Source organism: Phyllostomus hastatus, unplaced genomic scaffold (genome assembly GCF_019186645.2).
Source record: "Phyllostomus hastatus isolate PE091 unplaced genomic scaffold, TTU_PhHast_1.1 phas_contig_17, whole genome shotgun sequence".
NCBI classification, from domain to species: domain Eukaryota; kingdom Metazoa; phylum Chordata; class Mammalia; order Chiroptera; family Phyllostomidae; genus Phyllostomus; species Phyllostomus hastatus.
This window is the reverse complement of record NW_025333664.1, coordinates 46,086,644-46,375,001: the sequence shown is the minus strand read 5'-3', so window position 1 is coordinate 46,375,001 and position 288,358 is coordinate 46,086,644. Positions and strand designations below refer to the sequence as shown.

Sequence of the window (288,358 nt, the reverse complement as noted above, 5' to 3'; positions counted from 1 at the left end):
ATAAAACAGAGGGATACCTCAGAACTGAGGGATCCTAACCCCACACCAGACCACTCAGTCCAGGGTTCCAGTGCCAGGAAAATAAGTCCACATAACTTCTGGCTATAAAAACCAGTAGCACTTGGGTTGGCAGAAGAAACTGCAAGGTTCTCAGTTGTCTCTTCTTGGAGGGCTCCAACATGGACTTTCTCATGCTCATTCCATATGGACTCCAGCACTGGGGCAGCACCTCACCTTGAAGGACACCAGTGGCACATGGGGAGGAACTGAAGTGTCTGGCATTAGGGAAAGAGCTAGGGGACAGCTTCCTTCTGGACAGAACTATAGACAGCAGCCATTGTTCCTTTCCTGAGCCCTTCCCCAAACAGAGCCACAGTGTAGTGGCCCCATATCTGAGTGTCCATCAACCTGGCTCACATAGTTAGCCCTGCCCCATGACTATTACCTAAGGCTCTGCCCCACCCAACTTACAGGCCAACCAAAGCTAGTAACAGTGGCTTTCCCATATGAAAGCCTGGGCTAGGTGCAGGCTTCAGATCTTCCTCAATATGCTCAAATAAGCAACAGCTGAGCCCAGCCACCATACCTCTCACTGAGTGGCCCCAGGCCAGCACTAACAGTATCACTTTATAGCTTATGCCAAGGAACCCCAGGTAGGTGGTGGCTGACCTTGGCCTATACCACCTGAGAAAACCCAGACTCTCTGCATCCAGGACAGTTACAGAACCCATGAGAGCACCACCACCCAACCACCTCCACAAGTCACAGAAGGAGGTGGTTACTGGCAAGGGGTCACAGACAGTCTTACTAGTTGTTTGGCCTTGGTAAATCCCTCCCATTGACCTGCTGACGACAATCAAGAGGCTCAACTGCAAGAGAAGGGAGTACTCAGCCCACATGGAAGGTGCACCCTGAATACTCAGCTTGGGGGATAGGAGAGGATGTGCCACTGGATCCTATAGGATACCTACTACATTAGGCTGTACTACAAGACATGGAGTCAAAGAAGCTCTACCTAACATATAGAAACAAATACAGGGAGGCTAACAAAATGAGAAGATAAAGAAACATAGCCCCACCCCCCAAACAGATCAAAACTCCAGAAAAAGAAGTGAACAAAATGGAGATAACTGATCTATCAGATCGAGAGTTTAAAACAGTGGTTATAAGGATGCTCCAGGAACTCAGTGGGTACTTTGACAGCATAAAAATGATCCAATCAGAAACAAAGGAAACACTAATTGAAGTAAAGAACAATTTACAAGGAATCAACAGTGGAATGGATGAATTCAAGAATCAAATCAGTGATTTGGAACATAAGGAAGAGAAAAACATTCAATTAGTAAAGCAAGCAGAAAAAACGAACACAAAAATTGAGCCTCTGGGACAACTTCAAGCTTTCCAACAATCAAATTATAGGGGTGCTAGAAGGGGAAGAAAAGGAACACAAATATGGAAACTTATTCGAAAAAATAACAAAAGAAAAATTTCCTAATTTGGTGAAGGTAATAGACACACAAATCCAGGAAGCACAGAAAATCCCAAACAAGATAGACTCAAAGAGGCACACTCCAAGACACATCATAATTAAAATGCCAAAGGTTGTTGGGAACCGCCCTGACTGGTATCAGAAGCTGAAACCCCCACCTAGCTAAAGCTAAGGGAACGCCCTTGGAACCGTAAGCCAGCAAGGAGACAAAAGCTTATCTCCCTGGCAGGAATGCTGCTTCTGCTGCTTTATTCATAACTGAACCCCAAAAAGCTTGGTCGGTTAGCCAAAGACGGGTAAGATTCCCCACGGGGGAAAGCGACCTAAGACAGGCATGATCACTTTGGGAGGCCCCCCAAAAGAAGGACTTGGGGAGCTGCAGCAAAAGGGGGGTGATGGACCCTCGCTCCTCGGCTTTGACATAGCCTGAGTTCTCAGCGTCTGGAAGAAAATCTCCTTATCTCTCGGTTGCCTTAGTTCCCTTGCTCCACCTAAGCCTGAAACAATGACAGGGTGGTGCAGCTCGGTACTGAGAAGTGCGGATTCCCCAGGGTGATCTGGCCTAAGAAAGAATATGTAAATTACTGCGAAACCTTCTTTGTTTAGAATGCTCTCAGTTGAATGAGAAGGGTCTTAGGAGGAAGTTATTTTGTTCCTCAGTCTTACAGCTCTTTGACCCCAACTCAATAGACCGGCAGAGTTCTTTGTTTTCTATAGTTCCTTTACTTCCCCTAATGAGTACTGTACTTTACCTGAATTATTATGCAAAATGAGCCTAATAAAAGCAGGTATGGACGGTAAATCAGGGCGCTCCCCACTAGGGGGGGTGGCCATTTCATCCCTACTTCCCCACAGAAACTAGTTTGTCTCTGTGCATGTGTTGTTTTTTCTCGCGTGTTTATCGTCGAGCCATCCACAGTGTTCCGTGGTCACTGCTGGCCGGAGACCCACGCGCAACAAAAGGTTAAAGATAAAGAGAGAATCTTAAAAGTAACAGGAGAAAAGCAGATGGTTACCTACAAAGTAGTTCCCATAAGACTGTCAGCTGATTTCTCAAAAGAAACTTTGCAGGCTAGAAGAGACTGGCAAGAAGTATTCAAAGTGATAAAAAGCAAGGACCAACTTCCAACATTACTCTACCCATTAGAACTATCATTTATAATTGAAAGGCAGATAAAGTGCTTCCCAGACAAGGTAAAGCTAAAGGAGTTCATCACCACCAAACCATTAGTATATAAAATGTTAAACATACTTATTTAAGAAAAAGGAGATCTATACTATGAACATTAAAATGGCAATAAATACACAATTATCAACAATCAAATATAAAAAACAAACTAAGCAAACAAGCAGTAAAAAAAAGAATCATAGATAGGGAGAACATTGAGATGGTGGCCAGTTTGGAGGTGGATATGGGGGAATGGGAAGACATTCCCCCATATAGGTATAGGAAATGGATTTGCCAAAGATCTTAATATGCATGACCCATTGACATGAACACAGGAGTGGCAATTGCTGGAGGGGGTGGGGGTTGCTGGGTGGAGCAGGGCAAAGGGGGAAAATTGTGACAACTATAACAGTATAATCAATTTTTTTAAAAAGAAATCACCATAGCCCCATACATCCTGACAAAGCCCAATGAAGAAAAGAAATGTGAGAAGCCCTTGATAGTGTGGCAGTGCACACAGCCATTGCTGGCAGAGTGTGCAAAGCCATAAGATCATGGATTTGCCTTCCTTTTCTCATCCAACTCAACAGGGCCAGTTATAGAAAACTGACATGCTTAAACAGTACAGTGGGATCTTGAAATTGTGAACTTGCCCCTAAATCCCAGCTCTACCCATCCTGGCAGAGCCTGGTAGAAGAAGTAGATATGCTTCTGGAAAACACAGTGGGGCAACCATTAGTAAAAAGAAGGTAGTGCTGGGATCTCACAAAAGTAGTTCTCCATCACCTGCCACATGCTCCACCACAGTGGTAGTGCTCTGTAACTGAGGTGAGCTAGTCACAGAAGGGACACCCACCATCCCAGCAGGTATGCAGCACTTTCCTTAATAAAAACCATGCTGTTTCATTGTGATCCTAGAGGTTCAAATAGTGCAGGTAAAATAAAACAAAAACTTGTGCTATAAAAACATGTACTGGAAAACAAAAGAAAGTATCTTACCTAGAAGCCTACTGAATCATTGAATATAAGACCATATCTAAACAAGGGAAGTGTTCACTACCTCAAATGTGCAGACAGAGATATAATTCATAACATATTATGAACAATAAAGGAAAAATGGGAGCGCAGAAAGTAAATGAAAAGTCTCCAGAAACCAAACTCAAAATTATGCACAGCTGTGATTTAAATTTAGAGAATTCAAAATCGCAGTTATGAAGAGGCTCAATGAGATACAACAGAATACAGATAGGCAGGTCAGTGAGCTCAAGGAGAAAATTAATGAACAAAAGGAGTACTTTACCCAAGAGGTTGAAATTATAAAAAAAGTACCAAACAGAAACTCTGAAGCTAAAGAACCCAACAAATAAAATGGAATGCATTAGAGAGTACCAGATGAAAGAAAGAATTAGTGAGCTCAAAGAAAGAAACCTAGGAAGGACCCAGGAAGAAAAGAGAGATTTAAGAGTTAAAAAAAGTAAAAGAACTCTATGAGAACTGTGTGATTCCATAGAAAGAGCAATATAAGGAGAAAAGAGAAAGAAAACCAACTTAAAGAAATAATTGATGAGAACTTCCCAAGATTATTGAAATAACTGAACTTTAGAATTGAGGACATTTTAAATGGACCAAATGGGCATAATTGATATTTATAGCACTTTCTATCCCAAAATGACAGAATGTATGTTCTTATTAAGTACATGTGGAACATTTTCAAGGATAGACCATATGTTGTGGCACAAAACTAGTCTCAAAATTAAGATTGAAATCATACCACTTCCAACCAAGATGGAGGCATAGGTGGATGCACTGTACATCCACACATAACCAAGATAGGAACAACAACAACAATTTAGAAATAGAATAACATCCAGAACTGGCAGAAGATTGATCTGAATGGAAGTTGGACAAGCAAGAAGTTGAAATAGACCTGTTCATCCAGATCAGTGGGAGAGGCGGAGACGAGCAGCCAGGCACGGGTGGTGGTGCAGAGAGAGTCAGGTGTGTAAGGCATCCAGGGGCGAGTAAGGCATCTGGGGGGAGCAAGACCACAGTGGGTGGACCCTGAGTGTGCAAGCAGCAGCTGCCAAACCCCAGCCGAGGGGTGGCAACCGGCAGATCCAATGGGGCGGCGACTGTAAAGCAAGGCAGTGCGCACAACCCAGGATCCCAGTGCTGGGAAATAGAGCCTCAGGACACTGATTGAGGACACCTGTGGGAGTCGAGGTGCACGGAGAGACACCCAGCCTCACAGGAGAGGTCCTTGGAAGGTCACACGGCATGCACAAGCCCACCCACGCAGGAATTGGCACCAGAGGAGCCCAGATTGCTTGGGGGAAGGAGCAGAAGGGACTGAGGTCCCACAGAGAACAGAGTACTGCCATTGTTCCCTCTCGGCCCCACCCCCACATACAATGTCACAACCCAGCAGCTGGGGTGCCCCGCCTTGGTGAACACCTAAGGCTCCGCCCCTCACCATAACAGGAATGACCAGATTAAAAAAAAAAGAGAGAGAGAGAGAGAGATGGCTTAAACAGAAGAACAAATCAAAGCCCCAGAACCCATCCTTTTAAGTGACCGAGAGATGGCCAACCTATCAGATGCACAGTTCAAAACACTAGTGATCAGGAAGCTCACAGAATTGGTTGATTTTGGTCTCAAATTAGATGAACAAATGCTATGAACAAAGGTTTTTGTTATTAGATGAACAAAGGCTATGATAAGAGAAATGAAGGAAAATGCACAGGGAACCAATAGTGATGGGAAGGAAACAGGGATTCAAAACAATAGAGTGGACCAAAAGGAAGAAAACAATAACCAAAGAGGAAAGAATGGAGAAATAAGAATTCAAAAAAATGAGGAGAGGCTTAGGAACCTCCAGGACATCTTTAAATGTTCCAACATCCAAATTATAGGGGTACCAGAAGGAGAAGAGGAGCAATAGATTGAAAACTTATTTGAACAAATAATAAAGGAGAACTTCCCCATTCTGGCAAAGGAAATAGACTTCTAGGAAGTCCAGGAAGCTCTGACAGTCCCAAAGAAGTTGGACCCAAGGAGGAACACACCAAGGCACATCATAATTACATCAGCCAAGGTAAAAATGAAGGAGAGAATCCTAGAAGTAGCAAGAGATAAGGGGACAGTCACCTACAAAGGAGTTCCCATCCGACTGCTAGCTGATTTCTCAAAACAGACCTTACAGGCAAGAAGGGGCTGGAAAGAAGTATTCCAAGTCATGAAAGGCAAGGACCTACATCTAAGATTGCTCTATCCAGCAAAGTTTTCATTTAGAATGGAAGGGCAGATAAAGTGCTTCTCAGATAAGGTCAAGTTAAAGGAGTTCATCATCACCTAGCCCTTATTTTATGAAGCGTTAAAGGGACTTATCTAAGAAAAGAAGAGAAAAAATGTATATTAAAATGACAGCAAACTCACAATTATTAACAACCACACCTAAAACAAAACCAAAGGAAACTAAGTAAACAACTAGAAGAGGAACAGAACCACAGTAGTGGAGATCACATGGAGGGTTATCAACAGAGAAGTGGGAGGAAGAGAGGCGGGGAAAAGCTACAGAGAATAGGTAGCATAGATTGTAGGTAGAAAATAGACAGAGGGAGGGTAAGAATAGTATGAGAAATGTAGAAGCTAAAGAACTTATAAGTATGACACATGAACATGAACTAAAGGGGGGGAATGTGGGTGGGAGAGGGTATACAGAGTGGAGGGGAGTGAAGGGGGAATTGGACATCTGTAATAGCATAATCAATAAAATATATAAAAAATATAAAAAGATGGAAATCATACCAAATGTATTTTCTAACTACAATGGTACAAAACTGGAAATTAACTACAACAGAAAATTGGAAAACCACAAATACATGGAAATTAAACAACATGGTACTGAACAACTACTGGGTCAAAGAAGAAACAAAAGAAGAGATAAAAATATACATAAAGATGAATGAAAATAACAACATGACATACCAAAACATTTGAGATGTAGCAAATGTGATACTCAGAGAAAAAGCTATATCATTACAGGCCCCACCTCAAAAAAACAAGAAAATATAAAAAAAAATCCAATATTACACCTTAAGGAATTAGAAAAAAAGAACAAATGAAGGCCCAAATCAATAAATGGAAGGAAATAATAAAAAAATAGAGAATTTCATGGGGAAAGGGGAAGGGTTTACAGAAACAAGTATAAAGGATACATGGACAAAAACTAAGGGGGGTGGAAATGGGAGGGAGGTGGAGAGCACTGGGGGGTAGGCTGGGATGGGGTAAAAGATAGAAAACTGTACATGAACAACAATTAAAATAAATTTAAAAATTAGAGTGGAAATCAATGACATAGAGAACAAAAAGACATTAGAAAAAAGTAATAAAACAAAGAGCTAATTCTTTGAAAGATAAATAAAATGGACAAACCTCTTGAATCTTAGCTAGATTCACTAAGTAAAGAAGGTAAAAGACAAATAAAATATGAAATTAAAGAAGAGGATTGCAAAAGACCACACAGAAAGATAAAGAATATTATGAAAGGCTATATGCTGCCAAGTTTGATAATGTAGAATAAAAGGGCAAATGGAAAATCTGAATAGCTTTTGACAATAGCTTGTCAAAAGTCAAAACTAGTAAGGAAATTGAAATGATAATCAAAACTTCCCCCCAAATAAAAGTCTGGTGAATTCTACCAAACATTCAAAGAAAATTTATTATCTGTTCTACTCCAACTCTTCCAAAAAATTGAACAAAAGGGAGTACTTCCCAATTTATTTTACAATGCCAACATTACCCTGATACCAAACCAGTCAAGGACAACACACACAAAATGAAAATTACAGGCCAATACATCTGATGAACATAGATGCAAAAAATCCTAAACAAAACACTAGCAAATCAAATACAATATATTAAAAAGATAATACAAGTCCTGGCTGGCATAGCTCAGTGGATTGAGTGCGGGCTGTGAACCAAAGTGTCGCAGGTTCGATTCCCAGTCAGGGTACATGCCTGGGTTGCAGGCCATGACCCCCAGCAACTGCACATTGATGTTTTTCTCTCTCTCTCTCCCTCTCTCTCTCCCTCTCTCTCTCTCCCTCTCTCTCTCCCCCTCCCTTCCATCTCTAAAAATAAATAAATAAAATCTAAAAGAAAAGATAATACAGCACCATCAAGTGGAATTCATTTCAAGGAGGCAAGGATGATTCAACATATGAAAATCAACCAATGTGCCACACCATGTTAACAAAATAAAGGATAAAAATTATATGATCACATTAGTAGATTGAGAAAAGCCTTCGGAAAAATACAATATCCACTTATGTTAAAAACACTTAATAAAATGTTTATAGAAAGTACCTCAGTATAATAAAGGCCATATATGACAAAACCTCAGTTAACATTATACTCAGTGGTGAAAAACAGAAAGGTTTTCCTGGAAAGTCAGGAATAAGAAAAGGATACCCACTCTTACTACTTTAATTCAACATAGTACTGAAAGTCATAGCCAGAGCAACCACAAAAGGGAAAAAGTCATCCAATTTGGGAATGAAGAAGTAAAATCATCACTATTGGAGATGACACGATTCTATACATAGAAGCCTAAAAGGCTTCACCAAAAGGCTGTTAGGAACAACAAAAAGTACAATAAAGTTTCAGGATACGAAAACAATATATAATTTCCATTGCATTCCTTTATTCTAACAGCAAAATATTAGAAAGAGTAATAAAGAAATCAATCCCATTTACAATTTCAACAAAAATGATAAAATACCTAGAAATAAATTTAACAAAGGAGGTAAAAGGCCTGTATACTGAAAACTATAACACATTTTTGAAATAATATTGAAGACACAGAAAAAAGATTATTTTGTGTTCATGGATATGAAGAACTAACATTGTTAAAGTGACCAAATTACCTAACACAATAAACATATTTAATGTAATCCCCATCAAAATTCCAATGGCATGTTCTCAGAAAAACAAACAAAAATCCCCAAAATTGGAATGATATGCAAAAGACCTCAAATAGGCAAAACAATCCTGATAAAAAAAAAAGCTGGAGGTATCAAGACTTCCGGCCAAGATGGATGCATAGGTAGATAATGGTTCATTTCCTTGCACAACCAAAAGGATAACAATTAATTTAAAAACAAACAAACAAAAAACCCAACCAGAACTGCCAGAAAACCAAACTGCATGGAAGTCAAGCAACCAAGGAGTTAAAGAAGAAATATTCATTCAGACTGGTATGAGGGACAGAGATGGGGAGCCAGGACAGAGAAGACACTGGGGAAGGTGGTGGCTGGTGGACTGGGCGGTCCCACAGTCAAGTGTGTATAAGCTTGGAGGAACAACTGGGGTGTGAGACAAGCTGCACAATCCATGGTTCCAGCATGGGAAATAAAGCCTCAAAAACCTCTGGCTGTAAAAATCTGTGGGGGTTGAAGCAGCAGGAGAAACTCCTAATCTCAAAGACAAACCAATTGGAGGAGCCCACAGGATCCTTAGAGTGTACACAAGCCCATCCTCCGGGGAATCCAGGACCAGGGCAGCATCTGAAAGGGCAAAAGCCACTTGTGGGCAGTGGAGGAAGTGACTGAAAGTGGGGCAAGAGTCAAGCAAGGGATATTATTCCTTCTCTAACCCCTCCCCTACTTACAGCACTACAAGGCAGCAAAGCAGTTTGCCCTGCCCTGGCAATTACCTAAGGCTCTGTCCATTACAAAGTAACAGGTGTGCCAAGGCAAAGAAATATAGCTCAAATGAAAGAACAGATCAAAACTCTAGAAAAAGAAGGAAGCCATGAGGAAATAGCCAACCTATCAGGTGCAGAGTTCAAAAAACTGATAATCAGGATGCTCACAGAAATGATTGTGTATGGCCCCAAAATAAAGGAAGAAGTGAAGGCAATGGGAAGTGAAATAAAGAAAAATATACAGGGAACCAACAGTGAAGGGAAGGGAAATGGGACTCAAATCAATGAGTTGGAAAAAAAAAAGGAAGAAATAAGCATTCAACCAGAACAGGATGAAGAAACAGGGATTTAAGAAAATGAGGAGAGGTTTAGGATCTTCTGGGACAATTTTAAATGTTCTAACATCTGAATTGTAGGGGTGCCAGAAGGAGAAGAAGAGCAAAATATTGAAACTTATTTGAAAAAATGATGAAGGAAAACTCCCTTGATCTAGCAAAGGAAATAGACTTCCAGGAAACTCAGTGAGTCCCAAAGAAATTGAACCCAAGGAAGCACACACCAAAGAACATCATAATTAAATTATCCAAGATTAAAGATAAGGAGAGAATCTTAAAAGCAGCAAGAGAAAAGGAGACAGATAACTACAAAGGACTTCCCAGAAGCCTATCAGCTGATTTCTCAAAAGAAACCTTGCAGGCAAGAAGCAGTTAGAAAGAAGTATTCCAAGTCATGAAAGGCAAGGACCTACACCCAAGATTGCTCTATCCAGCAAGGCTTTCATTTAGAATGGAAGGGCAGATAAAGTGCTTCCCAGATAAGGTGAAGTTAAAGGAATTCGTCATCATGAAGCCCTTATTATATGAAATGTTAAAGGGACTTATGTAAGAAAAATAAGATAAAAATTATGAACATTAAAATGACAACAAACTCACAACTGTCAAAATTGAACCTAAAAGAAAAAACAAAGTAGGTAAACAACTAGAACAGGAACAGAATCACAGAAATGGAGACAACAAGGAGGCTTATCAGCAAGGAGGAGGCGGGGGAGGATGGGGGATAAAAGTATAGGGAATAAAAAGCATAATTGTTAGGTACAAAATAGACAGGGAGAGGTTAAGAATAGTATAGAAAATGGAGAAGCTGAAGAACTATGTATGACCCATGGACATGAACTAAGAGGGAGGAATGCTAAAGGGAGGTGGAGGGTGCACGTTGGAGGAGGATAAAGGGAAGAAAATGTGGAACAACTCTAATAGCATAATCAATAAAACATTTTTAAAAAGCTGGACATATCATACTCACTGACATCAAACAATACTATAACGCTACAATAATAAAAAATTTTATGGTATTCACTGAAAAACAGACACACAGAACAAAGAAACATAATAGAGAGCTCAGAGACACCCACACATATTTGGATAACTAATTTTCAACAAAGTAAGTTAAAACATGCAATGGAGAAAAGAAAGTCTCAATAAAGGGTGTTCCATGAAAAGTCACATGAAAAAGAATGAAGTTAAACTGCTGTCTGACACCATACATAAAAATTAACTTAAAATGGTTCAAAGACTCGACTCCAAGACCTTAAGCAATAAAATACATAGAAGAAAACAGACACTGAACTTAGTGCCTTGGTCTCAGAGAGGTCTTTGGAACTTGACCCCATGGGCAAGGGAAGAAAATACAAAAATAAATGAATAGAACTACATCAAACTCAAAAGGATCTGCACAGCAAAAGAAATTAATAAAACAAAAATTGAATGAAAGAAAATATTTGCAAATGATGCCTTGGTAATGGGCTAATATCCAAAATATTTTTTTTAAAAACTCATACAAATCAACAACACCCCCCCCCCCGCCCAAACAATTCTATTAAAAAAATGGGCATAGAAGCAGGTGTGTGGCTCAGCTGGGTAGGCATCTTCCCACACACCAAAAAGTCGCAGGTTCAATTCCAGGTCAAGGCACATGCCTCGGTTGTAGGTTTGGTTCCAGTGGAGTTCTTATGAGAAGCAACTGATTGAAATTTCTCTCTTATATTGATGTTTCTCTCCCTCTCTCTCTCTCTCTCCCACCCTTCCCCTTTCTCTAAAATCAATATGTATGTCCTCAGGTGAGGTTAAAAAAAATAGGCAGAGGAAATGAAAAATTTTCCAAGGAAGACCTACAGAAGGCCAACAGATGCATGAAAAGATGCTTGGACAAAACCAAAGGGGGTTAGAATCAAAGGTGGGAAGTGGGGATGGGAGGGGTCAAGGGGAGTGTGGGGGGAAAATGGAGACAACTGTACCTGAATAGCAATTAAAAAATAAAAATAAAAGATGCTTAACATCACTACTTATAAAGGAAATGCAAATCAAAATTACAATTAGATGCCATCTCACACTCATTAGAATGGCTATTATTAATAAGAGAAGAAATAATGAATATTAGAGGGGATATGGAGAAAGAAGAACCCTCATATACATTGGTGGGAATGTAATCTAGTGCAACCACTATGGAAAACAGTATGGATATTCCTAACTATATTACAAATAGAACCACCATATGACTCAACAACCTCTCTTCTGTGTATTTACCCCCAACATTTAAAAATACCATTCATAGAGATATATGTACCCCTATGTTCATTGCAGTATTATTTACAGTAGCTTAGACATAGAAACAAGGTATCAATAGAGAAGTAATACAAAGTACATACAATGGAATGCTACTTAGCCATAAAATGATGAAATCTTGCCATTTGCATCAACATGGGTGGATCTTGAGAGTATTATGCTAAGTCAAATAAATCAGGTAGAAAAGAAAAAGAATATGATTTCACTCAGGTGGGGCATAAAACAAAAATCAATAAATGAAAAAACAACAAATGAACCCACAAAGGAACAAACCCAAAGACATGGACAAAAGAATGGTGGTTATCAGAGGGGAAGAGGGTGGGAGGGAGATGAAGAGATTAAGGGGGCTAAAATACAGGGTGATGGAAGGAAATTAAATTTCACATGGTGAGCACATAGTAGAGTGTACATATGTATTATAAAGTTGTACACTTGAAATTTCTATAATGTTATTAACCAATATTACCCAATACATTTTATGAAAAAACTAAATGAAAAAATAGACATAGGAAGTAATTTACCAATCAGAGGGAATCCCTGAGAAGATGTTGATGCAAGTTCTCCTAGTCCTTGTGTCAAAATGAAACCCTACACAAAATTCAGTACTTTGCAGCAGCTCTGTGAGGTTGATGGGAGTAGAAAATGCCATTTAGTAGGCTGAGAAGCATCAGTTGGGTCTTGAGGGTAAATGTGAAAGGTGAGATGTGTACTATGTGTCATGAATGTGGACATTCAACTTTGGGAGATATAAAATCACTCACTCACAATGTAATCTTCCACAGAAACTTGCTAACATGCAGATTGTGACAGAGTGGTTTGGGTGGGCCTGAAGTTGTGCATGGCTAGCCAGCTTCCAGGGTAGGCTCACACTGCTGGTCCATGGACCTTATTTGAGTACCAAGGACTGAGAATTATGAAAAGCTGGCTGAGCTGTGCTGCAGATCTCTGGTGCTGAGGTGTGAGCTGGGAGGGTTTCATATCTTTTTAAATGTCTGCTCTAGCCCCTTTCATACAGAACTTGTAAAACTATGTCTTATTTTAAAAATCCCATGTAAGGATTTATTAGTTTTCAAACTCAAGTACTCATTTTGCAGGAACCTCACTCTTTACCCCCCACCCTTTTTTTTTTGGTCAAAGATAAGCATATCTTATTCTTTACCCTGAAGTATTATCTCAACTTTCAGGGACTACCTGCCTTCACTTCCCTTTACTGTGGCAGTGTGACAGGACATAGCTGAGCAGTAGCTATTCTTAGGTAGGAGCTGACCAGCAGCCTTCCCAAGCAGCAGCCATTCCCAGATAAGCAGTTATCTTAAGGTTGTACTGTAACTCCCATGATAAGCTCCCATGCTCTGTAACTCCCATGATAAGCTCCTGTGCTCTGTAGCCTCTGCAAATTTCCTCCTGCGTTTTGCTCCTTTGTCTCCCATATAAGGTAGCTAGACCTAACTTCCGCATTTAGCTTCTGTAACCTTGCTTCACCATGTAGGCAGGAAGCCTGGGACTATTTAAACCCCGGGAAAGTAAAGATCGGGGCTCAGAATTTAGAGATTCTCCTTTGAGCCCGCACACGTAATAAAGGATAGTGCTCTGCAATCTCTCCCACGTGTGATTTGCTTTCTGCAACAGCAGGAGCACACTTGTACCCCGGGCTGGAGGACAGGACCAAGTTCTCTCCCCATAGCCCTGCAGGTGGCCCCTAAAATCCAGGGAGAAAGAAGGAGTGAGGTTGCAAAAGACAAATACCATATGATCTCACCTTTAACAAGAACCTAAACAACAAAACAAACAAGCAAAATATAACCAAAGACACTGAAACAGAAAACAGGCTGACAGTGACCAGAGGGAAGAGGGGAGGGAATTTCAGGGGGAAAGGGGATTTATAGGAACAAGTATAAAGGACACACTGCGGGGGGTGCTGGGATGGTTTTCATATTTGAAAAAGTGGGAAGGTATCTTTTGTTTCCAAGGTCCATCTGGCAGGTTGAGCTCCCTTCCATGACAGCAGCAAAAGGCTTCCTAGCCCAGCACATGCAGCCTTCACTGTGTAGTCCCCACTACAGCCCCAAGGGCAGGTAAATGCAGCCCTTCTAGACACCCCTGCAGAGGAAGGAGCTCTGGAGGGGCAGCACCATAAAGTGGCTTCACAAACAGGGCTGCAAATGTCCTAGAGAACATAATTATACTGCCAAAATACTCCAAGCAGCTTGAGGATGGGATGAAGAGCACCACAAAATGGAATGAAGCAGCTGGTTTTATATTTTCAAAAATCTGGAGAATTAAAAATGACTTAAATGTACAGCTATGAACAGCTCCTAAGCTTGGGAAGTTAGAGCTGTTTTATCAATAATATTTCCTATTAGTGAGCTCAACAGCTCTTCTCAATGTGGTGGCACTTGTGTGATTTGGCTTCCTTATCTTCTGTGTTTTGATGGTGAACTTTTCAGCCTGGCTGGGGGAAAGCAGACAGCATAACACTGCTTTCTGAGTGGGTTTTAGAGACCCTTACTGGATTTGAACCCAAAACTCTTCATTCTCTAAATGGTGACATGAGGCAACTAGCTTGGACCCCCTGAACACCCTGGTGTTCTCACTAGTGGGTAAGGACTTGAAGAACTGCTGCTGAGGGTACTGAGTGAGGACTTTGGCGTATGAAGTATCTGAGACTAGGGCAGTGGTGCACAGGTAAGGAATAATTCTGCCCCTTTGCAAAACTGATCAGTTTAAAAACAAATTAATGTTCACAACTTTGAGGTGGACAAAAAAGTGTGACTTCTGTACAAACTACATTAAAATTTTTATGTCTGAGGAGGACCAAGATGGTGGAGAAGTAAGTGGAAGCTAGGCTAACTTTCTCCCAGGATCAATCTGGAGTTACAAGAAAATTGCAGAGAAATCATCCTGAATAACCAACTGAACACTAGCTGGAGGGATGCCTTACAACCACGGAGAGACAGATGGAAACACTTCACCACAATGTAACTAGTAGTGAGTGCAGAGGAGGCACAAGAGTGCTGGCTGGATTCATCCAGGTGGCTGCTGAAGTTCTGGAGGCGTATTTCTGTTCCCTGGAGTTCCCCCTGAGAAGTGTGAGGTTTAAGCCCCAAGCTGGGCTCCCTAGCCTATAACACCAGAGCTGGGAAAGGAAAACAAATAACATTCAGCTGTGAAAAGCAACAGAGTTTCTGTCTGCCAGGGAGAGATGGCTAGAGATGCAGAGAATCTCTTAATGGGCCAACACACAAAATTCTATTTGCAGCCACTTACCTTGGGCTCTGGCAGAGGGAGGGTAGAGTGGAGTAGAGATGCATGAGGAGAACCTGGGACCATCTTTCTCAGGCAGAGCATTCCCCTCCAGATGACAATAGCCAGAGGGAAAGCAATAGCCCCATTCACAAGAAAAACTCTGTCTCACCCTGTGAAGTTTAAGCTCGCTGCTGAGTATAACTTAAGGATATACCATTGATTAAGTCTGACAACTAAGCTGGATCTCTGGAAGCTCTGAGACTTTAGCTGACCCTCCCCCAGGCCCAGTGTTGGTAAAGGCCAGCCTTAATGGGCACCTTGGCTTGTTCTGCATATACCCAGGCTCAGCAGAGGAAGTCACAAGCTGTGGATTGCTGATAGCTCCAAACGGGTTGGTTGCCCAGGGCCAGTCGCAAGCAGCATGTGTAAAGACTTGCTCTAGAGTCTCTGCAGATGTACCAAATACATAGAAATAAATACAAAGAAGCAGCCAAAATGGGAAGGCAAAGAAACAGACCCCACATGAAAGAACAAGAGAATTCTTCAGAAACAGAACTAGATGAAATGGAGGCAAGCAATCTGTCAGAGAGATTAGAGTAACAATTATAAGAATATACAACAGCATGAAAAAAGACATAGAAATAAAAAGGATCAGTCAGAAATAAAGAAAGCAATATCTGAAATAAATAATACTCTGGAAGGAATAAATGGTAGGTTAGATGAAGTAGAAGATTGAATCAGTGATTTGGAAGACAAGGTAGAAAAAACACCCAAGCAGATCAGCAAAGAGAAAAAGAATGTAAAAAATGATGAAGGCTTAACAAACATTTTGGACAACATGAAGTGTAACAACATCTGAGTCATGGGAATAACAGGAGAAGGGAGTAAACAAAGGATCAAGAACCTATCTGAAGAAATAGTAACCAAAAACTTCCCTAACTTCCTCCCAGGATGAAGGAAAAAGGTGCAAAATCCAGCAAGCCCAAAGAGTCCCAGACAAGTTGGACCCAAAGAGGCCTACACCCAAACACATCACAATTAAAATGGCAAGGTTTAAAGACAAGGAGAAAATCATAAAAGTTGCAAAAGAAAAGCAAGTAGTTACCTAAAAGGGAGCACCAATACACTGGCATCTGATTACTCAACAGAAAAATTTCAGGTGAGAAGGGAGTAGCCTGATATATTCAAGGTGATGAAAAGCAAGGACCTGGGCCCTGGCTGGTGGAACTCAGTGGACTGAGTGCTGGCCTTCAAACCAAAGGGTCGCTGGTTCAATTCCAAGTCAGGGGACATACCTGGGTTGCGGGCTGAGTCCCCAGTCAGGGGTGCTCGAGAGGCAACCACACATTGATGTTTTTCTCTTTCTTTCTCCCTCTCTTCCCCTCTCTAAAAATAAATAAATATAATCTTAAAAAAAAAGAAGAAGAAAAGCAAAGACCCAAAACCAAGGCTATTTTACCCAGCAAGGCTATGACTTAAAATTGAAGGAGAAATAAAGAGCTTCCCAGACAAAATATTAACAAACAAACAAACAAAACAAACTTAAAGGAGTTTGTTAACACCAAACCAGTACTGCAACAAATCTTAAAGGACTTGCTTTAAGAGGAAAAATAAAATTTAAAAAACCTCAGGAAAATATGCTAATAATAAAATGGTGTTAATACATATCTATCAATCAGTTTAAATGTAAATGGCTTAAATGCTCCAACCAAAAGACACAGGGTAGCTGAATGTATATGAAAACAAGACCCATTTATATGTTTCCTCCAAAACACTCACTTTAGGTTGAAAGATACGCACAGACTACATATAAAAGGATGGAAAAAGATATTTCATGGAAATGGAAAGGAAAAAAAACTGGAGTAGCAATACTTATATCTGACAAAATAGATTTATAACCACAGGTACAGTAAGAGACAAAGAAACACTACATAATGATAAAGGGAACAATCAACAAGAGGGTATAACCCTAGTAAACAATTTTGCACCCAACATAAGAGCACCTAAATATCTGAAGCAAATCTTGATGGACATAAAGGGAGAGATCAACAGAAATACAGTCATAGTAGGAAGTTTTGACATACCATTGACTTCAATGGTTAGATCTTCCAGACAGAAAGTGAACAAGGACAAAGTGGCCTTAAACTGCACACTAGACTAAATGGATTTAATCGATATCTTTAGAGCATTTCACCTCAGAACAACAATATATATACATCTCAGGTACACATGAAATATTTTCTAGGATAGATGATATGTTAGGACATAAAACAAATCTCTATAAATTTAAGAAGATTGAAATCATATCAAGGATCTTTTCTGACCACAATGCTATGAAACTAGAAATCAATCACAAGAACATGCAAAGACATGGTAGCTAAATAACTTGTAATTAAAAAATAAATGTGTCAATAATGATATCAAGGAAGAAATAAAATGATACCTTGAAACAAATGAATGAGAACACAACAATCCAAAATCTGTGGGACACAGGGAAAGCAAACCTAAGAGGAAATTCCATAGCATTACAGGCATGCATATATTTATATAAAACTCCAATAAACAATCTAATTTTACACTTACTGGGAGCTGAAAAAGAACAACAAAGTCCAAAAGTGAGTAGAAGGAAGGAAATAATAAAGATCAGCACAAAAATAAACAAAATGGAGTCTAAAAAAATGACACAAAAGATCAATGAATCCAAGAGGTTGTTCTTTGAAAAGATAAACAAGATGAAAAAACCTTTAACCAGACTCATCAAGACAAAAAGAGGACTCTAATGAATAAAATAAGAAATGAGAGAGAAGAAATAACAACTGATACCAAAGAAACACAAAGGATTTTAAGATATTATTACCAATAACTTATATCAACAAACTGGACAACCTGGACAAAATGAGTAAATTCCTAGAAACTTACAATCTTCCAAAACCAAATCAGAAGGAATCAGAGAACCTAAATAGACAAATTCTACCTTGTGAAATTGAAGCAATCATAAAAAAAAAACTTCCAACAAATAAAGGCCCTGGACCAGATGGCTTCACAGATAAATTTTACCAAACATTCCAAGAAGAATTGACACCTCTCCTCAAACTATTCCAAAAAAATTAAGAAGTTGGAAGGCTTCCAAACTCATTTATGAGCCCAGCATTATCCTAATTACAAAACCAGATAAAGACACTACAAAGAAATAAAATTATAGGCCAAATCCCTGATGAACATAGATGCTAAAATTCTTAACAAAATATTAGCAAACCAAACAGCAAAGCATCAAAGAGATCATACACCATGATAAAGTGGGATTTATTTTGGAAATGCAAAGTTGGTATGACATTCACAAATCAATAAATTTAATCCACCATATAAACAAAATAAGAATAAAAACCAGATGATCTTATCAATGGATGCAGTAAAAGCATTTGATAAAATGCTGCACCCATTTCTGATAAAAATTCTCAGCACATGATAATAGAGGGAACACACCTAAACATAATAAAGGGTATATATGACAAACCCACTGCCAGCATCATGCTCAGTGAGCAATAAGTAGAACTGTTCCCTTTATCTGGAACAAAACAGGGATGTCCACTTTCACCTATCTTATTCAGCATAGACTGGAAGTCCTAGCTAGAACAATCAGACAAGAAGGAGAAATAAAAGGCATCCAAATTGGAAAGGAAGAAGTAAAACTGTCTTTATTTGCAGATGATGTGATATTGTACATAGAGAACACCAAAGATTCTATCAAGAAACTATTAGAACTGATAAATGAATTCACCAAAGTAGCAGGATACAAAATTAATATCCATAATCAGTTGCATTTTTATATGCCAATAACTAACAGGGAAATTAAGAAAACAATCCCATTCACAATTGTTTCAAAGACAATAAAATGCCCTAGGAATAAATCTAATGAAGGATGTAAAACACCTGTACTTGGAAAGTTATGATGCTGAAGAAAGAAAATGAAGAAGATACAAATAAGTGGAAGCATATATGATGTTCATTGAGGTGATAGGAAGAGTTAACATTATTAATATGTCCACACTACCTAAAGCAATCTATAGATTCAAAAAAATTCTTACCAAGATTTCAAAGCCATATTTCAAAACTAGAACAACTATTTCCAGAATTTATATGGAACCACAAAAGTCCCCACATAGCAGCATGAATACTGAAATGGAACAACAGAGTTGGAGGAATTACACTACCTAACATGAAACTATACTGTAAGGCTATAGTGATCTAAACAACATGGTACTGACATAAAAACCAACACATAGATCAATGGAACAGAATAGAGAGCCCAGAAATAAACCCACACCTTTATAGTCAATTAATATTCAACAGAGGAAGCAGTCTCATACAATGGGTTAATGATTGCTTATTCAATAAATGCTGTTGGCAAAATTGGACAGGTCCATGAAGAAAAATGACACTAGACCACCTTTGTACACCACATACAACAATGAATTCGGAATATTTTAAAAACTTGAATGTTAGACCTGAAACCATAAAAATCATAGACGAAAACGTAGGCAGCAAAATCTCAAACATTGCTCGTAGCAATATTTTATTGGATATATCTCCCCAGACAAAGGAAACAAAGGACAAAATAAATGGGACAACATCAAACTAAAATTTTTTTTTTCACAGAAAAGGAAAACCTTGACAAGACAAAAAGACAACCCATAGAATGGGAGAACATATTTGTTAATACATCTGATAAGTGGTTAATATCCAAAATTTATAAAGAACTTACAAAATTCAACACCAAAAAAACCAAACAACCCAATTAAAAGTGTGCAAAGGGCCTGAATAAACGCTTCTCTGAAGAGAACATACAGATAGCCTATAGACATATGGATAGATGCTCAACATTACTAATCATCAGAGAAATGCAAACTAAAACCACAATAAGATAGCATCTCACACCTGTCAGAATGGCTATCATCAATAAATCAACAAACAGAAAGCGTTGGTGAAGATGAGGAGAAAAGGGGAACCTTTACACACTGTTGGTGGGGATCTAGATTGGTGCAGCCACTGTAGAAAAACTTATGGAGTTACTTTAAAAAATTAAAAAATGGTACTTCCTTATGACCCAGAAATCCCATTTATGGGAAAATATGTGAATGAACCCAAATCACTAATTCAAAAGAACATAAGCACCTCTATGTTATTTACCTTTGGCAAGATACAGAAGCAGCCAAAGTGTCTGTCAGTAGATAAGTGCATAAAAAAACTATGGGACATTTATACAATGGAATACTACTTGGTCATAAAAAATAAAATTTTACCCTTTGTGACAGTATGGATGGACCTGGAGAACATTATGCTAAGTGAAATAAAGCAGTCAGTGAAAGACAAATGCCATATGATTTCACTTACATGTGGGATCTAATGAACAAACTGAACCAACACATGAAATAGAGTCATAGAGAGCAGGATGACAACTAAGGGAAGGTTTGGGAAGTGGAGGGATTGAACAAAAATGAAAAAGGACTCATAGAAATGGACTACAGTATAGTAATTGTGGGGGTAGGGAAAGTGAGATATAAGGCAACTAAATGATAATGGGAAACATACAATAACAACATTAAAAACAAAATTTTATATCTAACATCTTTTGAATTAAATGTGCTCATAAGTTTTTCTGAAGTCCTGCCCAGTTCCTCTTAAAGAGAGACATAGGCAAAGAAACTCAATTCAAGGATCTTAAAAAAAAAGACAAAGGAAAAAGAAACAATGGATGGTTGTTGGCAATGGAAACTGTGAGGAGCTGTGTCCTCATTGCTCATGGCTTTTTTATTGGTCAAATGCCTTGGGAGGCCTAGGACACTTCAGTGCTATCATATTATGCATAGCCACAGGGGGTTGCACTTCCCACTGCCCATAAACTCTGGAGGCAGAGGTTTGGTTAAAAAGGAAGGGAGTTTTATTTAAAGGCTATACAATTTTGGAAGAATATGGGCTTCTTCCTCGAATTCCATTTCCTCTAAAACACCCAAAGAAAAATGCCCCCTCCACCTTTGACCGTATTAGTTTAAGGCTGTGCCTGGAATTTCTTCTCCCACTTAAAATACCATTCTTTGAGAAATGCAGGTGGCTTACATGGTTCCTGGTCACAGTTCAGCTTCAGGCATCTTTCTGGAGTCTGTGCACGCTGGCATCCTACTCACAGCCCACTGCCCTTACTTTTGTCTGCTGCCTGCTGGCCTAGACCTGCACCCTGATACTCCAGCAGTCTGTTTGCCATTGTGTCCAGGCACCTGGTGCAGCAGGACCACACAGGTTGGAGTCCCTGCCATTCACACAGGGCTTGTCTCCTAGCCATGCTGCTTCCACTGCCTGCTGGCCTAGGAATGCTAGGCCCCCAACCGGTCAAGTGAGTTGAAACCAGAAGGCCAAGGCTTCACCTGCCCTTCCTTCTGCACCCAAAATTTTATGTGTGGCAAAAGCAAGTAGGAGGGCTTTTTACCTTGTCCAAACATTTCACTAGCCTGATGCATGCTCTCTGCAGGGGCCTTCTACTGTCACCATGATCCATAAGTATGGAAGGGTTTCTAGCTGTGAGCAGAATTGGCCATCTCATTGTGCAGCTGGTTTGTTTATTCTAACCTGGGTGGTATGGAAATATGTCGTGTGCCAGTTGCAATTTCAATCCTGCCCCCTTAGGCACTTCCAAAACCACTTCAGGGAGTCCCTCCCCTCTGCCTAGCCATCTATCCAGATTCCTCCTGTAACGATCACAGCACCAGCTGTAACTACCACCTTTTTCTTTCTTTCTTTTGTTTTGCATTTCCTACCTTTTGAAATATATGTATATATTTATATATTTTTATACATTGAGAATATCATTATTCTAATTATACCTATATGAATACAGGTGTGGTCTCTATCTGATATAAACATATTCAACTTTAGGTCCAGGACTTGGGTTTCTGTCTCAACGGTGCACAAATGTCTCATTTTGTTTGTGTTATTTGTTGTGTATATATTTCTTCTTTTTGCATGAGAAATATGTTTATTTAGTCCTGAGGCTCTTGGTTTGTCTGGATGACAGATCCACTTCAGTTCCCACTGCAGAACATATTTGCTAAACTGGGATGATTCCTTAATCCTCTTTGTTGCAACTTCTGAAGGACCTAGATTGAATTAAGGTAACAGCAACAGCCATTCAATGGAAATCTGATCATTTACATTGAGTAGTGATTCCAACCTTCCTTGATAAAGTTACACATCATGTTATGATCTCTGGAAGCACTTCTACCAAGGATTTGTCACTGCTGAGAATGATCCTTTTTCCAATGCCTGGGGCAACCTGCACAATTAGGCACTCAAAGGACCTTGAAAAGTGATCAGTTTCTCTGTGTTGCTTTCATCTTTCTATTTCCAACAATATGGGTTGAAGCTGAAAAATATTTTGCCTCTTCATAAAATAAAATGAAGTCCTTGAAATCATTGAGGATGAGGAGTTTTGATATTCATAGAAAATTCAAGATATATCTGAACAAATTATGTTTGAATCAAAAGACTTTGTTGATTCTTGATTCAGAGTATTTGGCAAAGGTGGCCAGGCTGCTGGCCCACATCAATTTGGACTGGTGTATTGGATGTTGTGACTTGTGCTGGAGTAAGAATGCCTTGGCTGTTCAGTGGAGATGCAGGACACGTAGCGATCAGAGGTCTTGGCATATTGGGTCAACTGGCATCTTTGCCTGGAAGGGCCTTCACTATACCTCCAGACTCACAGTTGAAATTCCTACTTCTGCTTAATGGCAGGTAGGTCATAGTATAAAATCTCCATTGAGATTTTATTCCTGCCTGCAAAATAACAAGTAGTCCCCAAAGACCTCTAGTTTCTGTATCCTGGGTGGGGAAACAATAACAGGTGAAACTATTGTGTGAGAATTGGTGCTTCTTGTCCATTGACTTCTGAAAGAAGCAGCAAAGGGTCATGTTTCACTAAAACTACCACCAAGGCATCCATAGGCTCTGAAAGGCAAGGCTGATATAAAGTCTCTTGGAGGAAGAGAGGCCACCGATTTGTCCTGATCCAGACTCTAACACACAGGGTGTGCTTGGGCTCAACCTCAGATTTCACACCAGGCTTGATCTGGCTGTCTTTTGGGAGGATATGAGTGTTCCCCAAAGAGGATGGCTGAAGGCAGGGTGGTGGGAGGGATGTGTAGGGGGGTTGGGAGTGATTCAGAGCCTCAGCATAGCAGTCCTGCAGGGTGGGCAAGCCCAGCTGGGTGCAGATGCCAGTGATGTTGTTGAGTGTGATGATGGAGAGAGTGCCTATGCAGTGGTTGGTATGGGTTTTGGAGAGCTTGGCTGCTGTGATGCACAACTGCACCCTGGTGCCCATCTGCACCCTGGTGCCCAGCAAATTCTTGACGATGACTTTGTTCTCATATGAGGTCACATAGCTCTAGATTTAGTGGTCTGGGTGCCACTGGAAAAATGCCTTGCAGAGGGGGTTGGGCTTCCGTAGCTACTTGGCAGCTGGTGTAGGGGCAGAACTCGGTGCCTGTCTAGTACATGCTGGTCAAGTTCTGCTAGTTGCTGCTCTCTGTTCACTTCTTGCTCCATGACAATGACAAGTGCTACTGGTGATAGGGCTGATTGGATTTAAAGTAGGACTTACTGCTGCCCTTGTTCATGGCTAGCCCAAAAGAGTCCTCCTGCAGCTTGCGCTGGATCTTGTGGCTGTGCATGCAGAAGTACATGCACCTCTCCACAGACATTGTTGAGCAGCCAAAAGAGTGTGTTGGTGCTGAAGACACTTGAAATATAGAGCTTGCAAGGGTCAGTGTGCATGATGGCTTGCTTCTGCACCATAGGCTCAGCTACCTTCTCCCTGAGCTTGCACATGACAGCAGCCAATGTCAGGCTGGCACTGAGCAGCTCCAGGCCCTTGGTGAGGTCGAGCGTGCAGCAGTACAGGGACTCGTTGAGGTAGTGGTTGTGGGAGCTCTGAATGCTGATGAGTGACAACTTTATGAGAAGTTAGGTGCTCTTGGAGCCGGCCTTGGCATAGCAGGAGTGCAGCAAAGGGCTCCTTTGTCCATATGCCAGGCTCTGTGCCTTCTCACTCACAGAAGATGTGCAAGGCATAGCTGGTGTCCAGCCATGTGTTCTCCCTCAGCCAGGCCCACTCAGGGTGCTAAAGCACCTTAGGGTCCGGTTCAGCCCTGGCTCTGAGAGACTCGCCACAGCCTGGGGTACCAACAGTATTGGTGGCACCTCGAGCTCTAGCAGGGCTCTCTGATGCATACTGATCATATGGACGGGCTTGGGCTCCAGCTCCACCCAGACCCAGTTCTCAGGCTTGAGATTCGTCCCAATCCAGCCCCATTTCTTCTTCTTCCTCTTCCTACATTTCCAGGCTCCACCCACTCCATTCTGCTCCTCCACCTCTACAGTGCTGCAGTAGTGTGCACTGCAGTGGTGTAGCCACTGGCCCCCTTCCCCCATCACCTTCCCACACCAAGCTCGTCCAGCTCACCCTTGTTCTCAGGGTTCTGCTAGAGCTGATGTTACAGTACCTGCTGCCAGGCATTTTTGCCATGTTGTTGTCTCTCTAGAATTGTATTTTTAATGCCATTTTTGGATTGTTCATTGATAATGTATAGAAACAGAACTGAATTTTGTGTGTTGACTTTGTATCCTGTTACTTTGCTGAATTCATTTATTTGTTCTAACAGTTTTGCATGTAGAATCTTTGTTTTGTACATGTATGATTATATCATTTGCAAATAATGTAATATCACTCTTTGCAGGTGAAGTGACATTGTCAATTATGGGAGGGGAACAAGATTACTCATGAGATTTTAGATCTTTTCTATTCTTATGCATTGGTATCATGCAAAATAATAATATTAAGAAGGAGCAGGAGAACCTACTCCTCCAAGTTTGATTGGCCAAGAAAGAAACTGTCCTTACTGGTCAGAATGAGTCTCTCTGATTTGTTGGGTGAAGAAGCTGATGGGGATACAGCTATGTAACTCCCAATGGATGGGGAAAGCCTCAGTCTTATTGATTGAAATATGATTTGAGGAACTTCTCTATAAGGGCTGGCTCAGATGGCAAGAACACAGTTCAGGTAGGCAGTTTAGTGTTGACTTCTCCTTGAAGTGCGATTTGTGTGAGAGGCCCTTATGTGGAAATAGGTGGAAGACTCTATTTTTAAAATTTGAGTCCAGTTAGCTACTGCAAGCCCTTCTGAGTAGTCATGTTCTTTCTCAGGGGTCCTCTAAATGATCTAAGCACTTTTTATTGGAGAACTTAATCTATTTACTGTTAAAGGGATTACTGATTAGGAGGGACTTTCTTCTGCCATTTTGTTATTTGTTTTCCTATATACCTTATAGCCTTTTGGTTCCTCATTTCTTCATTTAATTTTCTTTTGTGTTTAGTTGATGTTTTTTTTTGCAGTGAAATATATACATTTCTTTTGTAAATATTCTTTAGCTATTTCCTTTGTTGTTACCATGGGATTGTATTTTATATCATAAAGTTATAACATTTAATTTGAATTTATACCAGATTAATTTGAATAACATGCAAAACTATGCTCCTTTCCCTACTCTTTCAGCTGTTGGTGTCCTCAAATTACATTTTTATACATTGCACATCTAAGGCATAAACTAATGATTTTTAATGAATCCATCTCTCAAATCAGCGGTGTCAAACTCATTTTCACTGGAGTCCACATCAGCCTGGCTGGTTGCCTTCAAAGGGCTGAATGTAATTTCAACTCCTTAACAGTTAAGGAGTAGTTACATTTATACAGCCCTAAATTTATAATGTAACTACTACATTATAAATTATAATTATAAGTATAAGTTATAAGTATATAATTATAAATTATAATGTAATAGTTACATTATAATTTATGTAGAATACCTATAAATTATAATGTAGTAGTTACATTATAATTTATGCTGTAGTAGTTACATTATAATTTTTTTAAGAATTACATAATGTTTTAAAAAAGTTTTTATTGTTGTTCAAATACAGTTTACTGCCTTTCCCTCCCAACCCCTTTCCACCACCCCAGACCTCCCCACCTCCCTCCCCCATTTCTACCGCACCTTGTTATTGTTTATGTGTCCCTTATAATTGTTCCTGTACACCCTTCACTCTTTTCCCCCATTATTCCTTCCCCTCTAACTTCTGATCACTGCCAGCCTATTCTCAATTTCAATGTCTTTGGCTATACTTTGCTTGCTTGTTTGATTTGTTCAATAGGTTCCTGTTAATGGTGAGATAATATGATACTTGTCTTTCATCTCCTGGTTTATTTCACTTAGCATAAAGCTCTCCAATTCCATCCATGCTGTCGCAAAGGAGCTGTAGGAGCTCCTTCATTCTTTCTGCTGCATAGAATTCCATTGTGTAAATATACCATAGTTTTTTGATCCATTCATTTACTGATGAGCACTTGGGTTGCTTCCAGTGCTTGGCTATTGTCAACTGCGCTGCTATGAACATTGGGGTACATAGGTATTGTTGGATTGGTGTTTCAGGGTTCTTAGGATGTAATCCTAGCAGTGGAATTGCTGGGTCAAAAGGCAGTTACATTTTTAGTTCTCTGAAGAAATTCCATACTATTTTTCATAGTGGTTGCACAAGTCTGCAATCCCACCAACAGTGCACTAGGGTTTCCTTTTCTCAACACCCTCTCCTACATTTGTTGTTATTTGCTTTGTTTATGATGGCTGTTTTGACTGGTGTGAAGTGGTATCACTGTGTTTTTTTTTTAATTTAATTGCTAGTATGGCTAGCAATACTGAGCATCCTTTCATATGTCTCTGGACCCTCTGTATGTCCTCCTTGGAGAAGTGTCTGTTCAAGTCCTTTGCCCATTTTTTTAATTGGGTTGCTTGTCTTCATAGAGTGGAGTTGTGTGAGTTCTTTATATATTTTGGAGATCAAACCCTTGTCTGAGTTACCATTGGCAAATGTGTTTTCCCATATGATTGGTTCTCTTTTCATTTTAATGCTGTTTTCCTTAGCCATGCTGAAGCTTTTTATTTTGATGAGATCCCATATATTTATTCTTTCCTTCATGTCCCTTGCGCTAGGGGACATATCAGTGAAAATATTGCTGTGTGGAATATCTGAGATTTTCCTGTCTATGTTCTCCTCTAGGATTTTAATGGTGTCACAGTTTATATTGAAATCTTTTATCCACATTGAATTTATTTTTGTGTATGGTGTAAGTTGGTCTCATTTTTGAGTCTAATTTTTTTTTTTTTGCATATAGCTCTCCAGCTCTCCCAGCACCATTTGTTGAAGAGGCTATTTTTACTCTATTTTATGTTGCTGCCCCCTTCGTCAAATATTAATTGACTGTAGAGACTTGGGTTTATTTCTTGGCTCTCTGTTCTGTTCCATTGGTCTACATGCCTGTTCTTATGCCAGCCAGTACCAGACTGTTTTGATTAGAGTGGCTTGGTAATACAGTTTGATATCAGGTAATGTGATCCTTCCTACTTGTTCTTCTTTCTCAAAATTGCTGCAGCTATTCAGGGTCATTTATGGTTCCATATAAATTTTTGAAGTGTTTGTTCTATATGTGTGAAAATGCCATTGATATTTTAATAGATATTGCATTGAACCTATAAATCTCTTTGGGTAGTATGGCGATTTTGATGATGTTAATTCTTCCAATCCATGAAAATGGTATATGTTTCCATTTGTTTGTGTCTTCCTTGTTTCTTTCTTTAGTGTTGTGTAGTTTTCTACATACAGGTCTTTTACCTCCTTGGTTAGGTTTATTTCTAGGTGGTTTATTTTTCTTGTTGCTATATCAAATGGGATTTCTTCCCTGATGTCTGCTTCTGACGTTTCATTGTTGGTGTACAAAAGTGCCTTTGATTTCTTGATGTTGACTTTGTATCCTGCTCTTTTGCCAAATTTATTTATTAAGTCAAGCAGGTTTTTGGTGGAGTCTATAGGGTTTTCTATGTACACTATCATGTCATCTGCAAACAATGACACTTTTGTTTCCTCTTTTTCAATTTGGGTTCTTTTTATTTCTTTTTCTTTGTCTGATTGCTCTGGCTAGGACTTACAATACTATGTCGAATAGAAGTGGGGAAAGTGGACAAGCTTGTCTTGTTTCTAATCTTAGTGGGAAAGATTTTGGTTTTTGCCTATTGAGTATGATGTTGGCTGCAGGTCTCTCATATATGGCCTTTATTATGTTGAGTAATGCTATTCCCACTTTGCTGAGTGTTTTTTTTTTAATCATAAATGGGTGTTGTACCTTATCAAATGCCTTTCCTGCATCTATTGATATGGTCATGTGACTTTTGTCTTTGCTTTTGTTTATGTATGTATTATGTTTCTTGATTTGCATATATTGTACAATCCTTTCATCCCTGGGATGAATCCCACTTGCCATAGTGTATGATCTTCTTAAAGTATTGCTGGATGTGGTTCGCCAATAATTTGTTGAGGATTTTAGTGTCTATGTTCATCAATGATACTGGCCTGAGGTTTTCTTTCTTTGTTGTGTCTTTACCTGGTTTTGGGATTAATATGATGCTGGCCTCATGAAAAGAGTTTGGGAGTCTTCCATCACCTTGGATTTTTTGGAATAGTCTGTGAAGGATAGGAGTTAGCTCTTCCTGAAATGTTTTGTAGAATTCTCCTGTGAAACCATCTGGTCCAGGGCTTTTATATGTGGGTGGTTTTTTGAATAATGCTTCAGTTTCATCAGGTGTTATTGATCTGTTCAGGCTTTCTGCTTCTTCATCATTGAGTTTTGGAAGATTATATTTTTCTAAAAATCTGTCCATTTCACCTAGGTTTTCAAATTTCTTGGCATATAGTCCTTCATAGTAATTTCTTGCAATCCTTTGTATTTCTGTGGTACCAGTTGTAATCTCTTCCTATCATTTCTGATTGTGTTTATTCAAGTCCTTTCTCTTTTTTTTCTTGATGAGCCTGCTTAAAGGCTTGTCAGTTTGTTTATGTTTTCAAAGAACCAGCTCCTGGATTCATTCATCCTTAGAATTGTGCTTTTAGTCTCTTGTCATTTAATTCTGCTCTAATCTTGGTTATTTTATTCCTTCTACTTGCTCTATGCTTTTTTGTTGTTGTTTTTCAAGTTTTTGTAGGTGTAGGGTTAGGTTGTTTATTTGAAATGCTTCTATTTTTAAAGATTTTTTTATTATTGTTGTACAAGTATAGTTTTCTGCCTTTTCCCACACCCCTTTCCACCAACTCAGCTCTCCCCACCCCCCTCCCCTGTTCGTATTTTTATTTAGTTAGGCCTGTATCATTATGAACTCCCTCTTAGGACTGACTTCACTATATCCCATAAATTTTGTGTTGTGAATTCATTTTCATTTGTTTCCAGAAAGTTTTTAATTTCTTCTCTATTTTCATTCTTGACCCATTCATTGTTTAATAGCATGCTATTCAATTTCCATGAGTTAGAGTGTTTTTCATTTTTTTCCTTGAGGTTAGTTTCTAGTTTAAATGCCTTGTGGTCAGAGAAAATGCTTGATATAATTTTAATTTTCTTGAATTTCTTGAGGCTTGTTTTGTGTCCCATCATGTGGTCTGTCTTTGAAAATGTTCCATGTGCATTTGAAAAGAATGTGTATTTTGCTTCTTTAGGATGAAAGTGTCTACATATATAAAATCAGTTAAGTTCATTTGATCTAGGCATTGTTCAATGCCACAATATCTTTGTTGATATTTTGTTTGGAAGATTTGTCCATTTTTTGAGTCAGGTGTTGAAAGCTTCTACTATAATTGTGTTTCTGTCAATAACTTTCTTGAAGTCCTCTAAGATTTTCCTTATATTTTTGGGTATTCCTATGTTGGGTGCATATATATTTACAATGTTTATGTCTTCTTGGTGGATTCTTCCCTTAAGTATTATGAAGTGACCTTCTGGATCTCTCTTTATGGCCTTTTTTTGGAAGTCTATTTTGTCTGATATGACTATTGCTACCCCAGATTTTTTCCCTGTCCATTTGCTTGGAAAATTTGTTTTCAGTCCTTCACTTTCAGTCTATTTAGGTATTTTGTCCTGAGGTGGGTCTCTTGTAGGCAGCATATGTGTGGGTCATGCTTTCTTATCCATTCAGCTATTCTGTGTCTTTTGATTGGAGCATTTAATCCATTTATGTTTAAGATTATTATTGATAAGTACTTATTCATTTCCTTTTATTTGTGTGTGTTCCTCTCTCTCTTACTCTTTTCCTTCCTGTTCTTAAAGCAGTCCTTTTAGTATATCTTGCAGAGCTGGTTTGCTGGAAGTACATTGTTTTAGACTTCTTTTGTCTGAGAAGCTCCTTCTATTTTAATTGAGAGCATTGCTGGGGAAAGTAGCCTTAGTTGCAGGCCTCTGGTTCTCATTACTTGGAATATTTCTTGACATTCTCTTCTGGCTTGGTGCTTTTCCATTGAAAAGTCACCTTATGGGGCCTCCCTTGAATCTTACTTCCTGTTTCTTCTTTGTTGCCTTTAAGATTCTCTCTTTGTCTTGGAATTTTGCCATGTTAACTATGATGTGTCTTGAAGTGGGCCTCTTGGGTTTCTCTTGATTGGGACTCTCTGTGTTTCCTGGATTTGTGTGGCTTTTTCTCTCATCAAACTAGGGAAGTTTTCCATTATTGCTTTTTCAAACAGGTGTTCTAGCACTTGCTCTTCTTTTTCTCCTTCTGGTATCCCTGTTTTACAGATTTTATTATGTTTCATGTTGTACTGAATTTCCTTTAATTTCTGTTCATTCTTTCTGCACCTCTTTTCTGTTTATTTCTCTTTTTGGGTGTTTTTTTTCTATCTTGTCTTCCAGCTCACTCATCCCATCCTCTGGTCATCTAGCCTTCTTTTGATTCCTTCTACTGTGTTCTTAAGTTCAGAAGTTGTGTTCTTCATTTCTTCTTGGTCCTTGTTGATAGTTTCTATTTTTTTCATGTTGCTAGAGTTTGTAGTGAGTAATGAAAAATAATAAGGAAAAAATAATGTAGGAATAATGAAAAATATTAAGTTTGTATTGAATTCATTGTAGTATCCCTGTAGTTTCTGGTAATTCACTGTGAGCTCATTGAGCTTCCTGATAACCATTGCTTTGAACTCAATATCTGATAGTTGACTTGCCTCTGTCTCATTTAGCATTCCTTCCAAAGCTTTCTCCTTTCCTTTCATTTGGGGATTGTTTCTTTGTCTTCCCATTGTTTGTGAGACTCTTCTTGTTAGCCTCTGCTTCTTAAATTGATCTGTTCTGACTCATGGTTTTTCCATACAAATGGTTTGTCTTGACTCATGCCTCAGATCTTCTACTCTCAAACAAGAAGCAGCTGGCCTCTGTGTGCCTCTTGGTAAGTGTTTACAACCTGGAACTTGATTCACAGCCTCGCCTCACTTGGGCACCTCCATGCCCAGCACAAGTAGCAGCTATCTGAAGATTGCTTTATAGTTATGCCAAGAGGCCTGAAATAGAATACAGGTGGTTTATGGTGCTAACTTCTATGGTGGGAGATCTGTGAGATTCAGTGTTGCAGTCTCCTTGATCTCCTGAGCTCACTGGTCTTGGGCTTTCATTTATGTTGGCTTGCTGGAATCTTTGGGTTTTGATTGTTGTTGGGTCTTTCTTTGGTGTGTCCTTTCCACCAACTGGTTAACTGAGGGTCACTCTCTCCACCACATCTTGTATTTTGTTATGCAGGTGTGGACAGGCTGTGTTGAAGCTGATTCTTCTGTGTGTTCAAGGTTTTGAGGCTTCTTATCTTGCTCTTGTTCATTTGTTTGTTCTGGGTAATTTCTCCACTATTTAGTTGTATTTCCAAATCCGTCCTGGATTGAGGTTAGTGTGGCTTCCACTCACTCGTTCACCTTTTTCTGTTGTTATTTGTTGGTGGTTCCTTTGTTGGTGGGCTTCCTCTTCTAGCAGGTATACTGGTATTCATAGCTCCCACCTACTCATTTTTGTGATCAATTGGAGAGGGAATGCAAAATGGTTTAAATAAAGGGGAGTGTAGTCTATGTTATTTAAAGTACCAACCCATAGAAATGAGATAGGAGATCCTTTTGAATATTTATAGTGTTAATCGTGATATTTCACCCAACTAGACACTTTTTGGAAAGGATAGAAAAAAAGATAAGACTTTTGTTAGGGGTGGGGAAGGATTGTGAGTTGAATCTAGAAAGCAGTGAGGTTGTGGGAGTCCAGATTATGAGGTAAAGTGAGAGTAAAGGGTAGAAAATAGGTGTAGTGTGTGAGAGAATAGAGTTAACCACTACAGTAATAAAGTTCAGGAATCAGTGAAGTGAGCTGATATTCAGGAGGGGTGCTGTGTAGTATTTACAATTGTGTGGAACAGCAATTATTTACAATAGTAATGGAGCAGCAATCATATGACAGAGTCTATGTGATCTGAGTAATTAGAATAGGAAGTACAGGACCTAAAGTAGTGTGCTATTGGAACACAAGTGAAGTAAAAGATGGAAAATTAAAAATACTCTATGAACAAGTGAACAAGGGAATGCAGTCAAACAATGGAATTTCACAAACCAAGTGAAGAAGACTAAACAGAAAGAAGAGAAATACAAAAAATACTAATAAAGTAAAAGATGTAGGAGTAATGAAAAATAATAATACAAATATATAATAACTTGAAAGTTCTCTGGAGTAGCAAAGAGAAATTTGTCTCACTGTCTCAGTTGTTGTGATGAGCCTCTTTGCATCCAACTTTAGTCTAGCTCCAGATTTTATTGTCTCACTTGTGGGAATAAAATCAGCAACCCTTTGGTTCTCATGTTGGTACTAAATCCACTGAGCCACACTAGCTGGGGCCCAAGCAGTTTCTCTTAAGTGGCTTGCACACAAACTTATTCAGACTCAGTGGCTCTGAACTTAGGCACCACAGCAACATATTAAAGGCACTAGTGGCATATGGGGAGAAACTGAATTGTCCAGCATGAGGGCAAGAGCTGGGGGACAGCTTTCTCCAAGACAGAACTGCTAGCAGAGGACAATGTTCCTTTTCTGAGCCCTCTGCCACAGAGCCACAGAGCTCTCAGCACTATATCTGAGACTCTATCAAGCTGGCTCACATGGTTTACCCCACCCTGGTGATTCTCTGTGGCTCTGCCCCACCCAACTTATGGGCCCACGTAAGCTGTTAACATGGTTTTTCCATACAAATGGTTTGTCTTGACTCATGCCTCAGATCTACTCTCAAACAAGAAGCAGCTGGCCTCTGTGTGCCTCTTGGTAAGTGTTTACAACCTGGAACTTGATTCACAGCTTAGCCTCACTTGGGCACCTCCATGCCCAGCACAAGTAGCAGCTATCTGAAGATTGCTTTATAGCTATGCCAAGAGGCCTGAAATAGAATACAGGTGGTGGCTGTCCTTGGCCTGCACATCTCAGGAAACTCCAGAGCCTGCACACTCAGTGGAAAGTAGCAGACCATGAAGGAGCACCAGTAACAACCATCTCCACAAGGGATTCCACAAGGGATTCACTCAAGGGGCAGACTCAGAAGTCACCAGAGCCCTGCTGAAGTAAACTCTGCACTGTGGAGTGGACCCTGGCACAGCCGCTCAGCCATGGAGAGCAGAAGCTAGTAGTCAATGCACAGCCAGTCATTGTAGTTGACTGGCCTGGGGAAATCACTCCCTTTGACCCACCAGCTATAATCAAGTTTCAACCACAAGAGGAGGGTGTACTCAGCTCACCAAAATGGCACACCTAGAGCACCCAGCTTGGATCATAGGGGAGGCTGTGACACTGGACCCTGAAGGAAACCCACTACATTAGGCTACGCTACCAAGGCAGGGAGTCAGAACAGCTCTACATAATACTGTATTTTTCAGAATATAAGATGCACTTGTTTTCTCCCAAGTTTGGGAGGAATTATGGTTGTTAATGATGCTGTTGAGTTCTGTTTACATTTATATTGGTGAAATATTATGTTATTTGTGTTATTAAATATTTTACCACATTTTTTGCTTCAAAATTTTTTTCATATTTTTGTTCTCTAAAACCTAGGTGCATCTTATGGTCTGAAATATATGGGCACATAAAAATAAACACAGGGAGGCTACCAAAATGAGGAGACAAAGAAACTGGTCCAAGTGAAAGAACAGACCAAAACTCCAGAAAAGGAACTAAATGGAAGGGAGATAAGGAATCTATCAAATGCAGAGTTCAAAACACTGGTTATAAGGGGGCTCAAGGAAGTTAGTGAGGACCTCAACAGCATAAAAAGTCCCAGTCAGAAATGTAGGAAACACAAATTGAAATAAAGAACAATTTATAGGGAAACAACAGTAGAGTAGATGAAGCTGAGAGTCAAATCAATGCTATGGAAGATAAGGTTATGAAAACCACCAATAAGCACAGCAAGAACAAATAAAAAAAATAAGGATAGTGTGAAGAGCTTCTGGGAAAACTTCAAGTGTACCAACATTTGCATCATGGTGGTGCTGGAAGGAGAAGAGAGATAGCAAGGAATTAGAAACCTATTTTAAAAAAATAATGAAAGAAAACTTTCCTAATACGGTGAAAAAAATAGACATACAAACCCACAAAGCACAGAGAATCCCAAACAAGATGGATTCAGAGTCCCACCAAGACACCTCATGATTAAAATGACAAAGGTTAGACTTCCGGCCAAGATGGAGGTGAAGGTAGACACACTATGCCTCCTCACACAACCAAAAATGACACAACAAATTTAAGAACAAAATATAGAACCACAAGAAAATCAAACTGTATAGAAGTCTTACAACCAAGGAGTTAAAGAAGAAACATTATCTAGACTGGTAGGAGGGGCAGAGACAGGTAGCCAGGTGGAGAGGACTTGCTGCAAGGTAGTGGTTGGTGGACTGGGGTGGGCAAGGCAGTGGCTGGCAGACAGGGTGGTCCCACATTTGTGTGCAGATAAACTGGGAGAAACAACTAGGGAGTGAGACAGACCACGCAACCCAGGGTCCCAGAATGGGGAAATAAAGCCTCAAAGCCTCTGACTGAAAACACCTGTGGGGGTTGAGGCAGTGGCAGGAGAAATTCCCAGCCTCACAGGAAAGTTCACTGGAGAGACGCACAGGGGCCTAGAATATATACAAACACAACCACCTTGGAATCAATACCAGAAGGGCCTAATTTGATTGCGGGTAACAGGGGAAGTGACTGAAAACTGGCAAAGAGCAGAGCAAGTGGCACTGTTCCCTCTTGGACCCCTCCTCTACATACAGTGTCACAACACAGCAATGTGGGTTGCCCCACCTTGGTGAACACTCAAGGCTCCTCCCCTTACTAGGTAATAGGCATGCCAAGACACACACACACAGAAAAAATGGCCCAAATGAGAGAACAGATCAAAGCTCCAGAAAAATACAACTAAGTGACAAAGAGAGAGCCAACCTATTAGAAGCATGGTTCAAGACACTGGTAATTAGGATGCTCACAGAATTGGTTGAATATGGTCACAAATTAGAGGAAAAAAATGAAGGCTAAGAAAAGTGAAATAAAGGAAAATGAACAGGAAGCCAACAGTGAAGGGAAGGAAACTGGGACTCAAATCAATGATTCATACCAGAATGAAGAAATAAACATTCAACCAGAATGGAATGAAGAAAGAGGAATTAAAAAAGAAAGAAAAGAAGAAAGAAAGAAAGAAAGAAAGAAAGAAAGAAAGAAAGAAAGAAAGAAAGAAAGAAAGAAAGAAAGAAAGAAAAAGAAAGGAGGGAGGGAGGGAAGGGAAGGAAAGGAGGTGGAGGCTTAGGAACCTCCAGGACAACTTTAAACATTCCAACATCTGAATCATAGGGGTGCCAGAAGGAGAAGAGGAAGAGCAAGAAATTGAAAACTTATTTGAACAAATAATGAAGGAGAACTTCCCCAATCTGGCAAAGGAAATAGACCTCCAGGAACTCCAGGAGGCTGAGAGTCCCAAATAAGTAGTACCCAAGGAAGCACACACCAAGGCACATCATAATTACATTGCCCAAGATTAAAGATAATGAGAGAATATTAAAAGCAGCAAGAAGAAAGGAGACAGTTACCTACACAGGAGTTCCCATAAGACTATCAGTTCATTTCTCAAAAGAAACCTTGCAGGCAAGAAGGGGCTGGAAAGGAGTATTTGAAGTCATGAAAGGAAGGGACCTACATCCAGGATTATTCTATCCAGCAAAGCTATCATTTAGACTGGAAAGGCAGATAAAATGCCTCTCAGATAAGATAAAGTTAAAGGAGATCATCATGGCCAAGCCCTTATTATATGAAATGTTAACGGGACTTACCAAAGAAAAAGATGATCAAAACTATGGTTAGTAAAATGACAACAAACTCACAACTATCAACAAGTGAACCTAAAACAAAACAAAAAATGAACTAAGCAAACACCTAGAACAGGAACAGAATCACAGAAATGGCAATAACATGGAGGGTTTTCAGTGGGGAGGGGGAGAAGGAGGAGAGGGGAAAAGGTATAGGGAATCAGAAGCATAACTGGTAGGTATAAAATAGAGAGGGGGATATTAAGAATAGTATAGGAAATGTAGAAGCCAAAGAACTTATATGTACTACTCATGGACATGAACTAAGAGGGTGGAATGCTGGTGGCAGGGGGCTGCAGGGCATAGTGGGATAAAGGGGAGAAAAATATGGGCATACTGTAATAGCATAGTCAATACAATATACTTTTAAAAAAGAAAACACAAAAAATTGTGTATTTATTCTTAAATGTTTAAACTTCAGTCACCTTCAGAGTATTCTCCTTTGAAGAAATACATCTATCAAAACATTCTTTCTACTGCTCAAAGGAGGCTTTTTTTTTAGCAGTTTTTGAACTCCTTGATTTTCATGCCTTTTAGTACATGTGCAATTTTTTTTGTTTCACCTCTTCCACATCAGCAAAATGTTTCCCTTTGAGGACTTTCTTCACAAGGGAAATAAGCAAAAAATTTTGCTCAGGGCAAGATCAGGTGAATAGGGAGGATGGGTCAGCCAAGTTCATGTTTTTGGTTGAAAACTGCTGAACACTCAGTGTGGTGTGGAGAGGTGTACTTTTGTAAATCACCCATCATGAAATGTACAAACACATTGAAAGAGTCTTCAAAAAAAATTCACTGAACCCAAATGCAGCCTCTCACAACAATGCCAGTTGATACACTGATATAGATGTGTTCCTACAAGACACCTTTTGGGGGAAAGCCTGCATTACAAGGGGCCCATCCTCTAGCAGATAATTCTGTTTTTTGGGGGGTCCCCACCCTAATATTTATATAATTAAATAAATTTTGTCTGAATATAATGAAAATGTAGATTATATTTATATAAAATGTGAACCATATGATTAATATATATTTATATATTTAGAAAATATATGCTCTTTCCCAGAGACAATCACATTAGTAGTTTAGTGTATATTACTTCTCTACAACTGTTCTTTTCTTAATAATCTCTGCTTAATAAAGTGGCATGTTTTTGCAGCATCAGGTTTTTTTTGACCCTTATTCTCTGCTTCCCAGAGGCACATATGTACATACTTCAAGTCTTTCAAGGTGTCCCCTATTATAAAGGGATGCATTGTGACTTTTTTTTACAGTGTGGTTAACCACATTTATAGTGTGGTTAATTGGTTCCTGTAGTAAATCTGCTACATTTCATTCTTCACTCTCGCCTACTGTGCTGTTACCTGAGCAAACACACCTGAAATTCAGGAGTCTTTATGGGGACAGTAGGAGATCCCAGGTCCCAGATCCCAGGGCAGCTCTTTGTCTCCCATTCTAGGCTGGTGTCTATGTCCCTCTTCCCCCAGGAAGCAAATCTTGCCTGGAAGAGATTCTGAGGAAACATCACATTTGTGGTGCTTGCTTCCATTATTCACTACAAGCTAGGAACATGCTGTCATTTATTTCTTGTTCAGCACTTTTGCTTTTTTTGCTGGAATTGACCATCAAACTCCCTAAAGTGTCCCAGAGAAAAAGCCCCAGAAACATTAGATTAAGAGGTGTAAAGTAGTAAGAATCACCCTGAGATGAATTACATCTGCCTCCCTTGCCCCCTATTATAATCAACAGAAACTATATTCTCACTCACAAGCCCAGCAAAAATGTTGGAGACACAAACTGTTGTAGTTTCTATGGCTTCAACAAAAATACCCACAAATCTTATCAGATTTATTGACATCAGGGTCTGTGGGTCAGGAATTTGGATGAGTGCAATGTGATGATTTGTCTCTGCTCTACATCGTCTGAGGCTCCAGCTGGATGGTTTGGACCTTGGCTGGATGGAGCCCAGAGCTTCATGTGCTCTCTCCATATGGCACAAAGAACATGGTCTCCATCATTTTAAAGTGTGTCATCAACCCCCACCCAAGGGGGGGGCGTTGTCCAGGGCTGGTAGTCCAGGGCTGTAAAAGGCACATACGCCAGGAGAGAGAAGCAGCTTAACTTCGAAAATCAGCATCCCATTGTGAGAAGAGCATAAGGGAGGCACATCTCTCAGTGTAGCTACCTTTAAAAACTCATCTTTCAGGCTGCTGTTTCACAGAAGTGACTTCAATGGCCATGCAAGCTACATATAAAGGGATATATGTCTCTAGGCTAGAGAGTGAGTTGAAACTAAACTGGCTGAGGCTGTCCCAAGGAGGATAACCTAGTGAGCAGGGTCTTGTGGAGGGGTTTTGGCTCATTCAGGTCCTGTTGATACCCAGAAGTGGAGTGTGCCTACAGCAGGATCTAGGAAGGGGACATAGCAGATTTTGAAAACAGAGGGTTCCATGTTGGTGGGGGTTTATCACTTCATTTAAACCAGGAGCCCAGCCAATGGCAGGCAACAAGGAAATAAGGGAGGGCTGGCCACCCTGCCAATATCCCAGCCAAGGGGCTGGTTATCAGGCTCAATCATGCTGCCAGATCCAGGCAAGGGGATAAGGTTTCCTTTAACAGAGGGACTTCCAAACTGATTCCAGGTCTGCCTTACTGGGTGATGGGCTTGCTGGCCTTTCTGCCTAGTAAGGACAGGCCAGGGACTCCAACAGTCCTGCTGGGTGGGGCCTGTGAGCCAAGACCCGTATCATCTTACAGTGTCTCCAAGAAGCTAGTCATCTCTCAGTCTCAATGGATGAAACATTTTTAAAATTGTTGTTGAAGTACAGATGTCTCCATTTCTCCCCCAAACTCCCACCCCCTGCTGCCCCCCACATCCCCACCTCCCACCCTCAATTCTACCTCCTTTTGGGTTTGTCCATGTGTCAGTTATAAATGTTCCTTGATAATCCTTCCTTTTTTCCCATTATCCCCCCTCGAGTTACTGTCAGTTTGTTCTTTATTTCAATGTTTCTGGTTATACTTTGCTTGCTTGCTTGTTTTGTTGATTAGGTTCCACTTATAGGTGAGATCATATGGTATTTGTCTTTCACCACCTGGCTTATTTCACTTAGCATAATGCTCTCCAGATCCATTCAATGGGTGAAACTTGAAGAGCAGAGGAAGGAGTGTACTGCTGCAGGATTGCAGGGGCTTCCTGAGCCAGTCTGAAATGCATAGCAGCATACCGTCAGTGCTTAAACTCACCCCTTCCTGATTCTTCCCCTCCATATTCACCTTTCTTCTGGAAGCCCTCAGCAACTTCCTAAAAAGAGAGTTCTAGTGTCTACCCTGAACTCCTACCTTTCCCAAGATTTGCATGAGATGGGGCTGGCAACAGGAACTGTGTGGCTGAGTTCTCCAGGTACAAATTCCACTGACTGCCCATTCCACAGCAATGCAGACCACCTTGTAGGGGCTGCGTTGTGAAGGGTATTGTTCCCACCTCCTTGCTCCAAGGAAAAATGGGGTCAGGAGTTTGAGGAGACAGATGGGAGATGGTATCATGTTCGGAGCCTACGTAAATGGTTGGCTCTTAGGCCTGCTGTTTCAGGAGAGCTTTCCTGAGTTATAGCTTACTGTTTTCTCTGGAGCAGGAAATAAAATGGAAAGTGAAACAATGTCATCAGGAAATGGAAAAGCAAGAGGCTGGAGCAATTCCACCCTAGGGTAATGGCAAGGTGGTAGCTCTGTCACCCAGAGTGTAAGAGGGAGGCTATGTGGCTTAGTCCCTGAACAAAATGAACACTGTGGGGAGAAGCTGTGGCCTGGAGCATGGTGGAAGGGTGGTATCTACCCTTCCCGTTGCAGGAGCATGGTCACCTGCACAGGGCACACTTATCTGCTTGGGCCTGCCCTCTGCATTCCCTATCTCCACAAAGAGCTGCCTTGCTGGAGCCAAGGCATCTTCTGATATTAAGGCTGATTCACTGCAGAAAAGAGGTGTCTGGAGCTCCTGCCTGCAAGTCCACGTGCTCCACCAGAGGATCTGCTGAGCCCAAACTCACTGCAGCATTCTTTGGACCATATCCTGGAGCTTGGCTTCTATTCTAATTTCTAGGACATCATATGTCTTCATGTGACTATAAGGGACTCATATATTTGTACAATTTTTGGGAAACAAAATAGTGACTCTTGTTCATGATGTAAAAGAGGAGGTAGCATCAGCAATAGCCTAGCAATGAGTTTTGTGAGAAAAGTGGACAGATGATGTGTTTGGGGTTTGTGGCTCACTTAGACAGCTAGTCAGGGAAGTGGGACAGGGAAGAGTATATTAACCCAGTGGAGTTTCTGAGAACTCCCAGGACCCCAGCACTATGGAGACTGGGAGCAGAAGGAGAATTCTTTGTCCACAGGCCCAGCCTCCAATGACCAGCAGTGTTGCCCAGCACTGAGCCCAAGAAGTTGAAAAGAGGCACATGTAAGTCGTAATCTTGCCTGAACAAGATGTTTGGACTCTTAATTAATGTAAATGTAAATGTTTCTTAATCATCCTCAAATCATCCCAGTGAGGGTTGCCATGGCCACAAGACTCCAGTGAGTGAAAGGTACACTCCCTTGTACCTTCACATCAGTCACTTTCCACCCATATCAGGTTCAGGCAACTCAGGCTCTGAGCCCCATGTGTATGTGGCAGGTAGAAGTTGCCCAGCACTGTTCCTTCTGTGACTTCTGAGAATTCCCATGGTATTCTCTGGCTAAGAATTTGTGTCAGCAGGCTGGCATAGCAGGTTGTAACCAACTTTGGCGTTCCCTGGTGTCCTCACAGCCACATCAATAGGGATGGCCAGACAGAGGCTTGTGCAACACTGGTTGGAAGAGAAATTGGAGGTTCACAGAGGATGAATGACTCACACAAGCTCAGTCATGACTGGTCCAGACATTGTGGTTGGTGAAATGCTGATGATGCTATGCAGTTCTACAGCATCAGGTGCCAAGCAGAGGCACACACTATCTACTTTATACCCCAGGAACATGTCAGTAAGTGCAGACATAATGTCATTCTGCATTTCAGATGAGGAGAAAAGCTTATAGATGCTGTGTAATTTGCCTTAGGTAATAGAGCAAGTGAGTGGCTGAGTTGGGTTGCCAGTGCCCAGGCTCAGGAGGAAGGCAAAGCTCAGGGTTGGCGGTGTTTCCTATCTCTGTGACCATATTGATATATTGCAGGATGCTGAACCACCATGCTCTCCCACCAGCCCTGCAGTGTGCTGTGAGCCTGTGGCCCTGCAGCAGAAAGGAAGGGATAATTGGGCTTACACTGTGCTCTGTGCATGGTGCAGTGGTGCTTCAAGCACAACCTGGAGCATGTTTGTACCAGTTAAACACAGAAGTAAGTTTTGTCCAAAAGGCTGCAATGCTTCCTTCCACAGGGGTTGAGTCTTTCTGACTTGTGCTAGCACTCAGGGACTGTGCCTGAGCCAGACCAGGTGTCCAAAGAGTACCATCCAAGCTGTGGCTATGGTGAGGGCATGCAGGGCATGGCAAGCAGCTGATAATAACCATCAGGAGTGGCACGAACAGCTGGGGCCCAGTTTCATAATTAATGTCTATTGCCCTGCTGTTCCCAGACTCCTAATTAGGGCAAGACATGATTATCTATGTTTACCTGTAGCTTGATCAGATTTTTTCCCTATTAGGCTAAGTAGGGCTGTTTGACCTAATCATATTAGATGATTGTGGACTACAGGTGTCAGACATTCATTCTGGGAATTTAGGTTTTCAAAGTGCGGAACTGTCAACTACCTATCTCTGTGCTTTGGGCTGAAAACAAGTATGGGGCTGCTTCTTTTGCCTGGGGCATATGCTTGACCTCCACTTGACCAGGCCACAGGAATGTAGCCCTCTCTTCCAGACACAGATATCCCAATGATGCTTTCCTCTGTCGTTCTGCAGATAACTTAGGTCTGTCTCAGTTTGTGTTTATAGCTGCTATTGCAAAAGACCCCCAAAGTCCCATCTCTAATATGGAAGCTTACTGTTTACTTACTGAAGAATTCAGAGTATGACTTCCTATAGGGAAGGTGACTCTCCTACATCTGAAGATTTCTCTAGCAATTCATCCTCCCTGGCCTGGATCTAGCCTGCCAAAAGGGAAGGAGTATGCAGAAGGCACAGCCATTTCTTAAATCTGGGACTAGGAATCTTTGGGCCTCCCTTACCCACATCCTGTTGGCAGGAGCTCTGTTGTCACCTGGTTACACCTACCTGCAAGGGAGGCAGTGTGCAGCAGCATTAACTTCATGGTCCCATGACCCCTCAGGCAGAGTTAGAGGGCCAGACAGTGTCAGCACTGTTGGGAACATGTGGCAGAGAGAATATGGGCAGGCTCCATCAATATCCAATACAGTTGACATCAAAAAAATCAACTTGCACTTGGAGAAATCTTAGTATCAGGAAAGGGAAACTGCTCTATATGTTTGTTGTCCAGTTTTCTTATTTTATCTCATCAATATATTTATATGACCCCATCATACATGTAATCAAAAGCACTCTTGAAAGGGGGAGGATGGAAGCAAGGGAGGGAGGTGGGTTTGAAGGGACTGTGGGGGAGTGGTGGGGAGAAAATATAGACAACTGCAATTGAACAACAATAAAATAATTTAAATAATAAAAGAAAAGTACTCTTGCAGTTTAGATGTCCCAAGCACAGAGCAATCAAGCCATTTGCTGAAGCCCACACCTCTGGATAATGCCCTTTAGGGCTCAGACTCAATAACACCTCTTCCTGTGTCCTTATTGGCAAAAAAGTCAAACATGACATTTCCCTCTGGGAACAAACATTGTGGAGAAGTTTATTCATTTTTGCTTTAGTTGCAAAGAGCATAATTTTTCTTGAATGGTAAAGGAAGATGTTTTTTATAGCAATGTCACAAAGCAAAACATCTCCAAGGAGATTTTTCTTTTTAATTTTTAAGCAAACTGTATTCCAAGTTACTGTTTTAGGAAATTCTGAGATCTCAAGTAATGCTGATTGGTCAGCTTGCATGATGCATAGATGACAGTAACTGGACTCCCTTTGTCAAATACTTTGATCCTGTTTCTTTTTAAACTTGTGGTTGAATTCTTAGATGCAGAGAAAATCCACACTTTTTATTTTAAAAAAGTAGATTTCATGTTTCCACATTGTTCCTTTGGAAAGGGAGAACCACCTTTTCTGCTGAGAGAAGCCTCCATCTGTCCTCTCTGGACCTTCATTTCCCTATTTATAAATTGAAGAACTAATGCCCCATCTGCCTGCCCCACAAGGATATTCCTTGGGAGGATCAAATTTAATTAGATTCAAATATGTATGTATAGTATGTACTCAGTTTCCCAAATTACTACTACTGAGAGAGAAAAAAAAACAAATGCACAAAATAAGATATCTGTTCTCAAAAATCATAAGATATAGAGAAAGTTATAGTCCTATCAGCTACAAGAATACAGAGCTGAATTAGTAATCACAATAACAATGACAGCACTGTGTCTACCTTCCCATGCTAGGCTGTGGCTGTGTTGGGCATTACCTGCCTTCACTCTTGTTTCTCACAACAGTTCTGCATAAGTCAGCATGTCCCCTAATTTAATGTGAGCATTTAAGTTACCAGGTTCTAAGCCTATTATGTTCCAGGACTCTGTGTCAATGGCATCTGAGTGGGTTTCAGAGTATCTCAATGTCACCCCCTTGGTTTGACTATCTCTGGTCATCCCCACTTGTCCCCCATCATGCCCATTCTGTCCTCTGCCTTTGTATCTTCCTAACCTTCCCATGCTCTGCAGTTACAGTTACTTTATCAGTGTCTGGTTTGTATGCTCATTGTCTGCTGCCATGGGGTCTGGGCTTTTCTCTTCATGATCCCCTTGAAGCTCAGAGTGGCACTAACACTGAGGTCTGCAATGAAAATGTGCTGGGTAAATGGGTATACAGCTAACCATGCATGTCAATCAAGTGGGAATGAGTCAAGGACTAGGGACTAATGTTTAAATTGGGCAGGGGTCTCAGTGGGCCCAGGTAGGGGTCAAAGAAGGCTTTCTAGAGAAGGTGGACCTCAGCTGGCCTTGACAGATGGGCAGCGTGTAGCCTGTGAGCCTCAGTTAGGCCAGGAAAGCATTGTAGCTGTATCAGAGGGCAGGGCACCTTGACTACTACCAAATACCTTCCAGCTGCTGCCCACATTGTGTGGGCATTGCTCTTAGGAAAATTCTGAGTTGACATTTGACATTCTAGGTCAGTGGTACCAAGCTGTAGAGAAACTTCAATGTTATCAAATTTGAGATAAACTGTGCAATATCTGCTGGAAGTCTGGGTGTGGAAGGCCCCAAATGGCTGCTAAGGACTTGATTACTGGGAAAGCATCTACTTGTGGGCACGGGGTGGGTGAAGACAATGGGAATGATACAAGGCTTCTCTACTTCGGGTTGCTCAATGAAGGTGCAAAAAAGGCTCTCAGACTGCTGAGGAGGTGTGGGAAGCAGATCCTGGGGCAGCCCACTTGCTCAGGTTCCTTTGTTCCACATTGTCTGAGGTCCACCTTCTAGGAGCTATGGCTGGACTGTGGGTGGAATAGGTAGTCTGGTTCATTTTCAAAGGAATCAGATTTACTTATCAAACTTTTAAACTGAAAAACATATTTATTTTCCTCTTTGGCACACAACTTAGAAATGATGAGTTTTCCCAACAAGGTCACCATAATCTGGCTCTGCTCCCAGAGTAACTGAGCTGAGTTTTAGTCCAGCAGGAGATCTCTTTAATGTGTGATAAGCAATGAAAATTGGGAAAGTTTAATTGCACAGATAACACAGAATGAAAAACAGTATAAGCTGTCATGATTATGAAAATTACGATTGTATAAACATTTACACTAAATATTAAGGATACCCTTTCCATTCGGTTCTGCTAACAAGGGCCTGCTGCAAACAAACACAAGCTTATTCTCTTTTGTAGACAGAGAGACAAAGTTTATCCTGAGCTGTGGATCCACAGTGGATTTTCTAAGCCTATCAAGCTTGTATCCATCAGACTGAATCTGTGTGGGCTGATCACCCACCTCAGTGTCAGTGAGCAGTGAACATGCTTTCCCTGCAGCTCCAGTGGGCTCCTGTCAGAGCAGGAGCTGTTCTGTGTGGGGCAGTGGCAGAGGAAATATAGGGAAAATATAGAGAAAAGATGCAGGTCCTGGAGCCCAGGGGAAGGCAGGTATATTCTGGAGTAGGTTACTGCTAGGGCCTCAGTGTCATCTGTGAGAAGGGAACGAGGTTGAGATGTGTGCAGACAAAGTGAATTATGTGAAGAAATTTCACAAACTGCAGTGTGGATTGTTTGTTTGGTGTTGGGAAAGTGGAGGTAGTTGTGGTTTGTCTAAAGTTGCTCATGACTTCTGGACACATCCTTTCACTTTTTTTGAGCTTCAACTTTTTAAAATCTGTGACATCATTTCCCAGATCTCATCAGTGGGAATTGTTATAGGCCAGGTTCTCTAGGATGCAATTTCAGGGTGGAGGATAAAAAAGTTTATTGGGGGGGTAACAGGTGTGAATTTGAAATGGAATAAGCTGGACTGGGCAGGGGGAACTGTCAAAACACAGGGCGGTTTGGCAGCCATAAGCTACCCCAGCAAAGAGTACTGGCAGAGGAGACTTGGCCTTGTAGAAATAGCCAGGCTCTGTGCTACCTCCTGGCTCAGCCATTGGTTAAGGCTGTCTGGGAAGAATGTGGTTATAGTTCTGACACTACAGCATGTCAGCCAACCAAATTCCTTGTATCAGGCACCCAATGCCTAGTAAAGCATTTGTGTTTCAGACACAGGGCCATGTAAAAGCAGCTGAAGGGTCCTTGGGTTCAACACTGAGACAGGTTCACAGGGGACCTCCCTAGCTGAAAATTCCCTGCCAAGTATTCTTGGGGCACCCTGGTGCTTACGAGCACATTGTCCCAACACTAGCAGTTGGACATCCTTTCCAATTCGTCTCTGGTCCCCACTGGGTGTAGCCCTGTGTCCAAGTATCTCCCACCTGTGTCCCAGCAAGCCCCACCACCCCCACCAGAACTGACCTGAGAGGGCCAGTTACCCAGGGTCTCCCCACTGAGATGAGAAGAGCCTGAAGCTGAGCCTTCTGAGTTATACTGGGTGTCCTAGTCTGTCAGTGTTCAGCTATGGATGGCCCAAAGGCAGGCTGAGTGAGAAAAGCATGGCTTCAGCCTCAGAGGCTTTGTAGCTATGGGTAAGCCTGGCTCATTCTGTCTCAGATACTGGAGTGTTGTTTGCCTGAAGGATTTTGGGGGCTTGGCTCAGGTGACTCCAACCTGGTTAGGATCTCACACAGGCACAAGCTAGATTCCCTGCCCTGGATTGAGGGTGATTGGGGTATTGGACCACAAAATGCCGACATGAATTTTTTTGTCCATCAAACACAGGTTTTGTTTAGGGCCCATAGGCATAGGCAGATAGACAGATGGATGGATGTGGCTGAGGCTGAAGACAGGGGTGGAGGGAAAATGTGGTGAGGGGCTCAGGATGACTATGGCAGTATACGTGGAGAGAGGCAGGCAGTCATAGGCATGGAAGATGCATGAGATTGGGTGGTATGATAGGCTGAGTTTTATCCCTTCAAATCAATATATCAAAGCCCTAACTTTATGTGCTGGTACCCACAGTCTTGGCTGCCAGACCTACATTGTCTCCCACAAGGCCGTGAGCATCCCCAGATCTGATCTCTTCCTGTCTTTGTCCCCTAAGGGCCCACCACAGCTTTTGTTCATGGTAGGTGCTCAGCAAGTGCTTGTACTGTACTGACCTGGAATAGGCAGCCTTGCAGCATCATGCCTTCTTTGGTTCTTTTGCAAAGTGATGTTGGAGGACCCAGAATGAATAAATCCTGTGAATAAGACTGAAGCTCTCAAGGCTCCTACTGGACCCCATCCAGCCACAATTTTCAAATTTGGCCCTCCCTTCTTCACTGGAAAGGAGTGACATGCAACCCTTCCCATACACAGTTCTGGGCCTGTGGATCTGATTTCTGATCAGGTGCTGGAAGGGTGGAGTTATGTGGTTCCCTGGTGGCCTCTGGTCCAGCATTGTGGAAATTACTCTACTTACCCACATTACTCTACTTACCCACATTACTCTACTTATCTAGGGCTATTCAGCCCTAGATGCTGAATTCAGATTCATAAACCTGTCTCACTGGTCTGAGACATACTGCTCTGAGCTCACTCTCTAATAGAGGAAAAGGCTTCCAGGTGACAGAGGAGACTGACAGCACTGTTCCACTGTAAGGACAGTCACCTCAATGCCTGAAGGCCAGATCCATTATAACAGCTAAGGAATCATTGGCCAAAATCCAGAGCAGTTACAGCACTGAACTCAATGGAAGCAAAAAGCCTGAGAAATTTCAAACATTCCAGCTCCTCTCCCCATTGCCTGAGTTTGAAAATCCCAGGCTAGTTTCACTTCTAGGAATGTCTCCAGCCCAGTGCTTGCTCCTGGAAGCTCCCACTTTTACCCCATCACCCCAATCACTCCTCCTGATCCTGCTATGCTCTCTTTTACACCTGGTGGATAAGGGCAAATATTTAGAGCCCGCAAGAATCCTCAGCTGACCTGTGATTCACTCAAAACACGCTCCCTACTACAAAGACCCACAGGGCACTCCATGCCTAAGGTCACCATGCCCTCCTCTGTGGGGCAGCTGTACTGGATCTTATCACTGCTCTCATCAACAATCTTCCTGCAATACAGGGCAACTACTGGCCCAGAGAACCATGCTATACCTTAAACACAGGGCCGACAACTCCTGTCTTCCTCAGCCATATGGAGCCCTGACCCCCTCCTGCAGGGCTCAGTGACAAATTTGTTATTTGATTTACATACTTGTTTGGCAGGGAGCCATTGGTCTGTATGCCTTGAGTGCCTGTGGGTCTAGCATCCACCATTGCTTTGTTAAGATGAGCAGTCTTCAGATGAGAATCCCAGGGTAGTGAGGTTCCCCCACCCTAAGCAGAAGCTCAACTCATCCTGAAGACCAGGGAGGGGCTTTCAAGAGGTCTTGGGAGGGGGTACATTACAGCCACAGCTTCACAGAACTTCTGGCTTCCCCTGATGCTCCCAATGGAATCAAGAGCAGAGCACAGATGCAAAGGTGGTTTCTGGATAGGAGATGGGGCAGCTTCATATTCAAAAGGGCCAACTTCAGCTCAGGGTCTGAATTTACACTTAATGGTTTATTGGTAAGTTGGGTCCACAGATGTTAACACCCATTACAACAAATGCAGGTGGTTTTTGAGGGGGAGAGGGTGAAACACAAAACTGGCCTCATAAGGGCTATTGCTGAAGCCAGTCCAGAAGAGGCCTCTCAGAGTCCCTCTAAAACCTCAAAGGCGAGGCCCAGAAACTCGGCCAAGGGGCTCTGAAAAGGCCCTGGTTTGAGCCCTGGTTTTAGTTGTAGTGACCATTTGACATTTATCTATTCAGGAGCAGTAGGAGTTATTGGTAAATGGGAAGCTGCTCTATTAATACATTTTAAACCCAGAGGTTGCTTCAGATGATGAAGGCCTCTAGCATCTTCAGAGGGCCAGGTCAGTGGCTGGGTGTTAGGAATTCTCTGCCCAGTTTTTGAAGAGGCTGGTCCTATTGTCAGGGCCCTGTTCCCACTAAGCTGTTTGGCTCAACTGTCTGTGGCATCTTGGGAAGCTACTGATGACACAATGACCTACAGATGTGGCCTCTCTCACCATGTTCTCCTCAGACTCATTGTAGTTCCTTGGTAAGTGTTGGAATATCTGGAAAAGTTGGTATACTTCGTGAAGTGGGACACCTGGTTAAATTGAAGACACCTGATGAGGCAAGCATGCCTAGTGAAACAGGGATGATAAGAACCTTTCAGAAGATGGAGATAGGTTGGTCATGGATGCCTCTAAGAATGTGGGAAGCATAGCACTGCACAGGTACAAAATATGCCCTAATACCTTTGCTGAGATGTCATTTTCCATTTAAGTTACCCCAACCCTCCCATCTTTCTCCCCATATTATCCTACTAGCCAGTGGCAAAGACAGGCTGTGGACATAAACCAAAAGTGCCTTTCCAGTCCTTAGAGTCTTGATGCACCAACAATGGGATCTTGGCCCAGATGCAATTTTTCTCTTGCAAAGCCACAGCTGAGGCAGTACAGTGTAAGAGGAAGCCAATGAGTCTTAGGATCCAATGGACTAGGGTACACCTTTATTTTGCTGTTTTCCAGGCACATGATTTAGGGGAAAATTACTTATGTGCTCTGGGTCTGTCTGTCAATAAAATGGTCCTAAAAAAGTTTTTAAAAGAATGAAGTGAGCTGCTAAGGAAGTAAAGGCTGTACCACAGTGGGGGATATGGATTGAAGCATGGTTCTACTAGAAGTGTTCTACTAGAAGTTTTTTGCCTGGAGGAGTAGCCAGGCTTGAGGTTACTATAGCTGCCATTTGTGCAGTGATGGGTGAGTTCCCTACTGTGAACCTCAGTTCTGTCACCTTTTTACCTACCTACGGGTGTTCTTGGGACTACATGATAATGTGAGCCTGCCTAGTACAGGGTCTGTGCAGGCCAGTGCCTCATCCATGGTGGCTGCAGTGACAGCTAGGACAATGTAAATTTAGGGATGCATGGCAGCCCCACATACCTAGAAGATTTCAGTGCTGCTCAGCCGTCACTAATGGTCACTGAAGATGACATGCAACCACCTCCCCCACTGTGTCTACCTATCAGGTGAGCTGTGGGGTCACATGTGCTTCATTCAGCTGTCCAGTCAAGTTTGGCCCTAACACTTGCACATACATGTGACCATCCACACCACATGGTACCACGTGTGGTCTTGGTGCTGTTCCTTGACACAGGGGGAGGGGAGCCATTTTAAATGAAAGCTTGCTCACCCAGAAAGGCAGGAGCTGAGAGAAAATGGAAATTCTGGCCTGGGAGGAATCAGGGTATGTGGGCACAAAGAGGCTAGTGTGGACCAACCACGATGTGGAAGTGGAAGTGGAGATGGCAGGATGCAACACACAAGGTTGGTTCTACTTCTTAACCATATCCAAAGACACAGAACTATGGAAACCTCTTGAACTTTAAATGAACTGTTTTAGGGAATATAGAAAGAAGCTCATTTCACACAGTAGCTCCTTATAAATAAACCCTGAGAGATTGGGCTGAAAAGATGAGAGGGCACAAATAAGCCATGGGATGACTACCTGAGCACTGAAAATAACAGTGACCACCCCAGTTCCTTCACATGACCCATGCCAAGCAGATAGGTTCTGTGTTTCTACACATACCAGCAATTCTAGGAAGTGGGTCTCACTTATAATCTTCTTCTAGATATAAAGTTCAGAGAAGTACACCCAGGATCACACAGCTAGAAAGTAGCACAACTAGATTCAAATCCAGATTGGCTGGATCCCAAATCCATGCTATCACTAGGTGACTCTAATTCATACAGGGACATTTGCGTTTCTTCCATGTATTCTTTTTAGAGGACATTTTTGAAGTATCCATTATAACCAAATGGAAATAGATTTTGGATGTGACCCAGAAAGGCAGTGCTAATAACTTTCAGAATATTGTGTATTTAAGGTCAAGGGTGAGGGAAATCAGACCTGAATCCTAATTCCAGGACAGTGGTTCTTAACTCCCGCACCACATTGGAATCACCTGGCTACACCCTAATCAATCAAATCAGAAATCTGGTGCTGGGACCCAGGCAAGCAGGAGTTCTGTAATTTCTGGAGTCCAACCATTATCTATAGAGATGGTCTCAATGTACACTAAGAATATCAGGACAATAATACACATTAACAGTGTTCAAGTGGTCAGAGATAATGTAATTCTCATCTTAGAGACCCTACTACTGTTTCAGCAGCTGAGTCCTGGATGGCTCTGTAGTTATTTGAACAAGTAAAAACACTAAGTGAAACCCAGTAAATAGTATTAATCAGAGAGAAAAGTTTTAAGCAAACGAGCTAAAAGATAATTTTTGCTAAATAATGAACACTCATGAAACAGCAATAAAATGGCATTAAAATGTTTGTGGTTACTTATTTCTCAGCATTCATTTGATAATTTAAGCAGCCTGAAGCAATAGTTGCACTAAAAAATGACAAGAAAATAACTATTCATTTAGTCAACAGAAAATGTTCATCTCCTTTTTAGATCATTAGTGCTGCTGCTTATCACCAAGGTGACTGCCAAAGCGTGTGTCTTTATGCTGAGATGGTGTCCATAGCTCCTTTGTCTTGAGTTCTTGGAGCAAACCTTCAGGTCCTTCTGGGAGAAATATTGGGACAGACTGTGGCCTGCTCCCCCCAAACCTAGATAAATGAGGCCCAAGACTACAAATTTCTGTGTGGTGACTGCTGAGTTTGTACATCTTCCAAGGGATGCCAGATGATCCTAGGTTGGGGAATGGAGGGAATGAAAGACTGGGCCTGGGGACAGGTCCCACACTAGTATGACTTTGAATTCTCAGGACTGGACCCATTGAAAACCAATGACAGTGGTGTTTCTGCCAACAGTTTTGTCTCTTCTTGCTCAGCACTGTTTTCTTTTTGTATGGAAGGTGCATAGACTGGGGGCATGCCAGAGGAGTCAAGCAGGGCAACAGATAGAAGAATGACACATCCCCTGCCTTCTGCTTATTGTGCTATATTCCATAAAAAATAAACACATTTTTACTATTTGTATATTGCTAATGCAATGGCATTCCAGGCACTGGCAGGCTGCAGAGAGAGCTGCACTGTCATTAAACTACCAGAATCCATCCAAAGACAGCATCAAGGGTAAGGATCTCTGAAGCTTCCACTTGCAAAGGTTAGCAATGCTTATCTATCTCATGTTCTACACAGTGCTATGAAAATTAAAGGGTAAAAACAAAAGAAATTTATGGGTAGAAAATTTCAGGGTGTTATGGAGTTTTTGGCAATAATTTATACTACACATCATCACACAGGTGTTTCTCCCTTGCTAGTCCTTCTTGCTCTGCATCTACACACAACTGGCCCCAACTTTTTCCCCTCTGTGCCCAGAAAAAGCTTATAGGTGGTTGTTCTTGGAGAGGTAGGCGATGAGGGCCACAGCCACGCCCACGTAGATGCCTGTTCCGATTGTGATGGAGAGCACAGCCAGGAACAGGGCCCGCCGAGAGCTGGTGCTGGCCTGGTGGAAATCCCCCTTGGCCATGGCTTTATTGGTCTGCAGAGTTGAAAAGGAAGGAGGGAAAAGAAAAAGAAAATCAAGATGAGCAAGTCAAAACAAATGAAGTGAGTATATGGTTCACCTGTCTCCCTTCCAACCTTGGACTTAACTGATTCCAAGGAGAGAGTACTCGCCAAGGGAAACTGTGCTCCCAAATGATAACAACAGTTCTCTCTAACTGGTAAGGATTCAAGAAAATACCCATGGTCAGCAGTAGCCCAGGTGAGCACCACAAATGTGGGGTTTGAGTTCTTGGATACCAGTGTGCCAAAAGTGGGATAGATATTACACCTCTAGTGCCCTGCTTTCTACCCAATATGACATTTCCTTTCTTTTAAATAACACTAAATTTTCTAAAGCATGTTCATACTTACCTTATTTAATCTTTACAGTATAATAAGAGTATGGAGAAGGATATCATGGTTCTCGTTTCCCAGGGAAGACACTGTGGCATGAGATTATTAAAATTGATTGCAGGATACTTGAGACTCTAGTCTTTAGCTAATGGCCTTGGAATTATATTTTCCTTATCATGTCGCTCCCTTACTCATCTAGATTTGTTACGATTCATACATCAATAAAGTGATTTGATGTAAGACCAATATTTAGATTTCTGTCTGCTCAATTACATAATAAGGTGTTGGTTTAAACCATGTTTCTTATTGCCATGAGGTAGCAGGATATGGAGGTTTTGGATGCTGTACATGATTTGATGTTTTGTGATAGACCCAGGTATCAACCCTAAACACTTTCTTCCTTGTTCTGCTCTAAGAGTAAAGATAGAAACAACACCAGGAGTGTGGGTAGTGTTGTGTGATTTAGCTATGACCATCATGGAGGGACCCCTAGTAAAATGGTGCCTCATTTGGCAAATGGAGGTGGAGGCTGCCAGAGGGTATAACTCCCAGGAGGGTCATGGGATACTCAGGGGGGTGACCCCACTTTAGCAGGAGATTCTTTATGGTCAGGGTAAAGGCAGAGCCAACTCCCCTGGTAGAATGTCATAACTCACTGTCTGGCCCATCTCCAGAAACCAGATTTTGGCCAGATCCTATTTCCATGTGTCAGCAGTGGTATTTCTACATTGTGTAGGCAGGTATGGGAGTCAGTATATTTTTTAGTCAAACTAAAAATACCAAGGCCTTTGCAATGGACCACAAAAGGTGAAACTCTGAGAGGACTCACAAAATGAATTTCTGTCCTCTGTGGTCCTGACTCGATCTGATGAGGTCTAGAGCTGTGTTGAGTTGAGAAGGGACTTTGGTCCACTTCATGGCTGCCCTCTCTTTTCCCTAATTTTTGGAACTCAAAGATAAGTTTTTATATCTTCTTCCTCCCTAAAGTTTTTAAATTGGAAGTGAGCTTGGGAACTAACCACCAATAATTTTTAACAAAGCAGGGGTGAGAGAATACAAAATGGGAAACCTCATAAGACAGTAGTAATTAAGTCTTAATTAGCTGAGTTTTATTTTTCTGGCAGTACTCCCACACTCCAAGATCCTAGAATATAATTCACTGTAACTGCCCATCCTCAGCCAAGCAGCCATTCTCCATTAAAATGGAATTTTCTATTATCTCTGCCATTAGCACCCTCCTTGTTGCTATCCATCCTGGGCTCTGCTGTAGGAGAAATACATACGGAGAGGAAGGCAGGGTGCCACTCTGCATTCCTTACCTCTGTACTCAGTCCCCTACAAGGAGTTCCTCTGTCTCAGAGGACTATCCTATCAGAGTTCACATATTTTAGTAATGCTTTTTAATGTTTGCCTTCCATGCTCAATTGTGAGCTCCAGAGACAGGTTCACATCTCCCTTGTCCACCTGTTCTGCTCAAAACCTGGGCTCATGCACTGGGGGAATGGCAGGAACTTACTAAACATTTGATGAGTGACCAGGCAAGCGGTCTCTATAACATCAGCTCTGTTCAAATGATCCCAAGTGGTATTGGTCCCCAGGTGCATGGTCCTAGTTTCTCTGATGGCCTTTCTGAGGGAGGCAATGCCCTGGATAATCTTGATCTAAGTTTTAGTTCAACTTTACAGAACCCCCACCCTCCTTCTGGTTCTGAGCATACACACAGTGCAGGCACTGTCATTCCCATAAACCCCAGTTGTCTGCTTGGGAATCACTCTTGCTTTTTGTTCTCATAGGCCAAGTTGGGGAAACTTGGTATCCATTTTTGTTCACTTCTAGGGTGACTTCTCAACAATAACCCAGGAATTGTGTTGTGTAAGAGACAATTTCTGTTAAAATATGTCAGAAACAGCAAACAGATAAAGCCTCATTGACAAGCAGACTGCTTTTAGCCATGTTATTCAGCATCTTCATATCATAGAGGCTCCATGAGGAGCACTACCATTTACATGCTACATACAGATGGGACATTGTGGTCTAACATGGGAGATCCCTGTCATACTTCCTTTGTTTCACAAAATGATCACAGTGCTAGAAAACAGCTTGTTCATCCCTTTGAGAGGGTATAGACTCAAAAATGTTTCTATCCTGGTAACTTCTAAACTAAAGATCCAGGGTTTGGGGACCAATTTTCTTGCTGTGTAAAATGGTAAGAGCTCTTGTCTTGGGTCCATGTGTTTACAAACTCTTTATGCTGAAGGGAAGACTGTGTGTGCTTGTGCATTTTAATAGCAGGCCCAAGTACCTGTGAGGTGGGAGATAGGAATGAGAAAACTCCAGAGGCACCCCAGGAATAGAGAAAATAATATCAAGAACAGAGGACCTGTTCTAAAATCAGGTTCTCAAGAATGAGGAAACTCCAGGGGTGCCCCAGGACTGGCAAAAGGACATCAATACAGGACAGAGACTGTTCTAAGACCAGTTGTCCCCACTTCCTGGAAAGCACTGAATCATAATGAATCATGGCTGCATCTGCGCAGAAGATCCTGTATGACCCTTCCTTCACTATAATAGCATTATAATAAATTAGCATTGCGGGGCCCCATCCTCCCAGTAGGCAATCAAGGAAAATCATGGGAGATTATATGTGCAGTAGCTTAAAAGTAATATTAACTATTCAGACATGCAAAATAAAAGGCTACTACCAAAACTACCCAGGAAATATCCACCCGATAAGAATAGAATCCCTCTAGTTGCTGAAGGCCAATCTCTGCTTGAAGTTAGTCTACTATAGGAGGCCATTCTGTGTGGTGTGGGAAATGTAGCCCAGCTCCCACTTGGAAAGGCCAGTGGAAAGCAAGATCTGGTACACAGGACCCACGCCCATGGATAGGTTCTCCCATGGGGAATCAGGCCTGCATTGTACCTAGGCCACTTTGAGACTTGCTTTTTGCTAAAACTCCCTCACCCTGAATTGAGGCAGCAAACATTTACTGCATATTTTTAAAGTAACTTCCTAAAATCTATGCTAACCCTCCCAAGGACAGGTGTAACCAGTTCAACCACTTTTCCCTTTACATTTGCAAATACCCTTCTTTTTTGATGTAATTAGAAACACCCTCGCCTTTGTTTTCTGTAAAAGATAACCACCTAAAGCAAACCTATGCATAGTAAATGAGGACCATCCTCAATGTAATGTGCCCAGAAAAGCAATAAAAGCCTGTCCAGGTGAGGGATGGGGCCAACCCTCTCTTTCACTAAGAGAGTGGCTGTGTCATCTCTTTTTCTCCACGGGATTTCTATAGTCCATGTGAATTTGTCTCATCTCATCCCTAACACTGCGGACACTGTGGGCTGGTATCTGCATCAGTCCACTTCCATTTTCTATGGAGTATACTTTCGCTTAATGCTCTCTTTCTCTGTTATAAACTCTGTGTGTTTGGGTCAATTCATTATTCGTGATCACCAAGAAACTGGATATCTGTGACAGTTTTTGGCAATCCATGGCCAGGAGAAGATGCCAGAGTGGCAAGCCCCCTTTGCTGTCCCAGCTCCCAGGTATATTTCCTTTCCATTTCTATCTTCTTGATTGCATGTTTCTATTCCATTTTGGTGAGTCATATTTCCTGCCACAAGTCCACTGCTAAACTGTGGGCATGGTTGGGCAATTAAAAACCACAAGAGTGTCCGCCATTTGAAGACATTCATGAGAAGATAACCTGAATGTCGACTGGGGTTAGCATTTAGTCCCCACCAGGAGGAAGAAAATGTCTGCACACCAGTCAGGAACACTGTAAAAAAGCAGAAGACATTGCCCACTTCACAGTGGCTTCCTCATAGTTTGACCTTCCATACAGGGTATCAGTTGCTGCCTTGCTTCTACTCTGATTTCCTTTTTCAGTCTCCTCGTCAGGCCCACAGACAATCTTTTTTTTTTTTTTTTTAAAGATTTTATTTGTTTATTTTTAGAGAGGGAAGGGAGGGAGATAGAGAGAGAGAGAGAGAGAGAGAGACATCAATGTGCAGTTGCTGGGGGTTCTGGCCTGCAACCCAGGAATGTACCCTGGCTGGGAATCGAACCTGGGACACTTTCGTTCCCAGCCCGTGCTCAATCCACTGAGCTACGCCAGCCAGGGACAATCTTTTACATTGTCCTTCCCAGCAGACTTTTGGCCTTTATACCTATGCCTATACACTGCTTGCCTGTTGTGTAGAAAGGGTTCATGCTGTATTTGTGCCCAGAATATCTATTTTGGGGCCACTAATAGTTCCATCACTGAATATAGTTGTAGGAATAAACCACTCCAATATTTGTCTTGTATCACTATCATTGCACACTATCATTGCAAGCAGCAACATTGGCTAGAGCTGCTTTAACAGGTGCCTGCTGGTCATTTTTTACAAGAAATAGTCATATGGGGCCACTCATGCCCAGTTAATTGAATTTGAAATTCTAAAGTGTTTTACTCACTCCTATAGAAGCATTTTAATTTCTTCTCTAGGGCTGTCATACCTCTATGGGATCCACCTCCAGTGTGAAGGGGGAGCCTTTAGATACCTCTAGAGGTCCCTTCTGCAAAAATTTTGGACTCAGGTACAATTTATTTAAAGCTCTGAAAAAGTCAGGTAGAAGAATACCTGAAAGTCCTATTTGTGATTTGGAAAAGGGTCATTTTATAATATGATCATCTTGCTGTGCCTCTTGGTGCCTTATGGGGCCCAAAATAATTTTGCTAGTTAGATGCCTCCTATTCCTCAGACCTGAAGGCTTACAGGAAGATGAGGGTCTCTGTAGATGGAAAATACTGGAATGGAAATGTACTCAGACTACCTGGATAGAGCAGTGGGTGTAGGGTCATCAGGATTATAGACAATTGCTCAAGGCTGCTGGAGTGATTCCCTCCCGACATTTCTTTGCAGTCTGGACATGGATCATGAATTATGCAGATAATTTTTAGGAAATTTGGAGTCTCCAAATTGAGCATAGAAAAAGACACAAAGCTAGTCCATGATGACTGAGCTCTTAAATCCTTTAGATTTGTTGGCCGACACTTACTACAATCCCTTTTGCCAGAGATGTCTAGTAGGATGGTGGGATTGTAGGGGACATCCTATGGATCACTAGGGAAATCTCCTGAAGCAAACAAAGAGAGATACCTCTAGATTGCAAGGTAGTATCTTTCTGTTTTTTTTTTTTTTGGTTTGTTTGTTTGTTTGTTTTTCTATGTAGGATTGCTGCAGTCAAGATGGAAACCATACCTTCCATCCCTCCCAAATCACCAATGGGTTGCATTCTTAGCAACTGGGATAAATTTGACTCTAAAAACTTAAAAAGAAAGAGATTAGTTTTCTTTTTAATATTGAGTGGCCCCAATATAAATCAGGGGACAGAAAGGTATGGGCTGAAAACAGGAGCAATGATTATAATACCCTACTACAGTTAGATTTATTTTGCTGGAGGGAAGGCAAATGGTCCAAAATTCCTTATGTGCAGGCCTTTATGGCTTTGTACCAAGATCCCTTGTTTTGCTCTGGACCCACACAGGCAGAACCTATGGGCCCAAGTGTTGATCAATTAGAAGATATCTTTAGTTTCTCACCTGTCCTCAAGGGCAATTAAGTGGACCTCAGAATCCAGGAGCCTCTGCACCTCCTTCAGAGGGATCAACCTCTCTGTCGTCTTAGTCTCTGGTCTACCCAAAGCCACCAGCTGAGGAAACACCCAGTCCAGTGGGACATGCTAGGAGTGGGACTTCATATTTCTCTACCACTCCCATACTCCTTCCCTTGAGGCAGGTAGCAGGCACCAAAGGCCCTATAAGAGTACAAGTGACCTTTTCTATAATGGCTCTACAACAGTGCAAGTACAGGTTAGGAAGTTTGTTGGAGGATCCTACATGTTTCACTAGTAATTTCCAAACTCTGCTTTGGCCTTTGATATGTTGTGGAGAGATTTATATATAATTTTAACCACCTGCTATTCCTCAGATGAGAAACAGTGAATCTAGGAAGAGGCCCATTAACATGCAGACCAATTGCATGCTCCAAATCCTGATACTAACCAGCCCACTGCCCAGGCAAACCCAGACCAATTCCCAACCAGGGATACAAAAATTGGGTGGGAATCTGATGTAGGGATGCAATGGTAGATTGTCTACTGTCAGGAATGAGAAGCTGCATCAAGAAACATGTAAATTATGAAAAGATCAGGGGAATCACCCAGGGCAAGGAAGAGAACCAAGTTTGCTTCAGAAACAGATTAGTAGGAGCCTTTTGAAAATATACAAACTTGGATTAATTTTCCTTTGAGCATTGAATCTTGACAGGACAGCATTTTCTAATCCAGTCTGCCCTGGATATTCACAGGAAGCTTCAGAAATTACAAATGGGCACACAGAATACCCCCAAACCAGACCAGCTCACAGATACAGACTTTTCAGTCTTTAACAATAGGAATTTGGAGAAAAGAAAACAGGGAAAGAATAAAAGGGAGAAGCAAACTGAGCAACTTGTGCTAGATTTTTATAGAGCTATTAGTAGAGAAGCCAGCCCCACCAGGAGAGCTTGGGGAGGACTCAAAAGAATCAGGGACAAAAGAATCAGTCCTGATATCCCAGACATTGACAAAGAACTGTACTTGACCACCTCTGGGACTCTGTCTTCTATGAAAGAACAAAAGTTCCACCCCCTAGCACTAGAAGGTAGACTGGCCCCATTTCCAGAGAGGAAAGGGGTCATTACCCAAGGCCATGGCTACTTTTGGTGACTGAGGGTGCCCAGGAAACAGACTGGTCTCAGGGAATACTCATTCACATCTCTACTGAGGAGCTCTGGATAACTCTGGATATGGCAGGTAAGAAAATCAACTTTCTCACTGATACTTGGGCCACTTACTCAGTCCTTAATTCTTACCCTGGATTTCTTTCCCCCAAATCCACTAAGATAATGGGGGTTGAAAGAAATTTTAAGGCCTATTTTTATATATCCCCTATCACTCGTCAATTTGAGAGTCTAATATTCAAAAGCTCCTTTTTTATTGTTCCTCAGTGCCCTATCCCTCTATTAGGTTGGTACCTTTTAGCCTGCATGGGAACCAACTTGTTCTTCCTTGAATAGCCACTTGAGTTAAGCAAGATCATAATAATCAGTAGAAGCCAAAACCAGGAGGAAATCCCAAGCTCAGTTCTGGAAACAGTAAACCCCCTTGTTTGGGAGTTGGGTATTCTGGGGAGAGCAAAGACGGCATTACTGGTTTAAATCCAGTTAAAGCATGGGTCAGGTTATCCTCACAGGAAACAATATCCCATTAAGTAGGAGGTTTTGGAAGTGTTGCAATCTATCATAAATTTATACAATACTAATTCATAGTTCCTTGTCAATCTCCTTGCAACACTCCCATCTTACTGGTAATAAAGCCCACCAAGTAGTATAAGCTAGTCCAGGATCTAAGGTTAGTCAATGAAGCAGTATTTCCCTTACATTCAATAGTAGTTAACCCTTAACCTTACTCCTGCAGATACGTGATGATGCTCAGTTTTATTCAGTGTTAGATTTGAAATATGTCTTCTTTTGCATCACTGTACCTCCTGACTTTCAGTATCTGTTTGCTTTTGAGTGGACAGATCCAAAGACAATGATACACTAGCAATACACTTGGACTGTATTGACACAAGGGTTCAGGGACAGATCCCACCTCTTTGCTAGAGTATTAGAAAAGAAACTTAGAGAGCTATAGTTACAAGAAAGAGCTGTTTTACAATACATAGATGATATATTAATCTGCAGCCCCTCCAAGAAGGCTTCAGATTGAAATACAATATCATCCAAACTCTGAATTTCCTAGCTAAAAAGGGTATTGGGTATCAGAAAAAGAAGGCTCAGATTACCAAAGAAAAAGTAAATTGTTCAGGGTATATTTTGACTCCTGGGACTAGACAATTATCACAGGTGAGAATTAAAGCCATTACTAAGTTAACTCCATTTGCTACTAAACAGAAGTTTCACCTATTAGGGAATGGCAGGATTTGTATCCCCAACTTTAGGCTAATTGCTAAACCTTTGTATGAAGCTGCTAAGACACCAGACACCAAACCCATTACATGGAGAAAGGAACATGATCAGGCCTTTTATAAAATCAAACAAGCCCTAGTTGAGGCCCCAGATTTAGATATCCCTAACTTAAACCTTTCTCTTTATATGGAGTACAGAAGCAATGAATAGCCTTAAGGGTCTTAGTTCAATGACTAGGGTGTGAACCTCAACAAGTTGCATATTTCTCTAAAAAACTGGATACTGTAGCAACCAGGTAGCCTCTGTGTCTACAAGCAGGTGCAGCCACAGCTATGTTAACTGAGGGAATTGCTAAGTTAACTCTTGGGCAGAAGTTAGAGGTCTTAACTTCATATTAGGTACAAGGATGATTAAAAATGAAAGGGCATCTTTGGCTAATAGGCAATAGACTGACCAAATACCAGGCTCTTCTCCTTGACAGTCCTGAAATAGCTGTAAAAACTTGTTAATACCTTAAATCCAGCCTCCCTAATACCTATAGAATCATCCCCAGGTTTGACATATTTGTGCTCAGAGATTGTTGATTTTACTCACTCCAGCAGGACTGGGAGCAGACCAAGAAACACAGAAGGCAACACTAGGGATTACCAAACAAATGGCTTTATTCCCTCTGTAAATGTCTCAGATAGCAAGCCCCAACTACTCATCTGAGGAAATAGTTGGGCTTTGAAGGAAAGGGTTATCCATGAAAGGCCCTGGATATATATTGGTCACAAATTCTTCCTTTCACAGGCCTTCCAGTGGAAATTTTTAAAGGCTTTGCATGACACCTTCCACACTGAAAGGGATGCTATAAGAACAATTAATAAATTATTCATAGACAGAGGAATAGTTACTACTATAAAGAATATTTTCCAGGCTTGTACCCTTTGTGTCTACAACAATGCTGGGCAAAAGCCATTCCTGCCCCTGCTGATAGAACCTATTTTAAAAACTGCAAAAAAAAAAAAAAAGGACCTATCCAGGATAGGACTGGCAGATTAATTTTACAAAAATTCCTCCTTGTACAGGATATAAATACTTACTAGCTCTGATAGATACCTTTACTGACTGGATTTAAGCTTTTCTGACAAGGTTGGAGAAGGCAACAGACATAGCAAAATATCTCCTAAAGAGAATAAACCCTTATTCAGTCTCCCACAATCCCCACAAAGTGGTAACAGGCCATCCTGCACTTCTAAGATCACTCAAGAAGTCTCTGAAGCTCTAGGCATAAAATATTATCTTCACTCTTATCGGCGACTGCAGCCCTCTGGAAAGGTGAATATGAAAAACAAACTTTAAAAAGAATATTAGCAAAACTGTCAGGAGATTTATGGGAACTGGACTAAGTTGCTACCTATAGCTCTTAGGAGAATTAGCGGCTCTCCTGAGGCCAATACTAGCCTCAGCCCATTCAAAATGCTGTATGGCTATCTTTTAAAAACTCTGGATCTAATATTTGATACAGAGACCCATCAAGCAGTTAAGTAAATAATAAACTTAAGGCAAGTACAAAAATCTTTACAGGAATATAAAAACAAAGTTTTCCCAGCTCCAAACGGGGACTTTCAAACTACTATATCTCCAGAAGACTGGATACTCCTTAAAACTTGGAAAGAGGTATCATCAGCATACCAACTCAACCCTAAATGGAAAGGACCCTACCAGGGAGATCTGAGTACCCCTATGGGTCAATGGTTGGGTTCGTATTTCCAGGGTAAGGCCAGCTCCTACTGATCCCTATCTGACCCAGGACTAACTGGAGACCCAAAGCCCAGACTATAACAGCAAGCCACCAGAGGACCTGTTCAAAAGTAATAAACCCTAAAAGATAAGTAATGATTAATGATGATGTACTAAAATTACCATTTCATTGAATACTTGCCCTTTTTGGAATTTTTCTATCAGTACTAGTCTTCTTTTTTTTTTTTGTCTTTTTTTTAAAGATTTTATTTACTTATTTTTAGAGAGGGAAGGGAGGGGGAGAGAGAGAGAGAGAGAGAGGGAGGGAGAGAGAGAGAGAGAGAGAGAGAGAGAGAGAGAGAGAGAGAGAGAGAGAGAGGGACATCAATGTGTGGTTGCTGGGGGTCATGGCCTGCAACCCAGGCATGTACCCTGACTGGGAATCGAACCTGCGACACTTTGGTTCGCAGCCCGCGCTCAATCCACTGAGCTACGCCAGCCAGGGCTAGTACTAGTCTTCTGTAAGGGTGCTTATTTACTTCCTTCTGGGTGGAATCATATCTATGCATGTCCAAATTGAATATCTCTTTGTTGTTTCTATTAATCATTCTCTACTCACCTAGAACCTATATAGGGAAATGGAATGAAAAAAAAATTTATTGTTGTTCAAGTACAGTTGTCTGCCTTCCCCCCATGCCCCCCAACTCCTGACGCCAACCCTCCCCTTGGTTTTGACCATGTGTCCTTTATAGTTGTTCCTGAAAACTCTTCCCCATCCCCCCCCATTATCCCCTCCCACCTCCCTGTTGGTTACTGTCAGATTGTTCTTAATTTCAATGTCTCTGGTTATGTTTTCCTTGTTTCTTTGTTTTGTTGATTAAGTTCCACTTATAGGTGAGATAATATAGTATTTGTCTTTCACCATCTGGCTTATTTCACTTCCCATAATGCTCTCCAGTTCCATCCATGCTGTTGCAAAGGGTAGGAGCTCCTTCTTTCTTTCTGCTGTGTAGAATTACATCGTGTAAGTGTGTCAGTTTTCTGATCCATTCGTTCACTAATGGGCACTTAGGTTGCTTCCAGCACTTGGCTATTATAAATGGTGCTGCTATGAACATTGGAGTGCATAGGTTCTTTTGGATTGGTGTTTCAAAGTTCTTAGGATATAATCCCAGCAGTGGAATTGCCAGTTCAAAAGAAAGTTCCATTTTCAATTTCCTAAGGAAATTTCATACTGTTTTCCATAGTGGTTGCACCAGTCTGCAATCCCACCAACAGAGCACTAGGTTCCCTTTTCTCCACAACCTCTCCAATGTTTGCTTGTTGCTTTGTTTATGATGGCCATTCTGACTGGTGTGAAGTAGATTTGTGGTTTTAATTTGCATTTCTCTGATAGCTAGTGATGCTGAGCATCTTTTCATATGTCTCTGGGCCCTCTGTATGTCCTCCTTGGAGAAGTGTCTGTTCAGGTCTTTTGCCCATTTTTTAATTGGGTTGTTTGTCTTCCTGGAGTGGAGTTGTGTGAGTTTTTAAATATATTTTGGAGATCAAACCCTTGTCTGAGGTATCATTGGCAAACATGTTTTCTCATACAGTTGGTTCTCTTCTATTTTTAATGCTGTTTCCTTTAGCCATGCAGAAGCTTTTAATTTTGATGAAGTCCCCTTTGTTTATTCTTTCCTTTATGTCTCGCTGTAGGGGACATATTAGTGAAAATATTGGTGCATGGAACATCTCAGATTTTCCTGCCTATGTTCTCTAGAACTTTTATGGTGTCACGACTTATATTTAAGTCTTTTATCCACCTTGAATTTATTTTTGTGCATTGTAAGTTGGTGATCAGTTATAGCTTTTTTTGCAAGTAGCTGTTGAGATCTCCCAACACCCTTTGTTGAAGAGGCTATTTTTAATTCAGTTTATGCTTTTGCCCCCTTTGTCAAATATTAATTGACCATAGAGACTTGGGTTTATTTCTGGGCTCTCTATTCTGTTCTGTTGGTCCATGTGTCTGTTCTTATGCCACTAACAGGCTGTTTTGATTACAGTGGGCTTTTAATACAGTTTGATATCAGGTATTGTGATCCCTTCTACTTTGTTCTTTCTTAAAATTGCTGCAGCTATTTGGCATCCTTTATGATTCTATATAAATTTTTAAAATGTTTGTTCTATATCTGTGAAATATGTCACTGGTAATTTAATAGGGATTGCAATGAATCTATAAATTGGTTTGGGTAGTATGGACATTTTTTGAAAATTTTTTTCTTCATTTTTTAAAGGTTAACAATCTAACAATGCCACTAGACCATTACTTTTTTTGTTGTTTTGTATACAAGTTGTCCTTTATTTACTTCCCCCCAAGAACAGCACTTACCTAGCACTGATATAATTTATATTTATTTTATTATTATTTAAAAAATTAATTATAGTTGGTATGTAACATTATATTAGTTACAGGCATACAGTATAGTGATTTGACATTGATAATACCTTACAATGTGATCACCACACTAAATCTAGTAGTCATCTGTCACTGTGAAGGTTTACCACCATATTATTAACTATATTCCCTTTCACCTTTTTTCTTTCTTTTAATTATATTTTATTGATTATGCTATTACAGTTTTCTCAGTCCCCCCTTTATCCCCCCTCCATCCTGCAACCCTCCAGCATCCGCCCCCACTTGGTTCATGTTCGTGGGTTGTACATATAAGTTCTTTGAATTCTCTGTTTTCTATACCATTTTTGACCTCTCCTTGTATATTTAATGCTTACCAATGATGCTTCTTCTTCCCTGTATAACTTTTACTCCCATACCTCTCCTACCACTCCCCACTGAAAACCCTCCAGGTGATGTCCATTTCTCTGATTCTGTTCCTGTTCTAGTTTGTTTAGTTTTTGTTTCTGTTGTTTTCATTTCTTTTATTATTTTTAGGTTCATTTGTTGGTAGTTGTGCATTTGTTGTCATTTTACTGTTCATATTTTTTATCTTCCTTTTCTTAGATATGTCCCTTTAATATTTCATATAATGGCTTGGTGATTATGTCCCATTAACTTGACCTTACATGGGGAGCACTTTGTCTGTCTTTTTATTCTAAATGATAGCTTTGTTGGATAGAGTAATCCTGGATGTAGGTCCTTGTCTTTCATGATTTTGAATACTTCTTCCCAGCCCCTTTGTGACTGTGAGGTTTCTTTTAATTACTGCTTCAATTTCATCTGCTTTTATTGGTCTCTTCAGGCTCTCTGCTTCTTCTTCATGACTTTTGGAAGATTATATTTTTCTAGAAATTTGTCCATTTCACCTAGGTTTTCCAATTTCATGGCATACAGTTATTTGTAGTAACTTCATATAATCCTTTGTACTTCTGTGGTGTCAATTGGAATCTCACCTCAATCATTTCTGATTGTGTTTATTTGGGTCCTCTGTCTTTTTTTCTTGATGAGCCTGTTTAAAGGCTTATCGATTTTGTTTATTTTTTTTCAAAAAACCAGCTCCATGGGGATTCATTGATCCTTAGAATTGTCCTTTTATTCTCTATGTCATTTAATTCTTCTCTGATCTTGATTCTTTCCTTCCTTCTACTTGCTCTGGGCTGTCTTTGTTGTTGTTCCTCGAGTTCTTGTAGACATAGGGTTAGGTTGTTTATTTGAAATGTCTCTATCTTTTTTAGGTAGGCCTGCATCACTATGAACTTCCCTCTCAGGACTGCCTTGGCTGTGTCCCATAAGTTTTGGGTTGCTGTGAGTTTGTTTTCATTTGTTTCCAGAAACCTTTTGATTTCTTCCCTAATTTCATTCTTGACCCATTCATTGTCTAATAGCATGCTATTCAATCTTCATGAGTTTGAGTGTTTTGTTTTTTTTCCTTGGGGTTGGTTTCTAGTTTAAGTCCCTTGTGGTCAGAGAAAATGCTTGGTATGATTTCAATTTTTTGAATTTTTTGAGGCTTGTTTTCTGTCCTATCATGTGGTCTATCTTTGAAAATGTTCCGTGTGCATTTGAAAAGAATGTGTATTTAGCTTCTTTGGGATAATGGATTCTATATATATCTGTTAAGTTCATTTCATCTAGGGTATTGTTCAATGCCACAATATCTTTGTTGACATTTTGGTTGGAAGATCTCTCCATTTTTGACAATGGGGTGTTCAAATCCCCTCCTATAATTGCTGTTAATATCTTTCTTGTAGTCTTCTAAAATTATCGTTATGTATTTGGGTACTCCTAACTTGGGTGCGTATATATTTACAATGTTTATGTCTTCCTGGTGGATTCTTCCCTTGAATATTATGAAGTGACCTTCTTGGTCTCTCTTTAAGGCCCTTTATTTGAAGTCTTCTCTGATATGAGTATTGCAACCCCAGATTTTTTTCCCTGTCTGTTTATTTGGAAAATTTGTTTCCAACCCTTCATTTTCAGTCAGTGTAGGTCTTTTCTCCTTGGGTGGGTCTCTTGTAGGGAGCATATGTGTGGGTCATGCTTTCTTATCCATTCAGCTATTCTACCTCTTTTTTTAAGAAAATTTTAATCTTTGTTCAAGTACAGTTTTCTCCCTTTTACTCCCATTCCAGCCTACACACCCAACCCTCCCCACTTCCCTCCCATTACCACCCTCCCCCTAGTTTTTGTCTATGTGTCCTTTAAATTTGTTCCTGTAAACCCTACCCATTCTCCCCTGAAATTCCCTCTTCTCTCCCCTCTGGTCACTGTCAGACTGTCCTCTATCTCAGTGACTTTGGTTATATTTTGCTTGTTTGTTTTGTTGTTTAGGTTCCTGTTAAAGGTGAGATCATATGGTATTTGTCTTTCACTGCCTAGCTTATTTCCCTTAGCATAATGCTTTCCAGCTCCGTCCAAGCTGTTGCAAAGGGCAGGAGCTCTTACTTTCTTTCTGCTACATAGAATTCCATTGTGTAAATGTACCACAGTTTTTTTTAACCATTCATCTACTGATGGGCATCTAGGTTGCTTCTAGCACCTAGCTATTCTAAATTGTGCTACTATGAACATCGGGGTGCAAAGCTTCTTTTGTATTGGTGTTTTAGTGTTCTTAGGATACAGTTCCAGCAATGGAATTGCAGGGTCAAAAGGCAGATCCATTTTTCGTTTTCTGAGGAAGTTCCATATTGCTTTCCATAGTGGTTGTACCAGTCTGAAGTCCCACCAAGAGTGCATTAGGGTCCCCTCTTCTCCACAACCTCTCCAACACTTGTTGTTTGTCACTTTGTTTATAATGTCCATTCTGACTCGTGTGAAGTGGTATCTCATTGTGGTTTTAATTTGCATCTCTCTGATAGCTAGTGATATTGAACATCATTTCATGTGTCTTTGGATCTTCTGTATGTCCTCCTTGGAGAAGTGTCTGTTCAAAACCTTTGCCCATTTTTTAATTGGGTTGCTTGTCTTCCTAGAGTGGAGTCGTATAAGTTCTTTATATATTTTGGAGATTAAACCCTTGTCTCAGGTATCATTGGCGAATATGTTTTCCCATACAGTTGGTTCTCTTTTAATTTTGATACTGTTTTTTTTTTTTTAGCTGTGCAGAAGCTTTTTATTTTGATGAGGTCCCATTTGTTTATTCTTTCCTTTATGTCCCTTCCTCTAGGAGACATGTCAGTAAAAAAGTTTCTGTGTGAAATATCTGAGATTTTCCTACCTACGTTCTCCTCTAGAACTTTAATGGTGTCACGATTTATATTTAAGTCTTTATCCACCTTGAATTTATTTTTGTATAAGGTGTAAGTTGGTGCTCGAGTTTCATTTTTTTGCACATGCCTGTCCAGTTCTCCTAACACCATTTGTTGAAGAGGTTATTTTCATTCCATTTTATGTTGCTGCTTCCTTTGTAAAATTTTAGTTGACTGTATAGACTTAGGTTTATTTCTGGGCTTTTTGTTCTGTTCCATTGGTCCATGTGCCTGTTTTAATGCCAGTACCAAGCTGTTTTAATTACAGTGACCTTGTAGTATAGTTTAGTGTCAGGTATTGTGATCCCTCCTACTTTACTCTTCTTTCTCAAAATTGCAGCAGCTATTTGGGGTCGTTTATGGTTCCATATAATTTTTTGAAGTGTTTGTTCTATGTCTGTGAAATATGCCATTGGTACTTTAATAGGTATTGCATTGAATGTGTAAACTGCTCTGGGTAGTATGGACATTTTGGTGGTATTAATTCTTCCAGCCCATGAACATGGTATATGTTTCCATTTGTTTGTGTCTTCCTTGATTTCTTTTCAGTGTTATGTCTTTTTCTGAATACAGGTCTTTTACCTCTTTGATTAGGTTTATTCCTAGGTATTTTATTTTGCTTTTTGCTATTTCAAATGGGATTTTTTCTTGATTTCTGCTTCTGCTGTTTCATCGTTTGTGTATAGAAATGCCTTTGATTTCTGGATATTGACTTTGTATCCCACTCTTTTGCCAAATTCATTTATTAGGTCAAGCAGTTTTTGGGTGGAGTCTATAGGATTTTCTATGTACACTATCATGTCATCTGCAAACAGTGACAGATTTGTTTCCTCCTTTCCAATTTGGATGCCTTTTATTTCTTTTTCTTCTCTGATCGCTGTGGCTAAAACTTCCAGTACTATATTGAATAGAAGTGGTGAAAGTGGACAGCCTTGTCTTGTTCCTGATCTTAGTGGAAAGAATTTAATTTTTGCGCATTGAGTATAATGTTGGCTGTAGGTCTTTTATATATGGCCTTTATTATGTTGAGGAATGCTCCCTCTATTCCCACTTTGCTGAGTGTTTTTATCATAAATGGGTGCTGCACATTATCAAATGCTTTTTCTGCATCCATTGACATGATCATGTGGTTTTCGTCTTTGCTTTTGTTTATGTGATGTATTACATTTACTGATTTGCAAATATTGTACCATATTCGCATCCCTGGGATGAATCCCACTTGGTCATGGTGTATGACCTTTTTAAAGTACTGTTGGATTCTGTTTGCCAGTATTTAGTTGAGGATTTTAGCATCACTGTTCATCAGCGATATTGGCATGAAGTTTTCTTTCTTTGTTGTGTCTTTATCTGGTTTCAGAATTAGGATGATGTTGGCTTCATAAAAAGAATTTGGGAGTCTTTCATCCTTTTGGATTTTTTGAAATAGTCTGTGAAGGATAGGGGTTAGCTCTTCCTTAAATGCTTTATAGAATTCTCTTGTGAAACCATCTGGTCCAGGGTTTCTGTGTGTTGGGAGTTTTTTGATTACTGTTTCAATTTCTTTTCCTGTTATTGGTATGTTCAGGCTTTCTGCTTCTTTTTCATTGAGTTTTGGAAGATTTTATTTTTCTAGAAATTTGTCCATTTCACCTAGGTTTTCAAATCTCTTGGCATACAGTTCTTCATAGTAATTTCTTACAATCCTTTGTATCTTTGTGGTATCTGTTGTAATCTCTCCTCTTTCATTTCTGGTTCTGTTTATTTGGGTTTTCTCTCTTTTTTTTCTTGATGAGTCTGCTTAAAGGCTTGTCGATTTTTGTTTATCTTTTCAAAGAACCAGCTCTTGGATTCATTCATCCTTAGAATTGTGCTTTTAGTCTTTATGTCATTTAATTCTGCTCTGATCTTGGTTATTTCCTTCCTTCTGCTTGCTCTGGGCTGTCTTTATTGTTGTTCCTCGAGTTCTTGTAGATGTAGGGTTAGGTTGTTTGTTTGGAATGTTTCTAACTTTTTTAGGTGGACCTGTCTGGCTGTGAACTTCCCTCTCAGGACTGCCTTGGCTGTGTCCGATAAGTTTTGGGTTGTTGTGAGTTAGCTTTCATTTGTCCCCAGAAACCTTTTGATTTCTTCCCTAATATCATTCTTGACCCATTCATTGTTTAATAGCATGCTATTTAATCTCCATGATTTTGAGTGTTTTGGGTTTTTTTCTTGGAGTTCGTTTCTAGCTTCAGTCCCTTGTGATCTGAGAAAATGATTGGTATTATTTCAATTTTTTTGAAATTATTAAGGCTTGTTTTGTGTCCTATCATGTGGTCTATCTTTGAAAATATTCTGTGTACATTTGAAAAGAATGTGTATTTACCTTCTTTGGGATGGAGGGCTCTGTATGTATCAGTAAAGTCCATTTCATCAAGGGTATTGTTCAATGTCACAACATCTTTGTTGATATTTTGTTTAGAAGATCTGTTTATTTTTTATAGTGGGGTGTTAAAATCCCCCACAATAATTGTGTTGCTGTCAATATCTTTGTTGAAGTCCTCTAAGATTTTCCTTATATATTTGGGTGCTCCTGTGTTGGGTGTATATATATTTACAATATTTATGTATTCTTGGTGGATTCTTCCCTTGAGTATTATGAAATGACCTTCTGGGTCTCTCTTTATGGCCCTTTTTTGGAAGTCTATTTTGTCTGATATGAGTATTGCTACCCCGGCTTTTTTTTCCTGTCCATTTACTTGGAAGATTTGTTTCCAGCCCTTCACTTTCAGCCTGTGTAGGTCTTTTATCCTGAGGTAGGTCTCTTGTAGGCAGCATATGTGTGGGTCATGTTTTCTTATCCAATGAGCTATTCTATGTCTTTTGATTGGAGCATTTAATCCATTTACACTTAAGGTTATTATTGATAGGTACTTATTCATTGCTTTTTATGTACGTGTGTTCCTCTCTCTCTCTTTTCCTTTCTTTCCATAAAACAGTCCCTTTAGCATCTCTTGCAGAGCTGGTTTGGTGGAGGTGTATTCTTTTAGACTTCTTTTGTCTGGGAAGCTTCTTATTTGGCCTTCTATCTTGATTGAGAGCCTTGCTGGGTAAAGTAGCCTTGGTTGCAGACCTCTGATTTTCATTACTTGGAATATTTCCTGCCATTCTCTTCTGGCTTGGAGTGTTTCCATTGAGAAGTCAGCTGTTAGCCTTATTGGGGCTCCCTTGTATGTTACTTCCTGTTTTTCTCTTGCTGCCTTTAATATTCTTTCTTTGTCTTGAAAGTTTTCCATTTTAATTATGATGTGTCTTGATGTGGGCCTCTTTGGGTTCCTCTTGATTGGGGTTCTCTGTGTTTCCGGAATTGTTGTTACTATTTCTCTCATCAAGTTAGGGAAGTTTTCCATCATTACTTTTTCAAATAGGTTTTCTATCCCTTGATCTTCTTATTTTCCTTCTGGTATCCCTATTATACGGATATTATTACATTTCACATTGTCTTGCATTTCTCTTAATCCCTCTTCATTGTTTCTGAGCCTCTTTTCCTTTTCTTGCTCTTTCTGGGTGTTGTTTTCTACTTTGTCCTCTAGCTCACTGATCCGATCGTCTGCTTCATCGAACCTGCTTTTCATTCCTTCTACTGTGTTCTTCAGTTCAGAAATTGTATTTTTCATTTCCTCTTGTCCCTTGTTGAGAGTTTCTATTTCCTTTTTTATGTTGATGTACTTTTCAGTGAGTTGATTGTAGCTTCCCTGTAGTTTCTGGTAGCTCATTGTGAGCTCATTGAGCTTCCTGAAGATCATTGCTTTGAATTCAAGATCTGATAGTTGAATTGCCTCTATTTCATTTAGTGCTCTTTCTGAGGCTTTCTCCTTTCCTTTCATTTGGGGAGTGTTTCTTTGTCTTGCCATTGTTTGTGAGACTGTTCTTGTTAGCCTCAGCTTCTTAAATTGATCTGTTCTGGATCCCTGGGTTTGTGGTGTTAACTTCTGTAGTAGAATAGCAGTGAGTTTCAGTGGTGCAGTCTCCTTGATGTCCCAAGCTCACTGGTCTTGGGCTGTCATTTAAATTGGCTTTGTGTTTGCCTTTGCATTGTGATTGTTGTTTGGTCTTTCTTTGGTGGTTCCTTCCCACCAGCTGGTAAATGAGGGTTACTCTGTCCACCACCTCTTGTATTTTGTTGTGCTGGTGAGGGCAGGTTTTGTTGAAGCTGGTTCTTCTCTGTGTAAAAGGTTTTACATATTCTCTCTTTCTTTTGTTCAGTTGTTTGTATTGGGTACTGTCTCTACTGTGTAGTTGTATTTCCAGATAGGTCCTGGATTGAGGTTTGTGTGGTTACCACTCCCTCCTTCACCTTCTTCTGTTGTTTTCTCTTAATGGTTCCTTTGTTGTTGGGTTTCCTCTTCCAGGTGTGGATATCCTGGTGTTCACTGCTTCCACCTACTCTTTTTTGTGGTCAGTTGGAGGGGGAGGCAAAATTGTAAGACAGCAAGATAGTATTCTATGATATTTACAGTAGCAGCCAGTAGAGAAGAGATCAGAGATCCTTTGACTATGTATAGTGTTAACCATGATCTTCCACCCAGCTAGCTGATTTTTGGAAAGGATGTTGGGAAGGAAGGATTGTGAGTTGGATCTAGAAAGCAGTGAGGTTGTGGGAGGTCAGGTTCTAAGGTAAGGTGAGAGTAAGAGACAGTAAATAGGTGTAGTGTGTGAGAGAATATAGTTAACCACTACAGTATTAGAGTTCAGGAAACTTTGAAATGGGCTAAGTTCTGGAAGGGGTGTTGTGAAGTAATTACAATCACTTGGAACAGCAATTATTTACAATAATATTAGGTCAACAATCATATGACAGAATCTATGAGATCTAGGTAACAAGAATAGAGAGTACAGAATCTCAAGTAGTGTGCTAATGGGACACAGTGAGTTAAAGAACAGTAGATTAGCAATACACTATGAAAGAGATATCAGGAGAAAGCTGTCAGGTCATACAATATAACCAGCCTAGCAAAGCAGACTATACAAAAAGAAGAGGGATAGAAAAATACTATTAAAATATGTAAGAATACTGGATAAATAATAATAATAATAATACAAATATGCAATAACTTGCAGGTTTTCTGTAATAGCAGAGTGAAATTTGTCTCAGTGTTCCAGCTGTTGTGATGCCCCTTCTTTGGGTTCAACTTTGGTCTTTTCACAGATCCAGGGTTTTGTCTCACTTGTAAGTATTAAAAAAAAATAAAAATAAAAAAGGCAGACAAAGGAAGGAAGAAGAGATAAAATTGGAGGAAAGAAAGGAGGAAGGAATAAAACGATAAAGCAGGAAAGAGAGGAAAAAGAAATTAAAAGAGAATAAAAATAATAAAAATTGAAAAATTAAGAATTGTTAAAAAAATAGAATCTTAAAAAGTCTCTTGGTTTCAAAGTGGCCAAACCAGTTTTTCTGCTCATACTGGCTGTGGCAGACTGAGGGGTGATTGGTATGCCTTTTCTTCCAGGGTCGGCAGCGCGCACTGTCTGGGAAGCTAACGTGGCTCCTCAGCCCTGCGCCCTGGGTGTAGGAATCAGGCTTTTCCCCAGGGTTACTGCTGTGGACTGGGGTGTGGGGCTTCTCTCCCCGTGTGCCCATGCCTGTGTGCCCTTGGCTGGGTGGCAGGGAGGCTGGAGTGATTGATCACTTTAGGAGAATTCCCCAAACAGTGTCTGTCTATTCACTCCTTCCTCTTGAGAAATTCTTCCTGTTCAAGCCTGCTGCTCCACACAGTGGCCTAGCTTCTCCTGCTGCCAAACTCTCCAGCCAGACTAGTGACTGTGGGGATCAGGGCCTGCTGCACGACCCAGCCCCTCTGATGTCCACAGCCTCCAAAGGTGCTCACAGCCCTTGTGTGTTTGCTAGCGCCTGGATTCCTCCCAGTGCCGCTCAGACCTTGTTTGGCTGGGGAGAGAGTAGTTGTCCCGGCTCTCTCCCAATGACTTTGTGGCAAACCCAGCAATGGGCACTGGGCCTGGGGCTGCAGCCCCCGGACCACACGCTGGTCCCTGGGACCCTAGCTTGTTGCAGCACTCTTCTTAGGGTTCGGTTTTTCCGTTCCGCCACAATCCTTGGTCCCTTATTTTCACATATGCTGAGGTATGTTGGTTGCTTGCTTCTCTACTCCATAGATCGGTCAGGATTTTCTCCCCTGAGCAGAGGGAAGCCGAATCTGCTCCTTCCTACTCTGACGCCATCTTAGATCCTATTCTACCTCTTTTGATTGGAGCATTTAATCCATTTACGTTTAAGGTTATTATTCATACGTACTTATGCTTTCCCATTTTCGTACCTGTGTTCCTCTCTCTCTTTTCCTTCCTTTCCTTAAAGCAGTCCTTTTAGAATCTCTTGCAGAGCTGGTTTGGAGTAGACGTAGTCTTTTAGACTTCTTTTATCTGGAAAGCTCCTTATATGGCTTTCTATTATGATTGAGAGCCTTGCTGGGTAAAGTAGCCTTGGCTTCAGGCCTCTGATTCTCATTACTTGCAATATTTCTTGCCACGCACTTCTGGCTTCAAACATTTCCACGGAGAAATCAGCTGCTAACCTTATTGAGGCTCCCTTGTATGTTACTTCCTGTTTCTCCCTTGCTGCCTTTAAGATTCTCTTTTTGTCTTGAAATTTTGCCATTTTAATTATGATGTGTCTTGAGGTGGGCCTCTTTGTGGTCCTCTTGATTGGGACTCTCTGTGTTTCCTGGATTTGTGTGACTTTTTCTCTCATCAAATTAGGGAAGTTTTCCATTATTACTTTTTCTAACAGGTTTTCTATCTCATGCTCTTCTTCTTCTCCTTCTGGTATCCCTATTATATGGATATTATTATGTTTCATATTGTCCTGCATTTCTCTTAATCCCTCTTCATTCTTTCTGAGACTCTTTTCCTTTTCTTGCTCTTTCTGGGTATGTTTTTCTACTTTGTTCTCCAGCTCACTGATCCAATCCTCTGCTTCTGTTTTCTTCTACTGTGTTCTTCAGTTCAGAAATTGTATTTTTCATTTCCTCTTGGCCCTTGTTGATAGTTTCTTTTTCGTGTTGATATAGTTTGCAGTGAATTCATTGTAGTTTCCCTGTAGTTTCTGGTAATTCATTGTGAGCTCATTGAGTTTCCTGATAACCATTGCTTTGAGCTCAGTATCTGATAGTTGAGTTGCCTCTTTTTCATTTAGCATCCTTTCTGAGGCTTCCTCCTTTCCTTTCATTTGGGGAGTGTTTCTTTGTCTTTTCATTGTGTGTGAGACTCTTCTTGTTAACCTCAGCTTCTTAAATTGATCTGTTCTGTTTCCCTGAGTTTATGGTGTGGACTTCTGTGGTAGAATACCTGTGATATTCAGTGGTGCTGTCTCCTTGATCTCCTGAGCTCACTGGTCTTGAGCTGTCATTTAAATTGTCTCTGTGTTTGTCTTTGGGTTTTGATTGTTGTTTGGTCTTTCTTTGTGGGTCTTTTCCACCAGCTGGTTATCTGAGGGTCACTCTCTCCACCACATCTTGTATTTTGTTGTGCAGGTGTGGACAGGTTGTGTTGAAAGTGATTCTTCTGTGTGTTCACGGTTTTGAGGCTTCTTATCTTGCTCTTGTTCAGTTGTTTGTTCTGGGTAATTTCTCCCCTATTTAGTTGCATTTCCAGATCAGTCCTGGTTTGAGGTTATGTGGCTTCCACTTCCTCCTTCTCCTTCTTCTGTTTTTATCTGTTGGTGGTTCCTGTGTTGTTGTGTTTCCTCCTCCAGTGGGTATCCTGGTGTTCACAGCTTCCACCTACTCTTTTTTGTGATCATTTGGAGGGGAAGGCAAAATGGTTTAAGACAGCAAGAGCGTATTGTATGATATTTATAGTAGCACCCGGTAGAGAAGAGATAGGAGATCCTTTGGCTATGTCTAGTGTTAACCATGATATTCCACCCAACTATCCACTTTTTAGAAAGGGTGGAAAGAAGATAAGACTATTGTTGGGGAGAGAGTGATTGTGAGTTGGATCTAGAAAGCAGTGAGGTTGTGGGAGGTCAGATTCTTAGGTAAGGTGAGAGTAAAGGAGAGTAAATAGGTGTAGTGTGTGAGAGAATAGAGTTAACCAAAACAGTAATAGAGTTTAGGAAACCATGAAGTGGGCTAACATCTAGGAGGGGTGTTGTGAAATATTTACAGTTGTATGGAACAGCTATTACTTACAATAATAATGGAGCAACAACCATATGACAGAATCTATGTGATCTGGGTGACAAGAATAGGGAGTATAGGACCTTGAGTAGTGTGCAAATTGAACACAAGTGAAGTGAAGAATAGTAAATTAGCAATACACTATGAAAGAGGTGTCAGGGGAAACCTGTCAAATGATACAATATAACCAGCCTAGCAAAGCAGACTATACAGAAAGAAGGGGAATAATAATACAGATATGCAATAACTTGCAGGTTCTCTGTAATAGCAAAGTGAAATTTGTCTCACTGTCTCAGCTATTGGGATGACCCCTCTTTTTGCCCAACTGTGGTCTTTTCACAGTTTAAGCTTTTTTTTTGTCTCACTTATGGAAATTAAAAAAAAAAGAAGAGGATGGAAGGAAGGAATGAATAAGAGATAAAATTGGAAAGAAAGGAAGAAGGAATAAAACAAGAAAGAAGAAAAGAAAGGAAAAAGGAGTTGAAAGATAAAAAAATAAAAAATTTAAAAATAAAGAATTACTGGAAAAAACAAAAACAAAAACAAAAACAAAAACAAAAACAAAAACAAAAACAAAAACCCTTGCTGTTTTCAAACTGTCCAGAATCATTTTGCTGGCCTTGCTGGCTGCAGCAGGCTGAGGGGTGATTGGTTCTGCTTTTCTCCCTTTCTGATCCACATTCAGTCAGCCTTGGGTGCTCACTCTCCCCAGAGTTAGTCATGTGCCTCTCCCTGGGGCTTTGGGTGTGGGATCCAGGCCTTCCTCAGAGCGCACTCTCCCCAGGTTGCCAGTGTGCGAGCTTGGCCTGGCTTCCTCTGTTCCCTCAGGTTCAGGTGCACTCTCTTTCCAGGGCTATAGGGGTGTGCAGGGCCTTCTGCTCCATCTCGCTCCACCTCAGGAGTGCTGCCCAGTTGGGTGGGGTGGAGGTCAGAGTGGCTGCTGCAGGAGAATTCCCCAAACAGTGTCTCTTTTTTCACTTTTGTTTTTGAGAGATTCCTCCTACTCAAGCCTGCCTCTCCGTACAGAAGCCTGGCCTCTCACATTGCTCAATTCTCCAACCAGACCAGGGACTATCCTGGTCAGGGTCCATCACAATCCAGCTCTCCACTTTCTCCAACCGGTGTCCACAAACTCTGTGGCTGCTCACAGCCCCTGTGTGTTTGCCACTTAGTCCTTATTCTCCTCTCTGTGACTTCAAGCAACCAGGTGTCTCCCAGTGCTTCTCAAACCTTGTTTGGCAGGGGAAGGAGCTGTTGACCTGGTTCTCTCCCAAGAACCCTATGGCAGATCTGGTGGGCGCAGGGCCTGGGACTGCAGCCACCCTGGTCCCAGGGACCTGATTGTCCTGAAGCATTCTCCTTACCATCTGGTTTTTCAATGTCTGTTATAATTTTTGGTCTCCTATCTTCGTATATGCTGGGGTACTATTGTCTGTTTGCTCTGTTCCTCTGTAGGCTAGGTTAGGTTTCCCTCCCATGTGTAGGAGGAAGTGGAATCCACTCCCTGCTACCTTGCTGCCATCTTCCGTCTATTCCAGTACTCTTTTAAGTGCAACAGTAATATAGGACACACCTCATGTTATAATTATAATACTCATAGTGGGGCCATTAACCCATTTGAAGTCTTGGCTTTTCTTGTAAGTTCCAGCTTTCTACAGGATCTTTCTGAGGCAGAAATTTTCAAACCTTTGAATTAGTCACATATAATATGCTATGCAAATTATGATTCTAACTGCATCCCTAACAGTACCTATTGCTGCTTTGACAAAATTAATAATGCAGATATCAACAATACTATGAAATGTGTTGGTTGGAAATTAAGCTGGCCCATTTGAGAAATATTAGCAAAATTTTTACCACCTCCTGTGTGAGGGGGAGATTGGGAAAATAGGCCCGTTAAGGATTGCCTTTCCCCCTTGCCATAGTCCCTCCTTAACAAATATAACCACACCAATGGAACAGTCATTGCTGCACCCCTGGACCTTGTTTGGCTATGTGGAACTCCCAATAACTGGCTAACCCATCATTCAGAACTCAAGAACCTATTGCTTATACACATCTCAGCAACTCTAAACATGAGGGTCCCTATAGCTTAGGGACCTTGATACCTGAAAACTTTACTGTTATAAACATAACCCAGGGTCCTGGAAGGCAGTCTTTCAGCAGAAAAAAGTGAGCTTTTGGTCCAGTAATAGCCAGAGCTGCTGCCGCTAGCCACTGCAGCCCCCTAGAGAGGCTTTGTCTACCATGAGACCACCCTGTGGGAACTTACTAAGATTATAGAAGTCTCCAAAGGTACTGCTGATGCCCTAGCTTCACTATCAACATCAGTAGACTCACTGGCAAGTGTAGTCATGGACAACTGCTTTGAGTTTGACTATCTTCTAGCAAAAAAAGAAAGGTGAGATATGTGCTGTGATCAATCATACCTGCTGCACCTATGTAAGTAACTCCAGAATGGTTGAAACTAATATAAGAAAAAATTATGGACAGGCAGAGTGGCTATATAAGTACAAGAAATAGGGCCAAGGAATTAGAGATACCCTGACCTCCTAGCTCCCTAGCTTCACATGGCTACTACTTCTCCTAGGTCCCTTAATATCATTGCTGCTCTTATTACTTTTAGGACATTTTTCTTTGTTTAATTTACTTGTTAAATTTGTATCTTCTAGACTTAAGCAGTACCACTTCAAAATTATGATGCTCTGAGTTTTCTCATCAGTCCCTAAGGATGATGTGGAAGTTGACCAACATACAGCAGCCATGACATTCTCAGGAGTTCCTCTTCAGCCTCTAGATAGAATAGGGAGAAAATTCCATGGTTCTCCATAGGCAGGGACTACTGCCTGGTCTATGCCAGAAGATAAAAAAAAAAAATCACCCTTCAACAACTCAAAAAAGATTTTTGGGAAGCATGTCTCTCAGGGTAAAGTTGAGGTAGGAGATAGTCAGGAATGAGGAAACCCCAGAGGTACCCCAGGACTGGGACAGAGGACATTGATATAGGACAGAGACTCTGTTCTAAGACCAATTGTCCCCACTTTCTGCTAAGTCATGATGAATCATGACTGCACCTGCGCAGAAGATGCTGTATGATCTCTGCTTCATCATAATAGCATTGCAATCAATTAATACTGTGGGTCCATACCCTGCCAGTAGGCAATCAAGGAAAATCATGGGAGACCACATGCACAATATCTTAAAAGTAATAGAACTACTTGTACATGTGCAATAAAAGCCCACCAAAACCAGCCAGGAAATATCCATCCTATAAGAATTGAATCCCTCCAACTACTGAGGGCTAATCTCTGTTCAGAGTTAATCCACTGCCATATTCTGTGGAACATACTATTTCTTAATGCTCTCTATCTGCTATAAACTCTCTGTATGTTTTGCTCAATTCATTATTTGTGGTCACCAAGAACCTGGTTACCTGTGTCCCCCCGAGACACCTGTATTCCCAGCTGCTCCACACACTACACAGGGAAGAAAGAGGAGACACTAAGAAATGGAGCCAACCTAGCATCATCTGGCAGGGCCCGAAGAACATCACAGGTGCTTCTTGGATGGAACGAGCAGATGTTACTTGTTTATCCTAATTGGAGATCTAGATTTGTCTATACCCTCTTGTTGTGAGTGTTTAGTAAATACAATGGGAAGCTGGGTCTCAGGGCCAACTGCTCCACATCAACCAGGTTTGCAGAAGGAATTCTCAAACATGGTGCACATTCAAAACGCTGGAGAACTTGGAAAATGTTCAAAACCCTGGCTACACTCCAGGCCAGGTAAGTCATAATATCTGGACCACAACCTGAGCTTCCATGCCTTTGAAGCACTCAGGTGATTCCCATGTGCAGGCAAGAGTGAGACCAAAGTGGCTAGCTGTCCTGGTTTCCCAGGATGTGGTACTTGCTGTGATAGGTCAGGACAGTCCAAACAAACCAGGGTAAGAACCATGACTTTTCAGGGAGGAGGCTGTAGATCACCTGACATGGAAAGAATCCTGGTGACCTGCCTTCCCAACTGAATCACTTTTTCACTTCAGGAGGCCTATGGTGGGTAGGAAAGAAGCTGGGCACATTGGAAGTCTGTAAGTTCAGCCTCCCAGAGGCACCTACTGATCCTGCCTGAGGAAAGCTGGCCCCTCCATCCAGCCTCACCCTGAAGACCATCAGGGTATCTGTGTTCCCTGAGAGCCTGTGTCATAGGCATGAAAAGCCCTGGAGAGGCACCAGTCTGACTCCTCCTACAGATAGCTTGCACTCTCCACATGAAGTTACAGTTTGCAGGAGGGGAAGCAGCTTAGACCCTGAGTTCTTCCAACTTTGTTTTCAGCTCATTGGGTGTTATTCTAAACTGCAATCCTTCTTGACTGATTTATGCCCCCACAGGAGTTTATAACCTCCTGATCACCTCCTTTCTAATGGCAGTATCAAGCTAACACCTGTTTATGTGATGGGTCAACTCCTTGCAGAAGGAAGCCTGGCCTTTGAGCCTAGTCAGTCCTCTTGGGAAAATACCTCCAGCTTTGGAGATGACACCACCTTTGAAAGGAAACCCTCCTTAAATGACCTAATTGGTGCAAGCAAACCATCTGTTCTCTGACTGCAATTACAGTTGTAAACGTTTGCATGAGCTTTGAAAAGGCTCTCCACCTAGAGAGTGCTCTGTGAGGGCTGCTTTTGGACAGCCCAACCTATAGACTCTCTGTGGCTGGTGAGGGGCCCTCCAGCATTCACACTCAGCCTGCTTTCTCCTGAAGGTTGTGTTCATTATCCATCGCTGAGAAACACAGCACCCCCAATTTTGTAGCTTAAAAGAAGAATGAGCACTTACATCTATCCCAGTTTCTGAGATTTAGGAATTTGGGATCCACTCAGTGTGGTGGGGGCTTACCTGGTCTCAGAGAGACCTGGGCTGTAGTCACTTCAACATCCTTACAGGTTGCAGGCTGAGGCAGGAGCAATAGCAACTGCCCCATGACCGGTACTTGCTCAGCACAGTCACCTGGATAGTGGGTGGGGAAGGTCCTACCTGTTCACAGTGCCCCTTTGCCCAAACCTTTCTCTTCTTCCTCATGGCGCTGGTCACCTCCAGTCCACTCAGAGTCCCCTCTTAGATATTTTGCTTGTTCTCACAGCATCTTGGGATCTGCTTCTGGGAGTACCTTTATGGTTTATGGCTCAGGCTGGCACCCACAGGGCCTGCTCCTGCTTGCCAAGGGTAAATGTACACTCCTATGAAGCTATGGTATGCACACATGATGTCATATAGACAGCTCCTCCTTCCAGAGAAGAATCCAGTCAGTGTCAGCCAGGGGGGAAGTGACAAATTTTGGATAGGCTACCATATTTTGCCATTTATAATGTGTACTTTTTGCCCAAATTTTTGAGAGAAAAATTACGATGTGCATTATACATGGGTTGTACCTGCAATATCTTGTATCTGTCCTTATGTTTTCTAATTATTTGTTACATAAAATTTCTTGTACCATAATATGTTCAAAAATAAATACTAAAATCTCTTCATAATATAAAAACGAGTATCTAAATAGAAATAACTAAAGATGGCAGCTTTGCTCCAGGCAGCGTGATTCTCGGCTTCTGTGAAGAGGAGGGAAACTTGCGGATTGATGGAGGAACAGAGCAAGTGGCCTAGGTTACTGAAACATTTTTGAAAACAAGACATCAAAGACTATAGAGATCATTGAAAAACCAGAGGGTAAGGAGACTGCTTCAGGACAAAAGGGACCCAGGGATCAGTGTGGGGACCAGGGGGGTTGCAGTCCCCAGGCCTGGTGCTCCTGGGTCTGCCTCAGGGCACCCAGGAGAGCGGGGCCGCTGCTTTCTCCCTGGACAACGGGGGTTGAGCAACACCAGGGGAGACCTTGTGGCTTGAAGGCACAGAGAGGGCAGTTGGACTGGGAGACAATTGCCCAGGGGCTGCAAGTATCCACCCATAGCCCTGGGAGAAGTGAGTACCTCCAGCTGGCACGACCAGGGGCGGCCTGGAAGTGCAACCGCACCCCCAACCTGGTGGGAGTGTGTATCGGTGGAAAACCCAGACCTCACAGCCCTGATCAAGGAAAGGGCATGGGCGTTTTCAGATTTCTGGAGCCTGTGGTGCTGAACTGTGTAAGCGCACGCCCCCTCGGGAACCCTGACTCTCATGCTGTGAACCTGGAAGGGACATGGCACTTAGTGCGTTCCTAGAGACCAAAACTCAAAAATTTGGTGGATAGGCTCTCTCTTTTATGATCCCTAGAGATTTCACCATGAATCCAGAAAAGTCGAGGGTGCTTCCTGAAAAAATAGTGCCCTTTGCAGTGGAATTTGGGGGAAGGGCACATCTCCCTGTAATCCCTGGAGCTCGCATCGCAAAGCTGAAAAGACGCAGGAGCCCTGCGGGGCCCCAGAGCCCAAGAGACTGTGGCAGTGAGCCCCAGAGAGCTTGCTCAGGAGCGCCCAGGGTCCTGTAGGGGAAAGTCAGATTGGGTCTGGAGAGACCCACTGCTGGCCCTGGGGATAGTACCTGAGAGACTTACTGAGATTTTACTGGGAAGAGTTATTAGCATTTCAAATGCCCCCCAGCCTGCTGAAGCCAGCAAGACCAGAAAAACTGGTCTGGCCAGTTAGAAACCAACAAGAGGTTGGCTGTTGTTGGTTGATTGATTTTATCTTGTGTTTTAAGTGACTTTTTATTTTTCAATTCTTATTATTTTTATATCTTTCAAACCCTTATGTTTCTCTTCCATTCATCCGAGTATTATTCTTTCCACTCCAAATTTATATCTCCTGCACTCCATCTTCTGCGTTTCCCCCCCTTTTCTGAGCTTGCAAGTTACTGCAAATTTGTATTATCTTTTTCTCACTTTTCCAACATTTTTTAAATTTAATAGTATTTTGGTATTCTTTTTCTTTCTGTATAATCTTCTTTGCTTGGCTGGTTATACTGTCATTTGTATATCTCAAACAAATGGTCCCCCCTGTTATCTCAGTCACAGTGTGTTGATAATTTACTGTTCTTCATCTGTGGTCCATTAGTACACCTCTCAAGGTTCTGTACTCCTTATTCTTGTTATCTAGATCTCATAGATTCTGCCACAAGATTGTTGCTTTAATATTACTGTAAATAAGGCCTAGTTCATACAATTCTAAATACTACTCAACACCCGTACCCGATCTCAGCCCACTTTACAGTTTCCTGAACTATATTATTGTGGGGGTGTACCTATTCTTTTACACACTACTCTTATTTACTAATCTTTATTCCAGCCCTACCTATGAATCTGACCTCTTACAGCCTCACAGCTTTCTAAATCTAACTAACAATCCTTTCATCCCCAATAAGAGTCTTACCTTCTTTCCATCTTTTCTAAAACATGGATAGTGGGGTGGAGGATCACGGTTAAACTATAAGTAGACAAAGGATATCCCATCTCTTCTCTACTGGCTGCTAATATAAATATCATGGTATACTGTCCTGCTGTCTTGAACCATTTTGCCTTACTCCTCCAACTGATCACAAAAAATGTAGGGGGAAGTTCTGAACACCAGGATACATGAAGGAGACTGCACCACTGAATCCCACAGGAATTCTACCACAGAAATTCACACCGTAATCACACAGGACCAGAACAGATCAATTTAAGAAACAGAGGCTAACAAGAAGAATCCCATGAACAATGAGAAAACAAAAAACAATCCCCAATTGAAGGGAAAGGAGGAAGCCTCAGAAAAAATGCTAAATGAAATAGAGATAACTGAACTATCAGATACTGAGTTCAAAACAACGATTATCAGGAAGCTCAATGAACTCACAATGAGCTACCAGAAACTAGAGGGAAGCTACAACAATCTCACTGCAACTATATCAACATGAAAAAGGAAATAGAAACTGTCAACAGGGCCAAGAGGAAATGAAGAATGCCATTTTTGAACTGAGGAACACAGTAGAAGGAATGAAAAGCAGGATTGATGAAGCGGAAGATTGGATTAGCAAGCTAGAGGACAAAGTAGAAAACAACACCCAGAAAGAGCAAGAAAAGGAAAAGAGACTCAGAGAGAATGAAGAGGGATTAAGAGAAATGCAAGACAATATAAAATGTAATAATATCCATATAATAGGGATACCAGAAGGAAAAGAAGAAGAGCCAGGGATAGAAAACCTATTTGAAAAAGTAATGAAGGAAAACTTCCCTAATTTGATGAGAGCAAAAGTCACACAAACCCAGGAAACACAGAGAGTCCCAATCAAGAGGAACACAAAGAGGCCCACCTCAAGACACATAATAATTAAAATGGAAAACTTTCAAGACAAAGAAAGAATATTAAAGGCAGCAAGGGAAAAACAGGAAGTAACATACAGGAAGTAGCCCAATAAGGCTAACAACTGACTTCTCAATGGATACTCCAAGCCAGAAGAGAATGGCAAGAAATATTCCAAGTAATGAAAATCAGAGGTCTGCAACCAAGGCTCATTTACCCAGCAAGGTTCTCAATCAAGACAGAAGGCCAAATAAGAAGCTTCCCAGACAAAAGAAGTCTAAAAGAATACACCTCCACCAAACCAGCTCTGCAAGAGATTCTAAAGGGACTGCTCTAAGGGAGGGAAGGAAAAGAGAGAGAGAGGAACACATGTACATAAAAGACAATGAATAAGTACCTATCACTAATAACCTTAAATGTAAATGGATTAAATGCTCCAATCAAAAGACAGAACAGCTGAATATATAAGAAAAAATGATCCACACATATGCTGCCTACAAGAGACCTACCTCAGGATAAAAGACCTACACAGGCTGAAAGTGAAGGGCTGGAAACAAATCTTCCAAGTAAATGGACAGGTAAAAAAAGCCGGGGTAGCAATTTTCATATTAGCCAAAATAGATTTCCAAAAAAGGGCCATAAAGAGAGATCCAGAAGGTCACTTGATAATACTCAAGAATCCACTAAGAAGACATAAATATTGTAATATATATACACCCAACACAGGAGCACCCAAATATATAAGGAAAATCTTAGAGGACTTCAACAAAGATATTGACAGCAACACAATCATAGTGGGGGATTTTAATACTCTACTATCAAAAATGGACATATCTTCCAAACAAAATATCAACAAAGATATTGTGGCATTGAACAATACCCTTGATGAAATGGACTTTACTGATATATACAGATCCCCCCATCCCAAAGAAGGTAAATACACATTCTTTTCAAATGTACACAGAATATTTTCAAAGACTGACTGCATGATAGGACACAAAACAAGCCTCAACAATGTCAAGAACATTGAAATCATACCAAGCATTTTCTCTGATCACAAGGGACTGAAGCTAAAAACCAACCCCAAGGAAAAAAAACCCAAACACTCAAAATCATGGAGATTAAATAACATGCTATTAAACAATGAATGGGTCAAGAATGATATTAGGGAGGAAATCAAAAGGTTTCTGGAAACAAATGAAAGCTAACTCACAACAACCCAAAATTTATGGGACACAGCCAAGGCAGTCCTGAGGGGGAAGTTCATTGTGATACAGGCCCACCTAAAAAAGTTAGAAACATTCCAAACAAACAACCTAACCCTACATCTACAAGAACTCGAGGAACAACAATAAAGACAGCCCAGAGCAAGCAGAAGGAAGGACATAACCAAGATCAGAGCAGAATTAAATGACATAGAGACTAAAAGCACAATTCTAAGGATCAATGAATTTAAGAGCTGGTTCTTTGAAAAGATAAAATCGATAAGCCTTTAAGAAGACTTATCAAGAAAAAAGAGAAGACCCAAATAAACACAATCAGAAATGAAAGAGGAGAGATTACAACAGATACCACAGAAATACAAAGGATTGTAAGAAATTACTACGAGGAACTGTGTGCCAAGAAATTTGAAAACCTAGGTGAAATGGACAACATTCTAGAAAAATATAATATTCCAAAACTCAATGAAAAAGAAGCAGAAAGCCTGAACATACCAATAACAACAACAGAAATTGAAGCAGTAATCAAAAACTCCCAACACACAAAAGCCCTGGGCCAGATGGTTTCACAGGAGAATTCTACAAAGCACTTAAGGAAGAGCTAACCCCTATCCTTCACAGACTATTCCAAAAAATCCAAGAATATGGGAGACTCCCAAACTCTTTCTATGAGGCCAACATCATCCTAATTCCAAAACGAGATAAAGACGCAACAAAGAAAGAAAACTTCATGCCAATATCACTGATGAACATTAACGCTACAATCCTGAACAAAATAGTGCCAAACCGCATCCAACAATACATTAAAAAGATCATACACCATGACCAAGTGGGATTCATTCCAGGGATGCAAGGATGGTACAATATTCACAAATTAGTAAATGTAATACATCACATAAACAAAAGCAAAGACAAAAACCACATGATCATATCAATAGATGCAGAAAAAGCATTTGATAAGGTACAGAACCCATTTATGATAAAAACACTCAGCAAAGTGGGAATAGAGGGAGCATTCCTCAACATAATAAAGGCCATATATGAGAGACCTACAGCCAACATCACTGGGATCCAGAGAGCAATGACTTCCACCCTCATGAAGTCTTCTTTGAGTAAGAGTCTCAGAGGAAGTAGAAAGAGCCTTAACACAGGGCTCAGTATCAGAACACAGGAATCAGGGTCGGAAAACAAGAAACACTTGGCTCTAGGGATCTCATGGTCAGTGGGGCTGAAACACAGCCCAGACAAAAGAGCCACCCTTTAAACTCACACTCAGGATGTGCTGAGCTCACACATAGCTCACTGGAACATTTCACATTGAAATATTGAATGTGCATTGTGTTTTTAAAAAATATACAACTGCCTTCACTCACCTAGTTGCAAAGATACATAGAAAACCCAATTTTTAAATTGAAGATCAAAAGTAAACCAATGCTGTGAAAACAACGGACTTTCTCTCCCCTAGTAATATGCTAGTTTTAATCTAAGGAAATGGAAATTATATAAATAGAGCATGCAACGAGGACAAACACTCTGTTTAAAATATCCACCACCAGAATCATGTTGTGCTGGATAAAAGTATAAAGTCAGACACCATGAGTACCACTGGTCATGCTTCCTGAGGATGGGACAGCCACCAGAACAAACCACCTTCCACAGGAGCATGCCAGCAGAAGGCAGAATACTCTTTATACACACTTAAAGCTCATTTTGTTCAGGTTTGCATGATGAGGAATGATCAGTTTGTAGAGTAATGAAGTCAAATTTATATCCTTCAGGTGGGACTTTTTAATTCTTATGCTGTATTCACCCACAGACACATCTGGTGGTTACAGAACCTGCAATTAGTAATATTTACGGGTGGTTTTATTGCAAGATAAGCTCCTTCTTGTCAACCTTATTTCAGGCCTTGCTTTCTTCTGATGCTTCTTGGCATGTCTTGCCTATAGGATTAGGCAGGCTGTTGTCACCAATTCCCTGTCATGTCTCCCCTTCTCTTCTCCTGAGGTCCTAGGCTTCCCTAAAAAATTTATCTTGGTATTTGTTGGCATGCTGAAGCCCCTGCACAGAGAGAAGATGACCAATTGCTGCTTGGAGAATTTAAAAGGAACAGGTGAGCATACTAGCAAATTCAGGGTCCAAACCAAGAGAGGTACTGCATTGTAGCGACAGGTCAGACCTTCCCCATGATTCAAGGGAAGGAGACCTGGATGTTTCCTGGGATCCAGATGTAGGCTGCCATAGAGACTGTCTTTGATCCTGTCCAATGGAGCCCAACTGAGGGACAGACACAAGTGGACCTCTTCAGAAAATGCTGATGGAGGTTGCAGCCAAGATGGAGGTGTGGGTAGAAACCATTTGCTTTCTCACACAACCAGAAGGAGGATAACAACCAATCTAAAATTAATAAACAACCAGAAGTGCCAGAAAATCAAACTGCATGGAGCTCCGACAACCAAGGAATTAAAGAAACAGTCAAACAGAACAACCAGACTGGTAAGAACCTTCTGTGAGGCAGCAGACCATGTGGATGGGGCTGGCTGAAAGGGAAACAGACTCAGAACTGACTGTGGACTACAGTAGTTGCCACAGTGGGAGAAACTCCCATACTCACACAAGTATTCATTGGAAAGTGGGCTAGAGCCGAGCAGGAAAGTTGCATTGTTCCCTCTCTGGTCCCTTCCCCCCAGCGCAGAGCCAGTTGCCCTGCTCTGGCAAAAACCTAAGGCTCTGCCTCTTTACAACTTAACAGGTGTGCCGAGACAAAGAAATATGGCCCAAATGGAAGAACAGAGCAAAGCTTCAGAAAGAGAGCTAAGTAATGAAAAGATAGCCAACCTATCTGTTGGAGATTTTAAAGCCCTGGCAATCAAAATGCTCACAGAACTGATTAGTTGGGTGGAAAAATGAAAAAGCAAGTGAAAGATACCCAAAATGAAATAAACCAATATATTCAGGGAACCAACAGTGACAGGAAGTAAACCAGGACTCAAAGCAATGATTTGGAACAAAAGGAAGAAATAAACATCCTGCCAGAACAGAATGAAGAAACAAGAATCCAAGAAAATGAAGAGAGGCTGAGGAATCTCTGAGACAACCTGAAATGATCCAATATCTGAATTATAGGGGTGCCAGAAGGAGAAGAACAGCAGCAAGAAATTGAAAACTTATTTGAACAAATAATGAAGGAAAACTTCCCCAATATGGCAAAGGAAATAGACTTTCAAGAAGTCCAGGAAGCCCAGAGAGTCCCAAGGAAGTTGGACCCAAAGAGGAACGCACCAAGGCACATCATCATTAAGTTATCCAAGATTAAAGACAAAGAGACAATCTTAAAAGCAGCAAGAGGAAAGGAGTTACTTACAAAGGAGTGCCCAGGCTATCAGCTGATTTCTCAAAAGAAACCTTGCAGGCAAGAAAGGGCTGGAAAGAAGTATTTGAAATCATGAAAGGTAAGAACCTATATCCAAGATTATTCTATCCAGCAAAGCTATCATTCAGAATGGAAGGGCAGATAAAGTGCTTCCCATATAAGGTCAAGTTAAAGGAGTTCATTCTCACCCAGCCATTATTATATGAAATGTTAAAGAGACTTATCTAAGGAAAAGAAGATAAAAAATATGAACAGTAAAATGACAAACTCACAACTATCAACAAATGAACCTAAAAGAAAAGACAAACAATGAAAACAAAAACTAAACAAACAACTACAACAGAAACAGAATCAGAGAAATGGACATCACATGGAGAGAGTTTTTAGTGGGGAAGGGGAAAAGGTACAGGGAAGAAGAAGCATAGTTGGTAGGCATAAAATAGATGGGGAGAGGTAAAAAATTGTATAGGAGAGAACTAAAAAAACTTAATGTACAGCCCATGGACATGAACTAAGTGGGGGAATGCTGGATGGTGGGGGGTGCAGGGTTGAAAGGGGACAAAGGAGGAGAAATTGAGAAAACCGTAATAGCATAATCAATAAAATATACTTAAAAAAGAATATACTGATGGACAACACTTGGCCTTGTCTCAAGCAAACTAGTTAATGATTCAGAATGTGTTTGAGGGTGGGGTCTGCAAATCATCCACCAAAACTTCTAGATGAGAAATAAAGTTATATATGTTTTGCATGCCCAAAGGTCATGAGACCTCATATGACAATTCAAGTTGGATAAGACTGTCTCTGCTCACCAAGCTCGACTCCAAAATGGGAGACACCATGGTTGTCCAGCTGGGAGGAGGGGTGAGAAGAGACCATAACCCTCCTTCCCAATGTGGAGGCATGCCACTGCCAAAGTGGTATATATGTACCAACTCCCAGAATGGCTCAACTGGAAAAGAAACCTAGTACAGAATGTTCACAATAGAAAAAATTAAAATTGTCATACACTCCTTGTGAAAGTGTAAATTTATCACACCACTTGGAGAAAATTCTTATAGTTGAACTTACAGATACACTATATAACAATTCCCTTCCTGGTAAATATTTAACAGAAGTTATTCATATGTTAACCAAAAGGCATCTACAATAATGTCCATAGCAATATTAATCATAAAAGCCCTCAAATGAAAAACCAGTCAAATGTCTAACAATAAAAAGGAAAAATAATAGTGGATTAATAATAATAAATAATAGTGAAATAATAGAGATTTATTTCATTACCACAATGGTAATGAAATAAATATCATGAACATAATGTTGACCAGAGGATGTATAACACATGATTCTATTCCCATAATGTACAAAATAGGCCAAGATAAGCTATGCTATTTGCTGGTAGAAAAGTCAGCTTAGTGCCTTCCTATGGGGAGGGTCAATAATTGGAAGAAAGCACAGTTTAAAAAATCTACTCTTGCACCCCAAGATACCTTTAGAAATGATTCTATCAAGAGTTACATGAACAGGTAAGAAGTATCAGTAAATAATAAAGAAACTCATTTTATGAAATTGTAAGATAAAAGGAAATGAGATGCTAACTTCCCTATAAACACAGATGTAAATGAGATTCAGCAAATGAGGCATGCTCTAGGCTTCCTTCTCCACACTGCTCTGTGGAGGTCTTTATATTTGCAGTGGTGTTTTTATCACTCATCATTACTTCAACCCCTAACTCATCTACAATATCTTCATGTGAGCTTGATCTTCCCTCTGGTGAGGGAAAGGCCCTGGGGGACTCTTGAGGTCTTCACCCTAGCGCACACCACTCCCTGAACTTGCACTTATCTATCTCCATCCATATTGGGTGCATCACCCAGCAGGGCCTGCATGTTTCACATGCCTAAATGGGCTCAGAGCAGGTTCATTCAATGAACGAACCACAAGAGGACCAAGCAGTGACTGTTGGTCTTTTCTCCCACCATTCTAAGCACAATATGCTTTAGTCAGAAACATTTCCATTCGATACAGGATCCCCTTAGAAACATTCTCTTGGCTGATAATCACTGGTCTTATGCAGAATCTATGAGCTGATAAAGATGACATAATCAGGTGTATCTAGACAGAAAATACTTATGGCCATGGCTGTATATTATGGATGGTAGGCCCGTTTGGCTCTGCTGAGCACCTGGAAGGATTTGGCAATCTCTGTGTGGGCATGATACAATGTTCTGCACGACAGAAAGAGAGATATTTGCTTCTTATCAGGGAATACAAGAAGCAGGATCAGGGAGAAGAGCCAAGAAAACACGTTGGAGAGTGACTGTCCAGATAAATGCTGTGGAGGAAAGTGATTGATGGAGATGTTTTATGTCTTTGTGATCCATCATGGTAGTCACTAGCCACCTGTGGTTATTGAACACAGGTGGCTATAGGTTCATAAAAAAAACACGGCAGAAGATCCCACACGGAGGGGTTATGGACAAGAACCCTAGTGCTGGTGTGAACAACAAAAAAATGCTAATTGCCTAAAACTGAAGTTCAAGGTGTCTGCCAGGCTGTGCATGGCATGTGGGGCGTTCCCCAGGCCCCTGGAAAATTGGCTCCACATATGCCTGCTTTATGTGGATTTATGTGTGAGTTTATTTTACCTTTCACCCCAGCTTGGTTCAATGTCAGGTGAAGAGAGGGAAACAGCTAGATGAAGAAAACTGGTGACCCATGATAACGTTGGGAGGCTTTTGGACTTCCACAGGGCCTGACACAAGCTTATTTGTATCTTGAGGGTACACAGGCCTCCTTTGTATTTGGAATCTCTCACTGACCCCAGACATTGGTGACAGTGAGGCAAGGACCTCTAAACTGAACTCCATCTCCTGGTATGTGACCATTTCCCCTTCTTGAGCCAACTCAAAGATGTTTTAAAGGACCTGGGCTCTGGTCCCTCTCAAATGGCCCAAAAACCTTGGGATAATGTTTCTTTAGCTCTGGATTCAGTTTCCTGTAAGTTTTGCTGAAGTTTTAATTTATGTGTGAGTTCAGAAAAAACCCACTATTGTTTGAGGTTTTGGAAAAATCAAGATTTTCCCTGAAATATATCCCTGCTGCTTTGTTTTTCTTGCACATTTATTATAGGGGTAAGAACAGGTAAGGTTGATGTTTCCACATTCCATGAAAACCAGAGACATATTCTCTTTGCTCTTGAGGATCTGGGTCCAGGCACAACTGAAGATGCCAATGCTGGACACCATATTCTAAGATTTGTGATGGGCTCCTGAAGACACTTGCTGCTGTAAGAACCACCTCTTCAGAAATTTATAGCACCTTGGGGCCTTTATGGCTCATCTTTTCTCCAGTATCAATATCTGGCTACATAACAGTCCTTTTCATTATCACAAAGTTTATTTCTATTATTTATTACTGCCTAACATTTGCTATGCACTCACATGGCACTCAGAGATGTACTTGAAAGGTAGGCAGACTCAGTTTAATATTTTGTATAACAACATAATTTAGACATAATATACCTTGAGGATGGAAAACCTCTCAGAGGCAGTTGGTCTCACACACAAGCCTCAACACACGTTTCTTTCCTTACATTTATCTAATTACAGGTGTATTTTTATTAACCCATTCCCTGCTCTGCCACCACTGCTTTTTTTTAAGCAACTCTTCTATTTTAAGCCATTAAAAAATCTGTTCTTAGGTCTGAATGGCAGAAAGGTTATGAGTTACGAAACAAATGTACCAACTATGTCTGGGTAATACCTGACTCAAACATTGGTTCACCTGTATGAGCTTTCACAGAGCCAACCCTACCTGTCCTTGGCTTGTATCATTGTACTCAGGGGGAGAGAGGACTTCCTACAGGGATGCTTGCAGGTTCCTATTATCAAGGTCACCCCTTTTGTGGATCTTATTTTACAGGGATCACAGTCACAATAACATAAATATCAATGGAACAACATCTGTTGTGTCATGCCTATGCAGGACCCCTGAGCTACTATCATCTCTCCATTCTCCACATGAGACTAGAGAAACCTCAAAGTCTTGAAGACACTCAGCTCAAGAGAAGCCTTCCCAGTAGGCCTTGCTCGCTGCAACTGGGCCTTAAGCAGTTTCATGCTCTTGCATTTTCTTATATGCTGGCCTCTGCCCCCATCCAGAGACAAGCCTGCCTCAGTCTCTTCACATACTCAAGTTTTTCTTTTCTGTAAAAGGGGGACTTGGAGGCTGGGACTCCTTCAGTGAGGATACAGCAAACTTAAGAGTAATCCAAGTAAAATGGGAGGCTCTGGGGCAAGGCAAATGGATGTCTTCCACTCAGCCCTGACTCCTGGTTCCCTCTCACTGCTACCTCCCCCAACTCAGGTTGGTGGCTGGAGCTCAGGCCCACCAACCACATTCTCTAAGCACCCGCTCCGTACTTTCCTACCTATGCTGCCCCATTACACTCCTATTCTCTCCTGGGTGCCACAGGTGCTCAGAGTGCCAGTTGCTGGGAGTAATAATAATAATTTCTATTATTAAATCAAAATTATAGACAAAATCGGAAGGACTGAAAGTTGTCACCACTTCCATTTTTTAAATTTGAACATTGTAACTGGCCATATATTTGTATACAGGCTTTCCCTGTGTTTATCATTCTTTTAAACATTTGTTTACATAAACATACACACATACTAAGTATAAGATTCATAGAGAAAGTGCATAATTTATAAATTCATAAGTGTATTTGACAACAGCTGTTGTATTTCAAGAGCTGTTGAAATTTCACAGTGAACACAGACTCATGTAACCATCATTTGGACCAAGAACAGAACAGTATCATCACCTGAAGCTTTCTACTGCCCCATCCCTGTCACTGGCACTTTCCTATTTACAATAGCCTAGACCAGCAATTTTCAACCAGTGTGCCTACAACAATTTTTAAAACATGCAATACCTGACTTTTTAGTCAAGAACACTGACCTCTTTTCCCTTAGACTGTCAAATAAAATAATTAGAACAGCCAACACAACAATAGCCATCCAGCATGAAGGAATCAAAATTATACCTGCATTTTTATCAAATTGACAAAAAATAAGATTTTTTTGGTGTTCTGCAGAATTTTAGTAATTAGTTTCTGTATGCCATGAGATGAAAGAGGTTAAAAATCACTGGTGTAGATTGGTGTGGCCTGCTTTGTAATTTTCTACAAGAGATTCTATAGTATAAATACTGGCTTCCTGTACTCTGTGAGATTTATCTGTGTTGCATGCAGTTACACATTATTTATCCTCTAGTGTCCTACTGCATGAATATACTGTGATTTATTTAACTATTTTCCTGTGCAAAAGTATTTGGGTAGTTTCTAGTATTTGGTTTTTATAAATAGTGGTTCTATGAACATAAATATTCTAGTATTTTTTGATGACCACATAGACATATTTCTTTTGGTTATGCAGTTAAGAATAGAACTATTAAGAATAAGGTATGTACAAGTATATACTTCATCGTGCTTGGATAAGATTCTACACACTGGCTGCATCTCCATATTTTCACTGACAATACCACTGAACACTATTAAAATTTCTTAGTTAACTCATATTGTTTTTAACATTGAGATGCAATCCATGTGAAGATACTTGTAACTTATTCAGCTGTCTTCCCATCACTGTGCATTCACTATTATCTGGGTTTTAGAGTGAATTATGTTTCAATCAAATGTAGTTGTTGGTGAAAATTTATATCCATATCCACTGCTATATAAGACAGTAGTAGAAATAGAATACTTTTATTATTGTGGAAAATAACTTTCATCATACATATTTTAAAAGCAATTTTATACTAACATTATAGGGGAAACTTATCTTCCCCACCGCCCCACCATCCTTATGACATGTTTATTGATTTTAGAGAGAGGGCAAGGGAGAGAGAAACAGGGAGAGAAAAACATTGATGTGAGAAACACTGATTGGTTGCCTCTTGTACACAACCTGACTGGGAACCAAACCTGCAACCCAGTCATGTACCCTGACTGTGAATCAAGCCCACAACCCTTTGGTTTATAGGATGACTCTCCAACCAACTGAGCCATACCAGCCAGTGTGGAGAAACTTATCTGGGTCATATAAATAAACTTACATTGTGTTTTGGAATGCAGTGGGGAATCTTAAGTTGCTATTGAGGCCTCGGTCACTCCCACAGAGAACTTTCAAAATGCTCTTGAGAAGTTTCTCTTCTACAGTAGCCAGTCATTTGTCTAACCTTTCTTTAGAGGAGAACATTGGACAAAGCAGTTCCCTATAGTTGAAGGCAGTGCCCAGTGAGGGATGCCACTATGAGCCATCAGAACTCATCCTTCATGCAACTGGGGGGAAATGGGACATTGCCTTTGAAGAGGGTGTCTGTGCACAGCACCCAGAGGACCCACTAGGTGCAGTGTAGGTCCCAAATAAAAGCAATAACACACACTATGTGTTGTGTGTGCCTTATATCATACCAGCCATATGGCACCTAGCACCTTATTCCTTTTGCCCAGAGCAACATTTTCTTTCCCTGGCCTCTTTCCCTATACTCTAACAACCTCTGTGAAAAGCAATGATACTGAAGAGGTGGGAAAAGTGGGCCAGCAATGACAATCCACAACTCAGAGTCATATGTCTTCAAGTCCCACCTAGCCCTCAGATCCTCTTCATGAAACCTCTTGCTAACCTAAAAAAGTCTCCATCAAAATATGGACTCCCCTTGCCTTCCGTCACATGGGAGAGCCTTCTAGAATGCTGACATCCCTTGGTACATACCAAGTCATTAAAGTCCTAAATTTCAAATAAAGGAAAGGAGAAGGCTCATGTTCCAGAAACAAAACAAACGATTGTAGAACAGGTGGTTCCCCCATCAGGCACTGTCTGCAGGTCCAGTACTAGAGAGGGCAAGTCTTACCGGGAGAAATGGTGCAGGGACAGGACAGAGCAGGCAGGCTGCCCTCCAAATTATCTTGTGTAGATCACTTCAGGCCCCTTTGAGGCTCCCTGTTCCCCAGAAAACCTCTCAACTTCCTTTAGATTTTCTGTAATCAGTTCTCCCTGGATACAATTCAGGACCATAAAAGAAATATCTTAGAAACTGCTGAGACTCTGAGATATTAAATGCTTTGACCAAGGCCACAGCTGGTTAATGGCCAAGCTGGAATTAACACCTGGTTATCCAGAGTATCAGAGAGAGTGTTCCCTCTAGACATTATATTCTCTAGCCTCACAGGGGTCATAAAAGTGGAAGTGAAAGTGAAAGGGTCTTCTAAAACAAGCTCATTTGGGTATAATCCCAGCAGTGGAATTTCTGGGTCAAAAGGCAGTTCCACTTTCAGTTTCCTAAAGAAATTCCATACTGTTTTCCAGAATGGCTGCACCAGTCTATATCCCTACCAACAGTGCACTAGGCTTCCCTTTTCTCCACATCCTCTCCAACACTTTTTGTTGATTTGTTTATTATGGCAATTCTGATCTGTGTGAAGTGGTATCACTGTGTGGTTTTAATTTGCATCCCTCTGATGGCTAGTGATGCTGAGCATCTTTTCATATGTCTCTAGGCCCTTTGTATGTCCTCCTGGGAGAAGTGTCTGTTTAGACCTTTTGCCCATTTTTTTTAATTGGGTTGTTTGTCTTCCAGGAATGGAGTTGTGTGAATTTTAAATATATTTTGGAGATCAAACCCTTGTCCAAGGTATCATTGGCAAATATGTTTTCCCATACAGTTGGTTGTCTTTTCATTTTAATGCTGTTTTCTTTAGCTGTGCAGAAGCTTTTAATTTTGATGAAGTCCCCTTTGTTTATTCTTTCCTTTATGTCCCTTGCTCTAGGGGACATATCAGTGAAAATATTGCTGTGTGGAATATCTCAGATTTTCCTGCCTATGTTCTCCACTAGGACTTTTATGGTGTCACGACTTATATTTAAGTCTTTATCCACCTTGAATTTATTTTTGTGTATGGTGTAAGTTGGCAATTGTGTTTCATTTTTTTTGCAAGTAGCAAAACCTCTTGAACACCATTTGTTCAAGAGGCTATTTTTAATCCATTTATGCTTCTGCCCACTTTGTAAATAATAATTGACTATAGAGAACTGAAACACCAATCCAAAAGAACCTATGCACTCTGATGTTCATAGCAGCACCATTTACAATAGCCAAGTGCTGGAAGCAACCTAAGTACCCATCAGTAAATGAATGAATTAAAAAACTATGGTATATTTACACAGTGGAATACCATGCAGCAGAGAGAAAGAAGGACCTCCTATGCTTTGTGACAGTATGGATAGAACTGGAGAGCATTATGCTAAGTGAAATAAGCTAAGCAGTGAAAGACAAATACCATGTAATCTCACCTTTAAGTGGAACCTAATCAGCAAAACAAACAAGCAGCAAAATATAACCAGAGACATTGAAATTAAGAACAATCTGACAGTATCCACAGGGGAGGTGGGAGGAGATAATAGGGGAAAAGGGGGGAAGGGGTTTCAGGAACAACTATAAAGGACACATAGACAAAACTGAGGGGTGGGTTGAATCAGGGGAGGGAGGTGGGGATGGCTGGGATAGAAGGGGTGGTGGAGGGAAAATGCAGACAACTGCACTTGAACAACAGTAACATGAAAGAGGAAAGAGAGAAAGAGAGAAAAGAAAGAAAGAAAGAAAGAAAGAAAGAAAGAAAGAGAAATAAAGAAAGAAAGACAGACAAGCTCATTTGCTTTTCTTAGTTGGAGGTCAATGGTCAAGTTCTCAGACCTTGCTCTAAGAAGTCAACCATCTTTGGCCTGGAAAACCACCCTGTTTTCCTCACTCACATCCTCTCATCAGGGGTTGCTGGTACAGGATAATAGACTGGAGACCCCAGTAAATAGAGGTGAAGGAGGTGTGATTCTCACTACAAGACTTACAGAGGCTGCCATGCACATAAGTATAACACAAAGCATCATGTGCTGCAATCTGAAGTATGGAAAGAAGAGAGATTCATATGTGCAGCACAAAATGCATGCTTTGTGAGATGAGTGCTGGCCAAGGACAGTGTAAGCAGGCTCAGAAGAGGATTATCAGGTGGTCAGTGAGGGACTCATTCCCAACATAGCCATGAACCAGGAATGAGGCAGGTGTGGCCTTTAGCTTCAAGATCACTACATTGATCAAGACAGTTTATCAGCCTACAGAAGGCATGTGGACAGTCACTGTGGCTGTGGATCAGAATCTAAGAAAATGATCAGATCAGGGTATGTAATCACCCACACAAAAGCTCTGACAACAGAGCACTGGGCTCTAGGAAGTTTCCCAGTCTCTGCAGTGCTGAAGGAATGATTTGGTATCCCTGTATTTGAGGTTCTTCATATCAAGGACAGGACACTAATGCCTCTCAGGCTGTACATATTTTGAGAGATATAGTGAATCATTAGCTTGATGTTGTCTAGGAAAAATGGCACCTGCAGCATCAATCAGTATTCTTTTTTATTTATTGCCATTGAAATTTTGGACAGTGCATTAAGCTGAAAACACAGGGGGAAATTTCAGAAGCAACTACATTTAGGAGTTTAGCCAGTTCCTTCCAGTTTTTTAAATACATTATTCTATATATAGTTAAAATAAAGTTTTAAAATTTGACTATTTATAACTGATGTCTTGAGCATTTTTCATGTATTTTGTAATGTCTCTTTAGCATAAACTTTTGTGGCCACCTAATATCTCACCATATGGATATAATATAATTATTTAATTATTCACATTTTAAAGCATTTAGATTTTCTCTATCTCTCTAGTGTAATAAATAACAATGTATTTTTAATGTTTACTTAAAACTTTGATAGTTTTTACTCTTCTTAAGAAACAGGCTTTCATTTATATCATTAAAGTAATATAATTCATGGTTATCTAGTGGCTCTGTGGTGAAAACACTTTAAATTTTTTCTTTCCCTAGACTAAGCCCTCTATCTAGATTGAAAAGACTTTTTAAAATAAGAGTATTTTGTTTATTATATAATCAGTTTTCTGTAAAATGGACTGAGGAGAACAAAAGAACTAATATGTCAACAATAATATAACAAACTTGAGAGTTTATTGTTCACAAAAACAAATTCAAGTTCTAGGGGGCTCTTCTGCAGATAACAAAGGGTAGACCCACAAATTCTGTAGAGGCATTGCACTATGACCCTCCTAGATTTTCAGTGGCACAAAACAACCACCACAAAAGGGATGAAACAAACACAGTGGGGTGCCCATTATGCAGGGTAGACATTAGCCATCTTGAACCCACACATTACATGTATCCAACCATACATTTCTTTTCTAAGAATTTTTCTTTTTCCCAAAGGGGAATTTAAAGAAAAAGGACTGAATTTTCTCTCCTGACTCTTAATATGTGTAATCTCCTCTTCATTTATTTCTAGAAAGGAAGTAGGACTTTTGCCTAGTGAATGAGAGCGATGGCAGTAGTTTCCATTCATGAGTAGGTGTCACAGTACAGGAGTCAGAATCTCTGTCCTCTACCAGTTGTGTGTTCTTGGATAAGTTCACCTCACTGAACCTTAATTCCCTGCTCTTTTTTCCTTAATCTACATGAATGGATTCACATACAGACATATTTAATAGGGATTGCCTGCAAGTTACATTGAAAAGCATTTTTAAAAAGATACATTAATGAATAGATGAACAGATACCTAATAATATACATTAAAAAAGAGACTTTTGGCAAAGATGAAGGTGTAGGTAGATATACTTTGCCTCCTTGCACAACCAATAGAAGGACAACAACAGATTTAAAAACAAAAAATAACCAGAGCTGCCAGAAAAATGAACTGCATGGAAGTCTAACAACCAAGGAGTTAAAGAAGAAATATTCATCTAGACTAGTAAGAGAGGCAGAGATAGGCAGCTGGGGAGGAAAGGACTCATGGCAAGGTGGTGGCTGGAGAAATGGGGCAAGCAAGGTGACAGCTGGTGCATTGGGCAAGGCAGCAGCTGGAAGACCTGGAGCTCCCACAGTTGTGTGAGGATAAACTGGGAGGAACAACTGGGGAGCAAGACAGACTATACAACCCAGGGTTCTAGCTTGGAAAAATAAATTCTCAAAACCTCTGACTGTAAAAACCTGTGGGAGTTCTGGTGGTGGGAGAAACTCCCAGTCTCTCAGGAGAGTTTGTTGGAGAAATCCACAGGATCCTAGATGATACATATGCCCACCCACCAGGGAATCAGCACCAGAAGGGCCCAATTTGCTTGTGGGTAGCAGAGGAAGTGACTGAAAGTCAGCTGAGAGCTAAGCAAGAGGCATTGTTTCCTCTTGTACCCCTCCCCTACATACAGAGCCACAACAGAGCAAATTGGGTTGCCCTGCCCTGGTGAATACCTAAGGTTCCACTACTTACTACATAATTGGCATGCCGAGACAAAAAAAATGGCACAAATGAAAGAACAGATCAAAGCTCCAAAAATAGAATGAAGTGATCAAAAGATAACCAACCTATCAGCTGCAGAGTTCAACACTGGTAATCAGGATGCTCACAGAAATGACGGAGTATGGTCACAGAATAGAGGAAAAAGTGAAGGCTGTGCAAAGTGATATAAAGGAAAATATACAGGAAACAAACAGTGACAGGAAGAAAAATTGGACTCAAATCAGTGATTTGGAGGAGAAAGAAGAAATAAACATTCAACCAGAACAGAATGAAGAAACAAGAATTCAAAAAAATGAGGAGAGGTTTAGCATCGTCCAAGATAACTTTAAACATTCCAACATCTGAATCATAGGGGTGCCAGAAGGAGAAGAGAAAAAGCAAGAAATTGAAAACTTATTTGAACAAATAATGAAGGAGAACTTCCCTAATCTGGCAAAGGAAATAGACTTTCAGGAAGTCCAGGAAGCTCAGACAATCCCAAATAAATTGGACCCAAGGAAGCACACACAAGGAAGCAAAATTACATTGCCCAAGACTAAAGATAAAGAGAGAATCCTAAAGGCAGCAAGAGAAAAGGAGACAGTTACCTGCCACGGAGTTCACATTAGGCTATCAGCTGATTTCTCAAAAGAAACCTTACAGGCAAGAAGCTAGAAATAAATATTTGAAGTCAAGAAAGGCAAGAACCTACATCCAAGATTACTCTATCCAGGAGAGCTATCATTTAGAATGGGAGAGCAGATAAAGCACTTCTCAGATAAGGTCAGGTTAAAGGAGTTCATCATCACCCAGCCCTTATTATATGAAATGTTAAAGGGACTTATCTAAGAAAAAGAAGATAGTGAAAAATATGAACAGTAAAATGACAACAAACTCACAACTATCAACTGAACCTAAATACAAAAACAAAACAAACTAAGCAAACAATAGAAAAGGAACAGAATCACAGAAATGAAGATCACTTTGGAGGGTTATCATTGGGGAGGAGGAGGGGGAGAATGAGGGAAAATGTACAGGGACTAAGAGGCAAAAATGGTAGGTACAAAATAGACAGGGGGAGGTTAAGAATAGTATGGGAAATGGAGAAGCCAAAGAACATATTACAACCCATGGACATGAACTAAGAGAGGAGAATGCTGGTGGAAGTGGGGTGTGCAGGGTGGAGGGGAATAAAGGGGAGAAAAAAACTGGGGCAAACTGTAATAGCATAATCAGTAAAATATATTTTGAAAAAGTAAAAAAAATAAAAGAAATGAAAAATGCTGGTTTCTAAACTGACATGGTGAGTATACAAGTGCTCACTAAAAGTTCTTTTGACTTTTCTGTATTTTAAATTTTTTTCATAATACATTATTGGAGAAGGAAGAATTAACAACAATGATTTCATGCAAAGAAGAAAATGACATGCAGGAAGTAAAATGTTGGTATGGTATATGACATAAAGTAGTAGATTAGTGCGCTTATTGTTCCTGATACTTGTCACAACAACCATCAGATAAATATTATAATGCTATCTTATGTGGAAAATGAAAATCAGATACACATAAAAATTATTAGTTCAAAGCCTAAATGGCCATTGAGGACTCCTTTAGGCTGGCTCCTGTGACATGCCCCTATCCTTTTGATTTTGGAGCATATTTCCTTCTTTGCACTAGAAGATGCTGTCCAAGATTCATCCTGTATATTTTGTTTCCAGGTCCTAGGATCAGCCATTTCCCCATGGATTTCTTGTTCTTTCTATTGGAAAATAGTGTTAGAAACCCAGATCTGAGAACTGGATGTTATTGTTGCTACTGGGTGTTATTGATTCTGGGTTTTCTAAGTAACAGAGCTAGGGAATGGGAAATATATATGTATGCATGCATGTTATTTTATGTGTAGAAATCAATATATTTCTATATACTTATATATATATAAATGTTTCTATATGTATAATTATATGTATTTATTTGTATCTATATTAAACTAATTATTAATACTGATTAGTTTCTGGCTGTAATACGTTAAAACAGATCATTTTAGCCTTCTTCCCTTGCTTCTCTGTAACCTTCCATTCCAACAGTGAGAAACCTGGCTCCAACCATCAGCTATTGTATACATTCATAGTAGTTTCATAATTATTTACCTGTTATCTGCATGGGAAGCAACTTTATCAACTAGAGTTCAGTGCTTATGTACAGTTCTTTTTGCCTTTATTATTATAGTCTTCTCATTTCTGAAGTCACTTAGGTTAACAATCTCTTCCCACCTCCTTCAGTTAGGTTGTTTCATATATTTTTAACACAGATTCTTTTGTTACAATCTGCATTCCATTCTGGCAAGCCATGACTTCCTAATCAGTTTTTTTATTAGTATACATTAAGGTTCATTGATCATGGTGTAAAGTTCCATGGGTTTGACAAATGCATAGTGGCATGAATTCACCATGATAGTACTATACAGAGAATAGTGTCATAGATACCCTGACTTTCAACAACAAGGAGCAACACAGCTTTGTGGAAAGAGCCTCAGAAGATGTGGTGTCCAGCCTAGTTGTATGATGCTGAGTTTCTTTCTCTTCTCCCACAACTCTTCCCCAGATTACTCAATAGAAGAATAGATAAGTCATGTAGAAAATTGAGCCCCCATGGATTAGTCCTTGCAGCTTCCTATATCTTGAAATGCAAAGATTAGAACCTCTGTCCCAAAGAAGAAAGGAGTATCATTTACTATAGCTGCATCCAGACACCCATACATCATTCCCAGGGAACTTAGGAGAGAAATCAATAGATTGTTCAGGACTAAGGGTGCTTCAGGTTCTAAACTCTGTTTGAATTAAGGAGATGATTATGGGTAAACTAAGCTACTCTACTCAACTTCCATGTGCCCATCCATCAAGCAAGACCATTGTTATTTACCAGCCCTCTGTTGCTCATATAGGTGAGAAGAAAAAGGTAATTAAAAGGACAGTTAAACCATTTTGCTCTCTGTGGTAAATTTTACTCTTCAAAGATGATTACAGCAATATTTCTGGTCACATGTGCTTCTACAGTATGACCTTACCCTCCCTTTATTAAGAAGTAGAATTTAATTCCTCTCCTTTTGATTCAGGGCTGCACTTAGTGCCTTATTTGTCACCAATAGAATGCAGCAGAAAGGATGGTGTGTGACATCTGAGGCTGGGTCATCAAGGCCATGCCACTTCTGCCTTGTTCACTGAGATACTCACTCTTGGAGTTCTGACCTGCCATGTAAGAAGTCCCTCTCTTGAGACTGTTGTGCTGTGATAAAGCCTAAACCACACAGAGAAGTCACTTTTAAGTGCTCCAGCACAAGTTCTTCACCTCTGAGTCATCCCAGCCCAGGCACCAGATATCTAAGAGAAGTCAGATTAGGTTCTCAGACCAGCCAGTCCATCCTGCAGCTGATACTACTGAGGAGCAAAGACTCCTCCAGCTGAACCCTGCCTGAATTCCTGACTCCAAAATCCATCAGAATTCAAAGGCTGCTGTCTTAACCCACTCAGGTATTTAGCTACAGAGCAATAGATCACTCACTACTGTGTCCTGGGTACTGGTCTAAAGATTTGCATATACAGACTCTTTAACTCTGCTACTCTTGAGGACCTAATGACACAGTAACTTTTATTATCCTCAGTTTACAGGTGAGGAAACTGAAGCACAGGGAGAGAAAGAAACTTGTTGAAAATTATGCTAGTGTTAAAACAATAGATTTGAAATCTCTCAGTCTGACTCGAGAGAAATTCTGTTATGCTAGGCCATGCTGTCTCCCGCAAAAATGCTTGGGGGACACTTTAAGAAAGAAATGTTAGAGGAATTAAGATTATCAACCATGCTGCCTGGGATCAAACTATAGCCAGGTAGATAATGTGTCAGCACTGCTGTCTCCTGGTTGGTGGACTGATCCTCCTGTTAGAACAAGGAAGATGACTGTCTTTGAATACCCTTGTTCATTACAGTTACTGTTATTATTTCAGTGGAAAGTGTCTTCAGTCTGTTGGCTATAGATCATCTGAATAGGGGCATCAGTTCTTTTACCCAAAACACAAGATGAGCAGACTAAATATCCATCATTCCAATCATTAACTGGCTTTCCTGCAATGCCAGGCAGGATGCTGATGGCTAAATCAGCACCTTCTTCTGTTTCTGCAGCTGCAGCTCCCACAGAAACAGCTCAGTAAGAGCTCCAGACAACCGAAAGAGAAAAGGAGATGAAGCAGGGAGAGAGGGAAGTGAGGAGAAAGAGACCTCTTCTGTGGGTGATGCAAACTCTCAGTCTTAAGCAGGCTCTTGGGAGAATCAGCTCTCCGTATTAGCAGAATTCGACTTATAAGCTGCAGGTCTACACCTGGGCTGAGAGAGGCTGGAGGTAGGTGAGGGAGAACTTTTCACCACCAGTACATACAGCTACCATTCAATTTATCTTGTATTTACAGGGCTGAAAATGTTCAGCAAATCCTCATATGATAGCATCTCAACAGTCCTAGGAACCAAAATATTAAGATACTGGTCCTCTCTATAATCCAGCAAGCTGTAGTGATAGTTTCTGGTGTTGATCAGCTGCAAGGGACAGGTTTTTTTCTCCAACAGTGGCTCTAAGTAGACAAAGGAAAGTAGTATTATAGTCATATCCTCTTTAAGCCAAACACTTCCTTTGACAATGGTAATCATGTGTACTCTAAAGTGTGGCACAGTGGATGTTAACCATCAGATGTCTGTGGGAAAGAAGAGTAAATTTGAGTCCTGGTAGAAATAGTGGGACATTTTCCAAATGGCAGCTCTGAAGAGCTCAAGAAAAGTGAGAGACAGTGGACATACTTCTGAAAATCCAGTTATATTAGCTGGTCCAGGTGGAACCTGGTTTCTAAAGGGAAGTATACTTTTTAAAAAAGACTTTATTTATTTATTTTTAGAGAGAGGGGAAGAGAAGGAGAAAGAGAGGGAGAGATATATCAATGTGTGGTTGCCTCTTGCATGTCCCCTACTGTGGACCTGGCCTGCAACCCAGGCATGTGCCTGATTGGGAATCGAACCAGCGACCCTTTGGTTAGCAGCCTGCACTCCATCCACTGAGCTACACCAGCCAGGACCACTTTTATCTCACTTTTTTATTTGGCATAAAAAGCTTAGGAAGTGAGTGTTTATACTAGTAATTAGGTACATGAAAGGGAGACCTGTGGGAGGTTATATATAGACTGGGGAGTTTGTGTCTTAGCTTGGTCTATAACAAAATTCCATAGAGTGGGTGGTTTAAGTAACAGACATTTATTTTTCACAGTTTTTGAGGCTGGAAGTCTGAGATCAGGGTGCCATCATAGCTGGGTTCTGGTGAATTCACTCTTCCTAATATGCAAATGGCTACCTTCTTGTGTCCTCACATGGCTGGGAGACAGTGTTCTTGTCCCTCTTTCCCTTAGAAGGGAAGCAACGACATCATGGGGGCTCCACCTTTATGTCCTCATCCAAACCTGATCACTTCCCTAAGGCCCCCACCTCCCAATACTATCACTTTGAGCATTAGGGTTGCTACATACAAATTTGAGAGGACCCCTCAAAGGGCAGTTGGGTTCACAGACACATCTGTGGGAGATAACAAAGCAACATTTTTTTAAAGATTTTATTTATTTATTTTTAGAGAGGGAAGGGAGGGAGATAGAGAGAGAGAGAAACACCAATGTGTGGTTGCTGGGAGTTATGGCCTGCAACCCAGGCATGTACCCTGGCTGGGAATCGAACCTGTGACACTTTGGTTCACAGCCTGCACTCAATCCACTGAGCTACACCAGCCAGGACAAAGCAACATTAATGGAACTGAAACCCATCTTGAAGTGGATACTTCTCCTTTCAATAAAGGAGTTTTGTGGATTTTCACATGTGATTGTAATTATTGTCCCTTAAGGTGTGCCCTACTGTCATCTTCCCAGTGATGCCTACTGTGGCCACCTTACCTATATTTCACTTGGCTGAAAAATAAGTTCTGAAGTCCAAATTTTTCTTTCCCATTGTGTCAATATCACATATTTGGAGTCACTTATGGTCAGGAAGTTTTGCAGCAGGAAAATAAAAACAAATTACCAACTTCTGAGGGAGTAAAATTGAGATGTGCACACCTCAGTTGGCAGACTCTGCAGTCAACCAGAAGGCAGTGAGACTCCTTGGGAAGAGGCCAGATGGTCAGGAGTGAGTCTCAAACAAGGATAAAGACCTAGCATGGGCAACTTGCTGGCAGCAGATGTAAAATGATTTAAGGAAGTACCTATTTAGCTCTTTCTCAGGCAAGCCATCATAAGAGAGAGAAAGATAAATGTTATAAATGAATGTGCAAGTTGAGCACACAGACACAGAAGCCAAGCCCTTAAAGCCAGACTCACTTTCAACAGTAAACATTTTGATGTCCACAGCTTACAGGGGCCTATGTATGCAGGAGACGTGTTTGCTATATTCATAAGTCAGCATTTTGTTTGAGTTCATCTTGGAAAAGGTGCTGATTCACCTAAGTATTTGGGATACAATTATAAAAACAAGAACCTGTGAAAATCCTTCATTAAAGGGATATTTTTAATCTTTACTGGAGGACACTTTTTCATTATTTTTAGAGAGAGAGAAAGGGAGATAGGAGAGAGAAAGAAACATTGATGCAAGAGGCACCAATTGGTTGTCTTCCATACACACATGGACAGGGGATGGTATGCACCTGGACCAGGGATTCTGTGCTCCCAGATCTGGATCAAATCACAATCTAGGCATGTGCCCTGAATGGGAATTGAACTTGCAACTTTTCAGTTATGGAATGACATTCCAACAAATTTAACCACACTTGCCAGGGCAGGAATATGTTTTAATGCCATTGATGTGCAAAGTGTTGTGTTAAATGTTGAATATAAGAAGATTAGCAAGAAGGTAGTCTCTGTTCCCTTGGAGCTATGGTTTAGTGGGGAGCTGAATAACAATGTCATAAATGACATTAATGATAGGTCATGGTTCCATTAAAGCATGCGGCAGAGAAGTGTGATCCAATTGGGAGCCAGGCAAGATTTCCCTGGGGACTGAGGGCTTGAGTTTAATAAGAAGATGTCCAGTTGTGGAGGCAGATGGATGCAAAGAGCATTAAGGTAGCGCACAGGGAGAAATGACCAATCAGGCTGAAGAGAAGAGAGCAAGACAGAAAGGTGGAAATTACCAGACCATACAGGTCTTAGGAGCCCTCTAAGGATGGGAAGCTACTGAGGGGCTGTTTTAAGAAGAGAGAAAGAAGTTTGGGTAGAGAGCATGTGCTGTGTATTTTTAAAAATGTACTCCATTCCTCTTTTAAATTAACTAGAGTGAAGAACCAGGAATAGAAGACTAGCATAGTCAAAGATTATAGCAGTGAAACAAAAGGAAGTGTAGATTTTTACTTTTAGGGAAAACAGTATTCTGAGAAAAGACTAGAAAATTAGGTAATGAAGACAGGCCTTGACAATAGTGGTGGTTGAAGGGGGGAAATGGCCAGCAGGAATGATGACAAAATTCATCTTGAGCACTGGATTTGAATTTATTTTTGATATATCTAAATGAAGTTGTATATATGCATCTGGGGTAGAATTTTAAAACCAAAAGTTCACTATATATTGGTAGTGATCAAAACTACAGGTATCAGTGATACAATTAAGGGTAAAACAATAAAGTAGGAATGTGACAGGCTTAGAACAAGCCTTTTGTTGATTCAGGCCATTCTCTCCAGTTCTATTATGGTGTGTCTTTATGGGTATTTAGTTTTATTTATTTTGCTCAGGATAGTGTGAACTCCTTCAATCTTATGATGCATATCTCTTCAGTTTGGACAATTCCTATCTTTGAATATTGCTGCTACCTCCTTAGTTCACCATTCTCTCCTATTAAGTTCCTATTGATTGCAATGTCAGGCTTTTTCTTTTTATGGCTAAACCTCTTATTTTCCATCTATATATCCTTCTATGCTTACTTAGTTGATTCCCTTCTATATATCTTCTGGCATATAGATTCTGTCTTCAGTTGTATCTAATCAATCTGCCATTCAACCCCATTTTTTTTACAAGTACTCTATACATTTCTTTTTTAAAAACTTTTTATTGTTGTTCAAGTATAATTCAATTATAAAAATTCTAATTGTGAAATTTCAAAGGTTGAATTTTTTGTTCTCTTCTTTCTTTCTTTCTTTCTCTTTCTTTCTTCTTCTTCTTCTTTTTCTTTCTTTATTTTTTATAGTTGTTCAAGTACAGTTATTTCCATTTTCACCCAACCATGCACCTGCCCCTCTCACCCCCATTTCCTACCCTCAAACCTACCCACTTTGAATTTGTCCATATGTCCTTTATACATGTTCCTTGATGGCCCTTCTCCTATTTTCCCCAATTATTCTCCCCCCTCCTCTCTGATTACTGTCAAAATTGTTCTTTTTTTAAAAAATATATTTTATTAATTATGCTATTACATTTGTCCCATTTCCCCCCCTTCATTCCCCTCAACCCTGCACACCCTCTCCCACCCCAATCCCCCCCCCCCTTTAGTTCATGTCCATGTGTCATAAGTTCTTTGGCTTCTACACTTCCCATACTATTCTTGCCCCCCGCCCATCTATTTTCTACCTATTGTCTATGCTACTTATTCTCTGTACCTTCCCCCCTCTCTCCTCCTCCCACTCCCCTGTTGCTATCCCTCCATGTGATCTCTATTTCTGTACTTCTGTTCCTGTTCTAGTTGTTTGCTTAGTTTGTTTTTGTTTTTGTTTTTTGTTTTAGGTACAGTTGTTAATAATTGTGAGTTTGCTGTCATTTTACTATACATGTTTTTTATCTTCTTTTTCTTAGATGAGTCCCTTTAACATTTCATAAAATAAGGACTTGGTTATGATGAATTCCTTTAACTTGACCTTATCTGAGAAGCACTTTATCTGCCTTTCCATTCTAAATGAAAGCTTTGCTGGATAGAGCAATCTTGGGTGTAGGTCCTTGCCTTTCATGACTTTGAATATGTATTTCCAGCCTCTTCTTGCCTGTAAGGTCTGTTTTGAGAAATCAGCTGGCAGTCTGATGGGAACTCCTTTGTAGGTTACTGTCCCCTTATCTCTTGCTCCTTCTAGGATTCTCTCCTTCATTTTTACCTTGGCTAATGTAATTATGATGTGCCTTGGTGTGTTCCTCCTTGGGTCCAACTTCTTTGGGGCTGTCTGAGCTTCCTGGACTTCATGGAAGTCTATTTCCTTTGCCAGATTGGGGAAGTTTTCCTTTATTATTTGTTTAAATAAGTTTCAATCTGTTGCTCTTCCTCTTCCCCTTCTGGTACCCCTATAATTTGGATATTGGAACATTTCAAGATGTCCTGGAGCTTCCTAAGCCTCTCCTCATTTTTTTGAATTCTTGTTGTTTCATTCTTTCCTGTTTGGTTGTTTCTTTCTCCCTTCTGGTCCCCTCCATTGATTTGAGTCCCAGATTTCTTCCCATCACTATTGGTTCTGTGTGCATTTCCCTTCATTTCACTTAGTGTAGCCTTCATTTTTTCATCTAATTTGTGACCAAATTCAACTAATTCTGTGAGCATCCTGATCACCAGTGCTTTGAATTGTGCATCTGATAGGTTGGCTATCTCTTGGTCACTTAGTTTTATTTGCTGTGGAGCTTTGATCTGTTCTTCTGTTTGGACCATTTTTTTTGTCTTGTCATGCCTGTTACATATGAGGAGTGGAGGCTTAGGTGTCAGGGTGGGGCAACCTAGTCGCTAGGCTGTGACACTGTGTGTGGGGGTGGGGTCTGAGAGGGAACAATGATGCCTGCTCTGCTCTCCATTGGATTTCAGTTTCTTCCTCTGCCTCTCCCAAGCAAACTGGGCCTTTCTGGTGCTAATTCCCATGTGGGTGCGCTTGTGTATGTTCTAGGACCCCGTGGATCTCTCCAATTAACTCTCCTGTAAGGCTGGGAGTCTCTCCCTGCACCTCAACCCCCAGAGGTGTTTTCAATCAGTGCCCTGAGGCTCTATTTCCCAGTGCTGGAACCCTGGGTTGTGCCCAGTGCCTTGCTTCACAATTACTGCCTTGCTGGGCCTGCCAGTTGCCACCCTACACCTGGGGTCTGCCAGCTGCTGCCTGTGTGCCCAGAGTCTGCCACTGCAGTCTTGCACACCCAGGATGCCTTATGCGCCTGGTCCCACCACTCTTTGTGCCACAACCTCTCTCCACCCAGCTGCCCAACTCCACCCCTCTTACCAGTCTGGATGAGTGTTTCTACTTTAACCTGTTGGTTGTTGGACTCCCATACAGTTCAATTTTCTGTCAGTACTGGTTGTTTTTTCTTTCTAAATTGTCTTTGTCCTTGTTTGGTTGTACAAGAAGGCACAGTGTGTCTACCTATGCCTCCGTCTTGGCCAGAAAAAGTTCTGAACCACAGTTTTTTTTGTCCACTCATTTACTGATGGGCACTTAGGTTGCTTCTAACACTTGGCTATTATAAATTGTGCTGCTATGAACATTGGGGTGCCCAGGTTCCTTTGAACTGGTGTTTCAGGATTCTTAGGGTATAATCCCAGCAGTGGAATTGCTGAGTCAAAAGGCAGTTCAACTTCTAGTTTTATGAGGAAATTCTATACTGTTTTCCACAGTAGCTGCACCAGTCTGCATTCCCACCAACAATGCACTAGGGTTCCCTGTTCTGCACAACCTCTCCAACACTTGCTGTTTATTGATTTGTTTATGATGGCCTTTCTGATCAGTGTGAACTGGTATCTCATTGTGGTTTTAATTTGGATCTCTCTGATGGCTAGGGATGCTGAGCATCTTTTCATATCTCTGGGACCCCTCCTTGGAGAAGTGAGTGATCAGGTCTTATGCTCATTTTTTAATTGGGTTGTTTGTCTTCCTGTGGTGGAGTCATGTGAGTTCTTTATATATTTTGTAGATCAAACCTGGCCTTACTTTTCTAATTAAAAAATATCCCTGATATAAATTAAATTCATTATCTGTATAAACAATTAAGGAAAGACAGAAATGCAGATTTCTGCTTCTGGTAATGTCCCTACAAATGCTTCAGCAGAAGACAGCTGAAAATCCCTGAAAAAATCTGAGACAATTTAAAAACATCGAAGAAATAAGAAAATTAAGGACCATTATGCCAAGACCAGGAGATAACAAGAATCTAGAAGGGTGAGCCAGGAACATGGAAACACTTTTGTCCTTGTGATGTTTGTTGACCATAAGAGATGCTTGAGAGGGTGACCTTTTGGTTAATTTGGGGGTTCAGAGTCCATCAAAGAGGAAGATTCTGGTAAATCAGCCCCTGCCACAGAATGGTACACCAAAAAGCAAAAGCATAAAACAACAAGTGAAGAAAGAGTATTCCCTCTTCACCTGAATTACAGACTGGCTTTGCATTAACTCAAAACTTGAGCTTAGACTAAGGTGACTCTGAATTCTTTGTGTCCTGGAAAAAGGAAAGAAGTAGCCTATCTGAAGAAATGTGGCATCATCCTAATCCTTAAAATACTACTGTGAATTCTCTTTTAAAAAATATTTTATTTATTTATTTTTAGATAGAGGGGAAAGGAAGGACAAAGTGAGAGAGAAACATCAATGTGTGGTTGCCTTTTGCACACCCCTAACCAGGGTCCTTGCCTGCAAGCCAGGCATGTGCCCTGACTGGGAATTGAACTGGTGACCCTTTGGTTTGCAGGCCAGCATTCAATCCACTGTGAATTCTTTTTAAAAAAATGTAAGAAAATATACCAAGAGGGAGAACAAGAAAAAAAAGGCTCACAGGGGTTCCCAATGTCATCATCAGCCACACACAATAAAACACCTCTGCTTACTATATTCAAGAAAAAGAAGGAGTGTGAAATATTGGAAGGTAATTGGAAACTATTAAAAAAGTTACAGCAGATCCAAAAAAGAAGAAACAAAGAAATTCTAGCACTAATAAATATTAAAAATGTGAATGGGTTTATCAGAAATTTCAATAAAACTGAAGAGGAAACTATCAATCAGAATTCTATACCTAGAAAAACCCCTGAAAAGATAAAACTAATGAAAAGGCATTTCAAATGACACAAAACAGAGAGAATTTGTTACCAGCAGATCTATATTAAAGGAAATCTTAAGGATATTCTTTAGACAAAAGGGAAAGTATTCAAGCTAGAAGGTAAAAGATTTAGGAAGGAATAAGAAACAAAGTAAGTTGAATATTTGGGTATATATAAGTAAATACTGACAATATAAAATAATGATAGGATTGTGTTTTTGGTGGTAGGTTTGTCTATCTATCCATCTACCTAGCTGTCTGTCCATCTATACTTACTACCATTTATATCTAAAAAGAAAATAAGAAAGGCCTAAATACTTTGAAAACATTAATAAAATTGATAATATTCAGATAAAACTGACAAAATTCTAGAAAAGTACAACTTGCCAAAATCAAACCTAATCAGACTTATCAATATTAAATAAATTACATCAGTAATTAAAAATTTCCTACAAGTAAAGCTTCAGGCCTGGATAAATTCACCAGTGAGTGCTACCAAAAATTCAACAAATAAATCATTTCAGTTTCATAAAAGTGTTATAGAGCAGGGGGAAAAAATGAAATTCTTCACAACTAGCATAACACTGCTATAAAAACTTAAGGAAGAAATTACTGGAAAGTATAATACAGATCAATCTTTCTAATTAACAGAGGTGCAAAAATCTCAAAGAACACTGAAGTACAGAAATTCAACAACATATAAAAATCATGACAAATCAGGGTTTACTCTATGATTGCTGGTTGGTTTAACATTTTCAAATAAGTAAATGCAATTTACCACATTGAAAATTACAGGAAGATATACAAATTAAAGGAAAACACTCATAATTATTTTATTTGTACAAAAAGCTTTGGAAAATGTCACCATCCATTAATGATAAAAATATAAGATACTAAAAGATCCTACTTAACAATGAAAGTTGGAAAATTTCTCCTGGAGACCTAAGACAAGATAAGGATGTCACTTATATTCAACATGGTGTTAGCAACTGAAGTGAGAACATATTAAAAATGAAGCCTTAGACATATAAATTTAGGAGGTAAAATAATAAAGACATTCAAGGAACTAAGCCCTAAAGAAGCCATTACAGTGCCTAATGGTGAGGAAAGTGGTTGTGATCAGGAGGAAGCACGGAAGGGGAGGATTTAGGACACTGGGAGTATTCTATTTCTTGTTTTGGGTGATGATGGTTACTTGGCTATATGCTTTAAAATAACTTAAGTTCTTTTGACTTGGACTTTTGGGATTCTTAGGGTATATCATCAGCAATGAAATCACTGGGTCAAGAGGCATTTCCATGTTTAATTTTTTGAGGAAATTCCATATTGTTTTCCATAGTGTCTGCACAAGTCTACATTCCTACCAACAGTGCACTAGGGCTCCCTTTTCTCCACACAAACTTATGTTTATGGCAGCGCTATTTACAAAGCCAAGAGTTGGAAACAGATTAAGTGCCCATCAGTAGATGAGTGGATTAAAAAACTATGGTACATTTACACAATGGAATACTACACAGCAGAAAAAAGAAGGAATGCCTACATTTTGCAATAGCATGAATGGAACTGGAGACTATTATGCTAAGTAAAATAAGCCAGTCAGTTAATGACAAATACCATATGATGTCAACTGTAAGAGGAATATAAAGAACAAAATAAACTAATGAGCAAGATAGAACCAGAGGCACAGAATCATGGAATAGACTGACAGTGGTAAGAGGGGAGGAGGAAGGTGCAGGCTGTTTGAAAGAGGGTGAGAGGATTAGTCAAAGAACACAAACAAAAGACCCATGGACATGGACAATGATGTGGGAATCAACAATGGAAGTGGGAGGCAGGCTGGGCAGTGAGGGGGGAAAAGGGGAACAATTTGGGTCAACTGTAATAACATAAACAAGAAAAAATTTCAATAAAAAAGAAAATTCAAACAAGAAAATAAATAACTTGTCAAGCTATATAAGTTTCCAAACTATGATAGTTTTGAAAATCAACTTCACATTAATGACGTTAAAACAAACAAGCAAATAAATACAAATATATGTGTGGAGAGGGAAAACAAATTCACTACCTATATTTGTAGTGATTTTCTTCCAGTCCATTTCCCCCCTTTTTTACTTTAAGAAATATAGAATAATATATTTCATACCTGGAGATATCAAAAATTTAAAAATGAAGGCATAAAAAGTAAATATTTGGTGCTCCCTTTGGCAGCACATATACAAAAATTAGAACAATACAGAGAGGATTAGCATGGCCCCTTTGCAAGGATGACACGCAAATTCATGAAGCATTCCATATTTTTAGGAAAGGAAGGAAAAGAGAGAGAGAGAGAGAGAGGAACACATGTACATAAAAGGCAATGAATAAGTACTTATCAATAATAACCTTAAATGTAAATGGATTAAATGCTCCAATCAAAAGACATATAACAGCTGAATGGATAAGAAAACATAACCCACACATATGCAACCTACAAGAGACCCATTTCGGGGCAAAAGACCTAAACAGACTGAAATTGAAGGGCTAGAAAGAAATTTTCCAAACAAATGGACAGGAAAAAAAAAAGTCGGGGGTAACAATGCTCATATCAAACGAAACTGACTTCCAAAAAAAAGGCCATAAAGAGAGACCCAGAAGGTCACTTCATAATATTCAAGGGAAGAATCCACCAAGAAGACATAAATATTGTAAATATATATGCACCCAACATAGAAGCACCCAAATACATAAAGAAAATCTTGCAGGACTTCAAGAAAGATATGGACAGCAACACAATCATAGTGGGGGATTTTAACACCCCGCTATCAAAAATGGACAGATCTTCCAAACAAAATATCAACAAATATATTGTGGCATTGAACAATACCCTTGATAAAATGGACCTAACTGATATATGCAGAGCCCTCCATCCCAAAGAAGCTAAATACACATTCTTTTCAAATGTACACAGAACATTTTCAAAGATAGACCACATGATAGGACACAAAACAGGCCTCAACAATGTCAAGAAAATTGAATCATACCAAGCATTTTCTGGGATCACAAGGGACTAAAGCTAGAAACCAACCCCAAGGGAAAAAGCCCCAAACACTCAAAATCATGGAAATTAAATAGCATGCTATTAAACAATGCATGGGTCAAGAATGAAATTAGGGAGTAAATCAAAAAGTTTCTGGAAACAAATGAAAACGAATTCACAACAACCCAAAACTTATGGGACAAAGCAAAGGTGGTCCTGAGAGGAAGTTCATTGTGATACAGGCCCACCTAAAAAAGTTAGAAACATTTCAAACAAACAACCTAACCCTACGTCTACAAGAACTCGAGGAACAACAACAGAGACAGCCCAGAGCAAGCAGAAGAAAAAAAAATAACCAAGATCAGAGAAGAATTAAATGACATAGAGACTAAAAGCACAATTCTAAGGAACAATGAATCCAAGAGCTGGTTCTTTGAAAAGATAAACAAAATTGACAAGCCTTTAAGCAGACTCATCAAGAAAAAAATAGACAAGACCCAAATAAACACAATCAGAAATGAAAGAGGAGATATTACAACAGATACCACAGAAATACAAAGGATTGTAAGAAATTACTATGAAGAACTGTATACCAAGAGATTTGAAAATCTAGGTGAAATGGACAAATTTCTAGAAAAATAAAATCTTCCAAAACTCAATGAAAAAGAAGCAGAAGGCCTGAATAAACCAATAACAGCAAAAGAAATTGAAGCAGTAATCAAAAATCTCCCAACACACAAAAGCCCTGGGCCAGATGTTTTCACAGGAGAATTCTACAAAGCATTTAAGGAAGAGCTAAACCCTATCCTTCACAGACCATTCCAAAAAAATGAAAAAGATGGAAGACTCCCAAACTCTTTTAGTGAAGCCAACGCCATCCTAATTCCAAAACCAGATAAAGACACAACAAAGAAAGAAAACTTCACACCAATATCACTAATGAACATTGATGCTAAAATCCTGAACAAAATACTGGCAAACTGCATCCAACAATACATTAAAAAGATCATACACCATGACCAAGTGGGATTTTCCAGGGATGCATGGATGGTACAACATTCGCAAATCAGTAAATGTAATACATCACATAAACAAAAGCAAAGACAAAAATCATATAATCATATCAATAGATGCAGAAAAAGCATTTGATAAGGTACAGAACCCATTTATGATAAAAACACTCAGCAAAGTGGGAAGAGAGGGAGCATTCTTCAACAGAATAAAGGCCATATATGAGAGAACTACAACCAACATCATACTCAATGGGCAAAAATTAAAATCTTTTCCACTAAGATCAGGAACAAGACAAGGCTGTCCACTTTCACCACTTCTATTCAATATAGCACTGGAAGTTTTAGTCACAGCAATCAGAGAGGAAAAAGAAATAAAAGGCATCCAAATCGGAAAGGAGGAAACAAATCTGTCACTCTTTGCAGATGACATGATAGTGTACATAGAAAATCCTATAGACTCCACCCAAAAACTGTTTGACTTAATAAATGAATTTGGCAAAGGAGTGGGATACAAAGTCAATATCCAAAAATCAAAGGCATTTCTGTACACAAACGATGAAACAGCAGAAGCAGAAATCAAGAAAAAAATCCCATTTGAAGTAGCAAAAAGCAAAATAAAATACCTAGGAATAAACCTAACCAAAGAGGTAAAAGACCTGTATTCAGAAAACGATATAACACTGAAAAGAAATAAAGGAAGACACAAACAAATGGAAACATATACCGTGTTCATGGGTTGGAAGAATTAATACCATCAAAATGTCCATACTACCCAGAGCAGTTTACACATTCAATGCAATACCTATTAAAGTATCAATGGCTTATTTCACAGACATAGAACAAACACTTCAAAAATTATATGGAACCATAAACGACTCCAAATAGCTGCTACAATTTTGAGAAAGAAGAGTAAAGTAGGAGGGATCACAATACCTGACACTAAACTATATTACAAGGTCACTGTAATCAAAACAGCTTGGTACTGGCATAAAAACAGGCTCATGGACCACTGAAACAGAACAGAGAGCCCAGAAATAAACCCAAGTCTCTACGGTCAATTAATATTTGACAAAGGAGGCAGCAACATAAAATGGAGTAAAGATAGCCTCTTCAACAAATGGTGTTGGGAGACCTGGACAGCTACGTGTAAAAAAATGAAGTTACAGCACCAACTTACACCTTATACAAAAATAAATTAAAGGTGGATAAAAGACTTAAATATAAATCGTGACACCATTAAAGTCCTAGAGGATTACGTAGGTAGGAAAACCTCAGATATTTCATGCAGAAACGTTTTTACTGACTTGTCCCCTAGAGCAAGGGACATAAAGGAAAGAATAAACAAATAGGACCTCATCAAAATAAAAAGCTTCTGCACAGCTGAAAAAAGCAGTATCAAAATAAAAAGAGAACCAACTGTATGGGAAAACATATTTGCCAATGATACCTCAGACAAGGGTTTAATCTCCAAAATATATAAAGAACTTACACGAATACACTCTAAGACAAGCAACCCATTTAAAAAATGGGCAAAGGATTTGAACAGACACTTCTCCAAGGAGGACATACAGAAGATCCAAAGACACATGAAACAATGTTCAATATTGCTAGCTATCAGAGAGATGCAAATTAAAACCACAATGAGATACCACTTCACACCAGTCAGAATGGCCATCATAAACAAAGCAACAAACAACAAGTGTTGGAGAGGTTGTGGAGAAAAGGGGACCCTAGTGCACTCTTGGTGGGACTGCAGATTGGTATAACCACTATGGAAAGCAGTATGGAACTTCCTCAGAAAACTAAAAATGGATCTGCCTTTTGACCCAGCAATTCCACTGCTGGGACTATATCCTAAGAACACTGAAACACCAATACAAAAGAAGCTTTGCACCTCGATGTTCATAGCAGCACAATTTAGAATAGCTAGGTGCCGGCAGCAACCTAGATGCCCATCAGTAAAGAATGGATCAAAAAACTATGGTACATTTACACAATGGAATTCTATGCATCAGAAAGAAAGAAGGAGCTCCTACCCTTTGCAACAGCTTGGATGGAGCTGGAAAGCATTATGCTAAGGGAAATAAGCCAGGCAGTGGAAGACAAATACCATATGATCTCATCATTAACAGGAACCTAAACAACAAAACAAACAAACAAGCAAAATATAACCAAAGACGTTGAAATAGAGGACAGGCTGACAGTGACCAGAGGAGAGAGAAGAGGGAATTTCAGGGGAGAATGGGAAGGGTTTACAGGAACAAATTTAAAGGACACATGGACAAAAACTAGGGGGAGGGTGGTAATGGGAGGGAAGTGGGGACGGTTGGGTGGGTGGGCTGGATTGGGAGTAAAAGGGAGAAAACTGTACTTGAACAATGATTAAAATTAAAAAAAGAGAGAAAAAAAGAAAATGTTTGACTAATTATTGCAATACTCAATTGGATATCATAGGATGGTTTTTTGAAGCAACAAAACTGTCTTTATTGGATGGAGAAACAGGAAATAATTGAAAATCAATCATTTTTTCCATGGAAAAGTATTAAACCAAAGCCAAATAGCATTAAACTGAAAAAATAATGTGGCCATGAATAAATTGGACTAGAATCTCTAAGAGCCACACATCCACAAAAATATTCTCCCAGCAGCCCAGGGCTTCCTTTCCACCTTATCCACTTTTATAGGCCCAGTGCTGGTGTGAAGTTAACCTGCTGTATGCTCCTGGAGAAGTTTAACAGCTTTACTGAGTTTCAGCTTCCTCCTTTACCGGTTCAATAGAACCTGCTTCTCCTTCAGTGGCTCTCATGAACTCTTTCTGAAAGTGGATCTGGGTATATTTAAAGGATTTAAACACAGCACATATGTAAAATGGTGATAATTCTAGTATTACGTTTAACAGGATTGCTGTGATAATTAGGTGCATGTAAAGCACTGACACATTGCCTAGTTCATGTTTAGGGCAATACTGCTGTCATTCTAGTTCCAAGGTAGTGTGAACGGACTTTCACCCAGACCGTTTGCAGTATTCCATCTGACAGAAGCCTGAGGTGATGTTATCGCTCTTGCCCTTGCCCAGCAGGACACTGTTGATCTCAGTAGCACTTCTGGACCCAAACAGGGTTGTCCTGGGAAGGATTATCTTCATTAATGTGGGTTCCAGTGTGGCTGACACAGTTTGCACTTTGAAAAAAAAAGGCTGAATGTCAGCTTATCACATCACCTGGTTTAGTTTTGGTGTTAGGTATCATCCAGAGCAGAACAAGTCTACATGCTACATTTTCAAACTCCTAGCATCTTCAGAGGAGGGGCAACCTCAGGTTGTTGGGTGCCCAGGAAACTCTGGCTCAACCCTTTTGCTTCCATGAGGAGGTACACCAGACACATCACCTGTGCCTCTGAGTCACTAAGTCTCATATCTCTCAGGCTCATCCCTGCCTACTCTGTCCCAGGCCTCTCCTTTATGACAACCTCAGGCAGGGCACGTGACTGCACCCATGGGGGTTGTGGAGACTGGACAAAAACTTCCTCTCCAGACTCCTTCCACTGTTCCAACAGGTCCTGTGTGGTTAGTAGCCAGCTTCTTCCACTGGGAAGTGGTAGCCAGCCTGCTAAAATACCTGTTTGCTTTTCTTTTCTTCCTTCCATACTATTTCTTTTTTTCCTTCACTTTTGTTGCCTTGGAATTTTACTTCCAAACAAAACATTAACACCCAAGCTTACTGTAGATTCTGGGTCCTAGGGAGCTCAGGGCAAGACCAAGAGGATGGCAGACCTTTCTTCTCGGTGCTCAGGGTCCACCCTGCTATGGTGTTAGGCATCTCTCAGGAATCCTTGGGAGTAGCAGAAGGCTGCATTCCAGCCCTGAAGAGCAAAGGCTTCACTTAGTCACTCTGTTGTAAGTGCATTCCTTTTCCCAGTCTCTGCCTCTTGAAAAAATAGGGCCAAATTGATAGGCTTGAATAAACACTGTACTCTGTAGTAAGTGCAACTCTTCCAGAAACAGACATAAAATGGAATGAAACAGTTGCTAAAGAGGTAAACTATGTCCTTAAATATTAGGACAGGAGCAAGGAAAAACACATGAAGTATTTCCCATAACAAAAAGCCATAATCTCTTCTATACACACTATTTATTCCCTCCCAACCTGCACTTTTATGTGCAGACAAATGCACAATACACATCCATCATCTATCTCCTGGGAAGCATTCCCCAAAGTGCATTCTGGAAGAGAGATGTGAAAAGGCAAATTGGGTAAGGAAGGAAGGAGAAAAAAATTCAGGGGCAATAATTCTTCTGATGCCCCATGGAAAAAACAATCCTATTGCCTTGAGCACACTGGAGACACTGCATGTACTCCTCTATGGCACCCCGCAGCTCTCTGCACTCCAGCAACAAGGGCTACTGTTCCTTTGTCTTCTGCACAGGCTTTAACACCTATAGCAACAAGTGACACTGCATGGTTGGCATAGAGACAAAACATGTAAATAAGAAGATGTCCAGGTGATGGCCACTGAATTTTCTAAGTGGAGCTGGAGGGCAGGGTGAGGATCCAGAAAATCACCCATCCAGGAGGTGACTGCTGAACCATTCTGACGGATTGTGGGGGAGGGTGAGGGCAGAGCAAGAACCCAGAAGTGACACATAGGTAAAATGCATGTGTGAGGAGTGTCAAGAAGCAAATGTCATAAAGAAAATGCTGTATATAATCATCTCTTCAAGGAGTTTTTGGCAAAATACACACACCACACACAAATAAAAATAAACATAAAACATCCGACTTATTCTAGTTTCAGGAGGTCAGCAGTGTAGGCAATAAGCAGCAATAATCAACAGTTCCTTGATCCCTATTTTCCAATCATCTTACCTCACATTCGTTCAAGGGCAAATGATCATGTTATTTTGATATTAAAAAATTGAAATATGGGCAAGTCATTCAAGTCCTGATGGCCCTGCTAATTGGTTCTTTTGTAACACCAACAGTATGGTAGCCCAAGAACTGACTATGAAAACAAAATCTAACCAACAGCATTATTTTTATGGTCTACAAGAAAACCATGCCCTTACTCTCTTTGAGAGGCACAATGTCTTAACAGTGATTTTATGGAAAAGTTTGGGAAATGGACTGAAAACACTGACAAGAATTCTAGGAACCAGCTATAAGCAATTAGTATTAATATCCAGGATAAAGATTCAGCAGGGAAACATTTAATTCCCTTTGGAACTGCAGTGGTATCCCTCATGTGCTCTACCAGGACTTATCCAAATGAAAGACTGACACACCTCAAATCCCATAATTGTTTCCCTGCACTTTTGCAGAATTTCCAGATCTACTTATTTAGGGAGGAAAAGGCACAGCTTTCAGTGTACTTGACTTATATATCTACTTTGCTGGAGAAAGTCAAATTCAAAAGAAATAAGTACCTTTAGTATATATCATTAATGAGGATTACCTGTTTCTCTCCCATAATTTAATATTATCCAGTCCTGATGGAGTCAGATGGAAGAAAGATAGACATATAGTCAGGGTTCTTATTTCACTGAGAAAACAAGGAAAGGACTCTAGATTTAAAATGTTTCATCTCTATATGGGAATTCACAATATTTAAACAAGGGCCATGGTTTCTTTCAACATTTTTGGGGGTAGAATAAGTCACCAGCTACTTAAATTGCTGAGCACCAACCCATAGTGGGCAATTATGCTGGAGTGGGGGTATCTAAGCACTACCCCTGGATATGATGACCTGGGACTGGTCACTTGACTTCTTAGGGACTATTTTCTTATATGAAAATTTGGACAGGAGCACTGCCCTCATCCCTGCTGCAGCACATGAGTGAGGAAAAGCATGTATGAAGAACCAGCATGGTGCCTTGAACAGCAAATACTTGGTGCACAGGGAACTTATTACCAGCCCCCTATGCTCTCACAGCCTCCCTTCCCATTTTACTCAGATTTCATGGTGGGCATCATAACCACTCCTCTGCCTACATCACTGAGTTCCTGAATCCTGTGCTTTGTTGGTCTTCTTCAGGCATGTTGGTAGCCCTGGAGCACTCCTCTGCCCATGCTACAGCTGTATGTGCACTCAAGAATATGGCTAAGGGAGCCCCTGCAGAGGGCCTGGCTGCCTAGGCACTTTCACCTCCACTAGGTGCCGCAATACTGCCATATTCTCTGTAGGACCCTGGCATAGCCTAGTCACTCTTCTTTTTCAAACTTCAAACTTCAGCATCTACTTCTTCAGCCCAGCTTCCTGTGCAGCACTCATCACTTGCCACTCTTCATGAACTTGTGAGCTCCTAAGAAAGATAACCTCTCCACTTCTCATTCCACCCATCTGCTCAAGAACATCTCTCCAGAAATTGTATTTCACCAGCTCCAATCCGATACACTGATTTCCCCTTTTTGTTGGATCATGTTCATCGGCATAAAAGTATGTCGATAAGTGGGAAAAATAACTTATCCCACTTAAGAAAGAAATGCCCTTGACATGTCCTTGACACTATTAGCTACTGATTGTCTCTTTCTGTTTGCAACAAAACTCTTCAAAAGAGATCACTTGATATATCATATCCAATTGAACTTTTCTCATAACAGTTTTAAAAAATTTAAAATATAACATACGTACAGAAAAGTATACCAATCATAGTGTGATGCTCAATAAGTGAATTAGTTTTCACTCATTGAGCTTTATACTTATGGGTATGGTGGCAAATGTATAGACAGCACCCAAAGTCCCACTTGTGCACCTTGCACAGTACCCGCTCTTCTAGTTTCCAGCAGCACAGTGTAGTGTTGCCTGGGTCTTTTTTTCCTGATCTCTCTTGACCTCATACCCATGGGCTTTCACTTCCAGCAACCCCAAGACTGCTCTTGTCAATGTTGCCAATACCTCCTCATTGTGGAGAGCTTAACACTCAGAACTGTCCTAGATCCCCATTCTCAGCCTAAACTTCTCCCTTGTACCCCCGAAATATTCACATCCAGCTCCCTGCTGAGTGCCTGTACTTAGATGCTACCACACATTTTGAACTTGCCAGTGCAAAAGAGCCATAACCCAGTCCATCTGTTGCTTCAGCACCCACTTCTTCCTGGCCAGTGGAAACTTGATCTTCCAGTGGGTCCTTCCATTCTCTCCTCCTTTCACACCCATAACAGAAATCTGTTGGTTATCCTTCCACAGTCCACCTTTGTCTTCTCACTTTTCACTAAATCCCCAGCAGTGACTGCAGTCCAAACCACCATTGCCTCTTCTAGATGATTACGCCAGCCTCCAGCATAGTGTCCTTCTACACTTGCCTTCCACAGACTCCCCTGATAGGGTGCTGATGGTGTCTGTTCCCTGCTCAAATACCCTAGTGGCTACTCACCCCAAAGAAAAAGCCCAAGTCATTTTTATACCTAAATGGTCCTGTGGGGTCTGTGCTCACATGCCCTAGTCTTGTTACTTGTCTTGCCTTACTTCCTACTACCATACCCAAAGGACACCCGCTTCATCTATGAGGGCCTATACGTCATTATGAAACACACTAGGCACATTCCCACCTCAGGGCCTTTGCACTGACTGGCACTCTGCCTGAACAGCTCTCCCTCAAGAGATCCACATGGTTTAGCCTGCACTTTTATTATGAAATGTTATCCTCTAAAAAAGCCCTTCCATAACCATACCCCATATTAATTTTTTCTTCATAATTTATCTCTTTTGGGAACTCTATAATTTACTTTTGTTTCCTGCCTCTCAGCATTAGAATGTCAGCTCTGTGAAGGTGGGCTTATATTTCATTTCCTGCTATATCCTTGCACTCAGAGCAGTCTGATGCATAATAGGTGCTAAGTAAAGGTTGGATGAATGAATAAATTTCAAGGATATAGTTACTGACCAGATTGGACTCTCATTCTTCTAGGTTTTAGTGTCATAAACAGATTTCTCTCCCACCCCAATTCATTCAATTCCCTTTGTTGGTCCTATTCATAAAATTTACAATCTGTTTCTTGATACCCTGTTCTCATTTAAACATCATTGTAATGTGGCAGTTAGCAAAGGAAAGAAATAGTTTATGAATGAAATGATAACACATTAAATGCTCAAATGAAGCAGATACAGGGCATTTAACCATGAGGCCTGTCCCATGCCCAGTTCCAGACCCAAAGTCTCTTTGGGGGAGGGTCTCCAGCTTCAGTCTCAAGCTGGAACCTGCCACATGGGATTGAGTGAAGACACTGAGAGCAAGAATCACATCCTGTCTAGAAAGGGCTTCTCTTCTTCACTGCACCACCCTCCAAGCAGGCCATGGAACTGGATTTAGAAGCTAGTACTATGTTTCTATTTTTGTTTTTAAACCGAAAAGTCAAATTTATACTTCAGAATATTTTACTTTAAGGATTGGAAATACCTATATTTGCATCATGTACTGATACTTGCTACCCATCTGATTTCTATAAATTATTTAATTCCTTAAAAATCAGTTTTTCATCCATAAAATATGGATAAATTCCCACCTTTCAGACTCATTGCAAAGATTAAATAAGTTTGCATATTAATTAATTCACAGCAGTTGCTCAGCAAATTATAGATTTATTTCTATCTTCAATGTCATACAGAAGCACCAGTTCCCAGAAATAGTTACCAAAATTGCACGCAACACTTTTTTTATTTGATTCTTTTAAAAAAATTTTAAAAATATATTTCATTGATTATGCTACTATAGTTGTCCTATTTCCCCCCTTTCTTCCCCTCCATGCTGCATACTCCATCCCACCCACATTCCCCCACTTTAGTCCATGTCCATGGGTTATACATATAGGTTCTTTGGCTTCTACATTTACTACACTATTCGTAACCTCTCCCTGTCTTTTTTTCTACCTACCATTTATGCTACTTATTATCTGTGCCTTTCCCCCATTTCTCCCCCTTCCACTCCCTGACTGATAACCCTCCATGTGATCTCCATTTCTGTGATTCTGTAGGAACAGAATAAACTGTTCTAGTTGTTTGCTTAGTTTGTTTTTGTTTTAGGTGTGGTTGTCAATAACTGTGTATTTGTTGTCATTTTACTTTCATATTTTTTATCTTCTTTTTCTTAGATAAGTCCCTTTAACAATTCATGCAACAAGGCCTTGGTGATGAGGAACTTCTTGAACTTGACCTTATCTGGGAAGCACTTTATCTGCCCTTCCATTCTAAATGAAAGCTTTGCTGGATAGAATAATCTTGGATGTAGGTCCTTCCCTTTCATGACTTTGAATACTTCTCTCCAGCCCCTTCTTGCCTGCAAGGTTTCTTTTGAGAAATGAGCTGATAATCCTACGGGAACTCCTTGTAGGTAACTATCTCCTTTTCTCTTGCTGCTTCTAGGATTCCCTCCTTATCTTTAAACTTGGCTAATGTAATTATGATGTGCCTTGGTGTGTTCCTTCTTGGGTCCAACTTCTTTCTTGGGTTCAACTTCTTAGGGACTCAATGAGCTTCCTGGACTTTGTGGAAGTCTATTTTTTTTTTTTTTGCTATTCAATCTCCATGATTTTGAATGTTTCGGGCTTCTTCCCTTGGGGTTGGTTTCTAGTTTCAGTCCCTTGTGATCTGAGAAAATGCTTGGTATAATTTCAACTTTCTTGAATTTGTTGAGGCTTGCTTTGTGTCCCATCATGTGGTCTATCTTTCAAAATGTTCCATGTGTGTTTGTAAAGAATGTGTATTTTGCCTCTTTTGGATTAAAGTCTCTATATACATCAGTTAAGTCCATTTCATCTAGGGCACTGTTCAATATCTTTGTTGACATTTTATTTAAAGGATCTGTCCATTTTTGACAGTGGGATGTTAAAATCCCCTACCATAATTGTGTTGCTGTCAATATCTTTCTTGAAGTCCTCCAAGATTTTCTTTATGTATTTGGGTGCTCCTATGTTGAGTGCATATGTATTTACAATGTTTATGTCTTCTTGGTAGATTCTTCCCTTGAGTATTATGAAATGACCTTCTTGGTCTGTGTTTATGTCCCTTTCTTTGAAGTGTATTTTGTCCAATATGAGTATTGTTACCCTGGCTTTTTTTCCCATCTGTTTGCTTGGAAAATTTGTTTCTGGCCCTTCAATTTCAGTCTGTTTAGGTCTTTTGCCCTGAAATGGGTTTCTTGTAGGCATCCTATGTGTGGGTAATGCTTTCTTATCTATGCAGCTATTCTACCTCTTTTGATTGGAGCATTTAATCCATTTACATTTAAGATTATTTTTGATAAGTACTTATTCATTGCCATTTTTGTACTTATTAAGTACTTATTCATTGCTGTGTTCCTCTCTGTCTTTTTTCCTTCCTTTCCTTAAAGCAGTCCTTTTAGTATCTCTTGCAGAGCTGGTTTGGTCGAGGTGTATTCTTTTAGGCTTCTTTTGTCTGGGAAGTTCCTTATTTGGCCTTCTATCTTGATCGAGAGCCTTGCTGGGTAAAATAGCCTTGGTTGCAGGCCTCTGGTTCTCATTACTTGAAATATTTCTTGCCATTGTCCTCTGGCTTGGAGTGTTTCAATTGAGAAGTCAGCTGCTAGCCTTAATGGGGCTCCCTTGTGTGTGACTTACTATTTCTCCCTTGCTGCCTTTAAGATTCTCTCTTTGTGGAATTTTGCCATTTTAATTATGATGTGTCTTGAAGTGGGCCTCTTTATGGTCCTTTTGATTGGGACTCTCTGTGTTTCCTGTGTGATTTGTGTGACTTTTTCCCTCATCAAATTATGGAAGTTTTCTATCATTACTTTTTCTAACAGGTTTTTATTTCTTGCTCTCCTTCTTCTCCTTCTCGCATTCCTATTATATGGATATTATTATATTTCATGTTGTCCTGCATTTCTCTTAATCCCTCTTCATTCTTTCTGAGACTTTTTCCCTTTCCTTGCTCTTTCTGGGTATTTTTTTCTACTTTGTCCTCCAGCTCACTGATACGATCTTCTGCTTCATTGATCCTGCTTTTGATTTCTTCTACTGTGTTCTTCAGTAAAGAATTTGTATTCTTCATTTCCTCTTGGCCCTTGTTGATAGTTTCTTTTTTCATGTTAATATAGTTTTCAGTGAGTTCATGGTAGTTTCCTTGTAGTTTCTAGTAATTCATTGTGACCTCATTGAGCTTCCTGATAACCATTGCTTTGAACTCAATTTCTGATAGTTGAGTTGCCTCTATTTCATTTAGCATCCTTTCTGAGGCTTCCTCCTTTCCTTTCATTTGGGGATTGTTTCTTTGTCTTCCCATTGTTTTCGAGACTCTTGTTAGCCTCAGCTTCTTAAACTCATCTGTTCTGTCTCCTTGTGTTTATGGTGTGAACCTTTATGCTAATATACCTGTGAGATTCAGTGGTGCAGTCTCCTTGATCTCGCAAGCTCACTGGTCTTGGGCTGTCATTTAAGTTGTCTGTGTGTTTGGTTTTGGGTTTTGATTGTTGTTGGGTCTTTCTTTGGTGCATCCTTCCCACCAGCTGGTTAACTGAGGGTCACTCTGTTCACCATCTCTTGTATTTTGTTGTGCTGGTGTGGGCAGATTGTGTTGAAGCTGGTTCTTCTCTGTGTAGAAAGCTTTGACGATTCCTTCTTTCTCTATTTAGTTGTTTGTTCTGAGTAATTTTTGCACTACTTAGTTGTATTTCCAGGTAGGTCCTGGATTGAGGTTAGTGTGGCTTCCACTCCCTCCTTCACCTTCTTCTGTTTTTATCTGTTGGTGGTTCCTTTGTTGTTGGGTTTCCTCTTCCGGCAGATATGCTGGTGTTCACAGCTCCCACCTACTTGTCTGGTTTTTCAATGTCCTCTACAATTTTTGGTCTCCTATCTTTATATAATCTTGGGTAGTGTTGGGAACCACCCTGCCTGGGCTCAGAAGCTATAATCCCATGGCTAAGGCTTAGTAAAGGACCTTGGGACCATGAGCCTCTTAGGAGACAAAGTTTATCTTCCTTGTAGGGGACCACCTCTGACGCCTTTCTCTTCACTCTGCTTGGCCCCACGCAGGTGACTAGCCAATGATGGTAAGATTTCTCAGAAGAGGGACAACCTAAGACATGGATGGTCACAAAGGGGCCCTCAGGGAAGGACTTGTGGGGCTATAGAAAAATGTAGTGATGGACCCTCGCCACTCTGCTTTGACATAGCCTGAGTCCTCATTCTGTCTGAAAGAAGTCTCTTAATCTCCTGGCTGCCTTACTTCCCCTGCCTGGCTTAAGTCTCAAACAATGCCTTAAGCCTGAAGCAATGCTGGAGGTGGGCGTGGCCCTGTGTTGGAAAGGGCAGGTTCCCTAGGGAAATCAGGCCTAAGAAAGAATGCATAAAATCCTATGAAACCTGCCTTGCTAATACCCTCAGTGTAAATGATAAGGGTCCAAGCAGGAAGTGACTTCTTTCCACAAAGTTTTATGGCCCTTTAGTTTTCTGACTCTGACTCAGAATAAGCCCTCAGAGTTCTTTGAATGTTATCTATTGTTTAATCATTTCTGCCTGACAATGATTGATGAGCTTTACATACACACCCTGTATTCCTGTGCAAATGGAACCCAATGAAAGTCTCTCAAGGCAAGGGTCAAGGAGCTCTCCTCTTCAGAGAGTGGCTGAGGCACTCCGAAGTGCTCTCCCCTTGAGAGACTGGCCATGCCATCCCTTTTCCTCCAGAGGACTTGGTAGTCCATGTGAATTTGTCTCATCCATAATGCCTCAGACTCCAGGAGCTGGGATCTGCCCCAGGGTACTGTTTGCTGTTGACTTTGTTCCTCCATGTATTGGCTACATTTTTTTCCCCTGTGTAGGGGGAACTGGAATCTGCTCCCTCCTACCTCGCTGCTATTTTCCAAAAATGGGCCATTTTTTTTTTTTTTTTTTTGGTCTTAGCATGCTTGTTGTATAGTAAGAGGCAGAGCCTTAGGTGTTTACTAGGGTGGGGCAACCTCCCCCCCCACCACGTCACTGTGTTGTAATGCTGCATATTGGGGAGCAATCGAGAGGGAACAATGGTGCTTCTTCCACCCTTTGCCAGTTTTCAGTCATTTCCCCCACTATCCATAATCAAATTGGGCCCTTCTGGTACTGATTCCCAGGCGGGTGGGCTTATGTACACTCTAGGACCCTGTGGATCTCTCCAATGAACTCTCCTGTGAGGCTGGGAGTTTCTCGCACTGCTGCCACAGCCCCCACAGGTGTTTTCAATTGGACGTTTGAGGCTTTATTTCCCTATGCTGGAACCCTGGGTTGCACAGTCTATCTCGCTCCCCAGTTGTTCCTCCCAGTTTATCTGCATGCAAATGTGGGACCACCCAGTCCTCAAGCCACTGCAAGATAGTCCTCTCCACCCAGCTGCCTGTCTCCCCCTTCCTACCGGTCTGGATGAATATTTCTTCTTTAACTCCTTGGTTGTCAGACTTCCATACAGTTTGATTTTCTGTCAGTTCTGGTTGCTTTTTTTTAAAAAAAAAATTGTTGTTGTCCTTCTTTGGTTGTGTGAAAAGGCACAGTGTGTCTACCTATTCCTCCATCTTCTAACACTTTCCTCTTTATAAAGTGGTTTATGAAGCTTGCTTGTATTGGGAGCTGGATTGAACAATTAACGCTGTTAGAATGAAATGATGTGGACAAATGCTACACTCATACTCCTCCATGGGCCCTCATGCTGAATTCTCCATTGCAGTGATGTCCAACCAGCAGCCTTGTCTAGAGATGGCTCTGAATCAGGCTGCCTGGGCAGTTCCAGCACATCGTGAGCCAGCTCTGGCCTTAGTACACCATCCAACCTCACTGAACCATGATTACATGGCCACAAAATGATATTATGGTGGTGCCATATCACAGACTTGCTATGACATCATTAATGGGCAACAGCACTACTCAAACTGAATATCAGAGGGAGGGCTTATTCAAATGAAAGTTTCTGGGCTCCATTGGCAAAAACTCTGATTGAGCTGATCTATGTTGGGTCCAAAGTGCATTTCTAGCAGTGGTAGGGATATTGATGCTGTTGGTCAGCACCACACCCTGAGCAGCAGTTGCCCGGTATTTAACATGGGACCAGCACCTAGTAGATCAAGATCCAAGTATTTTACCCACTTTACAAATACTTTTATTAGTACTGTTACTAGTATTACATCTTTTTCAAATAGTAAAATCCATTTTAGAGCACATCCTAATTCTCGTTATAGGTGTCTTTTAATCTAGGGCCTCATATGTGTATTGACAATTTGGATTTCCAGGAGAGTGTTTTCAGCATCTGCTGCTTTTCCAGGTACTTGTGGGGACTTCCTCTCTAACTTCACTTCCCTAACACCTGCTTAGCTCCACGCCATACCTTATTTAACACCATTTTATGGATCAGGGAATTGAGGCATGGAGAAGTTGCCTATAGACCTGGGCTCAGCTGGAATAGGACAGAACAACAACAACAACAGCAACAAAACCCTGGATTTTTTAAAAAAATATTTTATCAATTGTTCTATTATAATTGTTCCATTTTTTTCTCCCTTTTATTCCCATTCTGCCCTGCACACCCCCGCCCACCAGCATCTCTCCTTCTTAGTTCAAGTCCATGGGTCCTACATATAAGTTCTTTAGCTTTTCAATTTCCTATACTATTCTTAACCTCCCCTGTCTATTTTGTACATACCAGTTATGCTTCTTATTCCCAGTACCTTCCCCCATTTTCCCCCTCCCCAATGATAAACCTCTATGTGATCTCCATATCTGTGATTCTGTTTCTGTTCTAATTATTTACTTAGTTTTTTAAGGTTCAGCTGTTGATAGTTGTGAGTTTGCTGTCATTTTACTGTTCAAATTTTTGATCATCTTTTTCTTTGGTAAGTCCCTTTAACATTTCATATAATAAGGGCTTGGTGATGATGAACCCTTTAACTTGATCTTATCTAGGAAACACTTTATCTGCCTTTCCATTCAAAATGATAGCTTTGATGGATAGAGGAATCTTGGATGTAGGTCCTTGCCTTTATGATTCTGAATACTTCTTTCCAGCCCCTTCTTGCCTGCAAGGTTTATTTTGTGAAATCAGCTGACAGTCTTATGGGAACTCCTTAGTAGGTAACTGTCTCCTTTTCTCTTGTTATTTGAGATTCTCTCCTTATCTTTAAACTTGGCTAATGTAATTATGATGTGCCTTGGTGTGTGCTTCCTAGGGTCCAAATTCTTTGGGACTCTGAGCTTCCTGGACTTCCTGGAAATCTATTTCCTTTGCCAGATTGGGGAAGTTCTTCATTAGTTTTTCAAATAAAATTTCAATTTCTTGATTTTCTTCTCTTTCTGGCACTTCTATGATTTGGATGTTAGGATGTTTAAAATTGTCCTGTATGTTCCTAAGCCTCTCCTCATTTTTTAAAAAAATTCTTGTTCTTCATTCTGTTCTGGTTGAATGTTTATTTCTGCTCCAAATTGTTGATTTGAGTCCCATTTTCCTTCCCTTCACTGTTGTTTCCCTATATATTTTTCTTTATTTCACTTTGCATAGCTTTCACTTTTTCCTCTATTTTGTGACCATATTCAACCAGTTCTGTGGGCATCCTGATTACTAGGGTTTTGAATATTACATCTGACAGATTAGCTATGTCTTTATTGCTTAGTTCCATTTTTGGAGTTTTGGTCTGTTTTTTCATTTGGGATATATATATATATATATATATATATATAGCCTCAAGAAAAAAATATATGTTTTTGCCTCAGTGAGCCTGTCATGTTATAGAGGGTGGAGCCTTAGGTATTTGTCAGGGCAGGCAACTCAGTTCTCTGCTTGTGGCTCTGTATATAGGGCAGAGGTCTGAGAGGGAACAATGCCATTTGTTTGGCTGTCATCTGGCTTTCAGTCACTTCCCCTGCTACCCTTAAGCAAACTGAAGCCTTCTGGTACTGATTCCCAGGTGGGTGGCCTTGTACATTCTAGGACCCTGTGGGTCTCCCCAACAGACTTTACTGTGAGGCTGGGAGTTTCCCCTGCTGCTGCAACTCCCAGTTTTTACAGCCAGAGGTTGTGAGGCTTTATATCCTTGTGCTGGAACCCTGGGTTGTGCAGTCTGTCTTGCTCCCTACTTGTTCCTTCTGGTTTATCCACACACAAATGTGGGACTGCCCAGTTCGCCAGTTGCCCCTTGTCTTCTCTGCCCTGCCAGCCTGTCTCTGCCCCTTCTACCAGTCTGTATGAATGTTTCTTCTTTAACTCCTTGTTTTTTGGACTTTGATAAAGTTTGTTTTTCTGGCAGTTCTGGTTATTTTTGTTTTTAAATTGGTGTTGTCTTTTTTTTGGTTGTGTGAGGAGGCAAAATATATCAACATATGCCTCTATCTTGGCTAGAAGTCTCAATATCCTGGGCTTTGTAAGTCCACAAAACCGGTTAATTTGGTCACACTGACACATATCATGCAACCACTGAGATAATTTGTTTTGTTTTCCTAAAATGGCCTTACATGTTCCCTTGACCTCACTAAATGGTTATTTTGACAAAGTGAATACATCATCTAATTGTCAGTGATTACAGTGAAATATGATCTGTGATAAAAGAAAAAAAAAACCAACCTTATACTGATGTCAGATTTCCTTGTAAACAGTATATGGAACTTGGGGAGTCTTGGCTTCATCAATATGATGTTTGCTCTATTCTGACATCACCACTCCAGAACCAAAAAACTCTGGGAAACAAGAGATATTGGCAGCAACTGTAAAGAATGATAGAATAGAGCTGGCTGTGGTCTTTCCTTTCTCCAATGCCTGGGATAGAACTCCCAGATGGCCTTGCCCAGAAGAGCACTGATTTAATTTAATGTACTGACTCTCAGAGTGTCTATTTTATTGCATATGTACACTCTCTCTTTGGCAGCTGTCTGTTACTCTCACATGTCTGCTGAATATGTTATGTCAGCAGTTAGGCTGTAGAGGCACAGACAGCATGCCCAGCAGCCTTGTGGCAGTGCTGAAGCCTGTGTGCCAGGGGTGGTTGCCTTCTGGTCTGCAGCAGAGCTGAGAAATACACAGCTGTGAACTATAACAAAGAGAGATGCATGGGCCTAATCTCAGCCTGGAAGTTCTCATGTGGAAAGATTTGGATATAGGCCCTATAAAGGGCACTCACTTCCAGAGATTTCTTCTCTGCTGTGGTCCCACTAAAGGGAAATCCATCCTTGCGGCACAATGAAAAAAAGCTTTGAGAGACAGGGCCCCTGGGGCCCCTATTCTTATTCCAAGAGTGAAGTCAAGCTCTATACTCTAGCCTTCACCTCTGAGAAATATGACCAGAACCCTCCACAGAAACTGAATTTCACATTTATTCTTGAACAAATAATCAGAGTCCTCTTTATCACCAAAGGTCTGAAATGTCATGACTTGTCAGGACCAAGTCTAAGAGGTTCTTTTCATGTGATGAATAAAATTACTTTCTGAGAATGAGACTTTTAGTGCTAGCTTCTGGAATTGTGGCCTTGAATTTTATTAACTACAATCATTTAGAAAAAGAAGATATGCACAATTTACTCTGCTTTGGAGATAGGGGCTTTACCCTGGGACATGTGAAACCATCAAGAAAAGGGAAAGCGTTCTATCTGGCCTCATAAGCAACCTTTCTTTGTGCCTTCCCCAGTTATTCAGGGCTCACCCAACTGACACATTTATACAATATCTACTTTCATCTTCTGGAATAGGTAACAACTTTCTTAGTGGAATCTGATGTAAAAATAATCAATCGCACTCTAAAAACTGGCAATCAAAGTTGTAATGTCAATGGTGCCTTCCTGCTGGAGATCAGATAATGGCTTTCCTCAGTAGGATCAGATCCAGGAGACTGGGAGTTAGCTGCCCTCCTTTATCTCATCATGTGGCAGGGCTGGAATGAAGGCGAGAGGGTTGACCTCCTATGTTCTGCTCGTGGGAAAAGCCAGAATTGCCCACAGTTTGTGAGAAGCTGTTTCTCTTGTCTCCATCCTGATCTTCCCTTTCATAGTGAAACTACTCTTGTCAACATGTAGTATCTTAACTCAAGTTTTGGGTGCAGTGTACAAAGAGGTGGGTGAGCTTGTTCGTTGTATGAAGCCAGGTCCTACCCTGTATGCAAGACTCCAGTATACACAGTAACCACATTCTCTCCGTGGGGTCAAGGCATACCCAGGCCTCACTCCACCCACAACTACCCAGGCCCCTATCAAACCAGGGAGTCTTTCTTTCCCATCCATGCTTGTGCCTCCAAAGAAGGGGGTCTTTGGCATTCATAAGACAAACTTACACAAGATATTCAGGTAGAACCTCTAGTCATTCAATGGATATGGAACAACCGTTCAGCCCAACCTGAGCAGTGCAGGACTTACCCATCACCCCTCCCCCCATCCATTATCTTTCAGAGCCAGGACCACAGAGCACCACTGAGAAGGGCCCTACCTTATTCTTTGGCTCTTTAACCCTTGCCTTGAAGGGCCTCTGGAGTGTCCATGCCAAGAAGCACCTGGCCTCAGGTATATCACCACCAGTAAGTCCACTGCTCTCCCCTGCATGGTGTCAGGAAAGGGGAGGCAGGTGAAAAAGAAAAGGGCATAATAGAACTCTTGTCGCCAGTCAAACAGAACCGAATCAATACTGAAACCAACAAGAAGCAGTGACAGGTCACTGCTGGGCTTGGCCAAGGAATCTGTTTTCAAGTCAAGAGAAATTAGTGTTTCAAATAAAAGACCTGCTAGAGTCAGGTTTTTGCAGCCTCATTCCCAGAACCCTAGAAGCTGGAGAGGAAACTCCAGTGCTGAAGGAAGTTCAAAGAGCCATGAGTGCAGTGCCTTGCTTTCCCTGGCCAACCCATGAGGCTGCCTATCTATCTGTTGGGCTGGGACGATGTTCCTGAAACCCCATGCTTTAAATAGCAACTATAAATGTCTTTCGTTGATTACTGAAAATAAGAATATAGGTTATTTTTGAAAGAATACTCTTCTTTTGCTAGAAAAAATATATTAACCTAGGTTCCATGAAGGCATAATGAGGATGATGATTTTCGGTGAAAAAAAGCTGAGAAACTATACCTTTAGAAGTCCTCACACTGGACAAAGGAGGGCATGACCACCATCATGACAAACCATTTCATCTAGCAGAACATTAATTTAAGCTGCTGTGCAACTAGAATCTATTTGATATGAATGAACCTTTCACAAAGAAAATGAAACCCCCTTTACCCCACTCTTAGTAAGTTAGATATCTCCACCCTGGGCACAGAGCTTTCTAGTCCCTATGGGTCAATACCATTGTCTGGGCCCAAGTGCCTGTTTGAAGGCCAAGATCCCCAACTTATCTGTTTTTCCCCAGTGAACAGCTGTTTCTATCACTCAGCCTTTTTTCTGAAGACTTCCCACCTTGCCTCAGCAGCCACAGGGAGTCCTCTGATGACACTGAGGTGAGATGGCCTTGACCTCCCTATGATATGCTAACTACCCTGGGCCTGTTTTTTAACTATAAAGTAAAGACCCGTCTGCTGACATGAGCTGAATGTCTTCTTGGGCTCTCCTCCTTATTAGCCTGGTGTGCTCTATGTGTGTGTACACTTGCCTCATGGGACAGGTAGAAGGCTGCAATGCCCAAAGGCCAGAAGCAGCAGAGCATGGAGAAGACGCTGAGGCCCAGGTGGTCCCGTGGGGGCATCATGAGAAAGTTGTCCTCACTCTCTGTATCACTGGAGTAGTTGCTCTGCAAAAACAACAGATGGGGATGGAACAGAAGAATAGTATTAATAAAGGAACCACTCTATGATGCCCTCTGAATTTGGAGGTGGAGCCTGGCATAAGGAGAAGCCTTTAGGAAGGTTGTTTTTGTTATGCCTGCAAGTACTTCTCCTCAAAAGGAGGCCCCCAGCTGAGGGAACCCTTAGCAAGAACAGGATGAGAAAAATCCTGGGTACAGGGCTATTGGGTAATTCCACAGAAAATAAAATCCTACAGAAGACAATTACTTCACAGATCTTTGAGACAGAGGCCTGGACAGTGGGGGTAAAGGTCTGCTCTGCAGAGGATAGAACTGGGTAATTTCAGAAGGCACACACTCTTGTGGATTCCACTCTATTCTGTGACTGAGGGATTTTAAAAAAGCAGTTCCAATTATTACAATGACCAAAATGTCCCACAGAGGGCACACCAGAACTCTAGGATGCTAAAGCACTGTTGTGTGAATGTGCTTCCACCCCTACATGTCCAGATAAAGGATGCTTTTATTCTCATTAGTTATCCCATTTGCTGGGCCCCCACTACACATTTTCTCTCACCAGTACATGGCACATGCATGATGACTCATCCCAGACTAAGGCCATTCTATGAACTTATTTTATCCAGAGATGGACTCACATTTAACTTCAGCTTTTGTAAGTGCAGGAAGTTGTTAAACATGTTCCCTCCTGCTGCAGGCTGAAGATATTCAGGACTACATTGCAGTGCATGCTGGCCACTTCATCAGGTGGCTTCAGAGGCAGGTGGTCACCTGAAGTACTGGACCAACACTCAGATGGGTACCCCAAGTGAGCCTAACACCTGTGTGGATACCATTGACACTAGCACCACCGCAGCAATGCCCCCTCATACCTCCCCTGATGTTCCTATACACACAGACACAGATGAAGCCCACAGGTGGTGATGATGTCCTTTTCTATTCTTGTTAATTAAAATGCATATAAAATGTCAACCAGAGCCTCTAACCAGTTTACAGACAGTGGCGGTGCTTCAGCGAAATGACAGAAGCTTCCTCTTAGAACCATTTTGTCTAGTTAACTTGGAGAAAACATACAAATTCTGTTGGGCTCACTCAAATCACAAACAAGGACCTTCTGTGGAGGGCTTCATGATGGAAGTGGGTGACACACTGTCTACATAGCATCTGTCTACCCCAGACCTACAGGTCAGAGGCTCTGAGGTGTCACTTCTTGTAAGAAGTGGGACAGTTCCTTCCTGCTGGCTGGGCACTGTCTCTTCTCAGGTGAGTCACAAGCATTGGTGCTTGGGATCACACAGCATATCTTCCCCAGGGCTGTGTCTATGAAATTTATCTTCTCTTTACTCTGCAGCATCATGAATATGGTCTCCTCAATAACAGAGGGAAATGAAAATTACTGTTTTTATGCCTGTCAGAGTAGGGAGCTAAACAGTTTTCAGAGATGCATAATTCATGGGTGAGATTTATGGGCGGACTGAGGGCTGCTTGGGTGATGCACATATGCCAGTTCCTGGGAAGTCCAACTCTTCTTTGAATGAAGGCTGTGCAGTGTTGCCAGGCAGAGTCTGAATATCTTCATAGCTGTTCCTTTCCACAGGCAAGTAACCATGTTAACTCCAAGGTCTCCAGAACATCACTCTGGAACCGAGCAACCTGAAATGTCAGAGCTAAGTTGGAAAGGCTGAGCTGCACTTTGAGGGTCCTCTGCATAAAGTGCTAGGAAGGTCTGGGAAGGGATAAACCTACAGTGATAATCCCAGGTTGGGCCATATCCAAAGAGATCTCTGAGAGAGGTAGAGGATCAGAACTGAAAGGACAGACACTTCTAGCCGCCAACTCAGATGCTACCAGTGGGTGTCCTCACATGTGTACACCAAGTAGGTTGATGGATATTTGCTTAGAAGTTTTTGGGGCGGTGGTTTTCATTCACAGAGAATTTTATATACCTGAGCTCGGTGGATTCTAATAACTCTGGAAATAGGTGTTCTTCCTATTTTTATTGTTATTTCTATTTTGCAAAGGACAAAGCTGGGCTCTGAGAAATTGAAATCTTTCTAAACCACAGAACCACCTACTCAGTGGCTGCTCAATCCAGAGCTCTGTACTATGCTAAGTTTGGACACCAAAACCATGGCTATGAATAAACTTCATTTTATCTAAGTTGTTATTTGTCCAAAGATGAGGTGTCTCCTCTGCCCCAAGGATTCTGATGATTTTGCATCTTGACTAGTCTATTTCACGGTGCCTACATGGAGTCCAGTGCTGATAGTGGTAAGATTAGAGTTTTCTCAATCAAATAGCCAGGCATGTGTGAACTGCTGCCCCAAACCACAAAGACAGGCTGGCACCATCAACTCCCATCTTTGGAAATTTCTTAGAATTATACCACTATACCCATGAAGCAAAGAATTAGATTTCAAGGCACCCCACCAAAAGCTCCACAGATTTTTATTTAAAAGGATAAGGGAAGCACACTATAAATTGCAAAGTTGTAGCTACATGGCACCAAAATAATTAGCTAGTTTTGATTAAAATAGATTTTAAAATAATTTAGACAAATAACAGGGTAGACAAAAAAGCTCAGCTCTCTTCATGTTCTCTCTTTCATTAGTGGGTTATAAGTGGCCATGGGCATTATTCCATCAAACATCAAGGAAAGGAAATGAGACTGCCTGCATCAGGCTACATTCATACCAACAAACTAAATAGAGAAAATATACACAACCACCAACACAAAGAAATTCATCACACACAGAAGCGGTTTCTGAAATTCTTCCTCATGGGCGATATTTGGAATTAGAATATTTGTAAGGCAGAATGACAGCATTCCAATAGAGGTTATAGTCCATGTAAAGGTCCCCCCTTTTGAGCTAAACCTTTGGAGGAGACAAATGCTACAAAAAGGTAGAGAAATGCAGAAGTTGCTGGGTCCCTCAGCTGGTACCCGTCTGGTCCGGCCACTCACCCCTCAATTTTCCCATTCTCTATCCCATTTTTACTGCCTCCACTAAGTGGAATGGGTCTTAGTAATCTTGGCATTTTCTTCCTTGTGATATTTTAATAAAATAATCATAATATTAGTCACGATGCTATGTTTCACAAGTCATGATATTTCACATCACTGAGCTCCAAGAGCAAAGCCTGCAAGGGTACCATTTTAGGGGTGGGAAGCTGTGCTCAGCTGTGTTACTTAGTCTCACTGAAGCCTTACTCATTCCCCTATTGCCTCCCTCTAGGCTACATGCTGCCCTTTTATTCCCCCTGAATTTTGCTGCTTGTTACTTCTGGAGAGCATTTGCATTGTGGCTTGGGGAGAGAGTAGAGGATTAGAGAGAAGAATGTTACAGGACTGGGCCTCAAGAAGCCCAGAATCCAGAACTTCCTATGGAAGCTCAGTTTCTAAGAGCACAGTCTAAGAAAAACATGGACAAGCATATAGGGGTATTTGTTCTAGACTTGCAGTGGTGTCCAAACGTTTGGCAAATTTTGGCAAACTTTTTGGTCACACTAGAAGAAGAGTTGTCTTGGGCCATACACTAAATACTCTGTGACACGTTATCACAAAAATATCATAATGTTTAAGTAAATTTACAATTTTGTGTTGGGCCACAGTCATAGCCATCCTGGGCCACATGTGGCCCATGGGCTGCAGATTGGACACTCCTGTTAGTGTTCCTGACAACAGTGTTTAAAAACAGTAAAATTACAAAAAAATCTGCAGAATTCTATACAGTGATAAAAAGCAATGGCATGGCAGTTTATCAATTGCCCAGCAAAGTTGTTGATAATTAATAAAGTATTAACCAGGGTAGAAAATGAATATATCATATTTCCTTTAGAAATCATAAATTAGACGCTTATGAATGGTGGGCATATCATTGACTTTTTTCATTTCTGGGTTTTAGTATTTTCTACAATAAGCAAAATTTATTTGGCAATGGAAATTATAAAGCTGCAGACATGCTAATAAATTCAGGGGATTCACCATCCTTTGTCCTCACAAGGAACTTATAACGTGGGCCTGTTGCTCAAAGAGCAGCTTGCAGAGAAAGATTAGAAGGAACCCAACAGCACCTCAGGCAGCTCACTGAGATGCAGATCAGACATGACCACTGGTTCCTTGGATCTGTCTTACTGAGGATTAAGATCAGAGGCCCCAGAACTATGCATGACATCCACATCTAACCTGGCTAGTACAGTAGCCACAGCCACATGGAGCTATTTAAAGTTAAATGATCTAAATCAAATATGCCTAACAATTAGTTCCTCGGCCATACTAACATATGCCAGTGCTTAAGAGCCAGAGGTTGTTAGTGCTTAGCACACTGGATACCACAGATGTAGAGCATTTCCATCATCTCAAGAAGTTCATTTAGACAGCGTTATCTTATGTGGGCTGATCCTTCACTCTCTTCCACCCACAGGGAGCTCTTTGATGTTCCTCCAATATGCCTAGCATATACTCCTGTCTCAGGGCCCTTGCACCTGCTGCTCCTCATCCTGGAATTCTCTTCTACAGACACACACATAACTAGTTACCTTACCTCTCTCAGAGCTTTGCTCAAATGCCATTTCTCATCAGATCTTCCCAGGATACCCTGCCAGACTGTTACTGTTGTCTCCCACCACTATCCCCTTATCTGCCTGGTGCATATCCTTTGCTCCCCAGGTGATATTGACTTATTTACTGTCTGACTCCCTTCTTCTAAACACTAGGAAGGCAGCAATCTTTGTATGTTTTATTTATATCTATATCCTAAGTGACAACAATAATGTCTGGGTAGCTCTGACTGAGTAGCTCAGTTGGTTTGTGTCATCTTGATATGCCAAGGTTCTAGGTTTGATCCCTCATCACAGCATATACAACAATCAACCAATGAATGCATAAATAAGTGGAACTATGAACTGATGTTTCTCTCAGTCCCCCTTCCTCTCTCTCTAAAAATCAGTAAGTTAATAAGCCTGGCAGTAAAAGACAAATATATGATCTCACCTGTAAGTGGAACCTAATCAACAAAACAAACAAGTGAGCAAAATAGAACCAGAGACATGGAAATAAAGGACAAACTACAGTAACCAGATGGGAGGGGGAGGGAGATAATGGGGGAAAGAAGGGGAAGGTCAAGTTAAGGAACATGTATAAAGGACAAAAGGACAAAGACAATGGGATGGGGGAAGGGATGAATTTGGAGGTGGGGGTGGGTAGGGCAGGAGAGAGTAATGGGGGAAAATGGGGACAATTGTAATTGAACAACAATAAAAAAATGTAATAAATTGTGGTCAAAATAGAGGCATAGGTAGAAAAGCTTCACTTCCCCCCAAAACCAAAAGAAAGACAATAACCAATTAAAAAAATAAACAGCCAGAATAGCAAACTGCAGGGAATTCTGACAACAAAGGAATTAAAGAAACATTCATCCAGACTGGTAGGAGTGCCAGAGACTGGCAGCTGGGTATATGTGTTACAGGGTGCAGCCAAGAGGGGGGACCCCAAATAGGCATTTGAAATGGGGTCCAGAACTCAAGGTGTCCAGGAGATTTTAAGGTGTATTCACCCCTTCCCCCACAGGTGTGAGTTGGGAGAAGGGGCACACAGAGCAAGAACATACAGGGCTGTTTTGTACAGCAACAGCTTTACAGCTAATCCATGGCATAGTCATTTGGCATACCTATAGACTTTGGCTGGTCACTTAGCTATGGCCATGCTCAAAGCCAGGGGGATGGAAAGGGACCTCCCCCCAAAGATGGGACCTGGGGGGCAGGTCCCCTGAGTTACAGCGCCTGCGTGGGAGCTGGGAAAAGATTGGCTCCATGACATGGGGTGACACCTGCCCAGACCCACGATGGCGACCAGAGAAGCTGGAGAAGACAGCAGATTGAGGGCAAGTGTGCCCAAGTGTAGGAGGAGTTGGAAATGGAGCTGCAGAAGAAGATTGGCGCGGGGGATTTAAACCCAGACACGATAGCCATTGGGAGAGAACCACACGGCCTTGACAGAGTGGAGACTCCTGCAACCCTGAGGGGGAGAACCACGCGGCCTGGACAGAGTGGGGACTCTCCCTTCTCACAGCCCTGAGAGAGGGAGAACCATGTGGCCTGGACAGAGTGGGGACTCCCATGGCCCTGGGAGAGAGGACCATGTGCCTTTGCCAGAGTGGGGACCCCCCGCAGCTTTAGAAGGGGGAACCACCACCTGGTTTTAGCAGAGATCCCGGCGACTCAGCTGAGGGTTCCGGAAACCCAGGGAGGTCTCCCAGTCGAGATGGAGTACTAACTGGGAAGAACCAGAGGACTGCCTGAGCCATGGACTTCTATTTCCTTTCCTGAGATATGGTACTCTGGACTGGGCAAAGGGGGAAGGAAGGAAGGACTGTGTCTGTTTGTGGGTCTTTTAAGGGACTTTAGGATTTTTTGATAAAGACATTAGGTCACTACTTTAAGTTTGTATAGCATTAAATAAACATTTCCTTTCCTTTTCACAAATCTCTGGCATTGAGAGACGTCTTCCCTAGGATGGCAGACATAACGGACCCAGGGCCTTCTTTCAATAATAGTATATCATCCCAGGCACCCCCCCCCCCCCTTGTTGTGTTCTGTAACAGGTGGACAGGAGTTACGTCAAGGCTGTGGACCACAGGGGTGAGGAGGGGCTGGCTCACCTAGAAACTAAAAATTCAAAACCTCTAGCTGTAAAATACTTTGAGGTCTGTGAAGGTGAGAGAAACTCCTAGTCTCACAGGAGAGTTCTTGGAAAGTGGGGCTAGAGCGGAACAAGTGAGTGACATTGTTCCCTTTTTGACCCCTCCCATACAGATAGCCTCACAATGCAGCAAAGAGGGTTGCCCTGCCATGATGAATACCCAAGGCTCTGCCCCCTTACAACTTAACAGGTGTGCTGAGACAAAGAAATATGGCCCAAATGAAAGAACAGATCAAAATCCAGAAAAAGAGCTAAGTGATGAGGAGATAGACAACCTATCAGATGCAGAGTTCAAAACACTGGTAATCAGGATGTAACAGAGTGCAGCCAAGGTGTAGGGCCTAAATGGGGATTTGTAATGGGGTCCAGAACTCAGGGTTTCCAGGAAATATTAGAAGAAAAAATATATATATAATGTCTTCACCCCCACCAGTCTGAGCTGGGGGAGGGGACACATGGAGCAGGGCCAATGAGAGCTGTTTTGCATAGTATCAGCTTTGCAGCTAACCTCTGGCATGGTTATTTAACATATCTATAGCCTTTAACTGGCTTCATAGATATGTTAAATAGCTGTGGCCAGGCTTTGTGCCAGAGAGATGGGAGTGACTTCAACTCAGGATGCAACTGGGAAGCAACCACCCCTGGTTACAGTGCCTGCGTGAGAGCTTAGAGATGATTGGCTCCATGCCATGGGGCCATGCCTGCCTGAACTTACTATGGCAGCTCAGTAAAGCTGGAAGAATACAGGAATGCTGGCAAGTGTAACTGATTGTGGGAGGAGTCAGAAATGGGGATGCAGAGGAAAATTGGCGCAGGTATTTAAACCCAGGCATGGCAGCCATACCAGGTCAGGACCACATGGCTTTGGAGTTGGGACCATGCTGCTTGGGAGAGAATTGGAACCGCTAGGCTCTGGGGTGCTTCCTTTTGCCACGTGGCTTAGGCAGCAGGAGAGACTTTGCCTGGAAGAAAAGGGATGAAAAGACTGTCGCTAGTGGGCCATGAGAAGGTAACACATGGTTTTGGATTAACTGGAGATCCTGGTGGCAACACAACAGATGGTGCGGGAACCGAGGGGCTACCTGAACCATGGACTTGTACTTCTTTTCCTGAGATATGGTACCCCGGACTAGGCAAAGGGGAAAAGGAAGGACTGTGTGCATTTGTGGGTATTCTAAAGAACTTTAGTATTTTAATGAAGACATTAAGTTATTACTCTAAGTCTGTATAACTTTTAAATAAATAATTCCTTTCCTTTTCACCAATCTCTGGCATTGAGAGACGTCTTTCCTCTGGTGGTGGGCAAAGTGAACCTAGTATGGGGAGGAACCCCCAGAGAAAAAAGGTGGTCCTTTCGGTAATACTGTATCATTCACTGCCCCCACCCCGGTCTGTTTGTAACAAGGATGCTCAAAGAATTGATTGAGCTCAGTTGCAAAATGAAGGGAGAAATTCAGGATTGAGGAAGGAAGAGTATCTTAAAAGCAGCAAGAGAAAAGGAGACAGTTACCTACAAAGGAGTTCCCATAAGACTATCAGCTGATTTCTCAAAAGAAACTTTGCAGGCAAGAAGGGGATGGAAAGAAGTATTCAAAGTTGTGAAAGTCAAGGACTTACAAGCTACATTACTCTATCCAACAAAGCCATCATTTAGAATGGAAGGGCAGATAAAGTGCTTCCCAGATAAGGTCAAGTTAAAGGAGTTCTTCACTAAGCCATTATTATACGAAATGTTAAAGGGACTTATGTAAGAAATAGAATCTCAAAATTATGAACAATAAAATAACAATAAACTCATAACTATTAACAACTGAACCTAAAAAGCAAAACAAAACAAAACCTAAGCAAACAACTAGAACAGGAATAGAATCACAGAAATGAAGATCACATGGAGGGTTACTAATTGGGAGGGGGAGGGAGAAATTGGTGGGGAAACAGTATAGGGAATAAGAAGCATAATTGGTAGGCATATAATAGACAGGGGTAGGTTAAGAATGGTATAAGAAATTAGAGAAGCTGAAGAACTTACCATATTTTCAGACCATAAGACGCGCCTAGGTTTTAGAGGAGGAAAATAGGAAAAAAATTTTTGAAGCAAAAAATGTGGTAAAATATTTAATAACATAAATAACATAATTTTTTCATCAATGTAAATGTAAACAGAACTAAATAGCAGCATTAACAACCATTATTCCTCCCAAATTTGGGGGGAAAAAGTGCATCTTATAGTCCAAAATATATGGTATATGTACAACCCACAGACATGAACTGAGAGGGGTGGGGAATGCTAGAGGGACGGTGGGTGTAGGGCAGAGGAGGGATAAAGGAGAGAAGAAAATTGGGACAATTGTAATAGCATAATCAATAACATATACTTAAAATTTAAAAAAATCAATAAATCAAAAAAATAAATAAAAAATGCCTGGCACACAGTAGGGAGCTAATGTACATGTCAAATGAATAAAGAATTCATGTATGCCCTTAGCCAACACAGACAGCAACAACTGAGCCAGTGAAGCTCCCAAATTTGCTCAGAGTGCCCTGAGCTTCCTTTAGGCTTATCAGTGCCCATGAATGCACCATCATTAGCCCTTCTGAGGCAGGAGATAGTCAGGAAGGAAGCTCCAGAGGCCCTGCAGGGCTGAGGTAGAAAACATCTATACATGACAAAGACCCCCTAAGACGGGTTGTTCCTGTTTTCTGGGATAACTCTGAATCATAGAATGCACCTGCGCGCTACCCCTGATTCATTATAATATCATTATAATGCAATAACATTGTGGGACTCCCTTCTCCAGTAGCCAATCAAGAAAGTCATGGGAAACCACACATGCCCAGTAGCTTTGAAATCCAACTCCTTGTACCTGCGCAGGAAAAGCCCGCCAAACACTAGCAAGGGGGCTTCTGCCCCTATAAGAATAGAATCCCCCAGGCCACGTGTTCTTTTTTTTTCCTCTGCTCAGAGCTGGCCCACTCCTGTGTCCTGTGGAATGTACTATCACTTAATAAACCTCCCCTCTTTCTTTATGCTATAAACTTTGTGTGTTCGGTTCAATTCTTTGTCCTCGATCACTAAGAACCTGGTTACCTGTGCACACCTGTGCACACCTGTGACAGTTTTTGGCGAGCCAGCTTAGGAGAAGACACCGGAGTGGTAAGCCCCCTTTGCTGCTCTGACACCCGGGATGCCCTTTTCCGTTATCACCTATTCTGTTTCGGTGACTCTGATGTTCCGTGATGGAAGGTCGGCCGCTAATTTACGGGCACAAGTTGGGCAGTTAAAAGCCACAAGGGCGCCCGCCACTTGAAGACTCCTGTGATAGGATAACTTGGATGCAGAATGGGGTTAGCCTTAGTCCCCGCCAGGTACAAGAAAATGTCCGCACAACGGTCAGGCACACTGTGGAAAGCACAAAACACTGCCCTACCCCGCGGCCACTCCCCCAGTAGGCATAGTTGGACCTTCCAAGCGGGATATCAGTCCCTCACCTGCGCTATGACTTCCTTTTGCAGTCTCCTCATCAGGCCCACGGACAGTATTTTATGCTTTTCCTCCGCAACTGACTTCTGGTCTTTATACCTTCACTCACACCCCACTTGCCTTTTATGTATGAAGGGTTCCTGCTGTCTTTGTACTAAGATATCTACCTTGGGGTCATTGATAGGCTAGCACTAAGTACAGTTGCAGGAATGAGCCACTCACATCTTTGCCACGTGTATACTATCATTGTAAGCAGCAACATCGCTCAGAACTGCACAACAGGTGCCTGCTGGTCGCTGGTTACTAGAATGGCTGCATAGAGCCACTCTTACCTAATTAATTGAATTTGGAATTCTAAGGTGGTTTACTTGTTCCTATAAGGGTATTTTAATTTCCCCCCCTCAGTTCATTGTCCCTCTATGAGATCCGCCTCCAGTATGAAGGGTAGTGTTTTAGACATCTCTTGAGGTCCCTTCTGGGAGATTTCAGACACAGATACGATTTCTTAAAGGTCTGGAAAATCACATAGAATATTTAAGGGTCTTCTTTGTGATCTGGAAGAGTCATTTTGTAATATGATCATCTTGGTGCTCCTCTGAATAGTTTATAGGGCCAGAAATTATTTTTCTAGTAAGACACTTCCTTTTCCCCAGATCTTAAAGCTTACAGGAAAATGAGGGTCCCCGTAGATGAAGAATACAGAAATGGAAATGTACTAGGGCCACAAGGGTAGAGTCTGGGATTTTCAGGATTATAGGCAATTGCTCAAGAATGCAGGACTGGTTCCTTCCCAATAGTTAGAGACAAAAGTAGACTGTGGTGATTCTCTCAAGTCTTTTCGATTTCTGTTGGCCGACACTCACTAGGATTTCTTTCGCCAGAGACGTCTGGTAGTTCGGTGGGATCCCAGGGGACACCCTGGGGCCCACTAGGAAGCTCCTGAGGCAAGAAAAGGGGGACGCCTCTCGATTGCAAGGGAGTATCTTTCTCACTAGAATCTCTTTCGCCAGAGACGTCTGGTAGTTCGGTGGGATCCCAGGGGACGCCCATGGCCCACTAGGAATCTCCTAAGGGCAGCAAAGAGAGGGACGCCTCTAGTCTGCAAAGGAGTATCTTTGTGTTTCTTTTCCTTCTCTCTTAGGATCACCGCAGTCGAGATGGGAACTACATCTTCCATCCCTTCCAAATCACCATTGGGTTGCATTCTTAGCAACTGGGATAAATTTGACCCAAAAAAATTTTAAAAAAGAAGAGATTAGTTTTCTTTTGTAACACTGTTTGGCCCCAGTATAAATTAGGGGATGGAGAGATATGGCCTGAGAATGGGAGCACAAATTATAATACTATCCTACAGCTAGATCTATTCTGCTGGAGGGAAGGCATATGGTCTGAAGTTCCTTACGTGCAGGCATTTATGGCTCTGTACCGAGATCCCTCGTTTTGTTCCAGCCCCACCCTGACAAAACCTACAGGCCCAAGTGTTGATCAATTAGAAGATACCCTCCTTAGCTCCCCGCCTGTCTCTCAAGGGAGATTAAGGGAACCCCAGAGTTCTGAAGTCTCTGCCCCTACCTTAGAGGGAGCGACCTCTCCACCACCTTATGTTATGGATAACCTAAAGCCACCAGCTGAGGAAAAACCCAGCCCTGCAGGACATACTAGAAGTGGCGCTTCTTATCTCCCTACCACTCCTGCACTCCTACCCTTGAGGGAGGTAGCAGGCCCTGAAGGTGCTATAAGGGTACAAGTGCCATTCTCTATAACTGATTTACAACAATGTAAAGACAGGCTAGGGAGTTTTTCAGAGGACCCTTCACGTTTCACTAGTAATTTCCAGACTCTTACTGTAGCATTTAGTATGTCGTGGAGGGATTTGTACATAATTCTGACCACCTGCTGTTCCCCAGATGAGAAACAGCGGATCTGGGAGGAGGCCCATAAGTATGCAGATCAGCTGCATACCCAGAACCCTGGCACTAACCAGCCAGCTGCCCAAACTGTCCCAGACCAGGAACCTGACTGGGGATACAATACTCAGGCAGGGATCCGGAGTAGGGATGCAATGATAGATTGCTTACTGGCAGGAATGAGAAACTGCATCAAGAAACCTGTAAATTATGAAAAGGTTAGGGAAATCTTTCAGGGCAAGGAAGAGAACCCAGCTCTCTTCAGAAACAGACTAGTAGAAACCTTCCAAAACTATACGAATTTGGACCCTTCATCCCCGGAGGGTCGAATCTTGATAGGACAGCATTTTATAATTCAATCTGCCCCTGATATTCACAGGAAGCTTCAGAAATTACAAATGGGCCCGCAGACCCCCTTAGATCAGCTCATGGATACAGCCTTTTCAGTCTTTAACAATGGGGATTTGGAGGAAAGAAAACAGGGAAAGAAGGAAAGGGAGAAGCAAGCAGAGCTCCTTAGTAGTGCCATTGGCGGGAACCAGCCCCAACAGGGGAGCTCGGGGAGGCCTCAAAAGAATCAGGGGCAAAAGGATCAGACCTGTTATAAGTGCAAGCGCCCTGGACACTGGTCAAAGAACTGCACTCAGCCACCTCCAAGGCCCTGTCCTCTATGCAAGAACTTCAGTTCTGATCCCTGCCACTGGAAGGTAGACTGCCCCCGTTCCCATAGTGGAAAGGGGTCATCTCCCAAGGCCATGCTACTCTTGAGGACTGAAGGTGCCTGGGGAACAGGTCGGCCCCAGGGAATACTCATATTCCCATCTCTACCGAGGAGCCCCGGGTAACTCTAGATGTGGCAGGTAAGAAAATCGACTTTCTTGTTGATACAGGGGCCACTTACTCTGTCCTTAACTCTTACTCTGGACCTCTTTCCTCCAAATCAGTTAAGGTAATGGGGGTTGAAGGAAATCCTAAGGCATATTTTTATACATTCCATATCACTTGCCAATTTGAGAGTCGAATATTCAAACACTCCTTTTCAATTGTTCCTCAGTGCCCTATTCCTCTGTTAGGCCGGGACCTTTTAGCTTGGATGGGAACCATCTTGTTGTTCCCTGAAGTGCCATTTGAGTTAAGTAAGGTGATGATAATCAGTAGTGCTCAAAATCAGGAAGAAATCCCAAGTTCAGTTCTGGATGCAGTAAACCCACTAGTTTGGGAGTCAGGGATTCCTGGAAGAGCAAAGACTGCATTACCGGTTAAAATCCAGTTAAAACCTAGGTCAGATTACCCTCACAGGAAGCAGTATCCTATTAAACAAGAAGCTTTGGAGGGGTTACAGCCCATCATAACTAAATTTATACAACATGGGCTCATAGTCCCTTGTCAGTCTCCTTGCAACACTCCCATTTTACCAGTGATGAAACCTACAGGAGAATACAGGCTAGTCCAGGACCTAAGGTTAGTCAATGAAGCAGTAGTCTCTTTACATCCAATAGTAGCTAACCCTTACACCTTGCTCTCGCAGATACCAGATGATGCTCAGTGGTATTCAGTATTAGATCTAAAAGATGCCTTCTTCTGCATCCCTTTGCATCCTGACTCTCAGTATTTATTTGCTTTTGAGTGGACTGATCCGAAGACGATGATACATCAGCAATATACTTGGACTGTATTGCCGCAAGGGTTTAGGGACAGTCCCCATCTCTTTGCTAGGGTATTAGAAAAGGATCTTAGAGATTTACAGCTACAAGGAGGGGCCATTTTACAATATGTAGATGATATACTAATCTGCAGTCCCTCCAAGGAGGCTTCTGATCAAAATACCATCCAGACTCTGAATTTCCTAGCTGAAAGACGATATCGGGTATCAAAGAAAAAGGCTCAGATTGCCAAACAAAAAGTAAATTACTTAGGGTATATTTTGACTCCTGGATGTAGGCAATTATCACAGGAGAGAATTAAAGCCGTTACTGAATTAACTCCACCTGCTACTAAACAGCAGCTTCGCTCCTTTTTAGGAATGGCAGGATTCTGTAGGATTTGGATCCCCAACTTTGGGCTAATAGCCAAACCTCTGTATGAAGCTACTAAGGGGCCAGACACTGAACCCATTATATGGGAAAAAGAATGTGATCAGGCTTTTAATGAAATCAAGCAGGCTCTAGTCGAAGCCCCAGCCTTAGGCATCCCCAACTTAAACAAGCCTTTCTCTCTATACATAGCAGAGAAGCAAGGGATAGCTTTAGGGGTCTTAGTCCAACGACTAGGGAATGAACCTCAACCAGTTGCATATTTCTCAAAAAAACTGGACACTGTAGCAGCTGGGTGGCCTCCGTGTCTAAGAGCAGTTGCAGCCACAGCCATGCTAACCGAGGAAGCTAGTAAACTAACTCTCAGGCAGAAGTTAGAAGTCTTAACTCCACATCAGGTACGAGGGGTGTTAGAAATGAAAGGGCACCTCTGGCTAACAGGAAATAGACTGACCAAATATCAGGCCCTTCTTCTAGACAATCCCGAGGTAACTATAAAGACCTGTAACACCCTAAATCCAGCCTCCTTAATGCCTACAGAATCATCCCCAGATTTGATCCATTCCTGCTCAGACGTTATTAGTCTTACTCAATCGAGCAGGACTGACTTATTAGACCAGCCCTTAGAAAACCCTGATGATGAGTCATTCACTGATGGGAGCAGCTTTGTACAGAATGGGCAGCGAAAAGCAGGATATGCAGTAGTTAGTTTATATAACACCATTGAGGCACAACCCCTTCCACCCTCAACCTCGGCCCAAAAGGCTGAAATTATAGCCCTTACCCGAGCTCTCATCCTAGGACAAGGAAGAAGGGTCAATATATATACAGACTCCAAATATGCCTTCCTTGTTCTGCATGCTCATGCTGCCCATATGGAAAGAAAGAGGGCTCCTCACTGCTAAGAATTCCCCTATTAAACATGGACCAGAAATCTTAAATTTATTGGAAGCAGTTAGGCTCCCTAAGTAAGTGGCAGTTATGCATTGCAAAGGCCACCAAAAGGATATGTCCCATATCTCTCAGGGAAATAGGAGAGCAGACCAAGAAGCAAAGAAAGCAGCGCTAGGGACTGATAGACAAATGGCTTTATTCCCCCCTGTAAATGTCTCAGATATCAAGCCCAACTATACATCTGAGGAAATATCTTGGGCTTTGGAGCAAGGAGGTATCCATGAAGGACCCTGGATATATATTGGCCAGAGGCTCTTCCTTCCTCAAGCCTCCCAGTGGAAGTTCTTAAAGGCTTTGCATGACTCCTTCCACATTGGGAGGGATGCTACAATAACAATGGTTAACAAATTATTCATAGGTAGGGGAATAGCTACTACCATAAAGAATATTTGCCAGGCTTGTACTCTTTGTGCCTATAACAACCCTAGACAAAAGCCATCCCTGCCCCCGCTGATAGAACCTATTCAGCGAAGAGGGACTTATCCTGGAGAGGACTGGCAGATTGATTTTACCAAAATGCCTCCTTGTAAAGGATACAAATACTTACTAGTCCTGGTAGATACCTTTACTGGATGGATTGAGGCCTTTCCGACAAGGACAGAGAAGGCCACAGAAGTAGTAAAGGCTCTCTTAAAGGAAATAATACCCAGGTTTGGTCTTCCACGATCCCTACAAAGTGATAATGGGCCATCCTTCACTTCTAAAATCACTCAAGCAGTTTCTGAAGCTCTAGGCATAAAATATTATCTTCATTCTGCTTGGAGACCACAGTCCTCTGGAAAGGTAGAACGAGCAAATCAAACTTTAAAAAGGACATTAGCAAAACTTTGTCAAGAGACTTCTGAAAACTGGGCTAAGTTACTGCCTATAGCCCTCATGAGAATTAGGGGTTTCCCTAAGGCCAATACTAAACTCAGTCCATTTGAAATGTTGTATTCCCAGCCCTTTTTGACTCTAGATCTAATATTTGATACAGAAACCCATCAAGCAATTAAGTATATAATAAACTTAGGACAAGTGCAGAAAGCTTTACAGGAATATGGAAATAAAGTTTTACCAGCCCCAAAAGGGAATTTTCAAACTGCCATATCTCCAGGGAGACTGGGTACTCCTTAAAACCTGGAAGGAGGGATCACCAGCAGACCAACTCAACCCTAAATGGAAAGGGCCTTACCAGGTAGCCCTGAGTACCCCTATGGCTGTGAAACTCTTAGGGGTCGATAGTTGGGTTCATATTTCCAGGGTAAAACTAGCCCCCACGGATCCCAGTCTGACTCAGGACCAGCTGGAGACCCAAAGCCCAGACTATACCTGGGAGCCACTGGAGGACCTCAGGTTCTTGTTCAAAAGGAGGAAGCCCTAAAAAGATAAGTAATAACCAATAACAGTGCACTAAGATCACCATTGTTCTGGATAGTTGCACTTCTTGAAAACTTCCTATTCATACTGGTCCTCTGCTTCATATAAAGGCTTGCTTACTTCCTTCTGGGTAGAATCATATCTGGGTGGATTGTCTAAAATGAAAATGTTTTTGTTGTTTCTATTAACCATTCTCTACTTGCCTGTACCTGGTATAACGGAATGGGATGAAAATTTTCTAGTGAATGCTTCTCGAACCTTAGCAGCAGGAGAAAACCTGGCCCAATGTTGGATATGTCATCCTAACCCGGAAACTCCTTCCAGATATAATATTCATATAAAAGCCTACCCAATAGCTAATGAATCCTTAATCAGTGCTTTGAATTCCTCTGCCAATTACATGCGTTCCTCTTTTTCTTTAAGAGTCAGATGGGAGTGAAATCCTCCTTTGTGTTTCCATATGACCCCACTAGAATTAAAGCCATTTAATTACTCCAGCACCTCTCTTAAGTGCGACAGTATGGTGATATGCACCCCATGTTATAATAATACTCATACAAGGGCCATTGACCCATGTAAAGCCCTGGCTTCTCTTTCAAGTTCCAGCTTTCTAGAGAATCTTTCTGAGGAAGAAATTTTCAAACCTTTAAATTGGTCACATATAGTATGCTACCCGAATTATGATTCTAACTGTATTCCTAATAGTACCCATTGTTGCTTTGACAAAACTCACAATGCAGATACAAACGATACTTTTAAATGTGTTACTTGGAAATTAAAACAATCTCTTCAAGGAGTATTAGCAAAATTTCTACCACCTCCTGCAGGGGGAAAAGATCAGGGAAATAACTTAGGCCCTTTTAAGGACTGCCTGTCCCCCTTGCCACATGCCCTCCTTAACAAATATAACTCCACTGATGCTACAGTTATTGCAGCACCCCCGGGGCTTGTCTGGCTATGTGGGACTCCCAATAACTGGCTAATGGATCATTCAGATCTTCAAGAAGTTATTGCTTATACTCATCTCAGCAACTCTAAACATGGGGGTGACTGTACCTTAGGGACCTTGGCACCCCAAGACCTTACCGTTATAAATATAACCATGGGTCCTGGGAGTCCATCTCTCAGCAGAAAAAAAACGAGCTTTTGGTCTAGTAGTGGCTGGAGCTGCTGCCACTATAGCCGCTGCAGCCCCCTGGGGAGGCTTCGCCTATCATGAAGCCACTCTAAGGGAACTCACTAAGATTATAGAAGAAATCTCCAAAGATACTGCTGCCACTCTAGCTGGACTCTCAAGATCAGTAGACTCATTGGCAAATGTAGTCATGGATAACCGCCTTGCCCTTGACTATCTCCTAGCAGAACAAGGAGGGGTATGTGCTGTTATCAATAAAACCTGCTGCACCTATGTAAATAACTCTGGAATGATTGAAACTAACATAAGGAAAATTTATGAACAGGCAGAATGGCTACATAAGTATAATCAACAGGGCCAAGGGATTAAGGAAGCCCTGACCTCCAGGTTCTCTGGCTTAACATGGTTATTACCCTTCTTAGGGCCCTTAATAACACTGCTGGTTTTACTACTTTTAGGACCTTGCTTATTTAATTTACTTGTTAAATTTGTTTCTTCTAGACTTAAGCAGTTCCATGTCAAACTGATGACGCTCCAAGGTTTCCAACCAATCCCTGAGAACGATGTCGAAGCTGACCAACATACAGCATCTGTGGTGGCCTCAGGAATTCCTCTTCAACCTCTAGATAGAATAGGGTGAGAGTTCTGTGGTTCTCAATAGGCAGGGTCTACTGTCCAATCTAAGCCTGAAGCAGCTATGGAAGATGGATCTTCATCCTTCAACAACCCCAAAAAGATTTTTGAGAACCATGTCTCTCAGGGGGAAGTTGAGGCAGGAGATAGTCAGGAAGGAAGCTCCAGAGGCCCCGCAGGGCTGAGGTAGAAAACATCTATACATGACAAAGACCCCCTAAGACGGGTTGTTCCTGTTTTCTGGGATAACTCTGAATCATAGAATGTGCCTGCGTGCTACCCTGATTCATTATAATATCATTATAATGAAATAACATTGTGGGACTCCCTTCTCCAGTAGCCAATCAAGAAAGTCATGGGAAACCACACATGCGCAGTAGCTTTGAAATCCAACTCCTTGTACCTGCGCAGGAAAAGCCCTCCAAAGACTAACAAGGGGGCTTCTGCCCCTATAAGAATAGAATCCCCCAGGCCACGTGTCCTTTTTTTTCCCTCTGCTCAGAGCTGGCCCACGCCTGTGTCCTGTGGAATGTACTATCACTTAATAAACCTCCCCTCTTTCTTTATGCTATAAACTTTGTGTGTTCGGTTCAATTCTTTGTCCTCGATCACTAAGAACCTGGTTACCTGTGCACACCTGTGACACTTCTGCCTCATATCTGCTCCTCTATTTCCCACCTGACATGCCTTCTACTGACATCGAAGGAAATAACTCTTAGTGCGCCATGTTGGCAAGGCCAATGTCTGAGTTTTAAGCCCTGGGATCCTTGTAGGGCCAGCACTGAGACAATCTTGTTTTACCTGCATCATTGGGGTGAGCCCCAAAGCCCACTTGTGTCAATTTAGGGGTTTTCTTAGGGCAGCCTGGCTGTGGAAGACTAAGTGAAATCATCCTGGCTTTTTCAATACTTTTAAGCAACAAGACTCTCCTTTACTCCAAATCAGATAACATTGAAAAAACAAAAAATAAAAAAAAAATGTTTGCTGAGGGCCCACTCTGTGGAATGCATACATGGCTTGTAGGTGCAAAGATATATAGACAGCTGGGGGTTCAATAACATAAAATACAAAGAAACTGTTGCAGGCTGCCCTGCCTGGTCTCAGGAAGCTGTAACCCCCCCTTGACTTAGGCTGAGTGAAAGACCTCCGGACCAGGAGCCACTGAAGGAGACAAGACTTATTTCCCTGGCATGATCGGCAGTCAATGATGGGTAACAATTCTCTAAGAAAGAGAATGAATCTAAGACAGACGAGATCACGTGGGAATGCCCTGAGAGAAGGGGCTATGGAAATGAAGGGGTGATCAGACATCAACCCCTGACTCCTTGGCTTTGTCAAAGCCTGAGTCTTTGCTCTTGGATGTGAGAAATTCAAGTCTCCTGGCTGCCTTTGTCTTCTCAGGCCTGCAGGGGTGAAACAGCCCAGACCAGAAACGATGGACCCCCAGGGTAATCAGGCCTGGGACATAGAATGTGCAAGATCCTGTGAGATCTGTTCTCTGGAGGATGTTATTATCTTGGAATTTAAAAGCACAGGTAGGAAACTTTTGGAACCTGTACCTCTTTCATATGTTAAAGACCACAAACCTTGCCCGGAATCTCAGCAGGAGTTCTGTCTCCACCTTTGTAAGTTGTTTATATCTTTTGATCTTTTCTGCCAGACTGTGAATCCACAAACTAAGTCTGTTTTCTCAATAAAAATCTGCTTGGGTATGGACAGGAGGCGCTCCCCATGAGAGGGAGTGGCCATGGCACCCTCCAGGAGAGAGGGTGGCCAAGGTGCTCCCCACGTGAAGAGTGACCCTTCTATTCCTATTCCCCCACAGGACCTGGTTGTCTCTGTGTATGTTTTTAGCATGTTTCAACAAACATCTGCAGCTGAGATGGATACTGCTGGACAGTATCCTCCACAAGAAATCATATTTTAATTTCTAAACATTTACTGGCTTAAATTATTAACTGATGATTTTGGGTATATAATTTAGTTTCTCCTACTAGGTAGTAATTTTCTGGTAGGTAATGACTATTTCCATGTGTCCTTTATAGATGTTTCTGAAAAAACTTTCCCCCTTTCCCTCCATTATACCCTCCCACCTCCACTTTGGTTACTGTCAGTTCTTAATTTCAAAGTCTCTGGTTATATTTTGCTTGCTTGTTTTTTTTTTAAGATTTTATTTGTTTATTTTTAGAGAGGGAAGGGAGGAGAAAGAGAGAGAGAGAAACATCAATGTGCGGTTGCTCGGGCCCGTGGCCTGAAACCCAAGCATGTGCCCTGACTGGGAATCGAACCTGCGACACTTTGGTTTGCAGCCCGTGCTCAATCCACCGAGCTACACCAGCCAGGGCCTGGCTTGTTAGTTTTGTTGATTAGGTTCCACATATAGGTGAGATCATATGGTATTATCTTTCCCTGCCTGGCTTCTTTCACTTAGCATAATGCTCTCCAGTTGCATCCATGCTGTTGCAAAGGGTAGGAGCTCTTTCTTTCTTTCTGCTGCATAGTATTCCATTGTGTAAATGTACCATAGAGTGTTGGTCCATTTACAGATGGGCACTTAGGTTGCTTCCAGCACTTGGCTATTGTAAACTGTGCTGCTATGAACCTCGGGGTGCATAGGTTCTTTCAAATTAGTGTTTCAGGATTCTTAGTGCTTAATCCCAGCAGTGGAATTGCTGGGTGAAAAGGAAGTTCCATTCTTAATTTTCTGAGGAAATTCCATACTGTTTTCCTGAGTGGCTACACCAGTCTGCATTCCGAACAGTGCACTAGGGTTCCCTTTGCTCCACAACCTAGACAGCACTTACTGTTTGCTGATTTGTTTATGATGGCCATTCTCACCAGTGTGAAGTGATATCTCATTACGGTTTTAATCTGCATCTGTCTGATGGCTAGTGATGCTGAGCATCCTTTCATATGTCTCTGGGTCCTCTGTATGTTCTCCTTCAAGAAGTGAGTGTTCATGTCTTTTGCCAATTTTTTAAATTGGACTGCTTGTCTTGGAGTGGAATCCTGTCAGTTCTTTATATATTTTGGAGATCAAACCCTAGTCCAAGGTATCATTGGCAAATATATTTTCCCATATAATTGGTTTTCATTTCATTTTGCTAATTTTTTTAGCTGTGCAGAAGGTTTTTATTTTGATGAGATCCCATTTGTTTATTCTTTCCTCTATGTATCTTGCTTTAGAGGACATATCACTGAAGATATTGCTGCATGGGATATCTGATATTTTCCTGTCTGTGTTCTTCTCTAGGACTTTTATGGTGTCATGGCTTATATTTGTCTTTTATCCACCTTGAATTTTTGTGTGTGTGTATGGTGTAAGTTGGTGGTCAAATTTCTTTTCCCTTTTTTGCATGTAGCTATGCAGATCTCCAAACACCATTTGTTGAAGAGGCAATTTTTACTCCACATTATGCTTCTGCCCCCTTTGTCAAATATTAATTGACTATAGAGATTTGGGTTTATTTCTGGGCTCTGTATTCTGTTCCATTGATCTATGAGTCTGTTCTAGTGCCAGTACCAGACTGTTTTGATTACCGTGGTCTTGTAATATAGTTTGATTCAGGTATGGTGATCCTTCCTACTTTGTTCTTTCTTAAAATTGTATTGTCTATTTGAGGACATCTATGGTTCCATATAGATTTCTGAAATATTTTTTCTATATCTGTGAAATATCCCATTGTTATATTAATACAGATTGCACTGAATCTATAAATTGCTTTGGGTATTATGGGCATTTTGATGATGTTAATTCTTCCAATCCATGAACATGATATAAGCTTCCATTTGTTTCTGTCTCCCTTAATTTCTTTCTTTGGTATTGTGTAGTTTTCTGAGTACAGGTCTTTAACCTCCTTGGTTATGTTTATTCCTAACTACTTTATTTTTCCTGTTGCTATAGCAAATGGGACTTTCCCCCACAGACTTATCTTTCTGATATTTCATTATTGGTGTACAAAAATGCCATTGATTTCTGAATATTGACTTTGTCCTTTTGATTTTCCAAGTTCACTTATTAGGTAGAGTAGATTTTTTTTTTTGGTAGAGTCTATAGGGTTTTCTGTGTATACTATCATGTCATCTGCAAACAATAACATATTCACTGTCTGAGACTTCCAGTACTGTGTTGAATAGAAGTGGTGAAAGTGGACATCCTTGTTGGGAACTGCCCTGCCTGGTTTCAGAAGCTATAACCCCCCATGGTTAAAGCTGAGTGAGCAATCTTCAGACCATAAGCCTAAGGAGACAAAGCTTATCTCCCTGGCAAAAGCACCACCTGGTCCCCAATGCTTGATCAGTTAGCCAGTGATGGGTAAGATTTGCCAAGGGGGGAATGACCTAAGACAGGCATGATCATCCCTTTTCCTCCACAGGTCTCAGCAGTCCATGGGAATTTGTCTCGTGTCTCATCCATAATGCCATGGACATTGCAGGCCAGTGTCTGTGTCACATCCTGGTTTTGTTTCTGATCTTAATGAGAAAACTTTTAGATTTTGTCCATTGAGTGTGATGTTGGCTGTAAGTTTTTCATATTTAGCCTTTATTTTGTTGAGGTAAGCTTCCTCTATTCCCATTTGCTGAGCATTTTTATCATAAATGGGTGCTGTACCTTATCAAATGCCTTCTGTGCATCTATTGATATGATCATGTGAATTTTGTCTTTTCTTTTGTTTATGTGATGTAATACATTTGATTCATGAATATTGTACCATCATTGCATCCCTGGGATGAATCCCACTTGATCATGGTGTATGATCTTTTTGATGTATTGCTGGATGCAATTTGCCAGTACTTAGTTGAAGATTTTAGCATCTATGTTCATCAGCCATATTGGCCTGTAGTTGTCTTTCTTTGTTGTGTCTTTGTCTTGTTTGGGGATTAGGATGATGATGAGCTCATAAAAAGAGTTTGGGAGGCTTCCTATTCTTGGATTTTTTTGGAATAGTATGAGAAGTATAAGGGTTTGCTCTTCTGTAAATGTTTTTTAAAATTCTCCTGGGAAAATTTCTGGTTCAGAGCTTTTGTTTGACTGGAATTTTTTGAATACTGCTTCATTTTTGTCAGCTATTGTTGGTCTGTTCATGCTTTCTGCTTCTTCTTCATTGAGTTTTGGAAGATTATATTTTTCTAGAAATTTGTCCATTTTACCTGGGTTTTCAAATTTCTTGGTATATAGTTCTTTGTAGTAACTTAATACATTTTTTTTTTATTTCTGTGGTATCAGTTGTAATCTCTCTTCTTTCATTTCTGATTGTGTTTATTTGGGCCTGCTCACTTTTTTTTTTTTAGTCTGCTTACACATTTGTTGATTTTGTTTATCTTTTCAAAGAACCAGCTCCTGGATTCATTGATCCTTAGAATTGGGCTTTAGTTTGTATGTCATTAAATTCTGCTCTGATCTTGGTTATTTCTTTCCTTCTACTTGCTCTGGGTCTTGTTTGTTGTTGTTCCTCCAGTCCTTGTACATGTAGGGTTAGGTTGTTATTTGAAATGTTTCTATCTTTTTTAGCTAGGCCTGTACCACTATGAACTTCCTTCTCAGGACTGCCTTTGTTGTGTCCCATAAGTTTTGGAATATTTTGAGTTCATTTTCAATTGTTTCCAGATAGTTTTTTGATTTCTTCTTTGCTCTCATTCTTTTTTTTAACTTAATAAGTAAAATTGTTTATTTATAATAAAGTGGCAAAATACATATGGCATGAAATTTAGCATCTTTTTAAAAAATTTTAATTTTAATCATGGTTCAAGTACAGTTTTCATTCTTAACCCATTCATTTTTAATAGCATGCCATATGTTGTTTGTTTGAAAGGTTTCTATCTTTTTTAGGTAGGCTTTTATTGCTATGAACTTTCCTCTTGGGATTGCCTTTACTGTGTCCCATAAGTTTTGGATTGTTGTGAGTTCAGTTTCATTTGTTTCCAGAAACTTTTTGATTTCTTCCCTAATTTCATTCTTGACCCATTCATTGTTTAATAGCATGCTATTCAATCTCCATGACTTTTAGGGTTTTGGGTTTTTTTCCTTGGGGTTGGTTTCTAGTTTTAGTCCCTTGTGGTCGGAGAAGATGCTTGATATGATTTTAGTTTTCTTGAATTTGTTGAGGCTTGTTTTGTGTCCTATCATGTGGTGTATCTTTGTAAATGTTCCATGTGCTTTTGAGAAGAATGTGATTTTGCTTTTTTGGGGATAAAAAGTTCTCTCTATATATCAGTTAAGTCTGAAGATCTGTGCATTTTTGACAGTGGGGTGTTAAAATCCCTTAGTATAAGTGTGTTCCTGTATATATCTTTCTTGAAGTCCTCCAAGACTTTCCTTATATATTTGGGTGCTCCTGCATTGCATACATATATGTTTATCATGTTTATGTGTTCTGTTTTTGTGTGTCACTCATTATTTATATACTTTTATTTTTTTAAATACAATTTTTACAGCAGTTTTAGTTTTATGAAAACACTGAGTGAGAGAAAGTTAGGGAGACTTCTCATATTCCCATTGCACCTGCTCCCCTGCCCCAGGCCCACACCCTGCACATGCACAGCTCCTCAGGTATCAACATTACTCACCAAAATAACACAGTTATTTACTAAGGGTGAACTGACAGTGACACATCATTATCAATTAGATTTCACAGTTTACCCTAGGTTTCACTTTTGATATTGTGCATTCCATAAGTTTGGACAAATTTATAATGTCATACAAGTATATCCATGTATATAATATCATACAGAGTATTTTTATTGCCCCAGAAATCCTCTGTTGTCTGCTTATTGACCTCTCCCCCAGCTACACACCTGGACACTACTGATATATATTTTTAATTGTTGTTCAAATACAGTTGCGTCAATTTTCTCCTCATTTTCTCCTCATTCCCTGCACCCAGCCATCCCTACCTCAGACCCATGATCCTACCCCTCTTTGGTTTTGTCTTTGTGAAAACCCTTCCTTCTTTTCCTCCATTATCCTCTCCCATCTCTTCTCTGGTTAATGCCAGTTAATGTCCTCTTGATGGATTTATCCCTTGAGTATTAGGAAGTGACCTTCTGGGTCACTCTTTATGGTCTCTCTTTTGAAGTCTATTTCATCAAATGTAAGTATAGGTATCCTGACATTTTTTCCTGCCTGTTTGCTTGTAATATTTTTTTTTCTAACCGTTTGGTTTCAGTCTGTGTAGGACTTTTGTTCTCAGGTGGGTCTCTTGTAGGCAGACATGTTTGGGTCACATTTTCTTATCCTTTCAGCTGCCCTGTCTTTTGATGGGAATATTTAATCCATTTACATCTAAGGTTATTAAGATGTACTTATTCATTGCCGATTTACTCCTTTGCACTTTAGTTTCTTTGTCTCTCAGTTTTCTTCCACTTCTTAAAGCAGTCCCTTTAGGATACCTTGTAATGCTGGTTTGGTGGAGACATATTCTTTTAGAGTTCTTTTGTCTGGAAAACTCTTATTTTGCCTTCCATTTAAATTGAGAGCCTTGCCGGAGAGAGTAGTCTCAGTTGTAGGCCCTTGCTTTTCATTACTTGGAATATTTCTTGCCATTCCCTTCTGGATTCTAATGTTTCTGTTGAGAAGTCACCTGCTAGTGTAATCAGAGCTCCCTTGTATGTTCCTTCTTGTTTCTCTCTTGCTGTCTTTAAGATTCTCTCTTTGTCTTTAAATTTTGCTATTTTAATTATGATGTGTCTTACAGTGGGCTTCTCTGGGTTCCTCTTGATTGGGACATTCTATGCTTCCTGGAGTTGTGTGGCTTTGTCTCATGAAATTAGAAGTTTTCCATCATTATTTTTTCAAGCAGGTTTTCTATTCCTTGCTTTTGTTCTTCTCCTTCTGGTATCCCGATTACACAGATATTATTCTGTTTTATGTTGTCCTGTATTTCCCTTAACACGTCTTCACTCTTTTTGAGTCTTTTCTCCTTTTCTTGTTCTTTTTGGGAGTTTTTTTCTACCTTGTCCTCCAGCTCACTGATTCAGTCATGTGCTTCATCGAGCCTATTTTTGATTCCTTCTACTGTGTTCTTCAGTTCAGAAATTGTATTATTGATTTCCTCTTGTTCCTTGTTGATAGTTTCTATGTTTTTTTTTTATGCTGATATAGTTTGCAGTAAGTTCCTCATAGTCTTCCAGTAGTTTTTGGTAATTTGCACTGAGTTCATTGAGCTTCCTAATGATGATTATTTTGAGTGCAATATCTGATAGTTCACTTGCCTCTATTTCATTTAGCATTGTTCTTATGGATTCCTCCTTTCCTTTTGAATGGGAGTACTTTCTGTGTCTTCCAATTTTTGTGGAATTCTTCTTGCTTGTTTCTGCTTTTTAAATTGATCTGTTTTGACTCCTGACTTTGTGGTGTGAAGTTCTATAGTAGGAGTTCTGTGAGATTCAGTGGTGCGATCTTCTTGATATCCTGAACTTGATGTTCTTGGGATGCCCTTTATGCCTTTTATGTAGGTTTCCTGGATATAATTGGGTTTTAATTGTTTTGGGTTCTCTCTTCAATGGGTTCTTCCCTCCAACCAGTTGACTGAACATCACCCCACCCACCACAACTTGTGTGCTTTTGTGCAGGTGTTTCTAGAACAAAATCACAAAGCCTAGGAAAGAAACCCACACCTGCAATTATAAACTCCATCCCTCAGAATTCCACTATCAACATCAAATGAACCAGTATTAATAAGGGCGTATGAGGACACTAAGACTATTACAAGAAAAGGGAGCAAATATGAGATGACCTACTGAAAGAAAGTGATTTTGATAGACTTCAAAAGAAGAGACATGAAAAGAGACACAGAAAGACACTTCATAATACTCAAGGGAAGAATCCATCAATGAGACATAAACATTGTAAATATATATGCACCCAAATATATAAAGAAAATCTTGGAGAACTTCAAGAAAGATAGTGACAGCAACACAATTATAGGAGGGGATTTCAATAACCCACTGTCAAAAATGGATAGATCTTCCAAACAAAGTATCAACAAAGATATTGTGACATTGAACAATGCCCTAGATGAAATGGACTTAACTGATATACATAGACCTTTCATCCAAAAGAAGCAAAATTGCCATTCTTTTCAAATGCACATGGAATATTTTCAAAGATAACCACATGATAGGACACAAAATAAGCATCAGAAAATTCAAAAAAATTTAAATCATATCAAGCACTGTCTCAGAACACAAGGGACTGAAACTAGAAAGCAACCTCAAGGAAAATACTGCAAAACATTCAAACTCATGGAGATTGACTAGCATGCTATTACACAATGAATGGGTCAAGAATGAGATTAGGGAAGAAATCAAAAAGTCTCTGGAAACAAGCAAAAATGAACACACAACAGTCCAACACATATGGGACAGAGCAAAGGCAGCCCTGAGAGGGAAGTTCATAGATAGAGGCCTACCTAAAAAAGAAAGAAAAATTTCAAATAAACAACCTACCCTACACCTACACGAACTGGAGGAACAACCACAAGATAACCCAGAGCAAGTAGAAGAGAAGAAATAACAAAGATCAGAGTAGAATTAAACAACATAGAGAATAAAGGAACAATTCTAAGGATCAACAAAACGAGAAGCTGGTTCTTTAAAAGATAAACAAAATTGACAAGTCTTTAAGCAGACTCATTAAGAAAAACAGAGAGAGGACCCAAATAAACACAATCAGAAATGAAAGAGAAGAGATTATAACTGATACCAAAGAGATACAAAGCATTGTAAGAAATTACTACGAAGAACTATATGCCAAGAAACTGAATAACCTAGGTGAAATGGAAAAATTTCTACACAAATATAATCTTCCAAAACTGAATCAAGAAGAAGCAGAAAGTCTGAAAAGACCAAAAACAGCTGATGAAATTGAAACAGTTATTAAAAAGCTTCCAACACACAGAAGCCCTGGACCAGATGGTACCCCAGGAGAATTTTACAAAGCATTTAAGGAAGAGGTAACCTATATACTTCACAGATTATTCCAAAACCTTGAAGTATATGGAAGATGCCCAAACTCTTTTTATGAAGCCAGCATCATCCTAAACCCAAAACCAGATAAAGACATAACAAAAAAAGAAAACTTCAGGTCAATATTGCTGATGAACATTGGCACTAAAATCCTCAATAAAATATCGGCAAACTGCATCCAGCAATATCATAAAAGGATCATACACCATGATCAAGTGGGATTCATCTCAGGGATGCAAGGATAGCACAATCTTCACAAATCAATGAATGTAATACATAACATAAACAAAATTAAAGACAAAAATCACTTGATTATATCAATAGATGTGGAAAAAGCATTTGATAAGTTACAACATCTATTTAGGATAACGATGCCTAACAAAGTGGGAATAAAGAGAGGATTTCTCAACATAATAAAGGCCACATATAAGAGATGTACAGCCAACATCATACTCAATGGACACAAACTAAAACTTTCCCATTAAGATCAGGAACAACACAAGGATGCCCGCTTTCACTACTCCTATTCAACATAATACTGGAAGTCTTAGTCAAAACAATCATACAAGAAAAAGAAATAAAAACATCTAAATTGGAGAAGAGGAAACTCAACTGTCATTGTTTGCAGATGACATGATAGAGTACATAGAAAACCCTATAGATTCCACCAAAAAACTGCTCAACCTAATAAATGAATTTGGCAGAACAGCTGGATACAAAGTCAATATTCAGAAATCAAAGGCATTATTGTACACTAACAATAAAATATCAGAAATAGAAATCAGGAAAATAAAATCCCAATTGATATATCAACAAGAGAAATAAAGTAGCAAGGAAGAAACCTAACCAAAGAGGTGAAAGATCTGTAGTCAGAAAACTACACAAACTGAAGAAAGAAATTAATGAAGACTCAATCAAATGGAAGCATATACCACCTTCATGGATTGGAAGAATTAACATCATCAAATTGTCCATAATACCCAAAGTAATTTATCGATTCAGTGCAATCCCTATTAAACTACCAATGACGTATTTCATAGATGTAGAACAAACATTTCAGAAATTTATATGGAATCATAAATGACCCCGAATACCTGCAGTAATTTTGAGAAAGAAGAACAAAGTAGAAGGGATCACAATACCTGATAAGTCCACTGTAATCAAAACAGACTGGTACTGGCATAAGAACAGACACATAGATCAATGGCACAGAACTGAGAACCCAGAAATAAACCTAAGTCTCTATGGTCAAGTAATATTTGACAAAGGAGAAAGAAGCATAAAATGGAGTAAAAATAGCCTCTTCAGATGTTGGGAAATCTGGACAGCTACATGCAAAGAAATGAAACTGGATTACCAATTTACACCATACACAAAAGTAGATTCAAGGTCTATAAAAGACTTAAATATAAGTTGTGACACTAGAAAATTGCTAGAGGGAAACACTGCAGGAAAATATTAGACATTCCACCCAGCAATATTTTCACTGATATGTTCCGTAAAGTAAGGGATATAAAGAATAAACAAATAGGACCTCATCAAATTAAAAAGCTTCTGAATGACTATAGAAGACAGCATTAAAATGAAAACAGAGCCAACCATATGGGAAAACATTTTTGCCAGTGATACCTTGGACAAGGGTTTGATCTCCAAAATATTTCAAGAACTCACACAACTCCATTCCAGGAAGACAAACAGCCCAATTAAAAAATGAGCAAAAGCCTTGAACAGACAAGTCACTAAGGAGGACATACAGAGGGCCCAGAGGCATATGAAAAGATGCTCAGTATCACTGGCCATCAGAAAGATACAAATTGAAACCATAATGAGAAACCACTTCACACCGGTGAGAATGGCCATCATAAACAATTCCACAAACAAGTGTTGAAGAGGATTTGGAGAAAAGGGCACCCTATTGCACTGTTGGTGGGAATGCAGACTGGGATAGCCACTGTGGAAAACAGTATGGAATTTCCTCAGGAAACTGGAAATGGAACTACCTTTTGACCATGCAATTCCACTGCTGGCATTATACCCTAAGAACCCTGAAACACCAATCCAAAAGAACCTATGCACTCCAATATTCATAGCAGCACAATTTACAATAGCCAGGTGCTGGAAGCAACCTAAGTGCCCATCAGCAAATGAGTGGATCAGAAAACTATGGTACATTTACACAGTGGAATTCTACACAGCAGAAAGAAAGAGGAGCTCCTACCTTTTTCAACAGCAAGGATAGAAGTGGAGAGCATTATGCTAAGTGAAATAAGTCAGTCAGTGAGACAAAACTATATGATCTTGCTTTTAACTGGAACCTAATCAACAAAAGAAAAGAGCAAGCAAAATATACCCAGAGACATTGAAATTAAGAACAATCTGACGGTAACCAGAGGGGAGGTGGGAGGCGATATTAGGGGAAGGGTTTTCAGGAACAACTCTAAAAGGCACTTGGAGAAAACCAAGGGTGGTGGTGGAAGCAAGGGAGTAAGGTAGGTTTGGCTGGGGTGCGGGTTGATTGGTGGGGGGAAATGCAGACAACTGGAATTGAACAACAATAAAATAATTTAAAGGAAAACATAAAGTGAGAGAGAGAGAAGGAAAAAGGAATTAAAACAGTAAATTATTAATAAAAATATATGACCCAAATTGGAATGAAAGATCCACCACAGTACTATCAAGAATAAATGAGCTAAAGTAAATACAGGTGGTATGGGAATAAGAGGCAAACAGGAAACAAAGAAAAGTCTAAGAGATGTTTAGTGGAATGGGAAGTGATTTTGAAATGCTAGAGGGAGAGGAATACTAAAATTGAGGAGCAAATACTAGAATAAGGGAGGGGAAAATTAAAATTTGGGATGTAAGAAACAAAAAAAAGAAAGGAGACTAAAGAAAAATAAAATGGCAGGCTGAAATAGAAATAGAATAAAGACAAAAAAAGAAAAAACAGGCTAAGACAGCAAAATTGGAATTGGAGAAGAAAAAAAGAGTAGGATAGAAGTCCAGTAAAATTTGATATTTGAAATACAGAATTAGTGAAGCTCTAGAGATAAATTGAAGGAACAATGCAAGAACAACTATTCTACCCACAACCAACTAGCAAAGATTGTTAAAGGTGGAGAGAGAATGAGGGTGCTTTAAGAGCAGCGAAAAAGGATGTGAGATGACCCTTGACAAGAAAGTTGGTTTTGTGTATCTGGTTGAAAGAGAAATATTAAGAGTGAGGAATGGGTTCAAGTTGTAGCAAGAGAGAAAACAAAATTTGAAATGAAAAGAATGCAAGGAAAGATGAAGGTAAAGTGGGCTAAGAGGAGGGAGGGCAAAATATGTGAATTGAAATACAGTATAGTATAAAATGTAGTGACTTAATATGTACAAACTTGCTTGACTAGAAATGAATATTAAAAAGCTATGAAGGAAAGAAAATGTCAAATCATGAAGAATACAGAGGGCCCAGAGACACATGAAAAGATATTCAGCATCACTAGCCATAAGAAATGGTTAAAACCACAATGGGATACCACCTCACACCAGTCAGAATGGCCAACATAAACAAATCAACAAACAAGTGTTGGAGAGGATGTGGAGAAAAGGGAACCCTAGTGCACTGTTGGTGGGATGCAGACTGGTGCAGCCATTGTGGAAAATAGTATGAAGTTTCCTCAGAAAACTAAAAATAGAACTGCGTTTTGATCCAGCAATTCTGTTGCTGGGATTATACCCTAAGAGCCCTGAAACACCAATGCAAAAGAACCTATGCACTGAATGTTCATAGCAGCACAATTTACAATAGCCCATCAGCAAATGAGTGGATCACAAAACTATCGTACATTTACACAATGGAATTATATGCAGCAGAAAGAAAGAAGGAACTCCTACCCTTTGTAACAGCATGGATGGAACTGGAGAGCATTATGCTAAGTGAAATAAGCCAGACAGTGAGGGATGAGTATCATATGATCTCGTCTTTAACTAGTACATAATCAACAAAAGAAAAAAGCAAACGAAATATAACCAGAGTCATTGAAACTAAGAACAATCTAGCAATATCCAGAGGGGAGCAGGGAGGGGACAGAGGGGAGAAGAGTTTTCAGGAACAACTCTAAAGGGCACAAGGACAAAACCAAAGGGAAGGGTGGAAGCAAGGGAGGGAGGGAGGTTTGGAGGGGTTTGTGAGGGAGGGGTTGGGAGAAAATACAGACAACTCTACTTGAACAACAATAAAATAATTTTAAAAATAAAAATATTCAACAAAGTTCTGATAAATGGGAATTTGCTTTAACTGATTATGAACATTAGTGATACTATCCTATATCATGAAAATCTGAATGCTTTACCCCTGAGATCTGGAGCAAGGCAAAAATGTTTCTTTCACCACTCTCTTCAACATTGTATCAGAGGTTCCAGCTAGTGCAATGCAGCAAACAAAACAAAACAACCCCCCAAATTAACTCTCCCAAATTCTGAAGGGATATTAACATTTTTCAAAGAGTTCTTTATTGTTGACTGAATTATTATTTTTTTCTTCTGGGTCAGTTGCTTTATTTTTGGTGGTGTTCTATTTCACTCAAGCATTTGGGTTCTCTTTAAATGTCTGTTGAGTCCTCCCCACCTTTGTTCATATTTATGAATGAGGCACATGTAAGTGTGACATTGAATTTGTCAAATCCTATCCCAACAGATTTCAAGATTTTAAATGGGAGGGCAGACTCAAAGATCTTGGGTAGCAATAGCAGAGGATTCACAGAAGTGAAGTGTCCTGTGACTACCTCAGCTCTGTCTCCTCATGCTTTATTTGCAAGTTCTGAAATAGCAGCTTACTCTAGCCCATTTTTTTTGAATGTAGAAAGCATAGCATTGGTGTTAGAAGATATGTCTGAAATCAGCATGTCTGATATTGAAGAGCTGTCAGCAAAGCCAATCTTGGACATCTCCCAAGCTTCAGTTTCCTCATGTGCAAAGTGGGACAGTAACAGTACCGGCGGCCTGTCTTGATGTGAGAATTAGATGGCAGAATGTGCATTAAGGGTCTGTCAGAGAATAAATGTTCCATAAACATGTTTGCCTTCTCCTTTCTTCGTTTGGTGAAAAAAGGGCTCAGCCTTCTTTGGCATTATTTTTAAGTGATGACTTCTATGTGCTCTAAGTCCCTAAAAGTTTTGCATTGTCACAAATAAATGAATAATAATTGGCCTTTCAACATATAATAAGCATCTCTAATAACAGGAGGACTATTAGAGTCTCTCCAGCCTGAACTTGAACCATTTCATTTCATAACTTTAAACTCAAATTTTATATTCCAAAGAACTACTTTATTACTTGTGCCTGCAATCTCTGAGTTTATTTGTATAAAAAAGAGAAGTGGTTTCTTGCAGTTGGTGTTCCTGGGAGCTGCAGTTTTAGCTTCCAGCTGGGAACTGGATGATATAGTGGGCAAAAACCTGGGAGAAGGCCCTGGAGCTATGGGGTACCAGGCCCAATTTATTATGCAGCAAGATTGTCCTGCAGGAATCCTAGGAGGGAGACCTCTTTAGTCATATTGAGTACAGGGTATTGAGTGATGAACTCTACATTTCTGTGAATCCCTCAGTGGGCCCCTGTGATGTCCCTCCATATGATACAAATCACAACTAACAGCTAATTTCACTGTAACTAACAGCTCATTCTCTTAGGGAGGACAAGGCAAATTGTAATTTCTGAGGCCTTTCCATAAAAAGTTTTGAATTTAGCTACAGAACCCAATCACATTAATACCGCGAAGTAGAAGGCAAACTGAAAAGTCTGTATGCTCTTCCAAAAATATGTATAAGGTGAGCAAAGCTCTCTGGATCAGGGAAGCCTCCATTATAAATGACAGAGGTAAACCTCTTCATGTAGAGTGATAAAGGGACAGATAAGAGACAGTTTTCCCAGTAAACAGGAACTCTAGCAACAAGGGCTCCTGCTCTTAACCAGGACAATGGCTTTCTAAAAACAGTTGTTTTCAATTTACTATAAACCACGTGAAGTTATAGAATTACCCAAGAAGTTAAAATCATTTTTGTTTTCATTTGTCTGAAGTAGCACTGCCTTCTGAGAAGAGCTCCAGAAGTGGTATGTGGTATCAGTCGGTGGTGTGTGTTTTTGTTTCAGTCACAATATAAACATGGGTGTTGTCACTGTCCAATTAGATGATCTAAAAAATTATGCCTAGTAGTCCAAATTTTGTCTTGTGGTAGAATGCTGTAGTATTGACACCCAACTTGTTGGCATTTTTCTATACTGTCACCCTGAATAGTCCTTCCCACAGACTTTGAGCTTAGCCATTTACCTTGCTTTTACCAATAAGAAAATAACATGTGTGGCACAAGCAAAGACTTGAAAAGCCCTTGAATACTGGGACTCACACCTCTTGCTGCTCTTGGAATCCCTACCGTGGTTTCCATGTGATGAAGTGGCCTGCTAGTTGATGACAGACATGTGGTCCAGTCACCTATGTAACACCAGCCAATGGCCAGCCAACATTCCAAAGCACAGCTGTCTACACAAGTAGCAGCTAACACAGAACAATGAGGGGACCCAAATAAAACCAGCATAGCAACATCTGTTCAGCTGAGAATCACTCAAATTTTTCACCGAGAATCATGAGATAAGTCAGTAGTTACTGTTTTAAGCCTTTAAGTTTTGGGTGCAGTAAATGCTATTTATGCCTGCCTCTTTATGATTTCATGGAATTAAAAAAAGAATAAGCCTTAGAATAGTCACTGAATATATGATAACACTTCTAACCAGTTATTAGTTTTTTTCCCTTTGCAGAAACAGAATAGAGTGTCTTAGCTATCCCATAAGAATGTTGCTGTGAAAATACCTTTATTTTTAAAAAATTCCTAAAGGAGTTTTACAGAACTACTCAAGATGCAGTGCAAGAGCCCCATCTCCTTCTTTAGATGCTCTCAGAGCTTACTGGGTAGTCTATAATCATAACTCCTGTGTTATGCTGAAATTTTATGCATGTAAGCAGCATTTATAATTTTGCTTTCAGCAAAAGCCTCAGACCTTGGAAAACAGTGGACACAACATAGGCTTTTGAATGAAAACCAAAGCACTCTTCCAACTTTCTAAAAACTCTAGCATTGCCAAAACTCACATCCTTCTCTTCTGCTTAACAGGTATTATCAGATGATATGAAGGTCTCCTTGGATAGCCTCTCCCACTGAAGTAACTTCTCTCTGCTCCCTGTCAGTTGGTTTTCAGATCCATTCATAGGGATTGTTACATTACTTTTATTTTTCCATTTCTGAATTTCTCTTTTGACTAAAACATCTCTCTCCAGCTGCTCCTGGTTTTCACTGTACTTCCAATCCTGGCACATCTGGTCTCCTTGGCTCATCATTTCCTTATGATTTCAGTGGCCTTCTACACAGTCTGGGGCCCAATGGGTGTATGATTCTACTCCAAAGCTCCTCCTTCTTTCTTTCTCTAGCTTCCCCCAGAAAATCTAGCTCTTCTCTCCCTGCCACTCATGTCCTGGAGGAGTATTTTCTACCTTCAAGGAGTGAAATTACTTCCTCAAGCTTGGGCACCTACCTCCTAGTTGACAAAAGTATGGCTTTTGTTCAGACGTGTACAGCTCACTCTTGCCCTCCCAACTGGGGAGCTGCATCAAAGAGGAAGAGGTGAGCTGTACAATAGGAGGCTGTTGTGCATGTTACACTATCAATGTGCATGTTTCTAAAAATGTGATCTGAACATTGTTACCTACTCTGCAGTTTACTGAAAGAGTGACTCCTGCAATAATTCAACTCAATTTCCCTTTAGGTTAGCGATTCTACTACTTCCAGCAGATTTTATCTATACCAATTATATCTTAGTAGAAACTGCCATGCCACACATATGATAGCAAAGGAAACCACACATATGTGGCAGCAAAACTACTTCCCAAATTGTTACCTCACATGCATTTCTAGCTTGTATTGCCCACATGGCCCTCTCTAATCTTGCTCACTCTTGCCAATGACCCATCTTTCCTGTTGGGGGGGTGTAAGCAGGAGTCCCTAAGTGATTTGTTAGTGCAAACAACTTTTAAATCCATTTGTAGCTGCATCCCAACAGCTAGTAGCTTAGGTGATTTCTGATCATAATCCCTCCTGAAGCCCTAACTGGGTCTTTGTCCTTTAGTTTCTCTCTACTCCTCTCATCTTCTACAAATAGGAAAGAGTTAAGGGGCACCAGGGATGCTTCACTTTCTCTTAATTTTTTCACACTAGTTTTATTCTCTAATTTTTGCCAGGTACTTGTGAGTTCCCACCAAATTTCCACATCCTATTCCCGAAGGCCTATCACAAACACATCCTCTGACCTCCAGCTCTTGGAATTCCTCTTCCTCCTCCACATCATAGGACAGGGTGTGAATTTTGATGTCATCAGCTGAGAGGTCAATGAAGTTTCCATCAGGGTACTCCAGCCTCTCTTTGGTAGGGGACCGATCCTCAATGAATGTGGTCTCACAACAGTCGGCAGCCACACCATCTCCCCAGGAGCACAGCATGCCCTCGGAGTAGAGGATGATGTTTGGATGGTAGTGGGACTCCACTGACTGCTGAAGGGTGTTGGGGTCCAGAAGGTGCTGGACTGGCTCATCCCTGCTGCTCTCCAGGGTGGCCACTGCTGCACTGCCTACCACCCGACAGTTTGGGTACTGGGGTGCTGGGTAAACAGATACCAGGCCATCTCTGCTCTCAGCCATGAAGTTTCTGGTGTGAATTAAGCCATTCTGCTTGCCAGCATCATTGATTTTATTGTGCAGCAGCACACTCTTCTGTTCAATTAAGCCATCCATGGTGCCCTTCCTGCCCAACTGGGTGTCAAGCTGTGGCTGTAAGGCTGGATGTCAGGATTACACTTGCCTCATGGAATCCATACCACCTGCAGGAGAAGGAAACAGGTGAAACAAGAAAAATAACACCTGAAAAACAGGTAACCACCCAGTCCCTTGTTGTTTCAGGTGTACTATTCAGCCAATATGCACCATTGTTAAGAGAGTGAGATGATATTCCAGCCCTACCTAACCTGCCAATTTTTTTAAAAAGTTCTATCAGAGAAGCCAGCCAAAGTAAAGCAGAAACTGATTATTTTTATCTTTATAAAGTATTTTTTTCCAATAAAGAAGACTCTGCAGGAGTTGTAACCACTTCAGTTCTACAGAAACATATCATGGCCAGCAAAAATCCTGAAACTCAGGTAAACCTAGTCTACAAGGAAAATTATCTGTAAAATACAGGTGTACTCTTCCAAGTCCATTGCTACTCATTCAAGAAAACAAACAAACCAACAAGCAAGAACCCCAAAGAAGAAAGTGTTTAGAATATCCCATACAGATTTAAAAGATATATAACAAGAACACTCATACCATTAATACTGTATATGGACAAAATTCTCAGTTGAAGAACATGCACATGTACATTCCAATATAGGTATTAGAAGTAGCTCAACACACATGCTTACTGTCCTTTCAGCATAGTCCCAGATTCAGACTAGAAATTTCCTTGCCTTAACAATGCTCAACTTTTAGATATACATCTACATATTAAGGATACAATAAAAAAGTCCTCTGAATTCTTTCTCATTAGACTGTGTTTCTTTGTAGGATTTCAAAAGAAAAAAAAAGAAAGGAAGAAAGAAAAAGAGAGAGAGAAAGAAAAAGAGAAAGGAAGGAAGGAAAGAAAGGAGGAAGGGAGGAAAGAAGGAAGAGGAAGGAAGGAAGGTAGGAAGGAAGGAAGGAAGGAAGGAAGGAAGGAAGGAAGGAAGGAAGGAAGGGAGGAAGGAAGGACAGAAGCCAGTAGTTATGTAATATGAGTAACCTCTCCTTTAGCTGTATAAGCCCCAAATGTGGAAAAAAAAATCTTCAGGCAGGCCCAACTTAGGTCTCTACAGTTTGCCACCCAATGTGCTAGTTGAGAACTGGCAGCATCTGTCCCCCCAGAATCTTGTTAGAATTACAGAATCTTGAGTACCACCTGGAACTACTGAATCAGAATCTGCATTTTAACATGATCACACTCATTATTTTGCACATTGAAGTTGAAGGGCATCATTCCATTCTATATAGAGCAAGCTCTGGCCTATTGTACAAGTTGGGTCAAACTTAAAATTGACTATTTACTATATTTTTAAAGTATTCAAATAAATATATCAAACAATTTACCCCTTTAAAGAACTTTTAAAATTGATTTTTATTTTTTAAATTATTTTATTATTGTCCAATTACAGTTGTCTGCATTTACCCCCTACCACTCTCCCCCATCTCAGCCAAACCCATCTCCCTCCCTTGCTTCCACCACCCTCCTTAGTTATCTCCATTTGTCCTTTATAGTTGTTCCTGAAAACTCTTCCCTCCATTGTCTCCTACCACCTCCCTTCTGGTTACTGTCAGATTGTTCTTAATTTCAATGTCTCTGGGTATATTTTGCTTGCTTTTTTCTTTTGTTTATTGGGTTCCACTTAAGGGCAAAATCATATGGTATTTGTCCCTCACTGCCCTTGGCTTATTTCACTTAGCATAATGCTTACCAGTGCTATCCATGCTGTTGCAAAGGGTAGGAGCTACTTCTTTCTCTCTGCTGTGTAGTATTCCATTGTGTAAATGTATGCTAGTTTTTTTTTCTAGTTTCCATCTGGGTTTTTTTTTTATTTATTGTTGTTCAAGTACAGTTGTTTGCCGTTTCCCTCCACAACTCCCCCAAACCCTAGCCATCCCCACCTCCCTTCCCTGATCCCAACCCTCTTGGTTTTGTCCATGTGTCCTTTATAGTTATTCATGTAAACCTTTCACCCTTTCCCCACCCCACTATCCTCTCCCACCTCCCATCTGGTTACTGTCCATTTGTTCTTAATCTCAATGTCTCTGGTTATATATTGCTTGCTTTGTTTTGTTGATGAGGTTCCTGTTAAAGGTGAGATCATATGGTATTTGTCTTTCACCACCTGGCTTATTTCATTTAGCATAATGCTCTCCAGTTCCATCCATACTGTTACAAAGGGTAGAAGCTCCTTCTCTCTTTCTTCTGTGTAGTATTACATTGTGTAAATATACCATAGTTTTTGATCCATGCATTTACTGATGGGCACTTAGGTTGCTTCCAGCACTTGGCTAGTGTAAATTGTGCTGCTATGAACATTGGGATGCATAGGTTCTTGTGGAATGATATTTCAGGGCTCTTAGGATATAATCCCAGCAGTGGAATTGCCGGGTCAAAGGCAGATCCATTTTCAGTTTCCTGATGAAATTCCATACTGTTTTGCACAGTGGCTGCACCAGTCTGATGCCCACCAACAGTGCAATAGGGTTCCCTTTTCTCTACATCCTCTCCAACACTTGTTTGTTGATTTGTTTATGATGGCCACTAGGACCGGTGTGAAGTGGTATCTCATTGTGGTTTTAATTTGCACTCTCTGATGGCTAGTGATGCTGAACACCTTTTCATATGCTTCTGGGCCCTCTGTTTCCTCTTTGGAGAAGTGTCTGTTCAAGACTTTTGCCCATTTTTTTTAATTGGGTTGTTTGTCTTCCTGGAGTAGAGTCATGTGAGTTCTTTAAATATTTTGGAGATCAAATCCTTGTCCAAGGTATCATTGGCAAAATTGTTTTCCTATATAGTTAGTTCTCTATTCATTTTAATGGTGTTTTCTTTAGCTGTGCAGAGTTTTTTAATTGGGTTGTTTGTCTTCCTGGAGTAGAGTCATGTGAGTTCCTTAAATATTTTGGAGATCAAATCCTTGTCCAAGGTATCATTGGCAAAATTGTTTTCCTATATAGTTAGTTCTCTATTTATTTTAATGCTGTTTTCTTTAGCTGTGCAGAAGCTTTTTAATGTTAATCCCATTTCTCTATTCTTCCCTTTATGTCCCTTGCCCTAGGAGACATGTCAGTAAAGATGTTTCTGCATGAAATATCTGAGATTTTCCTACCTATGTTCTCCTCTAGGACTTTAATGGTGTCACGATTTATATCTAAATCTTTTATCCACCTGGAATTTATTTTTGTGTATAGTCTAAGTTGGTGCTTGAGTTTCATTTTTTTTTTTTTTTTGCACATAGCTGTCCAGTTCTCCCAACACCATTTGTTGAAGAGGCTACTTTTACTCCATTTTATGTTGCTACCCCCTTTATCAAATATTAATTGACCATAGAGATTTTAGTTTATTTCTGGGCTCTCTGTTCTGTTTCATTGGTCCATGTGCCTGTTTTTATGCCAGTCCAGGCTGTTTTGATTACAATGGCCTTGTAATACAGTTTAGTATCTGGTATTGTGATCCCCTTTACTTTACCCTTCTTTCTCAAAATTGCAGCAGCTATTCAGTGTCACTTATGATTTCATATAAATTTTTGAAGTGTTTGTTCTATGACTGTGAAATATGCCATTGGTACTTTAATAGGTATTGCATTGAATGTGTAAATTGCTTTGGGTAGTATAGATATTTTGATGATGTTAATTTTTCCAATCCATGAACATGATATATGTTTCCATTTGTTTGTGTCTTCTTTGATTTCTTTCTTCAGTGTTATGTAGTTTTCTGAGTACAGTTCTTTTACCTCTTTGGTTAGGTTTATTCCTAGGTATTTTATTTTTTTTTCTTTTTACTATATCAAATGGGATTTTTTTCTTGATTTTTGTTTCTGCTGTTTCATTGTTGGTGTACAAAAATGCCTTTGATTTCTGGATATTGACTTGGTATCTCACTGTTTTGCCAAATTCATCAGTTAGGTCAAGCAGTTTTTTGGTCGAGTCTATAGGATTTTCTATGTACGCTATAATATCATCTGCAAAAAAAAAATGCCAGTTTTGTTTCCTCTTTTCCAGTTTGGGTGCTTTTTATTTCCTTTTCTTGTCTGATTGCTGTGGCTAGGTCTTCCAATACTATGTTGAATAGGAGTGGTGAAAGCAGGCATCCTTTTCTTGTTCCTGACCTCAGTGGGAAAGCTCTAGGTTTTTGCCCATTGAGTATGATGCTGGCTGTAGGTCTCTCATATATGGCCTTTATTATATTGAGGAATGCTCCCCTTATTCCCACTTTGCTAATTGTTTTTATGGTGAATAGGTCCTTTACCTTATCAAGTGCTTTGTCCAGAACTATTGATATGATCATGTGATTTTTGTCTTTGCTTTTGTTTATGTGATGTATTATGTTTATTGATTTGCGAATATTGTACCATCCTTGCATCCCTGGGATGAATCCCACTTGATCATGGTGTATGATCTCTTTAACATGTTGCTGGATGTGGTTTGCCAATAATTTGTTGAGGATTTTAGTGTCTATGTTCATCAGCAATACTGGCCTAAAGTTTTCTTTCTTTGTTATTTATGTCTTTATCTGGTTTTGGGATTAGGATGATGCTGGCTTCATAAAAAGAATTTGAGAGTCTTCCCTCTCCTTCTATTTTTTGGAATAGTCTGAGAAGGTTAGGAGTTAGGTCTTTCTTAAATCCTTTGTTAAATTCTCCTGTGAAACTGTCTGGTCCATGGCTTTTGTGTGTCAGGAGTTTTTAAATTACTGCTTCAAATCCATCAGCTCTTACTGGTGTGTTTAGGTTTTCTGCTTCTTCATTGAATTTTGGGAGATTATATTTCTCTAGATGTTTGTCCATTTCAACTAAGCTTTCAAATTCCTTGGCATATAGCTCTTCACAGTAATTCTTTACAATGCTTTGCACTTGTGTGGTGTCAGTTTTAATCTCTTCTCTTTCATTTCTGATTTTGTTTATTTGGGTCCTCTCCTCTTTTTCCTTGGTGAGTCTGTTCAAAGGCTTGTCAATTTTGTTTATCTTTTCAAAGATGAAGCTCCTGGATTTATTGATCCTTTGGATTGTTGTGTTAGTCTCTATGTACTTTAATTATGCTCTGATCTTGGTTGTTTTCTTCCTTCTACTTGCTGTGGGCTTTGTTTGTTTTTGTTCCTGCAGTGATTTTAGTGGCAAGGTTAGGTCGTCTATTTAAAATGTTTCTATGTTTTCCAGGTAGGCCTGTATCACTGTGAAATTCCCTCTTAGGACTGTCTTCACTGTGTCCCATATGTTTTGGTCTGTTGTGTATTTATTTTCATTGTTTCTACAAAGTTTGATCTCTTCCTTGATCTCATTCTTGACCCATTCATTGGTTAATAGCATGCTATTCAATCTGCATGAGTTTGAGTGTTTTTGAGTTTTTCCTTGAGGTTGGTTTCCAGTTTCAGTCCTTTGCAGTCAGAGAACATGCTTGATATGATTTCAGTTTTCTTGAATACATTGAAGCTGGTTTTGTGTCTTATTATGTGGTCTATCTTTGTAAATGTTCCATGTGCATTTGAAAAGAATGTGTATTTTGTTTCTTTGAGATGAAAAGCTCTATATATATCAGTTAAGTCTATGTGATTTAGGACATTGTTCAATGCTGCCATATCTTTGTTGATATTTTGTTTGGAAGATCTATCCATTTTTGACAGTGTAGTGTCAAAATCCCTTAGTATAAGTGTGCTGCTGTCTATGCCTTTGTTGAAGTCCTCCAAGATTTTTCTTATGTATTTGGGTGCTCCTGTTTTGAGTGACTATGTTTACTATGTTTATTTCTTCTTCATGGATTCTTCCCTTGAGTATTATGAAGTGTCCTTCAGTTTCTCTTTTTATGGCCCTTGTTTTAAAATCTCTTTTGTTTGATATAAGTATTGCTACTCCCACTTCTTTTCCTATCCATTAGCTTGGAATATATTTTTTGCAACCCTTCACTTTCAGTCTGTGTGGGTTATTTTTTTCTGAGGTGGTGTCTTGTAGGCAGCATATGTGAAGGTCATGTTTTTTATCCATTCAGCTATCCTATGTCTCTTGATTGGAGCTATTAATCCATTAACATTTAAGGTTGTTGTTGATAGGTATTTATTCATTTTCCTCCCTATGTACCTGTGTTCCTATCTCTCTCGCTCTCACCCTTTTACTTTTTATTTTTATAGTAGTCCCTTTAGCATATCTTGTGGTGGTGGTTTGTTGGAGGTCTATTCTTTTAGCCTTTTTAATTTTTTTTGCTTTGGAAACTCTTTATTTTGCCTTCTGTTTTAATTGAGAGACTTACTGGGTAGAGTAGTCTTGGTCGAAGGTCTTCGTTTTTCATTACTTGGAATATTTATTGCCATTTTCTCCTGTATTGGAGTGTTTCTTTGGAGAAATCAGCAGCTAGCCTTATTGCAGTCCCTTTGTATGTTACTTGTTTCTCCCTTGATGCTTTCAAAATTCCCTCTTGTCTTTAATACTTAGACTTTTAATGATGATTTGTCTTAGAGTATGTTTTTTTTGGGTTCATCTTGATTGGGACCCTCTGTGCTCCTGAGCTTGAATGTTTTTTTCCTTCTCCAGGTTTTGAAAATTTTCTGTCATTATTTTTTCAAACCGGGATTTTATCTCTTGTTCCTTTTCTTCTCGTTCTGGTATTACTATGATTTGAATGTTGTTTTGCTTCATGTTATCTTGGAGTTCAGCTCTCTTCATATTTTTGAGTCTCATTTCATGCATCTGCTCTCCCTGGGTATTTCTTTTCATCTTATCTTTCAGCTTATTAATTTGGTCCTCTGCTCCCTCCAACCTGCTTGTTTTCTTCTAGTGTTTTTTTATTTCCTAAATTGTGTTTTTCACTTCTTCCCGGTTTTTGTTCATAGTTTCTATTTCCTTTTTCATTCTGTTGTGGTTCTCACTCAGTTCCTTGTAGTTGTCTTTGAGTTTCTTGAGCAGCCTTATAATCATTATGGTGAATTCTATATCTGATAGTTTCCTTACCTCCATTTCATTTAGCTCTTTTAGTGGGGAGTCTTCCATTACTTTTGATTTCAGGTTCTTCTATTGTCTCTCTATTTTAGGTGACTGTTCTTGTTTGTTTCTGTGATTCTTTTTTAAATATTTTATTTATTTATTTTTACAGAGGGAAGGGAGAAAGAGAGAGAGAGAGAGAGAAACATCAATGTGCGGTTGCTGGGGGTAATGGCCTGCAACCCAGGCATATGCCCTGACTGGGAATCGAACCTGCGACACTTTGGTTCACAGCCCGAGTTCAATCCACTGAGCTATGTCAGCCAGGGCTGTTTCTGTGATTCTTGATGTTCCGCTTTCTAGCTGTCTTTGTAGGGTGAACTTCTATGGGAGGAATTCTATGGGATTCAGTGGTATGGTCTCTTCGATCTTTTTGTCTGGATGCTCTAGGTTTGCCCTTTCTTCTGTTTGTGTAGGCTCTACTTTTGTATTTGGGTTTTTACCTGTTGGTGGTTCCTTTGTTGGTGGGTTCTCTCCTCCAGCAGTTATACTGGTATTCATAGCTCCCACCTAATCTTGTGTGTGACCAGTGGCAGGGGGAAGGCAAAATGGATTAAGACAGTGGGAGAGTATTCTATGGGATTTAGGTTACCAACAAGTAGAGAAGAGATAGGAGATACTTTGGCTAAGTATACCATTAACTGTGCCACTAATTGTGTTATTTCACCCAACCAGCCCTTTTTATACAAAGTGAAAAAGAGATAAGAATCTTGTTTGAGGGGAAAAGGATTGTGGGCTGAATCCAGAAAATAGAGCGCTTGCGTGGGGTTAAATGAGATTTAGTGAGAATAAAAGATAGAAAGTAAGTGTAGTGTGCAATAGGGTAGAGTTAACCACAACAGTAATAATGCTAGGAAGATAGTGAAATGGACTAAGACCAGGGAAAGGTGCTGTGTAGTAATTACAATTTTATGGAATAACAATTATTTGCAGTAATACTGGAACAAGAATAATATGACAAGAAATATATGATCTGAATAACAAGAATATAAAATATATGAGCAAGAGTAGTGTGTTTTTGGAACACGAGTGAATTAAAAGAAAGGAAACTAAAGTACAATATGAAAGAGAGCAATACAATTTATAATAGCCAAGTGCTGGAAGCGACCTAAGTGTCCATCAGTAAATGAAGGGATCAAAAAAATATGGTATATTTACATGATGGAATACTATACAGCAGAAAAAAAGAAGCTCCTACCCTTTGCAACAGTATGGGTGGAACTGGAGAGCATTATGCTAAGTGAAGTAAGCTAGGCTGTGAAAGATAAATACCATATGATCTCACCTTTAAGTGGAACCTAATCAACAAAACCAACAATCAAGCAAAATATAACCAGAGACATTGAAAGTAACAATCTGACAGCAACCGGAGGGGTTGTAGGAGGGAATAATGGGGGCAAAAGAGGGAAGGGTTTTGAGGAAGAATAATAAAGGACACATGGACAAAACCAAAGGGGTGAAATCAGAGGAGAAAGGTGGGGATGGCTGGGTTTGGGGGGAATGGTGGGGGGTGGACACAGACAATTGTACTTGAACAACAATAAAACAATTTAAAAAATAAAGTAAATCCTTAAAACAAAAAAATACAAAATGAAAGAGAGAACAAGGCATAACAGTGAAACAATGCAATTAAACAAACAAAACAAAAAAACTGAACAGAAGAGAAATAAAAACTACTAATAAAATAAAAGAAGTAAAAATAACAAAAATAATAAAATAAACAATAAAATGCAAGTTCTATAGGTAGACAAGTGAAATTTCCCAGTTCCTCAGTTGTTGGGATTAGTGTTGTGCTCCCTCACTTGATCTGTCTCTGGACCTTTAACAGCCCAGGTCTTATCATCTCACTTGAAAAAAAAAGAAAAGAAAAGATGGAAAGAATTTTAAAAAAGAAGAACAGTGAAAAAGAGAAAAGCCTCCTGCTCTCTTTAAACCAGCCAAATGAGTTATACTTGTCTTCCTGTTTGCTACAGGAAGAGGGAGGCTGGTTTTGCTGTTATTCCTTAATGTGGTTTTTGGATGATGGGGGCTAGATCTGGGCTGCAATATACAGAGTTGCCCATCCTCCAGCCCAGATCCTCCATGTGCTGCTGGGCCCCAATTGTCCATCTGCACAAGACCAGCCCCTTTAATCCACTAGTTGTACTGCCTGTGAAGTACACTGATTAGGGGCAACTAATTCACCACTTTCTCCCTGTTTGCTAGCTTGGGTGCCTCACACTCTCCAATATCTTCAGGGCAGTTCATCTCCCACAGTAAATTAAGTATTTCTGGGTTTTGTCCATGTGTCCTTTATAGATGTTTCTGAAAATCCCTTCCTCTCTTTCTTCCCAATTATCCCCCCAATTATCCTCTCCCACCTCCCCTTTGTTATATTTCAATGCCTTTGGTTATATTTTGCTTGCTTATTTGTTTTGTTGATTAGGTGGTGGGGAAATGGAGACAACTGTACTTGAACAACAATTAAAAAGAGAAAAATGCCGAGAGCCTTTTTTTTTTTTTTTGAGTAGAATCCTCTTGTTTAAACCTGCAGTTCTTGACAAGTGCCCAGCCTTTCACACAGCCCAGTGTTGTAACCAGACCAGAGACTAAGAGGGTCTGGGTCTGACATGGCCCAACCCTTTTCCCTTCTCCAGGTGTCACCCAGGTCCCTAATTTCTCTGGTAATGACCTAGCTGGTGACCACAGTCCCATCGGGTAAACACTGCCTCTGGTGTCTTGCACTACATCTTTATTCCTCCCAGCAACTTTAAGCATCCAAGTCTTTCCTGGTGCCGCACTGTCTTCCCTGCTTTGGTAGGAGAGGGAGCTGCTGGTCCGGTTCTCCTCCAAAGATCCTGTGGCCACTACCGACCAGGTGCTGGGCTGGGTGCCGAAGCAGCCTTGATTCCCATGCAGGTCCCAGGGACCATCCCATCCCAGCACAATGTCCTTACCATCTCTTTTTCAATGTCTTCTACAATTTTGGCCTCCAAATTTCATATAAGCTGGGATTCCACTGACTGTTCACTCTTTTCCTCAGAAGATTGGCTACGTGTTCCAACTGGGTGCAGGGGGAAGTCTCAAGACTCTTAAAGTATAATCCCGGCACCAAGACTGCTGGGTCAAAAGGCAGTTCCATTTATAGTTTTTTTGAGGAAATTCCATACTGTTTTCCACAGTGGCTGCACCAGTCTGCATTCCCACCAACAGTGCATTAGGATTTCTTTTCTCCACATCCTTGCCAGCACTTGTTTATTGATTTGCTAATGATAGCCATTCTGACCTGTATGAGGTTGTATCTCATTGTGGTTTTAATTTGCATCTCTCTGATGGCTAGGGCTGTTGAGAATCTTTAAATATGCCTACCCGCCCTCTGAATGTACTCCTTGGAGAACTGTCTGTTCAGATCCTTTACACATTTTTATTTGGATTATTTGCTTCTTGGTATTGAGATATATGAGCTCTTGATATATTCTGGAGATCAAACCTTTGTCTGAGGTATCATTGGCAAATGTTTTCCCATATGGTTGGTTCCCTTTTTATTTTGCTGATGCTATTTTTTAACCATGCAGAAGATTTGTAGTTTCATATAGCCCTATTTGTTTGTTCTTTCCTTATTTTCATGGACCTAGAGGATGTATTGGTAAAAATATTGCTGCATGGAATATCTGAAATTCTACTGTGTTTACTATGTTTTTTTTCTAGGACTTTTATAGTGTCATTGATTATGTTTATGTCTTTGATCCATTATGAGCCCATTCCTGTAAGTTGGTGTAAGTTGGTGGTCTAGGTTCAATATTTTGCATGTACCATTCCAGATCTCCCAGCACCATTTATTGAAGAGGCTGTTTTTACTCCATTTTATGTTGCTGCCCCCTTTGTCAAATATTAATTAAACATAGAGACATGGGTTTATTTCTGGGCTCTCTATTATGTTCCATTGATCTATGTGTCTGTTCTTATGCCAGTACCAGACTCTTGATTACAGTGGCCTTGTAATATACTTTGATATCAGATATTGTTATCCTTCTACTTTGTTCTTTCTCAAATTGCTTTGTCTATTGGAGGTCATTTCTGGTTCCATCTAAATTTTTTTAATATTTGTTCTAAATCTCTGAAATGTGGCATTGGTATTTTAATAGGGATGGTGTAGATTGCTTTGGGTAGTATTGACATTTTAATGATGTTGATTTTTCCAATCTGTGAAAATGGTATATGCTTCCATATGTTTCTTCCTTAATTTCATTCTTCAGTGTTTTGTAGTTTTCCAAGTACAGGTTTTTGCCTCTTGATTAAGTTCATTCCTAGGTATTGCATTTTATTTTATTTTATTATTTTTTCCTATAGTAAATGGGATTTTTTTGTAGTTTATGTTTCTGATATTTCATTGCTAGTACATAAAAATGCCTTCAATTTCTGAATATTAACTTTGTTAATTATTTGTTAATCCTATTATTTTGCTAAATTCACTTATTAGGTAGAGTAATTTTTTGTTGGAGCCTATAGAGTTTTCTATGTACACTAGCATGTCATCTACAAACAATGAAAGATTTACTTTCTCCTTTCCAGTTTGAATACCTTTTATTTCTTTTTCTTGTCTGATTGCTGTGGCTAGAAATTCTATTACTATGTTGAGTAAAATTGTTGAAAGTGGATATCTTTGTCTTCTCCTTAATCTTAGGGGGAAAAATTTTAGGTTTTGCCCATTGAGTATGATGTTGGTTGTAGCTTTCTTGTATATGGCCTTTATTATGTTGAGGTATGCTCCCTTTACTCTCACTTTGCTAAGCGTTTTTATCATAAATGGTTACTATATTTTATGAAATGCTTTTTCAGTGTCTATTAATATGATCATGTGATTTTTGTCTTTCATTTTGTTTATGTGGTGTATTATGTTATTGATTTGTGCATATATGCCATCCTTGAATCCCTAGGTTGAATACCACTTGAACATGGTTTATGATCTTCATAATGTATTGCTGGATTTTTCTGCCAACATTTTGTTGAGGATATTAGCATCTCTATTTATCAGCAACATTGGCCTGTAGTTTTCTTTCTTGTTTGTGTCTTTACCTGATTTTGGAGTTAGAATAATACTGTCCTGATAAAAAGAGTTTGGGAGTCTTCTGTGTTCTTGAATTTTTTTGGAATAATTTGAGAATGGTAGGAGTTAGCTCTACCATAAATGTTTGGTAAAGTTCACCTGAGAGGTGGTCCAATCCAGGCGTTTTATGTGCTGGGAGAGTTTTGATTACTGCTTCAATTTCCCTAGGTGTTATTGATCTACTTAGGCTTTCTTCTTCTTGATTCAGTTTTGGAGATTATATGTTTCTAGAAATTTGTCCATTGTACCCAGGTTGCCAAATTTCTTGGCATATACTTATTTGTGGCAATTTCTTAAGATTTTTGTATTTCTGTGGTATTGATTGTATTGATTATATTTCCCCTCTATCATTTCTGATTTTATTTATTCAGGTCCATTCTCTGTTTTTCTTAATGAGTCCAGTTAAAGGCTTGTAATTTTGTTTACAAGAACCAGCTTCTGGATTTATAGATACTTTGAGCCAGCTTCTGGATTCCCAGAACCAGCTTCTGGATTTATAGAACATTTGAATTGTTCTTTTAATCTTGATATCATTTAATTCTGCTCTGATGTTGATTATTTCCTTCCTTCTACTCTCAGCTTTGTTTGTTGTTCCTCTTGCTACTTAGATGTAGCATTAGGTTATTTTAAAATTTTCTATCTTTTTTAGATAAGCCTGTTTTGCTATGAACTTCCCTCTCAAGACTGCTTTCTCTGTGTCCCATAGGTTTTGGGCTGTTGTGTGTTTATTTTCATTGTTTGCAGAAACTTTTTGATTTCTTTCTTGATCTAATTTTAAGCAACTCATTATTTAATAGCATGTTGTTCAGTCTCTGTGAATTTGAATATTTTTTAGTTTTTTTTCCTTGAGGTTAGTTTCTGTAGGGAACTGGTTTGTTTTGGTCTGGCAAATGTGACTCAGCTCTGTATGGAAAACCTACAGAAGTGATGTGGTGGGCAGGAGCTAGACCCTCAAACTGGGTTTTGCCATGGGAATTATGCCTCAAAAATGCATAAAGGCTGTTATGGCTTGCTCTTGCTAAAACTCCCTCACCCTGGTCTGAAACAGTAGATGTTTATTGCCTGTCTTCAAGGTAGTTTCCAAAACTTGTGTGAATTTTCCCAAGGATGGAGCTAATCAGCTCGCTACTTTCCCCTTCTGCATTTGTTGTTTTAATTTCTTTGATTGTACCTAAAATGTAAACAGCAATATTCTATGTAATAAATAATAAATCCTTCTTTGATGTAATACTGGAGAAAAACAATAAAAGCCTGTCCAGGCAAGGGTCAGTGCGCTCTCCACTTGAGAGAAGCGGTTACAGCACTCTCATCTTAAGAGAGTGCCATCCCTTTTTTTCCACAGGACTGCTGTAGCCTGTGCATTTGTTTTCATCTTCAGTCACAACACACAGGCTCTGTGGGCCAGAGTCTGCCATGGATTTCTAGTTTCATGATGTTGTAATCAAAGAGGTCATTTGATATGATTTTGAATTTCTTGAATATGTTGAGGCTTGCTTTGTGACCTACCATGTGGTCTATCTTTGAAAATGTCCTATGTATTTTTGAAAAGAATGTATATTTTGCTTCTTTGGGGTGAAAGGTTCTATATATATCAATTGAGTACATTTGATGTAGAGTGTTGTTCAATGCCATGATATCCTGTAGAATTTTTTCTTAGAAGGTCTATACATAGTTGACAATGGGGTGTTAAAATTCCCAACGATAAGTGTTACTGTCAATATTTTTCTTGAATTCCTTCAAGAGTTTCCTTATATATTTGGGTGCTCCTATGTTAGGTGCATATGGGTTTACAACGTTATACCTTCTTGTTGAATTTTCCCTTAATGATTACATAATGTCCTCCTTTGTCTCTTTTTATGGCCTTTGTTTTGAAATCCATTTTGCCTCATATAAGTATTGCTATCACACTTTTTTTTTTCATGTCCATTTGCTTGGAATACTTTTTTTCCCAGCCCTTCACTTTCAGTCCCGTTAGGTCTTTTGTTTTGAGCTGGGTCACTTGTAGGCAGCATATGTGCAGGTCATGTTTTGTTATCCATTCAGGTACCCTGAGTCTTTTGATTGGAGCATTTAATCCACTTATATTTAAGGTTATTATTGATTGGTACTTGTACATTGCCATTTTTTTCCTTTGTACCTGTGTTCTCTCTTTTTCTTCATCTTCTTAATGCAGTCTCTTTAGCATGTCTTGCAATGCCAGTTTGGTGGGGATGTGCTCTTTTAGCATTTTGTTTGTTTGTTTGTTTGGGAAGCTCCTTATTTTCCCTTTCATTTTAAATGAAAGTCTTGCTGGGTAGTGTAGTCTTTTTTGCAGGCCCTTGCTCTTCATTACTTGGAATATTTCTTGCCATTCCCTCTGGCTTGTAGAGTTTCTGTGGAGTAATCAACTAATTGCCTTATTGAGACCACCTTGTATGTTTAGCTGTTTTTCCCTTGCTGTCTTTAATATTATTTCCTTGTCTCCAAATTTTCCCATTTTTATTATGATGTGTCTTGGAGTTGGCCTCTTTGGATTCATCTTGATTGGGAACCCTCTGTGCCTCCTGGACTTTCAAGAGTTTTTCTCTCATCAGGTTAGGGAAATTTTCTGTCATTTTTTCAAACAGATTTGCTATGCCTTGCTCCTGCTCTTCTTCTTCTGGTGTTCCTATGATACAAATATTACATTTTATGTTGTCCTGCAGCTTTCTTAAACCCTCTTCATTCTTTCTGAGATCTTTTTCATTTTGTTGCACTGTCTGGGAATTTTTTCTCTCCCTGTCCTTCAGCTGACTGATTCAATCCTCTGTTTCATCTTGTCTGATTTTAATGTCTTTTACTGTATTCTTCAATTCAGAAATTGTATTCTTCATTTACTCCTGGCTCTTACTGATAGTTTCTACATCCTTTTGCATACTGATGTAGTTTGCAGTACCTTGTATCTTCCCTGTAGTTGTACTCACTGAGCTCATTGAACTTCCTTATTGCCATTATTTTGAACTTTATTTCTGATAGTTTACTTGTCTGTATTTCATTTAGCACTTTTTCTGGGGATTCCTCCTTTCCTTTCCATAGGGAGATGTTTCTTTGTCTCCTCATTTTAAGTACTCTCATTTGTTTCTGCTTCTTAGTTGGATCTGCTTTGACTTCCTATCTTAGTGGTGTGAACTTCTATGGTGGGAGACCTATGGGGTTCAATGGTGCAGTCTCATTGATCCTCTGAACTTGATGTTCTTGGAATTCCCTTTAAGACATTTATGTTGGCTCTCTGGTTGTAACTGGGTTTTAATGGCTTTTGGGTCATTCTTTGATGGGTCCTTCCCTCCAGCAGCTGTCTGACAGTCTCTCCACTCATCATGTCTTATATGCTGTTGTGCAAGTGCAGTTTTTTCTTTCTGGATCTGCCTCTGGTGATGTTGGATGGCGTTCCAGTTTGGCCTTAGGCAGACTGTTTGAGCATATCAGGGATCCACTATCTATTGCTGACTCTTGCAGTTGTTAATCTAGTCACTCTATAATTTCAGGCAGGCTTAAGCACCAGACCATGGGGCAGAGTAATTCCTGTGCGCAGAGCTATTGCTTCCCCTCAGGCTGATGCCACTTGGAGGGGAGTGGTCTGCTGAGCAAGATGGCTCCTGCAGTATGGGGGATGACTCAGCACCAGGATCCTGGAGGCTGTTCTATCAGTTCTCTACCCAAAGCCACCATCTCCAGTCTCTCCTCAAGCAGCTCTCTGACAGTCTCTCCACTCAGAGCCAGGAGTAAGTCACTAGTCCACCATGCCCCTCCACCCATTTTCTGGAGCCCAGGGTAAATGGCTGCAAAGGAAATTTTATGTGTTAGCCCTTTAAATGTCTCTCTGTGACTCCAGCCATCTGTTCCTAGCAGAGAGAAACCCTCTGGATGTTTCTTTTCTGGGTTCTTTTTGGGCTCTGGTGCTGTAGGCTGGGGAAACTAACTTGGGGTTTAGATCCCCACACTTTTCAGGGGAAGCCTGTGGCCACTGAAATATTCCTCTGGCACTTCAGCTACTGCCTCTGGGAGCTCAGCCAGCCATCTTGTGTTTCCTCTGCACTCTGTACTAGTTAGGTTGTGGTGAAGCTGATTCTTCTGTCTGTCTAAGGTTATAAGGTTTCTCTCCTTCTACTGTGCAGTTTTTATTCCAGATGATCCTTCCACAATGTAGTTGTAATTCCAGATTGGCCTTGGAAGGAGGTTAGTATAGCTACCACTCACTCTTCCACCATCTTGGATCTCCTGGACATGTGTCACACCTGTGATGTTCCTGTGCACCTTGCCTTAATAAAGTTACAGAGTGGCAATCATTCCAAGAATAAAAAATACCAATACCTGTGCAATCACAAACCAGTGCCTAGTCTATGAAAGGCAGAAAGGCAACATTTACCTTAAAGGAATACACAGTCAGCCCTTTGTGTCCGTGGGGTCTGCTGAAGTTTGAACTTTCATCAAACAAGTTCCTAGAACTTCATTTAGCCAAGAGCTGCCATTCTGCTTTTTATCTGGGAGGTATTTGCAAATAGGTCAACAGTAAACATAAGAAAACTACTATATCCTTCTTAAAACAGGTAATCATTCCCATCTGATCCCTATTTTAATTAAAGATATTAGAAGCATCATTTTCTTATGAGTTGGATTTTGGAGGCTTTCTAAACCTGGACCAGCAAATACCCTCCATCCACACGTAACTATCATCTTTCAGCACAAATGTAAACCACTCAGGGTTGGAAGTCAGGCTCCAGGAGGATGAAAGCCAGCTTTCCATAGTGAACTATGGCCTGAGTAGAGGTGGACTCAGCCTCAATGCAAGATAATCTGGGAAATTTTCAAAATGAGGAATTCAAACTCCTTCCACTAAAGCTAGGGAAAGATGTCAGCATGTAGTGAGCACCTGGCATATGGCAAACATATACTGAGCATTTCCATGCATCTACCTGATAGGCATTTCATTGCACCACCTGAGAATGGGTATTGTGCTGATCATGGGAGTGGAGTATGGTGACTAGACAGCCATCTGGCCAAGATGCTAAGTATAGCACGGGAGTAAGATCATCTTTGAACAAGCACTAAAGTATGTTTAGTACTCTATACAAGAAGAACCCCACCTTGAGTGAATATGCACAAAAACTGTGTGCAATAACCAGGTCAGAGGATTTGAAAAGAGCCCCCTGTGGAGATCTCATCTAAGGTAAGACCTAAAAGGTGAGGAGGAGATGAGGGTCAAGACAGGTGATAATGTTCCAGGTTGAGGAAAGAGCATTTCAAATGTTTTAGGGCTCTGAGGCAGGGAACAAGGAGAGTGGACAGTGGAACTGGATGGAATGGAGGGTTGTAAGAGATGAGAGAATAGAAAGGGTGGTGAGAACACCAAAGCCTCTCCTGACAACCTTGGGAGTCCAGGGAGGAAGAGGAGAGACACTCAGATGTGTATCTTAGAAGGCTGGAGGCAGGAGTACCATCTAAGGTGAGAGCAAATGGACCTTAGGAAGGGGCATGGATGTACAGATGTATGCAGTCCAGAAGGCATGTAGGAGGCAGTATCAGTAGGCCTGGGTACATCCTTGAATAAGCATAAAGGGTGGGTGTAGTGAAGAATTTGGGGACATCTGATTCTGGCCCAGGTCACTGGAAGACCCTAGCTGCTATTTACCAAAACAGGAAGCAATGGGTGAGAAGTGGATTTGGGAAACTTGTTGGGGTAATGATAAATTCACAAACACCAAGTGAGCTGAATCTAGGGGTGCTGCACCTCACACCCTGGCTCTTGCTTTTCCAGGGATTGACAGCACCATCTTGACTCATACATACCAGGACAGAGGGGTAAGACCACTAGTGTAGCTTCAGTCAATGACAGATGAAGAGTTGGTTAATAAATGCCTAGCATGTTAGTCCCTTGGTTGGGACAGTCAGAGGGAGATATCCCACAGGCCCCAGTATAATGCATAATTATAACTTTCTGTGTTATCTCACTTTATTCTTCCTCTGCTGGTGCTCCAAAATCTTGTCTTGGAGTCTGCTGCTCGTGGAGGGAACCCAAAACATCAGGCTATTGTCCAATGAGCCTGTGAGGTGATTTCTGAATAGACAAGGAAACAAAGAGAGCTACCTTGCATGTCTATAAGCTCAGAACTCTATGATATTACTGAATTACTGCAACTCGCTTCTCTTGTCAGAACTTGGAGATGCGGGCAGATATTTGCTTTCATGTACCCAAAGAGAAGATACCTAAAAGAGATGTAAGGTCTCCTAGACCAGTAGGATCTAAGGGTAATATGCTGATTTGGAGGAACATATTTTAAAGCAAAATTACAAACAGGCCTGTGAAACAATTCCCTCTGAAAATTCACAAGCTGTCTTATTTACAGGCACAAGGTGTGTAAGGTCACAAAGGCTCAATCCCCAAGGGAAGGGTTCTGCATTGCTAACTGATAAATTGGAAATCTAGTTTCATAGAGCAGTCTTAGAATATGTTATAATCTAAGCCTACCCTCTGAAAGATGAATTCACTCACAGTCAGTAGGAAAACAATTAGGTTTCCTGGCCTCTGTGAGACCCAACTCACCAACTCTTCACCAAGAAAATGAATCCCCAATGGGGTCATATTTCTGGTGGTGTCTTTTACATTATACGAAGTCCTGAATCACAACAGTGGATAACCAAAATACAAAGAGCCAGGAAAAGGAATAGGTAGGATTTGAACTTAGGCGTATCTAACTACAAGGTTTACATTCACCTCATCCAGCTCGAGTAAGCTTTATACATCACACAAAAAGTTGGGCAAAAGTTGAGGTCAGACTGTAAACCCCCATCATCAGCTCTCATACTTGAAAGGCATGTGGTATTTAAGGAAGATTTGAATCCTATTGCTATCTTTTGTTTTAACTACAATTTCATTCATTTTTTTTTTTAAAATAACAGATATGGAGACCCTGACAAAGATGATACGTCCTAAGAAGGGCTTTGGCAGCTAATTGGGCTCAAATTAAAAAAAAAAAAAAAGCAGTCTTTTCTACTGATAGGTGTCTCACACAAATTGTACTACTTCAGGGAGAAGCCTGCACTAAGCTACCTGTTTCCTGTATTGAATGCCTGCCTGCATTGTATTCCTGCCATCTGAGCCAACCCTTATAAAGGAGTTGCTGGAATTCTATTTCAGTCAATGGGACTGAGACTTTCCCTGTCCAATGAGAACTTCACAGCTATTTCCCCATCAGCATCTTCACAATCAGAACATCTCCATTCTGACCAGTCAGGACAGTGCCTTTCAGACCAATCAAACTGCAAGGATTTAGAGTCCTCTATGCATGAGGACAAATCAGGGACCAATGGTGGAGATTTCTGTGTATATGTCAGCTTCATTCTGGTTCAGAGAGCACACCTTCCGTTTCCAACTTAAGAAAGTTTTTCTGGCCGGAGTTGAAACACCAAAGACTTCTCATCAGATCAGAGCAAAGCAGACCAGTGCAGGGCAGAGTGCAACAGAGCAGAGTGGACCAAGACACTGCTGTCTTGATGAAGAGGGACCTTGGCCACCAGGGCTGCCTCACAGCTGTTCTGCTTCATAAATGAGTTGGAACACTATGAGCTATTACGCAATCATGCTGCTGTTATTACAGCTGTGCTGTATCTCATATGAGCTGTTTTCACTGAATAATGTTTCTTTATTCACCACACTTCAAATTGGGGATTCTTATCATTAAATTGGCACCAACAATAATTGGTTGACATATAATTCACATACCATAAAATTCACCTAACTTTTTAAAGTTTACAATTCTGTGGGTGGTTAGTATATTCACAGAGTTGAGTGACCCTTACAACCATCTAATTTCAGAATATATTAACAGCTTCATACACATTAAGCTGCCACTTCCCATTCCTGATTCCTCAGTCCTGACAACCACTAATCTACCTTCTGTCTCTATGAATTTGATTATTCTGAACATTTCACATAAACGTAACAATACAATATGTGGTCTTTGTGACCAACTTTCCTTTAGCATAATGTTTTTACCGTTCATTCATGTTTTGCTATGTATCAGGGCTTCACTCATTTCTATGGCTGAATAACAATCCATTGTCTGAGTATACTGTGTCTTGTTTATTGCTTTCATTGGGAGTGGTTGTTATCATCAAGCTGCTATGTAATGCTGGGCTAATTATTATGGCATCTTTCTTGTTGAATGGTTAACAAAATAATGCATTTTTCTATCAAATATATAGTGAGAATGAAATTGTCTCAATAGAACAAGCATAAAAACAATAACAAAGAAATAAAAAAGATAACAAAGCAAATAAACCTTAAATCTGAACATCTGGGGTGAGGGCAAGGTGTTTCATGTATGCCCTGGAACCCAGAGTGAGAGACACCATAGATTTTCAGTAAGCAAAGTCCAGGGTCTCTCAAACATTAGCTGTGCCAAAGAAAACCCGTTGGCAGACAGGTCACGGAACCTCCTGGTTAAGGAAAGCACTTCAGGCTAAGCCTATCTCCTCACTGATAAATAGGAACTCAGATACCCAAATATAGCAGAGGTTTTGGCATGTCTGAATTTCACATCAGAATAAGACAGCCAACCTCTCAAACTTTGTCACAAAAAACAGGATCTAAAAAAAATTTGTTTCATTTGCTACTAGTCCCTACAACATACACTCTTTTTAAAGAATCCTAGCCTGCTCTACCAGGAGTAATAAATTATGACCATGACAGAATTATGCATGGACCTATCCATGCATTTTTCCCCAAACTTGTTTGTGATGTTTAATAAATGCTTTGTTCTGAGAAAATAACTAGAAAAAATCAAAAGAAAGTTTTGCGAACCAATGTTGTAAGTGTAATAATTTCCAGACCAAGGCATAAATCAAGTAAAGACAAATGTAGGAACTACAAATTTCTCATATTAGTTTTCCTTTTTTTCTGGGCCTGTGAAAAATCCTAGATTAAAAAAAGATTCTCCTTCCATCCCCCACCTGCCCATCCCCTATCCCATAAGCCTTCCACAGGAAGACTTTAAGATCTGCACCTTTAGGTTTAGGATTTGTCTGTGTATGAGGTAGAAGGAATTTTACAAAGTAGTAGCTGGTATCTGAACTTCTGTGTCTGATTAAGAACCTTATTTGTCAAAGTTTTGTGAAGTAACAGTCACATTTAACACAACAAAACCTTCAGATCAGTTTGTATTTCATTTATTTTCATTCTGGCCTTTATTGTTTCCTTCCTTCTACTTATTTTGTGCTTTGTTTGTTGTTCTTCTAGTTCCTTAGGTGAAAAGTTAGATTATATATTTGAGGTTTTTCTTTTTAAATAAAATGTATTAGGGTGATATTAGTTAATAAAATTATATAGGTTATGAGTGTACAATTCTTTTTTAAAAAGACTTTATTTATTTATTTATTTTGAGAGAAGGGAAGGGAGGAAGAAAGAGAGGGAGAGAAACATCAATGTATGGTTGCCTCTCATGCGCCCCTTATTGGGGACCTGGCCTGCACCCCAGGAATGGGCCTTGACTGGGAATCAAACCAGTGACTTTTTGGTTAACAGGCCTGCGCTCAATCCACTGAGCTACAGCAGCCAGGGTACAAGTGTACAATTCTATAATAAGTCATCTGTGTATTGCATTGTGTGCCCACCACCGAAAGTCAGTCATATTTTCTAACCATATATTTGAACCCCTTTACACTTTACTGTCCACCCTCCAGTCTTCTTTTTGGTAACCACCATACTGTTGTCTCTATCTGCAAGTCTTTTGTTTTATTCTTGTTTGTTCATTTGTTGCTTTCAGTTGTTAATTTTTTTCTGACTTATTTCACTTAGCATAATATTCTCAAGGTCCATGTGTGTTCTCGCATACGACAGTATTTCATCTTTTCTTATGTCTGAAAAGTACTCAACTGTACTGCATACTATTTACTTAATCATCTATAGAAGGACACTTCAGTTTTTACCATACTTTAGCCACTATGAGTAATGGTGTAATGAACATAGATGTATATATATATATCTTTGCAAAGAAATGTTTTCAACTTTTTTAATGTACATACCCAGGAAGAAGATTGCTGGATCATATGCTAACTTTATTCTTAATTTTTTGAGGAACTCCATAGCATTTTACAGAGTGGCTGTTACTAGTTTACATTTCCACTAGCAAGCAGTGAATGAGAGTTCCTTTTTCTCCACAACCTCTCAAATACTTGTTACTACTTGTCTTGTTGATAATAGCAGTTCTAACAGGTATGAGGTGGTATGACATTGTAGTTTTGATTTAATTTCCCTAATAGCTAGTAAAGAATCTTTTCCTATATCTATTGGCCATTTGTATGTTTTCTTGGGAGAAGTGTCTGTTCAGATTCTCTGCCCATTTTCATTTAGATTGTGTGTTTCTTTGGTACTGAATTGTATGAGTTATTTATATATTTTGAATAGAAACCCCTATCAAATCTGTTGTTTGCCAATGTCTTACTCTGCAGAAGCTTTTTAGTGAGATATAGTGCCATTCATTTATTTTTTACCATTACTTCCCTTACCTTTGAGGTCAAATTCATAAAATCCTTTCTAAGGATTAGACCCATGGCCCATAAATTTAGTACCTATGTTTTCTTGTATGCATTTTATTGCTTTAGTTCTTATATGTTAGCAAATATTGCTTCTTCTTTAATTTTTGGAAAAGTTTGAGGGAGATATGTATCAAATCTTCTTTAAACATTTGGTAAATTTTATTAGTAAGGACACCTGGTACTGAATTTTACTTTTGGGGAAATTATTGATGTTTTTTAATTTTATCACTGTTGGTCTGTCTATTTAGATTTTCCAGTTCCTTGTCATTCAGTCTCAGAAAGTTATATATTTCTAGGAACCTAGCCATTTCTAGGTTTTTGCATTTGGTGGCACATAGTAGTTCATAGTGTCCTACTATGATCCTTGGTAATTCTGTGGTGTCTGTAGAAACTTCTCTTTCATTTCTGATTTTTGTTTGAGTATCTTCCTTTTTCACTTTGTGAAACAGCCAGAAGTCTGTCAAGTTTATTAATCTTTTCAAAGATCCAGCTCTTTATAACAGTAATGTTTTGCATAGTCTTTTTTTTTCTGTATTTCATTTAATTCTGCTTTAATTTTGTCATTTTATTTTTGCTGAGTCCGGGCTGCTTTGTTCATTTTCTAGTTATTTAAAATGGAATGTTAGATTTTTTTACATAGCATTTGTGTGTGTGTTTCTTGGGATAAGTCTGTAATGATATATTCCTTCCTTCTTTTTACTGCTTTTGCTGCATTGCAAATTTTGATGTGTCCACATTGTCATTTTCAGTTGTCTCTACATATTTTTTTATCTCACTTTTTAAAAGTATATTTTGATTATGCTATTGAAGTTGTCCTATTTTTTTCCCCTTTTCTCTCCTCTGCCATGCATTCACCTACTCTCCAGCATGCCCCTCTCTTCATTCATGTCCATGATTTGTACATATAAGTTCTTTAGCTTCTCCATTTCCTATACTATTCTTAACCTCCTCCTGTCTATTTTTTTACCTACCAGTTATGCTTCTTATTCCCTGTACATTTCCCCCCATGCTATATGGGGGAAAATGCTATATTCCTCCCACCATGCTATATTCCTCCCACCCCCTTCCCAATGATAAACCTCCATTTCTGTGGTTCTGTTCCTGTTGTTTGCTTAGTTCTTTTTTTTTTTTTTGATGTGTTACATTGTCATTTTCAGTTGTCTCTCTATATTTTTTATCTCACTTTCTCTTTTCTTTTTTAAATATATTTTATTGATTATGCTATTACAGTTGTCCCATTTTTGCTCCTTCATTCCCCTCCACCCTGTACACCCTCTCCCACCCATATCCACCCCTTTAGTCATGTCCATGTGTCATACTTATAAGTTCTTTAGCTTCTACATTTCCCATACTATTCTTACTCTCCCCCTCTCTATTTTCAACCTACAATCTATGCTACTTATTCTCTGCACCTTTTCCTCCTCTCTCCTCCTCCCATTCCCCTGTTGCTAACCCTCCATGTAATCTCCATTTCTGTGGTTCTGTTCCTGTTCTAGTTGTTTGCTTAGTTTCTTTTGGTTTTGCTTTAGGTGTGGTTGTTAATAATTGTGAGTTTGCTGTCTTTTTACTATACATGATTTTTCTTTATCTTCTTTTCTTAGATAAGTCCCTTTCACATTTCATAAAATGAGAGCTTGGTGATGATGAACTCCTTTAACTTGACCTTATCTGAGAAGCACTTTATCTGCCCTTCCATTCTAAATGAAAGCTTTGCTGGATAGAGTAATCTGGGATAGAGGTCCTTGTCTTTCATAACTTGGAATACATCTTTCCAGCCCCTTCTTGCCTGTAAGGTCTCTTTTGAGAAATCAGCTGACAGTCTGATGGGAACTCCTTTGTAAGTTACTCTCCCCTTATCTCTTGCGGCTTCTAGGATTTTCTCCCTCATTTTTGCCTTGGCTAATGTAATTATGATGTGCCTTGGTGTGTTCCTCCTTGGGTCCAACTTCTTTGGGACTCTCTGATCTTCCTGGACTTCCTGGAAGTCTGTCTCCTTTGACAGATTGGGGAAATTCTCCATTATGCTTTCAAATAACTTTTCAATTTATTGCTTTTTCTCTTCTCTTTCTGACACCCCTATGATATGGATATTGGAATGTTTAAAGTTGTCAGAGGTTCCTGAGCCTCTCCTCATTTTTTTTCCAGATTCTTGTTTTTTCATTTTGTCCTGATTGAATGTTTATTTCTTCCTTCTGCTCCAAATCATTGATTTGAGTCCCAATTTCCTTTCCTTCACTGTTGGTTCCTTGTACATTTTCCTTTATTTCACTTTTTATAGCCTTCACTTTTTCCTCTATTTTGTGACTATACTCAACCATTTCTGTGAGCATCCTCATCACCAGTGTTTTGAACTCTGCATTTGGTAGGTTGGCTATCCCTTCATCGCTTAGCTGTATCTTTTCTGGAGCTTTGATCTTTACTTTCATTTGGGGCATATATATATATATATATATATATATATATATATATGATTATATAATTATATATATTATATATATATATAATTTTTGTCTTGGCATGCCTGTTATGTAGTAAGGACAGGGACTTAGGCATTCACCAGAGCAGGGCAACCCATGTTGCTGCATTGTGGAGCTGTATTTGGGGGAGAGGGTCTGAGAGGGAACAATGCTGCTTTCTTGGCCAGCTTTCAGTCACTTCCCCTGCTGCCCCCAAGCAAATTCGGTCCTTCTCATGCTGATTCCTGGGTGGGTAGTTTTGTGTATATTCTAGGACCCTGTGGGTCTCTCCAACAAACTCTCCTGTGAGGCTGGGAGTTTCTCCTGCCACCTCAATACTCACAGGTTTTTTCAGTCACAGGTTTTGAGGCTTTGTTTCCCTGCACTGGAGCCCTGGGTTGCACAGTCTGTCTTGCTCCCCAGTTGTTCCTCTTGGTTAACTCACATGGAAATGTAGGACTGCCCACTCCAGCAGCTGCCACCTTTCTACTAGTCCTGTCCACCTGGCTGCCCATCTCTCCCCTCCTAACTTGTCTGGATGAAAATGTTTTCTTTAACTGTTTGTTTGTTGGACCTCCAGTTCAATTTTCTGTCAGTACTGTTTTTTTTTTTTATTTTAATGTGTTCTTGTCCTTCTTTTGGTTGTGCAAGGAGGCACAGTGTTTCTACCTATGCCTCCTTCTTGGCTGGAAGTCTAGTTTGTGTTTTCTTTAAATTCTTTCTTCATTGTTGTGTAGTTTCCTGAGTAAAGTTCTTTTATCACCTTGGTTAGGTTTACTCCTAGGTACTTTATTTTTCTTGTTGCTATATCGAGTGGGATTTTTTTTTCTGATTTCTGTTCCCAGTATTTTGTTGTCGGTGTACAAAAACAAATCAATAAATGTGAGTGTCATATAAACAAAAGGAAAAACAAAAATCACATGATCATATCAATAGATGCAAAAATGCATTTGATAAAGTACAGCACCCATTTTTGATAAAAACACTGAGCACTGTGGGAGTAGAGGGAACATAACTCAAAATACCAAAAGCCATATATGAGAAACATACAGCTAACATCATACTCAATAGGCAAAGAGTAAAAAAGTGCCTCCTAAGATCAAGCAGTAGCAAGGGTTTACACTTTCACTGCTTTTATTCTATATAGTATTGGAAGTTCTAGCCAGAGTAATGAGACAAGAAAAAGAAATACAATGCACCAAAATTGCAGAGGAGAAAATAAAACTCTCACTGTTTACAGATGATATGATACTATACATAGAAAACCCTATAGACTTCACCAAAAAACTACTCAATCTAATAAGTTATTTTGCAAAACAGCAGTATAAAGTCAATATTCATTGTGGTTTTAATTTGCATTTTACTGGTAATTGATTAGTGATTTGAGCATTTTTCTATATGTCTGTTGGCCATCTGCATGTCCTTTTTGGAGAAATGTGTATTTAGATCCTCTGCCATTTATTTCATTTTTTAATGCTGATTTCTATTAGTTCCTTGTATATTTTAGAGATATACCTTTATCAGATGTTTCATTGGTGAATGTCTTCATCTACTCATAAAATAGTTTTTTTTTGTTCATGGTTTCCTTCACTCTGCAACAACTTTTTAGTTTGATGTAGTTCTGTTAATTTTATTTTTTTGTTGCCCTTGTTTAATAAGACATATCCAAAAAGATATTGCTAAGATCAATGTCAGGGTTTACTGCCTATGATTTGTTTAGAAGTTTAATGGTTTCAGGTCTTACATATAAGTCTTAAATCCACTATGTGTATTACTTTTGTATATGGTGTAAGAAAGTTACTCACTGTCTTATAATTTTCCATGTATAGATCTTTTACATCCCTGGTTAAATTTATGCTTAGTGATCTCACCTATAAGTGGGACCTAATCAACAAAACAAACAAACAAGCAAAATATAACCAGTGACATTGAAATTAAGAACAAACTGACAATAACCAGAGGGGAGGTAGAAGGGGATAATGGAGGGAAAAAAAGGGGAAAGAGTTTTCAGGAACATCTATGAGGGACACATGGACAAAACCAAAGGGGGGTAGGATCAAGGGTGGGAAGTAGGGATGACTAGGGTAAAGGGAGTGGTGGCTGGAAAATTGAAACAACTGTACTTGAACAACAATACATAAGTTAAAAATACATTTATTCCTAGTTTGTTTTGTTATGCAATTTTAAATGTGACTATTTTTCTTAGTTTCTTTTTCTTAGAATTAGTTGTTGTATAAGAATTCTGGAGCTCAATTTTGTATCCTGTTACTTTACTGAATTCATTTATCAGTTCTGGTAGTTTTTTTGGTGGAATTTTATGGTTCTCTATATACAATAAATACCATGTCATGTGCAAATAACAAGAGTTTTACTTCTTCCTTTCTAATTTGGATGACTAATTTTTTTTCTTCTTGTTTAATTGCTGTGGCTAGATCTTCCAAGTACTATGTTAAATAAAAGATGATGAAAGCAGACATATCTGTCTTCTTTCCTATCTTAAGAGAAACAGTTGTAGTTTGTGCCCATTGAGTATTATGTTGGCTGTGGGTTTGTCACACATTGACTTTATTACATTGAGGCATGTTCCTTCTATTTCCACATTGCTTACAGTTTTTATCAAAAATGAGCGCTGTATTTTATCAGATGTTTTTTTCTATACTTGGTGTATCACATGTATTGACTTGTGACTACTGTACCAGCCTTGAATCCCTGGAATAAATTATATTTGATCATGGTGTGTAATATTTTTAATGTATTGCTGGATTCTGTTTACTAATATTTTTCGAGAATTTTAGCATCTATGTTCATCAGGAAAATTAGGATATAATTTTCTCTCTTTGTAATGCATTATCTAGTTTTTGGATTAGGATAATATTGGCCTTGTACACTAGAATGAGCTTGGGAGTCTAATCTCCTTTTTAATTTTTGGGATACTTTGAAAAGGATAGGCATTACTTCTTCTTTTAATATTTGGTAAAATTGAAATGTCAAGCCATCCAGTCCAAGACTTTTATTTATTGGGAAGTTTTTGATCACTGCTGTAATTTCACTTGTTGCAATTGGTGTGTCCAGATTCTCTGATTCTTACTGAATCAGCTTTTGAACATTGCATGCTTCTAAGAATGTATCTATTTTATCCAGATTGTCCAATTTGTTGGCATGTATTTATTCATAATATTTTCTTAAGATCTTTCTTATTTCTTTGGTGGCAGTTTTACTTCTCCTCTTTCATTTCTGATTTTGTTTATTTGAGTCCTTCCTCTTTTATCTTGATGACTCTCATTAAATTTTTTCAATCTTGTTTATCATTTCAAAGAACCAGCTCTTGGTTTCAAAGATCTTTTGTATTGTTTTTGTAGACTCTGTTTTGTTTATTTCTGCTCTGATCCTTATAATTTCCTTCCTTCTGTTCACTTTGGACTTTGTTTGTTATTCTTTTCAAGTTAAGTTTCTTAAGTGAACAGTTAAATTTTATATTTGTGATACTTCTTGTTTCTTGATTAGGTTTGTTATGCTATGTATTTCCCTTTTAGGAATGCTTTTACTTTGTTCCGTAGGTTTTGGCTTGTTGTGTTTTTATTTTCATTTATTTCAAGGTATCTTTTCATTTATTTCTTGGTCTTATTGCTCACCAATTTATTGTTTAGTAATCTGTTGTTTAGCCTCCATGTCTTTGTGTGTTTTTCAGTTTTTTCTTGTGACTGATTTCTAGTTTCATACTGTTAGAGCCAGAGAAAATGCTTAATATGATTTCAATTCTTAAATGTATTGTGACTTATTTTGTGTTCTGACATGTAGTCTATTCTAGACAATGTTTTGTGTTTACTTGAAAAGAGTGTATATTCTGTTGCTTTGGGGTGAAATGCTCTGACAATATCAGTTCAATCCATATGACTGACAGTGTCATTTAAGGCCATCATTTCCTTGTTGATTTTCTTTCTGGAAAATCTACCCATTGATGTAAATGGGGTGTTAATGTCTTAAACTATGACTCTGTTACTGTCAACCTCTCCTTTTGTATCCATCAAGATTTACTTTTCATATTTAGGTGTTCCTCTGTTGGGTACACAAATATTTATGTGTTATATCTTCTTGATGGATTCTCCCATTTACATTATGTAGTGTCCTTCTTTGTCTTACTATATAGCCTTTGTTTTAAAGTCTATTTTGTCATATGTAAGTATTACTACCACAGTTTTTCTTTTCCTCCTATTTGCATAAAATATCTCTTTCCATTGCTTTACTTTTGTTCCATGTGTATCTTTTTTTCTTTGGTAGGTCTCTGGTAGATAGCCCATATATGGGTCTTGTTTTCTTATCCATTTAACTACCATATGTCATTGTGTTAAAGCATTTAAGCTATTTATATTTAAACTGATTATTTACAGGTATATATTTATTGCCACTTAATTTTTTAACTGTCTCCTTCTTCTTCTTCTCCTTCTTCCTGTTCTTCTTCTTCTTCACATCATCATCAACAAGAACCTTTAATATTTCTTGTAATACTGATTTGGTTGTAACAAATTCCTTTACTTTTTCTTGTCTTGGAAACTCCATTTTTCCTTCAATTTTAAATGATAGCCTTGTTGGGCAAAGTAGCCTTGGTTGTAGGTCTTTGCTTTTCATCACTTTGAATGTTTCATACCAATCCCTTCTGGCCTCAAATGTTTCTTTTCAGAAATCAGCTGATATTCTATGGGTTCTCCTTTGTAGGTGATTAACTGACTGTCTTGCTGCTTTTAAGATTTTCTCTTTGTCTTTAACCTTTGCCATTTTAATTATGATGTGTCTTGGTGAAGGTCCCTTTGGAGTCATCTTATTGGCAATTCTCTGTACTTCCTAGACTTATGTGCTCTTTTCCTTTACCAGATTAGGAAATTTTTCAGTCATTATTTCTTCAAATATATTCTTGGTCCCTTGGTTTCTCTATTTTCTTTTTGGTACCCCTATGATCCAGATGTGGTTATGCTCTATGTTTTCCCTTAAACTATCCTCATTTTTTTAAAAAAATCTTTTTTTTCCTTTTTGCTGCTGATTGTTTTATTTTTTTACCTTGTTTTGCCAGTCACTGATTCAATCCTATGCTTCATCCAATCTACTGGTTATTCCTTTCAATGTACTGTTCATTTCAGATATTGTAGCTTTTATTTCTAAGTGGCTCTTTCTTGTGGTTTCTCTGTCATTTTTCATGCTGTCAAGCATCCTTATAACCATTTATTTGAACTCTGTATCTGCCTTCATTTCATTTAGCTCCTTTTCTGGAAGTTTCTCCTATTCTTTCATTTAGGGCAAGTTTCTTTGTCTCCTCATTTTGACTGCCTCTTTGTGTTTGTTTTTATGTATTAGATATATCTGCCATGACTCCCAGTCTTCACTGGTGGTCTTATGTAGTACTAGGTGTCCTGTGGGGTTCAGTAGGGCAATATTTTTTATCACTTGATGTGAGTGCTCCAGAAATGTCCCTAATGTGGCTTATGTGGGCCCTCTTGTTGTAATAAAGACTTGATTACCATTCGCCCATCTGTACATTTGATGACCCTCAAGCTGGTTGACTCTAAGTCTCAACTCTAACCATGATGAACAAGCTGCATGGGTAAATTTCAAGGATAACTACAAAATGAATAAAAAGGGTTATATAATTTTTAAGCCAAGGGAGAGAAAAAGTTAATAACACAAAAATATAGAAGATACATAGAAGGAAAAATTGAGATAATAACAATTGACAATATATCAGTATTCATAGTAAGCATAAATTAAAATTAACAATTAAAATAAATTTTAGTCTGAATTTTAAACAATATCCGGACATATTTATAACAGACACATCTAAAGCATAGGACATGGACACATTGAAAACGAAAGGATGGAAAATATATCTGTAGCCAAAACTCAGGTTTGGCTGCCTGCCACAGCAAAACTGGTTAGACAAAAGCTGGTGCAAAAGGAAGGAGGTTTATTCACTTGCCAAGTCCTGGTAGAATGGTGGATTCTCATCTCACAGACTATCCTTCCCTTCCTGCTCAAGCCCACAGTTCTTATAGGGATAAGGAGGTGAGGGCTTTTGTTTTTTTCTTACCTAGTTATCTTACTGGATTTTGGCATACTGGGGTCCTGTCCATTTACTTTCTAACTTTTGGCCTGCTTGCTTAGTGTAAGAATTACCCCTAGTTACCCCTAAGAATTACCCCTAATTACCCCTTAAGAATTACCCTTAAGTCTCCCCCACTTCTTTGACAGTGGGGGAGACTTCCCCAAAATTCTAACAGAGTGTCTACAGTAGTGCAGGGTAGCAGTGAGCTGCATGAGCTATCTTCAGGAAGCCTGGAGGTGCTTCAGCCCTCAGCTGCCTCCTGACAGTGGACTCAGCACCTACACATTTAGGGGAGGCATTTAGAGTCCATGAGGCACCCTTGGATCCAAGTGTGCATACATCCTTTGTGCAGTCCCAGGCGTAGCCTGCCCCTCCATCCAAAGTAGCCAGACTGGCCCCTGCTCAGATAGATGGCTGCTTATGGTGATATACCCACAAGGAAAATCATAAGAAAAACAAAAAAACTATGTTACTATGCAGTAACTGTGAAGGTGTTCAATTTACCAGCTTCAAGTCTCAACTTCTATATATTATATATTTAATTTGTCATTGTACAAAAAGGCAAAACTAGTAAAATTACAGGAATAGTGTGATACTTTACCACCAGCAAGAGACTTAAAAACAGTCAATTATTTTAAAAATTAAACACAACAAAAATAAGACATAAAATACTGAAAAACAATGATTTTAAGCACATGAACATCTATAAAATTCTCAATCCAATAATTAGAGAATAGATATTCTTATAGGCAGATATTTTCTTTCTTTTATTTTTCCTTTTTGCCTTTCCTTCCCTCTTTCCCAGAGTCCTACTTTTCATTTCTTCTAAAACTTGATGAAGTACTAGACCATAAAGTATCAACAAATTTAAAATAATATCTTTAAACAACTTTCTCTCACCACAACACAGTTGATGTAAAAGTATTTTTACATTTAATAAAACACAGTTAATAAGAACCACACTCATTTGGAAATTAAGAAAAATAAATGCTTTCTTAATAACTATTGAACTAAAGAAGAATCATAGCAAAATGTAAATTTATTTAGAACTGTTTCATTTTGAAAAAAACTACATATGAAAACAACCTACATGTCAAACCTAAAAGTGCAGGTGAAGCAATACTTAGAGAAAAATATATACCTTTAATGAATATATTAGGGGAATAAAGAGTAAAATGTAATGAGTCAACATCCAAATCCCCTAAAATAATAATAAAGGAAACAAATATATGTGACAAGTGGTCATAAAAATAGAAACCAGTGAAATAAAAAGCAAAGATACAATATAGAAAGTCAACAAAGCCAAAAGTCTCTTCTTTGAAAAACAATCCTTTGATGAAACTGATTAGAGAGACAGAGAAATGTACCCATTATGGACATGACTTTGATTCAAAATGAAGGACTGAATACACATTATTTTTCTTCCTTTTCTTAAAGACCTCATTAATATGTTAGTAAAATCATAAACACATTTTAATAGAAGCTAAAAGACTAACAATTGAAAAAATAAATATATTTTTAAAAGCCACGATTGGTGAGGAGTTCAGTAAATTGTTGGAAGAAGGAAAGTCTCTGTAAGCTGAATAAGAAGGCTGCAACCTGGATTTCTTGAGAGGAATTGGATGGCAGCTAAGAGGACAAAGGCATACAGACTGGCATCATGCCTCATTAGAATAACACGTTATAAAGACAAGTGGATTATGCCTTAAAAGTTAGGAGAAAAAGTTTTTAAGTTATGCAACCAACAAATCAATAATTGCAATGTGAGCAAAAATAAAAAAGGAAACAACAGTAAATATTTTCAGCACTCAGAAAATTTATCTCACACGTAGACTCTCTAAATAAGTTACTTATACATTTACTCTAGAAAAAGAATGATAGTGGAAACCAAGAAAGTTGGTGATCAGTGATAAAAGAGAAAATTAATAACTTCAAAAATGAATAAAAAGAAATCTCCATATGACAGCTGTCTAGCAACAACCTATACAATTTGTAACAAACATTTGTGGGCTTCACAAAGGCCATCTTCACATACAGGAAAAAAAAGGAATAAACACAGTTGGAAGGTGACAGTGAGGCTTAAAAGGAGGCATGGGTTTCTGTTCTCAATGTTAGAAGAAAGTCATTTAGAAACTCCAGAAACAAAAAAATTACAAAACCAGAAAAACTGTACAAGACTCCCATGAGTGGGAATACAAAGCAAGACAAAATTCACGATTATTTTGAGCAATTATGGAATGTAAAAAGAATCTGTTTGGTCTAAACACTAAGAATATTTTCCTTGTTCATGATATTGGAAACTAGTAAAAAGGAAATACTATTTTATTACTAGAACTTGAGTTTATAGTCAGTAATGTTTATGGAATCAAAAATTATTGTTTAATAATTTAATATTTGGAATCTACATAATTAAAAATAGGTTTTATTTTTATTTTTAAAATTTAAAAATTTTCATGTACAGATTTCTGCCTTTTCCCCCTACTCCTTTCCCCACCACCCCAGCCTTTCCCACCTCCCTCCCTCATTCCCAACACCCCATTGTTGTTGTACATATGTCCTTTATAATTGTTCCTGTAAATCCTTCACCCTTTTCTCCCTTTAATCCCTCCCCTCCCCTTTGTGATCACTATCAGCCTGTCCTCAATTTCAATGTCTTTGGCTATACTTTGCTCGCTTGTTCATTTTGTTGATCAGGTTCCTGTTAATGGTGAGATCATATGGTATTTGTCTTTTACCACCTGGCTTATTTCACTTAGCAAAATGCTCTCCAGTTCCATCCATGGTGTTGCAAAGGGTAGGAGTTCCTTCTTTCTTTCTACTGCATAGAATTCCATTCTGTAGATGTACCATAGTTTTTTGATCCATTCATTTGCTGAAAAACACTTTGGTTGCTTCCAGCACCTGGCTATTGTAAATTGTGCTGCTATGAACATTGGAGTTTCTTTTGGATTGGTGTTTCAGTGTTCTTATGATATAATCCTAGCAGTTGAAGTGCTGGGTCAAAAGGCATTTCCTAGCCAATACACCACCAGAGAGTCACCTTTAACTGGAAACTAAACAACAAAACAAACAAACAAGCAAAAATATAACCAAAGACACTGGAATAGAGAACAGGCTGACAGTGACCAGAGGGGAGAGGGGAAGGTATTTTAGGGGAAAAGGGGAAGGGTTTACAGGAACAAATATAAAGAACACATAGCCAAAAACTGGCGGGGGGGGGGAATTGGGAAGGAGGTAGGGAGGACTGGGGGGTGGGTGGGATGGGAGTAAAAGACAGAAAACTGTACTGGAACAAAAATTAAAATTAAAAAAAGGCATTTTCATTTAATTTACTTTTTCTAAAACAATGTTTTTATTTTTATTTTAAAAATAATTTTATTTTAAATATAATTCAAGTACAATTTTCTCTCTTTTACTCCCATCCCAGCCCACCCACCCTGTCCTCCCCACCTCCCTCCCATTTCTACCCAACCCTAGTTTTTGTCCATGTGTCCTTTATACTTGTTCCTGTAAACCCTTCCCCTTTTCCCCTGAAATTCCCTCCCCTCTCCCTTCTGAACACTGTCAGCCTGTTCTCTATTTCAGTGTCTTTGGTTATATTTTGCTTCTTTGTTTGTTTTGTTGTTTAGGTTCCTGTTAAAGGTGAGATCATATGGTATTTGTCTTTCACCACCTGGCTTATTTCGCTTAGCATAATGCTCTCCAGTTCCATCTATGCTGCTGCAAAGGGTAGGAGTTCCTTCTTTCTTTGTGTTGCATAGAATTCTATTGTGTAAATGTACCATAGTTTTTTGATCCATTCATTCACTGATGGGCACCTAGGTTGCTTCCAATACTTGGCTATTGTAAATTGTGCTGCTATGCACATTGGGGTGCATAGGTTCTTTTGGATTTGTGTTTCAGGGTTTTTAGGTTATAATACCAGCAGTGGAATTGCTGGGTCAAAAGGCAGATCCATTTTTCGTTTTCTGAGGAAATTCCATACTGTTTTCCATAGTGGTTGTACCAGTCTGCAATCCCACCAACAGTGAACTAGGGTCCCCTTTTCTCCACAACCTCTCCAACATTTGTTTGTTGCTTTGTTTATGATGGCCATTCTGACTGGTGTGAAGTGGTATCTCTTTGTGGTTTTAATTTTCATCTCTCTGATAGCTACCGATATTGAAAATCTTTTCATGTGTTTCTGGATCCTCTGTATGTCCTCCTTAGAGAAGTGTCTGTTCACGTTTTAATTGGGTTGCTTGTCTTCTTAGAGTGGAGTTGTGTGAGTTCTTTACATATTTGGAGATCAAACCCTTGTCTGCGTTATCATTGGTAAATATGTTTTCCCATATGGTTGGTTCTCTTTTCATTTTAAAGCTGGTTTCTTTAGCTGTTGAGAAGCTTTTTATTTTGATGAGATCTCTTTTGTTTATTTCCTTTATGTCCCTTGCTCTAGGGGATATATCAGTGAAAATATTGCTGGGTGGAATATCTGAGATTTTCCTGCCTATGTTCTCCCCCAGGACTTTAAGTGGTGTCAAGACTTATATCTTTTATCCACCTTGAATTTATTTTTGTGTATGGTGTAAGTTGATGGTTGAGTCTCATTTTTTTTTTTTTTTGCATGTAGCTGTCCAGTTCTCCCAACAGCATTTTTTGAAGAGGGTTTTTTTATTCCATTTTATGCTGCTGCCCCCCTTTTCAAATATTAATTGACCATAGATAAAACTTGGGTTTATTTCTGGGCTCTCTATTCTGCTCCATTGGTCCATGTGTCTGTTCTTATGCAAGTACCAGGCTGTTTGATTACAGTGACCTTGTAATACAGTTTGATATCAGATATTGTTATTCCTCCTACTTTGCCCTTTTTTCTCAAAATTGCTGCAGCTATTTAGGGTTGTTTATAGTTCCATATAAAGTTTTGAAATGTTCATACTGTATCTGTGAGGTATGCCATTGGTACTTTAATAGGGGTTTCATTGAATGTATAAATTGCTTTGGGAAGTATGGACATTTTGATGATGTTAAATCTTTCCATTGATGAACACAGTATATGTTTCCATTTGTTTGTGTCTTCCTTAATTTCTTTCTTTAGTGTTGTATAGTTTTCTGAGTACAGTTTTTTTACTTCCTTGGTTGGGTTTATTCCCAGGTATTTTATTTTTCTTGTTGCTATATCTAATGGAATCTTTTCCTGATTTGTGTTTCTGATATTTCATTGTTGGTCTACAAAAATGCCCTTGATTTCTGGACATAGACTTTATATCCTGCTGTTCTGCCAAATTCATTTATTAGGTCAAGCAGTTTTTGGAAGAGTCTATAGAGTTTTCTAAGTACACTATCATGTCATCTGCAAACAATGACAGTTTTGTTGCCTCTTTTCCAATTGGATACCTTTTATTTGTTTTTCTTTGTCTGATTGCTGTGCCTAGAACTTTCAATACTATGTTGAATATAAGTGGTGAAAGTGGACATCCTTGTCTTATTACTGATCTTAGTGAGAAAGTTTTTAGTTTTCGTCCATTGAGTATAATGTTGGCTCTAGATCTCTCCCACAAGGCCTTTATTATGTTGAGGAATGCTCCCTCTATTTCCACTTTGCTGAGTTTTTCTTTTTATCACAAATGGATTCTGTACCTTATCAAATGCTTTTTCTGCATCTATTGATATGATCATGTGACTTTTGTCTTTGCTCTTGTTTATGTGATGTATTACATTTATTGATTTGTGAATGTCATACCAACCTTGAATCCCTGGGATGAATCCCACCTGGTTGTGGTGTGTGATCTTTTCAATGTATTGTTGGATGCAGTTTGCCAATATTTTGTTGAGGATTTTAGTGTCTATGTTCATCAGCGATATTGGCCTGAAGTTTTCTTTGTTGTATCTTTATCTGGTTCTGGAATTAGTATGATGCTGGCCTCATAAAAAGAGTTTGGGAGTCTTCCATGTTCTTGGATTTTTTGTAATAGTCTGTGAAGGATAGGGGTTAGCTCTTCCTTAAATGCTCTGTAGAATTCTCCTGAGAAGTGGTCTGGTCCAGGCTTTTATGTGTTGGGAGTTTTTTTTACTACTGCTTCAGTTTCATCAGCTATTATTGGTCTGTTCAATTGCTCTGCTTCTTCTTCATGGGGTTTTGGAAGATTATATTTTTCTAGAAGTTTGTCCATTTTACCTAGGTTTTCCAATTTCTTGGCATATAGTTCTACATTTGTAGTAATATTTTACAATCTTTTGTATTTCTGTGGTGTCAGTTGTAACCTCTCCTCTCATTTCTGATTGTGTTTATTTGGGTCCTTTCTCTTTTTTTCTTGATGAGCCTGCTTAAAGTCTTGCCGATTTTTGTTATCTTTTCAGAGAACTAGCTCCTGATTCGTTGATCCTTAGAACTTGCGTTTAGTTTCTATGTCATTTAATTCTGATCTGATCTTAGTTATTTCCTTCCTTCTACTTGCTCTGTCTTTGTTGTTGTTCCTCGTGCTCTTGTACGTGTAGGGCTAGGCTGTTTATTTGAAATGTTTCTGTTTTTGTTAGGTATGCCTGTATAACTATGAATTTCCTTCTTAGGACTGCTCTTGCTGTGTCCCATAAGTTTTGTGTTGTGAGTTCATTTTCATTTGTTTCCAGAAACCCTTTGATTTCTTCCCTAATTTCATTCTTGACCCATTCATTGTTTAATAGCATGCTATTCAATCTCCATGAGTTTGAGATATAAAGTAAAAATGGTGGTTTCCAGGTGCTATGCAAGGGAGAACAGAGAGTTAGGGTTTAATGGTACATAGTTTTAGTTGGAGATGATGAAAAAGTTCAGGAGATGGATGGTGGTGATGGCTGCACATGAATATAAATATACTTAATATCACTAAACTATAACATACTTAAAATGGTAATTTTTCATCAGGTATATTAACATCACAATGTTAAAAAATTACTTTCTTCAAAAAAGGAAGCCATGACTTTGGTGTACAGGCCAATAAGAAATAGTATTTATTTGAGTTTAATAAAAATTAATTATTTGCTACTTTTTGGAAAAATGAGAACCTTAGAACATGTTGATTTTGATTAATCCCCCTATTTAGTACTATTGTCCTCATTTTAAATTATGTGTATTATAAAATATATACAAGGTCTTTCCAGAAGTTATCCAGCCATGTAATATGAAAAATAGAGACATTTATTGGAGAGGATACAAGAAACATTGTACATAGGTCTATGACTCCATTGTCACCTTTAAAGTAGGTACATTGAAACCTCACACAGTTCTCCCAATCACCATCAGCTGCTGTGTCATATTTTCCTGAATCTTATAGATAGTCTGAAATCTCTTCCCTTTCTAAGGTGATTTTAGTTTTGGGAAAAGACAGAAGTCACAGAGTGCCAAATATGGGCTATAGGTGAGCCGAGCCACCTGGGTGATTTGATGTTTCTTCAAAAAACTCTGCAGAAGATGTGATGCCTGAGCAGGCACATTGTTGTGATGAAACTGTCAATCACCAGTTGCTCATAGCTGTGATCTTCTGAATCATCTGAGTAGTGTCTGAGGAGGAATGTTCAAGTTGAATGCAAAATTTGATACTGATTCATTGTTCTACTTGCTCAGTCAGTTTTAATCTGATGGCCATACAGTACTCATGCTCACTTAACAGTGTCTACTGCCCCCACAGACTAGTACAGTGAAGTCATCATTGTTCATGAATGAGCATTCCAGTTGACACTCCTTGACTTCCAGGTTACATCAATGTCACAAAAACCATTTTCTTTTTATTAACACTGGCTGGGCTTTTTCTGGAGGAACTGTATATATATTTAAACCCTATATATATGTATACATACACACATGTATGTACAATATATATTTAAACCCTATAATTTATTGTTTTTTAAAAAATATTTTTATTTATTTACTTTTTAAGGGGGAAGGGAGAGAGAAAGGGAGAGAAACATCAGTGTGTGGTTGCCTCTCATGCACCCCCTACTGGGGGACCTGGCCTGCAACCCAAGCATGTGCCCTGACTGGGAATTGAACTAGCGACCCTTTGGTTCACAGGCCAGTGCTCGATCCACTGAGCCATACCAGCAAGGGCTATTGCTGTTTTATACAACCAAATTTTACTTAGATTTACCCATAAATATAAAGACATTATTAAGGAAAAACTGTTTTGTTTTATCATCTCAGAAGCTATTGATAATAAGATGAATCTTAATTTCAGAATTTTAGAAGATGGGAAAAGAATATGTTTGTTAGAATTAGAGAAATATGATATCAAAATAAACTTGGAGAGAGAACTTCAAACTGTAACGTTTACCCATAAATTATTTAGCATTACTAAATATGTTTCACATGCAGTAATTACAGCCTGTGTTTTGTATGGTGTTATGGATGTTTACATCTGTGTGCAGGGGAAAAAGACAGAAGGAGAGCCTGGTGATGGAAGAGGTAGAGAAAACCATTGTGCACTAAGGATTCCAGTAGGCCAGGGTTTCATGAGCAATATAAATTATGATAGGATCAAAGAGGCTAGATGGCCACCTCTCTCTGTATTGATAATAAAGACACAGCACAGAACTGGATTATAGATTGGCTATTGCTAGTATCATATCATTGGGAATGCTAAAAAAATACTTCAAGAATAATATGTTTCTTACCTTCCCAAGTTCACAGAAATGATTTAAAAAGTAAGGACATTACAAGCTCATCAGTCATATCACCAGTCATCTACTAAAATCCTAATCAACAAAACAAACAAGCAAGCAAAATATAACCAGAGACATTGAAATTAAGAACAAACTGACAATAACCAGAGGGGAGGTGGGAGAGGATAATGGGGAAGGGGTAGGGGGAAGGGTTTTTAGGAACATGTACAAAGGACACATGGACAAAACCAAAGTGGAGTAGGATCAAGGGTGGGGTGTGGGGAGGGCTTGGGTAGAAGAGAGTGATGGAGGGAAAATGGAGACTACTGTACTTGAACAGCAATTAAAACAATAAAATAAAAAATAAAATAGAATATGAGGTGTCAAGTGCCCACAAAAACAAAATAGTACAGTGATTTTATTTTTCCCATGAAATGGGGTTTTACTAAAACTTAGAATTGCTAAAATAAACTAAAAAAACAAACTGAACAAAAAAACAACTAAGTATGAGTATTCCCTCATATTTTTTCTTATAACAAGAGCTCCTTTAGTATAGAAACATGACTTCTTTATTACAAAGATATGGAAATAAAATCACAATCTTACAGATTGAACCCATCGCCCAACTTCTAATTAACTAACATAATGAACTCTCAGCCTGCATCCTGGATATTTATGTGAGAAACAAAGGACAAGCTCAGCAAGAGAAACACATTTAAAAACTCAGTCACTTTAATTAATTCATCAGAGTTCTAATTATAAGAAAATGATTCACATTTCAATCCTATGCTATTAGCATTCCTATGCTAATACCTCATTTATTGTAATAGTTATTTAATCTTCAATTATTTTCTGCCAGTCAGTGATATTTTTATAAACCTAATGAAGGTTAAGGAACACAAATTGGAATAAGGCACACAAGGAACCCACTAGGTCAGCTTCAGTTCATTCTGGGGTGTGTTTGCTGCCACTAACAAATGCTTTAGGAAAGGATGGGGATGGTGCTCATTGCAGGTTACCTGGGTATTTTGTTAATTTTGTTACATTATCCAAAAATGGGAACTTTCTTTATCTTAGATGAATTTCTTAATGTTCTCTGGACTGTGTTTCAAAGAGTGAAAACACAGAGTTAAAAGATATGCTCAAGCAGTGAATATGGAAATGAGTTACACATGTGACAGCTTTATGGCCCCTGTGAATTGGAACCCAGTAGGAAACCAGAGGCTGAGATATGGGCACTGGCCAAGCCTGGAACTATACTTTTTTTCAGGAAAAACATTTTACCTAAATGCTAGTTAAGCCCCAAGAAGTGAGAAGATGAAAAACAGGCCCTGTTGGTGATACAATGTTTCCAACAGGACATGGATAATCTCCATAAACCATGTTTCTGTACAAGAAACCTGTAACTGCAAATTGCCTTTATGCTTCGCATTTGAGCAAATGGCCCTTTACCAATAGTTGTCCTGGACCTGCTTTGTTCCTTTGCCTCCTGAACAAAGATTACAGAGATGTTCAGTTGCTGAACTGTCCATACTTTCCCACAGTTACCATACCCATAGCTACTCCCTCCCCTTCTTGCTCCTGATAATCATTTAGCATAAGTCTCAAACTCTTTAAGAACCTTCTTTCTCCTTCTTACTGAGGATGCTCCCAATATTCCACACTGTCCTTTTGACTTGCTGCAGCAACTAAATACAACCAAATTCATTGGGCTTTCCCTGTGCCTGGTCTTTACCTTGGGGGCTTTGATGGAAGCAAACCTCAAAGCCAGAAAACAGGTTCCATATAAATAATGGATCATAAATGTCAACGAGGGGATGAGAATTATATTAGAAGTGATAAATTATAGACTGAACAAAGAGCACACGCCTCTAACCCGTTTCTAGCCTATTTTGGTCCTGTTGTAACACATATCTAGGGTTGCCAGATCTTTAGATTTTCAGGAAAAAGTCTGTTTTAACAACTGAGGAAGACTGCATAGTTTCAAACCTCCTACAACAAAGCATCTAAGTCAAGAAAGGCTTAGCCTTGAAAGGCATAGCTGAGCTCACAAAAAGCAAGAGAAATTTGGGGCTAAAATTAAAGAGGAAAGTGAAATACAGATCCTGAAACTCAAATCAATGCTGCCCCATCCTTAGGGACAGAGACTAGTCTTGGTAAATAAGGCTTGGATTTTAGTGATTGTGTAAATACAGAAGAAAAGGCCTTGGGTCTCCTGAAGGAGACAGTAGAAACTGAGACCCATAGATAAAGACAGGAACCTCAAATGATGACACATCCAAAGTGAAAGCACTATATAGAATCATTTTGCCTATCAGTGCAGTGAGGGAGAAAATGCCAGGGGTGGGGGGAAAGCAGGGATCCACTTAACCTGAGACTGGGAAAAGTTCTCTGCTGAAAACCATATATCATAAGTATCTGGGGCTTTAAATTCTAGTATTTGCATGGCCAAGAATCCCTGAAACTGAGAAACTAACATAAAAATTGAGTGTTGCTGGCCAGTGTTGCTCAGTTGGTTGGAGTGTCATCCAGTAAACCAAAAGGTCTTGGTTCAGTTCTCCATCAGGGTACATGCCTAGGTCGAGGGTTTGATTTCCAGTCAGGTGTGTACAGGAGGCAACCCATCAATGTTTCTCTCACACTGGTCTCTCTCTCTCTCTCTCTGCCCCTTCCTCAATCAAGTGAGAATTTTTAAAAAATTAGTCTCAAATCAGTAATCCCTAAGGGTATGGGTACATACACCTTCACCTCAGATAACCAACCAGAATTTTTAGTTAGAATAGCACTGAGGAGTATCACAACTAAAATTTATAAATTTACCAAGAAATAATCCACTGTGAGCCTGAGTCAGCAGTTAGAACAGCATCCCAAGACCTTCATATAATGCAAAAAAAAAAAAAAAAGAGGTGCTAAAATACATATATTTTAGATGTTCAGAAAATACAAGAAGGAACTAAATCAACTAGGGAAAATACATTAATATAGGCAAGATACATTTGAATTTCCTTAAATAGAAATAAATATTGAATTTAAAACATGATGCATGAGTTAATGAGAAAACTGGAAATATCTGAGAAGGGAATTAATAAACTGGAATATGGAACTGATGGTACCACATAGAATTCAGTATAAAGTAAAATGTATGAGAGACAGGTTAAAGATAGGAAGATAAAAACAAAAATGTCCCTCAATCAATTAGTAGAAATTCCAGAAGAATAAATTGGGAATTCCAGAATTAGAAACATTGAAAATAAAGATGAGGCAATGTCCAAAAAGATCTGAGAATTTATCAGAACTAAGATGTGAATTTTAATATCAGAAACACATAATTTCAGGATAAATAAAAGTGATTTCACACCTATAAAATTTATAGCAAAACTATACATGAATATGATCTTTACCAGAGGAAAAGAAAAAAAGGTAAACCAAAAACAACAGCCATCGAAACCACAAGAAAATACTTTCAAAGTTCCTGAGAAAACACTTCTAAGTTATAATTTGATACCTAGTTAAACTATCATTCACAAATGAAATGAAATGAAAATGCATTTGGCTAAAGATAGAGAATGAACCACTAACAGATCTTCATTAAAAGGACTACTGAATATGGCCTCCAGACAAAAGGAAATTAATTACAGAAAGTAGAAATAAGATGCAAGATATAAGGTAACTGAAAAATATGAGTAATCTTCTTAAAATATATCTTACTGATTATGCTATTATAGTTGTCCCATTTTTCTCCCCTTTTTCCCCCTCCACCCTGCACCCACCATCATTCCCCCACTTTAGTTCATGTCCATGAACTAAAAGTCATGTCCACACATGTAAGTTCTTTGGCTTCTCCATTTCCTATACTATTCTTAACCTTCCCTTGTCTATTTTGTACCTATAATTTATGCTTCTTAGGCCCTGTACATTTTGCCCCCATTCTCCTCCCTCCCCCTCCCTGCTTATAACCCTCCATGTGATCTCTATTTCTGTGAATCTGTTCCTGTTCTAGTTATTTGCTTAGTTCATTTTTGTTTTTGTGTGGTTTTTTTTTTTTAGTTTTGGTTGTTGATAGTTGTGAGTTTGTTGTCATTTTACTGTTTGTATTTTTAATCTTCATCTTTTTCTTAGATAAGACCTTTTAACATTTCATATATAAGGGCTTGGTGATAATGAACTGCTTTAACTGGACCTTATCTGGGAAGCACTTTATCTGCCCTCTCATTCAAAATGACAGATTTGCTGGATAGAGTAATCTTGGATGTAGGTCCTCACCTTTCATGACTTTGAATACTTCTTTCCAGCCCCTTCTTGCCTGTAAGGTTTCTTTTAAGAAATCAGCTGATAGTCTTATGGGCACTCCTTTGTAGGTAATGGTCTCCTTTTCCCTTGCTGCTTCTAAGATTTTCTCCTTATATTTAACCTTGGGGAATGTAATTATGATGTGCCTTGGGGAATACTTCCTTGGGCTCAACTTTTTGGGGACTATCTAAGCTTCTTGGACTTCCTGGAGGTCTATTTCCTTTGCCAGATTAGAGAAGTTCTCCTTCATTATGTTTTCAAATAAGTTTTCAATTTCTTGCTTCTCCTCTTCTCCTTTTGGCACCCCTATGATTCAGATGTTGGAAAGTTTAAAGTTGTCCCAGAGGTTCCTAAACCTGTCCTCATTTTTTCTGAATTCTTGGTTCTTCATTCTGTTCTAGTTGAATGTTTAATTCTTCCTTCTGCTCCAAACCATTTATCTGAGTCCTGGTTTCCTTCCCTTCACTGTTGGTTCCCTGTACATTTTTCCTTTATTTCACTTTTCATAGCCTTCACTCTTTCCTCTATTTAGTGATCATACTCAACCAATTCTGTGAGCATCCTGACTACCAGTGGTGAACTGTGTATCTGATAGGTTGGCTATCTCTTTGTTGCTTAGTCATCATATTTTTTCTGGAGTTTTGATCTGTTCTTTCATTGGGACCATTTACAAAATAATATTGGCCCACCTGTTATGTAGTATGGGGCAGAGCCTTAGGTATTCACCAGGGTGGGGAAACCCATGTTGCTGCATTGTGGGAGAGGGGGTCTGAGATGGAACAGTGACCCTTGCTCAGCTCTTGGCCAGCTTTCAGCCACCTCCTGTGCTACTCATAAGCAAATTGGGTCTTCTGGTACAAATTTCTGGGTGAGTGGTTTTGTGTACATTCTAGAACCCTCTGGGTCTCTCTAACAAACACTCTTGTGAGGCTGAGAGTTTCTCCTGGCACCTGAACCCCCACAGTTTTTTTTTACAGTCAGAGGTTTTGAGGCTTTATTTCTCCACACTGGAACCTTGGTTTGTGAGGTCTGTCTTGCTCCCCAGTTGTTCCTCCTGGTTTGTCCACATGAAAATGTGGGACTGCCCACTCTACCAGCTGCCACCTCACCTGGGTCCACCAGCTGCCACCCTGCCATGAGTCCTCTCCACCCTGGCTGCCCGTCTCTACCCCTCCTACCAGTCTGGATGAATGTTTCTTCTTTAACTTCTTGGTTGTTGGTCTTCCATACAGTTTGATTTTCTGGCAGTTCTGATTTTATATATATATAATATTTTTATTTTTAATAACTTTTGTTCACGTACAGTTGTCTCCATTTCCCCCCACCACTCCCATTTTTGTTGTCCTTTTTGTTGTGCAAAGAGGCAAAGTCTATTTACCTATGCCTCCAGCTTGGCCAGAAGTCCAAATATGAGAAAGCTTTAATAAGCATTGACTATAGAGAATGACAGCAACAATAATGAATTCATGTCTTAGAAAAGGAAGAAGAAACTGAAATATTGAATAATAATGTAAGATAGAAAGAGAATACTAAGATCCTTGTATTATTAAGGAGAAGGATGGTGATTTTAGCATTCACTCTAGAATTTGTGTATTATAGAATGTATATTGAAATTTAAAAAATAACATCTAGTGTCCATTTGCTTGGAATATTGTCCCAAACCTTTACTTTCAGTCTGTGTAGGTCCACCTATAATTTGGGGGGAGGGGTAGTACATGGAAAACAGGCCCTCAGACACTGGGACTGCAGCATGGGAGACACACAGAAACTCTTTTGAAAGGGGAGCCTACAAACAAGCTAGAAAAATATAATAGAGACATTGAAAAAAAGAACAAACTAACAGTAACCAGAGGGGAGGGGGAAGAGGGATAATGGGGGAAAATTTGGGAAGTGTCCTCAAGGAACATGTATAAAGGACACATGGACAAAGCCAAAGGGGATAGGATTGAAGGTGGGAGTTGGGGAGGGGTGGGGCCAGGGGCAGTAATGTGGGGAAAATGAAGACAACTATACTTAAACAAAAATAAAAATTAATAATATCTAATGATAAATAAAAAGTATACATTCTAAATAAGATGTGGAATAAAAAATAAACAGTACAAGAACTAAAGATGCAAATTCATTCAATAATGACAAATAATTGAAATATAAAAACATACATACAAACACACATATACATGCATAAGGGCTAAAAAAAACATGCCTATAGCCCACAGGTTGCAAACAGTGAGACACAGGTATCTGTGCCAGGAGTTGCCCCAGGGACATCTCAAAAGAACTGATACTTACTCCAAAGTGATTTACATCTCAAGCCTGCAGAATTCTTTCTATGTTTTATGTCTTTTTCAATGTTAATTTCTTCATAAATTATAATGTCTCTATATTTTTTCCATTAAAGTTGACATTCAGTGTTATACTATTTTCGGGTGTACAGCATAGTTGTTAAACATTTATATTATTTATGAAGTAATTTCCCCTGATAAGTCTTGTAACCACCTGGCACCATATATAATTATTAAAATACTATTGATTATATTCCCTATGCTGTACTTTGCATTCTCATGACTATTTTGTAACTACCAATTTGTGCTTTTTAATTCCTCACCTTTTTGACTCAGTTCTCCAACCCATACTGGAACCATCACTTTGTTTTTGGTGTCTATGAGTCTGTTTCTGTTTTGTTTGTGTGTTGATCTTGTTCTTTAAACTCCACATATAAGTTAAGTCATAATGTATTTGTCTTTCTTCGCTTGACTTATTTCACTTGGTGTAATTCCCTCTAGGTCCATCCCTGTTGTCACAGATGGTAAAATTATATTATTTTATTGGTCAAGTAATACATCATTTTGTGTGTGTGTGTGCACGCATAGATATGAGATACATATACCTCATATCTTCCTTATTCAATCATCTATTTTTATTGTGTTTTTCCATTACCATTTATCCCTCTTATACTCCCCTTTCCCCTACAATTATCACACTGCTGTCCATGTCTATGAGCACTTGGCTTGCTTCCATATCTTGCTTATTGTAAATAATGCTGCAATGAACATAAGAGTACATGTATCTTTTAAAATAAGTATTTTGGATATCCTTTGATAAATACCCAGAAGTGGAATTGCTGGGTCATAAAGTAGTTTTATTTTTAATTATTTGAGGAAACTCCATACTGTTTTTCATAGTTGCTGCAACAATTTGCATTTACAACAGAAATGTATCAGGGTTCCCCCTTTTCCACATTTTTGCCAATATTTGTTGTTTATTGCTCTATTGGTTATAACCATACCAGCAGGGGTGTGACTTTAATTGGCATTTCTCTCATAATTAGTGATATTAAGCATCTTTTCATATAGTTATTGGCCATCTCTATGTCTTCCTGGAAGGGATATCTGTTCAGGTTTTCTGTTTTAATTGATTTTTTTGGTGCTAAGTTGTATGAGTTCTTTATAAATGTGGATATTATCCTTTAATGATGTATCATTGGCAATTATTATCTTCCAAGTCAGACATCTTCCAAAAAGACATAAAGTGGTCTTTTCATTTTGTCGATGGTTTCCTTTGCTGCACAAAAGTTTTTTAGTTTTATGTAGTCCTGTTGGTTTATATTTTCTTTTTCTTCCCTTGCCCTAGGAAGTTCATCAGAAAAATACTACTACTAAATGTAATGTCAGAGGGTTAACTGCCCATGATTTTTTTTTTAGGATTTACATGGCTTGTGGTCTTGAATTTCAGTCTTTAATTAATTTTTTGAGTTTATTCTTGTATATGGTATAAGAAGGCAGTCTAGTTTTTTTCCTCGTATGTGTCCAATTTTCCCAATATCATTTATTGAATAAACCATCTTTACCCCATTGTATGTTCTTTACCCTTTGATGGTTATTAATTGATTATATTGGAATGGATTTACTTCTGGGCTCTATTCTGTTCCATTGATCTATGTGTCTGTTTCTATGCTAGTACCATGCTATTTTGATTACTATAGTCTTATAGTTTGATATCAGGCAGTGTTATAGCTCCAAATTTACTCTTCTTTCTCAAGGTTGCTGTGGCTCTTCAGGGTCTTTTGTGGTTCCATATAAATTTTTAGATCAGAGGGGGATGCAAGATGGCAACAGAGTAACTAACTGGTAGCTCCATCCACTTGCTCCCAGACCTGTACTAGTTTTACAGCCAAAACACAGAGCAGTCAACTCAACAGTCCAGCAGAGAGTGAGAGTGTCTGTGAGTGACCCCCTAAATGGATAAAAACATGGGGAGTACCCTGCAGTGGGCAAGAGCCTGCCCACATGCAGGGAACCTAGGAGCTGGTGTACTGAACTTTCCAAGGTGAGCCACCGTAACTGCCAGCCCAGCACTTTTGGCTGCACAGAGTTGTGGTGGCTGTGGATTGGTTCAGAAGCTGAAAGCTACTGGGGCAGAAAGAGGAGGTCTGAGAGGTGTGGGCTCCAGAGCCAGCATAGTGGCAGCTGGCACACCTGAGGAAGATCTTTGGAGGGAACAGGGTCAGCACTCCACAACCGCACTGTGTTATAGTATAGTTGTAGGACTTTTCCCAATGCCTCAGGGAAAGATCCAGAGAGAAACTATATAAAACTATCAAAGGCTCTGAAAGGCACTTGCCAGCCCTGACCATGACAGACTGAAATTTTGGGGGAGGGGTAGTACGTATAGAACAGGGCCCCCAGACACTGGGACTGCAGCATGGGGGACACACAGAAACTCTTTTAAGAGGGAAGCTGAGATGAGGCCAGAGAGTCAGCAGGGACCTGTGGTTTGCCTGTGTGTGCAAGTGGGCCCAGTGGCTCTGCTAACCAACAACTCAGAGGTATAGAGTCACAGTGAAGGAACTTTAGGACCTGATGCATCATGGCTCATGAGCAGGAGCTGTTCAGGGTAAAGATTTTGAGCCCAAACCTCTTGTAAGAGAGTGACAGCCTCATGCAAGTGCTGAATACCTGAGATTTGTTGCAGCTAGCCAGATCCCCTCACAGACAGGTGAGCTCAACCTCCACCTGCGGATTACAAGCTCTGCAGATCACTGAGGCCAGGCACAGGAGTCTCCTGCTGGGTACATTTCCAGAGTGGAAAGAAGAAAAAGCTATGAAACCCAGTTCACTAAACAGTATGAGCTACACAGTTCCTTGGGCTCTGATCCCCTCAGTCTTCTTTGTGGCTGGCATTATTTTCTCTCTTGTGTAGATTTTTAACATTAATTTCTTGTCCTTCAAGTTTGAGCCTAATATGTTATCTGGTTTTATATTATAGTTAATTTCAAATGTCATATTTTGCTCTGTCCTTCTCTTACTCTATTTTACCTTCTTCCTTCCTCCTCTTATTTTTGTTTTAAATTCTATTGTCTTTCTTGCTATGATTTGCTGCTATTCCACACTCTTACTATTTCTCATTAATCCAGCCTCTCAAAATATTTTTGGATGTCATTATCATTTCACATTTTTTATCATTCTTAAAATAACCTTATTCTCTTTCTACCTTAATCAGGCTTTGTTCATTGTCTGTGGATAAGATGGTTGTGGTGGAATTTTTTTCATTTTATTTTCATAGTCACTGTTTTGTATTCCAAATGTTAAATTTCACCATTCATCTCTCCTACTCCATTTTGCCTTCCTCCTACCCTTTCCTTTTTTTAAAGATTTAATTTATTTATTTTTAGGGGGGGCAGGGAGAGAAAAAGAGAGGGAGAGAATCATCAATGTGTGGTTGCCCCTCACACACCCATTACTAGGGACCTGGCTCACAACCCAGGTATGTGCCCTGACTGGGAATCTAACCAGTGATCCTTTGGTTCGCAGTCCAGCTCTCAATCCACTGAGCCACACCAACCAAGACCCTTTCTTTTTATTCATTTTACATTTTATTTTTTCCCAGTCTTAGCCTGGTCTTCATTCCTCACTCTTAGTATTCCTTCTTCCTCTATCCTCTCAGAATAACTTCTCTTTCCTCTAGACATCTCTATAGCTTCTCTTTTTTCTCTCCCTTATTCTCATCACACTGTATTAAACTTATCTAATTTGTTGTTGATATTGATGTGATGGATCTTTTTCTCCAGTAGGGTCCCTATTTTACACACACACACACACACACACACACACACACACACACACAATTTGTTGTTTTGGTTTCTGTTTTTTCTTTCTTTTATATATACATACTTTTAATAAAATTTTGGTATAATCCTAATACTATATGCTTCTCATCTCTTACTCCATTGCACCTTCCCTCCTCCCTGTTTTATTTATGATATAAATCTTATTTTCTTTTGTGGGTTGCTCCACCCTGGTGAACACCAAAGGCTCTGCCCCAAACTACGTAGCAGGTGTGCCGAGAAAAAAAATGGCCCAAATGAAAGAGTAGATCAAAGCTCCCCACCCAAAAAAATACAACTAAGCAACAAAAAGATAGCTAACCTATCAGATGCACAGTTCAAAACACTGGTAATCAGGATGCTCACAGAATTGGTTGAATTTGGTCGCAAATTAGATGAAAAAATGAAGGATATGCTAAGTGAAATAAAGGAAAATGTACGGGAAGCCAATAGTGATGGGAAAGAAATTGGAACTCAAATCAACAGTGCGGACCAGAAGGAAGAAAGAAACATTCAACCAGAACAGAATGAAGAAACAAGAATTCAAAAAAATGAGAAGAGGCTCAGGAATCTCTGGCACATCTTTAAATGTTTCAACATCCAGATTATAGGGGCATCAGAAGGAGAAGAATAAGAGCAACAAGCGGAAATATTATTTGAACAAATAATGAAGGAAAACTTCCCCAATCTGGCAAAGGAAATAGACTTCCAGGAGGTCCAGGAAACTCAGAGAGTCTCAAAGAAGTTGGACCCAAGGAAGCACACACCAAAGCACATCATAATTACATTATCCATGATTAAAAATATGGAGAGAATCTTAGAAGCAGCAAGAGAAAAGGAGACAATTGCCTACAAAGGAGTTCCCACAAGACTGTCAACCAATTTCTCAAAAATAGGCTTTACAGGAAAGAAGGGTCTGGAAAGAAATATTCCAAGTCATGAAAGGCAAGGACCTACATCCAAGATTACTCTATCCAGCAAAGTTTCAATTTAGAATGGAAGGGCAGATAAAGTGCTTCTCAGGTAAGGTCAAGTTAAAGCAGTTCATTATCACCAAGCCATTATTATATGAAATGTTAAAGGGATTTATCTAAGAAAAAGGAGATAAAAGTGTGAACAATAAAATGACAGTAAACTCACAGTTATTAACAACTACACCTAAAACAAAAATAAAAGCAAACTAAGCAAACAACTAAAACAGAAACAGAACCACAGAAATGGAGATCACATGGAAGGTTATCAACAGGGGAGTAGGAGGGGGAGAGAGGGGGAAAAGGTACAGAGAATAAGTAGCATAAATGGTAGGTACAAATAGACAGAGGGAGGTTAAGTATAGTATAGGAAAAGTAGAAGCCAAAGAACTTATATGTATGATCCATGGACATGAACTAAAGGGGGGATGGAATGTGTGGGTGGGGTTGTGCAGGGCAGAGGGGAGTAAAGGGGAGGGTAATGGAACAACTGCAATAGCATAATCAATAAAATATATTTAAAAAAAGAAAAAAATCTTATTTTTTTTCTTTATTTGCCTTGTCTTAATTCCCAATTCTTATTATTGCTCCTCCCTCTATTCTTACAAAATCACTTTTCTTTTGGTTAGTCATCTCATATTCATTTTTCTATTCTTATAGTAGTCTTAATCTCTTTATATTTGTATTAATATTGGCTCACTTGCTGTTGATAGTATGATTGTGGGTGGGGGTTATTTTTGCAGGTGTGGGTGTGTTTCTTTGTCTGTTTGGTTTTGCTCTGGCAGCAGCTGTGCAGCAGTATACCAAACTTGGTGGGTGGAGTGACTCCCAGTCAGCTAACCAGAAAAAAAGACTCACGAAAGAATACCCAACAAAACCAAAACCCAATTACAAACAGAGATCCACATAAATGGCATAAAGGGAATCCTAAGTACCAAGCTTAGGAGATAAAAGAGACTGTATCACTGAGTCCCAAAGGTCTCTGAACACAGAAGGTCATACCACTAAGACAGGGAGTAAAAGAAGATCAATATAATATTCAAAAATAAACAAGAAGAGGCACCTAAAATGGGAAGACAAAGAAACAACACCCAATTGAAAGGAAAGGAGGAATCCCCAGAGTGACTGCTAAATAAAATTGAGGCAAGCAAACTATTAGACATCGAGTTCAAAATAATGGTTATAAGGATGCTCAAGGAGCTCAGTGAGAAATACAAAGAACTCCTGGGAAGCTGCAAGGAATTTACCATGAACTACATCAACATGAAAAAGGACATAGACACTATCAATAAAAAATAAAATACACAGTAGTAGAAGCAATAAAAAGCAGCTTAGATGAAGAAGAGAATTTAATCAGCAAGCTGGAGGACAATGTAGAATAATATTGTAAGACAGAGCAACAAAAAGGAAATAGACTCAAAAAGAACAATGAGGGGTTAAGAGAGCTGCAGAACAACATGAAACATAATAATATATGTATCATAAAATACCAGAAGAAGAAGAAGAAGAAGGCATAGCAAACCTGGTTGAAAAAGTAATGAAAGAAAGCTTTCTTAACTTGATGAGAGAAAAAGTCATAAATGACCAGGGAGCACAGAGGATTCCAATTAAGATGAATCCAAAGAGGCCCACTTCAAGACACATCAAAATTAAAATGCCAAATTCAAAGACAAGAGAGCATTTTAAAGGTAGCAAGGGAGAAACAGCTAGTAATGTACAAGGGAGGTCCAATAAGGATGTCAGCTGATTTCACAACAAAAACATTATAAGCTGGAAGGGAATAGCAAAAAATAGTCCAAATAATGAAAAGCAAAGGCCTGCAACCAAGACAACTCTGCCCAACAAGGATCTCATTTAAAATGGAAGGTGAAATAAGGAGTTTCCCAGGCAAAAGAAGGCTAAAAGAATATATCTCCACCAAATATGAATTGCAAGAGATGCTAAATTGACTGCTTTAAGAAGATGAAGAAAAGAGAGAGAGAAATACAGGTACTAAGGGAAAAATGTCTATGAATAACTACCTACCAATAATAACCTTAAATGTAAATCAATTAAATGTTCCAATCAAAAGACATAGAATAGCTGATTGGATGAGAAAACATGACCTGCATATATGCTGTTTATGAGAGACCCACCTCAGAACAAAGATATACACAGACTAAAAGAAAAGGGATGGGAAAAAACATTCCAAACAAATAAGCATGAAAAAAAAAGCCAGGGTAGTAATATATATATCAGATTAAGTATATTTTGAAACAAAGGACATAAAAAGAGAAAAAGAAGGATACTTCATAATACTTATGAGAAAATCCCATCAAGAAGATATAACTGGAGAGAAGATGCTTGTGAGATAGGTGGGAACAGAGTCCATTTCCCCCTGTGCACGGGTGAAACACCGATCTTCTGAGGAACAGAGTGAACAGCCAATGGTATTCCAGCATATATGAAGATTGGAGACCAAAAATTGGAGAGTGCATTGAAAACTCAGGTGTAAGGAGAGTGCTTAAGGACAATAAGGTCCTTGGGACCAGCACGGGGACCAGGGCAGCTGCAGCCCCAGGCCCAGCACCTGCTGGGTCTGCTGCAAGATTCTTAGGAGAGAGCCAGGCTGGACTGTGTGAAAGGCCATGTGCTTGTTTGGACCAGTGGGCTTGAATAGAAATTTTTTTTCAAAAAGAAAGAGGAAAAAGAGGCACTCCTTGGCTGTTTGGAGAATTCTCTGCAGCAGCCACCTACCTCCTACGCCCCTACCCCAGCAGTCCCTGGATGGTTTGTACCGGATCAGTGGACTAGCTGCCACAGGCACCCACACACAAAGCACTAGGGTAGGTGTGCACCCAGTCCACAGGCTGGTGGTGGCTCACCTGCACAGATGCCCGAAGCACCAGGGATGGAGCATGTCCAACCTAGCTCCTGCACCCAGAGCTCTATAGGGCTGACTGGCTCTCTAGGAGGAAGGCAGAAACACCCTGCAGAGGGGAGTTGCAGCACTCAGGAAGACAGCAGTTCCTGGAAAGACTTGACTCGGTGGGGACTGAACTACCCTGAAGGGGCACTGAGAGTCCCTAGCATTTAGGACAACAAAGAGCAAGAAGGTGGTGTGTGACTTGCCCCTGATTGGTCTGCCTCAAGGACAGTGCAACTGGTGGACTAAAGGCCAAGGCAGGATGCAGAAGGGCACTGAGGAAATGGGCTTGAGCCTGGACAACAGCAGAAAGTGTAAATCAGGAAGGGAAAAAAGTGAAAGCAATCCCTCCTCAGCCTGACACAGCCTGGAAGAGTAGCAGAACTGGCTTGACCCATTTAAAGCCAGCAGAAGGCTTTTTTTTTTTTAATTCCTTCTTCATTTCAGTCCTTTCTTTTTTATTCCTTCCTCCTTCCTTTGTTCCTTGCCTTTTTAATATTTTATTTTAATTATTGTTCAATACAGTTTTTTGTCCTTTACTCCCACCCAGCCATTCCACCCGTCCCTCCCCACCTCCTTCCCATTTCCACGCCCCCTAGTTTTCGTCTATGTGTCCTTTAGATTTGTTCCTGTAAACCCTTCCCCTTCCCCCTGAAATTCCAGTGAAATTCCCTTCCTCCCCCCCCACCCCCCGTCACTGTCAGACTGTTCTCTCTTTCAGTGTCTAAGGTGATATTTTGCTTGTTTGCTTGTTTTGTTATTTAGGTTCCTGTTAAAGGTGAGATGATGTGGTATTTGTCTCTCACTGCCTGGCTTATTACGCTTAGCATAATGCTTTCCAGTTCCATCCATGCTGTTGCAAAGGGTAGGAGCTTCTTTTTTTCTGATGCATAGAATTCCATTGTGTAAATGTACCATAGTTTTTTGATCCATTCATTTACTGATGGGCACCTAGGTTGCTTCTAACACTTGGCTATTGTAAATTGTGCTGCTATGAACATTGCGGTACATAGGTTCTTTTGGATTGGTGTCACAGGGTTCTTAGGATACAATCCCAGCACTAAAATTGTTGGGTCAAAAGGCAGATTCATTTTTAGTTTTCTTAGAATATTCCACACTGTTTTCCATAGTGGTTGTACCAGTCTGCAATCAAACCAACACTACACTAGGCTTCCCTTTTCTCTAAAACCTCTCCAACACTTGTTGTTTGTTGCTTTGTTTATGATGGCCATTCTGACTGGTGTGAAGTGGTAGCTCATTGTGGTTTTAATTTGCATCTCTCTGATAGCTAGCGATATTGAGCATCTTTTCATGTGTCTCTGGATCCTCTCTGCATGTACTCCTTAGAGAAGTGTCTGTTCAAGTCACTTGCCCATTTTTAATTGGGTTTCTTGTCTTCTTAGACTGGAGTTGTGTAAGTTCTTTATGTATTTTGGAGATTAAACCCTTGTCTGAGGTATCATTGGCAAATATGTTTTCCCATGCAGTTGGTTCTCCTTTTATTTTAATACTGTTTTTTTGCGTGTGTGTGTGTGTGTGTGTGTGTGTGTGTGTTTTAGCCATGCAGAAGCTTTTTATTTTGATGAAGTCCCATTTGTTTAATCTTTCATTTATGTCCTTTCCTCCAGGGGACATATCAGTAAGAATGTTGCTGCATGAAATATCTAAGATTTTCCTGCCTATATTCGCCTCTAGGACTTTAACGGTATCATGGTTTATATTTAAATCTTTTATCCACCTTGAATTTACTTTTGTGTATGGTGTAAGTTAATGCTCGAGTTTCCTTTTTTTTGCATGTAGCTGTCCAGATCTCCTAACACCATTTGTTCAAGAGGCTATTTTTACTCCATTTTATGTTGCTGCTCCCTATGTCAAATATTAATTGACCATAGAGACTTGGGCTTATTTCTGGGCTCTCTGTTCTGTTCCCTTACTCCATGTGCCTGTTCTCATGCTAGTACCAGACTGTTTTGATTAGAGTGGCCCGGTAATACAGTTTGATATCAGGTAATGTGACCCCTCCTATTTTACTCTTCTTTCTCAAAATTGCTCAGCTATTCAGGGCCATTAATGGTTCCATATAAATGTTGGAAGTGTTTGTTCTAAATCTGTAAAAATGCCATTGGTACTTTAATAGGGATTGCATTTAATCTATAAATCTCTTTGGGCAGTATGGCGATTTTGGTGATGTTAATTCCTCTGATCCATGAACACGGTATATGTTTCCCTTTGTGTCTTTCTTGATTTCGTTCTTCAGTGTTATGTAGTTTTCTGTATACAGTTCTTTTACGTCTTTGGCTAGGTGTATTCATGGGTATTTGGGTTTTTTTTTTTGCTATATTGAATGGTATATTTTTCTTGATTCGTGCTTCTTCTGTTTCATTGTTGGTGTACAAAAATACTTTTGTTTTCAGTATATTGATTTTGTATCCGGCTGTTTTGCAAAAATTTACTTATTAGCTCAAGCAGTTTTTTTTTGTCAGAATCTATAGGATTTTCTATATATACACTATCATATCATCTGCAAACAGTGATAGTTTTGTTTTCTCCTTTCCAATTTGGATGCCCCTTATTTTCTTTTGTTTTCTGATTGCTGTGGCTAAAACTTCCAATATCATATTGAATAGAAGTGGTGAAAGTGGACAACATTGTCTTGTTCCTGATCTTAGTGGAAACGATTTTAATTTTTGGCCATTGAGTATGATGTTGGCTGTAGGTCTCTCATATATGGCCTTTATTATGTTCCCTCTATGGGAACATAGAGGGATGCTCCCTCTATTCTCACATTACTGAGGTTTTTTTTTATCATAAATGGGTGGTATACCTCATTAAATGCTTTTTTCTGCATCTATTGGTATGATCATGTGATTTTTTGTCTTTGCTTTTTGTTTATGTGATATATCACATTTACTGATTTGCAAGTATTGTACCATCCTGGCATCCCTGGGATGAATCCCATTTGGTCATGGTGTATGATCTTTTTAATGTATTGTTGGATGCAGTTTGCCAATATTCTCTTGAGGATTTTAGTATTATGTTCCTCAGTGATATTGGTCTGAAGTTTTCTTTCTTTGTTGTGTCTTTATCTGCTTTTGGGATTAGGATGATGCTGGCTTCATAAAAAGAGTTTGGGGGTCTTCCATGTTCTTGGATTTTCTGGAATAGTCTGTGAAGGATAGGGCTTAGCTCTTCCTTTAATGCTTTGTAGAATTCTCCTGTGAAACCATCTGGTTCAGGGCTTTTGTGTGTCAGGAGTCTTTTGATTACTGCTTCAGTTCCATCACCTGTTATTGGTCTGTTCTGGCTTTCTGCTTCTTCTTCATGGAGTTTTGGGAGATTATATTTTTCTAGAAGTTTGTCCATTTTACTTAGGTTTTCAAATTTCTTGGCATGCAGTTCTTCATATTAACTTTTTTTCAATCCTTTGTATTTCTCTGGTGTCAGTTGTAATCTCTCCTCTTTCACTTCTGTTTGTGTTTATTTGGGTCTTCTCTTTTTTTTTCTTGATTAGCCTGCTTAAAGGCTAGTCAACTTTGTTTATTTTTTGAAAGAACCAGCTCCTGGATTCATTGATCCTTTGAATTGCGCTTTTAGGTACTATATCATTTAATTCTGCTCTGATTTTGGTTATTTCCTTCCTTCTACTTGCTCTGGGCTGTCTTTGTTGTTGTTCCTCAAGTTCTTGTAGGCATAGAATATGGTTGTTTGTTTCAAATGCTTGTATCTTTTTTTAGTAGGCCTGTATAACTATGACCTCATTGGGGCTCCCTTGTATGTCACTGCCTTTAAGATTCTCTCTTTGTCTTGGAGTGTTGCCATTTTAAGTATGATGTGTCTTGAGGTGGGCCTCTTTGAGTTCCTCTTGTTTTGGACTCTCTGTGTTTCCTGGATTTGTGTGACCCTGTCTCTCATCAAATTAGGGATGCTTTCCATCATTGCTTTTTCAAACAGGTTTTCTATCCCTTGCTCTTCTCCTTCTGGTATCCCTATTGTACTGATATTATTACATTTCATATTGTTCTGCATTTCCCTTAAATCCTCTTCATTCTTTCTGAGCCCTTTTTCCTTTTCTTGCTCTTTCTGGGTGTTTTTTTTTTCTACCCTGTCATCCAGCTCACTGATCTGATCTTCTGCTTCATCTATCCTTCTTTTGATTCCTTATACCTTGTTCTTCAGTTCAGAAATTGTATTCTTCATTTCCTCTTGGCCCTTGTCAATAGTTTCTATTTCATTTTCATGTTGTTTTAGATTTCAGTGAGTTTATTGTAGTTTCCCTGTAGTTTCTGGTAATTCTCTGTGAGCTCCTTGAGCTTCCTGATAACCATTGCTTTGAACTCAGTATCTGATGGTTGACTTGCTTCTATTTCATTTAACCTTATTTCTGAGGCTTTCTCCTTTTCTTCTGTTTGGAGATTGTTTCTTTGTCTTCCCATTGTTTTTGAGATACTTCTTGTTAGCCTATGCTTCTTAAATTGATCTGTTCTGGCTTCCTGGCTTTATGGTGTGAATTTCTGTGGTAGAATACCTGTGATATTCAGTAGTGCAGTCTCCTTGATCTGCTCAGCTCTCTGATCTTGGACTGTCATTTATGTTGGCTCTCTGAATGTCTTTGGGTTTTGATTATTGTTGGGTCTTTCTTTGTTGGGTCCTTCCCTCAGCTGGTTAACTGAGTGTCAGTCCATCTACCACATCTTTTTTTCTGTTTTGCAGGTGTGAACAGGTTGTGTTTAACCTGATTCTTCTGTGTGTACAAGTTTGAGGCTTCTCTCTTGCTCTTGTTCAGTTGTTTGTTGTGGGTAATTTCTCTACCATTTAGTTGTATTTTCAGATAGGTCCTGGATTGAGGTTAGTGTCGCCTCCACTCCCTGCTTCACCTTCTTCCATTGTTATCTATTGGTGGTTCCTTTTTTGGTGGGTTTCCTCTTGCAGGAGGTGTGCTGGTGTTCATTGCTCCCACCTTGCAAATTGTCTAGAGTAGTAAAGTGACATTTGACTTACTGTCTCTGTTATTAGCATGACCTCTGTTTGTTTCTAACTCTGGTCTTCTCACAGCTCCAGGTTTTATTGTCTCACCTGTGGGATAAGAGGGAAAAAGGGGAAGGAAAGAAGGAAAAAGGAATAAAAAATGGGAGGGAGGAGGGAAGAAGGAATAAATAAAAAACAGTGAGAGAGAGCAAATGGAAGAAAGGAAGAAGGGATTTAGAAAAGTAAGGAAGAAGAAATAAAAAAGGAATGGAAGGAAGGAAGGAAAAAGGCATAAAAAAGGTAGAAGGAAAGAAAGGAAGAAGAGTTTAAAAAAATTAAAATTTAGAAAAGAAATAAGGGAGAAGGAATAAAAAAGGCAAGGAAAGGGAAGATGGTGGCATGGTAGGAGAGAGCAGATTCCACTTCCTCCTACACATGGGAGAAAAACCTAGCCCGTCTACAGAGGAACAGAGCAAACAGCCAACAGTACCACAGCATATATGAAAATAGGAGATCAAAAATTATAGTGGACGTTGAAAAACCAGATGGTAAGGAGAGTGCTTCAGACAATAAGTGCCCAGGGATCAGCACAGTGACCAGAGAGGCTGCAGCCCCAGGCCCGGCACTTGCTGGGTCTCCCAAAGGGCTCTTGGAAGAGAGCTGGATCAACTACTCCCTCCCCAGACAAATATTGAGCAGCACCAGGGAGGCCTGGTCGCTTGAAGGTGCAGAGACGCAAGTGAGGACAGTGTGGCAAACACACAGGGGCTGTGAGCCCCCACACATAGCCGTGGGAAGAATGTGTGTCGAAGCTCATGCAACCAAGGGCAGCTTGGCCGTGTGCCCACCCCCGCAACTAGGGGAGAGTGTGCTTTGTGGAAGACCTGGAGCCCACACCCCTAAACCCGAAGAGAGTGCACACACCACAGGAGACCTGAGCCCACAACCATAAACCTGGGAAAAGCGTGCATACTAGGGTCCAGATTCCACACTCAGGGCCCTGTGAAGAGGCACCAGACTGGCTCTAGGGAGAGTGCACAGCTAGCCCTTGGGAAAGTACTGTCAAGGCTGACTAAGTGCTAAACAGGAAGGGAGAAAAATGAAACAAATTGTCCTTCAGCTTGCTGCAGCCAGCAACAACAAAAAAACTCGTTTGGCCAGTTTAAAACCAACAAGAGCTTTTTTGTTTGCTTGTTTGTTTGTCTAATTTTGTTTTTTAAGTAATTTTTTATTTTTTATTATTTTTATACCTCTCAATTTCTTTTGTTTCTCTTTCCTTCTCCCTAGCTTTATTCCTACTTCCTATCTTTCCAATTATCTCTTCCTTCCTTCTTCTGCTTTTTTCTTTTATATCTATTTTTTCATTTTCCATTTTTATTTTTAAATACCCACAAGTGACACACACACAAAAAGAACAGAACTGTGAAGAGCCCAGAGTGGGATGCAAAGAGTGAGCATCCCAACAGCTGAGACAGTGAGACAAATTTCACTTTGCTATTACGGAGAACCTGAAAATTATTGCATATTTGTATTATTTTCTCATTATTCTTACCTCTTTTATTTTAATAGTAATTTTGTATTCCTCCTATTTCTGTATACTCTTCCTTGCTTGGCTGTTATATTGTATCATTTGATAGGTTTCCCCTGTTACGTCATTCATAGTGTATTGCTAATTTACTGTCCTTCACTTCATTTGTGTTCCATTAGCACACTACTCAAGGTGCTATACTCCCGATTCTTGTTATCTAGATCATATAGATTCTGTCATATGATTGTTGTTCTAATATTACTGTATTTATTCCACACAACTATAAATACTACACAACACCCCTGCGCCCCAATCTTAACCTACTCCATGGTTTACTCAAATCTATTACTGTAGTGGTTGACTCTATTCTCTCACACTCTAGACCTATTTACTATCCTTTACTCTCACCTTACCTCAGAATCTTAACTCCCACAACCTCACTGCTTTCTAGATCCAACTCATTATCCTTCCCTCAACCAACAAGAGTCTTATCTTCTTTCCATCCTTCCTAAAAAGTAGCTAGCTGGGTAGAATGTCACAGTTAACACTATACATAGCCTAAGGATCCCCTATCTCTTCTCTACTACCTGCTACTGTAAATATCATAGAATACTCTGGCTGTCTTAAACTATTTTGCCTTACCCCTCCAACTGATCACAAAAAAAAGAGTAGGTGGGAGCTGTGAACACCAGGATACCTAAAGAGGACTGCACTACTGAATATCACAGGTATTCTACTACAGAAATTCACACCATAAAGCCAGGAAGCCAGAACAGATCAATTTAAGAAGCATAGGCTAACAAGAAGTATCTCAAAAACAATGGGAAGACAAAGAAACAATCTCCAAACAGAAGAAAAGGAGAAAGCCTCAGAAATAAGGTTAAATGAAATAGAAGCAAGTCAACCATCAGATACTGAGTTCAAAGCAATGGTTATCAGGAAGCTCAAGGAGCTCACAGAGAATTACCAGAAACTACAGGGAAACTACAATAAACTCACTGAAATCTAAAACAACATGAAAATGAAATAGAAACTATTGACAAGGGCCAAGAGGAAATGAAGAATACAATTTCTGAACTGAAGAACAAGGTATAAGGAATCAAAAGAAGGATAGATGAAGCAGAAGATCAGATCAGTGAGCTGGATGACAGGGTAGAAAAAAAAACACCCAGAAAGAGCAAGAAAAGGAAAAAAGGGCTCAGAAAGAATGAAGAGGATTTAAGGGAAATGCAGAACAATATGAAATGTAATAATATCAGTACAATAGGGATACCAGAAGGAGAAGAGCAAGGGATAGAAAACCTGTTTGAAAAAGCAATGATGGAAAGCATCCCTAATTTGATGAGAGACAGGGTCACACAAATCCAGGAAACACAGAGAGTCCAAAACAAGAGGAACTCAAAGAGGCCCACCTCAAGACACATCATACTTAAAATGGCAACACTCCAAGACAAAGAGAGAATCTTAAAGGCAGTGACATACAAGGGAGCCCCAATGAGGTCATAGTTATACAGGCCTACTAAAAAAAGATACAAGCATTTGAAACAAACAACCATATTCTATGCCTACAAGAACTTGAGGAACAACAACAAAGACAGCCCAGAGCAAGTAGAAGGAAGGAAATAACCAAGATCAGAGCAGAATTAAATGATATAGTACCTAAAAGCGCAATTCAAAGGATCAATGAATCCAGGAGCTGGTTCTTTCAAAAAATAAACAAAGTTGACTAGCCTTTAAGCAGGCTAATCAAGAAAAAAAAGAGAGAAGACCCAAATAAACACAAACAGAAGTGAAAGAGGAGAGATTACAACTGACACCAGAGAAATACAAAGGATTGAAAAAAGTTAATATGAAGAACTGCATGCCAAGAAATTTGAAAACCTAAGTAAAATGGACAAACTTCTAGAAAAACATAATCTCCCAAAACTCCATGAAGAAGAAGCAGAAAGCCAGAACAGACCAATAACAGGTGATGGAACTGAAGCAGTAATCAAAAGACTCCTGACACACAAAAGCCCTGGACCAGATGGTTTCACAGGAGAATTCTACAAAGCATTAAAGGAAGAGCTAAGCCCTATCCTTCACAGACTATTCCAGAAAATCCAAGAACATGGAAGACCCCCCAAACTCTTTTTATGAAGCCAGCATCATCCTAATCCCAAAAGCAGATAAAGACACAACAAAGAAAGAAAACTTCAGACCAATATCACTGAGGAACATAATACTAAAATCCTCAAGAGAATATTGGCAAACTGCATCCAACAATACATTAAAAAGATCATACACCATGACCAAATGGGATTCATCCCAGGGATGCCAGGATGGTACAATACTTGCAAATCAGTAAATGTGATATATCACATAAACAAAAGCAAAGACAAAAATCACATGATCATACCAATAGATGCAGAAAAAGCATTTAATGAGGTATACCACCCATTTATGATAAAAAAAAACCTCAGTAATGTGAGAATAGAGGGAGCATCCCTCTATGTTCCCATAGAGGGAACATAATAAAGGCCATATATGAGAGACCTACAGCCAACATAATACTCAATGGCCAAAAATTAAAATCGTTTCCACTAAGATCAGGAACAAGACAATGTTGTCCACTTTCACCACTTCTATTCAATATGATATTGGAAGTTTTAGCCACAGCGATCAGAAAAGAAAAAGAAATAAAAGGGTTCCAAGTCAGAAAGGAGGAAACAAAACTGTCACTGTTTGCAGATGACATGATAGTGTACATAAAAAAATCATAGCCCTGGCTGGTGTAGCTCAGTGGCTTGAGCGTGGGCTGCAAACCAAAGTGTGGCAGGTTCGATTCCCAGTCAGGGTACATGCCTGGGTTGCAGGCCATGACCCCCAGCAAGCACTGATTGATGTTTCTCTCTCTCTTTCTTTTTCCCTCCCTTTTCTCCGGGAATAAATAAATAAAATCTTTTAAAAAATCCTATAGACTCCACCAAAAAACTCCTCGACCTAATAAATAAATTTCAAAAACAGTAGGATACAAAGTCAATACCCAGAAATCAAAGGCATTATTTTTTTGTATACCAAGAATGAAACATCAGAAACATAGATCGGGGAAAAAATCCCAGTTGACATAGCAAGAAGAAAAATAAAATACATAGAAATAAACCTAACCAAGGAGATAACAGACTTCTACTCAGAAAACTGCAATAACACTGAAGAAAGAAATCAAAGAAGACACAAACAAATGAAAACATATACCGTGTTCATGGATTGCATGTATTAACATCATCAAAATACCCATACTACCCCAAGCAATTTATTTGTTTCAACAATGGATAGATATTTCAAACAAAGGAACAACAAAGTATTGTGGTCCTGAATGGAATTCTTGATATTATTGACTTAATTGATATATACAGAACTATTCACCTGAGGAAACAAAATATATACTCTTTTCAAATGCACAAGGAACATTTTCAGATAGACTACATGATAGACACAAAATAAGCCTCAACACATTCAAGAAAACTTAAATAACATTAAGTATCTTCTTGGATCACAGTAGCTTAACACTAGAAACCAATCACAAGGAAAGTACTGAAAGACATTCAAATTCATGGATACTGAATAACGTGCTATTAAATAATGAATGCCTTGAAAATAAGATCAAATTAGAAATCTATAGTTTTTGGAAACAAATGAAGATGAACAAACAAGAGCTCAAAACCTATGGCACACAGTGAAGGCAGTCCTGAGAGGGAGGTTCATAGCAATAGATGCCCACCTTAAAATAATAGAAAAATTTCAAATAAATAACCTAATCCAACATCTACAAGAACTATATGAACAATAACACACAAAGCCCAGAGTGAATTGATGGAAGGAAATAATCTGGATCAGAACAGGTTAAATGACACAGAGACTAAAAGAGCAGTTCAAAGGATCAATACATCCAGGAGTTGGTTCCTTGAAAAGATAAAGAAAATTGACAAGTCTTTAACCATACTCAACAAAAAAAGAAAAAGAGAAGACACAAATAAAATAAAATTAGAAACGAAAGGTGATAAATTACAACTGATACCACAGAAATACAAAGCATTGTAAGAAATTACTACTAACAATTACATGCCAAGAAATTAGAAAACTTGTGTGAAATGGACAAATTTCTGGAAACACGTAATCCCCTATAACTGAGTGAAAAGAAAGAAGAGAGAGTGAATAAGCAAATAACAGCTATGAAAACTGAAGCAGTAATGAAACTCCTGGCACACAAAATCCCTGGACTGGATGGCTTCACAGGTGAATTTTACCAAACATTGAGGGAGGAGGTAACTCTGATTCTTCTGAAACTATTTTTTAAAAATTCAAGAGGAGGAAAGACTCCCAAACTCTCTTTATTAGGCCAATATTATCCTAATTCCAAAGCCACGTAAAGATACAGCAAAGAAAGATGAATATAGGTGTTAAAATTCTCAATAAAATATGAGCAAACTAGATCCATCAATATATTAAAAAGATTATACCCTGTGATCAAGTGGGATTCATCCTAGGTATGCAAGGATTGTACATTATTCATGAATCAATAATGTAATACACTACATAAACAAATTGCAAGACAAAAACCACTTGATCATATCAATAAATACTGAAAAAAGCATTTGATAAGGTACAGAAACCATTTATCATAAAAACACTCAGCAAAGTGGACTAGAGGGAGCATTCCTCAATATAATAAAGACCATATATGAGAAACCTACAGCCAACTTTATACTCTATAGGTAAAAACGAAAAGCTTTCCCCATAATATCAGGAACAAGACAAAGGTGTATGCTTTCACCAATTTTATTCAGCATAGTATTGGAAGTTCTAGCCAGAATGATCAGATAAGAAAATAAATAAATAAAGGACATCCAAGTTGGAAAGGAGGAAGTAAAACTGTCATTGTTTGCAGATGACATGACAGTATACATAGAAAACCCTACGGGATCCACCAAAAACCTACTCAAACTAATAAGTGAATTTCACAAAATTGAATACAATTGAACATTAAGGAGTCTAAAATTTCTGATACCAAAAATGAAATAGCAGAAACAGAAATCAGGAAAAAAAATCCCATTTGATATAGCAACAAGAAAAATAAAGTACCTAAGAATAAACTTAACCAAGGAGGTAAAAGACCTGTACTCAGAAAACTACACAACACTGAAGAAAGAAATTAAGGAAGACACAAACAAATGGAAGCATGTACCATGTTCATGGATTGGAAGAATTAACATCATCAAAATATCCATACTACCCAAAGCAATTTATAGCTTCAATGCAATCCCTATTAAAGTACCAATGAGATATTTCACAGATATATAGCAAACATTTCAAAGATTTATATGGAACTATAAATGAGTCCAAATAGCCACACTGATTTTGAGAAAGAAGAACAAAGTACGAAGGATCACAGTACCTGACCTCAAACTATATCACAAGGCCATGGTAATCAAAACAGTCTGGTACTGACATTAGAACAGACACATAAATCAATGGAACAGAATAGAAAGCCCAGAAATAAACCCAAGTCTCTGTGGTCAATTAATATTAGACAAAGGGGGAAGTAGTATAAAATGAAGTAAAAATAGCCTCTTGCACCAAATAGTATTGGGAAATATGGACAGCAAATGCAATAAAATGAAACTCAACCACCAACTTTCACCGTAGAAAAGAATAAACTCAAGATAGATAAATACGAGTCAAGATACCAAAAAAGTCCTAGAGAAGGACATAGGCAGGGAATTTTCAGATATCCCATACAGCAATCTTTTCACCGATAGAGCAAGGGACATAAAAGAAAGAATAAACAAAAGGGACTTCATCAAAATAAAAAGCTTCTATATGGCTAAAGAAAACATTAGCAAAATGAAAAGGGGACCAACTGTTTGGAAAACATATTTGCCAATGATACTTCAGACAAGGGTTTAATCTCCAAAATATATAAAGAACTCACACAACACCATTCCAGGAAGAAAAACAACCCAATTAAAACATGGGCAAAGGACCTGAACAGACACTTCTCTAAGGAGGACCTACAGATAGCCCAGAGACGTATGAAAAGCATCACTAGCCATTAGAGAGATGCAAATTAAAACCACAGTGAGATACCACTTCACACCAGTCAGAATGGCCATCATAAACAAAGCAACAAACAGCAAGTGTGAAGAGGTTGTGGAGAAAAGAGGACCCTAGTGCTCTGTAGGTGGGAAGGCAGATTGGTGCAGCCATTGTGGAAAACAGTAATGAATTTCCTCAGAAAACTAAAAATGGAATTGCCTTTTGACCCAGCAATTCTCCTTCTGGGATTGTATCCTAAGAACCCTTAAATGCCAATTCAAAACAACCTACACAGTTCAATGTTGATAGCAGCACAATTTACAATAGTCAAGTGCTGGAAGAAGCCTAGGTGCCAATAAGTAAATTAATGGATCAAAAGACTGGTACATTTACCTGATGGAATACTACACAGCAGAAAGAAGGAGCTCCTACTGTTTGCCACAGCCTGGATGGAAATGGAGAGAATTATGCTAAGTGAAGCAAGCCAGGCAGTGATAAATAAATACCACATGATCTCACCTATAAGTGGAACCTAATCAATGAAACAAACAAGCAAGCTAAATATAACCATAGATATTGAAATAAAGAACAAACTGACAGTAACCAGAGGGGAGGGTGTAGGAAAACAATGGGGGAAAGAAGGGAAATGGTTATCAAGGAACATTCATAAAGGACCCATGGGGAAACCAAAGCGGGGAAGGATAGAGGGTGTGTGGTGGGGGTGGGTGGGGCAGGGAAAAGTAGTGGTGGGAAAATGGAGAGAAATGTATTCAAAACAATAAAAAATGATAAAAAATGATTACATAAAGAAGTCAAAGACATTTTTTGTTACCAAGAATGAAATATCAGAAACTGAAACCAGGAAAAAAAATCTCATTTACTATGGCAACATGAGAAATAATGTACCTGGGAATAAACTTAACCAAGGAGGAGGAAAAACCTGTACTCAGAACACAGAAAAAAAATAAGGAAGGCACAAATAAATGGAAGCATATACCGTGTTCATGGACTGGAAGAATTGACATAATTAAAATGTTTATACCACCCAAAACAATCTATTGATTAAACACAATACCTGTGAAAATACCAATGACATATTTCACATATTTAGAATACTTAAAAAATTTATATGGAACCATAAACTACCCCGAATAACCACAAGCAATTTTGGGAAAAGAAGACAAAATAGGAGGGATCACAAAACCTGGTATCTAAACAAGGCCACTGTAATCAAACAGTTTGGGATTGGCATAAGAATAGGCACATATAGATCAATGGAACAGAATATAGTGCCCAGAAATAAACCCCTGTTTTTATGGTCATTTAATATTTGACAGAGGTGGCAGGAACATATAATGGGGTAAAAATAGCTTCTTCAGTAAATGTTGTTGGGGGACCTGGACAAATACATGGGGAAAAAATGAAACTAGACCACCACCTTACATCATATACCAGAATAAACTCAAGATGGGTAAAAAACTTAAGTATAAGTTGTGACACCATAAAAGTCTTAGAAGAGTACATAGGCAAGAAATTTTCAGATAGCCCACACAACAATAGTTTTGCTGATATATCTCCTAGAGCAAGGGATGTAAAGGAAAGAATAAACAAATGACACTATATAAAATGAAAAAGCTTCTTCACAGGTAAAGAAAATATCATCAAAATGAAAAGGAAACCAACTGTATGGGGAAACATATTTGCCAATGATACCTCAGACAAGGATTTGACCTCCAAAATATATAAAGTACACACATGATTCAACACCATGAAATCAAACGACCCAATTAAGAAATGTGCAAAACACCTGAACAGACACTTTTCCAAGGAGTACATAGAGATGACCACAAGACATGACAGAATCCTCAATATCATTATTCATCAGAGAGATGCAAATTAAAACTGCAATGAGATCCTACCTCACACAGGTCAGAATGGCCATCATTAACAAATAAACAAACAAGTGCTGACAAAGATATGGGGAAAAGGGAACCCCGTGCTGTTAGTGGGAAAGCATACTGTGGAAAACAGTATGGAATTTCCTCAAAAAAATAAAAATGGAACTTCCTTTAAACCCATACATTCTACTCCTGGGATTATGCCCTAAGAATCCTGAAACATCAATTCATAAGAACCTAAGCATACCAATGTTCATAGCAGCACAATTTACAATAGTCAAGTGTTGGAAGCAACCTAAGTGCTTCTAAGTAAATGAGTGGATCAAAAAAGTGTGGTACAGCTCTGGATGGTGTAGATCAGTGGATTGAGTTCTGGCCTGCAAACCAAAGGATCGCTGGTTTAATTCCCAGTCAGGGCACATATCTGGGTTGAGGGCCAGGTCAGGCCCCAGTACTGTGTGTGCAATAGGCAACCACGCATTAATGTTTCTCTCCCTCTCTTTCTTCCTCTCTTCCCTCTGTCAAAAATAAGTAAATATAATCTTTTAAAAAAGTGTGGTACATTTACAGAATGGAATACTATGCAGAAGAAAGAGAGAAGGAACTCTTACCCTTCATGACAGCATGGATGAAACTGGAGAGTATAATGCCAAGTGAAGGCAGTGAAAGAAAAATACCATATGATTTCACCTACAAGTGAAACCTAATAAAACATCAAAGGAGAAAAGTAGAATCGGAGGCATGGAAACAAGGAACAGACTGACAGTGACCAGAGGGAAGAAGGGGAGAAGGGGAGGAGATAATGGGGGAAAATGGTGAAGGGTCAAGTGAAGGAACATGTGTAAAGGACATAAGGACATGGACACCATGATGGGGCTTGACTATGGGAGCGGGTGTGTGGGCAGGGTAGGGTAGAAAACGTTGGAAAACTTGGGACAACTGTAATAGAACACTATGAAATTTGTAGAGTATTTGTTCTAGCCCTGTGAAAAACGTCATTGATATTTTGGTAGGAATTGCATTGAATCTATTGATTGCTCTGGGTAACAAGGACATTTTATGATGCAAATGCTTTCTATCAAGAGAAGGGCATATGCTGCTTTTTATTTATATTTCCTTTAATTTTGATATTCAACATCTTATCAAAGTACAGATCATTCATTCCCTTGGTTAAAATTACTAATGTTTTACTTTTTGATGTAATTGTAAATGAGATTACTTTTTAAATTTATCTTTCTGATAGTTTGTTATTGTATAAAATTTCAACCAATTTCTTAATATTAATTTTCTACTCTGCTGCTTTACTGAATTCATTTATCAGTTTTTAAATAGTTTTTGGTCGAATCTTTATGGTTTTCTATATATTTTATCATTTCTTCTACAACTAAAGACCATCTTACTTTGTCCTTTCCAATTTGCAAAATTTGTATTTATTCTTCTCTGGTTTCTCTGGCTAAAACTTCATATACTGTGTTGAGTAAGTGTTAAAAGTGGCATCCTGACTTCCAGCCAAGATGGAGGCATAGGTAGGCACACTGTGCCTCCTAGCACAACCAAGATAGAAACAACAACAATTTAGAAACAGAATAACAACCAGAACTGACAGAAAATTGAACTGTATGGAAGTTAGACAAACAAGGAGTTAAAATAGACACATTCATCCAGACTGGCAGGAGGGGCAGAGTCAGGCAGTTGGGCGTGGGTCCTGGCGAAGAGAGCAAAGAGCATTGGGACCAGGCACATAAGGCATCTGGGGCATGCAAGACTACAGCAGGCAGACCCTGGGTGTGCAAGTGGCAACTGGCAGACCCAGTGAGGTGGCGATTGTGAAGCAAGGCACTGCCACAACCCAGGCTCACAGCGCTGGGAAATAGAGCCTTGGGGCACTGACTGAAAACACCTGAGGGGGCTGAGGCACAGGGAGAGACTCCCAGCCTCACAGGAGAGGTCGTTGGAAAGTCCACGGGGTGCACAAGCCCACCCACATGGGAATTGGCACTGGAGGGGCCCAGTTTGCTAGGGGGAAGTGGTGGAAGGGACTGATGTCTGATGGAGGGTGGAGCAAGTGCTGTTGTTCCCTCTTGGAACCCACCCCCACATACAGTGTCACAACCCAGTGACTCGGGTGCCCCACCCTGGTGAACACCTAAGGCTCTGCCCCTCATATGTAACAGGCACGACCAGACCAAAGGAACAAAAAGATGGCTCAAACAGAAGAACAAATGAAATCCCCAGAACCAGTACTTTTAAGCAACCAAGAGATAGCCAGCCTATCAGATGCACAATTCAAAACACTAGTGATCAGGATGCTCACAGAATTGGTTGATTTTGGTTGCCAATTAGATGAAAAAATGAAGGCTACAATAAGTGAAATGAAGAAAAAATGCATAGGGAACCAATAGTGATAGAATGAAAACTGAGTCTCATATCAATGGAGTGGACCAGAAGGAAGAAAAAAACATACAATCAGAAAACAATGAAGAAATAAGAATTCAAAAAAATGAGGAGAGGCTTAGGAACTTCCAGGACATCTTGAAACATTCCAACATCCAAATTATAGGGGTACCAGAAGGAGAAGAGGAAGAGCAATAAGTGGAAAACTTATTTGAATAAATAATAAAGGAGAACTTCCCCATTCTAGCAAAGGAAATAGACTTTCAGGAAGTCCAGGAAGCTCAGAGAGTCCCAAAGAAGTTGGACCCAAGGAAGAACACACCAAGGCACATCATAATTACATTATCCAAGGTAAAATTGAAGGAGAGAATCCTAGAAGCAGCAAGAGATAAGGAGACAGTAACCTACAAAGGAGTTCCCATGAGACTGTCAGCTGATTTCTCAAAACAGACCTTACAGGCAAGAAGGAGCTGGAAAGAAGTATTCAAAGTCATGAAAGGCAAGGGCCTGCACCCAAGATTGCTCTATCCAGCTAAGCTTTCATTTACAATGGAAGGGCAGATAAAGTGCTTCACAGATAAAGTCAAGTTAAAGGAATTCATCATCATCAAACCCTTATTATATGAAATGTTAAAGGGACTTATCTAAGAAAAAGAAGATAAAAAACATGTATAGTAAAATGAAAGCACACTCATAATTATTAACAACCATGCCTAAAACAAAAAAAAAACAAACTAAGCAAACAAGTAGAACAGGATCAGAACCACAGAAATGGAGATCAAATGGAGGCTTAGCACAGGGGACTGGGAGGAGGACAGAGGGGGAAAGGTATGGAGAATAAGTAGCATAGATGGTAGGTAGAAAATAGACAGGGGGAGGGCAAGAATAGCATGGGATATGTAGAAGCTAAAGAATTTAGGACACATGGACATGAACTAAAGGGGGGGGATGTGGGTGGGAAAGGGTGTGCAGAGTGGAGGGGAATGAAGGGGGGTAATGGGACAACTGTAATAGCATAATCAATAAAATATATTAAAAAAGTGGCATCCTTATCTTTTTGGTGATCTTAAAGAAACACTTTTAGCTTTCCTGTATTAGGTATGTTAGCTGTGGATTTATCATATAGGGCCTTCACTATATTGATATATTATGTTCACTTTATCCCCACATTGCTGAGACTTTTAATTATAAATAGATGTTGGATTTTGTCAAATGCTGTCTCTACTTTTACTGATATGATCATATGCTTTGTATTCTTTATTATGTGATATATCACAGTAATTGATTTGCAGGTATTGAAACAATCTGCATCACAGAAATAAATCCCACTTAATCATGGTGTATTATCATTATTAATGTATTGTTGAATTCAGGTTGCTAATGTTTTGTTCAGGATTTTTGTATCAATGTTCATCAGGGTAATTGGCCTATCTATTTTGTTTTTCTGTAATGGCTTTGTCTGATTTTTTTTCCCTCAGACATTTTTTTTTTACTGTTGTTCAAGTACAGTTGTCTCCATTTTGCTGCCACCACTCTCCCCCTCCCCACTCACCCCCACCTCCCATCCTCAATCCTACTCCACCTTTGGCTTTGTCCATGGGTCCTTTATACATGTTTCTTGATGAACATTCCATTCTTTCCCCTGTTATACCAAACTGTCTTCTCCTCTGGTCACTGTCAGTTTGTTCTTCATTTCGATGTCTCCAGTTAAATTTTCTTACTTGTTTTGTTGATTAGGTTCCACTTATAGGTAAAATCATATGGTTTTGATATGTGTAGTGTTGGATTTATTAAGTTTGAGAAGCATAGATGTCAATTCTTTGACTGTTTGCTAGATTCACTTGTGAAGGCATCCAATCCAGGACTTTTTCTTTGTTGTTGTGTTTTTGATTACTGAATCAACTCTGTGGGTTGTAATTGATCTGTTCAGATTTTCTGTTTCTTCTTCATCTAGTCTTTGAAGATTGTATGTTTCTAGGACTTTATCCATTTCTTCTAGATTGTGCAACTTGTTGGCACAATATTTTTTTATAATCCTTTGTATTTCTGTGGTATCAGTTGTCACTTCTCCTCTTTTATTTCTAATTTCATTTATAGGATTACTCTGTCTTTTTTTTTTCCTGACAAATTTGGTTAAAGTATTATCAGAAGACCCAGTTCTTGGTTTCATTTAATTTCTGAATTGTTTTTTAGAATCTATTTTGTTTATTTCTGCTGTGATATTTATTATCTCCTTCCTTCTACCCATTTTGTGCTTTGTTTATTGTTCTTTTTCTAGCTCCTTTAGGTGCAAGGTTAGATTTTTTATTTCAGAGATTTCTTGTTTCTTGACATGTCTATATTGCTATGAATTTCCCTTTTAGGGCTGCTTTCACTGTGTCCTATAGATTTTGGGTTGTTCTGTTTTCATTCTCATTTGTCTCACAATATCTTTATTTTTATATTAATGATAGCCTCAAATTTATTGCCATTGTTGAATTCCAGACTCTTGATACTACTGATTTATACTAGCCTGAATTAGACTTTAACTCTGGGAAAAACATCAGAAATATGGATATCCATGCAATTAGATATTACAGGACTATGAATGATTAAAAATATATAACTGATTAAGGGTATATCTCCTATTATTCTAAGGGTACATAAACTAGAAAATGTTCATCCTTTGTTTTAATAACTCTTTTCTCTGTAATTTTTGATTTCTGCCATCATCTCATTGTTAACCCATTCTTTGTTCAGTAACATGTTATTTAGACTTCATGTGTTTGTGCATCTTTCAGTTTTATTCTTCTATCCGATTTATAGTTTTATACCATTGTGGCTGGAGATACTTGACATTTCAATCTTTTTAAATTTATTAAGACTTGTTTTATCACCTAATACATAGTCTATTATGTAAATGTTATATGTACACTTGAGAAGAATGTATAATCTGCTTTTTGGGGGTGAAATAGTCTAAAAATATCAAATCCATTTGATCTATTGTATCATTTCAGGCTGCTATTTCCCTGTTGATTTTCTGTCTGGAAGATCTATCCATTAATGTTAGTGTAGTGTTTAAATCTCCCACTGGTCCCCTGGTCACTTGAACTGGGTGCTCCAGAAGTGTGCCTTGTGTGGGCTGTGTGTTCCCTCCCATTGTTATTGATCCTTCATTGCTGTTGGGTGGTCTTGACACTCATGCTGACTGGCGATCAGGGTTGGTGATCACCATAGCAAAGCCTGACCCCACCAAGGGGAATTTGTGCCAGCTGGGTTCTGATGCCTACTGAGAATCCCTTTGGGTTTTCCATTTGTGGACCTAATCAGGTAGTGCTCTATTGTGGTATTAACCCAACCACCACATGTGTTGGTTCTGGGGACTCTTGCAAAGGTACTCTGGAGGTGCTCTGGCACAGGCCAAGGCCAGCTGATGCCTGTGCCCAGCCCCAGGTAACCTGATGGGAGCTACAAAGTAATGCAGTTGGTAGCTGCCTATGCTGGGCCTGGAGGCACCTAGGAGAGTCTACACTATGACAGGAAGCTGGCTGCTACTAGCACAGTTGTTTGTGAGCAAGTGAATCTATGTCGATGTCTTTATGAGGATGCCTGGGTTCCCACAGCCCTCTGTCTTCTGTCTCACTGAGGATTCAGCTGAGTGGATAAGGTAGGTTTCAGGGAGTCACTGGAAGGGGTGTTCAGCATGTTAATCCATATTCTAATTTAGTGCAGGACAATAGGAGGCCTCACCCTGAAGTCATATAATTCAGCCCCATCCCCAAATATCTCTAGTGTCTTTTGAGCTGCTTGCTCTTCCTTTGTTGGACCTTAGAGTGAGTACCTGTGAGTAACTCTGTATGAGGCCCTCTTTAAGAGGCCCACTGGTCTTCTTTCGCTTCTCTGAAGTAAAAGCTAGTTTTTGTGAAATACAGAGTTTAAGTTTAGATTTTAATCCACTCTGAAGAAAACAAAACTAATAACTTCCATGCTTCACAACAAAGAAAACAAAACCTGGTCATTCAACCTCTCAACTAGCCTCATAGCCATAGATGAAGATCTAGAGCCAAAGTTAGGACTGCTCACCCTATAGGCTACCTGAGGGTGACCAAGTCCAGCTTGCATAGGCTTCTTCTCTTTGTCTCAACCACCACCTTTCCCTATTTTTTTTAATGTGCTTCCTTAAACATTTTTGTTATTTATGTTGTCCCTTTATATAAAATATATGCGTCTTTATTTGGACTAAATGTGCCACAAACAATGTTGCATTGAAACAAGTCATCAGAGACTCACACCAAAAATGTCTGCTCTTACTGGATACCATGAATCTCCTTTCTAAAAAACAGTCATGATAAAATAAAATGTACCCAATCCAATTACTCAACGAATATGCACTGAGCACCTGTCCTGTATCAGGAATCATTTTCAGTGCTGGGGGTACATTAGGGAGCCTGTCAAAAAAATCCTATGTTCTTGTGATGCTTATGCTCTACCTAAAGGTGCAAGGCAGATCATGGATTAAATAAGTGAGTCTTGCTGATGAGAAGAATGGAAAGGCTAAAGCAAGGTAAGAGAGATTGGAGAGCTGGGCCAGGGGGAGGAAAGCATTTCCAGTGGAATGATTTTGGGGATGTTACTCATTACAGTGCAGTGTTGTTTCAATAAGAACTCACATCCCATCTCAGGGATGGAAATAGATGATCTCAAGAGTCCCTGAACTATTTTTTAACACTTGGACATTCTGAGTCATATTGCTGATGTATTTCCCTCTTTGCATTAATGCTAATGAGCTTATAGCCAGTTCTGGACATCAACATATACATTTGGGGTACTCACCTCTCTTCTGGTTTTATCTTATTTTTCCCCTAATCTTTTTCCTTCAGCTAGTTAGCACCACTTAAGCAGTGAGTTAGTTGATTAACAAATTCTGTTATATTGCAATGTGTCTTTGTCATGCTCTGGGCAATAAATACCATATGTAAGCAGCCCATTCTCCAGGCAGATTACCATTCATAAGCTACCCTTCCTTTAGCAAGGGAATCCAGGCTTCCTCCGTGTCCCCAGGAAGAAGTGGCTGAGAAGAAAAGAAGAGGGCCCTGATTGCTTACCACCCTCAATTGGAGACCATAGAGCTTCTGAGGTCCTAACCATAAATCTAGGGCACAGGACCATTCATGTATCTTGGATAAAGGACCCTTGAAACTTGGAAAACAAATATGATATACTTAATGCTGTGACTTGTATAATCAATGTAGCATTGAATATATTTTTATTGTTGTTCAAGTACATTTGTCTGCATTTTCCATCACTCCTCCCCACCCAAGCCACCCCCACCTCCCACCCCTGATTCCATCCCCCTTGGTTTAGTTAGTGTGTCCTTTATAGTTGTCCTGAAAACCCTTCCCCATTTCTATTCCATCATCCCCTCCCACCTCCCCTCTAGTTACTGTCAGTTTGTTTTAATTTCAATGTCTCCAGTTATATTTTGCTTGCTTCTTTGTTTTGTTGATTAGGTTCCACTTAAAGGTGACATCATGTGGTATTTGTCTTTCACCTCTTGGCTTGTTTCACTTAGCATAATTCTCTCCATTTCCATCCATGATGTCACAAAGGGTAGGGGCTCCTTCTTTCTTTCTGCTGTGTATTATTCCATCGTGAAAATACACCAAAGTTTTCTGATGCACTCACTTACTGATGGACACCTAGGTTACTTCCAGGACTTCGATATAGTATATTGTGCTGCTGTGAACATTGGGTGCATAGGTACTTTTGGATTAGTGTTTCAGGGTTCTTAGGATACAATCCCAGAAGGAGAATTGCTGGGTCAAAAGGCAGTTTCAGTTTTAGTTTTCTGAGGAAATTCTATAGTGCTTTCCACAGTGGCTGCACCAGTCTGCATTCCCAACAGTGTACTAGGTTTCCCTTTTCTCCACATCCTCTCTGACACTTGTTTGTTGCTTTGTTTATGATGGCCATTCTGACCAGTGTGAAGTAGTATGTCATTGTGGTTTTAATTCACATTTCTCTGATTGATAGTGATGTTGAGCACCTTTTTATATGTCTCTGGGCTCTCTGTTCGTCCTCCTTGGAGAAGAGTCTGTTCAGGTCTTTTGTCCATTTTTTAAAAAGATTTTATTTATTTATTTTTAGAGGGGCAGGGGGAGAGAGAAAGGGAGAGAAACATCAATGTGGTTGCCTCTCACATACCCCCTACTGGGGACCTGAGCTGCAACCCAGACATGTACCCTGACTGGGAATCGAACCAGTGACCCCTTGCCTCACAGGCCAGTGCTCAGTCCACTGACCCACTCCAGCCAGGGCCTTTTGCCCAATATTTAATTCAGTTGTTTGTCTTCTTGGAGTGGACTCGTGTGAGGTTCTTTATACATTTTGGAGATCAGATCCTTGTCTGAGGTAACATGGGCAAATATATTTTCTTAGACAGTTGGTACTCTTTTCATTTTAATGCTGTTTTCTTTAGCCATGCAGAAGCTTTTTATTTCGACTAAGTCCCATTTGTTTAGTCTTTCCTTTATGTCTTTTGCTCTAGGGGACATATTGGTGAAAATATTGTTGCATGGAATATCTGAGATTTTCCTGCCTATGCTCTCCTCTAGAACTTTATTTAGTCATAATTTATATTTAAGTCTTCTATCCATCTTGAGTTTGCTTTTGTGTATGGTGTAAGTTCTATTCAACATAGTATTGTAAGTCCTAACCACAGCAAGTAGACAAGAAGAAGAAATAAAAGGCATCCAAATTGGAAGATGAAAGCAAAACTGTCACCATTTGCAGATGACATGATAGTGTACATAAAAAATCCTATAGATTCCACCAAAAACTACTCAACCTAATAATTGAATTTGGCAAAACAGTGGGATACAAAGTCAATATTCAGAAACCAAAGGCATTTTTGTACACCAACAATGAAATATCAGAAACAGAAGTCAGGAAATAAATCCTATTTGATATACAGCAACAAGAAAAATAAAGTACCTAGGAATAAACCTAACCAAGGAGGTAAAAGACCTGTACTTAGAAAAGTACACAATGCTGAAGAAATTAATTAAGGAAGACACAAACAAATGGAAGCATGTACCATGTTCATGGATTGGAAGAATTAACATCATCAAAATGTCCATACTACCCAAATCAATTTATAGATTCAATGCTATCCCTACTAAAATACCAATGACATATTTCACAGATATAGAACAAACATTTCAAAAATTTATATGGAACCATATATGACCCACAATAGCTGCAACAATTTTGAGAAAGAAGAACAAAGTAGGAAGGATCATAGTACCTGATATCAAACTATATTACCAGGCCACAGTAATAAAAAATGTCTGTTATTGGCATTAGAACAGACACAAAGATCAATGAAACAAAATAGCCCAGAAATAAATCTATGTCTCTATTGTCAATTAATATTTGATGAAAGGAGTGAAAGTATAAAATGCAGTAAAAATAGCCTCTTCAACAAATGGTGTTGGGAGATCTGAACAGCTACATGAGAAAAAATGAAACTCAACCACCAACTTACATCAACGTCTTTTAAAAGTCTCTGTATCTATCTAACTTTGGGGAAGACCCAAAGTTTCTGAAGTTTTGCCTTTATAAGTTTATCCAACTGAGCCCTGGTCAGGTATTCACACTTGTCTCCACACCATGGTGTGTGTAGTGTGGCACATACAGGAAAATGGGGCCTTTCCTTTAAAGATCTGGTGGTCAGTTCCTTGTTATCCTTTGGAAATCTAAGAGTCCCTATGCATGATACAATACACTGAATTTAAAGAAGGGAAATTAGCCTGCTTGATTTACAGGGCCTTCATATCAATCATCTCAAGTATTTCATCATATTCTTAAAGATGGTGAAATATAGTTAAACATACATAAGGATAGGAGAATAAAATTCTGATAAAATTCTATATTTCTAAGAAAGCAAAGCTAGCAATGAAGTATTAAATGAAGTAAATTGTATGAGTGCTACTTGGAAAAGATAAAATTCTAGAAACTCAAAGGAATTTTTCAGGGTGGGGAGAGAAAGAGAAGTTGATAATTAGCACTAGATAAAAAACTATATCACTGAAGAAAAAAATAAGAGTGAAAAATATTTTTAAATATCTGAAGTACAAAAGTAGACAGGTCTTCCCTCCTCCCATCCACAATGCTATTGGGAGTATATTAATATAGCATATGAGGACAGGATATCATTATATAGAAAAAATAACAGTTTATACTGCAGATTTAGTAAAGGAAGGAATAAAACTAATATTTACTTGTACTGAGTTGTGCATCTTCATATTACTCTGGGTAATAACTTCACCAACCTAAGCAGTAATAAATTATGATGCTGAATTTATAGATGAGGTAACAGATGTTCAGAGAAGCCAGTATCTTGCTCAGGGTTACAACCTGGTCAGTGACAGAGCCAGAATTTACACCCACGTTTATAGGATGCCCATACTCATTCCAGTACATAAAATGTCAACTTTTAGAATCAAGAAGAGTAGAACACTTAGGAATGCATTTAATAAAACATGTGTAAAACTTGTATACCAGATATCGATAAGACACCATTAAAAGAAATAATAGAACTAAATAAAGAGAAAGTCATTCCATACTCATGCATAGGAAAACTTAATGTTAAAATGGGAATACCTCTTGAATTAATTTACAGATTTAATGCAATCCCTATCAGTATTCCACCTAAATTTTTGGTAGAAATTGATAAGCTTAACCTAAAATTCACATAGAAATGCAATAGACAGGTTTTCTTTCATGCTGTTCCTGCAACACTCAATCAATCTAATAGTTTTTTAATACAATCTCCATTTGTCAGGCAGGTACTGTTACCCTAGGGGTTTAGCATACTTTACCAATATGATCTTCTTAGAGTCACCCATAACCTTAAGATTCTATTGCTCCCATTTTTGTATGAATAAAGTAAGGTCCAAATCCTAGGATCTGATCCTAGTTCTGTTCAAATAAATTCCCACTGGTATTGTTATAAAGGGATGTTCTCTACAATGTTTATTCTAGTCATGACCAATATTGTTTAAGTTTGAATTGTCAGTTTGATGTGTCTCAGAGGGAAGCAGTATATCTAAGCCAACCTCCACATCTCCACTCCGATCCCCCGCACAACTTCCCTGGCTTGGCTGCTAATATCCTGCAGTAAATCAGTCAGCTTGGGAGTTTGGGGGATTGAAAGACATAGGCTCCGATGATAAACCAGGGTATGCCCAAGATAGAAGAGGGGGTGGGGAGCGTGTATGGCAACAAATACTGAGAGTTTTGTGCCATTCCCCAAAAGGCAGTGATGACGAAGAAATCTTCTAAACACAGTTAAGTGGCTGAACTTCAGAAAGCTAAGGGTAGCATGGAGGGTGGGTCTGAAGTTAGTTAACTGCATACTAAGGGTAGATCTGTTGTCTGAAACATCTACAAGGAACCCACCCTATATCTCCATGTTGTAAAATTCCATGTCACAATATTTAACTGGCAAATCTCACCATAGTAAAGGAGCAAGTGTACATATGTCCTTTGTCCCTGGTCATATCCTGGTCTTATTTAAATATTTAGTATATACAGTGGTAAGCATAATAAATACACTATTAGTGACCACAATTGTAGTAGATACATTAGTGAGTGCTCTTACAACTAAAGTATTTTAACCCTGGCTGGTGTGGCTCAGTTGGAGCACCTTCCTATAACCAAAAGGTTGCAGGTTCAATTCCCAGTCAGGTCACCTACCTAGATTGTGGGTTTGGTCCCTGGTCCATGTGCATATAATCCCCGGTCTGGGTGTGTACAGGAGGCAACTGATCGATGCTTCTCTCTCTCTCATTGATGTTTCTTTCTCTCCCTTCCTCTCTCCTTTATCTCTCTCTAAAAAGCAATGAAAAATTGTCCTCAAGTGAGGATAAAAAATTTTTAAAAACCTATAAACTCTTATTAACTGACCGGCGAGTGTTATATAACAAGTGAAGACTGCCATCTTTAGGACCTTGAATTAAACAGTGTAAACTGTTCCTAACAGCTGAACCTATACAGGCATAGTAACTTAGAGAAATGGGCAGGACCTTCATGGGGTGACCTCACACCCTGATGTGGAACAGAGGGCATTTGTTAGTCAGCCATACTGGGGCACAGAGGGGCTGCCAAGTGTTTTACTTCAGGATGTCATGAAAACCAAAGCTACATGGTCCCTGCCACATCCAGGTTCCTGTCAGTTAGCACAGCAGAGGCTTCTCTGGGCAGTCACTTCAGCCTTCTACTTGGCAAAGGAGCAGAGGTGACCAGATTGGTTCCTCAGAATCCCAGACACGACTCTGTGGCTAGTCCTAGCAGCCCCTTTCTTGGCCATCTCTTTCCTGACACTTGCAACTTCTCACAGTTGACCTTCCTTTCTCCAATCTACAAGGCTCAACCTCAAGGATACCCTTAATATGAATCACTCACAAATGGACAACATTAGTACTTGCCCACTGTATTTTTACTCTCCACCATTATGTCATTGTTTGGTGACTTCAATGTCCACCCAACTTCCTGGCTTCTCAAGAATTCTAACATTTTCCTTGATTCCTCCTCAGCTATCCTTTCACATGGCTACTCCTCAAACTGTGCCAGTTCTGAAATGTGCATTTTCAGCACCCCTCCATCTGATATCTCTGGCTCACTTGCTTTAGTATCAAGCCTCCACCAACTGTTTCTTAACACAGAACTTCCAATCCATTGGCCTTACATGTTTCATTGTCTTATTACCTCCCTACACCATAATCCCATAGATTCTTCCTTTCTGTCTCTCCCAACTTACTCTCTGATCCATCATTATAATCTACACTCACACATTTACATGATTCCCTTGCCCACTTCTTGCCTACGTACATTTTTGGTGAAGCTCTGCTGTTTTTAAACCCAGCCAACCTCCTCTACAGCTGCACAGTTTAGTGAACAGAGAGGATGGCTGAGATACCCTAGCCGAGCTTCAAACAGCCAGGGATCTCAAAGGAATGGAGTTCTCACGGTCTGCTACTCTTCATTCCCAGTTTCCTGGGCCAATTATGATTCTCCTTTTTCAGATCTTCACAAATGGGATGACTCCAAGACCCTTCCTTCACTCTACTTGCTCCTTAAACAGCAACTTGAGGCTAGCTAAGATAGCGGCTTTATTGGAGGGAGCATAATCCCCTTCCTCTATGCAGGGGAGAGAAACTCGTGGATCCTTGGAGGAACAGAGCAAGGGGCTTAGGTTATCGCAACATTTATGAACACAGGACATCAAAAATTATAGGGGACATTGAAAAACCAGATGGTAAGGAGACTGCTTCAGGACAATAAGGACCCAGGGATCAACTCAGGGACCAAGGGGTTGCAGCCCCTAGGCCCGGTGCTCCTGGGTCTGCTTCAGGGCACCCGGGAGAGCCGAGTCACTGCTCCCTCCTCGGAAAATAGGGATTGAGCAACACCAGGGGAGGCCTTGTTGCTTGAAGGCACAGAGAGGGGAGTTCGACTGGGAGACAGCTGCAGGCACCCAGGCATAGCCCTGGGAGGGGTGAGTGGCCCCAGCCTGCGCAACCAGGGGTGGCCTTTACATGTGCCCGCACTCCCAGCCTGGTGGGAGTGTGATTCTGTGGAAGACACAAATCTTGCAGCCCCGAACAAGGAAAGGACACTGGTGTTCGCGGGTTTCTGGAGCCTGCTGTGGTGAACTTGGGGGAGCACGCGCCCCTTCGGGGTTTCCCACTCTCACACTGTGAACCCGGAAGGGATGGGCACGTCGGGGTTTCCTGCAGCCCGCAGTGGGGACATTTGTGGAAGTGCGTGCCCCTTTGAGATCCTCAGAGCTTGCGCCATGAATCCAGAAAAGTTGTGGGTGCTTCCCGAGAACATAGAGCCCACCGCGGTGAAATTGGAGGGAAGGGCACTTTTCCTTGCAATCCCCAGAGCTTGCACCATGAACCAGGAAAGACTCTGGAGCTCTGCGGGGCCCCAGAGCCCAGGAGATGGTGGCAGTAAGCTCCAGAGAGCATGCTTGGGAGAGCCCATACCCACAAACAGGGTCCTGCAGGGGGGATGTTGGATCAGCTCAGGGGAGACCACTCTGCTGGCCCTGGGGACAATACCCTAGAGACTGACTGAGTTCTGACTGGGAAGAGTGAAAAGCACTCCAAAAGCCCCTCAGCCTGCTGAAGCCAGCAAGACCAGAAAAACTAGTTTGGCCAGTTAGAAACCAACAAGAGTTTTTTTTTTTATTTATTTTTTTTGGGGGGAGGTGTTGTTGGTTGTTGTTGCTTGATTGTTTGATTTTATCTTGTTTTTTAAGTGACTTTTTATTTTTAAATTCTTATTATTTTTATATCTCTCAATTCCTTATGTTTCTCTGCTTTTCATCCAAGTATTATTCCTTTCACTCCAAATTTATCTCTTCTGCATTCCATCTCCTGCTTCCCCCACCCTTTTTTTTGAGCCTGCAAGTTACTGCAAATTTGTATTATCTTTTTTATCACTTTTCTGACATTTTCAATTTTAATAGTATTTTGGCATTCTCTTTCTTTCTGTATAATCTTCTTTGCTTGGCTGGTTATACTGTTATTTGATAGGTTCCCCCTGTCATCTTAGTCACAGTGTGTTGATAATTTACTGTCCTTCATTGGTGTTCCATTAGTACACCTCTCAAGGTTCTATACTCCTTATTCTTGTTATCTAGATCTCATAGATTCTGCAACATGATTATTGCTTTAATATTACTGTAAATAAGACCTAGTTCACACAATTGTAAATACTACTCAACACCCCTACCTGATCTCAGCCCACTTTGCAATTTCCTGTACTATATTATTGTGGGAGTTGTCTCTATTCTTTTACACACTACTACTATTTACTAATTTTTATTCACACCCTACCTCAGAATCTGACCTCCCACAGCCTCACAGCTTGCTAGATCCAACTAACAATCCTTTTGTCCCCAATAAGAGTCTTATCTTCTTTCCATCCTTTCTAAAACATGGCTACTGGGGTGGAAGGTCACGATTAACACTATACGTAGGCAAAGGATATCCCATCTCTTCTCTACTGGCTGCTACTGTAAATATCATAGAATATTGTCTTGCTGTCTTAAACCATTTTGCCTTACTCCTCCAAGTGATGACAAAAAAGAGTAGGGGAAAGCTGTGAACACCAGGATACATGAAGGAGACTGAACCACTGAATCTCACAGGTATTCTACCACAGAGGTTCACACCATAATCACAAGGAACAAGAATAGATCAATTTAAGAAACAGAGGATAACAAGAAGAGTCCCATGAACAATGAGAAGACAAAGAAACATTCCCCAAATGAAGGGAAAGGAGGAAGTCTCAGAAAGAATTATAAATGAAATAGAAGCAATTCAACTATCATATATTGAGCTCCAAACAATGATTATCAGGAAGCTCAATGAACTCACAATGAGCTACCAGAAACTAGAGGGAAGCTACAACAATCTCACTGCAAACTATATCAACATGAAAAAGAAAATAGAAACTATCAACAAGGGCCAAGAGGAAATGAAGAATACAATTTCTGAACTGAAGAACACAATAGAAGGAATGAAAAGCAGGATCGATGAAGAAGAAGACCATATTAGTGAATTGGAGGACAAAGTAGAATAAAACACACAGAAAGAGCAAGAAAAGGAAAAGAGGTGCAGAAAGAATGAAGAGGGATTAAGAGAAATGCAAGACAATATGAAATGTAATAATATCAGTACAATAGGGATACCAGAAGGAGAATAAGAAAAGAAAGGGATAGAAAACCTATTTGAAAAAATAATGATAGATAACTTCCCTAATTTGATGAGGGAAAAAGTCACACAAATCCAGGAAACACAGAGAGTCCCAATCAAGAGGAACCTAAAGAGGTTCCTCTTCAAGACACATCATAATTAAAATGGCAAAATTCCAAGACAAAGAGAGAATATTAAAGGCATCAAGGGAAAAAGAGGAAGTAACATACAAGGGAGCCCCAATAAGGCTAACAGCTGACTTCCCAATGGAAACATTCCAAGCCAGAAGAGAATGGCAAGAAATATTCCAAGTAATGAGAACCAGAGGTCTTCAACCAAGGCAGACCAGCAAGGCAGACCTGCTTTACCCAGCAAGGCTCTCAATCAAGATAGAAGGCCAAATAAGAAGCTTCCCAGACAAAACAAGTCTAAAAGAATACACCTCCACCAAAACAGCTCTGCAAGAGATGCTGAAGAGACTGCTTTAAGGAAAGGAAGGAAAAGAGCGATAGAGAGAGGAACACATGTACATAAATGGCAATGAATAAGTACCTATCAATAAAAACCTTAAATGTAAATGTATTAAACGCTCCAATCAAAAGACATAGAATAGCTGAATGGATAAGAAAAAATGACCCACACGTATGCTGCCTACAACAGACCCACCTCATGATAAAAGACCTGCACAGGCTGAAAGTGAAGGGCTGGAAACAAATTTTTCAAGCAAATGGACAGGAAAAAAAAAAAGCCAGGGTAGCAATACTCATACCAGACAAAATAATCTTCCAAAAAAAGTCCATAAAGAAAGACCCAGAAGGTCACTTCATAATACTCAAGAGAAAAATCCACCAAGAAGACATAAACATTGTAAATATATATGCACGCAACATAGGAGCACCCAAATACATAAAGAAAATCTTAGAGGACTTCAACAAAGATATTGGCAGCAACACAATCATAGTGGGGGATTTTAACACCTTACTGTTAAAAATGAACAGATCTTCCAAACAAAATATCAAAAAAGATATTGTGGCATTGAAAAATGGCCTAGAGGAAATAAACTTAACTGATACATATAGAGCCCTGCATCCCAAAGAAGCTAAATACACATTCTTTTCAAATGTACATGGAACATTTTCAAAGATAGACCACATGATAGGACACAAAACAAGCCTCAACAATTTCAAGAAAATTGAAATCATACCAAGCATTTTCTGGGATCACAAGGGACTAAAGCTAGAAACCAAACCCAAGGAAAAAAACCCAAAACACTCAAAATCATGGAGATTAAATAGCATGCTATTAAACAATGAATGGGTCAAGAATGATATTAGGGAAGAAATCAAAAGGTTTCTGGAAACAAATGAAAATGAACTCACAAAAACCCAAAACTTATGGGGTACAACAAAGGCAGGCATGAGAGGGAAGTTCATAGCGATACAGGCTTGCCTAAAAGACATACAAACATTTCAAACAAACAAGTGAACCCTACATCTACAAGAACTTGGGGAATAACAACAAAGACAGCCCAGAGCAAGCAGAAGAAAAAAATAACCAAGATCAGAGAAGAATTAAATGACATAGTGACTAGAAGCACAATTCTAAGGATCAATGAATCCAAGAGCTGCTTCTTTGAAAAGATAAACAAGATCAACAAGCCTTCAAGCAGACTCATCAAGAAAAAAAAAGAGAAGACCCAAATAAACCCAATCAGAAATGAAAGAGGAGAGATTACAACAAAATACAAAAGATACCACAAAAGAGGAGAGATACCACAAAAATACAAAAGATTGTAAGAAATTACTATGAAGAACTGTATGCCAAGAAATTTGAAAACCTAGGTGAAATGGACATATTCCTAGAAAAATATAATCTTCCAAAACTCAATAAAAAAGAAGCAGACAGCCTGAACAAACCAATAACAGCAAAAAAAATTGAAGCAGTAATTGAAAATTTCCCAACACACAAAAGCCCTGGACCAGATGGTTTCACAGGAGAATTCTACAAAGCATTTAAGGAAGAGCTAAACCCTATCCTTCACAGACCATGCCAAAAAAATGAAAAAGATGGAAGACTCCCAAACTCTTTTAGTGAAGCCAACGCCATCCTAATTCCAAAACCAGATAAAGACACAACAAAGAAAGAAAACTTCAGGCTGATGAACATTGACACTAAAATCCTCAACAAAATAGTGGCAAACTGCATCCAACAATACATTAAAAAGATCATACACCTTGATCAAGTGGAATTCATTCCAGAGATGCAAGGATGGTACAATACTTGCAAATCAGTAAATGTAATACATCACATAAAGAAAAGCAAAGACAAAAACCACATGATCATATCAAGAGATGCAGAAAAAGCATTTGATAAGGTACAGTACCCATTCATGATAAAAACACTCTGCAAAGTGGGAATAGAGGGAGCATTCCTCAACATAATAAAGGCCATATATGAGAGAGCTACAGCCAACATCATACTCAATGGGCAAAAATTAAAATCTTTTCCACGAAGATCAGGAACAAGGGAAGGCTATCCACTTTCACCACTTCTATTCAATATAGCACTGGAAGTTTTAGCCACAGCAATCAGACAAGAAAAAGAAATAAAAGGCATCCAAATCAGAAAGAAGGAAACAAAACTGTCACTGTTTGCAGATGACATGATAGTGTACATAGAAAATCCTATTGACTCCACCAAAAAATTGTTTGACCTAATAAATGAATTTGGCAAAACAGCAGGATACAGAGTCAATATCCAGAAATCAAAGGCATTTCTGTAATCCAACAATGAAACAGCAGAAGTAGAAATCAAGAAAAAACTCCCATTTGAAATAGCAAAAGAAAAATAAAATACCTACCAATAAATCTAACCAAAGAGGTAAAAGACCTGCATGCAGAAAACTACATAACACTGAGGAAAGAAATCAAGGAAGACACAAAGAAATGGAAACATATACTGTGTTCATGGACTGGAAAAATTAATATCATTAAAATGTCCATACTACCCAAAGCAATTTATAGATTCAATGCAATATCTATTAAAGTACCAATGGCTTATTTCACAGATTTACAAGAAACACTTCAAAAATTTTTATGAAACCATAAACGACCCCAAATAGCTGCTGCAATTTTGAGAAAGAAGAGTAAAGTAGGAGGGATCACAATACCTGACACTAAAGTATACTACAAGGCCACTATAATCAAAACAACCTGGGTCTGGCTTAAAAGCTGGCACATGGACCAATGGAACAGAACAAAGAGCCCAGAGATAAACTAAAATCTCTATGGTTAATTAATATTTGACATAGTGGGCAGCAACATAAAATGGAGTAAAAATAGCCTCTTCAACAAATGGTGTTGGGAGAACTGGACAGCTATGTGAAAAAAAATGAAATTAGAGTACCAACTTACACCTTATACAAAAATAAATTCAAGGTGGATAAAAGACTTAAATATAAACTGTGACACCATTAAAGTCCTAGAGGAGAACATAGGTAGGAAAATCTCAGATATTTCACACATAAACCTTTTTTTACTGACATGTTCCCTAGAGCAAGGGATATGAAGGAAAGAATAAACAAATGGGACCTCATCAAAATAAAAAGCTTCTGCACAGTTAAAGAAAACAGTATCAAAATTAAAAGAGAACCAACTGTATGGGAAAACATATTTGCCAATGATACCTCAGACAAGGGTTTAATCTCCAAAATAGATGAAGAACTTACACAACTCCACTCTAAGAAGATAGGCAACCCAATTAAAAAATGGGCAAAGGACTTGAACAGACACTTCTCCAAGGAGGACATACAGAAAATCCAAAGGCACATGAAACAATCTTTAATATCGCTAGTTATCAGAGAGATGCAAATTAAAACCACAATGAGATACCACTTCACACCAGTCAGAATGGCCATCATAAACAAAGCAACAAACAACAAGTGTTGGAGAGGTTGTGGAGAAAAGGGGACCCTAGTGCACTGTTGGTGGGACTGCAGATTGGTACAACCACTATGGAAAGCAGTATGGGACTTTCTCAGAAAACTAAAAATGGATCTGCCTTTTGACCCAGCAATTCCACTGCTGGGACTATATCCTAGGAACACTAAAACACCAATACAAAAGAACCTTTGCACCCCAATGTTCATAGCAGCATAATTTACAATAGCCAAGTGCTGAAATCAACCTAGGTGACCATCAGTAAATGAATGGATCAAAAAAGTATGGTACATTTACACAATGGAACTCTATGCATCAGAAAGAAAGAAGGAGGTCCTACCCTTTGCAACAGCTTGGGTGGAGCTGGAAAGCATTATGCTAAGCAAAATAAGCCAGGCAGTGAAAGACAAATACCATATGATCTCACCTTTAACAGGAACCTAAACAACAAAACAAACAAACAAGCAAAATATAACCAGACACTGAGATAGGACAGTCTGACAGTGACCAGAGGGAGAGAAGAGGGAATTTCAGGGGAGAATGGGAAGGGTTTACAGGAACAAATTTAAAGGACACATGGACAAAAACTAGGGGGAGGGAGGTAATGGGAGGGAAGTGGGGAGGGTTGGGTGGATGGACTGGAATGGGAGTAAAAGGGAGAAAACTGTACTTGAACAATGATTAAAAAAAAAAACAAGAAAAAAACCCAGCAACTTGATTTCTGCTTGGATCCCATTCTGAGGCCTTTGTATTTATGCCTGAACTCTTTGTACACATCTTGGCAAAGTTGGAGCCTTCTTGTCTTCAGTATCTTAGCTCCAATACCATTTTCTTTAAGATGCTGTGCCTGGCTATCATTTATATTTGTTTAATTTCCCCTAGTCAACCCGTGACATGAACCTATTTTATTCACAGCATTAACCACAATCTAAAACTGTTTCTATACATGACCTGAGGGAATGCACATTCTTTGATAACTAAGTACTTTTCTGACCCATTGTTCCTGTATCCCACAAACCCAGAATAGAGCATGGCATATAAAAATGCTTCATTGTTGGATGGATGAAAATACTAAGACTTTCTGGAAGTCTCCAGTACACAATTTTATAGATGCCTGTTTCAATTACACTTACTTCATACCCAAAATATTTTATTGAATATGGCATGTTTATGATTTATCATCCAGATTAGACATTTCTAGGCATGAAGACTGCTCAGAGTTACACTCAGATGACAGGCACACTAGGTCATGTGGTCACTAGTTTAGGCTCGCTATTAACTGGTTTAGTTACAAGTGTTAATCTTGCTTTTGCTGGCAGGGGCCCTGGCTTTTGTTTTTACACTCTCTCCAACTCAGTGGTGTGGAGTAGGGGATTATGTAAGGCCTGACTCAATCTATTCTCTGCAGAAAACAGAAGACATTCTTGTCTTTTACCATGCAAGGGGGTGATTTATGTTTTATTATTTATTTCTTCTTTGGCAGTTGGAGGTTTACTAAAGTCTACCAAGCCAGGATGGGAATACATGTGCCCTGTAGTGGGCAGCAGCAAATCCCAGACCAGACAACAGAGACATGTTGTGCATGCCCTATCTCTCTCTCCCCTGCCCAGCTCTCTCTGGTCTAGTGAACACCAATCTTTGATCTCTCATACAAGGCTGAACTGTGGGGTTGCTTCCTCTGTTCCATGTTGTCAAAGTCCCAATGCCTACAAGGACAGGAAACTGTAATGCCTACAAGGAACTAGAAGAAGGGGTGAGCACCTCTAGAGGGGAAAGGACAGCAGGCAGAAAAGCACAGTGGTCACTAGCATAACTTTCTAGTCAGACAGAGCTGGGCCAAATCCCACCTGAGTCCTCTGTTTCCTATCAAGTAATCTGTCTGTTAAACAGCAGTTAACAGTATCTCATACCATGTTCACAGTATAGTACATTTTAGCCCTATTTTTATTCTCTTCACCTGTCCTCAGCATTTCTTAATCTTTTTGTTTTTTTTTTAAATTTTCCTTTTTGTTTCCAAAATGTACATGAATCAAATGAAACTGTCAGTTTACTGAAAGAAAGGTATGGTATTTTCTATTTTATTGTCTTTTTAGAGAGCACAGGCATATAGTAGGTGCTTAATGGCTTGTGACACAGTGAGTTTAATGAATTGACCTGTCTTCAGTCATAACATACTCCTTTTTCTTTCAAATACTCCAAATGGCTGTCAAATTGATGTCATTTGCCAAAATTATGATTAGGTTTCCTACTTCAACATATGATTAATGTAAACATTAATGTTTGGTTCCCAACTGGGAGCCATTCCTGAGATGTATCCCCACATGTATTTTCACTCCAGGCTTCAGGAATCTCGGATGGACTTTTCCTGGGTTTACTATAGAAAGATGACAAAAGCACCTCCCTCATGCAGTAGCCCCCCACTGCTAGCTCTGTACTTGGCCCTGCTGTGGGCCAGCATCTCTCAGAATCAGCTGCTGTTAATGACCAGGTGATGGCACTTAGACTTACCTCCTTTAGCATGCAGCACCTGCTAACACACCACCCTGTCAGTAGTGGGTTTACATTGTTCTGATGTGATTTGTTTTGCAGAGACTCCATGAGTATTCTGCTCTCTCCAGGCTATCTGCAAATGGTATACTCCCAGCTTGTACAGATCTTGAATCTCAAGGGGCTTCCTTTACTTTGCTTTATTTAGTATTCCGTTTGTCACCATTTGTATCTTTAAAGAATTCACATAACTGATTTTAACTAACCTCACATTAATTCAGCTAATTGACTGGTGTCTTAAGCACCAAATGCATAAGGCCTATGAATGAAGCACAGTTGGGCTATTGACAACTTATTTTCTGTGAGTTTTATGACCTTGGTCCTGTTAGTAATTCCACCTGCCCTCTCCTGGCACAAGTCCTCAATGACCAACCCCCACCTGACACCAGTCAGGCTCACAAAAAAATCCAGGGAAGTGACCCTATGGTGCCTCTCTATGAAGGCTCAGCCCTCTCTGCTGGGCTCAGAAAGGTTGGTCTAGGCCAGATCCTGTGGTACTTGCTTCCTCATTGGCTTTGCCCCAACTCAGATGGTCCAAGCCTACAGAATGCTCGGCATGGCTTGATGACTTGGCATCTGTAACCCTTTCTCTGTGCCCACCTGGAACTTGGCCTCCCAGCTTCTCAGCATTGCCTCATCCCCTGTACAAGCCCATTCCTAGGGGCTAGCCTCATTTAAGGGCCCAGATAAGGAAATGCTAGCAATAGTTGTTGCATCATGGCCCCCACTTTGTCTGGCATTACTGAGAGCTGCTTATCTCTCATCTCATGTAATTGCCTTCATAACACCATGGGGGGCACCTGGTTCATCCTCTTCATTCACAGGAAAACTGAGGCACAGAGAGGTTAAATAATTTCCGAAAGGATAAGGGGTAAGTTAGGGTTCAAATTTGGTCATAAATTTGAACTACAGAGTCCCCATTTTATCTTCCAGTACCTTTCTAGTACTTCCCCTGCAGCCCTAGCCAATCATTCCTGAAGCTACTATGACTCCCCCCCCCCATCTTCTCAGCTTCTGTCTATTTTTCAAATGCCACAAATAAATTCTATCGTTGTGGGCTTCTAGGCAAGGCATAACTGCTATTTTGGGTGAAATAACTACAAATAAAAATCAAGGAGCCACAAAAACAACCTTTACATAAAGTATTCAAGGAACTGGAATCATCATTCAGGCATGGAAACAAATGGATCCTCCTAAAAGAAACAAATACAACAAGAGGCTCCCTTTACCTTCCACCCTACCATTGTAGTTATTACCTAGAGCAGAACAGAAAGAATCCACTTATATAAAAACTTAGGGCTCCAAATTCTCCCCGTGGCCTCTCTGATAGCTTATACTCTCAGGCTCCTGGATACCCTCCCTCCCTTCCCACCACCCCTCTGCTGTTGCTTATGGGCACAGGTGCAGTGAATCCAATTCTAGGGACTGTGTCCAGATCCCACCAGCTAGAAGAAACAGGCTCAGATGTACTGTGGGGAGAACTACTTGGTGAAAGCACAAAATATCCTATGAAACTTTTTAATACAGTCCAGGGGCTGTGGCCAAAAAGTTTAACCCTCAACTTGGTGCACATGGATGTCTGTATCCCAGAGTGGTGTCCTCTGGCTAACTGCCCTTCATGTTCCCCAGGAGCAGCTCCCTACAGCAGTGATGTTAACAGCAAAGGATTTACTATTTACTGTGTGTGTGTGAGGAGGTCTGTGTGCTTGTATGTGTGAGTGTATGTGTGTGTGATCAGATACACCTGTGTGTGTCTGTGTCTATGAGTGTGTGTATGTGAAAAAATGGGGATGGGAAGGTGACCTTCATTTGTCTGGAATAGTGTCTTCTTAAAGGAGCTGAATGTTAAATTCTAGTCAGAGCACCTATAGGAATCTCAGCCTACACAGATAACTTATATTTGTCAAGACCATAAGTAGGACTGAGTCACTACAGAAAAGAATGAAGACTAATATGGAACAAACTTTTTACTTATTACATGGGAAAATCCTGACCCAAGGATCAATACACCATTCTAGAACAGCAGAGCAATCCCTTACCCCTTTCATCCCAGAGCCTAGTAACAACCTGGCACAGACCTGAGTCAAGGGCAGTACAGGTACAAGAGCATTGTTTCTATTTGAGAATCATGGTGGAGGGTCTTCTACCATATTTAACTTCTCTTCTGCAAAACTCTCATACTTTGATCCCACTTAGCTCACCATTAAAGAGACCTTGGGCCTGCCTGAGAAAGAGTCCTCAGCAAAAGTGGAAAAAATTGAGATTCATTTTTTCTAAGCAGAAACCAGTGTGATGCACAGGGGAGGGTTCCTTGTGCCCGTATCTTTAGGTCTAAAGACAGAGGAAGACTGTCCCTCTTTTGCTTGTTACTACACTACAGTCTCCATTCTGCAGCTTGAAGAAGGGCTTGAGGTGGATGATTTATTACCACACCAACCTAGTGGTTTTCTGTCTAGTGTATTTTATTCTCAGCACGCCACCTGGCAGTGTGAGCTGCAATAAGATCACAAATGGACATCAAAAGCTGATGAAGTAAGTTACTTCATGAGTCACTGTTTTAAGCACTTTATATGTATAAAGAATCAGAAAGTTCTGTCTGGCTCTCCAGGTCTGGTTTAATGTGAATGCAGCAGTTCAATGGTGCATTATCTCCTCCAGAGTTTCAAAGATCCTGGCTGACTCATTTCCCATATTTTCTCTCTGTAAGAGCAATGAATTCACATACAAAATTTGCCCAAGGGTTATATTACTAAATTGAGTGTGTATATATATACACACATATATAATTTATGTGGAGATAATTTTCAGTCCATTTTCTAGGCACATGTATCAATGATTACTTATTGTATAACAGACCACCCCAAAAGTTAGTGGATTAAACTGGAAGTTATTTTATTTACTCATAATTCTCTGAGTCAGCAGATGGGGCTGAGCTAGGCTGCTCTGTTCTTGGAAGATCTTTCACGAGGTCACTTATGAGGCTCCAGTCACTATGAGTTCCATTGTGGCTGAAGAGCACAAAACAGCCTCACAGATCTGTCTTGTGGTTATCAGAAGCTGTTGGTTGAATCACGTATTAGCCTGGGCTCATTCACAAGGTGGTGGACATGGTCCAAAAGAGCAAGTTTAAGTGTACAAGTCCTCACGAAGCATGGGTTCAAAACTGGCACATTTCCATTCAGACTTCACTGTGTTGGTCAAAGTCATCATGAGGTCAGTCCAAACTCAAGGTGGGGGTATTGGTGAAATGGACTCCTCTTCTTGATGAAAATTCCAGGAAAGCTACAAGGAACTTACTGTGAACTATGCTAGCATGAAAAAGGATATAGAAACTATCAATAAGAGCCAGGAGGAAATGAAGAATACAATTGAAATGAAGAACACAGTAGAAGGAATTAAAATCAGACTATATGAAACAGAGGAATGAATCAGTGTGGTGAAGGACAAGTTAGAAAATAATTCCCAGAAAGAGTAGCAAAACAAAACAGACTCAAAAAGAATGAAGAGGGTTTAAGTGAGCAGCAGGACAACATATAATATAATAGTATGCATATCATAGGGATACCAGGAGAAGAAGAAGAGGAGCAAGGGATAGAAACCCTGTTTGAAAAAGTTATGACAGGAAACTTTCTTAAGTTGATGAGAGAAAAAGTCACACAAGACTATGAAGCACCAAGGGTTCCAATCAAGATGAGCCCAAAAAGGTCCACTCCAAGACACATCATAATAAAACTGACAAAATTTAAAGACAAGAGAAAATCTTAAAGGCAACAAGAGAGAAATAGTTAGTAACCTACAAGGGAGCTCTGTTAAGGATATCAGCTGATTTCACAATAAAAACTTTGTAAGTCAGAGGGAATGGTAAAAGTTTTTCCAAGTAAGGCCTGCAACCAAGACTACTCTACAGAGCAAGACTAATTTAAGATGGGAGGTGAAATAAGAGTTTCCCACCCCCTCCAAAAAAAAAAAAGGCTAAAAGAATACATCACCAAACCAGCACCACAATAGATGCTAAGGGGACTGCTTTAAGATGAAGTAAGAGAGAGAGAGAAAGAATATAGGAACAATGGGGGAAAATGGAAAAGAATAAGTACCTATCAATGATAACCTTAAATGTAAATGGATTAAATACTCCAATCAAAAAACATAAGAGAACTGAAGGGATAAGGAAATACTACCCACATAGATACTGTCTAAAAGAGACCCACTCCAGAACAAAAGATTCACATAAAATGAAAGTGAAGGGATGGAAAAAAATATTCTAAGCAAACAGACATGAAAAAAATTCAGGGTAGCAATACTTATATCAGGCAAAATAGATTTTAAAACAAAGCCATACTCACGGTGGCAAACACAAGGCCCATGGGCTGAATCCAGCCCTCCACCTTATTTCTACTTGGAGGCATCACTGAGCTCTTGCTTAACTGTTAAGGAGTAGTTACATTTATACAGTCCTAAAATTACATTTGGCCCTTTGAAGGCAACTGTGAGCCTGATGTGGCCCCCGGTGAAAATGAGTTTGATACCCCTCCCATCAATAGAGACAAAGAAGGACACTTCACAATAATTAAGGGAATAATCCATCAAGAAGATATAATCCTTGAAAACATACATACATCCAACATAGGAACAACTAAATATATAAGGAAAATCTTGGAGGACTTCAAGAAAGATATTGACAGAAGCACACTCATAGCAGGGGAATTTAATACCCCACTGTTAACAATGGGTAGATTCCATGCAAAGAATCATCAAGGATATTGTGGCATTGAACAACACTAGATCAAATGGACTTAATTGCTATATACAGAATCTTTCACACCAAAGAAACAAAACACACATTCTTTTCAAATGCATATAAAATATTTTGAAAGATAGACCATATGGTAAGACACAAAAGAAGCCTCAACAAATTCAAGAAAATTGAAATCATATCAAGATTTGTTGGAGCACAATGTCTTAAAATTAGAAATGAACTTCAAGGAAAAAACCAAAAACATTCAAATTTATGAAGACTGAATATCATGCTATTAAATAATGAGTGGCTTAAAAATGAGATCAAGGAAGAAATCAAAAAGTTTCTGGAGACTAATGAAAATTATCACACAACAGCCCCAAGCCTATGGGACACAGCAAAGGTCGTCCTGAGAGGGGATTTTAAAGCAATACAGGTCTACCTAAAAAGGGCAAAATAATATCAAATAAGCAACCTAATCCAACATCTACAAGAACTAGAGTAACAATAACAAACAAAGCCCAGAGTGAGTAGAAGGAAGGAAATAACCAAGATCAGAGCAGAATTAAATGACATCAAGACTAAAAAAATTACAAAGAATCAATAACTCCAGGAACTGGTTAGTTGAAAAGATAAACAAACCTGATAAACCTTTAACAGACTTATCAAGTAAAAAAAGAGAGGACTCAAATAAATCAAATCAGAAATGAAAGGAGAGAAATTACAACCAACACTACAGAAATACAAAGGATTGTAAGAGATTACTACAAACAATGATAAGCCACGAAATTTGAAAATCCAGGTGAAATGGACAAATTTATAGAAACATACAATTTTTCAAAACTGAACCAAGAAGAAGCAGAAAGCCAAATAGTACAATAACAGCTGGTGATTTGAAGCAGTAATCAAAGACTCCTGGTACATAAAAGCCCTGGACTGGACAGTTTCACAGGCAAATTATACCAAACATTTAGGGAAGAGTTAACTCCTACCCTTTGTAAATTATTCGAGAAAATTCAAGAAGGAAGACTCCCAACTCTTTTTATGAGGCCGGTATTACCCTAATTCCAAAACCAGGTAAAGACACAACAAAGAAAGAAAACCATAGGCCAATATCACTGAGGAACACAGATGTTAAATCCTCAACAAAATATTGGCAAACTAGATCCAGCAATCCATTAAAAAGATTGTGTTCAATGTCACTTATGAACATAGATGCTAAAATCCTCAACAAAACATTGGCAAACCACATCCAACAATACATTAAAAAGATCATACACCATGATCAAGTGGGATTCATCACAGGGATGCAAGGACAGTACAATATTCACAAATCAATAAATGTCATACACCACATAAACAAAATGAAAGACATAAACCACATGATCATCTTAACAGATGCTGGAAAAAGCATTTGATAAAACACAGCACTCATTCATGATAAAATCCCTCAGCAAAGTGGGAATAGATGGATCATAGCTCAACAAAATAAAGTCTATATATGAGAAACCTACAACCAACATCATACTGAATGGGCAAAAACTAAAAGCTCTCCCACTAAGATCAGGAACAAGACAAGGGTGACTGCATTCACCACTTTTATTCGACATAGTATTAGAAGTTCTAGCCACTGTGATCAGACAAGAAAAAGAAATAAAAGCATCCAAATTGGAAAGGAGGAAGTAAAAATGTCATTATTTGCAGATGAAATGATAGTGTATATAGAAAATCCAACAGTCTCCACTAAAAAAACTACTCAACCTAATAAGTGAATTTGGCTGTATAGCAGGATACAAAGTCAATATTCAGAAAATGAAGGCAGTTTTGTACACCAACAATGAAATATCAGGTAGAGGAACTAGAGAAAATTCACCTTTACTCTAGCAACAAGAAAAATAAAGTATCTGTAAAAAAATGTAACCAAGTAGGTAAAAGACCTGTACTCAGAAAACTACAGAACATGGAAGAAAGAAATTAAGGAAGATGCAAATAAATAGAAGTATATACCATGTTTATGGATCAGAAAAATTAACATCATTAAAATGCTCATTCTATGCAAAGCAATTAATATATTCACCACAATCCTTATTAAAATATCAGTGACATAATTCACAGATTTAGAACAAACATTTCAAAAATTTATATGGAACCAAAAACCCAGATAGCCTCAGCAATTATGAAAGGAGAGATCACAAAACCTGATATCAAACTATATCACAAAGCCACTGTAATCAAAACAGTTTGATATAAGCATGAGAACCAACATATATATCAGTGCAACAGAATGGAAAGCCCATAAATAAATCCATGTCTTGATGGTCTATTAATATTTGATGAAAGGGGCAGAGGCACGATATAGAGAAAAAATAGCCTCTTCAGCAAATGGTGTTGGGACAACTGGACAGCTACATGAAAAAAACAAAGAAAGGAAGGAAGAAATGAAGAAATGAAGAAAGAAAGAAAGAAAGAAACAAAGAAACAAAGAAACAAAGAAACAAAGAAACAAAGAACGAAACAAAGAACGAAACAAAGAACGAAACAAACAAAGAAACAAACAAACAAAGAAACTAGACCAATATCTTATACCATACAGCAGAATACATTCAAAGTGGAGAAAACACTTAAACATAAGCCACGACACCATAAATGTTCTAGAGGAAAACATAGGCAGTAAAATCTCAGATATACCATGCAGCAGTATTTCTGCCTATATATCCTCTAAGGCAAGGAAAATAAAGGAAAGAATAAACAAATAGGATTACATCAAGTTAAAAGTCTTCTTCACAGCCAAAGAAAACAGCAATAAAATGAAAAGGGAATCAACCGTTTAGGAATACCTGGATAAGAGATTGATCTCCAAAATATATAAAGGACTCACAGGACTTCCCTCTGAAGGCAAAGAACCCAATTAAAAAATGGGCTAATGACCTGAACAGACACTTCTCCAAGGAGGACATACAGAGGGTCCATAGACATATGAAAGAATGCTCAGCATCACTAGCCATCAGAGAGATACAAATTCAAACCACAATGAGATACCATTTCACAGGTGAGAATGGCCATCATAAACAAATCAACAAACAACGAGTGCTGGCAAGGTTGTGGAGAAGAGGAAACCCTAGTACACTGTTGGTGGGAATGCAGACGGGTGCAGTCACTGTGTAGAACAGTATGGAATTTCCTCAGAAAACTAAAAATGGATCTGCCTTTTGACCCAGCAATTCCACTCCTAAGATTATATCCCAAGAATCCTGAAACACCAATTAAAAAGACCTATGCACCCCAGTGTTGATAGCAGCACATTTTACAACAGCCAAGTGCTGGAAACAACCTAGGTGCCAATCAGTAAATGATTGGATAAAAAAACTATGGTTCATTTACACAATGGAATACTATGCAGCAGAAAGATAGAAGGAGCTCCTACCCTTTGTGACAGCATGGATGGCTCTGGAGAGCATTATGCTAAGTGAAATAAGCCAGGCAGTGAAAGACTAATACATATAATCTCACCTATAGGTGGAACCTAATGAACAAAATAAAGAAACAAGCACAATAGAACCAAAGGCATGGAAACAAGGAGCAGACTGGTAGGGACCAGAGGGGAGGGGGGATAGGATAATGGGGGAAAGATGGGGAAGGGTCTAATCAATATACAGGTGTAAATGACCCATTGGCATGGACAACTAGGTGGGGACTGACTGTGGGAGAGAGTGTTGGGGGCAGGGGAGATCAAAGGGATAATTGGACCAACTGTAACAAAACAACTATATAGATATACACTATATACTCAATAGGACAACTATATGTGTGTATGTGTGTGTGTGTGTGTGTGTGTGTGTGTGTGTGTGTGTATGTTCTATACTATAGTTGGCATAGTTATGTATATGGGATGGATACACACTCACACACCCCATATAAAAAAATTACTTGAGTTAAAGCTATTGCTCTTAAATAAGCCTTTCTTCTACATCCCCTCTAAACCCAGCTGGAATGAACGGTCTACACTACTCAGGCAGTGCATACCTTCATGAAGGTGCACACACTGTCCTTATTCTGACTCTTGACAACAAGGAGTTGTAGGATACAGGTACAATGAAGAGACTGAGCTGATTTATTTTCTGTTCTCAGAGAGCCATAAGGATGCAAAGCAAACATTCCGTTAAGATGTACTAAAATTTCTCAATTCACAGTCTTCCCTAATTTAAAAAACTGTGACAGCTATAGTTTTTTTTTTAAATCTTGGAATGAGTATGGATGAAAAGAGATTGCTTGGAGGAGGAGGATATAAGGGGATGAAATAGTAATGGGAAAAAATACAATACAGATGAAATAAAAATAAAATAAAATAAAATAAATTTTAGGAAGCAAAATAAAAAAGAAACAATCTCAGAAAAGTTAAGTCATCTAAGATCATTCAACAAGCAAGCAGCAGAGCTGAGAACTGAAACCTATCTTGCACAGGCACTTTAGAAAATACCATGGGGAGAAGGAGCAGGCAGCCATAGACATGGGAAAATCACAAATGTCTCTTCCCCACTACTTTCCCCAACCCACAGCTAAAATCTAGTGTATTGCCTGAAAGGACAACAAAGGCACTTGAATTGTAGCCTGGTGCTTGAAAGTTATTGCAGCTTTTCTTTAAAACACGTGTTTATGAACTCTCAGGAGTAATTTGAAATGTCTATATATATTGCACAGACAATGTTGAACAATCACATTTGTTAAAACCACCTACTACAACATTCCAATTCTGGTGACACGGACAGGAACTTGGTCAGACTATCTTTAATGTTTTGAATAGTTAATGTTTGAATATCTTTAATGTTTTGCTTTTTTGACACATTGACCCAATGTTTGCAGTATAATATGCTAGTGTAATATCACTTCATATCATCATGTTCCCACAAAAGGGCCTTGTGACTTTCCACTGAAAGAACAACAGACTGTTTTGATACTCTGTCTCACCACTTTGCTGCTGCTGGCAAATGAACACCTCATCTCTCAATCTTTGACACTTTCTCCCACTCATTGAAAGAATTTTATTTGTAAATTAAAATCTGTTCAAACTACAGGTCACGATTTGTTCATGTTAGACATGAGAATCTCCAATGTGCATGGGGACCCTACAAAGGAAAAAGTGAGGGGCTCAGGGACATGCTGGTGTCATGGAAAGATAAGGTTTTTATTTAGAGAAAGGAAGACATAAAAGTGCTAAATAATAGGATGGTTATTCATATTACAAAAGGTTAGGTAAGGATGCCTTTAAATAGTGCACCTTATAATGGCATCCAGAAGTCTGGCTGAATCCTCCACAAACATCATAGACAATTTTTAGAAACAGCTTTTATATAAATGAAGGTGCAGAGGTATTCAGGGTGAAAGGGGGCCATGTAGGTGTGTGAGTATAGGGGCCACCTTATCACTGTCTCTGGAGGCCTTCTCCATGCTATTTTCCAGCCAACAAAAACTACATTTGAAATCAAATTTGAGTGAGTAGAGTCTCTCCAGAGGGTAAGGTGACCAGTGTGATGACCAAATGTTTTCCTATTGAGAGATGAAATATTTACTGAAACCTATCTGAAAGAACAACAGACTGTTGTTCTTCATGAACCTCAGAATAGCACTGACAAGTGTCTTTGATAGAAAACTTACATAAGAACATATCTTTTTATTCTCTTATAGTAATTCCCAGGGAGTGGGGGGAAGAGATTTAATGAGAAAAGTGAATTGAGTCCAGAGTATCACTAATATGTCATATTAAATATGGAAGAAATTGATTGCTTATTATTATGAAATTATTTTTAAAGTTTTTACCAAAAAATGGTAATTTTGCCCATGATGTTTCAACTAGATTCTTGTGTATCCACTGCACATCAAAAGGTGCATGTCAAATCTATATTGTTTCAAATGTCAATTTTTCTCAGGATCTAGATTTCCCCTTCTTTCAGTTCCCCTCTTCATGCCTCAAGGAATGTTTGCATTTGTTCTTTTTCAATGCCAAAATGTAAAGGGGCGGGGTCTACCTTCATTTTTATTTTAATATCACCTATGTTCTAAAGGAATCATTTCAATCAGGCATGCAGTCATTTCTGTTAGATAAAAATGAAACATTATCAGCTGAAGATACATGAAGATGCATTTGATGGTGAAATAAGCTTGCAATGGAATATGAAATCCTTCATCAAACATGGCCTCCACAACTCTCAGAAAGGGCCATAAACAAGGGAAAAGGGCAAAATGTTAATGAATTTGGTAGTGGGATGAGGGGAGTACTGGAAGTTCAATGTACCATTACCTCCACCTTTGTGTAGCGTTGAAGTTTTCCGTTAAAAAAAAACAACAACCTTGAAACAGATTTCTCATATTTTTGCTTTATTTAACAAGGCCTCTTGATTATGACTATGCCCTTTCCATGCAGTAGGTGGAGGCTTGGTGGGTGAGGGCCCTAGATCAGCTACAAATCAACATTTGCTTCTTGCAAAGGTGCCAGAGGCGTTTGGAGAAAGGGAGAAAGAGCTCTTTCTCACACATCCCACAGGCCATGTACCTTGGTCTCATCTCCAGAAAGAAATTCCACACAACTGCAAGACACACAGCATGCAATAATTCATCCGAAAATTCAGCTCCAGCTACTTCCTGTCCTAGCCAGAATAAACATCAGACTGCCCCTGGCTGCCATGGAGGCTCACTTTCACTTTGGCTGCTGTGAGAATTTCCGGAGTCAGACCCCTCTGGCAAGATCACATTCATGCACCTACTCGACTTTGCCCAGGCAATCGCACTCAGCAAGGAAAAGTTGGCTCGTTCTTTGCGGTTTGTTACTAAGATGCTAACCCTACAAGCTGCAGGTCTCCGCAGCATGTCTCTCTTTGGGCTTTGGCCAAACAGTAGGAGCGGAGGGGATAGATATACAAACACACGCGCACTTTCCCAACCACTGAGCCCGATTCTAAGTAGAAAACGGAGTCATGCACCCCCTAATCCCCAATTCAGTCAAGCCCTCGGCCAGTGTTTGCTGCAATAAACCGGAACGTGGCCAGGAAAGGCGCAAGTATCGAGTGCGGGCCAGTGGCCTGGATGCGCCAGCGCATCTGACTGACGTCGCAGAAGGGCTGCTCACACCTGAAGTCTGGGTGCCAGGAATCCAAACCTCTGCGTACAAGCGGATGAAAATGAAATGCGATCAGAGGAGCCCTAATTCTAGTCCTTCAGAAAAGCCGAGCTGTTACACTGGCAGCCTCCTCAAAGCAGGGCTGCGATCGCTAGCTCTACTGGGATCTTTGAAAAGAAACACAGAGATCAAAGCCCCTTTCTTAAGGAGAGTGCCCAGTTCTGCCGGTAATCCATTCCTCTCTCTGGTGCTTGGAAAGTGTACGCGAAGAGGCAAAAATTATACCTAGGGAAATCGATACTAGAACTTGAACCCAAGAGGTGCATCCACTCGCTTCCCTCTCCGCTCCTGGGCTGGTGACTATCAGGACTGCAGACTGTCGCAGCTGCCAGGGAGCAGACAGCTCAAATGCCTGTCTTGCTCTTTTCCACTGAGAAGGGCTCCAGGAGTCCCCGCCTCCGTTCAGGGAGCCTGTTGGGATATTCCAAACAGAACGCACTTGAACCCTCGCCGCCTTCCCCAACTCCGCTCTGTGAATCAAAGGCCTCTTTCCTTTATAGTGCCACATGGACCTTGCTTGGTCCTCGGCTCCCCAGCTTTCCACTCCCCAGCCCCAGCCAGTATCCTTTGGGCCGTTCTAGGGCATCTCCAAACCTGCCTACGAACACCCCGGGCCTTGACAGCCGGGGCAGCCCCGCTTCATTGGGCTGCCAGGTCTTGTGTTCAGTAGCTCCCACCGACTTTGCACAACAGCCCCTCCGCATCTCCTGGACGCCTAGGATGGCGAGGCACCGAGCTGCAGTCAGAGCTGACAACACCCAGCCCCTTCCACCTCATCTTGCTCGCCTGCTCTGTTTTCTCCTTTTGGCTGCTAAGCGCCTCACGAGTCCTGCCACTGCGACCACCCGGACTCACCGCGCCCCCACAGTGTAGTTTGCGGGCTCCGAGGCGGAGCCAGGAATCCCTCCCTCGCAGGGCCCGCCTCTGGTGCTAGCCGTTTGCCCGCAGCCCCCGCCACATTGACCCCTCCTCCACCAGCGCTGCCGCGGCTGTGGGACTTACCTCCGGGACAAGGTGACCCGGCGGATGAGCCCAGGAGGCAGCCCGCAAGTCTCCAGAGCGAGCAAGCCTGAGGAGAGCTGGGCGGTGCGGCGCCAGCCTTTGCTCCTTAGTTCCTTGACTTCTCTGCTGACCCGCTCCGTTTTCCTCCGTGCCCCTCCTCCCCTCACCCAATCCCCCCTTGCTCCCTGCCCCGTGGTCGCGGCCCACGCCCCCCGTTGCTCAGCTAGTACTAGAGTGCCGGACTAGTGCTAGCTGGGTGGCTATGGCGATGGCCCCGGGTGGCATGGAGCTCCGGATCTGAGCGAAGGGGCGGAGCCCGGCCCTCAGGTCCCAACAAAAAGAAGGGGTGCTGGCAGACTCCAGCAGAGTGTTCCGGGCAGGAGGGCTGGGCGGGCTGGGCGCAGAGCCTCCCAGGGGGTCCTTCTCGGCTTGCCAAGCCTGGCCACACGCGTGCAGGAGACAGCAGCCAGGGACTCCGGGGGAGGATGGCAAGGAGGAGGAGGTGGGAGAGGAAACTGCCCTGCCTGAAAGTGGCCGCCAAATTTGCCCCAGGCAGACCGGGTGATTGTATCTGTCAAGTAGCCCAGGGCTGGTGTCCCGGAATGTGAGGGCTACAGAGGCTGGGGGCGGGGCCACCGCTGGGGACTCTAAGACTCAAGGAAGAGATGGCTCCTCTTGGTCCTAAAGGCCTCCCAAGGCTCATTTCGAGGTTCACAAAAGCCCATTTTATAGGTCTGGTATCTCCTCAAGTCCTAACCATCCAGGAGAAATCAGGCGTGGGGCTTAGATTCCAAGAGCTCCATCCAACCTCAAACAGGTCTGTTGTCCTAGAATTGCTGGCCCACCACAGTTGGAATCGAAAGGAAACAAGATTGGCTGCCAGAGGGAATGGGGGACTGGAACAATCATGGCCAGGGAAGTAGGTAGAGGGGAGCCAGAGCCCAGGGAGGACAAACTCCCAAGAGTGTGCTTTTCTTTTTTTTTTTTTTTTTTTCCTGTGGGGAAGTAGGGACGAAATTGTTACAGGGTGCAGCCAAGAGGGGGGACCCCAAATGGGCATTTGAAATGGGGTCCAGAACTTAAGGTGTCCAGGAGATTTAAGATGTCTCCAACCCCCCACCCAGGGTGTGGGTTGAGGGAAGGGACAAATGGAGCAAGGCCATTGAGATCTGTTTTGCATAGCAACAGCCTTGCAGCTACCCTCTGGCGTGGTCATTTAACATATCTATAGCCTTTGGCTGGTCGCTTCTATATGTTAAATAACTGTGATCATCTCTGAGCCAGGGGAATGGAAGTAACTTCCCCACCAACACGTGACTGGAGCAGATCCCCCCCCACCAAGCCACAGAGCCTTCATGGGAGCTCGGAGAAGATGGCTCCAGGACATGGGGCCACACCTGCCCAGACTCAAGATGGCAGCCCAGTAAAGCTGGAAGGATACGAGTTCCGGCATGTGAAGCCGAGTGTGGGAGGAGTCGGAAATGAGGCTGCAGAGGAAGATTGGCCACAGGGATTTAAAACCCAGACTTGGCAGCCTTTAGGAGAGAGAACCACGCGGCTTTGGCAGAGTGAGGACTCTCCCTTCCTGCAGCCATAGGAGAGAGAACCACGCGGCTTTGACGGAGTGGAGACTCCTGCATCCCAGAGAGAGAGAACCACGAAGCCTGGACAGAGCGGGGACCCCTGCAGCTTTAGAAGGGGGAACCACCACCTGGTTTTAGCAGAGATCCTGGCGACTCAGCCGAGGGTGCCGGGAACCCAGGGAGGTCTCCCAGTCGAGGAGGACTAACTAAGAACCAGAGGACTGTCTGAGCCATGGACTTCATTTTCCTTCCCTGAAATACGGTACTCTGGACTGGGCAAAGGGGGAAGGAAGGAAGGACTGTGTCTGTTTGTGGGTGTTTTGGGGGACTTTGGGATTTTTGATAAAGACATTAGGTCACTACTTTAAGTCTGTATAGCATTAAATAAACATTTCCTTTCCTTTTCATGAATCTCTGGCATTGAGAGACGTCTTTCCTCAGGCGGCAGACATGACGGACCTGGGGACCTTTTAAATAATAGTATATTGTCCCAGGCCCCCCTTGTTCTGTTCTGTAACAAAATGGCCACCCCCCCCCAGTGGGGAGCGCACCAATTTACTGTCCATACTTGCTTTTATTGGGCTCATTTTGCATAATAATTCAGGTAAAGTACAGTACTCATTAGGGGGAAGTAAGGAACTATGGAAAACAAGGAACTCTGCCAGTCTATTTTGAGTTGGGGTCAAAGAGCTGTAAGACTTTGAGGAACAAACTAACTTCCTCCTTGGACCTTTCTCATTCAACTGAGAGCATTCTAAACAAAGCAGGTTTCACAGTAATTAACATATTCTTTCTTAGGTCTGATCACCCGGGGAATCCGCCCTTTTCAGCACAGAGCTGCACCACCCTGTCATTGTTTCAGGTTTAGGTGGAGCAAGGGAACTAAGGCAACCAAGAGATAAGGAGATTTCCTCCCAGAGGATGAGAACTCTGGCTATGTCAAAGCGAGGGTCCAGGAGCGAGGGCCCAGGAGCGAGGGTCCATTACCCCCTTTTGCTGCAGCCCCCCAAGTCCTTCTTTTGGGGGGCCTCCCAAAGTGATCGTGCCTGTCTTAGGTCGTTCCCCCCTTGGGGAAACTTACCCGTCTTTGGCTAACTGACCAAGCTTTTTGGGGTTCAGTTATGAATAAAGCAGCAGAAGCAGCATTCCTGCCAGGGAGATAAGCTTTTGTCTCCTTGCTGGCTTAGGGTTCCAAGGGCGTTCCCTTAGCCTTAGCCTAGGCGGGGGTTTCAGCTTCTGATACCAGTCAGGGTGGTTCCCAACATCTCCCCCTTTTTTAGTTTTTAAAATCAATTGTGGTTGTTAAGGCTGTGAAATCTACTTTTGCTGTTTTCGAATGCAAATCAGAAGAAAAGCAACATCTATATACATCATAAGGCAATAATAGAAATTAAAGCAAAAACTAAATTCTATGGATTGTGAATACCTAAATTTCTAAATTCAGTGCAAGAAAACATATTAAGGGAAAAACAAAAGTATTAGGTCTGATTACATTTCAATCTTTGTGAGAAATTACATAGATATCAGGAAAGGCAAATCACAAGGCAGTTTGAGCATAATGCAAGCCTGACTTCTTACGAGAGGATTTCTTAACAGGTGCAGTTCTGTGCACCGACTCATCACCTGCTTTCTTATGTGGGTGTTGAGTTTTAATATTACGCCTGCCAGAATGGTTTTTCATACCTTCTCCCTTGTTTTCAGTTAGGACTGCTAAGGGTTCCATAAAGGTGGCTACTTGCTGGTCTCTGATACGACCCTGGGAAAACAATTTGCAGATACACCGAAGTACACAAATCAATATTACAATCAGTAAACAACCAGCAGCTCCAAAACCCCAAATTCTCAAATTCCATCAAACCATGTTTTAGGATTCAGCCAACTAATATTTTCATTAAGGGCTTGAAAAATGTCCTGTTTGGTTAAATGTTGAATGTCCTGCAGCTGCTGATGTAACTCCAACTGCAATTTATCAATTTGTCCTTTTAAGTTAGTGGAGAAAGCTCCCCTCAAGCGATGGTGTATATCAGTCCAAGTATGTTGGCTGGAATTCCATTGTAGTGGTGTGACGCACAGTCTGGAGAAACCAGGGTCACAAGTTAGGTGCTGACGAGTCATGAGTGCGTCCTGGAGTTCTCCAATCCAGTCCAGTGCTGATTCAACTGGGCTGTTAGCGCGCAAATCCACCCGAAGTTGATGCGTTGTCCACAGCGATGGCTCGTAGCTGCTGGTTCCAAGTGGTCTCGAACGGGGTCCCACACTTCTGTGGTCCCGAATCACTGCCCCACGTTGGGTGCCAGCTGATGCATGGGTCCCCGGCCAGCAGTGACCACAGAACACTGTGGATGGCTCGACGAAAAACATGTGAGAAAAAACATGCACAGAGACAAACTAGTTTCTGTGGGGAAGTAGGGACGAAATGGCCACCCCCTCTAGTGGGGAGCGCCAAGAGTCTGCTTTTCAAACGTGTGTGTGTGTGTGTGTGTGTGTGTGTGTGTGTGTGCATGCGCGCAAGGAGAGGGGTTTGTTTTGGGTTTCATGAACTAGGAAGAAAAATGTACCATAAAGGGGTCGAAAATGATTTAGAAAAATCATCCATAACCCATTTTTACTCCAGGTGCAGACCTGCCACTAGTCCCAGGCTTGTCAGTCCAGGATCGCTCCAGATGGTCAAGGCTGATTTTGACCCATGAAATTCTCCTGGGAGAATTTCACCCAAGCCTCCCTCCTTCCTGGTAACCAACCCTTAGTTTCAGAAGGTCCTGCTTCCTCTGTCAGACCTCCTCTAGCAATGTTTCCACAGGGTAGGAGGTGGTGCCAGAACAGCAGGTCTCACCCCTGTGGTCCCTTCATGGGAAGACTTGGCTCCTGTCAAAATTCTGCAGCCCAAAGAGAATGCTAACTTCAGATTGGGACCATAAGGACTTATTTAGGTGGAGCAGGTTAGTGGAACCAGTACCACCTGTGATTTGTCTTTATCCACTTGCATCACATTGATCTCCATTTCTGCACGTGGCAAAGCACCTCTAGATCCAGAGTTGCAAAGCTGTGAACTGAAATATTCAGAAAAGGGCATGCATGGTACATTTCTCCATCTAGAAGAATTGAAATGGGAGGAAAATGCCACCTTACCTTAGTAAAGTTGCTTACTGCTCCGAGATCCTTCCCTGAGCAAAACATTCTTGCATCTGAATCACTGGGCTGAGCAGATAGATGTTGTTGATTCATTTGAGGTAGAGAATCATTATTGCTGTTTATCAGATAAAGACACTGATGTTTTAAAAAAAATTAACTGAGATTTCCATAGGTACCCAATATGCAGGAGGAGCCTGACCCAGGTTCCCTCACTCTCTGTTAGTGCACTTTTGTTGTTCAGGCGTTGGGTTGACTTTGGAGGTCAGGTTGTTTTGTCAAGAGAACATCAGCCCGGGTTACAGCTGTGACTAGCCTTTGCCTCTAGGGTATTGTTTGAATTTTAAATTGGACTTTTGCTAATATGGTATAGCAGGCAGGTAGCTTTCTGAGTGCAGCATAAAAATGTAATGAGAGGTCCCCTATGGTTGCCTACAGAGTGCTCCCTCCAAAAGTGAGGGTTGCAGAAGTTAAAGGAAGAAAATACCTTTGCAGTCATCCCTCTATTGAGTTCTGTGAACTTTCTCCATGTCCTAGCTACTTTGAAACTTTCAGGCTGGTGCTGTGGAACTCAGTACCTTGGCTCTTACAGGTGATGTGTTGAGCAGGGATACATTTGGGGCAGGGTTGGGAGGAGTCTTGTTTTTCCTAAAAATTTCAAAGGCTTAATTTTCTTTTTAAAAAATTTTTTATTGTTGTTCAAGTACAGTTGTCTCCATTTTCCCCCCACCACTCCCACCCACCCCAGCCATCCCCACCTCCTACCCTCAATCCTACCCCCTCTTTGGCTTTGTTTTTGCATCCTTTATACCTGTTCCTTGACTACCCTTCCCCCTTTCCCCCATTATCCCCTCCCACTTCCCCTCTGATTTCTCTCAGTTTGTTCTTAATTTCAATGTCTCTTGTTATATTTTGTCAAAAGCTTAATTTTCGTAACATGTTTCACTCAGTTTAACATTTAAACACACATTTTCTTCTATTGTGGAATGAATGTGTAACTTTTCTCTTCATTATATAAGTCAGGGTTGTCAAACTCATTTTCACCGGGGTCCACATCAGCCTTGTGGTTACCTTCAAAGGGCCAAAATAATTTTAGGACTGTATAAATGTACCTACTCCTTAACTGTTAAGGAGTTGAGATTACATTCGGCCCTCTGAAGGCAACTGCAAGGCTGATGTGGCCGTTGGTGAAAATGACTTTGACACCTCTGATATAGGTAAACTCCCTTAGGTCACTGCATTTATACTTGCTTGGGCACATTCCAGGTACTGAAAAAATACTCCACAATTGATAGTTGTCGAAAAAACAATATTGGCTTTGGGGGTCAAAATATATATGTCTCTGAAGAAAGAGGCTAATTTGAAAGAAAAGGGAAAATTCACAATGTAGTGGGCTATTATTATTATTAATTTTCTCCCCTACCACTCACATAGCTTCAAGATTTCCAGATGAATGTTATCTTTTCTTGACCTACTCCCTACATATGCACACATATCTTTTAGTGTTTCTATAGTCCTAATGGGCCTTATGCATTATTGCAAAAGACGTTTGCCAAGGTCAGGAATCTCAGGTGAAGAGAGGATGTCATCTGCTCCCAGCAGATGTGGTAGCTAAGGGAAGGGATTTTGGGCTCCTAGTGGGCACCTCAGTTGATCTGGAATGGTAGCTGCACAAAGGGCAGTCCTCTTAGGTGTAGGTCTCTAACTATTGCTTGGAATGTTACCTTAATTATTATGCTATGATGTAGCATTGAAATAAGAAAGCACATGAACATTGTCACATATTTGGCAGTGGGGCACAGTAGAAATTGTCAAATCTCCTGGATATTGGGTTAACTTCTTAATAATGCTTATCTCTTAGAAGAGATTACAGAACTTTTAGGACCAAGAGAGGCTGATGGGTCCAATTCATGTGTTGTGAAAAAAACTAACTCAAGCCCCCAACCAGCTGTCAGGCTGTGGAAAACTTTCAGGAGAAACTTATATGCCCAAAGAGATATGACTTGATGAGGAGAAACAGATTTGAATTTTTCAAATAGGAAATATTCTTCAATATGTCTTGAACTAAAAATAATTTATACAATGGGCAAAGGTTACAAAATGCCTATGTGTTGTTGTGTGAAGTGTCTAGGGGTCAACGAGGCTCATTCAGAAACCATCTTTAGATCAAATATGTAAAATGCTTGGCTTCAAACATTGATTGTCATACTAAAGATGTAGAATGATATACCCAAATTCAAAGCAATGTAATTAATTCAGCTTCTCCTTTTCTTCCCCCCAAATCCATTATTGTTTGACTTAAATTGATGACATTTAGGAATTGAAAAGCTGCAATGCTTTTTCTTTGTGGATTACCTCATGAATTTTTAATTGTATTTTTTCATTACAATTTATTCCTCTTATACATCCTCACTCTCTGCAACCACCACACTGTTGACCATGTCCATAAGCCCTTTTTTCTTTTTTCTCCATTCCCCTTCACTCATATGTGGAATCTAAGGAACAAACTGAACTAATAAGGAAAATAGAGACAGTCTCATACATAGATAGCAAGCTGGCAGCTCTTGGGGTGGGGAGTGTGGGGAGCTGCAGTGTCTTATTTAAGTAGAATCTTGTGGACAGAGAAGGACAGAGATGATCATTTAGATGTTCAATGTAGACATGATAGGCAAGGCTCTAAGAACACCATGGATTGCTATCAGAAAGAAAAAGAGAAAGATTGAAAACCTGACAAATTTCTGAGGTGATATTGAAGTTAAACTTTAGAACAGGAAAAAAGATGCAATAGAATGTCAGAATGTTAGAACTGGAAGAGTCCTTCACAATCACTTAGTATCACCCTCTGATTCTGCAAGTGAGGAGACATTTCCAGAGGGACCAAGTGGAAGGCAGTCAAATTTAGGTTTGGGTTACTGACTTTTAAATCAGCAATCCTGGCCCTGCATTCATTATATCACTTTGGAAAGATTCAAGGAAGAGAGAAAGTTAATATCTTTTAGGCAGCCCCAATAGTACCAGTATATCAATTATCTGCTGTGTAACAAACTACCCCCAAACCCAGTGGCTTAAAATTACAACTGTTTATTTGCTTAAAATTATGAGGGCTGGCAATGCAGGCTGAGCCCACTGAGATACACTGCTTCCACTTCACATGCTGTTGCCTAGGCTCACTCAGGCATCTGTGGTCAGGTGCCAGTTAAAAGCCTTACTCACATGTCTGGGAGTTGGTGGGACCAGAGTTATGGGCCAACTGGGCCATAAACATCTTCTCTTCCAATAAGCTGGCCAAAAATTCTTCCTAAAGTGGTGGTTGCAGGGAACCCAACAGTTAGCTAATCTTAATGTACACTGTTTTTCAAACCAATATCACCTTACCTAATGTCTCATTGTCCAAAGCAGGTCATGTGGCCTAGCCCAGGTTCAGGAGAGGAGGAAATAGACTCCACCTCCATCCAAAGTCAGATTGGAGATTGGGATGTGATGAGGGTTGGGGGAATTTGGGGTCATTTTTGCAATCAACTGCACCAGAGAATAAATTAGGTTCTTTAAGAACACACCCTCACTGAACGTTGATCTGAACTCTATGCAGCCAGTAGAATTTGTCCCAGGGCATAAAGAAGCTGAATGTTGGAGATGGAGTAGTTTCCTATCATCACATAGCTAGTGAGTGGAAGAGTGGGGTTCAGATACAGCCTGTCTTCAACTTAGTAAGTGGCAACATTAACAGAGGGTATCTCAGCATCTTGCTCAATGCTCAGCGTCATGTGAAGACCTCAGAACTAAAAGCCAGGTAAAACTGGAAGTGGGTGTGTTCCACTTCCCATCATTCTCTTTCCTCACTTAGAGAACCTAGGTTTTCTCATATGTAAAATGAGCATAATTAGAATATCTGAAGCCTGGCATTTTATGAGGCAAGAATGTGTTCAACACACTCAGTGTGTTTTCCTGAGCAAAGACGGCTGGTTATTGTTCTTAAAGGCAGTTTGCAAGAGCTTGCTGGGTACTCCTCCCAAGGAAGCTGAGGAGGATGGCAAATTCTACATTCTAAGCACAAAATTGATGTTGGTGCCGAAAGGCCTTTAAAATGATATGTAAGAAGAGTGATTGATGTTAACTATTTTATCCAAGTACTTATTTCTAGGGGCAGAGGCCAAATGTGGCCAGCACTGCTGTGTTTCCTCAGATCCCCTCATATCTCTTTGACCAATTTCATCTGTCTGCTCCCCAGCTTCTGTAGACCTTGCTGTTAATGACTCTCACTTGCACATTTCTTTAGCACCATCCTCATTCTGGGAGAGATTTAATTTCTCTTATAATAGCATAAAAACATGGGTTGTCTGCTTCTCTTGGCTCCAGGCCATTAAAGCAAGAGCCTAGAGAGGCACCTGAGCATTTCCAGGACCCCGAAATACTCTTTGGTATAGTGGGAGGGGGCAGGTCACAGTCTGGTGATGAGGTTAAATCCAGCTCATTGTTTATATTGGGTTGGCCAAAAGTCCTTACGGTTTTTTCCATAAAATAAAAACCACATTTTTCATTTTCACTAATAACTTTGTTGATTTGGATATCTTGAGTATGTCAGCTATCTCCCACATGCTATAATGTTGATTGTTCTCAATTAGCATCTCAATTTGTTCGCTATCAACTTCAACTGGTCTTCCTGACTGTGGACTATTATCCAGCAAGAAATCTCCAGCATGAAAGTTTGCAAACCACTTTTGAATGTTCAATCAGTCATTGCACCTTCTCTATACATTGCACAAATGTTCTTTTGGGTTTCAGCTGAGTTTTTACCTTTCATGAAATAATAGAGCATAATATGCCAACAATGTGTATTTTCTTCTATCTTCAATATTAAAATGGCTACACAAAAATTTTCCAATTTTGATAATTTTTTTAAGTGCATGCTGATGTGTCACAATACAATCTAACAAAATTGTTTTGAATGAAGTTAAAAACAGCTAAGCACTACTAGAGCCATCTTATGGAAAAAACTAAATGAACTTTTTGGCCAACACAATACCTAGTTGTCATTCAACTAGTTTCTCAAACTCTTAAAATATTTACAACATGGGCACAAAGGCATTTGACATAGAGGGCTAGTCCAGGGAAATTATATCTGTGAGACACCAAAGAAGAGTTGTGGTTACTATGGGCATGATCAGATGTGCTGGTGAGGAATACTTCAGAGTTTCTTCTTCTCTTATGACCCAAGAGAAGCTGAAATAGCAGGTTTTTCTACCTATTCTCTTGATGTCTATGTGCTTGTTCTCTGTTGGCATAGATTTTATTAGTGGAGCTCACAATTTCATACATCTGAATTGAAAAAGCTTTGTCTGCCTCAGTAAAACACAGGTGCTCCCATATCCAGAAAGCAGGCATCTTGGCCTGAGCTTCTATTCCTAAGATCAGAGTCTGAAAGTGAAGTTAGGTGGTTTTATTTAGGAAATAATCTCTGGGTTAGGAATCAAGGATCACCAGGATGGTCAACAGGGAGGGAGGGGGAGCAAGTCCAAGGAGGAATCCCTAAGGCACTCAGTACTGTGGGAAACAACTAGTTCTTGATACCCTGGGACTGCCTGATGAATGCAGAAATTGTTTCTCAGAATCACCCATGCAAGAGAAAAAATGAAGTGCATGTGCAGAGCCTCTGTCTTCTGTGGGCCCAGGAGGCATCAGTACCCCACATTTCTGGGTGGTGCCTAAATGTGTCAAGCAGGCTCCCTTGTCACAAGAGACACTTCTAAGTAGGGTCCTAGGACATTTTGTGGCTTAATTTACTATATGAAATTCCTCTGTCACTCAAGTTTACATTAAAGATCTTCATTTTAATTTAAGATGTTAGCTGTCAAAATGCTCTTTCTTTTAATGGGACCCTGTTTTGAGACTGTGCCACCA

General features: G+C 40.0%; 1 protein-coding gene, 1 non-coding gene and 1 pseudogene across 4 annotated transcripts; 1 reads left to right on the top strand and 2 right to left on the bottom strand.

The window, feature by feature from the left end:
• Positions 1–22,303: 22,303 nt before the first annotated feature.
• On the bottom strand, positions 22,304–24,807 carry LOC123814714 (annotated as a pseudogene).
• A 26,585-nt stretch (positions 24,808–51,392) lies between these two features.
• Positions 51,393–278,192, bottom strand: SYNDIG1 (synapse differentiation inducing 1). Of its 3 annotated transcripts, XM_045833609.1 has the most exons (6): positions 277,749–278,192; positions 277,341–277,461; positions 276,972–277,157; positions 173,210–173,775; positions 136,557–136,694; positions 51,393–52,784 (listed from the first exon to the last, which is right to left on the bottom strand). In XM_045833609.1, exons 4-6 carry the CDS (start codon positions 173,687–173,689, stop codon positions 52,626–52,628), a joined length of 777 nt encoding a protein of 258 aa, XP_045689565.1. In that variant the 5' UTR covers positions 173,690–173,775; positions 276,972–277,157; positions 277,341–277,461; positions 277,749–278,192; the 3' UTR covers positions 51,393–52,625. The 3 variants fall into 3 exon arrangements, with proteins under 3 accessions (XP_045689565.1, XP_045689563.1, XP_045689564.1); XM_045833607.1 differs by lacking the exon at positions 277,341–277,461; XM_045833608.1 differs by lacking the exons at positions 276,972–277,157; positions 277,341–277,461.
• Positions 115,199–115,305, top strand: LOC123815440. Its single transcript, XR_006785097.1, has one exon. It is a non-coding gene; the product is annotated as a U6 spliceosomal RNA (small nuclear RNA).
• Positions 278,193–288,358: the final 10,166 nt, after the last annotated feature.

Excerpts from the sequence above, each read along its gene's own strand:
- SYNDIG1 (XM_045833609.1), bottom strand. The coding sequence starts at position 173,689 with ATGGATGGCTTAATTGAACAGAAGAGTGTGCTGCTGCACAATAAAATC. Across the intron at positions 136,695-173,209 it reads AGGAATTCCAAGAGCTGGAG|AGCAACTACTCCAGTGATAC; the intron begins GTCAGAGGATGT and ends TTGTTTTTGCAG. Across the intron at positions 52,785-136,556 it reads CCTTCTACCTGTCCCATGAG|ACCAATAAAGCCATGGCCAA; the intron begins GCAAGTGTACAC and ends TCAACTCTGCAG.